The sequence below is a fragment of the Schistocerca cancellata genome, chromosome 3 (genome assembly GCF_023864275.1).
Source record: "Schistocerca cancellata isolate TAMUIC-IGC-003103 chromosome 3, iqSchCanc2.1, whole genome shotgun sequence".
NCBI lineage: Eukaryota > Metazoa > Arthropoda > Insecta > Orthoptera > Acrididae > Schistocerca > Schistocerca cancellata.
The window spans coordinates 188,912,704-189,201,061 of NC_064628.1; the positions used below are offsets into that span (position 1 = coordinate 188,912,704).

Sequence of the window (288,358 nt, forward strand, 5' to 3'; positions counted from 1 at the left end):
AAGTTCATACATATTCTCAACTAACAGCTCGTGAAAAACTTAAATTTTTAATGTAATGTCATTTTGTGTTAAATAATAAGTACGGTATGTTACTTTGAAGAGGAAAACATGAATACGACGAACTTACTACGTGCATTACCTATCTGACGTAATAATGATAGTGGTAACATTTCAGGCATGTCATTTATTGTAATAAATGTGAGCTTACAAGCCTTAAGGACAGTCTTATCTGTGATAAGGTGTTCCCTGATATTTGTAGTATCGTGGTATTACTTTACATATTGAGTTATTGCGATACAGAGCAGTGTTTTCTAGGTGATTTGTTGGAAACATTTTCAATAGTCAAACGACTGTACCGAGGAGCGAATAGAGGACCTGCTAGACAGCTACGTTATGAGGGTTGTATGCGAATCACGCGAAATGCAATTGAGGTCGTTCGGATACTTTTGAGCATGACTGTACCTTTCATACTTCTAGATATAAAACGCATTAGAGAAAGAGGACGTATAGCTAGTTAATACTGCCCCTGCAACCACTGTGATATCTGACCTTACGATTTTAATAGCAGTTGTCACATTCTACCTGCCATTAGCATACTGCCCAGTTCTTCATGTTGCATTAGTGGGATGTTGCCAGTCAGAATGGGCAGCAGCCTCTCATGATGATGAGTGAAAATGTAATGCTTTCAAACAATAAATTACGTGTATTAGGTGAGAACTTCTCACATCTATAACACAATATTAACAGGCAAACAGTGCTATTAGACTCCCACACTGTATGTGTTGGCGACTACCCAAAAACAGTTTACAAACGATTCAAATGGCTCTAAGCACCATGGGACATAACATCTGAGGTCATCAGTCCCCTAGACTTAGATCTACTTAAACCTAACTAACCTAAGGATATCACACACATCCATGCCCGATGTAGGATTCGAACCTGCTACCATAGCAGCCGTGTGGTTCCGGACTGAAGCGCCTGGAATCGCTCGGCCGGCCAACAGTTTACATACATAGCACCCAGAATATTGAGGAGTGCATTCACTTTTAGGAATCAGCTGTTAGAAACGTAATGTGTGCTCGCTCAGCCATTCAGAGTGCTGCAAATGAGCTTCCTGCATGGTATGAGTATGTGTATAGTAGACTTTTAGCAAAATTGTCATAAGCTCTTACAGAACTCGCACTCCAGAATGCCTCAGAGAACATTTTTGAAAAGAATTTTGATGAGTGTTGGGGCTATGTATGCAATATGTATGCGACATAGTCATAATATATAGTGTGTTCACTTTAACTGAAGACGTTGGAATATGTCGAAAACTACACACTGAATAAAAAAAAGAGCTATAATTCCAATTTGTTTGTCTTGGAGAGGGACGTCTAACAAGTCTAACAATACCGCACTATACCCAACACCCAGTACATGCGTGGGTGACAGGGGCAGCTTTGAAATCTTCAATGGAACCTCTGTTTTTTTATTGCAGATTACGATTCTATAGGAAAATCTACATATGCTTTTTCTGAAGAATTTTCTTCGTTTAGTCACAGATGGCGCTGTAATCAGAGGAACAGAAATGGATACACAATCGTAATTTACGACATTCTAGTCATTGGCCCTTGAATATTCAGTGGCTCTTGGGACCTCACGTACCTGCTGTGAGGGTAGGACGGGCCATCTGCAATGTTGCATTCATATCGAACAGGGGACTACTGAATGTGCCACCTTGTCCTTGAAATGAAATACAGCTTATGATAACAGGCAGTACATTGCCACCAGAGCTCATGCATCATGCAGACATAGAATGGACAGCGGCTCTAAACATCACAATAGTTGTGCAGTGTTTACTGCCTGCACACTTACCTATCATTTGGAGAAAAGACGTGCAAGTGGACAATGAATGGTGCAACCACAGAATGAAAAATTAAAATGTTCCTGATTTACAAAGAGTATAGGAGAAATGCTGAGGCTGCTGTTGCCTTTGTACACTGAGCGTTTTCCAGAGAAAACTCGCTCTCGTTCATTCTTTTACCAGGTTGTGAATGCCTTCTCATCTGATGGCAGTGTAAAGACTGGCAAAAGGAAATGAAGCAAACGTGTTACAGGAGGAGCTAATGAAATAGCTTTGCTAGCGGCAGTGCACCACAACCCACGCACATGCACCCAGCAGTTACACCACGATTCTGGTATGTCTGTAGGTAGTATTGTCATAAAACTGCATCGTCATACATGTCTTCCATACCATGTTTCACTGTATCAATAACATCATGGCGCCCGTTTTCATAACCAGGCAGTGTTTTGCGAATGGGCATATCAACAAATGTTCTTTGCCGACATACTCTTTATCCGATGAGTCTACATTCAAAAACCATGGTAGCGTTAACTGGCACAACATGCATTTCTGGAGTGTAGACGGTCCCAACTGGTTACAGCAAGTTGTCCATCAACGTCCTTCGTTGGTTAACGTATGGTGTGATATAATGGGGGACAAATTCGTAATGGGGTTTCCAATTAGAAGTTACGAAATGTTCGTCTGTCATGTCCTCGCAGCATGTAGGTGGGGTCCCACAAGCCATTGGATATTCAAGGGCCATTGAATAGCATGTCATAAATTACGACTGTGTACTCATTTCTATTCCTCCAATTACGGCGCCATCTGTGGCGAAACGAAGAACATGCTTCAGACCAAACTTATGTAGCTTCCTGGCAGATTAAAACTGTGTGCCAGACCGTGACTCGAGCCTGGGACCTTTGCCTTTCGAGGGCAAGGGCTCTACCTACTGAGCTACCCAAGCACGACTCCCAACCCGTCCTCACAGCTTCAATTCTGCCAGTACCTCGTCTCCTACCTTCCAAACTTCACAGAAGCGAAAGGCAAAGATCCCGAGTTCGAGTCTCGGTACGGCACACAGTTTTAATCTATCAGGAAGTTTCTTATCAGTGTACACTCAGCTGCAGAGCGAAATTCTCATTCTGAAAACTTGTCTAGATTCTACCATAGAATCATAAACTGCAATAAGAAATGGGGGTTCGCACTGAAGATTTCAAAGTAGCCCCTAACCACCTATGCATGGCGTGGGGTAGGGGGTCGAGTGTGTATCAGTGGATGTTCCTCTTTGAAACAAAAATTCGAATTATAACTGTTTTGATCTGACGTGTAATTTTCGAAATATTTCAATGTCTTCAGTGAAATTGTACATTCTCCATGCTTCTGTATATTAACACACCAGTTTCATTATCTTGGCGTGGACATGTCGATGCCTGTTCCAGGGTCAACATCTCAGATCACGCCAAGATAATGAAATTGGCGTGTTAATATACAGAAGCAGGGAGAATGTTGACGTAATGTAATTATATGCCATACAACAGCAACTGAGAAGACATCTAAACCAGACTTGGGCCATTTATTACATAATCATCAATACACACTTCTGGAAAAAAATATAAGTATACCTATAATGTCTTCATAGATTTTGATTCGATGAGAGCGTATGCTACCTGTGGGACAGTAGGTGTACTGATAATGGTAAACGTAGTCTGCCAACAGACAGCGTAGTATCATAGCTACCAGAGAGCCATATGCGTCTCCCTTTAATAGGGAATGCTCACAGCCAGGGGACTCAGTGTTATATGAACATGTGAAGCAAGCAGGCAACCATTTCAGGGAGGTGCGTTCGTTCTTCCTACAGGGCAACTGAGCGAGTTTGAAAGCTGTTAGATTGTAGCTTTACGAGTGGTGGGATGGTCGTTTTGGAGAACTGCCACACAAGTTAGATGTGCTTTGTCATTTGTGCAACAGTGCTGGTATTAGCGGCCTTGTGAACATTCTCACATCTGTAGATAAGGTTCTGGATGTCCACACAGCCGACCAGGGTCGTCATAAGGGCAGCAGTGACAGGTTGTACAGCTACCACGGCACAGATAAGTTGGCTAGTGAACACGTATGTTTCAAAACTACTTATTAGCTGTGGAACACACCTCTGGCCCGTCTTCCATTCAAGCCACAGCACTGACGTGCACAGATAAGTTGGCTAGTGAACACGTATGTTTCAAAACCACTTATTAGCTGTGGAACACACCTCTGGCCCGTCTTCCACTCAAGCCACAGCACTGACGTGCACAGATCGACTAGTGCCGTCAAAGGATCGCTTGGAAGATGGAATGGCCCTCTGTGGCCTTCAGCGATGAAAGCAGATTCTGCCTGCGTGCAAGTGATGTTCGTTTGCACATACGAAGTAGACCTGGTTTGTGTCGTCTCATATTGTGCATACCTTCAAGACGTACTGGTCCCGCCCCAGGGCTTATGATCTGGGGTGTGATAACCTACAACTCTCGTCCACCTCCAGTGTTTCTGGAGGTGTTCGGTACGTGCAGAATGTTGTTAAGCCTGTTCTTTCCCCATTCTTGCAACAGGAAAATGATGTGTTGTTCTAATAGCATAAAGCTCGTCCACGCTCTGACCGTGAAACTCAATGTGCTCTGTAAGACGTGCAGCAGTTTCCTTGGCCAGAACAATATCTGGACTTGCCCCAATGAAACACATGTGGGGTACGATGGGACGTGGGACGAGAAGTGACTTCTGTAATTCCTCAAGCAGCAACTCTTACAGAACTATATGGACAGGTCGCGCAGGTCGGCATAACGTATCACAGGTCAGTAATCTCCATCTGTATGGTTGACTGAATGCCAGAGACAGATCCTGTACTGTCGCCCATTGAGGCTAAATCACATACTGATGTAGGTTTTTCAGAACGGGTCGACACCTACTACCTCAGAAACACTTGTGCTATTGGTCTTTGGATGTGATCATTTCATATACTCCATACACACTGTTGCAACAATAAATCTTGAAAGAATTGGAAACCTCTAAAACTGTGTACTAATTTTTTGTCGCAATGTATATTAGAACCTGCTCATGTTTCTTTATCAGAGTCATTTGATGGCTGTGAATGGAATCTGGTAGCTATACGGTTCTGTATTCCTTCCCTGTCAGAAAGGGGTGAGTGGCACTGACAAAAAAAATTATTTTCAGAGAATTATTTGCATCTGTACAAGCATTTTCATCATGTAAAAAAATTACGGTAAATATTGACACTTAGCAAAAGAGGCTATGTACCAGCTCTCAACAGCCCCCCTAGCGACGTCACATTGTTTGCAACCTTACTGTAACATTGCTGCAAGCTTGCTGCAACATGAAGCAGACACTGCGTACATAAATGTAATGTGCTCACATTCAGTGCCAGATGGCCTCTGATAGAGTTGAATCACAGCAGTGCGATGGCCTTCCCTAGTACAACACGTAAGTACCATGTCATCTCTGACATTCTACATGTGCAGACATGCGACTGTCGGCAAGTCTGTCTTCTGGCAGCTGCAGTCCAACAAGTCGGTGTGAAGAGGAGAAAAATTGAGCAGTGTTAAACCACATAAATTGTAAAAGTACTCAAATGATTTGTTAAAATAACGCACTGGGATGGGATATCGTGTAACCTTTTGTTAAATAATTTGCTGTCACAGTTGTTCATCATCATCATATTCACATACACACCACATGATGTGTGTGTGTGTGTGTGTGTGTGTGTGTGTGTGTGTGTGTGTGTGTGTTGCTTCACATACACACACACACACATGCATACACACATTCACACGCACGCACACACACACACACACACACACACACACACACACACACACTGACAAGGACACGGCGTGCAACAGTGTGGTACATTGCTTTGTGATATCTGATATGTTGGCAGGAGATACAGACAGAAAGAGAGAGAGAGAGAGAGAGAGAGAGAGAGAGAGAGAGAGAGAGAGAGAGAGAGATAGATAGATAAGGCCAGTCATTGCAAATCTTCCAGCTGTCACATTATCTTTATTCTACGTCGCGCTGGACACAGGAAAAAATTATCAACATCGTGCTTCCATGCAAACCACATAAAACTGTCAATGGAATGTGTTGCGGTCTTCGCTCTTACAAACAAAAGAAAAACAATGATTTGAAATTGCTTCATATTTAGTATAGTCTGATATTCACTTAATCGAAATGTTTCTTGATGACTGGGCCTGCAGTCAAATAGATGTCTTGAAAGGACATTGTAAGTATGGTTCCAGTATCACTGCTTAAAACATATATTGATTATTACGACAGCTGCTTCGGAAGATTTCCATTACCAAGTAAGCGTCCGTGGTCCTGACGTATATATAACATCTGGTGTGACTGTATTTGTTGACTGTTCTCGTTATATTTCACGTGAAATTATAAAATGTTGATTTCACGTTGATTTTGTACTGTTTTATACAGTATGGTGTAATATTTTAATAAAATATTTACTATGTAAATGTAAAACATTTATAGAGTGAACTGTCAAACATTACATGAAATACCTACAATATTATACCAAAATATTACGCCACACTATACAAAACAGTAAAAAATCGATGTGAAATCGATAGTTCAGAATTTCATGTGAAGTGCAACGAGAACAGTCACCGGATTCAGTAACACCAGATGTTACACATATTTGTCAGGACAATGCAGACGTACTTGAAAATGGAAATCTTCCGAAACAGCTCGTAACGGTCAATGTTTTAAGCACTGATACTGAAACCTTACTCACAGTATAATCGAAATTTATTAACAGAAACCATTAAAACACGTAGAATGGTTAGTACTCCAGCATGGCAACAACGCAATACAACATAAAACAATCTATCCCGATCAACTATGTGTCATCCAGCTTTTTATGTAAAATTGCTACTAATTAACCCCCAGCGACGTGATCGCAACCTTACTGTAACCTTGCTGCAATATTGCTGCCACTTTACTCAAAGTTTCTGCAACCTTGCTGCAACGAAAGGTATATAGCCTCGTTTATCACATAGTCATCAATACACATTACAGCCTGCTGGCGTTGCTTCGCCAGTGACGTTTGCTGGTTGTGAATACAGTCTAACAGCTGCATTTTACCAGATACACCTTTTTTGTGAGTGGAACGATTAAAAAAAAAGCCTCTCATGTTTTCAGAGCAACATTTACGTCTATAAAAAGCATCTGAATTACGAAAAACAAATTGTAGCTATCCTGGTGATCAAAACCATAATGTCGTGTACAAGCTTTTCTTTTAAACTTTGCATACACTGCTGCTAAAAGAAAGGTACATATACTAACAGTTATCGATAAATCGCTCACCATGTCCTGCGAGATCTCTCAAAGGTATCCATGACGAACTGTATACGGTGTAATTGTGTGAAAAACTCATCGCAGCTTCCTGATGCGCAAATAATGCTGTTTAAGGTCAGGTACAGACAACCAAGGCCACCTGCGAATGTTTAGTGTGGGAACGACATCAGATCGTGCGTTTCATCTACTTGAGTTGTGGTATTAAAAAAACCGCTGTGTAGTGGCATTGGAGTAATATTATTCCTAGATAAGTGGAGACGTCTGTCTAGTGTCTGAACGCAGTATTATGATTTACTCCTTGGAAACACTGCTTCCCTCATTGCGACTAGGTGATCATAGTACCACAGTAGCAGACTCATCATGAACAAGTTAAGCTACACACATCAAAAAAAGTTTTGCATCACCCCAGTTCCCAGAACTCCTGAAATCAGACATGGCTGTAGACACTGTATCACAGACACAGTCACTTAGACTGTTCAGATATGTCACTAAACCCGCCCAAAGATGTAAACAACCATGCATGAGCAGCTCCTATTAGACGGAGAGGGTCCGACAGCCGATCATTTCCCGTCATTCCACTAGGAAGGAGGTACATCGCTCGTGTTGTCTGTAGTTCAACTATGCCTAGATGGTCAATACCGCGGTTCGATCGCGTCCGCATTGTTACTTTGTACCAGGAATGGCTCTCGACTAGAGAAGTGTCTAGGCGTCTCGGAGTGAACCAAAGCGATGTTTTTCGGACATGGAGGAGATACAGAGAGACAGGAACTGTCGAAGACATGCCTCCTTCAGGCCGCCCAAGGGTGACTACTGCAGTGAATGACCGCTACCTACGGTTTATGGTTTGGAGGAACCCTGACAGCAACGCCACCATGTCGCATAATGCTCTTCGTGCAGCCACAGGACATCGTGTTACGACTCAAACTGTGCGCAATAGGCTGCATGATGCGCAACTTCATTCCCGACGTCTATGGCGAGGTCCAACTCTGCTACCAGGACACCATGCAGCGCGATACAGATGGGTCCAACAACATGCCAAATGGACCGCTCAGGATTAGCATCACGTTTTCTTCACTGGTGAGTGTCGCATATGTCTTCAACCAGACAATCGTCGGATACTTGTTTGGAGGCAACCGGGTCAGGCTGAACACCTTAGACACACTGTCCAGTGACTGCAGCAAGGTGGAGGTTCCCTGATGTTTTGGGGTGGCAGTATGTGGGGCCGACGTACGCCGCTGGTGGTCATCGAAGGCGCCGTAACGGCTGTACGATACGTGAATGCCATCCTCCTACCGATAGTGCAACCATATCGGCAGCATATTGGAGAGACTTTAGTCTTCATGGATGACAATTCGCGGCCCCATCGTGCACATCTTGTGAATTACTTCCTTCAGGATAACGGCATCGCTCGACTAGAGTGGCCAGCATGTTCTCCAGACATGAATCCTACAGGAACGTGCCTGGGATAGATTGAAAAGAGCTGTTTATGGACGACGCGATCCACGAACCACTCTGAGGGATCTACGCCGAATCGCCGTTGAGGAGTGGGACAGTCCGGACCATCAGTGCATTGATGAACTTGTGGATGGTAGGCCACGACGAACACAGGCATGCATCAATGGAAGAGGACGTCCTGCTGGGTATTAAGTGCACCGGTGTGTACAGCAGTTTGGACCACGACCTCTGAAGGTCTCGCTGTATGGTGGTACAACGTGCAATATGTTGTTTTCACGAGCAATAAAATGGCGGTATTGATATTTATTTTCGTCTCTATTCCAATTTTCTGTACAGGTTTTAGAACTCTCGGAACCGAGGTGATGCAAAACTTTTTTTATGTGTGTATTTAACGAGAGACAGTGCACTCCTCATCTGCAGGACCACACTTCTAAGAATCTAATATATTCCAGTCATGCAACGAAATGTGCTCTAGACTGTCGGAACAGCCGCAAACTATATATTCATCGATTCTGTGAGAGAATATGAAGCAAATTGTTGCAGATGGTGCACAAAGCACCTCATCCATCAGATGTAACCATCGTTCAGCTGTGCCATTAATGCTGTGCATCAATATAAGGAGAAGAAGACATGCGTGATCTAAATGCAGGTATTGAAATACGATGTTATTGAAGTACCTTCATAAACCCTGTTATATATAAGAGTTTGTAAATGGAAAAAAAAAGAAAACCTACAAAGAAGTGTTGTGCTTCTTTTTACCGTAAAGTCTACTTTATACTAATGTAACTGAATAGACATCACAGTTACTGAAGTGATGAAGTAGCTCCTTCACAAGAGTCTTGTACCAGCCGTCAAGTCCTGCAATGATACCGGAAACGGGAGAAGAAGAGGAATGGTTCGCTACTTCCCAATAATACACGAGCGTTATTTGGAAGGTAAGGACTGATTACTTCTTAAGTGTAAATCATCACACTTTCTCAGAGAACTATTTTTATTTAGTTCCTTAAACGTTTCTCTATTTTTCTAAATAGCTTCTTATTTGGCTAAACATTTGGCATAACTTTCTACACTATTTAAGCCCAAATACCAGCTAATACCGGAGATTTCAAAGCATTTGTGGAGTTTCAGTCCCCAGCAAGAATAACAATAGTACATGTAGGGTGTCTGCGACCCTTTCAAGGTAGCCCAGAGTTGATTCCAGGAGGTTGAAGGGTGGAGGCAGAGCAGAATGCGAAGAGAGGGATGCAGAGGAATAGGCAAGAAGATGTAGTCACAGTTGTACACAAAGTCCCGTATTCATAAGATCAAGTTCATGAGGGGTGTTTATCAAGGATTTATTTTGTTTATATGTTTGTCTATGTATATGACTGTAGTGAATAAGCTATATTAGTGCTAAGAGCAAAATGCCACGGACCTTTGGAGGTGACGGAGTCCCACCTCTAACTGACAAACCAGGGACTCCTAAGATACGACTTGGCAAACAAATAGTAATGAGATGGGGAGCTGTTAATATCAATGGGGGCTACTCTGGGAAGAAGGTAGAGCTGGCAGAGGCTGCAAGTAAGATGGGGCTGGACGTTTTAGCTGTTAGTGACATTCGGGTAAGGGGTGAGAAAGAAGAGGAAGTGGGAGAATACAAGATCTACCTGTCAGGAGTCAAAACAGGAATAGCACAATGGGGTGTAGGGCTTTACATCAGGAAAGAAAAGGAACCCAGCGTAGTTGCAATAAGGTATGTAAACGAACGACTGATGTGGATAGATTTGACAGTGTCTAGCAAGAAAATTAGGATTGTGTCAGTATATTCGCATTGTGAAGGGACAGATCAAGATAAGATGGATAGTTTTTATGAGGCACTCAGTGATGTAGTTGTTAGAGTAAAGGACAAGGACAGTGTTCTGCTCATGGGTGATTTTAACGCCAGGATTGGAAATCGAACAGAAGGGTATGCAAAGGTTATGGGTAAATTTGGGGAGGATATGGAGGCCAACAGGAACGGGAAACAACTCTTGGATTTCTGTGCCAGTATGGGCTTAGTAATCATAAACTCTTTTTTTAAACATAAGAACATTCACCGGTATACTTGGGAAGGCAGGGGAACCAGATCTGTCATTGACTATATAATAACAGATCAGGAATTCAGGAAGGCTGTGAGGGACACACATGTATTCAGGGGATTCTTTGATGACACTGATCATTATTTAATCGGCAGTGAAATTGGGATTGTGAGGCCGAAAGTGCAGGAGGTCAGGTCCATATGTAGAAGGATAAGAGTGGAGAAACTTCAGGATAAGGAAATCAGGCACAAGTACATAACAGCGATCTCAGAAAGGTACCAGTTAGTTGAATGTAGTCAATTACAGTCATTGGAAAAGGAATGGACAAGGTACAGGGACACAGTACTAGAAGTGGCTAAAGAATGTCTTGGAACAGTAGTGTGTAAAAGTAGGATGAAGCAAACAGCTTGGTGGAATGATACAGTCAAGGCAGCCTGTAAAAGGAAAAAGAAGGCGTATCAAAAATGGCTACATACCAGAATCCAGGTAGACAGAAAAGTTATGTTGAAGAAAGAAACAAAGCCAAACAGATAATTGCAGCATCCAAGAAGAAATCGTGGGAAGACTTTGGAAACAGGTTGGAGACTATGGGTCAAGCTGCTGGAAAACCATTCTGGAGTGTAATTAGCAGTCTTCGAAAGGGAGGTAAGAAGGAAATGACAAGTATTTTGGACAGGTCAGGAAAACTGCTGGTGAATCCTGTGGATGCCTTGGGCAGATGGAGGGAATATTTTGAAGAGTTGCTCAATGTAGGTGAAAATGAGATCAGTAATGTTTCAGATTTCGAGGTAGAATGGGATAGGAATGATGATGGAAATAGGATCACATTTGAGGAAGTGGAAAAAATGGTCAATAGATTGCAGTGCAATAAAGCGGCTGGGGTGGATGAAATTAAGTCGGAACTCATCAAATACAGTGGAATGTCAGGTCTTAAATGGCTACACAGGATAATTGAAATGGCCTGGGAGTTGGGACAGGTTCCATCAGACTGGACAAAAGCAGTAATCACACCAATCTTTAAACATGGAAACAGAAAAGATTGTAACAACTCTTTTATCAGCGTTGTGGGTAAAATCTTCTCAGGTATTGTTGAAAGGAAAGTGCGAGTATTAGTTGAGGACCAATTGGATGAAAATCAGTGTGGGTTTAGGCCTCTTAGAGGTTGTCAGGACCAGATCTTTAGCTTGCGGCAAAAAATGGAGAAGTGTTATGAGTGGAACAGGGAATTGTATCTATGCTTTATAGATCTAGAAAAGGCATATGACCGGGTTCCTAGGAGGAAGTTATTGTCTGTTCTACAAGATTATGGAATAGGAGGCAAACTTTTGCAAGCAATTAAAGGTCTTTACATGGATAGTCAGGCAGCAGTTAGAGTTGACGGTAAATTGAGTTCATGGTTCAGAGTAGTTTCAGGGGTAAGACAAGGCTGCAACCTGTCTCCACTGTTGTTCATATCATTTATGGATCGTATGTTGAAAACAATAGACTGGCTGGGTGAGATTAAGATATGTGAACACAAAATAAGCAGTCTTGCATATGCGGATGACTTAGTTGTGATGGCAGATTCGATTGAAAGTTTGCAAAGTAATATTTCAGAGCTAGATCAGAAATGTAAGGACTATGGTATGAAGATTGGCATCTCCAAAACGAAAGTAATGTCAGTGGGAAAGAAATATAAACGGATTGAGTGCCAAATAGGAGGAACCAAGTTAGAACAGGTGGACGGTTTCAAGTACTTAGGATGCATATTCTCACAGGATGGCAACGTAGTGAAAGAACTGGAAGCCAGGTGTAGCAAAGCTAATGTAGTGAGCGCTCAGCTACGATCTACTCTCTTCTGCAAGAAGGAAGTCAGTACCAAGACTAAGTTATCTGTGCACCGTTCAATCTTTCGACTACCTTTCTTGTATGGGAGCGAAAGCTGGGTGCATTCAGGTTACCTTATCAACAAGGTTGAGGTTACGGATATGAAAGTAGCTAGGGTGATTACAGGTACTAGTAGATGGGAACAATGGCAGGAGGGTGTCCACAATGAGGAAATCAAAGAAAAACTGGGAATGAACTCAATAGATGTAGCAGTCAGGGCGAACAGGCTTAGATGGTTGGGTCATGTTACACGCATGGGAGAAGCAAGGTTACCCAAGAGACTCATGCATTCAGCAGTAGAGGGTAGGAAGAGTCGGGGCAGACCGAGTAGAAGGTACCTGGATTCGGTTAAGAATGATTTTGAAGTAATAGGTTTAACACCAGAAGAGGCACCAATGTTAGCACTGAATAGGGGATAATGGAGGAACTGTATAAGGGGGGCTATGCTCCAGACTGAACGCTGAAAGGCATAATCAGTCTTTGATGATGATGATAATGATATGGATGATGATGATGATATGCATGATGATGATATGGATGATGATGATGATATGGATGATGATGATGATATGGATGATGATGATGATATGCATGATGATGATGATATGCATGATGATGATGATATGCATGATGATGATGATATGCATGATGATGATGATATGCATGATGATGATGATATGCATGATGATGATGATATGCATGATGATGATGATATGCATGATGATGATGATATGCATGATGATGATGATATGCATGATGATGATGATATGCATGATGATGATGATATGCATGATGATGATGATATGCATGATGATGATGATATGCATGATGATGATGATATGCATGATGATGATGATATGCATGATGATGATGATATGCATGACGATGATGATATGCATGACGATGATGATATGCATGACGATGATGATATGCATGACGATGATGATATGCATGACGATGATGATATGCATGACGATGATGATATGCATGACGATGATGATATGCATGACGATGATGATATGCATGACGATGATGATATGCATGACGATGATGATATGCATGACGATGATGATATGCATGACGATGATGATATGCATGACGATGATGATATGCATGACGATGATGATATGCATGACGATGATGATATGCATGACGATGATGATATGCATGACGATGATGATATGCATGACGATGATGATATGCATGACGATGATGATATGCATGACGATGATGATATGCATGACAATGATGATATGCATGACAATGATGATATGCATGACAATGATGATATGCATGACGATGATGATATGCATGACGATGATGATATGCATGACGATGATGATATGCATGACGATGATGATATGCATGACGATGATGATATGCATGACGATGATGATATGCATGACGATGATGATATGCATGACGATGATGATATGCATGACGATGATATGCATGACGATGATATGCATGACGATGATATGCATGACGATGATATGCATGACGATGATATGCATGACGATGATATGCATGATATGCATGACGATGATATGCATGACGATGATATGCATGACGATGATATGCATGACGATGATATGCATGACGATGATATGCATGACGATGATATGCATGACGATGATATGCATGATGATGATATGCATGATGATGATATGGATGATGATGATATGGATGATGATGATATGGATGATGATGATATGGATGATGATGATATGGATGATGATGATATGGATGATGATGATATGGATGATGATGATATGGATGATGATGATATGGATGATGATGATATGGATGATGATGATGATATGGATGATGATGATGATATGGATGATGATGATGATATGGATGATGATGATGATATGGATGATGATGATGATATGGATGATGATGATGATATGGATGATGATGATGATATGGATGATGATGATATGGATGATGATGATGATGATGATATGGATGTTGATGATGATATGGATGATGATGATGATATGGATGATGATGATGATATGGATGATGATGATGATATGGATGATGATGATGATATGGATGATGATGATGATATGGATGATGATGATGATATGGATGATGATGATGATGATATAGATGATGATGATATAGATGATGAGTGCTAAGATTTTTTATTTTAGTTATTTGAGAATCGGCTTGCTATTGGCAGCAGCCTCCTGAAGAGGGAGGAGGGGTGGTATTTGTCCAGGAATGCAAATCGTTGTAGTATTGCATTTCGTCACTTGGACTGGGGCAGAGGAAGCAGGAACGCTGTTCTCGATGCAAGAGGATGTGATAGTGTCAGCCATCAGTGGGTGCTGAAGATTGTTTCTAATGCATGGGAAATTTGGAATGAGGTGAGGAGGTTGGAAGAAGTGTACGATGGACTTCGGCAAAGTGCGCCAAGAGCATGGGGGTACTCAATGAAGTGATATGGGAGTGTGAGAAACTGCGTAGACCCTACAAGCAACTATGAGAACAAATGTGTAGTTTGGCGACCCAGCCGTTGTTCGAAAAATTATTAGTCTTTGATAATAATAAGGCGATGTAGTATGGAAGCAACCTAGAGCATTGTACTAACAGCCACGAATCATAGCCACAGGTGTGATGACAAATGTATTACAATAACAGACACGTCAGTCGACTGTGCAGTGAGGATAGATGAGCTCAGCTGTAGACTGTACTCTACAGCCATAACCGTGTATCAAGTGTAGTGGTGTCACCACAACAGTGCAAGCCTCTTGTTATGACGACATGGCTAGGTGGCTGTGTTTTAGTAAAACGAATGGACATTGGAGGCATAAAAGAAGTCTGGATTTTAAGGCAGGGATCACTTTTTATCGCCAGACGTCAGTAGTACCACCTCCATGGAAGAGTGATGCCAGTCAGTGAGACGACTTGGCCCCACCAGCTGCAGCCATGGGTTCAAGACCCCGCTATGCCTGCCATCTGCATGAAGTCCTTAATGGGACAGTGTGTCACTCCTACTCATCTGCCGCCGCCACCTGCCTTTCTAGTGAGTTTTGGCGCCACAACGAAAACCGTCATCCGACTACTGTCTGAGGGTAGTGAGTCAAGCCCCACACATAGATGTCTCCCACATTCTGTAGAGGAAATGCGAGTGGGGCGAGCGGCCACCAGGCCAACATACTGCTGATGGAAGCAGCGCACATCAGTCTCCTCATGCCACCAACATGGCTGTGTGCCGAGCCAAGGGGCCATCTCTTGAGTGAGGCACAATCGCAGGACATCACGATGCGCCTTGACGTCAAGGCCCATGGCCTACAGAGGCTGCTGGCCTCCGCAGCATGAGGTTCCAGCCAAGTGAGCACCAGGAGGATGCTGCCACCCACTCATTAGCCCCAGCCAGAGTTAGTGTCCAGATGTGTGCCTGCCCCTCTATGCCATACACCAAGGTCAATTAAGTTCTTTTTTATTGTTAACAGTGTTTACCCACGGACTCCCTAGCCTCTGCCACAACCACTCCGACGCTACAGTGTGTGCCAGGAGGGCCGACATCGTCACAACCGACAGCAGAGGGGTGCTAAATCCACAGTGCATTATCAGAGCCACAGCCCACAGTATGGTCATTATAGCCAATGAGACTATTTTTCACAAGCTGCGACATGGTCACGAATCCTTTCCCAGCTCCTCCTTGACCCTGATGGACGGCGTGTTGCCGCTCGCGGCCGCGGCGTTGGCGCCGTCGCCACCATGGCCGTTGCCTGCCAACGCGTCAATGCCCACAGCACGCAGAGGAGCCTTTTCGTTCACCATAGCCGATTCCACGACCGATACTGCTTCCTGCTTTGACACAATGCCCCGCTTCGTTAAAAGGCTCTTGCAAATAAATTCCTGTCCCTCTGTGCAAAATCTGCTTCCAGCGATAAAATTACTCGGTTTTCACACAAAGACTTAGGTATCAAACTACTCGCTGTAACGTCTTGAATGTGGGCAACGATCACTTGGGGCGGCCATGCGGCGAGCAGCTCGGGACTGCCGCAGACTAACTTAACATAGACAAATGTAATGTATTGCGAATACATAGAAAGAAGGATCCTTCATTGTATGATTATATGATAGCGGAACAAACACTGGTAGCAGTTACTTCTGTAAAATATCTGGGAGTATGAGTGCGGAAACGATTTGAAGTGGAATGATCATATAAAATTAATTGTTGGTAAGGCGGGTGACAGGTTGACATTCATTGGGAGAGTCCTTAGAAAATGTAGTCCATCAACAAAGGGAGGTGGCTTACAAAACTTTCGTTCGACCTATACTTGAGTATTGCTCATCAGTGTGGGATCCGTACCAGGTCGGGTTGAAAGAGGAGATAGAGAAGATCCAAAGAAGAGCGGCGCATTTCGTCACAGGGTTATTTGGTAAGGGTGACAGCGTTACGGAGATGTTTAGCAAACTCAAGTGGCAAGAGAGGCGTTCTGCATCGCGGTGAGGCTTGCTGTCCAGGTTTCGAGAGAGTGCGTTTCTGGATGAGGTATCGAATATGTTGCTTCCCCCTACTTATACCTCCAGAGTAGATCACGAATCTAAAATTAGAGAGATTCGAGCGCGCACGGAGGCTTCCGGCGAACCATACGCGACTGGAACAGGAAAGGGAGGTAATGACAGTGGCACGTAAAGTGCCCTCCACCACACACCGTTGGGTGGCTTGCGGAGTATAAATGTAGATGTAGATGTAGATGTAGACTTCCCACCCGCGCGACGCGTACACGCCGACTCAGCAGTAGTGCTGCTGGCAAGATGACTCTTGTATATACTATTATTTATATATATATATTTGACGATGCTGGCGCTGATTCTGGGTTTAGTGTTTGAGGATGCCACTATGGCTCCAGTATATTAGGATATGTTTTTCTAAAGGATGACAAAAAATTTGTGGCCATAGACGTGAAGTAAAGGAAATATACACATTTTTGTTCTTGTGTGGTGATAGTCATGGGGATAAAGTTTAGGGGGCGTAGTTATTTGCAAGGCGAGAGTCGCTGGTCGAGTTTATGTGGTGTTCTAGAAATGACTGCTTGGTGCCTGTGCATTGTAGTCAATGTAATATTCTTGAATTGCTCTGGGCAAACAGACAGAGACTGTATAAAATCCAGATAGCTCACAATTAGACAGAAGAAGTATACTGATAGAGTACTCTGTGACTACTTGTTCTAGCTATATTAGTTTTGTTATTTCTCTGTGTTCGTTAGATTCGTGAGAATGAGTAAGGTCGTGGCAGAGGCAAAGTCAGAGGCACAAGGCAACACCAACGGGGAGTCTTTGCAATCGCCAGTGAATTGTGTGGCTCGATTGAGAGTCGATAATGGTTGTAAGTAATGTATTGACGGAGAGGGATCATGGAATAGAGTCGTTGAGGTCTCAGGTTCTAGGGATGGAACCAGCTATAGCCTTTCTCTGGAGAGGTATCTGAGGATGAAATATCGCTCGAATATGAGGGTGAGCGATCGAACGCTTGTATTTGCATTAAATATGAAGTGTTTTAATTATAGATGATCATGAGATATGCAGAAACAGTGCTACCAAGCCACGAAGGAATGATGAGGTTAATAGAGATGGCCAGTGATTGAATGGGTTTGGTAGTATGGAAAGTTTAGGTCACCGACAAGGACATATTGGTGGTAATAGAGATGTTGTGGAATGGAAGAAAAGGTCCATTAAACTTAGGAGGGAACCCTAGCACCGCCGACAGGAGTTAACAGTAAAATGTACTGATTATAAAGTCAGAGATGGAATGTGCCAGTATGGATGTGATAGATGGCAAGAAATACAAAGTTTTGTTGGTTAGACACAGTATCACATGTGTCAGTGGGCTCTGGAGAACTAGTGGGAAGCATTTGTTGGAATCCACTACATTATAATTTTAGTTTGGTAGGGGAGAGTGATATACGACCACTGGGATCAGTAGTGATGAGTTTTTCATTCGAGGAAACCAAATGTAAGCAAAGTGAGAACTAATCTTTCATGTATGTGAGGGCTGCAGCATGATCCTAGGGTTGGACTTTCTGCATCAATATCACGCCGTAATTCACCTTCAGTGATGTGTAGGAGATCTGAATGGGACGACATTCCGACTAGGAAAAACTGTTGCCAATGTTGTTCTACTGCGAGGAATGTCTAATGTATAAAACCAGACAGTTAAACCACCAGCAAAGGCATAAAGCCTTGATTCACATGATTGTGTGTCAGAAGCCAACGGGAAGTCGCTATGCGTGAATGGGGAACCTGAATTACCAGTCTGTATGTTATACGCAATAGAAACGCTAGAAGGTAGTAAAATGTTGAAGTGGCATTTTGTTTGGTGAAACGTAGTACTGTACGCACACAAGTGAGGAATGGAGGCAAAGCAGTACACATGAATATAGATAATTTTACCAATGAACCATTTAAGTTATTAATGGAACGTTATTGGCTCCACTGTAGCTTCTTGATGAGGAAGATTGTCACACAGAGGTGTTGCTGTGCACAGGATCCTGCAAGGAGTGCATTTTGTGAGAAATTGTAGCATTTAAGAGGAATGGATAGGACACAGATGGAAAACCTGTTCTAGAATTTCGAGATTAGTTTATTTTGCAAGGGCCATTGCCTGCTACGCCAGAAACATGACACACGATTCTGACAGGAAACGAATCACTGGTGTATTGGATGCCGTACAGAATGCCACTTTTAGAGTAATTTATAAACCAAGAGTTGGCTGATAAAATCATAGAAGAGAGCACTAGCCTAGAGGGGGGGACTGGGGTCAGGAATTGTGGTCACGCCATCTAAGTCTGTGGATGGGTCAAAGAAGTATCAAGTTTGTTGCAATTACAGCCTTTTAATGAGTAAGGCTATGACAGATTCCTTTCTCTGATGCGACCCACCACGAGTTCCTCTCCTATGCCATCACCTTCATCCCAGCACTTGCAACATAAAACCCCAATTAATTGCTGGATGTTTTCCGATCTCTGAAATCCTCTACAGTTTCTTCCCTCTACAGCTGCCTGTAGTACCATGGAAGTCATTCCCTGATGTCTTAGCTGATGTCCTGTCATTCTGTCCCTTCTTGTCAGTTTTTCCCACATATTCCTTTCCTCTCCGTTTCTCTGGAGAACCTCCTTCTTCCTTAGCTTTTCAGTACTACTAATTTTCAACACTCATCTGTAGCACCACATCTCAAATGCTTCGATTCTCTTCTGTTCCAGTTTTCCCACAGTTCATATTTCACTACCATACAATGCTGTGCTCCAAACGTATATTCTCAGAAATTGGTTCCTCAAATTAAGGCCTGTATTTGTTACTAGTAGACTTCTCTTGGCCGGAATGCCATTTTTGCACCGCTGGTCTGTTTTTGATGTCCTCCTTGCTCCATCCATAATTGATTATTGTGCTGCATATGCAGGAGACTTCCTTAACTTGATCTACTTTATAATCATCTGTCCTGAGGTTAAGTTCCTCACTGTTCTCATTTCTGCTACTTCTCATTATTTTCGTCTTCCTTTGATTTACTCTCAATCCGTATTCTGTCCACTCTATTCAGCAGGTCATGTAATTCATTTTTATTTTCACTGAGGATAACAATGTCATCAGCGAATCATATATTTGACATCCTTTCACCGTGAATTTTAATTCCACTCCTGAACCTTTCTCTTATTTTCATCACTGCTTCTTCGATGTATGGATTGAATAGTAGGAGCAAAAGACAGATGCCTACCCAATTCCAAACATCATGGACAGGATACAAAACCTAGGACAAAGTCAGTACTTCTCGACCATGGACTTAAGGAGTGGATACCATCAGTTAGAAGTTACTTTGGAAGATAGTCAGTGTGATCTGCACGACGGGGACGCCCTTTGGGTTGAAGAACGCACTGGCAACATTTCATTGGTTGCTGGACGGATTACTGAAGGGATTGGAACAGTGTCAGTGTCTCGTTTATCTTGAAGATATAATCATATTTTCAGAGTTTATTAAGTGCGTAGACAAGTTCTCAGAGGAATGTTCAAAATTTTAAGAGCAGCTCATTTGATACTCAGCCCAAGGTAATGTGACTCTGCGCTGGAAGAAGTTAACTATCTGCGCCATATCATTAGTAGAGAGGGTGTCATGACTTATCTGAGTTTATTACAGGCAGTGCAAGAGTTACCAGTTCCATGAACAACCCAACAATCGCAATGTTTTATTCGTCTCGCAAATTATTATGGAAAATTAATGAGATATTGCCAGGCAGTTGCTAAAGAAAGGGATTAAATATGTATGTTGGGAAAAATGCCAAAGAACGTTATTAGATTTGAAGAGGTTGTTAATGTCGAGTCCAGTGTTAGTGTTTCCAGAATTTCAGGTGGTGTTCGTATTATCGTGTGATGCATCGAATCACACTCTGATGTGTGTTTTCAGCCAGGAGGTTGCGACCGAACCGCTGAATCTTTCCATCAGTAAATGGGGTATGTTCTCCACTGACTCGGTTGTTTTAACCCCCTCCACTGACGGAATGACCCACTTCCCAATTCCGTATGTATAAAACCAATACGGACTTGTAGCTGTCACGCCTTTGCGCTTACTGCTACGTATTTTAACTGTAAATAGCTCAGTCCCAATGGTAAGAGGCAGTAGTGAGTGAATTCACATAGTTAATATTTGAATCCAGCACAGCTGCCACAAGCTCAGCTCACTTTTACTCCACTCCTACCCTCGCCATTGCACCACATTAACTAGGTGCTACGTGGACCTTGCTAAATTCACTTGCGTATACATTTTTGACCATTACTCGCCAGTATTTACCTAATGAATAGTACACTCCTAACCGGACTATTTCCCTAAGAGCTGTGATGATTGAACGGGTTCGATCCACAGCCTACAGTGCTCTACAGTTCACTCGGTAACACTGCCTACCTGACCCACTTAACTTGGTAGTGAGCTTATGTATCCAATCACCACTGCTAGCAGCAGTGGATAATCCTATCAGCACGACGAGAGCAGCAGACTTACCGTCGAATCCTCCTGAAAATACTTATAACTACGGTCGCCAGCTCTGAAGGAGCAAAAGAATAAATCAATTTTTGGGCTCGTTTCAAAGTGAAATGGCTTGAGTTGAATTTAAACTTAATTCTGAATATTACTATTTCTGATCATTCTAGATGATTCTACACAGCAAATACTCTCTCAATTTCTGTGAGGTGGCTTGGTAATTACTACCAAGACAGGTTATGCAACTTCGGTTAACAAAATTCTATCCTTCAACTTATTTAATGATTTTGGATATTACTCTTTGGACCATTGATACAGAATCAGTTAAGTGACTTTACTTGAAAGGTTGCTCAGAAAAATTTAAGTAACTGTAAATAGGCGACTCATTCTGGTGTGACCATTGCTCTTTTCAACATTCTTATACGCTAAAGTATTCTACAACCAAAAGAATTGTAAATGAAAGAGGCGATGGTGGCCTCAGTCTGATTTCACTATACTATGTTTGAGGTTACTACACTTTACAATGAACAACATGTGTCGTAATTTTACTCATTACTATATTCTGTCCTCTGCACTTGCATAAAAGAAAACTGGTATTCTCCTTTTACATGTATACAAAGTTCGACTTAACAATTGCAAGCAGTCTTGCCTTGGGTAGACGTGTCGGTGCTGGTGGTGAGATGCACGTGGCTAACGCAGCTCTTCACGCCTCATGCCCTTAATGGCGGCTGGAACTACGAGCTGTAGCACTCGTATAAGCTACTGCACGTCTGCCATAAATTCTGGGCGCAGGAACTCTTACAATCAGCCCCAGTGGCATAGAGACGGCTTCGACAACCATTCGTCGCGTTCTACCCCACAAACGGCGACGATATTCGCCTCTTCGCTGTTGCACAATCACTTTTGCGTGAGCACAGTACGCACGTCCGATCACGTCAACACTCCCCAGGCCATTTCATTGTTCAGTCCCTGTGTCTCCAGCTACCCCTAGCTACGCTCGTATCACCAAGCGTGGGGGCGTTCCCCTACCACCTTTTTACCGAAATCATTTAGTATTTAAGAATATTTATATTTACTACCCTGGAGTCCATACCAGTCATAATAATTTACTACTATCGTTTTACAACATTAAATTATTCAGTAATAACTTATAATTACCAAGAAAAAGAATACATTTGAGTCTGAGGGCTTAGTACATTGTCTGACAGGCCGCGCTAATTCCCAGTTTCGCCAATAGATGGCATCAGGGTGCACTCCCTGGCAGTCCCACACAAGCGCGCCCGTTTCCAACGCGCGGGCTCCAAATTACTGTCAGCCCACCATCATTTCAGTTCCGTTACAAGGTCTATGGGCAAGAAAATTTTGTTGCCTAATCATCAGACATTTCAACACGATAGAGAAATATTATTCTACAACATACAAGGGAGTGCTTAGCTTGATATATGGAGTGCTGTACTTCCAGTGTAACCAGTACAGAACGAAATTCAAGGTAACAAAACTGCTTTCAAGTGGTTACTTGGTTTGAAGGACTCATCCAATTGATTAACGAAGTGGGCACTGAAACACGGAAATGCAGGCAATCTATGCAAAAAAAAAATAGCTTAATATAGGCAGTAGGTCACGACCTTGGGCAATGGCAAGCAGCTCAGAGCGCCGACGAATAGTGTAGGCAGTATGGCAAGCAATTGTGGTTTAGCGTGCTTGATGAATTATTATGTAGAAAGACGAAACTGGGATCACGAGTGGCGGTGGTAGCCAAGCTGGACCTAGATGTGTTACGTGAGATGCATGATCACATTCTATGAGACCATGGGGGTTGCTGGTCAGCGAATCAGAGAATGAAGGAAAAGTATTGGTGGAAGGGAAGGAAAGATATGTAGATTCATACGTCAGGAGCTGTGTAGATTGTGCGCAGTAAACGTATTTGAGCTGGAAGCAGATAATGTCATAGTGACTACCAGAAGCAACGGAACCATCTAGCTTCATTTGCGTGAACTTTTTAGGCCCATTCAACCAAATACCGGTAGGTAATCATTTTGTGCTAACCATAAAAGACCATACTTACCGCTATTCTTATCGTTACATCAAGACGGTGCCGATGCCACACCAAGAGGATGCCATAGTCGCACAGCATTGGTGAATAGGTGGATATTTAAGTTTGGGATGCCGCAGATGATAATTAGAGACCAGGGACGAACTTCATACCACATCTCGACTTGCGCCATAGGGTGGTGGGGTTTCGGGATCCGCTGGATACGTCAGGAGTCCACTACACGCAACAAGCGGCTACACGGTTAGCAGGGGTTGTGTGGCGTGGGCTGGGTGGTTTTTTAGGTTAGATGGCCTTGGGCAAGTACAGAAAGGGCAAAAGCCTCAGCGGGTGCGGGGCAAATTCAGAACATGCGGGGACCAAGCAGCAATCGGTATTGTAATTGTGAACTGTCGAAGCTGCGTTTGTAAAGTACCGGAACTTCAAGCTCTGATAGAAAGCACCGAAGCTGAAATCGTTATAGGTACAGAAAGCTGGCTGAAGCCAGAGATAAATTCTGCTGAAATTTTTACAAGGGCACAGACGGTGTTTAGAAAGGATAGATTGCATGCAACCGGTGGTGGAGTGTTCGTCGCTGTTAGTAGTAGTTTATCCTGTAGTGAAGTAGAAGTGGATAGTTCCTGTGAATTATTATGGGTGGAGGTTACACTCAACAACCGAGCTAGGTTAATAATTGGCTCCTTTTACCGACCTCCCGACTCAGCAGCATTAGTGGCAGAACAACTGAGAGAAAATTTGGAATACATTTCACATAAATTTTCTCAGCATGTTATAGTCTTAGGTGAAGATTTCAATTTACCAGATATAGAATGGGACACTCAGATGTTTAGGACGGGTGGTAGGGACAGAGCATCGAGTGACATACTGAGTGCACTATCCGAAAATTACCTCGAGCAATTAAACAGAGAACCGACTCGTGGAGATAACATCTTGGACCTACTGATAACAAACAGACCCGAACCTTTCGACTCTGTATGTGCAGAACAAGGAATCAGTGATCATAAGGCCGTTGCAGCATCCCTGAATATGGAAGTTAGGAATATAAAAAAAAGGGAGGAAAGTTTTATCGGTTTAGCAAGAGTAATAGAAGGCAGATTTCAGACTACCTAACAGATCAAAGCGAAAATTTCTGTCCCGACACTGACAATGTTGAGTGTTTATGGAAAAAGTTCAAGGCAATCGTAAAATGCGTTTTAGACAGGTACGTGCCGAGTAAAACTGTGAGGGACGAGAAAAACCCACCGTGGTACAACAACAAAGTTAGGAAACTACTGCGAAAGCAAAGAGAGCTTCACTGCAAGTTTAAACGCAGCCAAAACCTCTCAGACAGACAGAAGCTAAACGATGTCAAAGTTAGCGTAAGGAGGGCTATGCGTGAAGCGTTCAGTGAATTCGAAAGTAAAATTCTATGTACCGACTTGACAGAAAATCCTAGGAAGTTCTGGTCTTACGTTAAATCAGTAAGTGGCTCGAAACAACATATCCTGGCACTCCGGGATGATGAAGGCATTGAAACAGAGGATGACACGCGTAAAGCTGAAATACTAAACACCTTTTTCCAAAGCTGTTTTACAGAGGAGGACCGCATTGCAGTTCCTTCTCTAAATCCTCGCACAAACGAAAAAATGGCTGACATCGAAATAAGTGTCCAAGGAATAGAAAAGCAACTGGAATCACTCAACAGAGGAAAGTCCACTGGACCTGACGGGATACCAATCCGATTCTACACAGAGTACGCGAAAGAACTTGCCCCCCTTCTAACAGCCGTGTACCGCAAGTCTCTAGAGGAACGGAAGGTTCCAAATGATTGGAAAAGAGCACAGGTAGTACCAGTCTTCAAGAAGGGTCGTCGAGCAGATGCGCAAAACTATAGACCTATATCTCTGACGTCGATCTGTTGTAGAATTTTAGAACATGTTTTTTGCTCGAGTATCATGTCGTTTTCGGAAACCCAGAATCTACTATGTAGGAATCAACATGGATTCCGGAAACAGCGATCGTGTGAGACCCAACTCGCTTTATTTGTTCATGAGACCAAGAAAATATTAGATACAGGCTCCCAGGTAGATGCTAGTTTTCTTGACTTCCGGAAGGCGTTCGATACAGTTCCGCACTGTCGCCTGATAAACAAAGTAAGAGCCTACGGAATATCAGACCAGCTGTGTGGCTGGATTGAAGAGTTTTTAGCAAACAGAACACAGCATGTTGTTATCAATGGAAAGACGTCTACAGACGTTAAAGTAACCTCTGGCGTGCCACAGGGGAGTGTTATGGGACCATTGCTTTTCACAATATATATAAATGACCTAGTAGATAGTGTCGGAAGTTCCATGCGGCTTTTCGCGGATGATGCTGTAATATACAGAGAAGTTGCAGCATTAGAAAATTGTAGCGAAATGCAGGAAGATCTGCAGCGGATAGGCACTTGGTGCAGGGAGTGGCAACTGACCCTTAACATAGACAAATGTAATGTATTGCGAATACATAGAAAGAAGGATCCTTTATAGTATGATTATATGATAGCGGAACAAACACTGGTAGCAGTTACATCTGTAAAATATCTGGGAGTATGCGTGCGGAACGATTTGAAGTGGAATGATCATATAAAATTAATTGTTGGTAAGGCGGGTACCAGGTTGACGTTCATTGGGAGAGTCCTTAGAAAATGTAGTCCATCAACAAAGGAGGTGGCTTACAAAACACTCGTTCGACCTAAACTTGAGTATTGCTCATCAGTGTGGGATCCGTACCAGATCGGGTTGGCGGAGGAGATAGAGTAGATCCAAAGAAGAGCGGCGCGTTTCGTCACAGGGTTATTTGGTAAGGGTGATAGCGTTACGGAGATGTTTAGCAAACTCAAGTGGCAAGAGAGGCGTTCTGCATCGCGGTGAAGCTTGCTGTCCAGGTTTCGAGTGTGTGCGTTTCTGGATGAGGTATCGAATATATTGCTTCCCCCTACTTTTACCTCCCGTGGAGATCACGAATGTAAAATTAGAGAGATTCGAGCGCGCACGGAAGCTTTCCGGCAGTCGTTCTTCCCGCGAACCATACGCGACTGGAACAGGAAAGGGAGGTAATGACAGTGGCACGTAAAGTGCCCTCCGCCACACACCGTTGGGTGGCTTGCGGAGTATAAATGTAGATGTAGAAGAATTGTGTCGTTTACGAAACGTAAAAAAATTTAGTATCAGTCGCTAAACCTGCAAACTAAAGGAGTAGTAGAACAAGCTCATCGAACAGTTGGAAAGATGCTTAGTTATTACGTGAACTCACACAATTCATATTGTGACACTTATCTGTTCTTTGTGGTAAGTCTGCACAACTCCAAAGTACACATTAGTACCGTACCGGACTATCGCCATTATTGGTGGTTTGCAGAAGAGGATGCCATCGCCATTCGATGCGGTTAACCAGAAAGGCGACAGGAAAGGAGAGGCAGTATGAGAGTTCGCTAGAATGGTAAGGGACGTGTGGAGGAAGGTTCAGTGGATGAGTGCTATGGCGCTGGAGAAGCAGGAAGAGGTGGCGAAACGAGTCGGAACATTACCACACAACACGGCACCAGAGTCTGTAGCAAGTAATTGAAACTACTTCACTAGTAAACTTGAAGTTACAGCTGCTGACGAGGACAATTCAAGGCTGCGCTGGAAGCAGTTTCCTGACAGCACTCGTGAAATTAATGTTTGATCTGAATAGAGTTATTCTGAATAGAGTTATATGTTTCATTAGGGTAGGTTTTATCGTAAGTGTATTGAGACATGCTGTTTGGAGACAGCAGGCTTCTGGGGGGAGGGGAGCTGATACTAGTACCTGTCCTAAGGTTTCCATACAAGAGGAAAGCCAAAGAGAAAGGATAATAGCTTTGAGAGTGCTGTACCTGTTCACTGGAGACGGAGAGATGGCGCTGCAGCATCATCACTTGGACGGAGGACTTGGGTTTTCAAGGCAACCAGACATGCTTTTAGCAAACCACACGTGGTCATTACGTTTAGTGTTAAATTTGGTGGAGCTGGAAGAAATGTTTACTGGGATACAGCAATTAGTGGGTAGTAGTGCGAGGCTGACAGAGACCTCGAAACAGCACGTAAATGTGCTTGAGGGATGTGGATGATTAAAGGAGCTGATGTTGTATATGATCAGAGTGCTTCAAAATGAATCCAGGGGAATAAAAAGGGGATTGACAGAGGCTTGGAGTAGAACATTAAAGACCACCTTCAGGAGCAAGTTGAACCGCAAAGGGGTTAGTCCTGGCAAATAAAGTAACAGTGGAGTGCATTCCACACAGGTATTGAACTTCGAAGCGATGTGATAAACAACACATGCATGCTCTAGAAACTGACAAAGGAAGTTGTGGACTGTGCCAGGGCCTCAGCTAGCACTCTGAACCGGGATTTGGAAGCAATACAACCTCTACTGGAGGTACTAGATGCAAGACTAGCGTTAACGAGGCTTTGCAGTCCCTGGGGCATAGCATCTGGGCCGCCAGGGTGGAGGTAAGGAGACTGCAGGAAGCTATCCGTCAGGCACTATATGGGCAACTATGTCCTGTCTTGTTGAGTATTTGAGAGGACTGAGGAAAGTGCAAGTAAAATTGCCATCAGAATTACAGCTACTGGTGGAACCGAGAAGCCAGAATTTACCACTACTACCATGGTGCAGCATACAATTGTGCATATCAGTGAATGTACCGATAGTGGGCAAGCATGTGGTGTTCACGTCTTACACAGCGAAAGATGGGGATAAACACGTGGTGATGACTGGAGGACAGTTCTGGTGGAATGGTTCCGGAGAGTGGAGTTTGTGCGATGTGGGCGAGCTACCAGCGAGAGGGCGGAAATGGGCCGTCGATATGTTTCACGAGGCCACTGGAGGGGAAAAAAGCGTATTAAAATCAGATATACCCAGTGAAAAATTAATTTTAGCTCGGCAGAGCACTTTTGAAATATCATTTCTGATCAGCATCTCTGAGAGCAATTTTGTTAAGACTTCGGCTGTGAACATTCTACAGTCGAGTTTGGCTAAGCACTCTGCTACAGACGCCTCGGATGGTGAGACTGATTGCTATTCTTACTGCTGATGGATGGAACGGCTTCGGGGATTAAGTGCACCGTGGCTGGTCTAAATTGCTGGATCGTGAAAATGGAAGCTTTGAGTCAATTTGTTAGGTAAGCAAAACTGAATATGTAACTCTCTGCGTTGTGTATTAGTCACCTATCGTTCGAGCAGTGCAAGGTGCCAAGTGGTTTCTGTTTGTCAAAAGTGAGTCTGACATTACTATACTGGAAGTCAATTGAATTTAACCCTTTTTTAACAGCCGTCTTTCATGAGCGGGTCTTGTGACCCTATTTTGAAAATGGTGAATGTGTGAACAGTGATCTGTTTCGCGAGTTCTGGCACAGCTGTGATTTGGGCTAAGGAAAAATTGTTTTGTTGATGAGTGGCTTGGTTCGAACATTTCTGCCCAGGTAGCATGCACTTTATTGACTTTTCTTCTCAATGGCATCTATCTGTATCTGGCACCTACTTAGAGATTAACTGAAATTGTAAGTCTTCTAGAGGCAGTTGCTGCATTCGCGTTTATTGTAAGAAACCTTAAGTGCTGTTGATGATTCGCTTAAGGATTTGGCAGACTGGGTGTATTGGTTCTAATAACTGGGAGTTAGTGTGCTCGGTTAAGCGATAATATCGTTAAGAAGTTGTGCCTTATTTAGGGCTGTGCTGCAATAATTATTGGACTATTTGTTGAAGTATCTAGTGGTGTAAGTTTATTGCTGTCTGTTATTTAAAAGGACCGCCATATTAAAATTTGGTGGACGTAAATACTGCATTTTTAAAATTGGATAGCAAATCCTGAAGTGATTTAGAGTAAAGATAATGTTATAATGTTTTATTTGTTGAGAGGCGTATGATGGGACTGTATGGAGTGGGATATAATACTATTCAAAGACGGGTTGGAATGCACTAAGTGCACTTGGAATTTGTTTTGGTTTGCTAGTAGCTGTATTCTACCAGCTAACTGTTTGAGCTCAGTTATTTCCTGTAAGTATTTAACTTCCAATTGCTAACTGTATAACCCGCTGGCCTGGAGCAGCATTTGGCGGATATTCTAGCCAAGTACGAGCAATAGAATTTACCGTTCTTCAAAATAGTGGGAAAATTGATCTACGCACAGTTTATATTCCAGGAGAATCATAAAGCAAAAACTACTGAATTTAACTCAAAGAAACAAATTTGTGTTCTGTTGGTAATTAAAATTTTAGAAGAATTCGTTGGATGCAAAAAAACTGACTCTTACCAAAGGATATCATATTTTTACATGTGTCTGAGAATTTAGCAAACATACAGGAGCCATGTAAATTCAAATAGAACTTCCAAGCTAAGGAAACAATTTTGTGGTACGAAAACAATTTTCCCTCTTGAATTGCTAGTTAATGTGATGGTCCAATTAATCCTGAGGACCAGCTGACCTCAACCTCCTGTACACAAGAACAAAGACGTAACTAGGAAACGTAAACAGTTGAGAGCGTTAACTGAAATGCTGTTGGAGCATAGATCACATCAGCAAAATATTGCAGCTTCACAATAATGAAGACAACTGTTCGAAGCGAAGCAGCCTTAGATTTTTGCAGGATGAATCAGAAGTCGTATTCTTCACAGGTGAAACAAATAATGTGCCAGCGACTGAACTGAGTAGAGGAATAGCGAACTTCTGTTCAGTGTAGTAGTATGCTAAAGTGTGAAACTCACTACAGGGTGGAGATGATTTGGACAAAGCAGCACTAAATATAGTTTTCACGTACACAAATACATAATTAAATCAACATATAAAGTGGGATGTACAAACTTCTTGAACTTTTAAAAATGTGGATCTGTTGTTTCCATATAAACAAGGATATGTAAGTATAATACTGTTATACATTCAGAATTAACTGTTTATATTAGTGTAAAGTCCAGCAGATTCCATATCAAGAAAATAAATATAAATTCATGCTACTCTGTTCCACAGTATAATTATTTGCCAAAATAAAACTGCACATAATACATCTCATTTTATTTCTGAATTTTTATGGCTGCTTTTTGTAAGCCCATTTAGCTTATTTCGTTTTGACAATTGACAACATTGTTCATAATACCGTTGAAGAGGCACCTATGTTTATGATATGACCAAGTGAACAAATATGGACTATTAGCATGCAACGTACTTCACCTGTTCCGTAAGAGCAAAGCGTTACTAATATTATGGTGAGTGTAGTGGTCACAATTATGGCACTTACAATGAAACATGAAAGGAAAAAGTGAAAAGAACGTACTAATTTTGTAATCAAATGTTACAGGATAAACAATTGAAAAGCTGTTCGGTTAAAGGTGATGACATGGGGATGGCAAAGTGCTTCCCTTTCAGTCGAAGTTAGAGTATTGGGGCCGCGAGGAAGCAGTAATAAAGAGAGAATCAATAACTTACTCTTGCATCAACTTCCAAAAGTAAATCGATTGCCCATTTTTTAGTGTAAAAACATTCTTCTACTGATAACCAAGTTTCAGCAGCCGAACTGTCACTTTTATATCATGGAGGTGTCATAATCACAGTTATGTTTCTACTGATGCTGGTAATAAGCTAGAAAGTATAATATTCATAAACTCGAAGATGAGTTCAAAGCATTGTTGTGGGCATATAACAAGTGAGACGCTGGTACCAAATGGTTGGCTACACTTTCAGTAGAACTCGTACGAGAAAACATCACCTAGTTTTTCAAAATTTTAAATCTTTAAATAGTAATATAAATGAAACAAGTATTTTAACTGCCACGTTATTCATAATCATCAAGATACGTTGTAAAAGTATGTGTACAATTTGTGTGTCGCTAAAACTCAGAAATGAGTCCCGGTACGATCAAGAGTTATAAGGTGTGGTAGCTCTCTGTCCCGCATTCTTGAAGACGGTTGCCGTTTTTAACCGAAGGGGATGCTTTTTAAGATATAAGAGCGGGAAGTTTCACCCTCTATAAGTTTCTAGGACATACCAGAACATTCGAGAGCATTCCAAAACATTCTAGAATGTTCTGGAATATTCCATACTGATCTGGTATGTTCTGGAATGTTCGAGAATAGTCTGGAACATTTGGGAAGATTCCATAATATCAGGAAGATCTCGAAATATACCTGATCATAGTGGAACATTCCAAAACACTATCGAATATTGTGGAATGTTCTAGAACATTGTGGACCATTCGAAGACTTTTTGATATGTTTTGTATTCGCCACTGGTGGGGCTGTCCATTGGTAGGGGTATATAAAGCGAGACCCGTCGTGAGTTCGAACGTCAGTTTTTATCAGTAACGAAGGGAGGAATAGTGCAGTGAGCGAATAAAAGCAAACAGTGAAGTGTGAGTAATTAAAGTGATACAGTGACTGAATATAAATCGAAAATAAAGCGTGAAAAGTGTGTACCGTGTATTTAGTGTATTTGTTGGTAAAAAGTTGATTGGATTTATATTTCAGACAATTCCCAAACGTGAAAGAGGAGAAGAGTTTGCCAATTCTGAAGTAAAATGGCGAAAACAAAAAGAACAGCGAAGCACGTTTAAATTCCCAACGAACGAGAATGAGCAACGTGAGAAGCAGAGAAACGGAAGAACAACAAAATGAACAGACTGAAATATCAAGAATTTCGCCACAGTCTTACATTAGAAGACTGCGGACTCAAGCCAACCATAAAATATCACTTTACCAGAAGCACGGACGAGGCCAAGTAAATAGTACAACCTAACAAATAAAGCATTCCAAAACGACCCGACCAAAGAATATATAACAAACAAAGGCATCGCAAGCGTAAAAATGGATAATATTAGCCAATTTTGCAATGCGAAAAAATTCAGTATAGAAACACCAGGACTATATTGCATGAATGGAAAAACCAGCACTAGAAGCACCTCCGCAGAAATCTTTACATTACATGACCCGGGAAATTCCAGAATCAAAACACTTTCTTCAAAATATAAAAGCGTACAAAGGATGCTTACAAATGACTTATTTCGGTGTCACTTCGATCAGCACTAACAGAGATCAAATCGATTATACAAACATGAAAAAAAGAATTGCATCATCTCGGTTCCGAGATTTCTGGAACCTGTACAGAAAATTGTAATACAGATCAACATAAACAACATTTCCGCCCTTTTTACTGCTCATGAAAACCACACATTGCATGTTTAACCACCATACAGCGAGAGCTTCAGAGGTGGTGGTCCAAACTGCTGTACACACCGGTACCTCTAATACCAAGCAGCACTTCCTCTTGCATTGATGCATGCCTGTACTCGTCGGGGCATACTATCCACATGTTCATCAAGGCACTGTTGGTCCAGATTGTCCCACCCCTGAACGGCGTGGTTGGTGGGTCACGTCGTCCATAAACAGCCTTTTTCTGTCTATCCCAGGCATGTTCTATAGGGTTCATGTCTAGAGAACATGATGGCCACTCTAGTCGAGCGATGTCGTTATCCTGAAGGAAATATTTCACAAGAAGTGTATGATGGGGACGCGAATTGTCGTCCATGAAGACAAATTCCTCGCCAATGTGCTACCAATATGGTTGCACTATCGGTCTGAGGATGGCATTCATATATCGTACAGCCGTTATGGTGCCTTCCATGACCACCAGGGCGTACGTCGACCCCACATAATGCCACCCCAAAACAGCAGGGAACCACCTCCTTGCTGCAATCGCTGGACAATGTGTCCAAGGCGTTCAGCCTGATTGGGCTGCCTCCAAACGAGTCTCCGCCGATTGTCTGGTTGAAGGCATATGCGTCACCCGTTAGTGAACTTTATGTCAATCCTGAGCGGTCGATTCGGTATGTTGTTGGGCCTATCTGTACGGTACTGCATGGTGTCGTGGTTGCAAAGGTGTACCTCGCCATAGACGTCGGAAGTGAAGTTGCGCATCATGCAGCCTAGTGCGCACAGTTTGAGTCGTGACACAACGTCCTGTGACTGCACGAAAAGCATTATTCAACATGGTGGCGTTGCTGTCTGGGTTCCTCCGAGCCATAATTCGTAGGCAACGGTCATCGACTGCAGTAGCAGCCCTTGGGCAGCCTGAGGGCGGCATGTCTCGAGAGTTCCTGTCTCTCTGTATTTCCTGCATATCCGAACAACATCACTTTGGTTCACTCTGAGATGCACGGACACTTCCCTTGTTGAGAGCCCTTTCTGGCACAAAGTAACAATGTGGACGCGATCGAACTTCGGTTATAACCGTCTAGGCATTGATGAATTACAAGCAACATGAGCCGTGTACCTCTTTCGTGGTGGAATGACAAACTAAACGGCTGTCAGACCCCGTCCGTCTAATAGGCGCTGCTCATGCATCGTTGTTTACATCTTTGGTCGGGTTTCAAAAATGGTTCAAATGGCTCTGAGCACTATGGGACTTAACTTCTGAGGTCATCAGTCCCCTAGAACTTAGAACTACTTAAACCTAACTAACCTAAGGACATCACACACATCCATTCCCGAAGCAGGATTCAAACCTGCGACCGTAGCGGTCGCTCGGTTCCAGACTAGCGCCTAGAACCGCTCGGCCACACCGGCCAGCTGGGCGAGTTTAGTGACGTCTCTGAATAGTCAAAGGGTCTGTGTCTGTAATACAATATCCACAGTCAACGTCTATCTTCAGGAATTCTGGGAACCGGGGTGATGCGAAATCTGTTTTGATGTGTGTTTTTTTTCCATACAACGACAAGTCTATCACAACATGGGATCATTACTATCTCTACCCAACGAAGATCATAAACTTCTGCAAGCATATTTCATCAGAAATGAAGAAACAGAAATTGATTAACAATGCGAAAGCATCAGTTACAATCAAGTGATTCACATATTCAAAACAGCACTAGACCGAATGATTTGTAATGACCGTAAATTTATACTTCGAGCCAACAAAAGACAACATGGAGGAGACGAACGTTGATTCAATGCACTTCAGATAGACCAAGTCGCCATTGTAATTGCGGACAATGAAAACACAAGCCGTGATATAATTGCATAACGAAGAAGAGAAGGGCTATTGTGCACTGAAGAGACACACCGTTCATATGATGCCCTCCAATGTCCACTACTATTTCTGCACATAGAGGGCGGATAACATTTCATGTGAAACAAATCCAACCTGAAACAGGTGTTGAAACAAACAGAAAAGTCACTTCAAAGGGATTCTATACTTACCGCCTAATGATAAGAGACAATGAAACATACAATCACATTCTCAACACTCGCCTTTTATTCCAATTATTCCTGGTGGACATATATGCAAAAACAGAAGTGGAACGGGTGGTTTACATAAGATCGAATCAGAAGAAACTACACACTGAAGAACACATCCACATTCGAGAAACAATCAAAATGGAAACATTGACGACATTGGAACAATGATAATCTTATCCTCATCATACATAGGAAGTCCAAGACACATGCATGAATACAGTCAAGATGCAATGAGGTACATAAGAAAATATGGACGACCTGACCTCTTCATAACATTCACTTACAGCTCGTCGTGGCCAGAAATTGAACAGCTAAATACGGACAAGGCCCCATGCACTGACACGACATAATAGCCCGAGTTTTCAATGAAAACAACTGAGATTTGTTGAAGTCATCAAAAATATCACATCTTTGGAACAATTAGATGGTGTATGCAGACAATGGAATAGCAAAAATGAGGACTGTCTCACTCTCTCACAGTCTCATATGTTTATGCTACAGAGTTCATCCCACGGATATCCTCCATCCACTAAAATGTATGAATTGTACGAATGACATTTTCACTCTGCAGTGGAGTGTATGCTGATATTAAACTTCCTGGCAGATTAAAACTGTGTGCTCTACCATCTGAGCTGCCCAAGCATGACTCACGCCCTGTCCTCACAGTTTTACTTCTGACAGTACCTTGTCTCCTCGTCTCCAACCTTCCAAACTTTACAGAAGCTCTCCTGCAAGCCTAGCAGAACTAGCACTCCTGAAAGAAAGGATATTGTGGAGACATGGCTTAGCCACAGCCTGGGGGATGTTTCCAGAATGAGATTTTCACTCTGCAGCGGAGTGTGCACTGATATGAAACTTCCTGGCAGGCACATATCCTACTGACCAGATGGATAGCCTTATTAAAATCAACAGTGATATCTGCAACATAGCCACTGTTGAAAACAAACTTATCGATTAAATTTATCAAAACATAGTTCACAACTATACCTATCTTGGATAGCTATTTCAAAGGGCAATTTTGGAAACTGAAAATAATATTGTCGATGATGTCAACTTTAATATTCAAAAGAAAATTTCTGGTGAACAGAGAACATACAAGGCGATCAACACGATGGTAAACGTTGAAGAAAGTGTGAACTTTCTAACAGCATTTCTAAACTTTTTGCAAGTACCAGGAATGCCATTACACTGTTTTTGCCTTAATACTGGATCTATGATCATTCTACTCAGAAATCTCAACTCACCAAAACTACACTCCTGGAAATTGAAATTAGAACACCGTGAATTCATTGTCCCAGGAAGGGGAAACTTTATTGACACATTCCTGGGGTCAGATACATCACATGATCACACTGGCAGAACCACAGGCACATAGACACAGGCAACAGAGCATGCACAATGTCGGCACTAGTACAGTGTATATCCACCTTTCGCAGCCATGCAGGCTGCTATTCTCCCATGGAGATGATCGTAGAGATGCTGGATGTAGTCCTCTGGAACGGCTTGCCATGCCATTTCCACCTGGCGCCTCAGTTGGACCAGCCTTCGTGCTGGACGTGCAGACCGCGTGAGACAACGCTTCATCCAGTCCCAAACATGCTCAATGGGGGACAGATCCGGAGATCTTGCTGGCCAGGGTAGTTGACTTACACCTTCTAGAGCACGTTGCGTGGCACGGGATACATGCAGACGTGCATTGTCCTGTTGGAACAGCAAGTTCCCTTGCCGGTCTAGGAATGGTAGAACGATGGGTTCGATGACGGTTTGGATGTACCGTGCACTATTCAGTGTCCCCTCGACGATCACCAGTGGTGTACGGCCAGTGTAGGAGATCGCTCCCCACACCATGATGCCGGGTGTTGGCCCTGTGTGCCTCGGTCGTATGCAGTCCTGATTGTGGCGCTCACCTGCACGGCGCCAAACACGCATACGACCATCATTGGCACCAAGGCAGAAGCGACTCTCATCGCTGAAGACGACACGTCTCCATTCGTCCCTCCATTCACGCCTGTCGCGACACCACTGGAGGCGGGCTGCACGATGTTGGGGCGTGAGCGGAAGACGGCCTAACGGAGTGCAGGACCGTAGCCCAGCTTCATGGAGATGGTTGCGAATGGTCCTCGCCGATACCCCAGGAGCAACAGTGTCCCTAATTTGCTGGGAAGTGGCGGTGCGGTCCCCTACGGCACTGCGTAGGATCCTACGGTTTTGGCGTGCATCCGTGCGTCGCTGCGGTCCGGTCCCAGGTCGACGGGCACGTGCACCTTCCGCCGACCACTGGCGACAACATCGATGTACTGTTGAGACCTCACGCCCCATGTGTTGAGCAATTCGGCGGTACGTCCACCCGGCCTCCCGCATGCCCACTATACGCCCTCGCTCAAAGTCCGTCAACTGCACATACGGTTCACGTCCACACTGTCACGGCATGCTACCAGTGTTAAAGACTGCGATGGAGCTCCGTATGCCACGGCAAACTGGCTGACACTGACGGCGGCGGTGCACAAATGCTGCGCAGCTAGCGCCATTCGACGGCCAACACCGCGGTTCCTGGTGTGTCCGCTGTGCCGTGCGTGTGATCATTGCTTGTACAGCCCTCTCGCAGTGTCCGGAGCAAGTATGGTGGGTCTGACACACCGGTGTCAATGTGTTCTTTTTTCTATTTCCAGGAGTGTATGTAATGGAATAAGGGTGATCATCAGATAGCCATAGAATAACATCATCAGATCTGAACTTTGACTGGAAATTACAAAGGACATATACAGTATTGTTTATCCCCAGAATACCACTGATGTCTATTACAATCAAATTAGCCTATATTTTACAGTTAACAAAGGGCAAGGACAAACTTTAAAATATTGTGGCATCAAACTTGAAGGCTCCTGCTACTCTCACAGTTATTTATATGTAGCTTGCTCCCAAGAAGGCAATTGGAAAAATTTGTACATACATGCCATGGATAACAAAATGAAAAATGTTGTTTATGCACAAGTGTTGTAAATAATTAGCATAATGTTTTGAATAATTTTTTTTCACTTTTTATACTTTGAAGTATTGTATATAGTTAGAATATGTTTTCAATAACATTTTTTTACCAGTTGCACTTTAAAATTTATCCTTATATTCCGACTAACATACAACCTTATATCAACTCCCTTAGTGATGCTGGGCACCCCAGCTTGTATGTCATAAAAGGCATACAAAATTACTGAATCTGAAGTCGAGGGTCTGATACTGAAAGTCTGCAACAGGTTCTCATTTTTTTGTAAGAAAATGTATGAACTCAAAAAACAGTTTACTTAGTTGAACAAGAATATGCAACAATTTTACTGTGCATTCCTGTATGGTGCTGGTCCTTATTGCCATCTCTTGACCTTCATTAAGAGACGGGGAAGCTATATTTATCCAATATTACTTTCTCTTTTAAGGGTAAGAAGAGACCAACTCTTTAATATGGACTTTCGTAGAAGGTGGGGACCAAGAATATGAATGGTCATTACCCTTTTTTATATGCAGCTCATACATAACTATGTGAGTTTTGTCATATCAACAGTTTTACAACTTGAAAATCGTAAGACACAACTTACATATCTTTATGACATTTTAGAACTCTTCAATAAAAACTTTGGATCTATATTTAAAGAAGGTCTTTTTATTTAATATGAATCAAAATTTGAAGAGATTGAGGAAATCAGATCAGGGTAAATTTAGGAAAGATACTGCTAATGTTTATCAGGGAGCCTGAACTATCTTAGTAAGTGGTTTAATTTCTTAATTTTAACAAATACACTGTCCTGAGCATGAAATATGAGAGGAACCTTGATAGTCTTACAGATGTTGTAAATGACAATAGTGGGGATGTAAATGGTGATGAATAATTGTACAATGAATTCACATCATTAAGAAGTGTGAGGGAAACTTCAAACTTAACAGCAGACAAAAAATGGGTTCATCTCTTTAGTAAAACTGCAGCCCCAATCTCATTAAAGAAATTGAAATTTGTGTTTACTTTTATTGTGAGCAGCGTGCACCATACAATGAGTGTTTTCACTGATGAAAAACTTACGGATTCATCAATGAAAAAAACTTAGGGTGTAATCTATGGAAAGTGACATTCTTGTTAAAATAAACTGGGCTACTATATGAGCTGCTCAGTCTCTCTGCATTTTCTACATGAGAAGAAACTTCTAAAGGCCACTACATCAGACAGTAAGTATGTCTGTAAATTCCAGCCCCCATCACATAAATTTCTGCCAATGTGTAAGGTAAAGACTAAGAACTTTTAAATATTATAAGTTTCTAGTACAGTATTTCTAGCTTAGTTTTGGTGTGAGGATGAAACTTGACAAACATTAGCAAGAATTGCACATTCAGTATAAAGTGCTACCTTTTATCTGAAGTGCACCCAGTTCTGACCTGCCAAAGGTGGCAGTGTCCTGACTTTTGACATGCCAAATGTAGCAACCCTAGAGACAGCATAGTGGCCACAAATAGCAAGAAGAGCAACTCTCCCAGTATATCAGGAGAGCCGTATAACACTTAGGTATGTTACCAAAATAATCTGCCAGTCACACATTAGCATCTAGCTGAATGGCTTTGAACACTTCAGTAAATATCAGCATTGCAAAAATATGAGAAATTACAAAGATGTATTTACCGCTACATCACTATTGTTTGAAGTATTAGTTTAATTGAAAGTTGATGTATTACTATTAATGCAACTTAATCCTGCACCATCTCTTCAAATAGCACTGTGCAAAGTATTACTGTCAAAAAATTTAACCATCTCTTTGGGCTGGAATGGCAGAGGTCCTAACCTGGGTTATAAAGTTCTTACAGTTAGTAGGACATGATGATGATGATGAGGTCCCATACTCCGAGGAGCATAGGGGACGATGCGGGAGACCCGCACCGCTGTACTAGCCACGGTGGTTAGTATAAATTCTGTTCTCAAATTTTTGGTTTTCTGAGGCTTCCATCCTGTTACACTATACCTCACATGTATGTGTGCAAGTTTCTGTAAGGAGTGATACTTCACCATCAACAACCAGTTATGAATCGTAAATACTGGTATACACTGCCATGTACCAATCTAAGTAGCAGCATCATCTTGGATGTGCTAGACAGTTATTTTTTTATCACCCTTAAGAAGTATATAAAGATGGACCTGGCACGCATTGCTCATTTATGATATCATAGCGACTGATACGTTAATTTTCCAACATTAGTACCTATTTGATAATACTTCATTTAGTACTGGTTGTATAATACTCACCCTAAAAGTTTGGAGCACTCCATATACTTGATTGAACTTTGTCTTAGTAATGTATATTCTCACTGATGGTGCCCTCTCTGCCACACTTCTCAGAACAACACTGCAGGAATTTATTTATGGGGAAAATGATGTCCAGAAAATATTTTATTGACATCGTGGACAACAATCTGACATTTAGTTCAGGCCATAAACTACTGCAAGAGCACCCTGATAATTCTGGAAGGTCAGAGAAATAAATTTTCTTCACTGACATACTTGAAGTGGTTCAAACATGGTCTCACTGGTTGCTCACCCATGCTAGTAAAGTACCCCACATACAGCAGTATCCCTGCTGCAGTCATTTCACTTTACATTGATTCAACTTCCCTCACAAAAATAAATTTTGTTCTAATAATTAATAAACAAGATGCATTTTGTAATGTTAGGAAATGACAAATTGGAAACAATCCTAAAACTAGTCAGAAACATTAAATATAAATTTTTGAAGATATTAGAAAACAAATCTCTGAGAATAATGAATTTTGGAAACAGTCAGTGGCAGAAGTAAAAAATTAAAGCTACCTGAACTAATGGTTGAGGATTGGTCAAATTAGCACTGACAATAGCAAAAATTTGAGTATTATATGCCCTTCATCCAAAAACTTCTGAGAGTGATTTTATTCCTGGCATATGAGAACAGTCAGCACAGTAACTACAATGGCAGCTTGCATAACAACTGTAAACAACAGATGTGCATTTTCAACCACTCAGTTGTGAGTAGAAAGTGTTATGTAGTGGATGTGCAGCTGTATTGTTTCAGCACTGTGTCACAAATTACAATGGAGCATCATCTCTTAATCACGTAGTGAATGCATTCTCTAGAATCTTTTGAAAAAAACAATCTGTGCATAATTTGTTCTGGACACCTTCACTCCCAAACGTAAACATCAATACGTAGACACCTACTGAGACTAAACTGAAATGCAATATGCAGACAGTTCTTTTCTGGAAAAAAATCATCACAGGTGATGACTTGACATTATTAATATGAACCTTCCACAAATTGGTGAAATGCAGGAATTAACACTGTCAGTTCTTTTACAACACAACCAACATTCAGCATGACATTCACATTGAACGACTTCCCAAGAGGGCTATTCTGACAGCTTCACATGTTTTGTGTGAACATTGTGCTCAGTTGTGCGGGGGGGGGGGGGGGGGGGGGGGGGGGGGGGAAGCCTATATAGAGCAACTGAAGCATTAAAACCACCAACATAATTTTTCTATTCTTTTTATGACTCTATTCTCAAACATTTTTGGACCAACAGGATACAAAGACCACAATAGGCATCACATATTACTGAGAATGTAAGACACAGAGGGTAGTGTCATCCAAAGAAATTGATATGGAGTAATAAAATGCTGAGGGAAAAGTGAAACTAGCAGAAGCAATCATGATTAGAAAAGAGGAGTGGAAGTTTTCATAAAGGTTACATGTATCAGGGATTGGTGTTCAGCAGTACTCTGAATCAGAGATGCCATTATTTCTCAAATGGGTACCATCAAGAGGGCATCCCTGGGCAAACAACAAATGCCACCTCTGTACAAACTGCCAGCTCCATCAGAGTCGTTTGATGGTCCTCGCTGACAACATGCAAAGCTAGCACTGAACAATAGCTGTCAGTTTATTGTCTTCAGCAATGCTAAGTACATTTAACTTGGCAATCTGCTCATATGGTGCTGACCACTCTTATTATGGTGTTCAGATGTAGTCTTCAAAGGACTTTACTGGTTTTCCACTCTCACTTTCTCCAATTCCTAGTCAGTTAGGTTCCCACCCACTAATAAGGACTGGGACTTGTGGCCTTGTGATGTATGATATCAATGTTTTTGAATTAATAATTTCTGCACAAACTGGGGAGGTAACATGGAAAGATACCAAACACATCAAAAAATTTAAATGCAACTGCCACTAAGCAGCAGAAGGTGTCTTCACAGCAACAGCTGTAGAACCAAATATCCCAACTACTCTTCTTGTAGTGGCCTCTGTGACCATTGTACCATAGTCCACAGCATTGAAGTCACCAATTTCAGGACTGCCTTCATTCCAAACACTGAAAGAGGATAGCAGCTGCACACAAAGTCAATGAATCAGCATTTTCAAGCCTTTAAATTAATGGATTCTTTGAGTCAACTTGCACATTTTTCTCTTATGGTATTTTCCTGAAGTACATTAGCTCCTTAGGAATGATGTCCCACTAGCAACTGTAGCAACTGAATATATGACAACCACGAAGCAGTCATGACAGATATTGAAAATTGGAAACTGGAAATTTGTGGCAAGTTCAATGGGACCAAACTGCTGAGGTCATTGGTCCCTAGGCTTACACACTACTTAATCTAACTTAATCTAACTTACGCTAAGGACAACACACACACCCATGCCCAAGGGAGGACTCGAACCTCTGACGGGGGCAGCCACGCCAACCATGGCTGGGCGCCTTGGACTGCACAGCTACCCCGTGCGGCCATTGAAGCTTGAGGTATGCTAATCACTCAGCTTTTCTTTTGTACAAACACACTCATTCTTTCAGGTTTCTTGAAAAGCTGAACCCATTCTTTCTGTACCAAAGACATATTAATCTGTAACCACGTGTAGTTAATTCATTTAATCACACCAATAACATTTATGTAGTTCCACATAAAATCAAACCAGAGAAATTTGTATTGTTAACAAAAGTGTCATAGCAACAAAATTACTTAGTATAAACCTATCCATCTTAGCATAAATGTATCCTGATGTTTCTAATTTCTATACTAACATTTGTGTGTGAAGGTTATTTAATACTCGGAAATATGAAGTTACTTAAGTTCTATCAAACACAACAGTAACCAACATGATCTTAGTCTTAATATACGCTATTTTTAAAAAGGTACATAAACAAAATTTAAAAATCCTGTACTATAACTACTGTTACTATCAATAGTGTAGAACGGGTAAAAGTGATTGACTTATTACGAAGCACTGGTAGAAACTTCATCCACATTATATTTTAAAATAGCATTTCCTTTGTAAGGACAAAGTTATTTCTTTTGGTTAGTATCATCAATACTGCTACTACTTAAGGTTACTGTTATTTACATTTCCACTGGCATTTTTGTCGTGGTTTTTTTCTAACTATTAATTATACTTATTTCTCTAAGTTTTCCTTTCATTCAACCAAAAATTCATTCAGAGCCTTTCATTTCATGTTTCCCAAATAACACCAGAAGGGCTAATGATGTCAACTTCTGTGTTGTTTCATTCTCAAGATTCACCTTTCCTATTTAAGATGTTTGGTCTGTAACACTTGAATGACTGCATTGTAAAATGCATTGAAAATTATTTTAACAGAATATCAAGAACATTGTTTCATAGTATTCTTTACATATGTACAGTAACATGCCACATTCCTTGGATTAAATTTGAAGTAAGTGTAATAACAACTTTCAGTGAGTATACTGTTTGAAATAATGAAGCAATTAGGACCTCTCAAGATTACATTTGAGGTCCTTATTGTTGAAGAAAATGTTTCAGAGAAAAAAAATGAACACATACATTATTTACCTGCTAAGTGAGTGGATCCTAGAATCTGTGTGAATTTTGATGAGATGCAAGTATTATAACCCTATTCCCTCAATAGAATTATTAGCTGTGAAGTTAGGAGGTCAAATTCTTCCTAATGTCATATTAAAGGCATCATGTCTAATGAGTATGACTGTCTTCATGATAATGTTACAGGCTGTTTCAGAGTCATTTGTACTACTCTTCGAATGAAGTACTTCATACATTGTTACTTCAGACTGTGTAGCTGTTGGAAAAAAATGGTGAATAGTTTTCTTCTTCAATATATCACTTTTTATTTAGTTATTGTTGATCATTATCGTTTCATTTTTAAGCAAAATGTTGTCTATTAATTTGTTAATCATTCTTATTTATTCTATTAATTTAATTTTTTTGATGAGTATCTCAACTTTCTTTCAGTCTACTTGTACTCTGCACAGGTTTATTAGCTTAACATTCTCAAAAAATGGTTCATTTTCCAACAATATATTTACACACTTATTCTTTAGTTATATGTGACAATATATACAAAGTACTCCTCTGGCCAGATACATCCCAACAAAAGCTGAATCAAGAAAGAAAATAAAACATATGGGAAACTCTTTAAGCACATCTTAGCATAACGAACTGATATTAGAGACATCCCACAGCTTCCAGGAAGAAGGAGTAACCAACTAAGCAGACAAAATCTTCAGTGCAGAGAAACAATGCGTAACTGCCCAAATAAGACACACTTCAATAGCTACAAAAATGAGGAAAGGATTTCATAGTGCTAATGGAAATGTATTCACTTACAGGAGGTAACCTATTTCATGTAAACACTGATAGCTGTCGCCTGAAGAAACCAAAATGAAAAAAAGAAAAGAGCACAAATTGTGATGAAACAATTGTGATCACCATAAATACTACAATGGAGACTGAGGTACCAGTTAAGCAAATTTTAATTTGGTTACAACTGACACATACATTATTGTATAATATGACACTTCAGACTTAAAGACAACAATGAGTGTCAACCAACTCTTCACTTCAAAAAATGACAGTGGTTCTCCCTACACAGCTGTAACACTGATGATAGGCTCACCATTTGCAAAACAGTTACTGTGATTTCCTTCTCTACTAATACTACAACTACAGTTATCACAATTAATACATCAAGACAGCAACTATAATGTATATATTAACCTATGCCTGATATGCAGACAACATTACTGTGATACATTAGCACAAAACTTCATTGAATAAATGATATACCAATAAATATCCATGCTGTGGATAACGGAATTATGAAACTCAAGTTACAACAATAGCACTTTAAAAACAAATTTTATTGACCAGTTTCATAAAGAAAATGATCTGCTACCCCCTAATACTTGAGAAACTAGGGGAAATATCTAGGCTAAATCAGGGGTTCTTATAATAAATGAATATAACAGAAGAAAATGTAGTTAATCATTGCTGTTAAATACGTAGACAATTTTGTATTTTCTATGTAAAACATGTGAAATGTTGTGGATATCTGGGTGTGTACACACACACACACACACACACACACACACACACACACACACCCACACACACACACACACACACACACACACACACACCAAACAAACATGAATGTCAATCAATATGATACTTGCTCAGACTAACACGGTACTAAGTGGTAGACATTTTGTATTCATTACCCCTTTGAGTACAATTTTTATTTCTTAGTAACATCTGTCTTCAGAACACATCCCATATTCACGATGTTAACAGAAATAGATACATGAAAATATAAAGGAAATTATGTGCTCAACTGTTAAAACATTGAATTTAAAACACTGAATATAGAGATCATCTGTTTTCCAGTAAGAAGTGTGAAGAAGAGAGCAATGAGTCAAGGTACACTCTCCATGTCTAGTTAACTACTCACCATCAGTGTCATTGTCTTCTTCACGCATTACGTAAGCTTTACACTTGACAGTGCAAATTGGTGGGGTAACCTTCCCCGACTACCAGTCTCAGGAAAGCCTCTTAAAAATATTGTCTTTGGAGTCAACGTCCTCCACAACTGGCCCATTCTGCCAAGTAGTACCTTGATGATCAGGCTGCATTGCAGGCACCTGGTGGCACGTCCCCATCATATGGACACCATGGCATCCCGCCAGTGGATTGCCTGGTGGGAAATGAGTGTTGGCTGCTGTTGCTGCTGCAGTGGGTGGCGCGGTGGAGTGCACTGCGGCTGTGTTGGCTGGAGGCCGCTGGCCCATCAGTTCTGCAGTGGCTGCATCAAAGAGTGCATTATCTATACGGTTGATGGCAACTGTGCGCAAGTAGGGATCCTGTATTTGGCGTATCCTGCTGGCCACATGCAGGGCATACATGTCAAGCCGGTCGTGAAGTATGGCATGGACCTCCTCTAGTGGCTCAGCGACTCTGGGGAAGCCTGGAGTGGCCACTGATGTTGACGGGATGGCCACAGGGTCCACAACTTCCACCCTGCGCTTTGTTCCATGGACTGCAGCTGCAGGTGGTGGTGAGTAGTCTCTCTGTGGATCTTCAGCAGCCATCGGTGGCTGAACAGTTCTCCTGTGCAAAGTAAGCAGAGTACTGTTTCAGTTTTCCAGAGACCCACATTGAGGTGGAATACAGCATATTAAGGCTTGTGCAGAGCTTAGGTGCAACCCTAGAAGTGGGAGTTGGAGGCAAGCATAATTTGTTTGAACGCAACAATGATGATTACCATGGGAGGGCAGCACTGTTCACGTGGGCAATGGCCAATCACAATCTTGCCATCTTGACTGCTCTGCCCATAAACAGGTTTATCTCAAAATAATGATACAAACTTACAGAGGACAACTGAAGCAGTTTGAGAGGAGGAATCCTGATATGGAAACTTGTGATTGAAAAGTTATGAAGCCAAGTGGTAGTAATAGGACAACTACACCAGTCGTATGGAATAACATATGAATCATTGTTAGTAGCATGCAAGTGATATATTATCTATTTATGCTTGAATCCAACCAACATTTAGGTGTACATCATGAAAGATGGGACAAGAAACTCCATTAATTCACTGCAAACAGAGTGATGTATACAGTGATATGATGAGTTATCTTGTAAAGATCTGTAAGACTGTTGTCTGCACTTACACATATAGAAAGTTAATTGATAATCTGAGTTCACACAATTTGCCATCAAATGTACAGTTTTATTTTCAAAATGGTTTATCAACTGAAAATGCTATATTCTATTTTCTTCATGAGGCACTGAATGGTTTAAACAAAAAGTTGTGAATGTTAGACATCTTCCTTTATTAACTAAGGCATGTGTTTATCACGAAATATTACTGCATATGTGGGACCATTATGGCCCTTCTCATACTTTAAGAACAGAGAGCAAAAGGTCATTTGTAGAGTACTGAGATTAGTTGAAGGTGGGGTCTGATTGGGGTATGGTTAAGTGAGGAGCCTTGGGGCTCATTGCTGGGAACACTATTGTTTCTCATACACATAAATGGCATGCCTTCTAACACGACAGGTGATATTAAAACATTTCTGTTTGCTGATAAAGTTAGCCTGGTAATAAAAGATGTAGAGTGCAACATTGGTAATGTGTCAAATACATAGACAATGTTTCAAATATTGCAGTTCAAGTCATAAGTTCATGGCCTGCAGAAAATTTAATCTAGGACATTGGTGCAAAACTGATGAAGTTCATGATGACACCCCTCCTCCTCTTTGCCACAAAGACAAAGGAAGAACAGCCAATAGCAAGTAGTGTACCTAGGCTGTTACCAATACAAGTACTGGTCATGCCCAATGATGCTTAGAGAGATATGATGAGAACTGGCGTGTTCTGTGAGGCAAGGCTGTTATTTTGCTGCAATAAGTGATAGTCTAACCCAAAAATTGGTCTAGTTTGTTTATTTTTATCTCTGTATACCATGAGGCATTATATTCTGGTACGTCTCTTCCCAGTCAAACAGGATATTTTTGGCTCAAATAGAGATAGTTCAAGCAATATGTGGTGTAAATTCATAAATCTGTTATCACCTCCTGTTTAGGAGTCTTGGAATTCAGATGTTGACCTCTCAATATATATTTTCTTCAGTGCTTTTTATTGTTATTAATATAAGCATCTTCCCATGAATTACAAGCTTTCACTCTGTTAATAATGAAAAGAAATCCAATCTGCATTTGGATGAGACTCCCATTACTCTGGTGAAGAATGGTGTACAGTAATCTTCTGCATCTATTTTCAATAATGAAACACAAGATTAAAAAAATCTAAGCCATGATCATTGCACTTTAAACTGAAGAATCTCCTCATGGGTCACCCTTCTAACTCGCTGGAGAATACCTGGAAAAATTTAAACAGATTTCTGAGTTACACTGTTGATTACACTAATACACACTCAGTTGCTTCTCATCATCATAGGAGTTTTTTTTATTTTATTTATTATTAACTTTTTTGTTGTAATTTTGTGTACTGACTCTTTCCGTGACCGTGCAGATTGGCTTCTCAGTATTGTCCCATGGGACTAGGTGCGTAAATAAATAAAAACCATCATGGGGGCAGCAGTTCTGCATGGCAAATACCTACAGTGACTATTGACTCATTTATAACAAACTGTGAGGACGGATTTATCTGGGTGCACATCAAAGTTATGTTTTGGGCCATCATTGTGATATGTCTTCAATCAGAGTCCACGATTAGTGGGCTGGGAGACTGTCGCTTCAGTATATCATCTGGAAACTATGTGTTAACTCTGGTACAGACATTTGCAGAAACAAGGATAATAATTTTCAATGTTGTGACAGAAGGTTAATCAAAGTCTCTCTATACTTCTCCTCTCCTTTCTCTCTGTTATTTTATTTTTAATTTTATTGTTATTTTCTAGAAGTCCAAAATCATGTTCTATTCGGAAACAAATTAGTATAAACAGTTAAACACATAATGTAACTGGCAAGAGGTGATGTCTAATACATTTCTTAATATAACAGCTTTTGCAGTTTTCATAGATTACATGCCATTGTAACCACTGAAATGACATCTTTGCCTGCTGTTATAGTAACCACATCAGAAAGAACATTAGTCAACCCTGTTACAAGAGTATGAAGATAAATTATTATCTTCCCATCGCTTTATTCTTCAACATCAAAAGAAAAACAGTGTGGAACTAAGCCAAGTACTGAATATGTACAGTGCGTTGTGCTGACATTAATAAAAAAATCTTCTGAAATGATGCCAGGTATCATTGTTCACATACATGAAAAGGGTTGGATGGACCGGGCTGGTATGAAATAATGGATTAAAAGAGTGAGAGATAGAAGGAAAGGTGCTTTATTGAATCAGAGTTCTCCTCTTGAACTAGATCAGTTTACTGGTCATTCGAAAAGTTCTGTGAAAGAGAAACTGAACAGGGAAATAAACAGCTTACTATTATTCTGGAAGGACTTACTTCACAATTACAGCCTCTTGATGTGTCGATAAATAAAGTGTATATGAGAGCGGAATGAAACAAATGGATGATGGATGAAACCCAACATGAATTCACGCTGAAGGGAACTTTAAAACGATCAAAGAAGTGAATCAGTGGATAAAATGTCATGGGCTAGGGTGAGAGAAAGTATTATTGTTAAACCTTTCAAGAAGTGTGGCTTAAGCAATGCTCTCGATGGCAGTGAAGACCATCTTATACATGAAGAGGACAACGATGACAATGAAGTTCAGATTGTGACTTTCAGGGATTTTAAAGGTCAATTTGCTTTTATAAACAAAGAACCTATTTTAGTCTGGCTTCACAATCCATTATTAGTAATGGCAAAAAAGTTATATTTTTTAAATTGCTTAAAAATTAAGGTGCATCTTATAGTCCGCAAAAATAGGTAATACCGTGTAACACCATCTACAGCTTTCATAATGGCTTCAGTTTAGTGAGGAAAAGACACAAAAACATCTTGCCTGAACTATACCATCCATGCACTGAATATTAAATGTCCCCCTGGACATTGGTGTACTCGAGACCTCACACCATCTGAGAAAGAGGGCAAATCATAACTTCATGAACTACATTACATGTCACCAATCAGCTATTATGCAATTTTTGAGTTGTTTGGCCAGCTGAAGATGAGCAGTCTCACTGTAGCCCTGGGCTTCCTCGAGACTCCAATTATTTATTGCAGGCAATTTACTTCAGTATGCAGGTTCAGAAATTGGTTTATATGGACTTGCTATCACTGAGAGCAACAATTCCCATCGATTTTGAAACAGACGGACACTGGCAAAGTGCAACACATGTCTCCAGCCCTGGTGGTTAGCATTTTTTGACATCCACTGTTCTTACACTGTGTTACATAGCTGCAAGTGGTATGCAGTTCCTTGCAGACAAACTGACAAAGGGCAGGCCAGGTTGATATATCACAGATACGGCAGTTTCACGCAAAGTGCAGTCATGAGTTCGTCCAAACGTGTTAGCTCCTTTCTGACGTTCTGTCACATCTCCACACTGATCCATCTTACTATGCTGGTTCCATACCAATGACTGGCACATAAATACCATTTAATAGCTATTACTCACATCAGCAGTGGCCACATGATCAGTACCAGTTCTAAAGAGAAATAGTTACTTATATATAGTTATGTCATAAACAAATCAAGTCAAAATCTGAAAGTAGGGTCATCAATGTAGTACAACACAGAGGAAGAAAAGTCCTGCTGTTAATACAGAAATCAAATATTCCAGAATATGAATACATTACAAACACAAAAAATCGAAATCCTTCGCGAAACAATAAATACTACATCACATATAACTGGTAATGGTGATGTTTGAACTTGCAACCCGCAGCATGCCAACAGGGGACACTAAACACTACACTACACTACACTACATGCAGCACCACTTGCGGCATTGCTCCTCTCCTGGAGAGACAGTGACCCACTGTTTCTGAAGTTATCACTGGAACCAACTATCATTCTTCGGGTCGAGATTTTGTCAATGGTCCTCTGTATGTCTGTGCTGGCAGATGCTCGCATTCTGGTCATGATGTCACATCCTCTTAACTATGGTGACAACTGAAGGTAGCTCCTTCCATTGAAACTTCACAGTCATTAAGCAGGCTTTCAGTTTCCATGAATGAGAAGCCCCTTCATCAATATGTGCCTCAGGACAGTGGTCGGGCTTCAGAAAGAGTACATGGATGACGTATCTGCACTTTTAATTTCTTGGTGGGTAATAATCCTTGGCTGCGTGTGTGATGTTCGAGAAGGGATGAAGGTAATGCAGCTCATAGCAAGGTTATAGTACCTGTTTTGATAGTCCCACTTTTCGCATAGGCATAAAAATTCAAAGAATGTCTCCTGACCTGTTATCACATCGCCCAGTGCTTAGCTTACACTCCTTGTCTTGTGTGTTCAGATCTGTATGATTCTTCAGTCCTGGTGACGTAGTGTTTCACGTAGTCATTCTGAGTATTGTCCATTTAAAATGGAAACAGTGTGTCTATTGTTTTGGCCTAACAAATGTGGAGTAGCAAAAATGGTGTGAAGTCTGCAGTGTCTTACTCTGCTTCTGCTATACGCAAATGTCACAATGGGCAGTATCCAAAGCTCTATGTTAGGCTTCAACGTGCATTGAGAGCATATCTGATAACGTTTCAGTAAAGCATTCTGTACGGTTATTCAGCTGTGAGTGGTAGGCAGTTCTCGTCCTGTGGATGATGCCGCAATGTGAAATTACCTCTGTTACAAGTCATGACTGGAAAACTTTTACGTAATCAGACAAAGTAATCTCCCCAAGAGATTGATTCCAATTCGGTGGAATGACACTACTCGAAGTGGAATTGGCACCAGATGCCCCAGATGTAACTGTGGCATGTACTTCCACTGCTGGCACACATTATAGTGGCTCACATTGTATAAAACGCTTTGACAGAGATCTGGCAAGTGATACCTGTGTCTGATGTTAACTGCAGTCATCACGAATCCCGGGTGACTAGATTCTTGAGTATCATGAAAAAACCTAAGAACGGCTGGCAGCAGATCAACTAGGATGATGAAAAACCATTTCTGCCCCACTGGATCATGTTTCGTGCTATACAATCCTCCGTTTACTAACTGAAATTATCCTTCGGTTGTTTGCTTCATCTTCAAGGCAACATCATTTAATGCAGCGATGTTTGAGTTTCCGTCCTGCTGCTGTGTTCCGGTAAAGGATTGTTTGCGTTCATTTTTATATACCAGCTTGATGTTGTACTCCAAAAGCCCAGTGTTCATCTCGCCTGTCAGCGGGCAGGTATATCCGGCTAGCCAGCCACCGTAGAAAATGGTGGTCCATCACAACGATGAAGGGTTTGACAAATAAATATGACCAGGAACTTGTTAACGGTCCAAACAACTGCAGAGCACTTTTTCTCGGTTCTAGAATAGCTCATCTCAGACTTTTAGATTACTCTGTAAGCACAAGCTATCATCTATCTGATCAGTCTGGCCTGGCAACGGAAGACAGCAAAACAACGAAAGCTGAAATTTTAAATTTAGCATTTGAGAAATCTTTCACGCAGGAGGATCGTACAAACATACCACCGTTTGAGTCTCGTACAGATTCGCGTATGGAGGACACTGTGATAGACATCCCTGGGTTTGTGAAGCAGCTGAATGGGTTGAAAATAAATAAATCGCCAGGGCCTGATGGGATTCCAATTCGGTTTTACAGAGAGTACTCTACTGCATTGCCTCCTTACTTAGCTTGCATTTATCGCGAATCTCTTGCCCAACGTAAAGTCCCGAGCGACTGGAAAAAAGCGCAGGTGACGCCTGTATGTAAGAAGGGTAGAAGGACGGAACCTCAAAATTACAGACCAATATCCTTAACTTCGGCTTGTTGCAGGATTCTCGAACATGTTCTCAGTTCGAATATAATGAATTTCCTTGAGACAGAGAAGTTGCTGTCCATGCATCAGCATTTAGAAAGCATCGCTCCTACGAAACGCAACTCGCCCTTTTTTCACATGATATCTTGCGAACCGTGGATGATGGGTATCAGACGGATGCCATATTCCTTGACTTCCGGAAAGCGTTTGACTCGGTGCCCCACTGGAGACTCCTAACTAAGGTACGAGCATATGGGATTGGTTCCCAAATATGTGAGTGGCTCGAAGACTTCTTAAGTAATAGAACCCAGTACGTTGTCCTCGATGGTTAGTGTTCATCGGAGGTGAGGGTATCATCTGGAGTGCCGCAGGGAAGTGTGGTAGGTCCGCTGTTGTTTTCTATCTACATAAATGATCTTTTGGACAGGGTGGATAGCAATGTGGGGCTGTTTGCTGATGATGCTGTGGTGTACGGGTAAGTGTCGTCGTTGAGTGACTGTAGGAGGATACAGGATGACTTGGACAGGATTTGTGATTGGTGTAAAGAATGGTAGCTAACTCTAAATCAAGATAAATGTAAATTAATGCAGATGAATGGGAAAAAGATTCCTGTAATGTTTGAATACTCCATTAGTAGTCTAGCGCTTGACACAGTCACGTCGATTAAATATTTGGGCGTAACATTGCAGAGCGATATGAAGTGGGACAATCATGTAATGACAGTTGTGGGGAAGGCGGATAGTCGTCTTCGGTACATTGGTAGAATTTCGAGAAGGTGTGGTTCATCTGTAAAGGACACTGCTTATAAACACTAATACGACCTATTCTTGAGTGCTGCTCGAGAGTTTGGGATCCCTATCAGGTCGGATTGAGGGAGGACATGGAAGCAATTCAGAGGCGAGCTGCTAGATTTGTTACTGGTAGGTTTGATCATCATGCGAGTGTTATGGAAATGCTTCAAGAACTCGGGTGGGAGCCGGCTGCGGTGGTCTAGCGGTTCTGGCGCTGCAGTCCGGAACCGCGGGACTGCTACGGTCGCAGGTTCGAATCCTGCCTCGGGTATGGGTGTGTGTGATGTCCTTAGGTTAGTTAGGTTTAAGTAGTTCTAGGTTCTAGGGGACTTATGACCTAAGATTTTGAGTCCCATAGTGCTCAGAGCCATTTGAACCATTTTTGAACTCGGGTGGGAGTCTCTAGAGGAAAGGAGGCGTTCTTTTCGTGAATCGCTACTGAGGAAATTTAGAGAACCAGCATTTGAGGCTGAGTGCAGTACAATTTTACTGCCGCCAACTTACATGTCGCGGAAAGACCACAAAGATAAGATAAGAGAGATTAGGGCTCGTACAGAGGCTTATAATAAGTCATTTTTCCCTCGTCCTGTGTGGGAGTGGAACAGGGAGAGAAGATGCTAGTTGTACGAGGTACCCTCCGCCACGCACCGTGTGGTGGATTGCTGAGATGTAGATGTAGATCTATTCGGACCTTTCTGAATTTTTATTAGAAGTGCAATTCTCTCCTAGCTACAAGTGTCGGTGCGAAGTTCTGTCTCCAAATTTACATCACACAGTGCCGGGACTGAATAAGGCGTTAGTGCCTCCTTAAGGATTATTCCTGGAAAATATGGGCATCCATCCGCAGTAGTTCTTGCAAGGGATATGCCTTAGTACAAAAGTCCTTTATCAGTGACTTTTACGATGAGCACATGACGAATTTGCTGAGGAGTCGGAAAATCTGAGACGTATCTCTGGATCGAGACGAACTCCATCGCCATTAACTACACTACTGGCCATTAAAATTGCTACACCAAGAAGAAATGCAGATGGTAAACGGGTATTCAGTGGACAAATATATTATACTAGAACTGACATGTGATTACATTTTCACGCAATCCCGGTGCATAGATCCTGAGAAATCAGTACCCAGAACAACCACCTGTGGCCGTAATAACGGCCTTGATACGCCTGGACATTGAGTCAAACAGAGCTTGAATGGCGTGTACAGGTATAGCTGCCCATGCAGCTTCAACACGATACCACAGTTCATCACGAGTATTGACTGGCGTATTGTGACGAGCCAGTTGCTCGGCCACCATTGACCAGACGTCTTCAATTGGTGAGAGATCTGAAGAATGTGCTGGCCAGGGCAGCAGTCGAACATTTTCTGTATCCAGAAAGACCCATAAAGGACCTGCAACATGCGGTCGTGCATTATCCTGCTGAAATGTACGGTTTCGCGGGGATCGATTCCTGGGTAGAGCCACGGGTCGTAACACATATGAAATGTAACGTCCACTGTTCAAAGTGCCGTCAACGAGAACAAGAGGTGACCGAGACGTGTAACCAATGGCACCTCATACCATCGCGCCATGTGATACGCCAGTATGGCGATGACGAATTCACGCTTCCAATGTGCGTTCACCACGATGTCGTCAAACACGGATGCGACCATCATGATGCTGTAAACAGAACCTGGATTCATCCGAAAAAATGACGTTTTGCCATTCGTGCAGCCAGGTTCGTCGTTAAGTACACTATCGTAGGCGCTCCTGTCTGTGATGCAGCATCAAGGGTAACTGCAGCCATGGTGTCCGAGCTGATAGTCCATGCTGCTGCAAACGTCGTCGAACTGTTCGTGCAGATGGTTGTTGTCTTGCAAACATTCTCATTTGTTGACTCAGGGATCGAGACGTGGCTGCACGATCCGTTACATACATGCGGATAAGATGCCTTTCGATTCGACTGCTAGGGATACGAGGCCGTTGGGATCCAGCACGGCGTTCCGTATTACCCTCCTGAACCCGCCGATTCCATATTCTGCTAACAGTCATTGGATCTCGACCAACGGGAGCAGCAATGTCGCGATACGATAAACCGCAATCGCTATAGGCTACAAGCCGATCTTTATCAAAGTCGGAAACGTGATGGTACGCATTTCTCCTCCTTACACGAGGCATCACAACAACGTTTCACCAAGCAACGCCGGTCAACTGCTGTTTGTGTATGAGAAATCGGTTGGAAACTTTCCTCATGTCAGCACGTTGTAGGTGTCGCGACCGGCGCCAACCTTGTGTGAATGCTCTGAAAAGCTAATCATTTGCATATCACAGCATCCTCTTCCTGTTGGTTAAATTTCGCGTCTGTAACACGTCATCTTCGTGGTGTAGCCATTTTAATGGCCAGTAGTGTAGATGCCCCAAGAATTTTACTTCTTGGGCAAAGGAGAGATGCTTTTTTCGGATTCATGGAGAGCCTGTAGTCCAAAAAACTTTAACATGGTTATTACGTGGCTTAGACGTCCTTTAAATTCCTTCGAAAAAAACGGCCCTGTCATCCAAATAGCAAAGACAGTTCGTCCATCTACACTATCCCAGCAGATTGTCCATTATACGTTAAAAGGTGGCTGAAGAGTTACATAATCCGGTCATCCCCGTCAAACAGTAGATTGCCTAAGCGTCTAGGGTGTCATCAGTGTTCGACAAAAGGTAAACGTCTTTTTTTCTCGCATTTGTTCGGTCATTGGGAGCCTATGCATGATAAAAAATCCCATCCGAGAATGAAATTATGACGACATTCGGTTAAAATGCCAAATTCGAAGGACTGGATTCTGTTAGTGAGTTATTCTTGCAGTTCATTCTCATGCCTTGGATAATTTTTTACATATCACCGAACACGGAATATAGCGTTTTTTAGCTTGTGACAAAAAGCATTAGACATTACAGAAAAAGAAGTCCTAGATTCGACTAGCACCCAGACAAGTCGGACATTGATGGTGACATCAATTAGATTTCCTAACATATTGGTGAATGTTGTCGATGGAAGATTGTCATTTGCGGCAGCCTCACCTCCAAAAATTATCGGTTCACTTAGTGTCTCTGAATTCGGTGGCTTAGTGAGCGGCTGGTATAGTTCTAAGGTGACGAGGGGCACTCTGTACGCCGCAAGGACTGACTACGGGATATTGGGAGTGACCTCGTCCACAACACAGAGTTGGCATCGGCCCAAATGTCGACTATAATCGTCTACAGCTAACTGGCATGAACGGAAGTGTCGTGAATGTTTACGTCTGGCAGTACAGTAGTCGCCAAAAACTCGCCGTCGCGTAACAACATGTCCGAGGCGTCACAAAAGGAAAACACCAGTACATTGTTCTGCGTCATCCAAGTATCTGTTCTTCTTCAAGGCATTCGCTTCACAGAGGAGTTAGCTGCACCTACGTTGTCAGATGCTGGGTTCCAGAATGAGATGTTCACTCTGCAGCGGAGTGTGCGCTGATATGAAACTTCCTGGCAGATTAAAACCGCGTGCCGGACCTAGACTCGAACTCGGGACCTTTGCCTTTCGCGGACAAGTGCTCTACCAACTGAGCTACCCAGCACGACTCACGCCCCGTCCTCACGCTTTACTTCTGCCACTACCTTGTCTCCTACCTTCCAAACTTTACAGAAGCTGGTAGAGCACTTGCCCGCGAAAGGCAAAGGTCCGGCACGTGGTTTTCATCTGCCAGGAAGTTTCAGATGCTGGGTTGTTATTTGATAGCCTCAAAATACAGTTAGCCGAATCGATTCTTCCTGGTGCATTCAAATAGTGGTGGAGATGGCTGCTGAAGCACGATACACGTGTTCTTCAACATCCTCTATTGCCTCCTGACGCATGGGATCGACTGTCATAGTTTATGTTTGTTGCTTAATCGGTCCGAGGTATCCATTCCCTACTGATAAGTACAGGACGAAATTTTAGTACAGTAGCTTTTATACTGTTAGGCAAGAAGGAATTGCTCTGTTACGTCCGAGTACATGAATTTTTGTACACTAGGTATACACCGGGTGAGGGAGCTCAGACAGACCACCTCAGTTATATTCAGAACGAACAAATACATCGAGGCGTGGTTTTTACCAAGTTAAAGAAGACAACATGGCAAATTTCCTGACGTTCGCAAGTCAACTATGTGACCAAAAGTATCCGGGCGCCCACCAACGATAATGCTGGAATTCAATATGGTGTTGGCCCACCCTTAGCCTTGATGACAGCTTCTACTCTCGCTGGCATCCGTTCAATCAGGTGCTGTAAGATTTCTTGGAGTATGGCAGCCAATTCTTCACGGAGTGCTGCACTGAGCAGAGGTATCAATCTCAGTCGGTGAGGCCTGGCACGAAGTCGGCGTTCCCAAACATCCCAAAGATGATCTATAGGATTCAGGTCAGGACTCTGTGAGGGCCAGTCCATTACAAGGATGTTATTGGCGTGTAACCACTCCGCCACAGGCAGTGCATTATGAACAGGTGCTTGATCGTGTTCAAAGATATAATCGGCGTCCCCTAAATGCTCTTCAACAGTGGGCAACAAGAAGGTGCTTAAAACATCATTGTAGGCCTGTGTTGTGATAGTGCCACGCAAAACAACAAGGGTTGCAAGGCCCCTCAATGAAAAGCACGACCACACCATAACATCACCATATCCGAATTTTACTGTTGGCACTATGGACGCTGGCAGATGATGTTCATCGGGCATTCGCCACTCACACCCTGCCACCGGATCGCCACATTGTGTACCGTAATTCGTCACTCCACACAACGTTTTTCCACTGTTCAATCGTCCAATTTTTACGCTCCTTACACGAAGCGAGGCGTCGTTTCGCATTTACCGGCGCGATGTGTAGCTTATGAGCAGACGCTCGAGCACGAAATCCAAGTTTTCTCACCTCCCGCCTAACTGTCATAGTAATAGCAGTGGATCCTGATGCAGTTTGGAATTCCTGTGTGATGGTCTGGATAGATGTCTGCCTATTACAAATTACGACCCTCTTCAACTGTCGGCGGTCTCTGTCAGTCAACAGAGGAGGTCGGTCTGTATGGTTTTGTGCTGTACGTGTCCCTTCACGTTTCCACTTCACTATCACATCGGAAACAGCGAACCTAGGGATGTTTAGGAGTGTGAAAATCTGGTGTACAGACTTATGACAGAAGAGACACCCAATCGCCTGACCACGTTTTAAGTCCGTGAGTTCCGCGGTGCGCCCCGCACTGCTCTCTCGCGCTGTCTGGTGACTACTGAGTTCGCTGACATTGAGTACCTGGCAACAGGTGGCAGCACAATGCACCTAATATGGAAAACGTTGGTTTTTGGGGGTATCCGGGTACTTTTGATCAAATAGTGTAATTTTTATCGTTTATAGTCTCCGAATGATAACACCGACTTCGTTTTCTTTTTCTAATGGAAAATACACACTTTTCAGTGGCATTTAAAGGAAGCTTCTAAGAAAACTTCAGCGACATAACATCTATGAGACTTCATCAAACAGTATCAGCAGCGTCGCAAACTACTGCCCCGCTGTCTATTATACCAAATGTTAGCAAACACTTAATTACCTGTGCGCTTTAAGTTCATCAGTCCGTGTTCTGCTGTTGTAGCAATGAGATAATTTCCTCTTAAAGCTGTTGAGACATTCCCAATGTACACGACAGTTGCAAAAGTCAATATCTTTTATGACAAATGTTATCAAACTATTGGAGTAGCGGAGCGGTTGTGTGCTGAAGAGCATCCAGATCATACCAGGCACTCACGATCTATCTTCGCAAACATTATTAAAAAAAATTAGATACTGGAAGTGTGGAGAACAAAATAAGCCAAAGAAATATAAGAGAAACTGATGCAGGAAATGAAACATTTCAGCAGCAGCAACGCACAATGCAAATGTAACTAAAAGGCATCTTGGAAGTACGCGAGGAGACGAGGACACTAATGTTTAGTGAACATTGCATTCCATCGCATGTCATCCTCTTCACATTTGGCTGCAGCTACAGCTTCGTGGCAATGATCTCCAAAATTGGTTACAGTTCTTCGAACGTTATCTGCGAAAAGTACGAAGTGAGGCGGCATATCTTGCAATATTCGTTTAAGGAAAAATCATTGTTTACAAAACACGAGTAACTCAATCTTTGCAATGATGGTAGCAGCAGGAAACGCTATAAACGATAATTAAAATGCCTAATACCTGTTTAAATTAAATAAACAGTCCCAGTAAAGTGAAATTAGTGCTGTACAAGACTACTAAAAATTTTATTCAGACTGTTAGTTTAATTTAAATTGTTATGCAGGCATTGTGTTCGAGTTCAGCGATAATGTTTTTCCCTGGTTTTCTCCAGTTATATTTATTTATAGTTCAACGTATTCACATTTTTAATTGCATTACCATCGCACTGTAAGATATGACAATTATCATGTTTTTCTTAGATGAGTAACTTCTTTTCCAACGTTGTTTACAAACATTATAACTTCTTTGATGATGATAGTTGAATTCTGATGATAGTCTTGTAATCGAAAACGGGTTAACTGAATGAATTCATCACATGCAATACTGTGCTCTTCATTTGTTACTATGACATTATATCAAGAAGCGGTGAAAGAATCAATTATCACTACTATTCTTAAGCAAAATTTTAGCCGAAACTGAATATTTTAGTTTGTGTGTTATTTGGTTTATGCAGTTCCAGTTTTTATCAATACGCACACGTCAGAACTTACATAGAGCTTCCGACTCTGTTTACTATTTCTTGCTGGTGTACTAGATTACTAGGGGATGGGAGATTTTCGACCTAACGAAATTGGATGAGCAATAGGTTTTCTTTTTTTTTTTCAAAAATAAAATCTAATTAATTTGTACTAAACCATTTACTACCTGTCACAACAACAGCTTTTACTGACCGGTGGTTTAAAAAGACAGAACAGATTTCAATTGTTTACTACAGACAAACTATAAAAGACGGAAACATATTGTGCACGTCAGAGAGGAAGGTTCGAAGTTTTGACGCAGCTGCACTGTTGTTTTTTGTAACAACATAGCAACTACACTACAAAAGGAATCATTTTGTGTGTTGGAATTTGCGAGAAATCAACCCATTTTTCAAATGCAACGTGTACCCTGCCATCCATTCAGTAAGAAGCAGCGTGTGCGCAAGTAGGTTTATGAAAGGGATACTAAATTCTTGAAAGTTGGTTGCATATGCAAAGGGGAGAGTACTGGTCGGCCTCGCATCTCTGACGAAAATATCGAGCGCATCCCAGATGCATTCACATGGAACCCTCCGAAGTCCACCTCCTCAGATAACAGTGTGGCGGATTTAGAAATTACACCTGCATACGAAGCCTCACAAGTTGCTTACTGCACCAATTGCGCCCCAGCGGTTATAACAGAAGGTACGAATTTTGCATTTCATTTCTCCAGGATATGGCAGAGGAAACTTTTTCCGAACAACTCATCTTTACAGACGAGTCGACTTTTCATCTATTACAAAATTCTGGCGTCGCCGTCGAACATGAAAGAGATCACCGAAATGGAATGTATTTTGAGCCGTGACTTTATATATCTTTCTTTTTTGCGGATGGAACTGTGACAGTAATGTCATACCTGGGCATGCTGCAAAACTGGTTGTTTCCTCGACGTCACGAAGGTTCCAGTGATTTCATTTCTATGCCTGGCGGAGCCCCACCTCAGCTTCACCTTGAGGTGCGGCGTTATCGTAACGACACTATCCCAAAACGTTAGATTGGAAGAGGTGGATAACAAGATCTTGTTCATTGCTTTTGGCCTCCTCAGTCACCACACCTCACACCTGTGGGGATATATAAAACACAGGCGTTGTCCCTCCTATTCCAGCTACTCTTCAGAAGCTGAGAAGTCGAATTTCTTAAGCTCTCGATTCAATAAAGAGGGTGCTGTTGATTCGCTTATGGAATCAAATGGTCTACCACATGGATACTACAATACATGGTATGTGTCATGTGCAGATGGGTTGTGAGTTGTGACGTCACTGTGATTCACCACACAACACTGCACTGAAGCTTATAGGCACACGCCACACACATGTTTAACTCATAAAAAGGTAAGAATTTAATCGATATTTGCCATGTTTTAGTGTATTATTATCGTCGTTATTATTCTTGCTATCGAGCTTTATAATATTATTTTAAATTGATTAACTGCAATTACATGTTCTCTATTTCTGTACTGGAAACTTGTCTTACAACTTTTATCATTTTTTTCAGGTTTTTGTCGATTTTCACTCTCAGTTCGTTTACCGCCTTTGCATTTTTTTCCTTGTTGATAGTTTTCATTCTGATGAATGTACGTGCGCTTATAAAAAACGGTACAACGAAGTCGTCCATTCCTGGATACGGCTCATTTATTATGTGCCTTAAATCTTAACATGAACTTTTGCATGACGATCAATCAAGTTTCCCTCTAAATGTTGAAATTATCTTTCCATTTTCAAAACGAATTCCATAAAACTTTCAGTTCGTTTCGTTATTGAAATTGTTTGAAGCCAGATCTTTTCTGGACATTTACGTGGTCAGTTATCTTACAATACAAATGTGCTAATCGCAGTCACCTGTTACAGTCCACTTTTCAAATCTTTTTAATGATCCAAATCCGTAACATATATTGAGAAGACAAGGGCACTTCAAACTAAAAACGAATCTGCACGTTTACAAGCATTTATTCATTTTCATTTCGTCACATTGTCTTTTATTAAATACACAAAACTTAACTCTTAACTTACTTACTTGGCTGTTGCGGTTCGCCCAACAGGAGATCACACAGCAAACCACTATTTTTCACTTAAAATCTTACTCTTAAACATTACTCAGTGCACTGATAATTACAGCATAACACTGTACTCAATCGTCAATCACTAATAAAAACCCTCACTGCCGCAAACAACATTGTTTTCACTCATAAAGGTGATTACAACGCAATACGTTATAGCAATTACGGGCTACTGCGCGCTTGTTGGGTGCATTCTGACGTCAGCGGCGCGCCTCGCTACCGCGCATACACTTCGTGATCCCCACCGTATGTTCCGATACAGTCCATGCAGGACGTGGTGGCCGATGCGCATTGACCACTTTTCGTCCAGTGCGATAGGCGAGTTTATTCATTCCTTCGGAAGGGAAGACCGATAGTGTTTGCTGGCCGGCCGATGTGGCCGTGCGGTTCTAGGCGGTTCAGTCTGGAACCGCGTGACCGCTACGGTCGTAGGTTCGAATCCTGCCTCGGGCATAGATGTGTGTGATGTCCTTGGGTTAGTTAGGTTTAAGTAGTTCTAAGTTCTAGGGGACTGATGACCACAGATGTTAAGTCCCATAATGCTCAGAGCCATTTGAACCATTTGATAGAGTTTGCTACCTTATGGCTGGTCGGCGATAACAGGACCGAGGCGCACATTATGCAATCTCTCTCAAACAATTTTACGGAAACTATTTGGCAAAAAGATTTCAGTTTTTCATTACTTATCTTTATAAGTCAGGTTCATGATGATGTGCCCTTCATTTCGTTAATAGTCATGGTATTGTGATATTTACATGGTAGTAGGACACTGCGCGAAATTTAAAGAGTTTGCTATGAAAATTAGGAGTTGTTATAACTTTGCGATTGGTGCATGTTGTTGCATATGGAATTTAGCTAATATATGAATTTTTCCTAAGACTTGGAGATATCTGTCCGTCACCAATCTCGAGAAAACCGATTTGATGTAGCAGACTCATTTGCTATCACGCCGCGCCAGCAATAAGGCCATAATGAAATATTTACAACATTGCTAATATTGCATAAGCCGTTTGACAGTTCCGCTCTTACGACGCCATATGTTTACAAAGCTGTGCAGGTGAACAGCGATATTATTTTATTAAGTAAAACTTGTTACGATTATCTTTGGTTGTTGCATACGTTACTTCCGATTTATCCATCTTCGCGTTCTAAAAGAGAGCGAATGTAATGAGTCGAGCTTCTTTCTACACTTGAAAAATCAAAGTCACACGGCTTATACAATAAAAAAAAGCACTACAGATTCTGCAAAGAATACCAAAAGGCTTTGCAATGAACGTTCTTGAGGAATTTGAAATCTACATGTACACGAGAAGAAAAAACCACAAAAAGTATTAAACGAACATACAGAATATATACACAAGTACTACCTTATAAACTTTATTGAACTTTTAAGAGTCCGCAGCTCGTGGTCGTGCGGTAGCGTTCTCGCTTCCCACGCCCGGGTTCCCGGGCTCGATTCCCGGCGGGGTCAGGGATTTTCTCTGCCTCGTGATGACTGCGTGTTGTGTGATGTCCTTAGGTTAGTTAGGTTTAAGTAGTTCTAAGTTCTAGGGGACTGATGACCATAGCTGTTAAGTCCCATAGTGCTCAGAGCCATTTGAACCATTTTGAACATTTAGAACACGAAAATAGGTAAATCTGAAGTAAAATATGCAACAACCAAAGATAATCGTAACAAATTTTAGTTAATAAACTGATATCGCTGTTCATCTGCACAACTTTGTAAATACATAGCGTCGTAAGAATGGAACTGTCAAACTCCTGTCACATCGTAATTAACATTTTATTTTCAGCATTTTGACACCATTTACGATCTTATTAAAGCAGTGACAGTTACAAAACTGTCCAGTAATGACGCAAATGGTTAAAATGGCTCTGAGCGCTATAGGACTTAACTTCTGAGGTCATCAGTCCCCTAGTACTTAGAACTACTTAAATCTAACTAACCTAAGGACAACACAAACATCCATGCTCGAGGGAGGATTCGAACCTGCGACCGTAGCGGTTGCGTGGTTCCAGACTGTAGCGCCTAGAACCGCTCGCCACTCCGGCCGGCTCCAGTAATGTCGCAGTGCGGACGTCACATGAATCTAGGCGTGAGTATAAGGCAGCTACTTTAATAAGAATGACATTGGCATCCACACCCGCTCTCACCGAAAACTGTAATTGAAGGTGCTTGAAATTGGCGATAAAGCTGAAACAGTCTGTCGTAAGTAAATATTATTTATTGTAAGCCCATTTGGTGTATTTATTCTAATAATCATGTCGTTTCCAATGTCGAAATCAGATTTCTGCAAATGTAGCACACAAAGCCCCCCAAAGAACCATGGACCTTGCCGTTGGTGGAGGAGGTTTGCGTGCCTCAGCGATACAGATAGCCGTACCGTAGGTGCAACCACAACGGAGGGGTATCTTTTGAGAGGCCAGACAGACGTTTGGTTCCTGAAGAGGGGCAGCAGCCTTTTCAGTAGTTGCAGGGGCAACAGTCTTGATGATTGACTGATCTGGCCTTGTAACACTAACCAAAACGGCCTTGCTGTGCTGGTACTGCGAACGGCTGAATGCAAGGAGAAACTGCAGCCGTAATTTTTCCCGAGGGCATGCAGCTTTACTGTATGATTAAATGATGATGGCGTCCTCTTGGGTAAAATATTCCGGAGGTATAATAGTCCCCCATTCGGATCTCCGGGCGGGGACTACTCAGGAGGACGTCGTTATCAGGAGAAAGAAAACTGGCGTTCTACGGATCGGAGCGTGGAATGTTAGAGCTTTTAATCGGGCAGGTAGATTAGAAAATTTAAAAAGGGAAATGGATAGGTTAAAGTTAGATATAGTGGGAATTAATGAAGTTCTGTGGCAGGAGGAACAAGACTTTTGGTCAGGTGAATACAGGGTTATAAATACAAAATCAAATAGGGGTAATGCAGGAGTAGGTTTAATAATGAATAAAAAAATAGGAGTTCGGGTAAGCTACTACAAACAGCATAGTGAACGCATTATTGTGGCCAAGATAGACACGAAGCCCACACCTACTACAGTAGTACAAGTTTATATGCCAATTAGCTCTGCAGATGATGAAGAAATTGAGGACATGTATGATGAAATAAAAGAAATTATTCAGATAGGGAAGGGAGACGAAAATTTAATAGTCATGAGTGACTGGAATTCGGTAGTAGCAAAAGGGAGAGAAGGAAACGTAGTAAGTGAATATGGATTGGGGCTAAGAAATGAAAGAGGAAGCCGCCTGATAGAATTTTGCACAGAGCACAACTTAATCATAGCTAACACTTGGTTCAAGAATCATAAAAGAAGGTTGTATACATGGAAGAAGCCTGGGGATAGTGACAGGTTTCAGATAGATTATATAATGATAAGACAGAGATTTAGGAACCAGGTTTTAAATTGTAAGAGATTTCCAGGGGCAGATGTGGACTCTGACAACAATCAACTGGTTATGAACTGTAGATTAAAACTGAAGAAACTACAAAAAGGTGGGAATTTAAGGAGATGGGACCTGGATAAACTGACTAAACCAGAGGTTGTACTGAGTTTCAGGGAGAGCATAAGGGAACAATTGACAGGAATGGGGGAAAGAAATACAGTAGAGGAAGAATGCGTAGCTTTGAGAGATGAAATAGTGAAGGCAGCAGAGGATCAAGTAGGTAAAAAGACGAGGGCTAGTAGAAATCCTTGGGTAACAGAAGAAATATTGAATTTAATCGATGAAAGGAGAAAATATAAAAATGCAGTAAATAAAGCAGGCAATACAAACGTCTCAAAAATGAGATCGACAGGAAGTGCAAAATATCTAAGCAGGGATGGCTAGAGGACAAATGTAAGGATGTAGAGGCTTATCTCTCTAGGGGTAATATGGATACTGCCTACAGTAAAATTAAAGAGACCTTTGGAGAAAAGAGAACCACTTGTATGAATATCAAGAGCTCAGATGGAAACCGAGTTCTAAGTAAAGAAGGAAAAGCAGAAAGGTGGAAGGAGTATGTAGGGGGTCTATACAAGGGCAATGTACTTGAAGACAATATTATGGAAATGCAAGAGGATGTAGAGGAATATGGAATGGGAGATACGATACTGCGCGAAGAGTTTGACAGAGCACTGAAAGACCTCAGTCGACACAAGGCCCTGGGAGTAGACAACATTCCATTAGAACTACTGACGGCCTTGAGAGAGCCAGTCCTGACAAAACTCTACCATCTGGTGAGCAAGATGTATGAGACAGGCGAAATACCCTCAGACTTCAAGAAGAATATAATAATTCCAATCCCAAAGAAAGCAAGTACTGACAGATGTGAAAATTACCGAACTATCAGTTTAATAAGTCACGGATGCGAAATACTAACGCGAATTCTTTACAGGTGAATGGAAAAACTGGTAGAAGCCGACCTCGGGGAAGATCAGTTTGGATTCCGTGAAATATTGGAACACGTGAGGCAATACTGACTCTACGACTTACCTTAGAAGCTAGATTAAGGAAAGGCAAACTTACATTTCTAGCATTTGCAGACTTAGAGAAAGCTTTTAACAATGTTGACTGGAATACTCTCTTTCAAGTTCTGAAGATGACAGGGGTAAAATACAGGGAGCGAAAGGCTATTTACAATTTGTACAGAAACCAGATGGCAGTTATTTGAGTCGAGGGGGCATGAAACGGAAGCAGTGGTTAGGAAGGGAGTGAGACAGGGTTGTAGCCTGTCCCCGATGTTGTTCAATCTGTATATTGAGCAAGCAGTGAAGGAAACAAAAGAAAAATTTGGAGTAGGTATTAAAATCCGTTGAGAAGAAATAAAAAACTTTAAGGTTCGCCGATGACACTGTAATTCTGTCAGAGGCAGCAAAGGACTTAGAAGAGCAGTTGGACGGAATGGATAGTGTCTTGAAAGGAGGGTATAAGCTGAACATCAACAAAAGCAAAACGAGGATAATGGAATGTGGTCGAATTAAGTTGGGTGACGCTGAGGGAGTTAGATTAGGAAATGAGACACTTAAAGTAGTAAAGGAGTTTTGCTATTTGGGGAGCAAAATAACTGATGATGGTCGAAGTAGAGAGGATATAAAATGTAGACTGGCAATGGCAAGGAAAGCGTTTCTGAAGAAGAGAAATTTGTTAACATCGAGTATAGATTTAAGTGTCAGGAATTCGTTTCTGAAAGTATTTGTATGGAGCGTAGCCGTATGGAAGTGAAACATGGACGATAACTAGTTTGGACAAGAAGAGAATAGAAGCTTTCGAAATGTGGTGCTACAGAAGAATGCTGAAGATTAGATGGGTAGATCACATAACTAATGAGGAGGTATTGAATAGGATAGGGGAGAAGAGAAGTTTGTGGCACTACTTGACTAGAAGGAGGAATCGATTGGTAGGACATGTTCTGAGGCATCAAGGGATCACCAATTTAGTATTGGAGGGCAGCGTGGAGGGTAAAAGTCGTAGAGGGAGACCAAGAGATGAATACACTAAACAGGTTCAGAAGGATGCAGGTTGCAGTAGGTACTGGGAGATGAAGAAGCTTGCACAGGATAGAGTAGCATGGAGAGCTGCATCAAACCAGTCTCAGGACTGAAGACCACAACAACAACAACAACAACAACAGCACACAAAGAGGAAAGTATTTTCCATATGGTTACTATGCAAACCTCAGTTATCTACCGTGTTAATCCACCAGCTACTGACTTTTTTCGATGAAAGAATTTAATTTTTAGAGGCCATCGATATCAGGTGAAACGAGAAATGTCATGGGTTTTGGAACAAGCAAAATGAAGACACTACATATTCCGTTTGTGGTTTTTCATAAGCTACTGATCTTATTTTTCCTCATCTCCTCATTTAACAATCTTAGTAAACAACTGTTTCAAAATACTCTGGCAGTTGTGTCTGCACAAAGTGTTAGTCAGATGACACCGTGCAAATTTCGCTGCGTTATGGTAAAAGGAGGAAATTTTAACGTGACAACAAGAGAAACGTGTAAGCCAGGGTAAGGGGTCCTCCGGCTCTTTCTAGGGGGTCCGTGGCCACCTTTCACCAAATCGTGTAAAATAGTGGGTAAAATTATTGAATCAAAATGTGAAAATCAAATTCATCACTATTTTTTTTCGTGTGAAAAACATGTGTACTTTTACTTCAGGTCGTATTCCCAAGCAGCCTTTGCGGTTCCTAAGTGAGAACGCATACACCGTTTAGTGCCGGAGAATGCGGCTTCTCTGATAGACTGCATCGCAACAATACGGCGGTCGTTTGTGCGCCGCCTCACGGCGCTAGATGCGCTGAAACCTTTTAAGCATGCGCGGAGCGAGCTTTGTCGACCAATCACAGCGCTCGCTGGCACGAATGCGGCCCCAGGCATCATTAAATGTTAAACTTGCTTTGTCAGTGCACTACCTAGTTCACAAGTCAATTTTTGACCAGTTTATTACTTCTAACATGGATCGGTGGCTGAAGTCAGGATCATTGAAGAAGGGAAGTTACCAGTTAAAATGAATGAGAAGGGAGGACGACCAAAGGAAGAACAATCACAAGAAGCTCCACTGCAGGATTTATTATGTGAAAACGCTGCAAGTACTCCATTGGTTGCAATATCCTGTGGAAGAGGAATAACCAAGAAGCGTAAGTACAACGAAAGCTATTTAGAAATGGGCTTTATGGAGAGAAAGGAGGGTAGAGCTCAGTGTGTAATTTGTGCGCTAGTCCTTCCGAACAGTTCAATGGTTCCAGTTAAATTGCGCCGTCATTTTGAAGGTACTCACCCGGATTTCCAGGCTAAAGACATCGAGTTTTTCAAAAGGAAGAGTGCTGAACTAGCTACTTCTCAGAATTGCATGAAAACTCATGCAATAACAGTTAATGAAAATTCATTAAAAGCTTCTTCCTTGTTTAGTTATCGAGTGGCAAAAACAGGCAAAGCTCATGCCGAAAACCTCAAAAAGCCTTGTGTTAATGATACTGTTTCTTGCATGCTAGACGAAATGGCAGTAAAGCTTGTGTATCTTCGGTGCCATTATCAAACAACACTGTCAAGAGATGCACTGTTGACATGTCAAATGATGTGAAAGACACTCATGTTTCTCTTATCCAATACAATTCATTTTCTCTGCAGATAGATGAATCCATTGATGTTGCAGGATTAGCGATTTTATTGGCTTTTGCCCGTTATTAATATTCTGGATATTTTGAGGAGGATCTCTTATTGTGAAGACAACTACCTGCCAACACAACAGGTGCTGAAATATTCCGTCTATTGGATGATTTTTTACGAACTAACGAAGTTTCATGGTCTAATTGCATAGATGTGTGCACAGATGGTGCTAAAGCTATGATGGGTCCTACAGTTGGAGAAATAACGAAAATAAAAGAAAACGCCAAGAACTGCAGCACAGGTCATTGTTCTCTCCACAGATACGCTTTAGCTACGAAACAATTGCCTGTTTCGTTCAAGAAAGTTTTAGACGAATTCATTCAAATCATTAACTACATAAAATCAAGGCCATTGAAGTCAAGACTTTTCACAATACTGTGTGAAGATATAGAAAGCCTTCATCGTTTCCTGCTTCTCCACACAGAAGTGAGGTGGCTCTCACATGCTCTCTTTGGGTTGTACGAATTAAGATTGGAAGTCTTAGCTTTCCATTTGGAGCATAACACCAAATTAGCAGACCTTATTAATGACGAAAATTGGCAGTGTATACTTGTCAGCTGTTTTCTCCAAAATGAACTAATGCATATTTCACTCCAAGGGCAAAGTGAAACAAAGGTCACTGCTATCGACAAAGTTCGAGCATTCAAGAGGAAAACCAGCTTTTGGGCAGAGAGTGTCGAGGAGGGGGAGGTCGAGTGTTTTCCTCTTCTCATGGAGTTTTTGAAAAACAAAACACTGGTGCTTGGGAAGAATTTGTTTCATAAAATCCTGGAATATCTCCGAAGCTTGATGTCATTGTTGGAGCATTATTTCCCAACAGCTGAAGATGAGAAGCTGCAGAAATACGAATGGGTGGTCAACCCATACACTGTTTCCAAAAATCCGAACAAAAATTGGTTCAAATGGCTCTGAGCACTATGGGACTTAACATCTGAGGTCATCAGTCCCCTAGACCTGAGAACTACTTAAACCTAACTAACCCAAGGACATCACACACATCCATGCCCGAGGCAGGATTCGAACCTGCGACTGTAGCGGTCGCGTGGTTCCAGACTGAAGTGCCTAGAACCGTTCGGCCAAAAGCCGAACATTCTATCATCAAATGAATATGAGTTGTTGATAGAAATTGCCACAGACCCTGCCTTGAAATCAAGTTTTGACATTGACGGTTACTCACACTTTTGGATCCGGTTGGATAACAAGAAATACTGCCCCCTTGTTGAAAAGGCAAAACGTGTACTTCTTCCGTTTGCCACAACATACATATGTGAATCTGGATACTCGATCTATACTGCCCACAAAACTAAGTACCGAAGCTGTCTAGATGCGGAACCAGACATCTGTCTCCAGTTGTCAAGAACTGAACACAACTTTTCAAAATTGTGTCAGCCGAAGCACCCTCAACCATCACATTAGGATTCAATTATTATTCCTACAGACTCATCTATAGTGAAGAAGAAAGCATTTTTCTTCGTAGATGCTCAGTGAACGTACCTGAACTATAACTCTGTAGGAATTTTGCTTCCGTCTTCTATCACTTACAAAATAATTATTAATTGAATTCTGTTGGCATTTATATTTTTGTCACGAAAATTAAAAGGATCTCTAAAGCTAATTTCTTATCTTTATAATATATTATGTCCTCTCTGTTAAAAATATGGCCTGCCTATACTTCAATTACAATTACTTGTTGTTACTCTGACACTATATTGTGGCAACTGGCTGCGAGCGTAAACAAATGAGGACTTTTCACGTGCCACCTTGTAAAAGGTAAACCACCTCTGCCAGGATTGTTTCCTTTGAGAAAAAAAGTCTTACGTTCTGTGAAATGGTTTGTGTTCTTATATAGAAATAAGAGAGTCTGTTTGTTTGTTTTTCTAATTAGTTTACAGTCGAGGCTGACTGCCACGATATAGTGTCCAAGTAGTAGTTGAAGTTGTCAGCTGTGGCTAAACTGTTGCCACGCCGGCTGCCAGTTGCCAGCTACCAACTGACAGTACACTGTCGCAACGCCGCCTGCTAGCTGCCGGCTATGGACTGACAGCTGCCGTTCAGTAGATACGCAAAGACGTAAAAATAGCTAGACTTTCCAAGCTGTTTACAGGGGCACAAAAACCGACTGTGGAACTGGAAAACGGCTTTATAAAAGCAGATTTCCAGAATCGATTTTGAAGTGTTTACCTGCCCAACCAAAAGCGGAACTGGGAAATCGGCTTACGAAATCCGGTTTTGGAAACGCATGTTAACTGGGTGAATGTATTCCCACACATCGCACATCAGATGTCACAGTAGTCCTTTAAAGGCAATTCCTTGGCCTCTTTTCTTTCGTGATGTGTTCGTATCCCGAATCATGGGTCTGCCTCTTTTGTTCGCGCGGAATGGCCGCACAGTCAAAGGCGTCATGTCGTCGCGGATTGCGAGGCCGCTCCCGCCGGAGGTTCGAGTCCTCCCTCGGGAATGTGTGTGTGTGTGTGTGTGTGTGTGTGTGTGTGTGTGTGTGTGTGTGTGTGTGTGTTGTCCTTAGCGGAAGTCAAACTTAGGTTAATAGTGTGTAAGACTAGGGACTGATGACCTCAGCAGTTAAGTCCCATAGACTTTACATACATTTGAACAATTTTTTTCGGATTTCACGAAAAACCACACACACACACACACACACACACACACACACACACACACACACACACACACGCACACGACTGTTACGAAATATGCATGCTCCTTACACAACAGCAGCCAAACAGTGGAAGTGAACAGACCACAAGCGGCAGCTTGTCAACAGCGAACAGTTTGGACGTGACGTTGATTGCTCTTGGAGGAAGGCAGCTCCAACGTGTGAAATGTCAATTACCAAGTAATTTTAATCAGGCTATAGTGTATTGAACAAAGGGAGTAAATCCACTAGTAATTATCTGGATACAGTGGGAATTCAAATTGGATCGTTAATTTCAAGTTGTTTTCGTTCATCTCTAAACCAAAGACTATTGATACTTCGGGGAGAGGGGGAGAGGGAGGGGGGGGGGTCATTGGGAACATGGCACTTGCATTAAGAAGCTTTTAGTTCCCATGGGTTTCGCTCTGAAATTTAGAGTTACTGTGCTCTTGACTGACTAGGGGTCCGCCATGGATTTTCGACTGAAGAAAGGGTCCACCAGCTGAAAAGGTTGGGAAGCCCTGGTGTAGGCTATACTCAAAATTCGCCACTCATGACGCTTCTCTGAAACAGAAATGTTTAACAAGCAAGGCGAAAATAAATCGCCGGTTTTTGTGAGGAATTCTTTTGAGATACTAACCAAAGCAGAGGTGACAAATCTTTCTGAATGGTCACCATGCACGTGTGTCTGTGAAGGAGTTCCATCTAATGTTTAGAAAAAAATGTGAGTGTAGGTTTCAGTTTTAAGGGCCCCACAAATGAGTGAGAGACCGTAGCAATCCGTCGTATGGGCGACCGATCTCTTCGTATATCGCACTTATGTGGGCAAATCACAGCGATCGGTCGCTGATCGTTGGTAGCATGGAAATTGCAGGCAATCTGATGGAATGCACATGATTTGTGCTTGCAATATGCCTGCCTGGCTGGTTACCAGTGGTGTGTGGCAATATGGGACCCACGTCTCTAGTTACCAAATCTGGTTGTTCAGTTTTGTTTCGCTTCGCTTTGCCTGCATTGACGAAGAAATTTGTGGTCCCTGTATGACGATAAATTCTAACATAAACTACGCTGGGAAGTGAAGTGGAAGCCGAATTGGCATTTCCTTTAAGAAAAAATATGCCAACCGATTTTGCAGTGATAAACATTTTGTAATTATTTATAAAATATTTGTATGCATTATTAAAATTTTTAACTTCCAAACAGAATGACGTACGTAGCTACCGTGATGTTCAGAGGACATTTTAATTTAAATGTTCAGGGTAATTCTACTACACAGTTAACTCAAGTAATTTCATATGATCTAACTCTCCTTTATACGATTTATAAGAAGAGTTAAAGAAATCAATAGTGGTGCAATTAACAACATCTCTACAGAAACGTCGATAGATTTTATAAATAAGTTAAATTTTATAAGACCAACGAATAAAAAATTAATTGAGAATTAATAATCGTAAAACGAATTGTATTAGCACGCTGGAAATACGTACACAATACATCTGTTGTCAGTAAAAAATGTAGTACATTGTGTAAAAGGAACCATAGAAGGGGCGTCCGTCAGAAAGTGGGCAGGTAAAACACAGAAAGGTAGTAGTAGAAACGATGGTATTGTAATTGTAAATTGTCGTAGCTGTGTTGAGAAAGAACCAGAGCTTCAAGCCCTGACAGGAAACACTGAAGCTCAAATAGTTGTAGGTACAGACAGCTGGCTAAAGCCGGAAATAAGTTCAGCGGAAATTTTTTCAAACGATCTAACAGTGTTCAGAAAGAATAGATTAAATACAGTTGGTGGTGGAGTATTTATTGCTATCAGAGGTAGTTTGCCTTGTAGCGAAATTGAAGTAGGTATGCCCGCATCTCGTGGTCGTGCGGTAGCGTTCTCGCTTCCCACGCCCGGGTTCCCGGGTTCGATTCCCGGCGGGGTCAGGGATTTTCTCTGCCTCGTGATGGCTGGGTGTTGTGTGCTGTCCTTAGGTTAGTTAGGTTTAAGTAGTTCTAAGTTCTAGGGGACTTATGACCACAGCAGTTGAGTCCCATAGTGCTCAGAGCCACTTGAACCATTTTTTTGAAGTAGATAGTTCATGTGAAATAGTATGGGTAGAGGTTATACCTGACAATCGGACTAAACTATGAATTGGATCGTTTTACCAACCAACCCCCCCCCCCCCCCCCCCGACTCAGAAGACATAGTTGCTGAACAGTTCAAAGAACAGTTGAGTCTCATTTCAAATAAGTACCCAGCTGATACAATTATAGTCGGTGGTGACTTCAATCTACCCTCGATATGCTGGAAAAATTATACGTTTAAAGCCGGCGGCAGGCATAAAACATCATCCGAAATTGTACTGAATGCTTTCTCAGAAAATTATTTTTAACAATTAGTTCATGAGCCAACTCTAATCATACTTGACCTTTCAGCAACCACAAGGCAGTTGTTGATAGGCTGAATACCGTAACACCTACAACCAACAAATGAGAAACGCAAAGTATATCTATTTAAAAGAGCTGATAAAAATTCTCTTAACGCCTTTTTAAGAGACAGTCTTCACTCCTTCCTATCTGATCATGTAAGTGTAGAAAAGTTGTGGAATGTTTTCAAAGAGATCAACAGCAATTGAGAGATATATACCACATAAAGTAATAAGTGATGGTACTGATCCCCCATGGTACACAAAACGGGTCAGATCGTTGTTGCAGAAGCAACGAAAAAAGCATGCCAAATTTAAAAGAGCACAAAGTCCCCAAGATTGGCAAAGTTTTACAGAAGTTCGAAATATAGCGCGTACTTCAATGCGAGTTGCTTTTAATAATTTCCACAACGAAATTCTGTTTCGAAATCTAGCAGAAAACCCAAAGAGATTCTGGTCATACATAAAGCACACCACTGGCAAGACGTAATCAATACCTTCTCTGCTCGAGAACAAAAGATGAAGTCACTGATGACAGTGCCACTAAAGCAGAGTTATTAAACAAAGTTTTCCGAAACTCCTTCACCAAAGAAGACAAAGTAAATATTTCTGAATTCCAATCAAGAACAACTGCCAAGATGAGAAACATAGAAGTAGATATCCTCGGTGTGACAAAGCAGCTTAAATCAGTTAATAAAGGCAAGGCCTCCGGTACAGATTGTATACCAGTCAGGTTCCTCTCAGAGAATCTGATAAAATAGCTCAATATTTAGCAATTATATACAACCACTCGCTCACAGAAAGATACGTACCTAAAGACTGAAAAATTGCTCAAGTCACACCAATACCCAAAAAGGAAAGTATGAGTAATCCGCTGAATTACAGGCCTATATCACTAACGTCGATTTGCAGTAGGGTTTTAGAACATGTACTGTATTCGAACATTATGAAGTACCTCTAAGTAAACGATTTATTGACATATGGTCAGCACGGATTCAGAAAATATCGTTCTTGTAAAACACAACTAGCTCTTTATACTTATGAAGTAATCAGAGCTATCGACAGGGGATGTCAAATTGAGTCCATATTTTTAGACTTCCAGAAGGCTTTCGATACCATTCCTCACAAGCGTCTTCTAATTAAACTGCGTGCCTACGGAGTATCGCCTCAGTTGTGCGACTGGATTTGTGATATCCTGTCAGAAAGGTCACTGTTCGTAGTAATAGACGGAAAGTCACCGAGTAAAACAGAAATAATATCCGGCGTTCCCCAAGGAAGTGTTATAGGCCCTCTATTGTTCCTGATCTATATATTAACGACATAGGAGACATTCTGAGTAGCCGTCTTAGATTGTTTGCAAATGATGAAGTCATTTGCCGTCTTGTAAAGTCATCAGATGATCAAAACGACTTGCAAAATGATTTATAAAAGATATCTGTATGGTGTGAAAAGTGGCAATTGACCCTAAAAAAGAAAAGTGCGAAGTTATTCACATGAGTACTAAAAGAAATCAGCTAAATTTCGATTACGCGATAAGTCACACAAATCTGAGTGCTGTAAATTCAACTAAATACTTAGAGATTACAATTACAAATAGCCTAAATTGGAACGATCATATAGATAAAATTGTGGGCAGAGCAAACCAAAGACTGCGATTCATTGGCAGCACACTTAGAAGGTGCAACAGGTCTACCAAAGAGACTGCTTACACTACGTTTGCCCGCCCTATTCTGGAGTACTGCTGTGCGGTGTGGGTTCCGCATCAGGTAGGACTGACGCGAATTGGAGTGGCAATCATTAAAACAAAGGCGTTTTTCGTTGCAACGGGATCTTCTCATGAAATTTCAATCACTAGTTTTCTCTTTCGATTGCGAAAACATTCTGTCGGCACCCACCTACATAGAGAGAAATGATCATCACGATAAAATAAGAGAAATCAGGGCCCGCACGGAAAAATATAAGTGCTCGTTTTTCCCGCGTACCGTTCAAGAGTAGAACGGTAGAGAGACAGCATGAAGGTGGGTCACTGAACCCTCTGCCAGGCACTTCATTGTGAATAGCAGAGTAATCACGTAGATGTAGATTTAGATGTAAAGTAATCTATAGTTACCAAGAAAAGTTGTTCAAAACAAGTTAAATAATTCCAATTTATAATTGTCGTTATTTATAATATATTATAATTATAAGTTGCGTTTATTTTAAATTCATGAAGGTATGAAAATTAACTGCAACCGCTGTTAAAAATAGCAGTCTATTTTCCATAGCAGAACGTCACGACACAGCGATGCTCATAAATTGCTTGGCAAATCGCTCGTGTGGGGGTGTTGAGGCGAGCGAACGATTGCAGGCGATATCACAAGCAACAGATCGCTGCGGTCCGTCATTCGTGTGTGGCGCTCTTGAATCGGCACTTCCCCCTCCAGCTCTCATCATTTCCCGTACAGCACCTGCCGGTAAGCCCCACCATTATCGTTCTTCCCATGCATCCTATGCTGACGGCGCATCTAGCGGTCATGTTATTCTGTGTGGACTCTTATCAGTAGTCTACCATTTCGAAGTTTGTCGAGCAACGCATGGTGCTCACATTGAGATTAGAGTATAGTGTTTGTACGAATATAAAACTTTCAACTTTCCTCTATCTAGTGATGTGTGTAATGTGTTTCTGTATCTCATAGTTTGTCTGTAGTAAACAACCGAAATCTGTTCTTTCTTTTTAAGTCACCCTGTATTATTTTCTTTTGAAGTCTCTCGACTCAAGCATCTAAAGGGCTAGAAACCGACTGGTGTACTTCTTTAAGGCAGCGACCAGTCCGTTGAGACTACTATCGGACTTTTTTATTATGGGGACTCGAGTTTAAGCTTTAATTACAAGCAAACAAACAGGTCTATCGCAACATGAGTTATACCGATATTTTTCTTGTCTGGAAATGTACTTGTTTGATGTTGATTAAATTTTATTATGCTATAGGGGCCTTTATGGGCAGTGGGAATCTTAGGTTACAGACTTTTTCAGTCGCCCACAAAAGAGTTCTTACGATTTTTCTGAAGTAACTTTTTCTCAGCCCACGATAAACACGTAACAAAAAGCGTGGTTTTGTTTTGAAGGCGTATTTTGTGGATATATGAAGCTACAACCACTCTGACGGTACAGTGTAGTACGGATTTTATAATGATCTCGCGATTAACAGCGTAAACGGCTTTGAAAATGAATGTGTCGTTGTCGCGAACCTCTGGGCTGTTGGAAGACGGTTTGCCTGTGACTGTCGTCAACATAGCTCGTGATTCCGCCACTGCGCCTACTGTTAATCTAACGGACCAGTACTAACAAAAACGGTCTTAAGTATCACTGTTTATAAAATCCGTACCACACAGTACGGTCACGGTGGTTATAGGAGACATGCAAAACAAACCAACGCTTTCATTACATGTTTATCCTCAGATGAGATAAAGTTACTTTAGAAAAATCTTAAGAACTTCTGTTTGGGTGATCGAACTGTAACTTGGGATTTCCACTACGTGACTGTAACATATAAAAATTTCATTAACATTGGACAAACAAATTTCAAGCTCTACAGTTTTGAAGCAAGTGGTTTGTAGCGAAAATGCCAAAAACCAGACAGTCCTTACTATAATCTAAAATTAAAAAAAACAGGTTGAACCTTAAAACCAAACTGCTCCATACAGCCTAACGCAGAATAAAACAAAAAAATATTCGGACAACTTATTTCGCGAGAGGCCTTTTGGCTGGCTTTTTTTTTTCAATCTTTACTGCAATACATAATAATTAAACAAAATAACCTACCACCTTAATGATTAGTGGGTCCTAATATTAATACAACGTTATATGTTATTTGCAGCTATTACAGTTATTACAGTTAATTTAAAAATTGCAGACAGTGTGAACAGTGCAGGTTAATGGGCAAAATTGCGATTTTGTTAAAACTACCTACTTGTTAGTAACTACCTACTTCTTAGTAATCCTAACTGCCTGCAGCGCTACAGGTGTGTCAGTATAGATATAAACCTACTACAAGTCCTTGCCCATCACCCGCATTTCGTGGTCGTGCGGTAGCGTTCTCGCTTCCCACGCCCGGGTTCCCGGGTTCGATTCCCGGCGGGGTCAGGGATTTTCTCTGCCTCGTGATGGCTGGGTGTTGTGTGCTGTCCTTAGGTTAGTTAGGTTTAAGTAGTTCTAAGTTCTAGGGGACTTATGACCACAGCAGTTGAGTCCCATAGTGCTCAGAGCCATTTGAACCTTGCTCATCGAGCTAATCCCGATGAGCGTGCCCCTGACACTGGGCAGGCGAAAACTACTAGTCGCTGCAGGTTCCTATTTTAGTAGCTGCAGGTTCCTATTTTAGTATCTACTTCTAACCGTACTAACGACTAACTAACCTACGTCAAAGCCGGTGCTGTCATAATCGTGAATACGTGTACCCCAGTCCCCCTAGCCCTACACGTGGCGGAGTCCAACTAACAAGTCGACCTGTCCACGCACAGGCGGTTCAGGATTAGGGTACTAGGACACGTTCAGTAGTTGGTTCTAATCGCGAAAGTCCCTCAGGTATGCAGCCAGAACTTTACGTGATACTTCATTTGCCAGGTTATTCAAAGTTTCAAAAGTCTGTTCGTGTCTTAGTAGCTCGTATGTGTTATTGTTTGGTAGTTGTTGTCTTAATGTCACTGCTACATCATCGAAAAGGGGGCATTCGTAAACCACATGGTCGGCAGTAGCCTCCCATGTGCCACAGTCACACTCAGGTGCAGCCCTTTTCCCAAACCGGCACAGATATGTCGGGCAGGGCACATGACCAGTAACAAAATGAATTAGATCCCGGGTTGCTTCGAAGTATCTCATGCCTAACCTTTCTTTAACATTTGGCAAGAGTCTGACGGTTCTTATGCTAGATACATCCATTTCCCATGATACCTGCCGTAAGTCCTCACCCCTTCTCCTTATCTCTCCCTTGTCCCTAGCCTGAACCCCCAGAATATTTTCTATTTTCATGTCGTTCCCTTTCTTAGCCCAGTACCATGCTGCTTGCTCTCGAATTTTTAAATATCAAGGGGACAGAGCCCCATTATCACTAATAGGGCACCACCTGGAGATGTTCTGTAAGCTCCCCACAGATATTAACGGCATGTTCCTTTGTACTCTTCTCACTGTCATGGCAGGCACCACCCTTGTGAGCCTGTGTACCCAGACTCCCGAGCCGTAACCCACTATTGAAGTTAGTATACCGTTATGGTACAATTTTATTAGGTGGGGGGGGGGGAGGTGAAATCTTTTGTGTCCTATGGAGTTGAGGTTACTGAGTACTCGTAATGCTCTTTGGGTTACGGATTCAATGTGCTTCGCGAAGTTCCACCTTTCATCGATGATAACTCCCAAGTAGCGAGTTTCGTGTCGTCTGAGAACTGGTGAGTCCCCAATTTTCACTGTGGGATTTCTTACTAGCTGTCCTTTCAGCAATAGGTATGTTGATTTGGTTGGTTAAATTGACATTTTAGTATTACTCCACCATAGTTGCAATTTCGCCATGGCCTTTTTTATTTTGGGTTCTATGTCTTCGCGGCTCCGGCCGCCAACCAGCAGGAGGAGGTCATCTGCGTAGGCTATCACCTCTAGCACCTCTTCACTCTGTTGCAAACTGCCTAGAAGTGGTTCCATGTGGATATCCCAAAATAGGGGACCTAAAGCAGAACCCTGGGGACATCCCTTAGTTAAGGTTTTTCCAACTTTACCACTAGGGGATGATAGCCAGACCTTCCGACCCTCACAATAGCTCCTCAGCCAACCATATAGCAGCCCAGGACACTCTTTCTCCCGCAAGCACGAGAAGAGCGAAGGCCACCACGAGTTGTCAATGGCACCACTGATGTCAACCATGACGTCAACAACGTACTTGTACGGGGTAGAGCCACAGACCTCGGCCGCCAGAGCGATTTCATCAGTTGCCGATCGCCCCGGCCTGAAGCCGAACTGCCTGCTGCTCATCCCGCACAGCACTCAGTGTGCGGTCAGTCTGTCAGCTAGCAATTTCTCGAATAATTTCTCAAAAATGTCTAATAAGCAAATTGATCTGTAAGACTGAGCTTCAGCTGGGTCTTTATCAGGTCCTTTTTTAATAATTACTACATTGGCTACCTTCCAGATCTCAGGGAATTTTTCTGGCTTTTGGCTGGCTTGTGATTAATGCTTAAACTCTAGTATCCATAGTAAAAAAATCCGATAGTTGAAGGAGGAGAACCAGGGTGTTTAGTGTTTTTACGTCGCGACTTTGGACTGCGAGCCCCGCGGAGTGCTTACCCCAGCAGTGACCGCGGCGGGTCGGCGTGCCTCGGCGGCGGCGGCGGCGGCGGGGGCGTCGGCGGCTGCGGCTGGCTCTGGCTGACCCGCGGCTGCTGCGCTGCTGGCGGCTGCCGGGGGCAGGTGCCCGACGTCGACGGCGCCTGCAGAAGCGGCTGCGGCGGCGGCTTGGGCGCGTGGCGCGGCTTCTTCTGCGGGGGCGGCGTCGGCGTCGGCTGGCTGGGCGCAGGGGGCGGCGTGGCCGGCGGCATCGTCAGCGTTACCTGCGGCGTCGGGGTTGGCGTCTGCGGCTGGCTGCTGCAGCTTTCGTCGTCCTCGCATTCGCTTTCGTCCTCGTCAAACGGGTCCTTCACCTGCTGCTTGACGCACGGCGCCTGCTCGATCACGATCTCCACGTCGTCCGGGTCCCTGCTAGAGTTCCCGCAGTCGGCCAAGGAGGTCGCCCAGCACGAGTCGGCGCGCGAGTCTTGGTCTACCACCTCCTGTTCGGGCGATGACGAAAGGTACCACTGCACGTTGACAGCAACACAGCGAATACAGGTCGATTACAAAACATTCATCGGGTTTGCATGTTCTATAGGTTCTACTAAATAATGCCCATTCATTTGTAGTAATAACCAATCAATACAACATACTTAAATGTTTTGTTTACGTTACTGCAGGCTCCATCTTGGATCCCAGGTGACAGGGGGATAACAGTTAAAGCATTTTGTGTGTTGCAATATGAGAAGACAGAATCCGTCACTACCATGCAGCATACGTTTTGAAGACAGTACAACACACAGCCGTCAACGCACCAAAGCATTCTGCTGTGGCCTCGACAGTTCAAGGACACAGGCTGCCTCTGTAGAGGAAAAAGTTCCGGCTGCCACTTGGGGTGGAGGAAACAGTGGAGAGCGTCCGAGATGTGTTACTTCATTGCCCATGGAAATCCACAAGTCGCGCACCATCAGACGCTAATCTTGCGAACGTGTAGGCGACGTTCCATCTAAACGGCAAAGTGAATCGTCACAACGACCGCATATGGGGCACGGAAAATCCAAGTGTTACAGTGGAGACTGAAAGAGATCCTCCAAAGGCGAGTGTCTTCTGTGCTGTGTCATGTAGCAACGTTTATGGGCCCAACTTTTTTCCTGGGAAAATTGTGACGGGTACGACGTCCCTAAACACTGTTTGTTTCTGAGACAGACAGCTGATAACCCACGCTTCATAATCCTGCAAGACAGAGGTCCACCGCATTGGCATAGAGGAGTGCGTCGCCATCTGAACAAGGAACTTCCGACACAGGTGGAATTAGCGATGTGCCCAGGATGATTTGGCACTCTTCAGGTGGCCCCCAGGATCTGCCGACCTTACTATTTGTGATTTTTTTCTTTGGGGATGCGTAAAGACAGTGTGTACGGACCACTTCCCCCGACAACATTGGCTGAACTCCAGAATAACATTACTGCTGCGCTGGCGAACACTGACGTGGACATGTTCCAAAATGTATGGGGTGAGTCTATGGGCTGAGCCGCGCTACCGTATACAGGTGTGTCGTGTGACACGAGATCACATAAAGCATCTGTAATGATGTGTAAAAGCTTGAAAATGTACTTTTTCATACAATGCATACATGACTATTTTGTATGAAATACTTTTTTAAACATATTCACCCAAAACCCGATGGATCATTTGTAATCACCCTGTAGTTAGCAGTGCAATCAGTTACAAATGTCATACGAGGCGCATGAGAAAAGTAATGAGACTGACAACAGGGCGAGAGATCTGGCAACCCTGTGTTGTTCTACTTGTGTACACGGGTGAGTTCATCGCTTCCTCTACAGAAACATCTGCGTTTACATGATTACTCTACAATTCGCAATTTAGTGCCTGGTAGAGGGTTCATCCAACGAGATTCAAGCTATTTCTCTATCGTTCCGCTCTATAACAGCGCGGGGGGAAAATGAACACTAACATCTTTCCGTAAGAATTCTGATTTCTCTTATTTTATTATAATGATCTTTCCTCCCTATGATGGTGAGCACCAACAAAATATTTTCGCAATCTCATAAAAAAGTCGGTGTTCAAATGAAATGGTTCAAATGGTTCTGAGCACTATGGGACTCAACAGCTGAGGTCATCAGTCCCTTAGAACTTAGAACTACTTAAACCTAACTAACCTAAGGACATCACACACATCCATGCCCGAGGCAGGATTCGAACCTGCGACCGTAGCGGTCACGCGGTTCCAAACTGAAGCGCTTAGAACCGCACGGCCACACCGGCCGGCAAAAGTTGGTGTCTGTAATTTAATGAGAAGTTCCTGACGCAACGGAAAAACGCGTTTGTTTCAATGATTGCCATCCCAATTCGTGTATCATATCCGTGGGTCTCTTTCATCTAATCCGCGATAGTAAAAAACAAGCTGCCCTTCTTTGCACTTTTCCGATGTCCTCCGTTGCTCCTGTCTAATGTGAATCCCTCACTGCGCAGCAAAATTCCAGAAGAGTATGTACAAGCCTAGTTTCAGCAGTCTCTTTAGTAGACTTATTGCATTTTCTCAGTGTTCTGCCAATAAATCGTAGTGGTTTGCTTTCTCCACAACATTATCCATGTAATCGTCCCAATTTAGGCTATCCGTAATTGTAGTCTCTAAGTATTTAGTCAAAGGGCAGCCTTTTGATTTGTGTTATTTATTGTGAAATCGAAACTTAGCGAATTCCTTTAGGTACTCATGTGGATGACTTCACAGTTTTCATTATTTATAGTCAATTACCACTTTTCGCACCATACATATATCTTGTCTAAATCGTTTATTCATTTGTTTTCGTTTGACGACTTTATAAGATGGTAAATGACAATCATCTCCAAACAATCTAAGAACGCAGCTCAAATCGTCTCCTAAGTCGTTTATGTACATCGGGAACAGCACAGGGCCTATAACACTTTCTTAGGAAAAGCCAGACATTACTCTACTTTAATCGATGACTTTGGGTCAGTTAATACGAAGTGTAACCTTTCTGGCATGAAATCAGCAATCCAGCTGCAGAACTGAGACAATAGTCTATAGGTACGTATTTTGATTAGAAGTAGCTTGTGAAGTACAATGTCAAAGGCCTTCTGCAAATCTAAAAATATGGAGTCAATTTGACATCCGCTATCACCAGCACTCATTACTTTGTGAGAACGAAGAGAGAACCGTGTTCGACGAGACCGACATTTCCTGAATTCGTGTAGACTGTTTGTCTATAAATCGTTTACTTCGATATAACTCAAAACGTTCGAACACATATACACTGATGAATCAAAACATTATGACCAACTGCCTAATAGTTTGGCTGTCCGTCTTCGGAACGAATTACATAGCTGATTCTGCGTATCAGGGATCCGACAGTTTGTTGGCAGATTTGTGGAGGTATGTGGTGTTCGATGTCTACGCACAGGTCATGTAATTTGCGTAAATAACGGAACGCTGATTTGTGTACTCGGTGACGGTGCCAGGTAGAGAGCCCGATGGATTCCATGGGATTTACATCAGGTGATTTTTATTGCAGAGACATCAACGTGAGTTCACTATAAAGCTCTTCAAACCACTGTAGCATGGTACTAGCTTCGAGACAAGGATAATCACACTGCTGGAAGATGACATCGCAGTCGGGGAAGATATCAAGCATGAAAGGATGCGGGTGGTTCGCAACTGTCAGCGTGTCTTACTTACTACCGTAGGTGCCACGCAAGCGGAGGAGAAAGTCTCTCTGCTCTCACCAGCCTGCGTCCGTGGCGCGCTGTGCGTTACGAACGGCCGTTCACCTCGATGACGGCGTTTGCAGAGATGACCATCCAACTAATGCAGCAAAAATGTGGTTCACCGAAGAGCTGACACGTTTCCATTGAACGACGGTTGAATCCCGACGGTCCTGTGCCCACTGCAGTGGTAACTGACGATATCGTTCGGTCAACATGTGAACACTTTGGGGTGGTCTGCTGTGGAGCTCCATGTTAAACAATGGACAATGTACGGCGTGTTCCGAAACACTTGTACGTGCACCAGCATTGCACTCTTTCGCCAGAGATGCCACAGATCACCACCCATTCTACTTTACAGAGCAGACAAGTCTCCTAACCCCACGTTCTGCGAAGAGCCGTGGACGTCCAACCATTTAGAGCCTAGTGGTAGTTTCACTGTCCTACCTCTCTCCATAGCTCCTCACGACAATCGCCCGTGAACATACGACCAGCTTCACCGCTTCGGAGATACTAGTTCACATGCTGTGCGTAATAATAATTTGCCCTTTGTCAAAGTCGCTTATAAAATGGATTTACACATTTGCAGCCCATGTCTTCACTAGAGTGATCCCCCGTAGTGGCCTTCGTGTCTGCTCCGTTTACGTACTTTTGTTACCGCGTCACGAGCGACGCGGTGGGCAGTGGTCATAATGTTTTCGCTATTAGTGTTTGTTCCAAAATCGTACTGCAAATTGACGTTGGCGATATGGGTCAGTAATTCAGCGGATTACTCCTATTTCCCTTCTTAGGTATTGGTGTGACGTTTGCAACTTTCTGCTATTTAGGTATGGGTGTTTCAACGAACGGTCGGTTGTAAATGATTGCTAAATATGGAGCTATTGTATCAGCATACACTGAGAGGAACATGACTGGTATACAATCAGGACGGAGGCCTTGCATTTATTAAGCGATTTAAGCTGCTTTGCCCCATCGAAGTCATCTACTTTTAAGTTTCTCATGTTGGCAGTTGTTGTGGAATATTTACTTCGTCTTCTTTCGTAAACGAATTTCGGAAAACTGTATTTAGATACTCTGGAGGTGCTGTCATCAGTAACCTCAAGACCGTTATCGTGCAGTGAAGGCATTGTGTCTTTCCGCTGGTGTACTCTAGATACGACCAGAATATCTCTGGATTTTCTGCCAGATGCTCAGTCCGGATTTCAGCTCCGTGCAGCTATTACGGGAAATCTGACAGCGCCATCAGTGAAATTGTATTTTTGTTGTGCGTTACGAAAATGGAACAGTGGAATTTAGAGCAACGTTATGCCACCAAGTTATCTTGGAGAATCCGCGGCTGTGACCTTCGAAAAGTTGAAACAGGCCTATGGGGAACATTTCATACCAAGAGTAAAAGTTTTTCGCTGGCACAAATTGCTTTTGGAAGGCCGAGAACGCGTTGATGATGAACCTCGCTTACGGAGATCTTCAACTTCAAAAACAGACAAAAACGTCGAACGTGTGCTTGGTGTTGTGATATCATAAGGGTGACTGGTGACACGTTAAATTCAAAAACATTCACCATACACCAAATTTTGACCCAAGTCCTTGACGTCCTTGAAAGGCTCAGGAAAAGGGTGAATCGAGTGACACTTGACATTGCAGACAACTGGATCCTGCTGCATCATGACAACGCCCTATGTCACACGGCCATTTCCATCGAGGAAGTTTTGACCTCAAAAGCTTCCTGTTTGTCCACAACCCGAAACTGGAAAATACGTTAAAAGAACATCGTTATGGGACTCTGGGGAACATCCAAAAGAATGTGGCCGACATGTTTAAGGTCGTACGAGTTGAAGCCTTTTAGAGCGGCCACTAAGACTGGAAGCAACGACTCCGCCGGAGTGTAATTGCCGAAGGGAATTACTTTGAAAGGCACAGTACTGTTGTTTGAGAAAAAATCTTTGGTAGACAAAAAAACCAGTCCCATAACTTTCCTCACACATCTTGTACGTAATCGAGGCATGATAGCAGGCTTCCTGAGAACCATGCAGAGCCGTGACGAGGTGATTCAGCGCCCCAGGCGAAATTGTTGAAGCTGCGTCTTCCTCCCACACCTCCGGATAAAAATAACTTTCTTCGAGAAACGACTGAAGTAAATATTATGATTTTATAAGAAGGTTTAGTACAAATAAAACATCATTCAAAAACAAATGAACAATAATATCCCTCTCTGATCTTCAGCCGTATCATGAAATCATCTTGACACAATATTACCGCAGTCTACCTGGCCGCAATCTTCAGGTGACTAAGCTGTTGCACAAACTTGCCGGAACTGAAATCAGACTGTGAGCGGCGGCTCCTTTGTACTCCACGGAAGACCAACAGCACGTGCATAAGTATTAATTGTAAGTGCTCTCTAGCCCAAGTGAGCAAGTACACCGAGGTGCCAAAAGTCCTGGGTTAGTGATATGGCGGTAGTAATCCCTACACAAAGTACAAAAGGGCGTTGCATGCACGGAGCTGTCATTTATAGTAATGTGATTCAGGTGAAAAGGTTTCCGGGAATTAATAGACTTTGAACGCGGAATGATAGCTGGAGCTAGATGCATGGGATACTTCATTTAGGAAATACCATTTAGGAATACCAAATTTCAGGCATTACCTCTCAACACAAGCAACATAGTGGCCGACGACCTTCACTAAACGTCCGAGATTAGTGAGGTTTGCGTAGAGTTGTCACTGCTAACAGACAAGCAATACAGCGTGTAGTAACCGCAGATATCAATGTGAGACGTACGACGAAAGTATCCGTTAGGACAATGCGGCGAAACTTGGCTTTAATGGGGTATGGCAGCAGACGGCCGACACGAATGCCTTTGCTAAGAGTATGACATCGCCTGAAACATTCTCCTGGGCTAGTGATCCTATCGCTTGGACCCTACGCGACTTGAAAACCGTGGCCTGATCAGATGAGACCCGATGTCATTTGGTAAGAGCTGATGATAGAGTTCGAGGGTGGCGCAGACCCCACGAAGCCATGGACCCAAGTTGTCAACAACGCACTGTGCAATCTAGTGGTGGCTCCATAATGGTGTGGGCTGTATTGACATGGCATGGGCTAGGTCTTCCGTCCAACTGAACCGATCATTGGCTGGAAATGGTTATGTTCGACTACTTGGTAGACCATTTGCGGCCATTCATGCACTTCATGTTCCCAAACAACGACGGAAATTTTATGAATAACACTGCGCCATGTCACCGTGCTACAACTGTTCGTAATTGGTTGGCAGAACATTCTGGACAGTTCGAACGAATGATTTCACCACTAATATCGCCCGACGTGAATCAAATAGGACATTTATGGGACATAATCGAGAGACCAGTTATGCATAAAATCCTGCACTGGCAACAGTTTCGCAATAGAAGGCTATAGAGGTAGAATAGCTCAATATTTCTGCAGGGGACGTCCAACGGCTTTTTGAGTCCATATCACTTGGAACTGCTGCACTACGCCGGGCAAAAGGAGATCAGACAAAAGAGTAGAATGTATCCCCTGACCCCAGTGTACAGCGATCCAGTGGTGGAAAAATGGCGAAATCGACAAATCTATGGTTTTTATACAGCGATTAAAGTATTTCTGTCTTGATCCCTCGGTTTTTCTCGTCAGCTTTGATGTAGTGTCGCTTTTTACCCGGGTTCCTCTTGAAGAACCCTTCCAGTTAATTCGTGAAAAACTGGACGAGAAAAAGACTAAGCTTTGTCGCCATGTGTGGACGCCGACGTATTTTTTATTCGATGAGAAACTAACGGAGTGGCTGTGAGGAGCCAGTTATCTCCAACAGTCGCCAATTTATGTATGGAAGATTTTGAAGACACGTGTTTTTAAAACCTACTGTTTTTGGAGGTACGTTGACGATACGTTCATGGTTTGGCCATTCGTAAGAGACGGTCATAACCGTTTCCTAGACAATTTTAATTGCCTTCATACCAGCATTAAGTTAATGATGGAGATCGAAAAGAATGGAAAGCTTCCGTTTCTAGATGTCTTGGATTAGAGAAAGCGTGGTGGGACACTGGGATACAGTGTTTATCGAAAGCATCGAGCTGCATTGAATTGTCATCCGTCCTTCCAGTGCACGCGGGTCCTGCGGACGCTTACAAGGAGAGCTTTTGCCATTTCAGACTCCGAAAGCTTGACACAATAGCTGGATCATTTTAAAGCTGGGTACAAGCAGGATGGCTAAACAGAGAAACAGATCTGTTGTGGTTTCCAGTTTGGAAAGAGAGCAGCGCTCATGACGGGTAAAGGTGCCTTTTCCGGAAGAGTGCTACAAATGCTACATAGGATGACCATGAATCAGGTTCCCCCTTAGTGCACAATCGTGTGCAGAGATTTACATATAGTATTCTGTCCATATGCATGTGTTACATTAGTATTATTAATAACTGTTAACCGTATTCATTGTAGTACTAATGCACTTTGTGAAAAATAAACACTCCCAATGCACTGCGTTGTCAGTGATTTATAAGGTGCGCTGCTGACAGTAGGTATAGTTTTGTGAAACACTCTATAGTTGCTTCCAATGAGGTAGTGGGGTAGATAGTGTGGCATATCAATTGTTCGCCCTTCAATTTGAGGACATAGAAGGTGGGAATTACATGAATACAATCTGGTGGCTTACCTTGCCTCCCCATTCTAGCCTCCCCCCCCCCCCCCTCACTCTAGCCTTTCAGACACAAAATTTATCCCTTAATACGGGTTCTACTGCAATGCGACGTGGTACACAACTGTAACATTTGTTCCTAAACTTCTTCGTGTAACCTTAAACACTAATTCTATACAATTAAAACACTATTTTCAATAACCTACAATTCTTCCTTCCCCTGCAACGCAGAAGCTATTAGTCTTAGAAAGAAAAATAAACAGGACCTTATTTATAGCATATTTACAAGCGTTGGATAAAAAGTAGTGACAACACTTACACTCCTGGAAATTGAAATAAGAACACCGTGAATTCATTGTCCCAGGAAGGGGAAACTTTATTGACACATTCCTGGGGTCAGATACATCACATGATCACACTGACAGAACCACAGGCACATAGACACATGCAACAGAGCATGCACAATGTCGGCACTAGCACAGTGTATATCCACCTTTCGCAGCAATGCAGGCTGCTATTCTCCCATGGAGACGATCGTAGAGATGCTGGATGTAGTCCTGTGGAACGGCTTGCCATGCCATTTCCACCTGGCGCCTCAGTTGGACCAGCGTTCGTGCTGGACGTGCAGACCGCGTGAGACAACGCTTCATCCAGTCCCAAACATGCTCAATGGGGGACATATCCGGAGATCTTGCTGGCCAGGGTAGTCGACTTACACTTTCTAGAGCACGTTGGGTGGCACGGGATACATGCGGACGTGCATTGTCCTGTTGGAACAGCAAGTTCCCTTGCCGGTCTAGGAATGGTAGAACGATGGGTTCGATGACGGTTTGGATGTACCGTGCACAATTCAGTGTCCCCTCGACGATCACCAGTGGTGTACGGCCAGTGTAGGAGATCGCTCCCCACACCATGATGCCGGGTGTTGGCCCTGTGTGCCTCGGTCGTATGCAGTCCTGATTGTGGCGCTCACATGCACGGCGCCAAACACGCATACGACCATCATTGGCACCAAGGCAGAAGCGACTCTCATCGCTGAAGACGACACGTCTCCATTCGTCCCTCCATTCACGCCTGTCGCGACACCACTGGAGGCGGGCTGCACGATGTTGGGGCGTGAGCGGAAGACGGCCTAACGGTGTGCGGGACCGTAGCCCAGCTTCATGGAGACGGTTGCGAATGGTCCTCGCCGATACCCCAGGAGCAACAGTGTCCCTAATTTGCTGGGAAGTGGCGGTGCGGTCCCCTACGGCACTGCGTAGGATCCTACGGTCTTGGCGTGCATCCGTGCGTCGCTGCGGTCCGGTCCCAGGTCGACGGGCACGTGCACCTTCCGCCGACCAATGGCGACAACATCGATGTACTGTGGAGACCTCACGCCCCACGTGTTGAGCAATTCGGCGGTACGTCCACCCGGCCTCCCGCATGCCCACTATACGCCCTCGCTCAAAGTCCGTCAACTGCACATACGGTTCACGTCCACGCTGTCGCGGCATGCTACCAGTGTTAAAGACTGCGATGGAGCTCCGTATGCCACGGCAAACTGGCTGACACTGACGGCGGCGGTGCACAAATGCTGCGCAGCTAGCGCCATTCGACGGCCAACACCGCGGTTCCTGGTGTGTCCGCTGTGCCGTGCGTGTGATCATTGCTTGTACAGCCCTCTCGCAGTGTCCGGAGCAAGTATGGTGGGTCTGACACACCGGTGTCAATGTGTTCTTTTTTCCATTTGCAGGAGTGTATATTTCATACCAGACTCCATTGACGGACGTTCACCATAGTCTCGGTCACCTCCCCCCCCCCCCCACCACCACCACCACCACCACCACAAACACACACACACACACACACACACACACACACACACACACACACACAGATGGAATGCGTCGGCGTCGTACACTGCCAGCGCGTCCATCTCTGTCGATGTCTCGCAAGGAACGCCCTATGGCATGGATGGTGCCTTCTCTTGTGTTGTAGCGCATGTCACGAACAGGTTCCTTCATTTTGGTGAACATATCGCAATCGCGCGGGCTCATGTCTACTGCATCCCGTCGTCCTTCATGACAATGTTGATGCCACACGGCAACCCCGTGCGTGGGATGGAGATACTGGAACATCCACCGTGTTCATCTGATTTGAGTCTATGCGATTACGACGTGTTCGCCAAAATAAAGGAAGCTCATAGTGGCACGTGCAACAACACAAGACGAAAAATGTTCAAATGTGTGTGAAATCTTATCCGACTTAAATGCTAAGGTCATCAGACCCTAAGCTTACACATTACTTAACCTCAATTATCCTAAGGACAAACACACACACCCATGCCCGAGGGAGGACTCGAACCTCCGCCGGGACCAGCCGCACAGTCCGTGACTTCAGCGCCCTCAGACCGCTCGGCTAATCCCGCGCGGCAACAACACAAGAGGAGACGTAATCGGTGCCATAGGGCGGCCCTTGCGAAACATCGACAGAGATGGACGCGCTGACGGTGTAGGGCGCCTTCCATCAATGTGGGGCAATGAGATAGAGGTGCAGGACGATTACAATGAGGGCATGACATACGATGAACCTCTGTCAGTAACGTCTAGCATGAATTATTATATTGTTGCCATTACTTTTTATCCAAGCCATGTACTTTAGTTTTATTTCACACTAATAAACATTTCTTCTAGAAGTCGTGCTTTTCGAGTTATTCAAGAAAATAAAAAAGTGATCTTTAAACGCCCCCACGGTCATATCCCGCTGGTAAGGTTTTTAGTATGTTGTTCATGACGCCCCCTCCTACCACTGTGCAGAAATTTGCGACTACACTCCTGTTTTTCCGTAATTTTTCTTCGTTGACTGGACTAGCTGGTGTGGGTCAGTTATCTGTACGAGTATGCTTTGTTCGTACGAGAAGCGATCAATAAGTAATGCAACACATTTTTTTCTGAAAGCAGGTTGATTTTATTCAGGTTTCCAATACACAATATTATTTCCCACCCTTTTGGCTACAAAGCCCTATTTTTCAACATAGTTTCGGTTCATTGCGACGGCCTTACGACACCTTGCTGAGAGGACCTGCATACCAGAATGGTACCCTCTAGTGGTCGACGTCGGACCCATAGTCTTGCTGTAGCAATAACCTCCCCATCAACGTACTGCTTCCCGCGTAGTGCAGCCATCATTCGTCCGAACAGACGGAAGTCGGAAGGTGAGAGATAGGGGCTGTAGAGTGGATGAAGAAGGACAGTCCAATGAAGTTTCGTGAACTCCAGTCGGGTGCGCAGGATTGTGTGATGCCTTGTGTCGTCGTGGTCAAAAAAAGAAGTTGGTCTGCAGTAACTTAGCGATGAACACGCCGAAGTTGTTTCTTCAATTTCCTGAGGGTAGCACAGTACACTTCAGAGCTGATAGTCGCACCGTGAGGGAGGGCATCGAACATAACAACCCATCCAGTGTTGCAGAAGACCGTCGCCATGGTTTTACCGGCTGAGGGTGAAGCTCTGAAATTTCTTTTTGGAGGAGAGAGGGGGTGGCGCCACTCCGTGGATAGCCGATTTCTTTTCGGTTAGAAGTGATAAATCCTTTTTTCGTCACCTGTGACAATGTTTGACGGAAAATTGTGACGATCAGACTCATAAGAAGCAAAACAATTTCTTACAGATAGTCCTTCGTTGCTGTTTATGGTCTTCTGTTGGGCAAAGAAGAACCCATCGGGTACATACCTTTGAGTACCCAACAGGTGAACGAGTACGTCAGCACTATCAACAGTGACATCTAGCCAGCAGTAAGATGTTTGTTTGTGATTGTCGATCACCTCGAATGAGAGTGTCCGCACGTTCCAATATTGCAGAAATCACAGTTGTGTGCTGCCATGCGGCATGCGGGAGTCTAACAGGTTGGCGCGACGTTGTTGGGGAATATGACACAGGTCTCGCCCTGTGGCGCACCGTGATTATGTTCAATGCCAGATCTCCGTAGACATTCTGCGAATCTCTGGTTTTCCGCCAAAAGAGATTCAGTGACAACTCCGTTTTAGACGCCAAATCGAAGGCTAAGTATAGCACCAGCATGTATCTGAACTTCGTGAAACTATAGGAGCTGAAGCAGGACTATTCCCCGATGTCCCACAGCAAACTTCCCATTTTTTCATTGGAAACTGGACGGCAAGAAAATATGTTGCGTTACTTACTGGACGTCCCTCGTACTTTGGTGCTACGTGTTCGGTACATTTCAAGGAAAATAATCGTAGTATTATTCTAAATTTCTACGGTGAATTGTATGTTTTTATGTAAGCTGTTGAAGTGGTGATGGAACTTGTGTAATCTCTGCTTTTCCATACGTCACATTACGACCGTGTAGTTCACGAACCTAAGCCAGCAACATGGGTGCAGCGGCGCGGGACTTAATGCTGCTTCTTCCAAAGCTTCCTTGAACATTTCAGCTGGTACAGGAGAAAAACGCGAGCACTTTGTCAGTCTGCTCGTAGAATATGTAGACGACATGCGCAACTGCATTGAGTCGCAAATTTGTGGCCGTCTTCACTTCTGCATGGTGTTGATGGTTCAAATGGCTCTAAGCACTATGGGACTTAACATCTGAGGTCATCAGTCCCCTAGAACTTAGAACTACTTAAACCTAACTAACCTAAGGACATCACACACATCCATGCCCGAGGCAGGATTCGAACCTGCGACCGTAGCAGCCGAGTGGTTCCAGACTGAAGCGCCTAGAATTGCTCGACCACAGCGGCCGGCATATGGTGTTGATGGTCTCACCTATAGCCACGTTTGTAAACATTTTACGTCAAAGTTCACCATTAGATCCGTAGCTTGGTCTTACTGCTGCCATAAAGGTTTGGTGAATTGCGTACAGTCGCTGACAAAATATGACTCCTTGTGGCGAACCAGGCGGCGTAACTTCCGGATCTGATTTTTCACCAGATGGTACATAGGCGAGTCGATGCCACTGACTATCGGTCTAAGACGGCAGCATTATTCACGTACTTACCTTTGGCACTTCATATACTCCCGGTGTCACTTGAGCTTTCAACGTGATCCCTTAGCTTTGTCAACATCGATTCTAAAACCACCACTACACTGGTTTTGGATTCTTACTTGCTGCGTCCATTATTGCTATCGTGTTTCCCTCCTCCATCTTTAAAGTTGCAATATCATTGCTATTCCTGCGATATTTTAGGGCGACTCTGTCTTCACGCCATATATTCTACTTTGGTAGCACTGCATGAAGTACCACACTAATTCTTTCTCGGTGGATCCGCTCTCCTTCTACAAGAGGCAGTCTATGGGGAAATATTTTGACGGACTGTGTGATGTCTTTAGTTGGTATGGGTACGGGAGCCACTAAACAATTTAAACCCTTAGGCAGCACATCTACAGTTGCCTTGCTGTTGATCTGTGGTGCCAGATTCAAGACAACCTGAACCGTATCCAGCATTAGGAATAGCAAGCATTGAGACTAACACGGGATTCTGCAAGTATACAAATAAGGGCAGTACGTATGGTCTCATATTTGTTTGACGTACCGGTGAATGTCAAGAGTTGTTGAGTTTAATTGAGTTGGTTTGAGGGAGGAGACCAAACTGCGAGGTCATCGGTCTCATCGGATTAGGGACGGATAGGGAAGGAAGTCCGCCGTGCTCTTTCAAAGCAACCATCCCGGCATTTGCCTGAAGCGATTTAGGGAAAATCACGGAAAACCTAAATCAGGATGGCCCGACGCGGGATTGAACCGCCGTCCTCCCGAATGCGAGTCTAGTGTGCTAACCACTACGCCACCTCGCTCGGTAAGAGATGTTGACAAATGTGAACTGACAGACATTTGGACATAAACATATAGTACCCCACTGAAGCCAACATCCAGCTTTAAGAACCAATATTGAGTAATCTCTCCGCGAGCCACACGTGAATTGAACGGGAGGAAACACTAATACGTGACACAACGGTAAGTGTGCTTTTGCATGCCCCTCACATACTGGTTTGCACAGAATGGCAGGCGATATCCTCAACAGTTCCATTTGCTGTGGAATTAAACTGGTAATGAGTATATTTACATACCGGTGATATAAATGAATATTTTTAAATTATCAAATTTCCAAATTTCAAGCTTTTTTGTCTTTTTACGTTGAGGAAAAGTACAAGTCTAGTATCCATCGCATAGTTTTGTTAATGCAGCCGTTAAAATTTAAAATACCCGTTGTGAGTGTGAGTGAGTGTGTGTGAGTGTGTGTGTGTGAGTGTGAGTGTGAGTGTGAGTGTGAGTGTGAGTGTGAGTGTGAGTGTGAGAGTGTGAGAGAGAGAGTGTGTGTGAGAGTGTGTGTGAGTGTGTGTGTGTGTGTGTGTGTGAGTGTGTGTGAGTGTGTGTGAGTGTGTGTGAGTGTGTGTGAGTGTGTGTGAGTGTGTGTGAGTGTGTGTGAGTGTGTGTGAGTGTGTGTGAGTGTGTGTGAGTGTGTGTGAGTGTGTGTGAGTGTGTGTGAGTGTGTGTGAGTGTGTGTGTGTCTAACTGGAATAGCTAACCACCATATAATTTTATGTGGCTTATTTCCAACACAAATTCGTCTACCGATGGTTAAATTTATACCTTATGATACAATGGCTGAATTCTAGCGTGAGTGTACACTGGACGTAATTAACACGTAGTACGTAAAAGAACAGCTGACACAGTACAGTATATTTAAGCTATCAGTTGAATAAGAGACAGCTTTTTTTGCAAGATGATAGCCGTATCCGGGCAGGAAATGAGTATTTTTAGCAGTTTCTGAAACATAAAAAACGAGTATAAGTACATTGACAAAAAGTAACACCAAGGATGTGGTGGGCGACAAGAACAAAAGTTGATAGGCGTGCTTTTACATTTGAAAGATGACGTCTACTCAAACTTCGCGCCAGTCGGATAAGAGTGCCGGTGGTAGCGCCAGTATGAGGATGCAAGTAAGGTTTGCTTTAAATACAAGCTGTAACGGTCGTGAGCGTTAGTTACCGTTGATACTGGATGTGTGAGCTGGTGTTAGTTCAGAATGCCTATAAGGCGACAAAGACACCATTATTAACATCTCACTGAGTTTAAATGCCGTCGTGTAAAATGGCTACGAGACGCTGGATGTTCTTTCAGCGATATTGCATGAAAGCTTGGCACACTGGACTTGACTGCTGGCAGCGACGGTCACGACAATGTACGGTCGCAAGAAGACCGTACTCCGGATGATCACGTGGCACTACCGAGTGGGAAGAGCGTCGTGCTTGGCGTATGGCTTTGGCGCTTCGTACTGAAATTGCAGCAGCAATTTGAGCAGCAGTTGGCACCTCAGTGACACAACGAACTGTTACACATCGGTTACGTCAAGGACAGCTCCGAGCCAGAAGCCTACATCTACATCTACATCTACATTTATACTCCGCAAGCCACCCAACGGTGTGTGGCGGAGGGCACTTTACGTGCCACTGTCATTACCTCCCTTTCCTGTTCCAGTCGCGTATGGTTCGCGGGAAGAACGACTGTCTGAAAGCCTCCGTGCGCGCTCTAATCTCTCTAATTTTACATTCGTGATCTCCTCGGGAGGTATAAGTAGGGGGAAGCAATATATTCGATACCTCATCCAGAAACGCACCCTCTCGAAACCTGACGAGCAAGCTACACCGCGATGCAGAGCGCCTCTCTTGCAGAGTCCGCCACTTGAGTTTGTTAAACATCTCCGTAACGCTATCACGGTTACCAAATAACCCTGTGACGAAACGCGCCGCTCTTCTTTGAATCTTCTCTATCTCCTCCGTCAACCCGATCTGGTACGGATCCCACACTGATGAGCAATACTCAAGTATAGGTCGAACGAGTGTTTTGTAAGCCACCTCCTTTGTTGATGGACTACATTTTCTAAGGACCCTCCCAATGAATCTCAACCTGGTACCCGCCTTACCAACAATTAATTTTATATGATCATTCCACTTCAAATCGTTCCGCACGCATACTCCCAGATATTTTACAGAAGTAACTGCTACCAGTGTTTGTTCCGCTATCATATAATCATACAATAAAGGATCCTTCTTTCTATGTATTCGCAATACATTACATTTGTCTATGTTAAGGGTCAGTTGCCACTCCCTGCACCAAGTGCCTATCCGCTGCAGATCTTCCTGCATTTCGCTACAATTTTCTAATGCTGCAACTTCTCTGTATACTACAGCATCATCCGCGAAAAGCCGCATGGAACTTCCGACACTATCTACTAGGTCATTTATATATATTGTGAAAAGCAATGGTCCCATAACACTCCCCTGTGGCACGCCAGAGGTTACTTTAACGTCTGTAGACGTCTCTCCGTTGATAACAACATGCTGTGTTCTGTTTGCTAAAAACTCTTCAATCCAGCCACAAGCTGGTCTGATATTCCGTAGGCTCTTACTTTGTTTATCAGGCGACAGTGCGGAACTGTATCGAACGCCTTCCGGAAGTCAAGAAAAATAGCATCTACCTGGGAGCCTGTATCTAATATTTTCTGGGTCTCATGAACAAATAGAGCGAGTTGGGTCTCACACGATCGCTGTTTCCGGAATCCATGTTGATTCCTACATAGTAGACTCTGAGTTTCCAAAAACGACATGATATTCGAGCAAAAAACATGTTCTAAAATTCTTGTTGTGTGCAGTTCACTGATCCCAAAAAACCGCCATTTGCGACTTGAGTAGTGTTAAACGAGAGCTCATTGGAGGACAGGGTGGAGATCGGTGTGTTTCTTGATCAAAGCTGGTTCTGCCTCGGCGCCAGTGATGCTATGTGGTGTTTAGAAGGAGGTGAGTTTAGGGCCTGCAACCAACCTGTCAGCATGTTAGAGACACTGGACCTACACCTGGAATTGTGGTCTTGGCTGTGGCTTCATATGACCGCAAGAGCAATCTCGTCGTTATTACACGCACCCTGACTGCAAAATTGTTCGTCAGCCTGTTGTGCAGCCGTTCATGAACCGCATTTCCAACAGGATAATGCTCGTCTACCATTGTTGTAACTCAACATGTTCTATAGTGTCGAGAGGTTGCCTTGGCCCGCTCGATCACCAGATCTGTCTCCGATCATGCACATGTGGGACATTATCGTATGACAGCGTCGGCATCATCGACAAACAGCATCAACCGTCCCTGTATTGTCCGACTAAGTGCAACAGGCATGGAACTCCATCCTACAAACTGACATCCAGCACCTGTACAACACATTGCATGCACGTTTACATGTCTTCTTCCAACATTCTGGCGGTTACACTGGTTGTTAATGTACCAGCATTTCACATTTGCAGTGGCTTACCTCCCGCTTACATTAACCTGTGATCACTTAAATGTGTTGCCTAGACAAATGTATTCCCGACATTTCATTACTCGATATTAATCATTTTTTGGTGTTGCGACTTTTTCCGTCAGTGTAGTTTTATTTGGGCCTGCCATGCCACACCGTAAGCGAAAAACCATTAGAAACAGTGGCCGCAGCAGTCGAAACCCAGTAGCCGTAGCTCTGCACCAAAAATGGACAAGCCCATTTGTGCTGCAGGAAGGCTGTGCATTATGGTACATAATGCTTTTTCGTCGGGAAGCTTGCCAAGAGTTGAACAATAACTGATGAGTACTACCATGGTTTAGCGATTGCTAGGAACTCCGTAGTAACGAAGTCTGATTTTTCGTACCTCTAAACATGCTGTTCGCCTAGCGACGTTCACCGCTTTCGAATTTTCCGACCATTGTATTGCCACGAGGGTGCCGAAGCGTAAAGCTCGTTCGTCGTGCACGTTTGCTCGTGTTCCGCTGCGATTTTCCGCCATTACCAGACTTCGTTTTTTGAAGATGACGAGTGCATGTTTTACGCAGAGTTTTGGCGACAACGCAACGAGCAAAGACCATAGCAATTGTTAGAACACTTGTTTGCTCCCCAGAGACAGGATGTGCAACTTTTTCTTCTCTAGAGCATCGAGCGCTGAGAACAATGCGACGCAGAAACGTGTGATTTTCATTCAAACAGGTGCAAAGGCTGCTCTGTATGCTGGTGTTAAGTACACGGTGAGGTTTCTGTAGGTCCTATACTGAGTAAAATTGTTTAAGTGATCGTAGAACGACTGTCTCAGCGGAAACCTTCGTAAATCATTTGATGACGACCGTATGCTTCCAGATCACTCAAACCAACAGTGAAAACTTCTTTCAGAATAATCTAGTGACAGTTCTTGGCATTAAATCTTCCTAAATCTTCCCCTAAATTGCCGGGAGGCATTCTTATTTGTCAACCTGCGGTTTAAAAAAAATAATTGAACATGGCAGCAGTCAGCAACTGTAGTAACATGTATTCAATGGGAATCATACAATTAACCAGATCACATGCAAATGGTTTGTTGTACGATTTCCACTGTATTCATAGTGTGATATCGTTTGCTACTCATTGATCAAAACTGATAGAAAATGCGATTTTTTAATGCAACGAAAAACAACGTAAAGGACGTAAGCGACGAAGAAGGATTTCATTAAATATTACTGAAAGGGTACGCGATTAGAGGTACAGATGTGTTTACTTTAACCTACAGCTCGCTGTTGTTTCCTGTGATTATCCAGTTAAGCTTAGCTCGTAGCCTATGTCTGCAGTTAACTAGATAATTATTCTCCAGCATAAGAGACGCTTACCGAGTCTTGACTTTGTCTATAATGATATCAAGTTTAACCGCAGAACTGGTACCATCTGATCTGCGCATAATTAATTTATTCACAACCAGTTTCGACCAAACAAGGTCGTTACTAACTAATAAGAGATGGCACTGGTAACCTACATACTATAACTATGAAACAAAGGGTGCCATAGAAGAACACAAGAAAGATAGGTATATGAGCTAAAAAGTGATGTCTTGTGCAATGTGTACCTAGCACTTTTTATTATGTAGGCGTTGTGGTCATTTATCATTTTACAGTAAATATAATGTCGTGAACAAATGTGTTCATCATAATAGGTATTGCTGCTAATCTATTTATAGGGAGCATTGCTTGTTGCACTATCAGTTCCATTTATTATTCATATACCCGTCAAAATTGCTACGGATGTCTAAGTGATTCTTGGAATGTTTCTAAATGAATCTAGGAATCCACTCAATATTTAGTTTGAAGTTACCACATAGGAACAGTACAACACATTGCGCGTTATCTCCGCAGTGGTAGCACCGGTTCCTGTCAGATCACCGAAGTTAAGCGGTGTCGGGCTGGGCTAGCACTTGGATGGGTGTGCATCCGGTCAGGTGAGTGCTGCTGGCAAGCAGGGTGCACTCAGCCCTTGTGAGGGAAACTGAGGCTCTACTTGATTGAGAAGTAGCGGCTCCAGTCTCGGAAACTGACATACGGCCCGGAGAGCGGTGTGCTGACCACACGATCCTCCAATTCGCATCCAGTGACGCCTATGTGTTGAGCATGACACGGCGGCCGGTCGGTGCAGTTGGGCCTTCATGGCCTGTTCGGGAGCAGTTTTCTTAGTTAAGTTCGAAAAATACTGTAAGGTATAAAGCTTTGAGACTGCCAAGCACGATGGATGCCCAACTTAGACATGGTCAGCGAGCTTACACGTCATCAGACGACTGCAAGCATTGATTTATGTGCTGCGGTGTGCGCTATAGTAATTGTTATTCCAGTTGTTGATTGTTGTTATCACTGATGGTGGTAATAAACGCCAAATTCAACTTAAGTAAGCGAGAGACCTAACTTGCAGGATACCCGCTTTCTTCAAGCGCAAAGCACATGCGAGCGCGTACTGCAACAGTCGCTTGGAACCGACAACAATGGTTCTCGTTCTTCGATCTACGCGAGCAAATTGTGCTGTTATTAAATTACATAAATTTTGGGAAAGTGTGTGTTGAAAGATGTTGCTGATTTCCTTGAAACTCTAAATACCTATCACAGTTTTAATGAGATATTGTTCTTCGGCCTGTACCTATCTCTCAAGTATTTGGGGGAAGTGGCTGATAACTCTCAACGATACATGGCCGGTGATTTTGCCCGTGTAGTGTATCACTGACCGACTCTGTTGCATATTTATTACAGGAAAATGCCACCAGAATATAAGAGGAAAAACGGAAATAATAGAAAACACACGGAAGATAACTTCAGGCGTACCACAGACATCGTCTGAAACAGTCCATCTGTAAACGGTTCCTCTCAAAATTACGGTATTCCTAGAATCTGGAAGATTAAAAGTAACAGCATGTAGAACGCGTGTTGAGAAAGCTCATATAATAAAGCTAGTAATACACATGAAAAGGCTAAAACGTTCGGACTCATTATACGTCAGATGTTTGGAAACTTATGTATTATTTTGCTGACAGCCTTCGTATTTACTTAATAAAGAAAAGAAAACAGAATTTGCCAGTTGACTTAGGTCCTTTTAAGAACAAACCGCAACGTTTCTATTCGGAGAGTTGAGTGCCTTTCTATCAGTCGTGGTCAAGTGACGAATCGGCTAGATATAGGAAAACGGGTTTTCATTTTTGCAAGTTACGCCACACCAAAATTAACTCTTCAATAAATCGGGTCCCATTTTTGATGAATGGGTCCCTAATTGAGCAACTGACTGTGCTCTGCTGTAGTGTCCTTTTGCCTCCAATTTGCGTCTCTAAAGGAAAGATTTTAAAGTCTAAATGGGCTGATTCGATCCGTTCGGCCTACGTGAAGACAGAAATATTTTTATGTTGGTCTACAAAACACACCCATCCACGTAAGACTGAGGCAAAATGTTAATTCTTTAAGAACATGCTTGTCATTGATCTTCTGTCGAAGATTTAGAAACAGCCGGAGCGAATAATTTCGCATTATTATGCCAGCCTCTACATACTATTTGCAGCCATCTGGTTGAGATTTCTAGGCTTAGTCTTATTAGAACCAAGCTTGCAAAGAATGGATGAAAGAACACCGGAAAGAGTGCTAGGATGACTATAATTTGGCGAACTCTTAAAAGCCTTCGACAGAAATTGCCATGCTTTAGAGATACTGCAATACTTCAGATAATTCCCTGAAACCCTGTCATCATTCCTGGTCCTGTTTACGCAGTGTCAGGTCAGATACGAGCAAGAGAGCAAAGAAGAACGCGACTCCATTAAACGAACGATCTCGAAGCAGACTCCCAACTAAAAGACTGAACCAATTCATGGACAGGACCTTCACTCAATTGCAAATGTGTCAAGTATAGTATCACCAGTTAGCAAGGCAATTGCCGATGTTCCAAGTGAAACGACTGTGCCAGGTAGGCCTACAACTGCCCTGATTTGCTACAAACAATCCTGTTGGCAGAACATCCGCAACTGAGCATTATATCAGAGGTTGAAAATACCGCGCTCGGGAACCACAGCACAGCTACGACACCCAAGGATGGGCTTGTAACAGTCCGAAACCGGTCGTGTGAAAATAAAGTAATTTCCAACTGAAGTGGTATTTTCAACCTCTGCTGCCCTGATTTGACTCCAGGAAAGCTTTTGGAACAACTGTAACTCTCACACAAGGTTGTCACTTTCGCAAGAAAACGCAAAATCCGTTGCGCTTCTTTTAAATCCCCCAGAGCAAATTTCCCTTGTTTAGGATAAAACTCATAAGAAAACCAAAAAATGTAAATATGAGAACTTTAGGGAAAAGAAATGTTCAATTGACAAGACGCTTACCGTCTGATTCAGACGGTGAGGATGACAACACAGATAAGACAAGAAACCAACGAAAGAAAATTTTATGGAAAAAAGTGCTCAAAAACGAAGGCGCTCACCTTCGCCAAGTATAAATGAAGAGGATGAAGATACAGTGGATCAGTATCACGTGGAAAGTGATACCACTGAAGATGACTTTTGTGGAATGCGTAAGATTTGGACCAAGCTATAACTTCACCGGACAAAAAGAGACTGAGAGATTGACTGGAGTGCATCATGTGGCAAGAGCTGATGTCATGAAAGCAGTTCCTCTATTATAAACGCTTGACAATGATGTGGTAAAATCGCATCAAAAGGAAAAAGCACCTTACTTTCCGTTTACTCTGAATATTTATTTTGTTAATACCACTTATTTCTAATCGCCATCTCTCTCGTAGTGAACTGGCCTACTCATCCAATTTTACAGGAAGAGATAGCTACTTATAGGGTATTTATTAGCATAGCTTGAAAATAAATGGGTTTTATATTTCCATCTTAGTTTTTGTATTCTTGTTGACATTGATAGTAAGTAACTGTGGAAGTACAATACATCTACTTTAACCCTTTTCAGGTAATTACAGGTACGATGAAGTCTTCTCGGGTTACAGGAGGGCATATTTCAAACATTGGCCATCTCACCCCAGTTAACCCTACACTGTGATATACAACATTTACTCCACGAAAACTGCTGAATGTTTATCATCCAAAGTCTTAAAATTCGTATTTCCACAACTAATAAAGACGATGGCCGCTGATAGTTCTGTAAACCTATCGTTACATAGAAATTACCAGCTTTCAATGGCCGAGTGATGACTTGAGACTGCGAGCAGGTGTACGATACACGTCGACGATAATAACATGCGATTCAGCACACTACGTGCCTCACCTATTAGTGGTATTGTATCTTGTTTTCTGGATGATGGCAGAATAGGAATACTACTTGCGATTGAGAATGATAGATTACGTGCATGCACAAATTTTCTCCTATCAAATTTCCTCTAATTATTTTCACTCCGCATCATATTTTCGTACAATACATGTCACTTACTACCTTTTGTTCTGCCGTCCATAAAGTCTATCATCGTATTCTCATTCGTCGCGTTGCGGCTTGTTTTGTGGCTGTCCCACTCGTCGTTTCTCGGTGCTATACATGTTAGTACACATTAAAGTATGCCCCATTGCTTCGGACCATCTGATAAATATTTATCTGTTTATCTTTTGTGTTAGTGAAACTTCTCCTTTATTCTTTCGATAAATATTTACAATGTCAACTTTCAAATCCGTCTTTTCTTTGCATTTGATACCCTTTTCTCGTATAATGCTTACGTTATTTAGCAGCATATCATTTCGGTACTCTTGCTTAGTTGTAAACAAATAATGCGAACTAAAGAGTCCAGAGGTTTACTATTTTGTATTTCTCCATTTAATACTTACAACGAAAAAAAAAAATTGGTGAATATGGATATGTTTCTGTGACTTGAACGAGGGAGTGCTGAGAAAGTAATACGTCCGAATGGTTTCTACCGTTTGCAACGTCGGTTTAAGTATTATATGTCACGCATATGACTCGGTTGACTTTCCGGCTTCGTTCACGAAAGTTGACGCTGACACATTACAAACGGGCCTTGGCGTTGGCCCGAGGTGTAGGAGTTTAGACTTACTATAGTCGTTCCTCCTGTTCCTGGTGATGCGATGGTGATGTGGCCTCACTGTGTGGTGTGTCCTCTCGTTGTCCGGTGTCTGTCCTGTCCCGGCTACTAGCATGCAGGCATACTAGTGGACTTCGATGTTTTAGGTGTTCACGAAAGTTGCGACCCTCTGGCCTAGAGGGTTGCAAATAGTGACGTGTAATATCCCGATGTGTAATTTAACTATGTCGGTGCGGGAAAAGCAGCGTGCTGCAATAGAGTTTCAAATTCGATTAGTTCGTGCACACACAGAGCCCCCTCTACTTCAGCGCGACAATGCCCGACCACTCAAGCGCTGTGACACCTGCAACAGTCCGACGCCTACCTTTCACTGTCATCGAACATCCTCCATACAGTCCCGACTTGGTCCCATCCGATTTTCATCTGTTTCCAAAACTTAAAGAACACCTTCCAGGACTTTACTTTGATGGCGACCAAGCGGAGGAAGCTGAGTTGAGGTTTTGCCTCCCTCAGCAAAGTCATGTATTCTATCGTGACAGCATCAATCACTTGGTACCTCTTTGGGAGAAATGTGTTCTACGCCAGCGTCGCTACGTTCGGAAATAAATACGTAGACATGAAGAACAAAGATGAAGAATGTTAATAACGGGTGTTTCAATTAAAAATTTTTTAAGAATTTTCTCATTAAAAAAAATCGGAGACATTTTTCAGCACGCTCTCGTACTAATATGTGTTTAGTAAACTGAAAGGTTGCGGACTCCTAGTATGGAGCTCGTGTATCCGGAATGTTTCATGCGTGTTACAAAAAATTAACACAATGATGAAGGGAGATAACAATCTCAGCCGCGTTCTTCAGCGTAGGAGAGCTGAGAAAACTAATAGAATTCTCGTCTTGAAATTATGCAATTCTCTCAAAAAGAAACGAGCAGGAGGCTGTAAAATGAAAACCGTTCAAGGGATCGTAATGTCATTGCCTACGGAAGGAAGTGAGGTCCGTATAAGAACGCTGCAAACTCGTTGCCAAAGCGACGCGGGCGCACACCCACGTGATACTCGTGCGACGACGCTCTAGTATAGTGGCTTCAAAGAAGAGCAAAAGGATGTAGCGCGTTTCTTTCAAACGGGAAATGTGCGGGGAATGGAAAGTCATCAAAGAACGGTACAAGCGAACGTTGCGACAGTCGAGGCGTGGCACAAGCGACTGAAGGGGAAACAAATGCCATTCGTCCATGACGCGTGATCTGGAACGCCACACCACTTTACCGATACCATTACTGAAAACCGGCGAGTGGCAGTCATTACGCCAGATGTGGGACAGAGCGTCGACATTGCAACGGACATGAAGTGCTCTCCGTACGCTTGTGCCATTATGAGGCCAAGTTCGAGACCAGTTTTCCACTCAAGCGGGTTATCATTTGGCGCTCCTTCCAACCCCTCCCATTTCGCCCGTGTCAGTTTTCGCAGTTAATCGTGATACCCACCATCACTTCTGAGGCCCATTCAGCTTGTTGGCGCCTCGAGTGGCCGCAAGTATTGTGATAGGTCTTCTATAGAAAGAAATATTACTACTGTGGCGCCTTTGGGCCCCTCACAGTTTGGCGTCCCAAGCGTCGGCTTTTGTCGCTTGAGCCTTAAGCAGGCCCTGGCCGTTCCCCGCACTCCTTCCACTGTAAGGAAACGGACAACAATCTTTTTGCTCGTCTTTGGAAGCCTCTATTTCTTTGATTTCATTACGACAGATGTGCAGAAGACAATAAGTGCCATAACCCGACTTCTCAGAAACTATGTTCAGGGGAAGAGGAGTCAAAATAAGGGAACGCGTGGCATTATCCGTAGATACTAGACCGTTCCTGAAAAAGTGACAGTCAAAGTAAGTTAGATACTTTTTAGAGCACGCCAATATAAGTGGAAATAGTGGCGCAGTGGCTAGCGCTGCAGCTTTTTCGCTTTTGCGCCTTCTGTTCGAAACCCGATTGTTGTTTTCATTTACTCTTTTTACTTTATTTTTTTCATTTATCTGCCCACATCAGTATAAGGTCACTACGGGAATCTTTCCTATCAAGTTAGGAGATACAAGAGCGTTTCATTAATTGTAAAATTACAACAGTTTCACAGCAATTGTCATACATTTCTTATGTGATGTATGTGTGTTTGGTATTTTCGACGCTTACAATCTTTTTAAATCCTCATATTCTTATATTTCATTCTTATATCAGTTCTTATATTAATTCTTGTACTTTACTCTTACGTTTATTCTTCAAGAAGATTTGGTGCATTCGTTGGATGATACCGATCGTAGAATCATTCGAAACAGAAATTCCGAAAAATACAACGAGCACTGTACGAAGGCACGTTTTCCACAGTAACATTTCATCGTGTGAATCTCACTCGGAAAAAGACACTTTTCTAACACTGCTGAACATTTCGCGCGTTGTCAATAATTTCGCGGCAAACCACCCGTAACGGATCACTACAGAACAATTGCGCTTGCAATTGATTATGAATCAAGGTACACTGCAGAAATTTTACCGACAACAATATCAAATAGTGTTCTTATTCATTTTTGTTTTATTATATTTTTTGCGTTTTTTAATTCATTTCCCAGATATACAATTAGTAGGCGAATAAGGACAGCGCCATTTTATTATACATTCCATATTGGTGGAATACGATACTGCAGTACCTGTGTTATTCCGAATGTCCAAGGGAACATTTCATCATATTTCGGAATAAGCAGAGGTACTGCAATATCGTGTTTATAAAGTAATAATTGGATTTCGAACAGAGAGCGCAAAAGTGCGAAGCCGCAACGCTAACCATTTCGGGTGTACTACCTGCTCTCTAAGAGGCACGTAAATTACCTTGAAATCTTTGACGTCATTTTCTCAGGAATAGTCGAGCATCTACGGATAAGCCGAGACACGTGTTCGCTTATTTTGCCCCACTTACACAGAGCGAAGTTCCTGGGAAATCGGATTGTGGCACTTGGGTTCTCACGAGTGCAGTAGGCGATCGACAAGGTCACGTGCTCGCTCTGTCGTCACGTGGCTATGCGCCCGAGTCCCTCTAGAAGTGTGTTTGGGACTTCAGCGCTCCTATAGAGACCACGCCTTATTCCGTAGATCCTTTTAGCGGTTTTAATCTTATAGCCTCAGGCTCCTTTATTTTTGAATTCTCCAGTGTCCAAAGGTTAAATTTTAACAATTAAATAGGTGAATGGAAAATATTAAAAATCAGTACGTAAGTTTCGTTGTCGGCAGAGTGTAATCTTTTGTAATGTTACAAAATTATACTGCGCTATAGGAACTTGGGACACCAAGAAGCAAACCAGACGCTGACCGCAGTCTCTGCAGTGTCGAATGTGCGGAAGATTTCGCGCCTGTTCGGAGACATGCAACGTGTTTGTCACAGACCAGTACAAGTTTGATGAAGTGTAGCAAACCACAACAGGGTAAATTCTAAGAACAGGCCTGAGCTGCACTGCAACTATGTCTGGGGGACAATCATGTGCAGAGTTTAGAGATGCCTTAGGAGTTGCAATTGCGCAACAAACTGCGTATTTGAGATCAGTTGCTCTGTACGTCTGGTATCTGACAGTGAGTGATTAGCTCAGGAAATCCTAGAGCTGTCTGTTTACTGTGGACCATGAGTGACTTGTGAAATATGCTTTTTACATATAGCATAGCTTCAGTTTTCAGAAGAACTATGTTCGCTTCACGTGCATGGAAGGAAGACCGACTGTTACAAGCACATCGTGGAAAGAGGCGAGTTTGGTGATTGTGGGATCCTACAGTACGGGATCAATTCGATGTCTGAATGTAGAGAACATATTTTCGTATATTTCTGGAAGGAAATAAGGGCAATCAGAGATTAACAACCTGTCGGCAACGAGGTCATTAGAGACAAGGGTACAAGCTCGTATTGAGGAAGGAAATTGACCGTGCACTTCTGTTTACAAATAGGAATCTGGTGTCACTGCGCCACTTCGCTCGGTCGCAGGTAGCTGGATGTACAGCTCCGACAGGGAGAAGCACAGAAATGAAGCACTAAAAACTGATGTTGAACTTCTATTAAGTGCAGCTGTTGTAGTGTTTCTCATTATGGGCGATGATACCCGTTTGTGTCGACCTTCTCTGGCTGATGAATGTGTTGGACTGGCGAGCGTGTCTCTGAATCTAAATACTGTAGAGCAGGTATCGGATATATACGAAGGGCCAACTGCCACCATTCTGCCGCTACGACGCAATTTCTCAAAACTGCACACAGTCCTTTTGCGGTACTCGGACGGATCGCCAGCAGAGCTCTTCATTCACCTCATAGCGAGGGTGACACGTGTTTTAATTACTGACGCGAAATATTAAACTTACGCAATGAATTTTTTTAAATTCGTTTTCTGCTTTTGAAGGGGAACAATGCTACTGCAGTGTACGGAGATAATGCGACATCATGCGACACAATTTTAAGACGGAGCAGACGCTACCAGGGTGGTCAAACAAGTCTGCATGACGCCCAACGAAGAGGCAAACATTCTGCGACGAATCGCGAACTGCAAGAGCAGTGGAGGCTTTGGTGATCGAATACGCGCCATCACAGTCAGGAAAATAGCGAAAAAAAGTGAAAAATCGTTCATGGATCAGATAACAGAGTTTTGCACGACGATATGAACGTACGTCCCCAGCCACTGGATTACGTGACTGCTTCACCTATGCCAACCGAAACTCATTCATGTCGAACCGTGCAATTTATCTGGCATTACAAATAACGGAAGTGGGGCATTTACATATCTTAAAACATCTTCTTCTTTTGAAATGTATTTATTTTAAGTAGACCTCACGTCAAGTTGTCACGTGAATAAAAACAGCACATTATAAAAGGTTTCCGTAACTACAATATATAAAAACGTAAAGCACCTTGGTCAAATGGCCATGTCGATATATATATATATATATATATATATATATATATATATATATATACCGCTCACAGACAATTATTACTTACAGGGTGTATCAAAAATGACCGGTATATTTGAAACGGCAATAAAAAATAAACGAGCAGCGATAGAAATACACCGTTTGTTGCAATATGCTTAGGACAACAGTACATTTTCAGGCAGGCAGACAAACTTTCGAAATTACAGTAGTTACAATTTTCAACAACAGATGGCGCTGCGGTCTGGGAAACTCTATAGTACGATATTTTCCACATATCCACCATGCGTAGCAATAATATGGCGTAGTCTCTGAATGAAATTACCCGAAACCTTTGACAACGTGTCTGGCGGAATGGCTTCACATGCAGATGAGATGTACTGCTTCAGCTGTTCAATTGTTTCTGGATTCTGGCGGTACACCTGGTCTTTCAAGTGTCCCCACAGAAAGAAGTCACAGGGGTTCATGTCTGGCGAATAGGGAGGCCAATCCACGCCGCCTCCTGTATGTTTCGGATAGCCCAAAGCAATCACACGATCATCGAAATATTCATTCAGGAAATTAAAGACGTCGGCCGTGCGATGTGGCCGGGCACCATCTTGCATAAACCACGAGGTGTTCGCAGTGTCGTCTAAGGCAGTTTGTACCGCCACAAATTCACGAAGAATGTCCAGATAGCGTGATGCAGTAATCGTTTCAGATCTGAAAAATGGGCCAATGATTCCTTTGGAAGAAATGGCGGCCCAGACCAGTACTTTTTGAGGATGCAGGGACGATGGGACTGCAACATGTGTAAAATTTCGAGGTTGTCTTCGATTTTCAAAGGGTGGCCTGTGTCTTTAATGTTCGTTGCTACTGCTGATTTGTTACAGGCTTGATAAATTAAAATCGAAGACAACCTCGAAATTTTACACAAAATACGAAAATATAAAAGAATGGATATCATGGAAGAAATGGAAATTTTCATACATAATACAAAGCATGGAGATAATATTCTTAATGAGATGACCGAATTCAAAAACTCCGAATTCTTCAACAGTCTTAAGCCAGTTCTAACTCAATAGATTCAAGAAGTGTCGATGTAAATAATTGACTTCAAATCTGTCAGTACCAAGTATATCGTTAAAAAACCTCGATAATCGATACAGACTCACATGCTACAGTCCGCCATCTTGTGTTGTGCGCATAATGTTAACATGTATGTCGAAGCAATTTGTGCAGTGAATTACGTTGGCATCAGTGACATAATATAATATGCAACAGAGTAATGTCAATCAACAGCTCCGCCATTACATCAGTGATGCAAGTGAAGCAGCAAGGCGATGAAATCGTAAGTGATCAACTGTCATATAAAAGCCTTTCACACTATTTTCGTAACACATAACTGATGCAAATCTATCTGCATCCTACACTGGCCGTGATATCAGACACAGTTAACCACAAGGAAGAAAACCAGCAGAAGACATCACTAATTTAGATTTCTAGCCATCCACTGCCCCCCCCCCCCTTCCCTCGCCCTCCCCAAATGCCACACCAGCCGCTACAGTAAGAAACAATGGACAAACAGTTCTAGATTAATCTAGTTTAAGAAAGTTTATTTCTAAGTAAAATTTCTCTGTAGGTATGTATATATAAACGCCTGAAGATGAAAAGAACATGTTCGAAAGGCGTTGTATTATGTTCGATTAAACATAAAATGGAAAAAGTGACTGGCAGCAGAAATTAGAAATAAATAATTTAATTCGATTGTTTTTGCCTATGTAGTGCATTACATTACTACCAGCATACAAAGATAAGCGTTCATAGGAGTAATTATCGACTGAAAGTAGACAGAGTCGATATAAGGTTTATCTAAATGACTTCTTACGTCAAAGGACATTTTCGAGTTTTCTACCTCGGCTATTTCTCACAAATATTCAATTTATTATACCTTCCACGACTGGCCAATTTCGGCCTTATAGGCCATTTTCAAGCACATTACATGTCGATGTGCTATACATTTATCCTGTTAATTAACAGCGATATAGCCGATTTGAAAGCGAGCATATAAGGTGCAAGCGTCAGAATTAAAACCGCAGAGTTTAGTGTTCTACAACGAAAGCAAACACGCATAGTGTCCTATAACGCGGCATTAATTGTAAAGGTGGCTATTACCGCATGCAGTAAGCTTAATGATTTTAATTCTGACGCTTTGGCGTTACGTGCTCTCTTTCAGATTGGTAATATCGCCGTCGATTAACAGGATATTTGTACAACAGACTGACACATACTGCACTTGAAACTAGCCTGTATGGCCGAAACTTGCTAATCGTGAAAGGTATAAAAAATTGAATACTTGTGAAAAATAGCCGATGTGGAGAACTTCAAAATGTCTTTTAAGAAAGATACGGTTTTGGTGTCCCACATGAAGAAAATTACTTCGTAAGTCGCCTAATCTCCATGAACTAGTGCTGGCTAAGACAGCATTCAACCGAGACGAAAGGTCGAAGCAAGCACTTGAAACGTGAGGATTCGCACCGCCGGAAAAGGCGAGGACGTAGGCATGTTGGGACAAAATGGTGATGAGTCTTTTTGAGACTTGCATGTTATGAGGCTAACAGTTTGTGGCCCGGGAAAACCATCGTGGCAGCATTCTACCACTGCTTCTTGAACTTATGAGTGGCTGTTTAAGGGGTGTCTTTACCCACAATAAGGCCCCACTCATTTTCCACAGGACTCAGTCACACATTCTACTTCTCTGGGCTGTCACATTTTGCCTCATGTCCCAATTTTCAAACTGGTTCAAATGGCTCTGAGCACTGTGAGACTTAACTTCTGAGGTCATAAGTCCCCTAGAACATAGAACTACTTAAACCTAACTAACCTAAGGACATCACACACATCCATGTTCGAGGCAGGATTCGAACCTGCGACCGTAGCGGTCGCGCGGTTCCAGACTGTAGCGCCTAGAACCGCTCGGCCACACTTACCGGCTCACGTCCCATTTTCTCGTGACATAGCACCGAACAACATCTTCTTCTTTCCTTGCATGAAGGAACTGTTGCGTGGCAGACATTTCCAGAAAGACGGCAAGGTGAGTTTTGAAGTGGAACGTTTCCTGAACAATCAGTACCTACGCTTATCCAATGGAAGACTTCGTAGCGTCATTCATTGGGGGGGGGGGGGGGGGGGATGTGTAGTAGGGTGGAGGTTGAATGACTAATACCTAGTTTCGTGCTGCAACTTGACTTTTTGTGGTGGTAATTAAACCTTTATCAGTAGCTGTCGTACACTTACTGTCCTGTAAGAGAGACTTACAGGGTGTTTCAAAAATGACCGGTATATTTGAAACGGCAATACAAACTAAACGAGCAGCGATAGAAATACACCGTTTGTTGCAATATGCTTGGGACAACAGTACATTTTCAGGCGGACAAACTTTCGAAATTACAGTAGTTACAACTGTCAACAACAGATGGCGCTGCGGTCTGGGAAACCCTATAGTACGATATTTTCCACATATCCACCATGCGTAGCAATAATATGGCGTAGTCTCTAAATGAAATTACCCGAAACCTTTGACAACGTGTCTGGCGGAATGGCTTCACATGCAGATGAGATGTACTGCTTCAGCTGTTCAATTGTTTCTGGATTCTGGCGGTACACCTGGTCTTTCAAGTGTCCCCACAGAAAGAAGTCACAGGGGTTCATGTCTGGCGAATAGGGAGGCCAATCCACGCCGCCTCCTGTATGTTTCGGATAGCCCAAAGCAATCACACGATCATCGAAATATTCATTCAGGAAATTAAAGACGTCGGCCGTGCGATGTGGCCGGGCACCATCTTGCATAAACCACGAGGTGTTCGCAGTGTCGTCTAAGGCAGTTTGTACCGCCACAAATTCACGAAGAATGTCCAGACAGCGTGACGCAGTAATCGTCTCGGATCTGAAAAATGGGCCAATGATTCCTTTTGAAGAAATAGCGGCCCAGACCAGTACTTTTTGAGGATGCAGGGACGATGGGACTGCAACATGGGGCTTTTCGGTTCCCCATATGCGCCAGTTTTGTTTATTGACGAAGCCGTCCAGGTAAAAATAAGCTTCGTCAGTAAACCAAATGCTGCCCACATGCATACCGCCGTCATCAATCCTGTGCACTATATCGTTAGCGAATGTCTCTCGTGCAGCAATGGTAGCGGCGCTGAGGGGGTTGCCGCGTTTGAATTTTGTATGGATAGAGGTGTAAACTCTGGCGCATGAGACGATACGTGGACGTTGGCGTCATTTGGACCGCAGCTGCAACACGACGAACGGAAACCCGAGGCCGCTGCTGGATCACCTGCTGCACTAGCTGCGCGTTGCCCTCTGTGGTTGCCGTACGCGGTCCTTTGGTTACATTAAACCTCCGTTGAAAACTTCGTCTTGTTGCAACAACACTATGTTCTAGGCGGTCGAATTCCAACACCAGAAAAATCCTCTGTTCTAAGGAATAAACCATGTTGTCCACAGCACACTTGCACGTTGTGAACAGCACACGCTTACAGCAGAAAGACGACGTACAGAATGGCGCACCCACAGACTACGTTGTCTTCTATATCTTTGACATCACTTGCAGCGCCATCTGTTGTTGAAAATTGTAACTAATGTAATAACGAAAGTTTGTCCGCCTGAAAATGTACTGTTGTCCCAAGCATATTGCAACAAACGGTGTATTTCTATCGCTGCTCGTTTAGTTTGTATTGCCGTTTCAAATATACCGGTCATTTTTGAAACACCCTGTACATTGTTATGTAGCTGTACCGTCACCTAGAACTGGAAATACGCTCTTATTTACTGATTGCGCGTACCATTTGGACACTAGTGTGTGAGATACACGAATGGTGTGATCTACCAACGTTTTTATTTTTTTCAAACCACAATATTGTCCCCTTCAAAGTAGTTCCGTTCGGCAGCTATACACCGACGGAGCCTTCGTTTACAGTCTTGGTAACAGCACTGGAAGGTTTCAACTGAGAGGGCCTTTAACATGTCGGATACATTCTTTTAAATGTTCTCCAAAGTCCCAAAATGTCGTACTTTTACGACATTTTTAAATTCCAGAAGAAGAAAAAAATCACCAGAAGTCAGATTAATTGAACGGGGGGCTGTGGAACAACAGGAATCCCTTTTGAAGTCAAAAATTCCGTGATGGAAGTGGCCATATGAGTGCACCGTCATGATGCAGTATCCACCTGTCTGCAATATCAGGTCTCACTCGCTTCACCATTTTCCTGAACCCTTCAAGGGCATTTTTGACAGATTTTCCTGGAGGAATAAATTCTTTGTGCACAATATCTATAGTATCATAAAAAAAACTAGCACTGTTTTGATCTTTGATTTGCTCATTTGAGCTTTCTTCCGATGTGTCAGTCTTGACTCCGCCGCTTTACCTGAGGATTGTACTAAAAAATCCAGGATTCATCACCTGTGATCACATGACTGAACCATTTGTGGTCATTGGCAGTCCTCTCAAGAAGATCAACGCACATATTTCTTCAATTGCCCTACTCAGTTGTGAGGTTTTTTGACACCATTTTTCTCATATGCAAAACTCGGGTCAAAATTTCATGTACGGTAAAAATGTTTAACACGTCACCCATCATCCATACGGTCTCGCAAAAGCAAGCACACCTTTGATGTTTTCGTCCGTTTTTGAAGTCGAAGGTCTCCCTGAGCGAGATTCATCTCCAACATGTTCTCGGCCTTCCAGAAATGGATTTGTACCAGCGAAAAATATTTGCTTTTAATAAGAAGTGTTCCCCATAGGCCTGTTTCAAATTTTTATAGCTCACACTGGAGGATTCCCCAAGTCTAACACAAAACGTGATGGCATGACGTTGGTCTGAGTGCTGGCTGTTCCATTTTCGTGACACACAACTTCACTGATAGTGCTTTCAAAAATCACATGACGGCTGTATGGAGCTGAAACTTGGGCTGTGCATCTGGAAGGGATAAACACAACGGCCTACACAAGAAGAATGATACCGCGTTGCTAGATCGCTCGTTGTCAGTCTCACACATCTCGTACACATGGATCAGTTCAGATGATGCACTCAATGACCGTGTGCATCATAGACATACACTTCATCATCTTGGATGTGACAGATTAGTTCTACGTACACTGTAGTATTTAGTGACAGCTCGAACCATTAAGCTTACCACGACCATGCCGGAACTGCCGGCACTAGATGAGCGCTTGCGTTGGCAGATAGGGCCGTCCTCGAGGAAACGCATCATGTTGAAGCCGAACCACCTGGGGCTGTGGCCAGGGACCGTCTGCAGGCGGGTGCGCTCGCGGAAGTACTGCGTGCGCAGGTTGGCCCACTTCTTCTGGACGCACAGCAGCGACACGCCGAGCGTGCGCGCCATGTCTGCGAGCGCGACGCGGCGGCAGTGGCGCTCCGTGTAGCGCCGCGACGTCTTGTCCCACAGGCAGGGCCGCGCGCGGATCAGCTCGATCAGCCGCACCGTGTTGTTGTGCTCCCACTCCATCGTCTCCGGAGAGTCTCCGCGGGCGGTACGTCGCACCGACAGCCTGTGGAGCCAATTGGTCTCTCATTAGCGAGGGCGTGCAACTACGCCAACGTGACTTGCACACATAGTGACATTTCTGGTTGAGTGTTGGGGGTGGGAGGGAGGTGACTCCTCAGTGGCCAGCTTCCACGGTCTGAACAGCGCCGCCTCGTAAAGCAAGGATCGTAGGTTACTATTTCCGCCTCAGTATGAAACCATCAATCTCCAGTTGTAACCAGCACAAACAGTAAATCTTGTGCAGCTAGTATCAACATCACAGGTTTTACTACAGTTTATGGCGGCCTGGGATGGTGGATCGCATAAGATGTCTCTGGACTCCAAAATGCATTTACTTTAGTTTCTCAGATTACTTCGTGCCGTCGAATGGCTGGTCTGTGTGTGTATACATGGAGCGAATGTGGCGGTTATTAATAGTTACGTACAAGGCTCGATATGTGGACCAATATTTATGACCACTGGGCCACGTTTGGAATTGTTGGATGGAAATAAGGAAACGAATGGGGGATGTGGCGTACGCGATGATATGAAGGTGGTGATATCTGGGGATTCCAGAAGCAAGCCTGGAGAAAGTACAAACCATATACTCTCAAAGCAACAGTGGTGGTGCTCTAGCAATAACATGATAATAGCTGCCAACAAATCTCGCATTTATGCTGCTTAAGGGCAAACTCTCCGCAAATCGGAATCCAACGCTTGTGCAAGGCAGCAGCCCAATTACGAGTTGAACTTTATGCAGTTGTTTCGAGGATTTGCACGACGACGTGTAGGTACAGTCATAGTCATAGTCTAGACCTACATTCTGCAAGCCATCCTCTGTTGTGAGGCGGAGGGCGCTTTGAATGTCGCTGACATTTTCTTTGCCAGGTGGAAAGGATTCGCGGAAGAAAGATTCTTGGTAAGCCTCCACATCGGCTCAAATCTATTTTACCTCTATGGCCTTTTTGTGAAATGCAGGTGGAAAGAATATCTGTATTGGTTTATTCTTCTCAAGCGCAACTGCACCCACACACATACTCCGAAGGCCACGGCACGATGAATATTGAGGGAACGTTGAACCAATGATAGTCATTCTCTTTCTCGTTCGACTCGCAAATGGAGAGAAAGACGACTGTCTATACACTGAGATGACGAAGTCATGAGACACCTCCTAATATCGTGTCGCCGGCCGTTGTGGCCGAGCGGTTGTAGGCACTTCAGTTTGGAACCGCGCAACCGTTCTGGTCGCAGGTTCGAATCCTGCCTCGGGCATGGATGTGTGTGATGTCCTTAGGTTAGTTAAGTAGTTCTAAGTTCTAGGTGACTGTTGACCTCAGATGTTAAGTCCCATAGTACTCAGAGCCATCTGAACCAATATCGTGTCGGACCACCTTTTTCCCAGTGTACTGCAGCAGATCGACGTAGCATGGACTCAACAAGTCGTTGGAAGTCCCCTGGAGAAATAATAATCATGCTACTTCTACAGCCGTCTATAATTGTGAAAGTGTTGCCGGTGCACGATTTTTTGCACGAACTGATCTCTCAATTATGTCCCAAAAAATGTTCGATGGGCTTCATTTCAGGCGATCCTGGAGGCCAAATCATTCGCTCGAACTGTTCAGAATGTTCTGAGATGGCACAGTGTCATCTCTAAAAATTCCATCGATGTTTGAGGCGACTGCAACTTGTCTCCAAGTAACCGGACATAACCATTTACAGTCTATCCCATGTAAACACGGACCACACCATTTTGGGGTTACCACTGGCTTGCCCAGTGCCTTGCTGACAGATTGGATCCATGTCTCCGCGGGGACTGTGCCACACTTGACCCCTGCCATCAGCTCTTAGCAACTGAATTCAGGTCTCATCTGACCAGGCGATTGCTTTCGTCTAGGGTCCATCCGTTATGATCACGAGCCCAGCAGAGGTACTGCAGGCTGCCACAGTTCATTAATGCCGACTTTCGCCGCACTGTCCGAACGAATAGGTTCGTCGTACGTCCTACATTGATTTCTGCCGTTATTTCGCGCGGTGTTGCTTGTCTGTTAGGATTGAAAACTCTACGTACACGCCGCTGCTTTCTATTGTTAAGTGAAGGCCGTCAGCCACTGCGGTCTCCGTGGCGTTAGGTATTGCCTGAAATTTAGTATTCTCGACACACTCTTGACACTGTGGACATGGAATGTCCTATGCGTCTAGCTCCAACTACCTTTCCGCGTTGAAAGTCTGTAATTCTGACATGAATCGTCGGAGCAGAAATGACGGCTCCGCCAATGCATCGCCCTTTTACACCTTGTGTAGTCGACACTAGCGCCATCTGTATACATGCATTTCGCTAGGCCGTGACTTTCGTCACCACCAGTTGAGTTCATGGAGCACATCCAGAAATACTCACTTGTTCCTCAAAACTACAGGAAACAAATCTAGCAAAACGCCCCTGAATTGCTTCCTTTAATCCGACCTGGTGGGAATCCAAACACTCAAACAGTACACAGGAGTGGGGTTTGCATAAGCGTTCTGCTCGTCGTCATATTTACACGTCAGCTACATTTTCATAGAATTCTCCCAATGAACCCAAGTTGACCTTTCGCCTTCCCCACAGCCTATCTTAAATGCTCGTTTCAGTACATATCGCTTTGTAACGTTATCCCTAGATACTGAAATGATGTGGCTAAGCAGTAAGCCACTAACATACTATTCGAATATTACAAGATTGTTTTTCATGCTCATCCGCATTTGCTTACATTTCTATACATTTATAGCGAGTTGCCATTAATTACACCAAATTTCTATGTCATCCTGTATCCTCCTTCGCTCACCGATGACAAATTTACATACACTACAGCGTCAGTAAACGCGGACTTCTGCACACGTTATTCCTCAGAATATTTATGTATATAATTAATATGAGCGACTCTGCCACACTTCCTTGGGGGGGGGGGGGGGGGCACTCCTCACGATGGTCCTGTTTCTGACGAACATTGGGGAACCATCCGCGGCTTGTGGTCTTGTGGTAGCGTTCTCGCTTTCCGCGCACGAAATCCCGGGTTCGATTCCCGCCGGGGTCAGGGTTTTTCTTTGCCTCGAGATGACTGGGTGTTGTGTGTCTTTCATCACCATTTCATCCTCATTCACTCGCAAGTCGCCGTAGTAGCGTTAAAGAACTTGTGGAGCGGCGGCCGAACCGCCCCGCGAGGGGTCTTCCGGCCACCAATGCCATACGCTCATTATTATTGTTCGGGAACCAGGACAATGTAAGGGCTTCTATTAGCCAAAAAGTTTCCTAGTCATCCACATATATGAGAATCTATTCCGTACACTAGGACCTTCGGTAACACTTTTCAATGGGGCCCTGTGACAAACGCTTTCTGGAACTCTGGGAATATGGACGCTGCCTGCTGCTCTTCATCCACGTTCGCAGGTCATCGTGCGAGAAAGGGGAACCTGCGTTCCGCATAACCGATGATTTCTACTTCAGTGCTGCTCTGTGGATATTGGCTTTTCTATCTTATGAAAATTTATTATGTTCGAACGCAGAATACGTTCAAGAATTCGGCAGCAAACCGACCTGATTGATACCCATCAGTAATTTTGTGAGTGCGTTGTTTTGCCCTTATTATATATGGGAGTCACTTGTGCTTTTACCAGTAGCATGTATGGTCGCAGGTTCGAATCCTGCCTCGGGCACTGATGTGTGTAATGTCCTTAGGTTAGTTAGGTTTAAGTAGTTCTAAGTCTAGGGGACGGATGATCTCAGATATTAAGTCCCATGGTGCTCAGAACCATTTGAACCAGTAGCTTGGAACTTTCGGACACTATTTGTTATCTGAAAGTATGCTTTCACAATTTCAACAGTTAACCAAACTGTGATGCACAACGTCTCTCTTGTATAGTTTTGTGTCTAATAAATAAGACAGTCAAGAAAGCGCTGCTCTTCTTCGCATCTTCTCCAATTCCCTATCAATCCTAGTCAAACGGAGAGTAAAATCGTGGATAAAACGGCCATCGTTGGCACTGCCAGTTTCGGCTTACTCCTAGACGCTCTACAGCCTACACCACAATGATTATCATTGTGGGTTTTGTGGCAAGTGTTCGAGTTCCTAGAATGACGAGAGTCTTCAGGGCTACACCAGCAGAGACTTATCATTTTCGGAAAATGTCCAGCTGACGCAACAGTAAGGTGTTTACCGCAAGATAGCGGTTACGGCGAGATAACGTAAAATGCAGGAACCTACAGGTTCTATAATAGACAGGACGTTAGATTTTCGAAACGGGGCACCTGACGAATGGCAGCGGGATTCGGTCAGTAGAAATAAAGTAAGTAAAAGAAAACTACTTTTCTGAACGTCATAAAGAGAATACAAATAGTTTGCATAAGTCCCCATAGAGTTACAGCTCATTTTATGACAGGACGCGACTATCAGCATCGTGTGATGTGACGGTTTAGGATTATCAAGCATCTGATGTTCATATGCCGTCTCAAGTGGAAGCTACAGAACATGAACACGCCTTAATGCCACACTCGGTTGTTAAAAAGATATACTGATACGTTTCAGTTATTGAACGTTGTTACAAAGTAATTATTTAGGAATTAACTAACAGGGCTGAAAAAGAGCGGGGTGAGTTAAAGAGAAGATGCAAAGGGTGTGGAAGGTGTTCAGGTAATAATAGTGCCGATAGTGACACAATGTGTGAGATACGACAGTGACACTAACCAAGAACAAATGCGTGAGTGTAATTTAAAAAGTAAGATAAAAACATTTTGAAATTAGTCAAGTGTAGCACTTGTTGTATAAAAGCTCGCATAATTTTAATTTAGCTTAAAAGTTATATTAGTAACTTGAAACAGGCTAGTGATAACTCGACTTATTGTGAAGTCGCCTAACAACTCGACAATTAATTATAATTACATTACCAAATCATACTCAGATAATTAGCATCAGCCATGTTACGTATGAAACCCACAAGGATTATGATGGCCTGAGACGTACAGAGTCTCACACGAACAGGAGGGCGACCCGCACTGTAGTATACAAATAGTCCAGATATCGATACAGCCACCAAGCGATAGCCAGAAAGTAAAATTAATCTAAAGCAACAAGTTAATAGATGAGTTTCTTTTCTTTATTCTTTACTATTTTCATTCAATATTCTTTTTAATTAATTATGGTTTTTATGTATAAATTTACTATATAATTAATGTATTTTTACTGCATTCCAGAGCACATAGTTTAAAAAATACTATGATGTAGAAAAACTTTTAATATTTGAGAGTATTCTATGCACTACTTTAGACATGAGAGCAGCTTTTCTGAGCGCCTTAAGCAAATAAATAAAATATCAAGTAAATAGGGGTTAATTTTAATTGCAGTATTACCTTGCGTGTACATATAATCCAAACATATCAAACATAATATGATAAATATACAGGTATAATATTTGATTAAAAATGCTGAGATGTACCAGGTAAGCAAAGCACATACTCACGAAGCATGACGACGGATATGGCGATGAACTCAAAGCGTTCATAGCGGTGCTCAGTGCGTCGTTCTTAATGAGAAACATTCAGGAAGGTAGGTAGGGTCTCGAATATCTCGATAATATCTGGTAGCATTGTTAGGGTGCACGATATATACCTGGTGTTTTCCTTAACAGTTATCAGGCACATTTATTCTCATGTTTAGGGATATATTTGCAATTTAGATTTTTTAGTGTTCAAATGGAGCAAGCCCAAACAAATACTCCTGACAGAATTAGCTTGGGCGCCCAGTGTCAACGAAAAACAAAAGTTTGTTTCTTGGTAGAAAACAAAATTTTTTAAGTGTTTTATACGTCCAGATTTGATGAAGTGTTTACAGATTCGTCTAGCGCGATGTTCAGTTTAATTATTTCTGTTATCAGTGTTAGAAAAACACGAAAGATCCCACTCCAGCAGCGACATAGTAGTGTCCCTGTATGGCGGTAGCACACAGACAGCTCAACGAGGGCTGGAACCTGAGAAGAGGAGCGACCAATCGGTGGAGGTCAACGTGACGAATTAACGTTTAACAGTATGAAAAATACTGTTTCCTGTCCTACGGAAAATGCTAGACCAGGAGACTAATATATTACCTCCACTAGCCGGTTCTCTGTTTATCTCCCCAAAGTGATTCTCAGATTAGATGTTTACAGTTATTTCACAATATGCACTGTCCCCGCTACACACCTTAATTATTTATAACGCAGTCTATAGTTGGTAACTTGAAATCTCCATCGACTACTACAATGACACCAAAACAGTCACTCGAAATATTCTCCAAGTTTGTACTCAAATGTTCCTCCACTACTTCTCCTAAGGTAAGTAGCATAATGGTGCGTATCAGCGCATCACTGCCCATTCAAGCCAAGATAACGATATTATCTCAATGTCACTTCTAATGTCAGGTTACATACTTGGACTAGTTATATTCAAGGATACCCATTCTTCAGAAATTATATGTGGTACCTTCGACGTCATCTATGGGAATCTCCACCATACCCACACACCTGAGGCAACTGGACTACTTACATTCAAGGTCATGTACTTTGATATCGGTCATGTGGTCTTGTGTGATGTAAAACTAGCATGAAACCCCTCGTATATCTCGACTTATAAGGACACATTAAAATGGCGGGCAATCGCCCCCCCCCCCCACTCCACTCCACTCCAATGCCAGTAAGATTCAACCTCCCCATCCCTCACCTCATCTTTTATAACTAGTTCATTTGTATAGGCTTCTTCATTCGAGATCAGTGCATCATAGGGAGACGTTCAGATTTGTAGTAACCGAATTATTTTCAACAATAGTTATACAGTGAAAGAGTCAGGAAATAATAAAGACACAAGTAATTAACTAATAGTTTATTGATATCAATATATCTTGTAATACAATTTCTTAATAGTATTGTTTGATTTAATTACTAACAATTTTTGTTGGGATTCCTTTTGTTGATTTATATACAAAGTAACTCATGTACAATACTTTACAAAGCTAATTTTTACAATTTAATCCTTTTGTTGTTTTATTTACGAAGCACAGTAATTTTTTCTGATGTCTTATAACCACTAGTTTATCTAAAAACCTATTTCTATCGATGAAAAATAATTAAACTATTTTTTCCTGATCCCTTATATACATTAGTTTATTTACAAAGATATATTTACAATACATTTTTCTGATGACTTACGCACGTTACTAATGCTGTCAGGCACAATAAAACTACAAGAACGTAAACACAACAATCAGTTCCTATATACACTTTCCAGTCTTTCATACAACAACTACATCTCAATTATTTTCTTTCTGATTGATTTGATCATTCTACATAAAGTATTTACATTTCTTTTTGAACACTTTTCTATATACAATAGACGAGGAACATAGACCAGCACCAACAGGTGAAAAAGAACCACAGTTGCACACGAATATATACAATATTTACATGCAAACATAGTGAATTCACAATTTCCGCACACACTGAGTGTGTAGTCATTAACACATTCTCACATACACAACTGTGACAAATGGTTTATATAACTATTCCATATGCAATCCAGTATTTCCGTTACGAGATGGTCCCGATCCTGTCCCCAGTCATAAGGCACTTGTCATTATAACACAACAGCCGCATTTCTAGCTGCGCTGCAGTATGTTTGTCATGACCTCATGACTGAAAGACTACTTGGGACAATATAAACGGAACGGCACCAGCATCCTCGAGCAGGCATCTCCTGTAACACACTATCGAGACGGCCTTCGAGGTCACATGATGCACTCCCTTAGCACGCATCTGATTGTCACATGTATCTATACGATATCCATAAATTTTCTATCTGAGCCTCACAAATTTCACAATGTGTCAACTATTCGCCTTCTCATTCATCAGGCCGACAACGTTTTTGCTTTGCAGCGTTGTGCCATAAGGATTACCGATCGCATATCCACACATGTTGAATGCTCTGGGATTGTACATAATTACTTCATACAGATGAAACTGTTCATGTCGTATAACTGGTCCAGTTGCCCCAATTTCATGGATAGGACTTGGGTTCTTCTGGGTGACGTTGAATGTACCACACACAATTGCTGGTGATTCCGCAGAACAGTGGTGAGGGGGATGACCTTGAATATAGCCAGATCGAGTGTGTAATTTGTTACTGATGGTGAACTTGAGATAAGATCGTTAGCTTGACTTGAACCAGCCGTGGTACCCTATTACTTACAAGTTACAGCGAAAAAAAAAAAAAAAAAAACCACACACACACACACACACACACACACACACACACACCACATGTGCACGCCTCACACACTACACTAACCAAGTAGCCGTTTCCTGAGCGGGAGGGAGGTCGATAAATTGGCATCTAATGCCATTGCAGAATCATCTATTATTTACATTCGGCTCCAAATAACGGGACCGCATCGGTTCTGGGAATGATACTGCAAAACGATAGTTCTGCATCCTTCCCACGAGCGAGGCTAGCCATCTTCACTAAAGCTGCTAGCTGCCTGCAAGATCAGTCTACGGCCTTTGAACCCAGGCGGCAAGTGTCAGTCTTGCCGAAAAGAGCATCGATTTGGAGCTGGGTGCACCCACTGCAGTGAATCACTGCCAACAGAGCCTCCTCGACATCTCGGACGTGACGCCCGGCAAACAAGGTCGCAGCAGACGAGGCATCTCGGGCTGGCTCACGTGAACATCCAGCAGTGAGAAATACTTCAGACCTGCTATTAAGGTGCATGGGAACAACTGTGCAGCCAGTGCCCACATTCACCCTCCATCCAGTGACTCGCGACCCCGCCTCCGTTCGCCATTGTCCTCAGGTGAGTATTGACCGGCTGAGACCACAGAATCTAAAGACGTTGCAACTTCAGGGAGCCTATGTGACACTAAACTTGCATCTGTGGTCTACGGGTAGTGCCTCTGAAATTTAAAGCGTCATCGGCAACGGGTTCGAACTCTGCCACTGCTTAAATTTTGAATAAAAATCGGCAGCAATGGCTGCAAAAGAACTTCGGTATAAGAAATAAACTACGCTATGCCAACGGCCATAGGGTGGGGGAGCGGACAGAGGTTCAGGGCACTCTCAGGCGGTGGGAAACTGCCCCTAAAAGGCACATGAATCAGCAATGATCAACGGCATGAGCATGCAGAAGGAAGTGTAGACTGCTGCATTAAAGAGACACTTGTGGCCTGAAACTGTAAAAGTGTTATGACGATCTCCAGTGGCAAAAGATCCCGGACTTGTCCCCCATTCGGACTGCCAAGTGGGAGATGACCATGAGAAGGATATCGGATAACCAACAAAAGGATGGGGTTTTCCCAGTAGGGGCGCGGAATGTCAGGAGTTTGAACGTGGTAGGGAAGCTAGAAAATCTGGAAAGAGAAATGCTAAGGCTCACTATAGACATAGTGGGCGTCAATGAAGTGAAATTGCAAGAAGACAAGGATTTCTGGTCAGATGAGTATAGGACAGCAGAAAACGGTTAATTGGGTGCAGGATTCATTATGAATAGGAAGATAGAACGGAGAGGGAGCTACTGCGAACAGTTCAGTGATAGCAGTGTTCTCATCAGAACAGATAGCAAACCGATAACGGCAACAAGAGTTCAGGTATACATGTCAACGTCGCAGGTAAAACATGAAGAGGTAGACGAAGTATGCAACGATATTGAACGGGTAATTTAGTTCGTAAAAGGACATGAGTACCTAATAGTCGTGGGACACTGGAATTCTGTTGTAGGGTAAGAAGAAAGGGTTACTGAAGAATATAAGCTTGGTAGTAGGAATGAGAGAGAAGGAGACGACTAAATGAGTTCTGTAACAAATTTCAGCCAGTAATAGCGAATACTCTGTTCAGGCATCCCAAGAGCAGCGGGTACACTCGGAAAGGGCCGGGCAGTAAGGGAAATTTTAGTTAAATTACATTATGGTCAGGCAGAAATTCCGAAATCAGATTTTGGACCAGATACAAACTCAGATCAAAATTTAATAATTACGCAGAGTTTAAGAGACTAGTCAGGAAGAAAGATGTACAAAGAAATGAAGATATACCCTTGAAATTCTCTGAGGCTATAGATTATGAGATAGTAAATAACTCAGTATGCAGTTCAGTTGAAGAGGAATGGACATCTCTACAAAGGGCAGTTACAGAAACTGGAAAGAAAAGCACTGCGAAAGGAAAGTAACAGCGAACCACGGGTAACACGCAGATATTATACCATAAATGTATGACACTCTTTGTGAAAGCCAGTTGCAGTTTGCGATTAATATGATGTCTTTGTAACCCATAACTTGAGAAGAAATATTTGTGTAGTGCGGGTATGGGTAGAAAAAAATAAAATAAATACAAAATAAAATAAATAAAAGCTATAATCGGGCTTGGAACACTGGATGCAAAACCGAAATTCCGCGCCACACTACACTATCAGTTGTGCTTAACTGATTGCACGCTAACAGGCATCTAAATTACTTCTAAAACTTCGACGGTCTTTTCTCACAAACGGTAGAGTATCTGCAGATAAGCCGAGACACTTGTTCGCTTATTTTGGCTCCTCTTTCACTGCCATTATCTCCTCTTCAGTGTCTAATGTGCTGTCTATCGAAGAGACGTTCAACATATTTCCTGTGAAGCGAATAAAATGTTCAAAATGGTTCAAATGGCTCTGAGCACTATGGGACTTAACATCTGTGGTCACCAGTCCCCTAGAACTTAGAACTAATTAAACCTAACTAACCTAAGGACATCACACACATCCATGCTCGAGGCAGGATTCGAACCTGCGACCGTAGCGGTCACGCGGTTCCAGACTGAAGCGCCTAGAACCGCACGGCCACACCGGCCGGCCCGAATAAACTGTGCAACGTATTATCCGTGAAGATGGCAACTGTGGGGTTGTGGAGAAACCATCCAATACTAAGCTGGCTGCCTGATTATGTCTTTTTTTTTGTTTCACTATACAACGCTCTCTTTCTTTCTACATTTTTCGTCATCCGTGGCCTAGTTCCTCTGGTTACATAAAACTTACGTCATCAAGACGACATGACACTGATACAAAAGATAAGTGCTCACCTTTATTGTGCTGTACAGAGTCTCTGGCAACGGGATTATCGGGTAAACATAGGGGAAAGTGAAATCGTCGCCAATATTTACTTGTCCAACACTTCCACTCGTTTATGATATTTACGGTTGGAAGTTGTTGTTGTTGTTGTCTTCAGTCCTGAGACTGGTTTGATGCAGCTCTCCATGCTACTCTATCCTGTGCAAGCTTCTTCATCTCCCAGTACCTACTGCAACCTACATCCTTCTGAATCTGCTTAGTGTATTGATCTCTTGGTCTCCCTCTACGATTTTTACCCTCCACGCTGCCCTCCAATGCTAAATTTGTGATCCCTCGATGCCTCAGAACATGTCCTACCAACCGATCCCTTCTTCTAGTCAAGTTGTGCCACAAACTTCTCTTCTCCCCAATCCTATTCAATACCTCCTCATTAGTTACGTGATCTACCCACCTTATCTTCAGCATTCTTCTGTAGCACCACATTTCGAAAGCTTCTATTCTCTTCTTGTCCAAACTAGTTATCGTCCATGTCTCACTTCCATACAAATACTTTCAGAAACGACTTCCTGACAAATCTATATTCGATGTTAACAAATTTCTCTTCTTCAGAAACACTTTCCTTGCCATTGCCAGTCTACATTTTATATCCTCTCTACTACGACCATCATCGGTTATTTTACTCCCTAAATAGCAAAACTCCTTTACTACTTTAAGTGTCTCATTTCCTAATCTAATTCCCTCAGCATCACCCGACTTAATTTGACTACATTCCATTATCCTCGTTTTGCTTTTGTTGATGTTCATCTTATATCCCCCTTTCAAGACACTGTCCATTCCGTTCAACTGCTCTTCCAAGTCCTTTGCTGTCTCTGACAGAATTACAATGTCATCGGCGAATCTCAAAGTTTTTACTACTTCTCCATGAATTTTAATACCTACTCCGAATTTTTCTTTTGTTTCCTTTACTGCTTGCTCAATATACAGATTGAATAACATCGGGGAGAGGCTACAACCCTGTCTTACTCCTTTCCCAACCACTGCTTCCCTTTCATGCCCCTCGACTCTTATAACTGCCATCTGGTTTCTGTACAAATTGTAAATAGCCTTTCGCTCCCTGTATTTTACCCCTGCCACCTTCAGAATTTGAAAGAGTATTCCAGTCAACATTGTCAAAAGCTTTCTCTAAGTCTACAATTGCTAGAAACGTAGGTTTGCCTTTTCTTAATCTTTCTTCCAAGATAAGTCGTAAGGTCAGTATTGCCTCACGTGTTCCAACATTTCTACGGAATCCAAACTGATCTTCCCCGAGGTCGGCTTCTACCAGTTTTTCCATTCGTCTGTAAAGAATTCGCGTTAGTATTTTGCAGCTGTGACTTATTAAACTGATAGTTCGGTAACTTTCACATCTGTCAACACCTGCTTTCTTTGGGATTGGAATTATTATATTCTTCTTAAAGTCTGAGGGTATTTCGCCTGTCTCATACATCGTGCTCACCAGATGGTAGAGTTTCGTCATGACTGGCTCTCCTGAGGCCATCAGTAGTTCTAATGGAATGTTGTCTACTCCCGGGGCCTTGTTTTGACTCAGGTCTTTCAGTGCTCTGTCAAACTCTTCACGCAGTATCTTATCTCCCATTTCATCTTCATCTACATCCTCTTCCATTTCCATAATATTGTCCTCAAGTATATCGCCCTTGTATAAACCCTCTATATACTCCTTCCACCTTTCTGCTTTCCCTTCTTTGCTTAGAACTGGGTTGCCATCTGAGCTCTTGATATTCATACAAGTGGTTCTCTTCTCTCTGGTTGGAAGTATAGACACATTTAAGAGAAATAGCAAAATTCATTCGGCCAGTCCACGACAGAAGGAAGGAAGGAAGGAAGGAAAGAGAGTGATATATCTCGGCGACGAGATTACACGAGAAGTGGTACACGGTGGAATTTTACCATGGCAGTGAAGTTCCAGGATGTAATTCAACACGTCAGCATTCGGCTTAAGTAATGTCAGGAAACAGGGAACGTAATCTGGGTATCTGGACTCGGATTTTAACTCAGCATTTTCCTAATGAGTTCTTTTCTCGTTTGTAAGGTCTAGGGACGATGTTTATGCAGTAAGCTCATTCTCAACTGCTCTTCGACAAAATATGCAGTACTCTGCACCCTAATTTTCAGTAGGCTTCAACAAAAACTGAAGGCTTTTCTACTATGTAACTCCTTCTGTTCCCTGCAGGAATATCTTCGGTTTGTTTAATTATGTGTGAATGAGATTTACTGACATGAAACCAGTAGTGGATAAAGTGCCCATATACGACTACTTTAAGCTTACTTCACTGTGTTACCACAAATGAAAGCCACTAAATTGGAATATTAAGCTCTTAATCCGTTAGTGAAAAGAGGAAAAAACCTCGTTTACTCAATTAACCATCGACAGTTAGGTTCCCATGGTCTTCCGCAACCATTCCAGTCTAATGTCGTTTTCGTTACTGCTCATAGGCTATGAGCGACACGTTCCCCTATCCTTATTTATGAATTGTACAATGAAGTACATGCTTATAATCTACATTTACATTGCCGAAAAAAAATTAGTACACCCTTTTGGACGTTTCCAATTCACTAAAGATTTATTGTTGCAACAGTGCATATGGAGTACATGAAATGATTACCTTCACACATCACAAATGGTTCTGAGGTACCAGGTTTCGAGGTACCAGATGGAAACCTGGTACCTCAGAACCATTTGTGATTTGTAAAAGTTTCCATCCATGCAGAAACAGTCGTATTAGTAGGGCAGGCAGGAGCACATTGCAACGAAAAACAGTTTTTAATTTATATTATTCTTTTTTACTTTAAACTGGTTAAATTTGAAAATAACATTGATAAATTACATACTTTCATACATAGAAATCACAAAAAATGTCCAGTTCAACAACTAGAATGTCTAAAATAAAACATAGAAGAGAGGTTGACATATGTTACAATTCACCTCATCAACGGGACACGTTGCAACATACCTAAATTTAACTGAAAATAACTTCTCAGTTTTAAATGTCTGACATGTCAGAAGTGTCTTCATTGTGTCCACAGTCCACAGAAAAGTAGAATGGGTCATTATTCGCACATGACCAATGACACAATAATTTGCACTTATTACACTGTACGCATTCCTCTCCATTTCTGTAAGTGTCTACACTCATCATACAATAGTTTCTTCCTAAGATGAATGGTACTGTAATTTTCTTTTGCTATTAGTTGACGCCTGCTTAATACCTTTTTTTATCTCTCCATTCTCCGGTGTTTTCTTATTAACTCTCTTTCTTTTTATAGAGCCTGTTTTTCAGCTGTGTTTGTTAACGTATCACATTTCCTCATCTTCATTCCGCAGTTGTTCTCTTTCCTTGGTCCAGCTTTAAAAAAAGGGCGAATGAGCTCAGTGGAAAAACGTTTCTCCGGTGAAGTTCCTGGAACAGCATTAATAGCATTCGCCACATTCTCGGAACCAGCCAGAGGATCTCAATTATATTTTTCCTGGAACTATCGGTCATAACAGATACAGAAAAATCGCTTTCTTGGAATTCGTCGCGGGCAAATGGAAATATGCATGTAGCTGAGAAACCTGAAATGATGTTTGTTTGTGTGAGAGTGGTGAGAAGTCCTTTGTTGACAATGGAAGGCAAGTCATACATTTTTAGTGTCTTTCCTAGATTTTCTTCCAACCAGGCATCGAACCCACTGCTACAAATCATTTTTAAAGTAAAATCAGTTATTACGTTGCTAAACTACGCAATGGAACTATTTCTCCCCTGTGAGAGTCAATGTACGTCAGCGAACGAGTTAACATAGATAACGTTTTTAAATCTATGACCAGTTAAACACCGATGACGATTTCAATCAAAGAAAAACAAACCAAAGAATAATGTCATCTTGCGCCAACTCTTCAACTCACAGTGTAGCTACCGCTCAGTTCAAGGTGCCTCCATAAGGTGGTAACACCTGACAGAATGTTGTTGTTGTTGTTGTTGTCGTCTTCAGTCCTGAGAATGGTTTGATGCAGCTCTCCATGCTACTCTATCCTGTGCAAGTTTCTTCATCTCCCAGTACCTACTGCAGCCTACATCCTTCTGAATCGGCTTAGTGTATTCATCTCTTGTTCTCCCTCTACGATTTTTACCCTCCACGCTGCCCTCCAATACTAAATTGGTGACCCCTTGATGCCTCAAAATATGCCCTACCAACCGAGCCCTTCTTCTATTCGAGTTGTGCCACAAACTACTCCTCTCCCCAATTCTATTCAATGCCTCCTCATCAGTTATGTGATCTACCCATCTAATCTTCAGCATTCTTCTGTAGCATCACATTTCGAAAGCTTCTATTCTCTTCTTGTCCAAACTAGTTATCGTCCATGTTTCACTTCCATACATCGCCACACCCCACACAAATACTTTCAGAAACGACTTCCTGACACTTAAATCAATACTCGGTGTTAATAAATTTCTCTTCTTCAGAAACGCTTTCCTTGCCATTGCCAGTCTACATTTTACATCATCTACATCTACATCTACATCCATACTCCGCAAGCCACCTGACGGTATGTGGCGGAGGATACCTTCAGTACCTCTATCGGTTCTCCCTTCTATTCCAGTCTCGTATTGTTCGTGGAAAGAAGGATTGTCGGTATGCCTCTGTGTGGGCTCTAATCTCTCTGATTTTATCCTCATGGTCTCTTCGCGAGATATACGTAGGAGGGAGCAATATACTGCTTGACTCTTCGGTGAAGGTATGTTCTCGAAACTTTGACAAAAGCCCGTACCGAGCTACTGAGCGTCTCTCCTGCAGAGTCTTCCACTGGAGTTTATCTATCATCTCCGTAACGCTTTCGCGATTACTAAATGATCCTGTAACAAAGCGCGCTGCTCTCCGTTGGATCTTCTCTCTGTCTTGTATCAACCCTATCTGGTACGGATCCCACACTGCTGAGCATTATTCAAGCAGTGGGCGAACAAGCGTACTGTAACCTACTTCCTTTGTTTTCGGATTGCATTTCGTTAGGATTCTTCCAATGAATCTCAGTCTGGCATCTGCTTTACCGACAATCAACATTATATGATCATTCCATTTTAAATCACTCATAATGCGTACTCCCAGATAATTTATGGTATTAACTGCTTCCAGTTGCTGACCTGCTATTTTGTAGCTAAATGATAAAGGATCTATCTTTCTGTGTATTCGCAGCACATTACACTTGTCTACATTGATATTGAGTTGCCATTCCCTGCACCATGCGTCAATTCGCTGCAGATCCTCCTGCATTTCAGTACAATTTTCCATTGTTACAACCTCTCGATACACCACAGCTTCATCTGCAAAAAGCGTCAGTGAACTTCCGATGTCATCCACCAGGTCATTTATGTATATTGTGAATAGCAACGGTCCTATGACACTCCCCTGCGGCACACCTGAAATTACTCTTACTTCGGAAGACTTCTCTCCATTGAGAATAACATGCTGCGTCCTGTTATCTAGGATCTCCTCAATCCAATCACACAATTGGTCTGATAGTCCATATGCTCTTACTTTGTTCATTAAACGACTGTGGGGAACTGTATCGAACGCCTTGCGGAAGTCAAGAAACACGGCATCTACCTGTGAACCCGTGTCTATGGCCCTCTGAGTCTCGTGGACGAATAGCGCGAGCTGGGCTTCACATGACCGTCTTTTTCGAAACCCATGCTGATTCCTACAGAGTAGATTTCTAGTCTCCAGAAAAGTCATTATACTCGAACACAATACGTGTTCCAAAATTCTACAACTGATCGACGTTAGAGATATAGGTCTATAGTTCTGCACATCTGTTCGACGTCCCTTCTTGAAAACGGGGATGACCTGTGCCCTTTTCCAATCCTTTGGAACGCTACGCTCTTCTAGAGACCTACGGTACACCGCTGCAAGAAGGGGGGCAAGTTCCTTCGCGTACTCTGTGTAAAATTGAACTGGTATCCCATCAGGTCCAGAGACCTTTCCTCTTTTGAGCGATTTTAATTGTTTCTCTATCCCTCTGTCGTCTATTTCGATATCTACCATTTTGTCATCTGTGCGACAATCTAGAGAAGGAACTACAGTGCAATCTTCCTCTGTGAAACAACTTTGGAAAAAGACATTTAGTATTTCGGCCTTTAGTCTGTCATCCTCTGTTTCAGTACCATTTTGGTCACAGAGTGTCTGGACATTTTGTTTTGATCCACCTACCGCTTTGACATAAGACCAAAATTTCTTAGGATTTTCTGCCAAGTCAGTACATAGAACTTTACTTTCGAATTCATTGAACGCCTCTCGCGTAGCTCTCATCCTCTCTACTTCGACCATCGTCAGTTATTTTGCTCCCCAAATAGCAAAACTCCTTTACTACTTTAAGTGTCTCATTTCCTAATCTAATTCCCTCAGCATCACCCGACTTAATTCGACAACAGCGTGGCCGTGCGGTTAAAGGCGCTTCAGTCTGAAACCGCGTGACCGCTACGGTTCTAAGTTCTAGGCGACTGATGACCTCAGAAGTTAAGTCGCATAGTGCTCAGAGCCATTTGAACCATTTTTGAATTCGAGAACATTCCATTATCCTCGTTTTGCTTTTGTTGTTGTTCATCTTATACCCTCCTTTCAAGACACTGTCCATTCCGTTCAACTGCTCTTCCAAGTCCTTTGCTGTCTCTGACAGAATTACAATGTCATCGGCGAACGTCGAAGTTTTTATTTCTTCTCCATGGATTTTAATGCCTACTTCATGAAAAAAAATGCACATGTTGCAGCTTGCTCCTCTCTCCATGGGTGGCAATGCAGACGGAGACTCTGGCATCCAATCGATTGTACAGATGGCGAATACTGTGGTACGTTATGCCACGTCTGCTAGACACGTTCATGTAGTTCCGTAAAGAGTTGTTGGTTAACGAGTCGCACGAGTTACTTCTCGTGCAATCACATCCCACACGTTCTCGATTGGAGACAAGTCCAGAGATCGTTCTGGTCAGGGAAGTTGCTGCACGTCTTGCAGTGCACGTTGAGTATCACAGGCAGTGTGTGGTCGACGATTAACCTGTTGGAACAACACACCACCTTCCTGTTGTAAAGATGGCAAAAAACAGGTCTAACAACATTCTGCGCGTACCGAGCGCTAATTAGCATTCCCTCCAGAACCACCAAAGGTGAACGAGATTTGTAGCTTCTACATCTACATTTACATTTATACTCCGCAAGCCACCCAACGGTGTGTGGCGGAGGGCACTTTACGTGCCACTGTCATTACCTCCCTTTCCTGTTCCAGTCGCGTATGGTTCGCAGGAAGAACGACTGTCTGAAAGCCTCTGTGCGCGCTCTAATCTCTCTAATTTTACATTCGTGATCTCCTCGGGAGGTATAAGCAGGGGGAAGCCATATACTCGATAGCTCATCCAGAAACGCACCCTCTCGAAACCTGGCGAGCAAGCTACACCGCGATGCAGAGCGCCTCTCTTGCAGAGTCCGCCACTTTAGTTTGTTAAACATCTCCGTAACGCTATCACGGTTACCAAATAACCCTGTGACGAAACGCGCCGCTCTTCTTTGGATCTTCTCTATCTCCTCCGTCAACCCGATCTGGTGCGGATCCCACACTGATGAGCAATACCCAAGTACAGGTCGAACGAGTGTTTTGTAAGCCACCTCCTTTGTTGATGGACTACATTTTCTAAGGACTCTCCCAATGAATCTCAACCTGGTACCCGCCTTACCAACAACTAATTTTATATGATCATTCCACTTCAAATCGTTCCGCACGCATACTCCCAGATATTTTACAGAAGTAACTGCTACCAGTGTTTGTTCCGCTATCATATAATCATACAATAAAGGATCCTTCTTTCTATGTATTCGCAATACATTACATTTGTCTATGTTAAGGGTCAGTTGCCACTCCCTGCACCAAGTGCCTATCCGCTGCAGATCTTCCTGCATTTCGCTACAATTTTCTAATGCTGCAACTTCTCTGTATACTACAGCATCATCTGCGAAAAGCCGCATGGAACTTCCGACACTATCTACTAGGTCATTTATATATATTGTGAAAAGCAATGGTCCCATAACACTCCCCTGTGGCACGCCAGAGGTTACTTTAACGTCTGTAGACGTCTTTCCATTGATAACAACATGCTGTGTTCTGTTTGCTAAAAACTCTTCAATCCAGCCACACAGCTGGTCTGATATTCCGTAGGCTCTTACTTTGTTTATCAGGCGACAGTGCGGAACTGTATCGAACGCCTTCCGGAAGTCAAGAAAAATAGCATCTACCTGGGAGCCTGTATCTAATATTTTCTGGGTCTCATGAACAAATAGAGCGAGTTGGGTCTCACACGATCGCTGTTTCCGGAATCCATGTTGATTCCTACATAGTAGATTCTGAGTTTCCAAAAACGACATGATACTCGAGCAAAAAACATGTTCTAAAATTCTACAACAGATCGACGTCAGAGATATAGGTCTATAGTTTTGCGCATCAGCTCGACGACCCCTCTTGAAGACTGGGACTACCTGTGCTCTTTTCTAATCATTTGGAACCTTCCGTTCCTCTAGAGACTTGCGGTACACGGCTGTTACCGCACCTCAGACGACCAGACCATAAGGCCGGGGGGGGGGGGGGGGGGGGGGGAGTGCCAGTGTGTCTTGGATGAATGTACTCTACACGACAGTGCTCACCAGATCTACGCCGTACGAGCAAACGATCATGACTTGCGAGCATGCAGAATCTGCTTTCGTCGCTCACTTTCTAAGGGATCCTCTGATCGTCGATGCTGTCGCTTGAGAGCAAGACGGGCTAGAGGTGTGCGTTCCCATAATCCCACTGCTAATAACCGGTTCCCAACAGAACATGTTGACACAAACCCACTCATCCGTGCTGTGGTTACTGTACGATCTGTCACTGCTGTTCTTATAATACGAAGGTCCGGGCCGGCGTCTGTGCTGCGTGGATGCCCAGAATCTCGTATGCGGGTGTGAAAATGTTCACGTGACGTCCAATTTATGCGGCAGTTCGCCGAAAGGATCATCCCGCCACACGTAAGGCGACAATTCGACGCCTTTCTGACACTCAGTTGCCTTTAGGAAGCACGAGCTCATTTCCGTGGCGTGGTTGCTTGCTTGTGTCACACTTCTGCATCACACTGAGTCTTCTGGCTGTGAGCATTCCCTGGTAGCTACGGCACTACACTTCCTGTTGGCAGACGACGTCGAATCCATTATCAGTACACCTACTATCCCACAGGTGGCATATGCCGTCATCGTGTAACCTCCCCCTCACTTACCGACCTTAATGACAGTAAAAAATGAAACCGCGTGTACCTAATGGGAGTTTTGGAAAAGCAATCGTCACCGAAGTTAACCTGTCGGTAAAGAGGGAGGAAAGGGTTACATCTAAATGAAAGGAAATGTGCTAATGAAACTGGTGGAAATTAATTTTGAAAAGGGGTAAAGGTAATAAAGAAAGTAAATGTGCAGCCGTTACGTTAACAATTAACTAGCGGTAATTAGGTATTTGAGATTTGGGGGAAATCACGGTCGCCAGTCCTAAGGACAATTACTATAGTAACTGAAAAAGAAAGGTTATTACACATATAATTAGCACTAGAAGCGTGGCAACTGAAGGTTGACACGTGTATTTGTCAGAAGTAATAAATTTCGCTACACCCTGACTTAATTTAGCACAAGAATTAATAAAACCGAAAAATCGAAAGTTAATTTAGTGACTGAAGTTAATAGTGAGCTTTCTTTCTGAAGCACATCGAAATTAAGTAAAATACGGTTAGTCTTGGACTACCTCAACAATCATTTCAAAAGTTACTTGAATCTACGCAATTTAGAAATAAGAGATTTAACTTTGAACTTGAATTAAATGACACTGAACAATTAACAATAGTAAAATTTAGTACGTACCAAGCTGAGCTGCAGTCACAGGTAGGCTAAAATATGGTAACAAAACTCGCACTCTTAATTCGTGCTTGTGTAATCTAAATGCCTTAACTGAACTTTGAAATTAAAGCAGTGAAATCGAATTATATTTGAATTTCAACGACACTCGGGTTCATTTCGGAAAAGGTAGGGACCCTGCTTGGCAATGCAATTGGGACAATGAGCAACAAAGGTTCATGCTAAGTTGCTGTAATTATTTACGAAAATTTAACAGTTTGAAAAGCTGAGGTCTGCCATACAGTTCTAAAACTTTACTTGCTTCCAGTCTTCCTTGTTGGTTGATTGAAGGTTTGAAGCCGTCGATCGAGGAGGTGGCGACAGTCACTCATTGTCGGGCGTCGCTGTTGCAGAAGCTGGATGTTGGCGCGCCTTCTTCTCGACACGGTCACCAGGCGAAACGGGCTCTTGATGTACGCCAGCTAATGCTTCCCGTCCGCGACACCATGTCAGAAACTGTCATCGCAAGTCGAGCGCAATTACATGCTGCCAAACCCCGAAAGCGCGGCAACTCGCGGGAGCTTCGCACAACACACCTGCTCCACTCGCTACTCCAGCCAGACCCCTTCCCTCAGCCCGCGCTCCACGCGGCAGAGTTAACACTACCAAAGATCCTACACACTTTGATTCTTCACACGACTTATCGACGTAATCGTTCGATAGCAGTTTTCCCTAGGCAAGACCCAGCGTAAAAATACAAATAATATTTACGAAACAAACCAATTATACATCGACATAAATGCATAAATATACAAATAGTAAAACAATTACAATATACAAAGAGACAGAAATGTCATATCTTGAGGTAACAAAGCAAGGAAAAAAAATAGTACAATAGATGGAAATAGGAGGATATGCATTTCCGGCGTTACAATCGGATCAAAATCGACGTCGTTTTTCTAGGTGTACTAATTTTTTACGACAGTGTATTATTATATTAGCATTGCCGTTCCTGAGTCTTTTATCCTGCGAAGGAAAACGAGCTGTTTTGAAATTTCTAAGCAGATTATGATTGTGTGCCGCACTGGGACTCGAAATCCGAACGTAGCATTTCGTGGGCAATTCTCTTACCTGCGGAGCAATCCAGTTACGACCCACTTCACACTCTCAAAGCTTATGGTTGTTGACATCTGTTTTCACTGTGACACTTCGCAGTTATTTACAGGTTTTATTACTGTGTTTATTTTCTATCATTGAGTTCTGTGGACGTAATGATCAGAGGGCGGGTTGAAATACATCTAAAACATCGAAAATATGATTCCAGTTTTGCAACAAGACTACTAAAAATATGCACTAAAGTAGCGGAAATAATATACGAAGAAAGGAAATATTCACTAGAAGTTCATCACGCCTTCATTTTGTCTATATTTTTTCCCAAATTGTAAAAAATTCTCTGAACTAAATACGTTTGAGGGCAGAACTTCACAGCAAAAAAAAATGGTTCAAATGGCTCTGAGCACTATGAGACTTAACATCTGTGGTCATCAGTCCCCTAGAACTTAGAACTACTTAAACGTAACTAACCTAAGGACATCACACACATCCATGCCCGAGGCAGGATTCGAACCTGCGACCGGAGCGGTCACGCAGTTGCAGACTGAAGCGCCTTTAACCGCACGGGCACACCGGCCGGCGAACTTCACAGCATAATCGTAGCTAGTAGCCCTACAAATATTTCTCTATTTTTTTCGCTAAGACATAGGTGACATCACGGTTAGAGCGTAACTCCAAATTCCTTGCTTTTGGCGTTTCGTTTTTTAACAGAAACAATCTGCAGCATCACCATCACTGCTTCTTGGTAACGGAATTGTATATTTCCAAAGCAGGCATAAAGGAATTCGAATTCCCCCTCCGCCCCAACTCGTTTTATTGCAGATACCAGGTTATTGAAGTTTGATTTGGTCTATACAGGTTGTATCTGGGATCTTGTTCCCTCACAGGCTTCAGAGGCATTTTTAATGCTGCAAGATTTCACAAGATTTCACTGGATTCATGGAAAGGACGGAAAATATGAGTTACAACACTAAAATCAAGTTTACCTATAGTTTCATTAACTGCTAACAGAGGTGTCTGACTGTGGTATGCCGCTTACGTTGTTTAACAGCACAGAGAAGATGTTTTACATAGCACCACACAGCACCACACGAAATGACAAAAAGTGCGAGACTTCATACATTATCAGGGCGTAAACATGTGCACCCCTTAAGAATATTGTGCAGCTATTTGCTTTTCGTGCTTGAATAAAAACGTTGTTGTAAGTAACTCTCCGTGTACGACTCTAAGTTGTCTGTGAGCTAGGAATCCACAGTGGTTTTCAAGATTTTAAGCAAGATTTATATCCGAAAGTGCAGCAGTGGTTATATATACTGACATTAGGTATATGGATGTATAAAAAGACTTGTAACTTTTTAATGTTTACAAATTTTCATTGCCATCTGTTAGTGGAGACAGACAGACACACACACACACACACACACACACACACACACACACACACACACACACACAGAGAGAGAGAGACAGACAGACAGAGAGTGAGAGAGAGCGGGAGGAGGGAGAGAAATACTACTATTGAACATTTACAAGGCGACGGCAAAAGTCAACTTTTTAACATTTGGTACGTGAAGTTGCATGGATGACTACAAAGGGGAATGCAACAAAGGTACGTGAGCCTGCTTCTGTGTTCGATAACCAACAACACACACAAAAATGACGCATGTTTAGGCTTTCAGATGAAAGACTAAGTTTTACTATGACAAACACTGATGACCTCTTTGACTGTGCGTTCTCCATGCATTGTCCGTCAGATGCTATTTTGCTTCGAAGGAAGGAAAATTCCTTCACTTCGTCTACTTTGTGGTCCTCAGTTTTGATGTTCAGTTTATTGCTTATTTCATTTCAGTTACTCCTCATTTTTGTCTCTCTTTGGTTTGCTCTCAGTCCATAGCGTGTGCTGTTCATTCCACCCAACAGTTAATGAAATTCTTCCTCAGTTTTGTTGAGGACAGCAATGCAGTCAAAGAATGTTATCAGTTATATTCTTTATCCTAAATCTCAATCTGGAACCTTTTACTCGATACTAATAATAAAACTGTAAAACGGTCGCGGCATGTCCGTTTGTCTTTACACGCTTGTGTCTAGACCTACAAGACGGGATTCTACGAGGTTTTCACTGGTATTTCATCAAAATCGGATCACGGGAAAAAAGGTATCGTAATTTAAAGTTTACCAAAACGTTTCTTGTCCGTCTATCTTTTTAAACAGGGTAATCTCCAAAACTAATAGACGAATTTTCTTGGGGTTTTCACAGGTAACTTGAGTACAGCTTTCGGCGCCGTACAGGCTATATTTAATCAAAATCGGGTCACAGAAAAACATATGCATGCCTATTATAAAAATGTATGTATGTATGTATGTGTGCTCCACATCTCCTCTTAAACCAATGGACAGATTTCAACCAAACTTGGTACACATATCACTAACTGTTTTGAAAAATCGTTGGAGTAAGAGCCACCTACCTATAAAAGGGGTGGGGGTGGGTTGAAAAAGAAGTATAGGCCACTGGCAACGAATACCCAGATATTATTCACCCAATATTTGAGAACCAACGACAGCACTTAGCGACTTGCAGCTATCTTTCCATAAAATTTCAAACCTTTAAAAAAATTTTTCTCGCTAATGCCCGCAATCTGGTGAAAGGAAAAAGTTTATTGCTTACTACAATTTCGCCTTCATTTTCGCACCAGGCAAGAAGGCTTTATTTATTACTTCTGTACTACTATGTTATTCGTGACACATTTTGCAGGCAGTGTTCACTTATACCACTGAATGCACCTGCAAAATTATATAATTGTACGGCACACAACTCAAAATGTAAGACGTCATACACAGAGTTGCGTGAAAAGCTGCCGAATCATGCATACGTTTAAATTTATTGTTACTAAACCGCTGTACCGATTTCGATAAAATGTGGTAACTAGATAGCTTGAACCATGAGGAAAGTGTGTAGTACAAGATCCTTATTGATTTGAAGAAAATTACGTGAATCAGGGAAAAATATTTACTCTTCGAAAAAGCTATTTACTCTTGGACTTTTGAACTTGACCGTATTTCTGAAAACACTTTTATTGGTTGATATGTGCTACGTGATACGACTTAAAAGTAATGAATACAATACTCACACCATCTTTAGCGTATTTAACCGACACAGACTCAAAGGAAGGCTTAGGCGGTTGTTGGTGACGTCACGTCAGCTAGACACGGCGAACGCCAGGTCTGTTGCAGGCAGAAACGCCTGGGCGTGCTTCTCACAATAAATCTCTTATTTTTGGACAAAATGTTTGGTATTTTTTTGGATTCTGCAGTTTTATTTAGATGAAAGATTTTCTTACTATCGTGAAGCTATAAATGAAGATGATAGTTCTGTATTACTGAATCCTGTCGAAACAAACGTAGATCAATACGAGAAGATGCTTTGCCCCATTGCAAGCTTCGGAAATTTTACATTCTAGTAACTATATTTACTTGATCCATTTTGCTATCGAAACTTACCCCAACCCCCTCACAATGAACTCGTTTCTTTTATTTATTTATTTTCGTTTGACATCGTCATTGGAAATGTGAACTAATTTAGATATGTAAACGTCCAACTGTTGTCACTCATTAGATTACAGTCATTTTCAACGAAAGGAATTCTAAAAAGGAAACGAAATAGCTTCATACATCGAAAATATTGCTGAGCTTAAACTTTTTTAAACACGCACATTACAAAAGATAAATATTCCCCTCTTGCAACTGAAAGGAGAAACTTTATAAGATAAAAAAATTTTATTTGATAAAACAAGTATCTCTCTTTTGCCCATTCTTCTGTCCCCCACCCCCTCCCGCAACGTGTTCAATCGCAAGATATTTCATTAACATTCAGTGCTCCTCACCCCATAGTCAACCAAGATACCCAAAGAAGAGCACCAATATGTTTACAGTTTCTTGTAAAAACAACCCAGTACAAACATAACTTCCTCAGATTTACAAATAAGGTAAAGAAGCACGAATTCTGTTGCTGCTGGACCATGAAGTTGTTTTTGTATGTCAATCCTTAAAAAAGGTGGAAATTTAAGTTCAGGAGTACACTATTTGTTAAGAAGTGTAATGAATTGCACAATTAATTGATTGCAGAAATCTCTCAGAACAGCGTGTGTTGGTCAACTACCGCCAATAGTTCCACATTTTACTGTGTCAGAGAGGGAGACACCACCATTATGAGTATGCCTGCAACAGACCTGGCGTTCGCCGTGCCTAACTGACGTGACGTCACGCACAAGCGCCGAGGCCTTCCTTTGAGTCGGTGTTGGTTTAACCCACATAATGTACACTTTGCTTCATGTGTAGCTCCTGTGCGCTCAATCCAGTATTTGAGCATTTAGTGACTTTCAACGCATTTTGCACACAATTTAAAACCTTTACTATACTTTTTCTCGCTCATAAACCCGGCAAAATGATGAATGGAAAAAAAGTTTATCACTCAAGCCTACTAGATTTTCACTCTTCATGCAGTAAAACTGTCGCATCAACCATGATGTCATGACATCTGAGAAAGAGAAGGTGAGAGGATGGATAAGGAAAGGAGGGAAGATGATGTCACTTAAGAGTTCGTATACTCGCTCTCCTTTCTACGTTGATATAGTGCACTTGTATGCTGCAATGGACTTTAGTGAGGAGTTTTGAGTCAAATCGGCAGCGGCGCTGGCACGCGAGTCGAGTTTCCGAGCATGTGGAAAGACCAAGTTCGGACCCGCTGGTGAGTTTACTGCAAGTATACGGAGCTTCTTTTTATTCTGTACACATTAAGGACATCAACGACAACAACTAACATCCGACATAGGTCCACATCAATATCAACAACTGTTTAACCAACAGCAGTGCAATTTTCGCGTTATTAACCCCATCTACAACCACAGTAACAACAGTAGTACCAGGAAGGCAGCAGCAGCAGCAGTCACCAGCAAGATGGCTACTGTGGGACGGAAGCGATGGGAGGTAGCTCGTCTGCAGGCGAGAGAGAACGAATACTGTCTAACACCGGGCTTCCCAACCTTTTCAGCTGGCGGACCCCTTCTTCAGTCGAAAATCCATAGCGGACCCCTAGTCAGTGAAGAGCACAGCAACTTTAAATTTCAGAGCGAAACCCATGGGACTGAAGGCTCCTTAATGCAAGTACCATGTTCCCAATGACGCCCCCCCCCCCCCCCCCCCCGAAGTATCAATAGTCTTTGGTTTAGAGATGAATGAAAACAACTTTAAATTAAAGATCCAATTTGAATTCCTACTGTATCCAGACACTTACTAGTGGATTTACTCCCTTTGTTCAACACACTATAGCTTGATTAAAATTACTTTCTAATTGAAAATTCACACGATGGAGCTGTCTTCCTCCAAGAGCAATCAACGCCACGTCCAAACTGTTCGCTGTTGACAAGCTACCGCCTATGGTCTATTCACTTCCACTGTTTGGCTACTGTTGTGTAAGGAGCATGCATATTTCGTAACAATCGTGTACGTGTGTGTGTGTGTTTTTGTGTGTGTGTGTGTGTGTGTGTGTGTGTGTGTGTGTGTGTGTGTGTGTGGTTTTTCGTAAAATTCGAAGAAAAATGTTCAAATGTATGTAAAGTCTTCCTCCTTCCTCCTCCTTTTCAACTGGAAACTTCCCTTGTTGTGAAGGCGATGGAGAAACTGCATCCTCCTTCCATGATCCTGACTTCAGCCACCGATCCATGTAAGAAGTAATAAACTGGTCAAAAACCGACTTACGAAATAGGTAGTGCACTCACAAAGCAAGTTTAACATTTGATGATGCCTGGGGCCGCATACGTGCCAGCGAGCGCTGTGATTGGTCGACAAAGCTCGCTCCGCGCATGCGTAAAAGGTTTCAGCGCCGGCGTGAACCGGCGCATAAATGAACCCCGTATTGTTGCGAAGCAGTCTATCAGAGAAGCCGCATTCTCTGGCACTAAACCGTGTATACGTTCTCACTTAGGAACAGCAAAGGCTGCTTGGGGATACGACATGAAGTAAAAGTACACATGTTTTTCACAAGAAAAAAAAAGTGATGAATTTGATTTTCACATTTTTATTCAATAATTTTACTCATTATTTTACACGATTTGGTGAAGGGTGGCCGCGAACCTCCTAGAAAGGGGCGGCGGACCCCTAGGGGGTCCGCGGACCACACGTTGGGAAGCCCTGGTGTAACAGATGCGCAGCAAAATTCGATCCTCCAAAACGGTGCTCACGATTTCCCCTTTGTAACCAAAGAAACAAGTGATAATTTTCCATGAGATATTGCGCGAACAATTCACTTTCGCTGAATTCCTTTCACCTTGGAACACGCAAACAGCGGTCTGCTGCACAGTTTGTTACGAGTACATCCAAGTTTAACCTCCTGCTACGGGGCTACGTTTTTAGAATTTCTTAAACCAACAGACATGAGCCTGTTTTTGAACTGCGGGAATGGATATTTTTCAGAACTAAGTGCCTATACGCCATCTAAAGTAGTGCAGTAAAAGCAGTGCAGAACTCGATATGACTCAGCCCCACGATAATTTATAACCCGATCCACTTCACTTACATTGCGCAAAACGTCGACGTATTTTGGAGCAACGGCCGTTTTTACTCGACCGTCACGAAACATTTTATTCTAAAGCCAGTTCCTGACCACAAACGTTATTTATCAGGTAATGAATTTCTGTTAAAGATGACCATTTTCAGTCCTGAGTAAATCCAGTATACTACATAATTAATGCCACTCCGTATATATATTGTTAAGTCACATACAGGATTAATGTGACTACCATCAATACAAGCAATGACACGAATTTACTCAGATCTGAAGATGTTAACGTTGACCAAAGTTAATCACCTGATAATTGACTTTTATTATTCGATACTGTAATTATACTAAAATAAAAATTTCCTGGATCGCTGTGGAACCTGCCAAAGATTATTTTCAGTCCTGAGTAAATCCGATATACAACAGACGTGAGAATGTACGATGACTCTGCTGCAGACACACATTAGAGGTAAAACCTTTCATCGGACCTGACGACGCTGTTGCAGTAATAAATCACTGTGCAAGCGGAACCAGACGTTGATATATACGTATTCTGATGCACTCATAAATCATCTGCTTTTGGATTTCATTGGCAGGGGTGATAGCATGGCCTGAAGAATATTATTTATTCCCGGTGCAATACTCGTTGGGGTTGAAAGCAATTGTTGGTTGGTATGCCCACGATTACTTGAACACAGAAGGGCTTTCCGCAATATGCACTAGAATATGTAATAAAAAATAAAGGAACACCGTTTGGACCACAACTTTCTGTTTAACGAGAACTGGTTTCAGTCTGTGTTGCGGATCAGGGCTAGGTTGCAAAATCACCGAACGTATCCAAGACTTTAACAAGTTGCCCTCATTTTAATGAATAAGAATAGAATTGCACGAGGACGCTTAATGTAACGTAAAAAGTGGATGGGAGAGGAAAGGGGGGAGGGATTCAGTCCAGTTACGAAACAACCATAACTGCATTAATGTACTAGATTTCACCATGACTGATGTATTACACAAGAAGATAAAAACAAATGTTACAAGCATGGTGACAGCACACTGTGTATCGCACATTTTTATTCTTGTTTACATATCTTAAAAGTTAATGCAAAATCACCGAATATATCTAAAACTTAACTAATTCGCCTTCATTTTTATGAATAAGAAAAGAACTACGTTGAGCACTCTTTGCTTAAGTTGGAGATTAGTTCGAAATAATCATAGAAAAGTCGAAGAAAGAGGAGGCTAGATACGAAATAGCCATAGCTGTTTCAGGAAACGACTAATAGAAATTAAGTTGTTAAGTGTTGATAGTCTGAGAAGAGAATGGCCGCCAGTGTTCAAACCACCAAAGCAGGCGGAGCGACGAGCAACACAGTTCTGTGTTTATGGCTGACACAGGCTGCATTCAACGCCCACCGCCTTCCACCACGGCCACCTAAAATGATGAACACATTCAAGTTCGCGGGGCGATGAAGAACACCAGGCATCACACATCTAGTGGAGGACGGCAGTACCAAATTAAACGGTGGGAAAATTATTTCCGTTCGTTAATGTACTTGTCAGATTCCTTCAGATTCTTTTCTTCTAGCAGTAAAAATTTCAAGTTCTTTGAGCAAGTCGACATACCGCCCTCTGTGTGTTCTGTGTAAAAACTCCATGCAGTTGTCAATACTAACGGTTTGGCACTCATGCTCTAGTGATAGCATCTATGATTAGTAATCTAAAGGTCCTCTGTCCCGTGTACTAACCCCACCACTGCTTAAATTTTGAATAAAAATCATCAGCAACGGCGGAAGGAGACTTCCGGCATAAGAACTCACCCTCAGACTGCGAACGGCCTTATAAAAGAGGGTGGAGAAGTGGAGAGAGGTTCGAAGCACTCTCTTGCCCTTGGGGTAGAAAACTGCCCTAAAGGGCGGAAGAACCACCACTGATTAATGATAAATGGCACCAGGATGTAGAAGGGAATGGAACTCACTCCATTAAACACACATAATGTGTACCCACAGGAAAAAAAAATGGTTCAAATGGCTCTGAGCAATATGAGACCTAACATCTATAGTCATCAGTCCCCTAGAACTTAGAATTACTTAAACCTAACTAACCTAAGGACATCACAGAACACCCAGCCATCACGAGGCAGAGAAAATCCCTGACCCCGCCGGGAATCGAACCAGGGAACCCGGGGTACCCACAGGACTTGTGGCCTGTAACTGCAAATGTGTCATGATGATCTCTCCATTGTAAAAAGATTCCCGGCAAGTCCCCCATTCGGATCTCCGGGAGGAAACCGCCAAAGAGGAGGTGACCACGAGAATAAGGTCGAATAACCAACGACAGGATTACGTTGTACGAGTTCGGGCGTGGAATGCCAGTAGTTTGAAAGTGTTAGGGAAGCTAGAAAATCTTAAGAGAGACATGTTAAGGATCACCCCACATAGTGGGGGTGGATCCTCGGCCAGGATGGAGATTTTCTCCGCTCATGGACTAGCTGTTGTGTTGTCATCATCACCGACACGTAAGTCACCTAATGCGGTGTCGCTTGAAATAAGACTTGCAACCCGGCGGCCGAACCCCCGACTGGGGCCTCCCGGCCAGCAACGTCACACGACCATTTCACTTTTTTTTCCCCCTGAACCGTCCACAGGGACGGTAGAACTCAGTACCTCTGTACGATGGACACGTCACTGGCAACAGAAACTTGAGTCACGGCAGCAATTTTCACTCAGTACACCGACAAGCCAAAAACAGGATTCGAAGCAGCAACGTCTGTTGGTCGAGCGGAGCATCACTGATACGTATTACTAACACTAATGCAACGGCAGGTGATGTGTCCTCGGTGTCTTTCGCGGCGGCATGTCTGAATAAAATCTTCTCAACTTTCATGCCGCCATGACTATCTCCGCCATCGTCGTCCTGACGGCGGAGATAGCCATCGAGAGCTCCAGAATTTTATTCGAACTGTGACGCGGCTTTAAAACCAAGATTTTATTCAGGGAACGATGTGTTTATAGATGGCGAATTGAGAAATCTTTTTCTCATGTGATTCTAATTATAAATAGTCAAGTTTCGAATTTTTCCATCACTTGTAGTATGAAATCTCTCTTGCAAAATTTCATGATTCTATGTCAAGGTTAAGAACCCCACAGGTTTTAATGAGCGAGTTTGCGAGTATCAAAATATATCACGCAGACTTAGAAGCTTAATATTTTTATCACCAAAGGACTGCACGCCTCAGTACGTGACGTAAATTTCATCTTGGAACGTCCATCCGTTTCTGAGAAAACAGGGTCTTAACAAATAAACAGAGTCTGGTAACAAATGACAAACAAATTTTTGTGTGAGATATAATTACAAATTAAGATTTACCGGATCTTTGTCCTTTGGTTGTAGTGTGAAACTTTGCTTCCTGATAAATTTCATGATTCTGGGTCAACGGTAAGTATCCATTAGGTTTTGATAACTGAGTTCGGGGGTGTCAAAATCTGTGACATAATTGTCCGTATCTTTTGACTGCATTGACTTAGATACTTCACGTTCTTACATCGCCAAGGGACCGTGGAACTCAATATCTGACATAAATTTTAACCTGATACGTCTAGCCGTTCCTGAGGGAAAGGGTTTTGAACAGTCCGACAGATAGACAGACAGACGGACAAGAAAGTGATCCTATATGGGTTCCGTTTTTACCAACGTAAGTACGAAACCCTAATAATTCACAGAAAAAATCCCTCCGGTTGCCACTTACTTTGCAAAGCTGTGTATCGTCTGGTTACTAACGGGCTCTGGCCAAGAAGCTAAGAATCAAACAGGGAATGTGCAGTGCGCTCGCTTGAGGAGACAAGGAGGTGAGTCACAGCTGGATCGAATGTTCGCAGCGAATTAACGACCACACGAGCCAGCTATGGTGTAGCTCAGGGGTGGGTTGGTTTCCACACTTGTCTAGGAAACACCACAGCTGATAGCTCGTCCTGCCAGCAATACACTAATTGCCACAATTTTTTTTTTTTTGAGTCATCGGTCTTCTGACTCATTTAATGCTGCCCGCCACAAATTCCTCTCTTGTGCCTGAACAGTATGGGCGAAAGATTATATCCCTGTCTTACATTCTTTTTAATCCAAGCGCTTCGTTCTTCGTCTTTCACTGTTATTATTCCCTCTTGGCTCTTGTACTTGTACATTACCCGTCTCTCCCTATAGCATATTCCTATTTTCCTCGGAATTTCAAACATGCAGCACCGTCTGACATTGGCGAACGCTTTCTGCTTGTCTACAAACGATATGAACGTGTCTTAATTTTTCTTTAGCCTTCCTTCAATTATCAACAGTAATGTCAGAATTGCCTATCTGGTGCCTTTATCTTTCCTAAAGCCAAACGGATCGTCATCTAACACACCATCAATTTTCTTTTCCATTCTTCTGTATATTATTTTTGTCATCAGCTGTAGAAGATCTTAAGCTGACTGTGTGACATTTCAAGGAGTGTCAGCTATTGCAGTCTTCCGCACTGTGTGGATGATATTTTTCCGAATGTCTGATAGTGTACGGCCAGACTCGCACGTTCGTCACACCGAAGTGAATAGTCGTCGTGTTGCCACTTCAGCCAATAATTTTTGAAATTCTGTTGGAATGTTATGTATCACTTCTGACTTATTTGATCTTAGGTCTTCCGAAGCTCTTTTAAATTTTAATTCTACTAGTAGATTCCCTATCTCTTCTTCTACCATATCAGACAAATCTACCCCGTCACAGAGGCCTTCAGAGTACTCTTTCCACCTATCTGCTCTCTTCTCTGCATTTAACAGTGGAATCCCTGTTGCTCTCACAATGTTACCACCCTTGCTTTTAATTTCACTGAAGGTTTCTTTGACTTTCCTGTGTGGTGCGTGAGTGGTTCCGACAATCACTTCCTCACATTCTCATGCAGCCATTTCGTCGTAGCTTATCTGAATTTGCTATTTATTTCATACCTCAGCGACTTGTATTTCTGTATTGCTGAATTTCCCTAAACATATTTGTACTACCTTCTTTCGTTGATCAACTGAAGTATTTCTGCTACCCATGGTTTCTTCGCAGTTACCGTCTTTGCACCTACGTTTTTCTTTCCAACTTCTGTGATTACCCTTTTTAAATGGCTCTGAGCACTATGGGACTTAACAGCTATGGTCATCAGTCCCCTAGAACTTAGAACTACTTAAACCTAACTAACCTAAGGACAGCACACAACACCCAGCCATCACGAGGCAGAGAAAATCCCTGACCCCGCCGGGAATCGAACCCGGGAACCCGGGCGTGGGAAGCGAGAACGCTACCGCACGACCACGAGATGCGGGCGCCCTTTTTAAAGATGTCCATTTCTCTTCAACTGTACTGGCTACTAAGCTATTCCTTATTGCAGGATCTATAACCTTCGAGAATTCCAAGCATATCTCTTCATTCCTTAGTACTTCCGTATCCCACTTCCTTGCGTATTGATTCTTGCTGACTAATCTCTCTAACTTCACCCTACTCTTCATCACTACTAGATTGTGATCTGAGTCTATATCTGGTTCTGGATACGCCTTACAATATAGTATCTGATTTCGGAATCCCTGTCTGACCGTGATGTAATTTAACTGAAATCTTCACGTATCTCCCGGCCTTTTTTAAGTATACCTCTTCCTACTGTGATTATTGAACAGAGTTTTCGCCGTTACTAACTGAAATATACTACAGAACGCAATTAGTCTTTATCCTCTCTCATTCCCAGTACAAAGACGATACTCTCCGGTAGCACTTTCTTCTACTCCTTCCCATAAAACCACATTCCAGTCCCTCGTCGCTACTAGATGTTCATCTCCCTTTACGTACTGAATTACCTGCTCAATTCCACATATATTTTTTCTGTCTCTTCACCTTTAGCTTGCGACGTCGGTATGTATAGCTGAACTATCGTTGTCGGTGTTGGTTTGCTGTTGATTCTGATGAGAACAGCCCTATCACTGAACTGTACACAGTAACTCACTCCCTGACTTACCTTTCTATTCATAACGAATCCTACTCCCGTTATATCATTTTCTGCTGCTGTTGACCTTACCCTACACTCATCTGATCAGCTACACTTGTCTTCTTTCCATTTCACTTCATTTACCACCACTACATCTAGACTGAGCTTTTGCATTTCACTTTTCAGGTTTTCTAGCTTCCTTACCACGTTCAGGATTCTGACATTCCGCGCCCGGACCTCTAGAGCGTTATCCCTTCGTTGGTTATTCGGTCTTTTTGTCTTGGTCACTTACCCTCCCCCCTGGCAATCCCCTCCCGGAGCCAACAGGGAGATCATCATGATACTGTTTTAATTACTGGTCACATGTCCTGTGGATACACAATATGTGTCTTTTCCATCTCCTTCGGCATCTTCATGACGCTCGTCAATGCTGATTCATCCGCCTTTAGGGACACTGTCCGATCGCAAAGGGAAGAGAGTGCCCTGAACCTCTCTCCACTCCTCCGCACGCTTTGACAAGGCTATTGGCAAAATGAGGGTGACTTCTTACGCCGGAAGTCTTTGGCCGCCAATGCTCTTTTTTTTCAAAATTTAAGCGGTGGCGGGTTTTGGTACAGGAACCGGGGATGTTTTAATTAGTAATCAAAGACACTGTTCCTAGAACATGGGTGCACCCCACAACTGAAGAAAGACCAGCTAAAGAATAACTTTCGCACGATTTGCGCGCATGGTGCGTAACACTTATCTCTTTTAGTGTGACTGACTTTTGTGGTGACGGTAAGTCACACAAAAATAAACTACAAATTCGGGCGATTATCGAATGACCACACAGGCGGAAGAAGAACTGAAAGAATACAAGAAATGTCTTTCACTGTAGTACATGGGAGGTTATACTCTTACACTGTTATTGCGGTCCTCAGTTTGGATCCAGCTCTCCACTTCAGTCTGTCCTTCGCAAGACCCTTCATCTCTGGGTAATTACTGTAACCCATATATAGTTAAACCTGTTACCTCAACTCATGCCTAGTCAAATTCAGTTTTTACCCCACATTTCCATACAACAAAAAACTGACGATTCCTGACTGCCTCAGCACATGACATATGAATCAATCCCCGTCTTTTAGTCAAGTTGTGTCATACATTTCTTTTTCCCCGAATTGAATTAAATACCTTCTCATTAGTTACTCCATACATCAATGTAATTCTTACCGAGCATCACGTTTCAGAATCTACTACTCTCTTCTTGTCCGATCCATTTATCGCGTATGTTTCACTTTCGTAGAAAGCTAAAATGCAAGTACACTCCTGGAAATTGAAATAAGAACACCGTGAATTCATTGTCCCAGGAAGGGGAAACTTTATTGACGCATTCGTGGGGTCAGATACATCACATGATCACACTGACAGAACCACAGGCACATAGACACAGGCAATAGAGCATGCACAATGTCGGCACTAGTACAGTGTATATCCACCTTTCGCAGCAATGCAGGCTGCTATTCTCCCATGGAGACGATCGTAGAGATGCTGAATGTAGTCCTGTGGAACGGCTTGCCATGCCATTTCCACCTGGCGCCTCAGTTGGACCAGCGTTCGTGCTGGACGTGCAGACCGCGTGAGACGACGCTTCATCCAGTCCCAAACATGCTCAATGGGGGACAGATCCGGAGATCTTGCTGGCCAGGGTAGTTGACTTACACCTTCTAGAGCACGTTGGGTGGCACGGGATACATGCGGACGTGCGTTGTCCTGCTGGAACAGCAAGTTCCCTTGCCGGTCTAGGAATGGTAGAACGATGGGTTCGATGACGGTTTGGATGTACCGTGCACTATTCAGTGTCCCCTCGACGATCACCAGTGGTGTACGGCCAGTGTAGGAGATCGCTCCCCACACCATGATGCCGGGTGTTGGCCCTGTGTGCCTCGGTCGTATGCAGTCCTGATTGTGGCGCTCACCTGCACGGCGCCAAACACGCATACGACCATCATTGGCACCAAGGCAGAAGCGACTCTCATCGCTGAAGACGACACGTCTCCATTCGTCCCTCCATTCACGCCTGTCGCGACACCACTGGAGGCGGGCTGCACGATGTTGGGGCGTGAGCGCAAGACGGCCTAACGGTGTGCGGGACCGTAGCCCAGCTTCATGGAGACGGTTGCGAATGGTCCTCGCCGATACCCCAGGAGCAACAGTGTCCCTAATTTGCTGGGAAGTGGCGGTGCGGTCCCCTACGGCACTGCGTAGGATCCTACGGTCTTGGCGTGCATCCGTGCGTCGCTGCGGTCCGGTCCCAGGTCGACGGGCACGTGCACCTTCCGCCGACCACTGGCGACAACATCGATGTACTCTGGAGACCTCACGCCCCACGTGTTGAGCAATTCGGCGGTACGTCCACCCGGCCTCCCGCATGCCCACTATACGCCCTCGCTCAAAGTCCGTCAACTGCACATACGGTTCACGTCCACGCTGTCGCGGCATGCTACCAGTGTTAAAGACTGCGATGGAGCTCCGTATGCCACGGCAAACTGGCTGACACTGACGGCGGCGGTGCACAAATGCTGCGCAGCTAGCGCCATTCGACGGCCAACACCGCGGTTCCTTGTGTGTCCGCTGTGCCGTGCGTGTGATCATTGCTTGTACAGCCCTCTCGCAGTGTCCGGAGCAAGTATGGTGGGTCTGACACACCGGTGTCAATGTGTTCTTTTTTCCATTTCCAGGAGTGTATATGCCTTCAGAAAAGACATCCTAAAAACAAAATTCCTTTTCAGAAATGTCTGCACTGCTGTTGCCAGTGTGCATTTTATATCCTTTCTACCTCAGCCACCAGTTATTTTGCTGCCAAAATAGCAAAACCCATCTACTAATTGTTGTGCCTCATTTGTTAGTCCAATTCCGTCACAACCGCCAGATTTGATTCGAGTGGACTGTAGTTCTCCCTCCGAATTTCTCCTTGGTTCCCTTCACTGCTCCCTCAATGTAGAGACTGAAGAAAATCAAGGATAGCCTATAACCCTCCCCCTCTCTCTTTATCGATTACTGTTGCCTATCCGTGTCCGCAGACTTATTACTGCTGTCTCAATACTGTACAGCTGTAAATAAATTTTCGCTCTCCGCATTTTATCCCTGCCGCTTATGTAGTTTCAAAGAGCATATTCCAGTGAAAGCTGACAAAAGTTTTCCCTAAATCTACAAATGCTATAAACGTAGTTTTGCCTTTCCTCAACCTCGCATGTTTCTACATTTCTCCAAACTGGCCCTCTCCGAGGTCGGCTTCAACCAGTTTTTCCAAATTTCTCTTTTTTCAATAATTTGCAGGCATGAGTTACTGAACTGATGGATGACGTGGGTGTCAAGACAGCCAACAGTATCGATGCCTGCCATGTCGTCAGCCGTTCACAACGAAGACGTATTTCTGTTTCCTTACTGACCGTCAGGACCAAGCCCACGTCAGGCTCGGTGTATAACACAGTTCAAATATCTGTGACCCCTCACGAAAGCATTCCAAATTTCTTCGGGTAAAAACAAATCCTACTGGTAACGAAAGTGACGTTTCTCCTGCAGCGTATAAAGAATAGCATTTATTATCACAGGCTCGATGACAGCTCTATAGTACTATGACTTGCCATGCAACAGATTCCAGCAAAAATTGCTGTTCACATACAGGTCTAAAACCGTTAAGATCCTAGCGTTACGGCAGTAGTTATACTGACAAACTGCCTGTTGGTTTCTGCTTCGGGTTGTTCACCCGACGTTCGTTTGATGATTTTTCTGACGTTCGGCCAGCGCAAATGGTTGGCGTTGTGAAAGTTTCACCCTCCATTTCTAATGGTGGACTAGAGTCGAGCTCTCGGCCTCAAAGTATATATACCTTGCGTGTCAACGTCAAAGGGCGTTTCCGTGGTCATTACCGCTGCGGATCTCCCTTTGCTACCTTCAAATGTCGTTCGCTGCAGCTCGGAAATCCAGGACCCGTACACCTTGAGGTTTTTTTTTCTTTCTGGTTGAAGCTGTTATGTTTGTGTATTTCTATAGCTTCTCTGAACAAGCGGATGACACAGCTCTTCTCTAGAGCAAGAACTTCCGTGTGGGCGAATTTTACTGTGTGGCTGGTCTAACGCAGGATGTGCTCCGCCATGGCCGATTTCTCCCAACCTACGCCCCGCTTATGCTCGGTGATGCTGGTGTTGACTGATCCTCTGATCATTACAACATAAACTTTTCCACATGTATACGGTACGCGGTATATTTCCGACATTGCAAGTGGGGTCCCTTTTCTCCTTTGCCAATCTCAGACATGCTCTGATCTTCTTTGTCGGTTTATAAATAGTCTTTACGCCGTGTTTGGAAAACATAAGGCCGAGTCTGTCTTTCACTCTGGGAATGTATGGCAGAACGGCCGTACCCGTTATTTCTTTTTCCGATGTGTCGCTTTACCGAATCTTTGATAATGTGACACTTCTTATGGTACTGGTGGAGTACCCACTGCTTCTCAGAACCCTTTGTAGGTGTTGTATCTCGCGTATGAGATGCTGTGGCTCACATATTCGTCTTGCTCGTGTTACGAGCGTATTAACCATGCCTCTGTTCTGGCTCAGGTGGTAATTTTATAGTTTGTGCTCGTATCGGTCCGTGTGTGTCCCAGGTTTTCAGCATCTCCGGTGTGACCAGCACCTCTAGAAAAGGTAGTCGATGGTCCTCTTCTACCTCTAAAGTAAATTTTATGATGGCATGGGGACTGTTCAGGTGTCTTCGGAAGCCACCATTTATACTCCAAAAGCTCACTGGAAAACGTCCTCCCCGGAAGTGTATCAATATGTCTTGATTCATTCCCGGGCAGTACCAGCTAACCAAATATAAATTCGATAGAGTATTTCATCATGATTCGTGCAGATTCAACGGAGGAATACTTTTTAGTTGTCTATTTCATCACTTAAAAGTAATATTCTAATTGGGTACGGCTGCAGCAGGAATTTTTCTGTTTTTGTATTATTCAGATTTCGTACAGTTTTATCATGAAATGTTAAATTTGTTATGGTTCGCAGAGACTCCGCCGGCCCTTTATTGGATATCATGTTGAAGGTATCATATTTGTCTGCACTCACACACTTAAGAAAACGTTCTTGATAAGTATCATTGCTGATTTTACTATCTTCAGTCATGAAGTAGAGCCGGCGCGAGAGCGTTACGGAGATACTCAGTAAATTCCAGTGGCAGACGACGCAAGAGAAGAGTTGTGCATCACAGTGATTTTCACTATCGAAATTTCGAGAAGATTCGGACATGTTTTAATTCCTCCCCTCGACAAGAAAATTTGAGGAACTAGAGCTAATAGCAATAGCAATAGCAATACCATGCGCCATTCGCGAGTGGAACAGAGAAGGCAAGACCAGCAGTGACAGAAATAGAACCCCCTGCAACATGCCGTCAGATGGCTTGCGGAGTATTGATGCAGATATAGAAGTTAATTTTATGCATTCTCCACTGCTGTCGTTTGCTAGCCATTCTCACCTATCTGCTTTGCAAATTCGTCATGAAGCACAACGAAGCGATTAATTCCTCCCATTATACCTTTCAGCAACTATCCACTTCGTAGTATGATTCCTAGCATTAGCACTGAATGTTTGAATAGAAGGCGACGTGTTACATCATTATAATGATAATGATTTACTCGATGACGGAGAAAACCTGGTTTTCGAAAAGGTGTAGGTAAGTACTTCATCCATACTTATTAGAGTTCAGCATTCGGTTAGTTACAGTTCTTGATCTCTGAGTTAATGTAGATTTGTAAAAGACCCAATAGAAACCTTGAATTATTATGCTTATGCTTGAATCTGTTATTTTTAAATTTATGCACGACAAAAAAAATCGTAACACCAAAAAAAGAGTTGTGCGAAAGAAAGTAAAGTTGGTAGACGTGTTTTTGTATCTGAAAGGTGAAGTCTATTACAATTTCGCGCCAGCCGCATTAGAGTGGCACTAGCTATGCCCTATGATGATCCAAATCATGTTTGCCGTGCGGTTCTAGGCGCTACAGTCTGGTTAGTTAGGTTTAATTAGTTCTAAGTTCTAGGCGACTGATGACCTCAGAAGTTAAGTCGCATAGTGCTCAGAGCCATTTGAAACATTTTTGAACCAAATCAAGTTTTCTTTAAATACACGCTATAATGATCATGAGCGTTACTTACCTTTGAGATTGGACATGGTTAGCTGACGTTAGTCAAGAATGCTCTTAAGGTGACAGAATCGCCATTAACAACACTTCACCGAGTTTGAACGAGGTTGTGTAACAGGACTATGAGAAGTTGTATGTTCCTTCTGCGATAATGGTGAAAGATTAGGCGGAATGTAGCCACTGTATATGACTGGTAGCAGCAGTGGTCACGAGAAGGTACGGTCGGAAGGACACCGAGCTCCGGACGACCACGCGGCAACACTTGAGAGGAAATACCATCGTTTTCGACGTGTGGCTCTGACGCGTCGTGCTTCATCTTTAGCCGCAATTTGAGCAGCAGTTGGCCCACAGAGACAACGAATTGTTACAAATCGGTTACTTCAGGGACAGCACCTAGCCAGAGGCTGTGTTAGCGTGCATTCCACTAACCCCAAACCACCGTCATGTACGACTTTAGTGGTGGCTAGCGAGAGCTCGGTGGAGGTCTGTCTCGATGCCCGTGATGGTCGTGTGTTGGTTAGAAGGAGGCCAGACGAGGGCCTGCGACCAACCTGTCTGCATGCTAGACACACTCGACCTACACTTTGAGTTATGGTCTGGGGCGCGGTTTCGTATGACAGCGGAAGCACTCTCGTGGTTATCCCACGCACCCTTTTTTCGACACCCTGGTGATTCCACCTGTTCTGCTGCCTTTCATGAACAGCATTCCAGGGGGTGTTTTCCAACAGGATAACGCTCGCCCATATATGGCTTATGTAACCCAACAATCTCTACAGTGTGTCGACAAGTGCAACATGCATGGATCTCAAACTGACATGCGGCACCTGTACAACACAAACCATGCAGTTTTCCATGCTTGCATTACACATTCTGGCGGCTACACTGGTTATTATTAACGTACCAGCGTTTCGCATTTGCAAATGCTTATCTAGCGCTAACATTAACCTGTGATCTTGCAATGTTAATCAAATATGTTACCTAGATAAATTTATTCCCGGAATTTCATTACTCTGCATTAATTACTTTTTGGTGTTGCGACTTTTCCATCAGTGTATACGTCAAGTAAAGACTGTAGTGTCTATGGAATGGAACAAGGATGGGTAAGAGGAGGAAGAGGAAGGCAGGCTTTGACACGAGTAAGAGAGAGCAGGTAGACTTGCTTAGACTTGCTGGACACTATCATCCCTGTCAGGCTCGCTTCGCATGTAGTATTTTTTGCATGATTTGACAACCAGCGAGGGATATGAAGATGGTATTGTTCTTTCCGAAAGAACCGATACCATTGGTAATCTTCTACCTCGAGAAGAACATAATTACAATGAAATCCAGACCATTAGCTGTTAACAGGGGTTGATAAATATCAACGGGTACAACTGAAAATCTGTGCCCCGATCGAGACTCGAACATAGGATCTCCTCCTTACATGGCAGACGCTCTATCCGACTGAGCCATGGAGAACACAGAGGATAGTGCGACTGCAGGGACTTATCTCTGGCATGCTCCCCGTGAGACCCACATTTCCAAGTTACTCTCCACACACTGCATTCGAATGTAGTGTGTGGACGGTAAGTTGGAAATGTGGGTCTCACGGGGAGCATGCCAGCGGTAAGACCCTGCAGTCGCACTATCCTGTGTGTCCTCGACTGGCTCAACCGTCTGCTTTCCGAAGCGCTGCGGCGAGGACGTCCTGTTTACGTCCCGTCCACGCGGTCGCGAGTGCCCGTAGTTGTTTACTACTTCGTCGCCGCTAGCTTAGAGTCCATCACTACCGACGCAATACGCCACATTCATACAGAAAAACCACCATTAAGAACAGTTTTCAACCGGATCATGCACGGCCGCGAGCTTTTGAAGTGGAACGTTTTCTACGTGACGACTTTAATAAAACTGATCCGCGGGATATAGCTGGTATCCACCTCTCTATCACGAGCAGTGTTGCATACGTCAAGTTAGTAAGTGACGAGGTGTGCAACAGAATCGTGCGCGCACATGCGAACGATCATAAATTCAAACATGCTGATGGCCATATTGGAGCGGTCTCTATCGATCTCACGGCGCCACGGCTTTCCATCCTTACGGCCTCATGGCGGAAAAATTGACCACCTTTACAACGTTGCCGGTTCTTAGAGAGATACGACAGATCAAATGGGAATTGACAAAACATGTACCATCCTATCTCGTCATCAGCGGATGTATGGCGATTATTATGTATGACGCAAAGCGACGCACTTGCTCCGGTTGTGGCCAAGAAGGACACGTCAGGTCCGATTGCCTCCGACGACGGCTTACCCAAATCCCGACAGGTGAACCTATGACTACTCCTACGGTGACGACCATTCGTCTCAATTATGCCGGGATGGCACGGGCAGCCGCCCTTTCCGATGCCGACCACATTCGTCCGATAGCCGCCCACGATAGTGAGGCCACGATGGATTCCAGATCCAGCCACTACAACGGCGCCCCCTCCTGAGGACAATCACCGACCGACCTTACAGGAAAGCACGGATGTCAGGATGGACATTTTCCCACGGGTTGTCCCGACAGCGTCTTTTCTTCCAGACATCGGAGCAGCTGAAGAGATCCACCAACATTCGGATACTGAAACACGTCCCTAAACAGCGTTCCCCGCGGAAACACAAGAGACAGCGGCGTGCTCCATCAGTCGAGTCCTTGCAGCGAACGTTTGACTTGGACTGTGGACAATCAACCGACGGTACCGGCGGTACAGAGACCGCAATAACATCCAATCTAACGGATCGCCTTGGTGACGGTTTCAGTCCGTCCGACCCCACGGAACAGCAGTATCACACGCAGACAGCCGCTGCCAATTACCAACCAGTAGCGCCGAAGGTCTGCGCCCAGTGTCGCAGCAGCCACCAACAACCACGAACAGCCGATGGTATTTCATGGCGACTGGGCGGACGACGGTGAGGAACACTCCTCGCCCATCGTGTCGCACGACACTTGGGGGAAATCACGCCACCAGTGTTGATCCTTTTCCACAATCAGTGGCAGCGATGAGAGACGTCACGTGCACACATCCCTTACATGGGTGTTGACGGCCAACACGGTTGCTATGGAGATAACGCGAAATATGGGAGAGAGTGTCACAGAAATGATGCAGGATTTGGGCTGGAAATCATTAAAAGAAAGGCGTTTTTCGTTGCGACGAAATCTTCTCACGAAATTCCAATGAGCAACTATCTCCGCCGAATGCGAAATTATTTTGTCGACACCTACCTACATAGGGAGAAACGATCACGACGATAAAATAAGGGAAATCAGAGCTCGTACGGTAAGATATACGTGATCTTTCTTTCCGCGCGCTATACGAGATTGGAATAATAGAGACTTATGAAGGTGGTTCGATGAACCCTCTGCCAGGCACTTCAATGTGATTTGCAAATCCATGCAGATGTAGATGTAGATTTAGACCTCAAACTTATCGTGTTGTAACATTAAACATCAACGCTCTAAGGACGAGCGCTAAGTTATCCTTGCTTCAGGATATGCTGAATTCTGCTTCCATCGATATAGCCCTTCTCCAGGAGGTGTACGTCGACGACTTCCCAGGCGTGTACTGTTACGACGCATACATCTCTCCAGCTTCCCCGACAGGCAGTGCCGTCGCTGTACTTCTTCGGGAAGCGATCGTGGCGGACGATATTCTCTTTCTACCTTGGGCGAGAGGAGTGGCACTCACAGTACTGGGTGTCCGCCTTATCAATATCTACGCACCTTCAGGGACGGACAAACTTCGCGAACGTTGACGATTCTTTGCGTAAGACGTCGCCCCGCTCTTCCATGACCATCTGGTGTTTGGAGGTGGCTACAATTACGTATTGGCACCCAGAGACCAACTCCCACGACATGATCCGTGCCCGGAACTCGAAACGCTAATCCGAGACCTGCAGATGGTGGACACTTGGGAACATTTTCACGGCCACCGACCAGGAGTCACACACTTCACGAGTTACTCTTCCAGTCGCATCGACCGGATTTATGTCTCACGCTCTCTTGTAGCTGGGACACAGGATGCGGAACTGTGGCCTGCAGCTTTCTCAGACCACTCAGCTTACAACTGTGCCGTCACCCTACGACGACAGTAAGTGTGGAGAAGCCGCAGTCCATGGAAGTTAAACGTCGCTCACCTGTCGTAACCTGACTGCCACCAAGCCATTGAGGATACGTGGCATTCGTGTGAAGATCGCCTCCGTGCTTATCCCACAACTATCCGCTTGTGGTTGGACTGCGCCAAACCGACACTGAGGTGAACGTTGATAACCTACGGTCGCGACCACTCTGCTTGGTGTAGACATACACTCTATTTTTACTTCAGGGTACTGCGAGGCTGCGATGCTATGGCGCCGTCTCCGGAATTACAATCGGCGGTCCACCGTGGTAAGGCATAGATCATCGCTAGTTGCGACGCAACCTAGAGGGAGTGGTAATCCGCTCGAGGACGCAGGATAGGATAGCGAGCGAACACCCGTCTATGTTCCACGTACTTCGTGAACGTAAACGACGCCAAAGAGCGCTGATACGCTTCATCGACACCGAGGACGGTCGTCGCCTCACCACGCAACAAGACAAACACAGCGTTCTACAATCATTATTCCCAGCTCTATTCCGCTCGGCCTCCTGATCCGACAGCACTGGAGGACGTCTCTCAGACGATTTACGGCAACGTCACCCCGTCAATGGAAGCGGCCTTTATGGAAGAAATTACAGAAGAAGTGATCGACGCCATTATAAAAGGAGCTGTAAACAAGTCTCCGGGTCCTGATGGCCTCCCCTTGGAATTTTACCGGATTTTTCAATATTTATTAGCCACCCGATGGACGGACATCTGTCGCGAAATACTATCCCCGGAAGTGCCGCTCGCAGAGGCCCTTGTAGAAGGCATGATTATTCCTATTCGCAAGCCGTCCGGTGGCTCACGGATGCAAGACTACCGCCCGCTGACGCTATTGAATTGCGACTTTGAGATCTTTTCTCGCCTATTGGCGGCGCGGATACACCAGACTTTACAACACGTCATCTCACCCGATCAAACGTCATTAGGAGGCGACAATAATATTCAAACAACATTCAGAGAATTTCGTGACTTGATCTTACTGACGGGGGCATGCCGCCTGAAGGGTGCGCTGGCGGCAATCGATTTCAGTCAAGTTTTCGATCGCATGGACCACGACTATTTGGAAGCGGCCCTCCAACATATGCGATACCCACAGCCATTTGTCACTGTCGTTATGCGACTACTCCGTGGCGCGACGTCCAAGGTGATCGTCAACGGCCGGCCTATGCAGCCCCTCACCATTTCTCGATCGATATGTCAAGGCTGCCCTCTGTCCACTTTACGTTGTGGCCATGGAACCATACCTATGCGGCCTGCGCCAACGACTAACGGGTATGACCTTACGAGGCCACACTTTCCGATGTAAAGCATACGCTGACGAGCTGGTGATTGTCATCCGCAACGGCGACGACACCGCCAACGCACTGAATTGGATAGCTACATACAGCCTGGCCACTGGTAGTCGTATCAACGTCGCAAAATCAGTGGCGATTAAAATCGGGATCGGACTGCCTGAGGACAGCGTCAACCCCTTACAGCTCAGAGATACTTTGAAATGCCTCGGTATTGATTTCACAGACGATATACGACGAACCGCAGATCACGACTTTGGACAACTTTAACGAACTGTTCGGACTGGGATAGCCACTAACCGCCTACGAGCACTGGACATCGTCCAACGGACCAAGTACGTCAACACACATTTAGCGTCACGCATTCCGCACATCACCCAAATGTTACCGATATCGGTTATGTTAGCTCGCCGTATACTGGCGGCTTTTGGGTCGTTCGTGAGTTCAGGAATTCTTTTCAAGATCAAATATGAGACTCTCACCCTCCCCCGGATTGGGGAGGGCTTGGTCTTGATCACGTTTATGACAGAGCGGTCGCTCTATTTGTGAGCAAGTTAGTCAAACTATGGCACCGCCGTCCGGACAGTCTGACGAGTTTGTTAGTAGAAGAACTAGCCGCCGCCCTCCCTCTCGCCACCACGTCCCCCCGTCACTCTTCTACGTCGGTGTCTTTTACGTCTAACTCAGTTACGTTCGACTTGCCTTACCAGCGACTCGACTGGCGACGGCAAGGACGGTTTATCGTGTCCTGCAGCTTGGACCACCCGATAACATCGTGGAGAGGAAGCACCCGAACGCCAACTGGCGAGTAGTGTGGAGGACGATTCACCACATAATACTGGACACCGCTGTCACGGCATTGTGATATATCACTGTCAACGGTAAGCAGGTGACCAGATCGAGGCTACATGCGATCCATATGGTGGACTCACCTACGTGCACGATCTGTGGCATTCAAGACAACATTGAACACCGTCTTATCTGTGGCGAGTCTACAGCAGTGTGGCACCTAGTGAAGCAAATGTCAGCATACTTCCTTCGAGTGACGCCGAATCATATCCAACCCAAGACTATATTATTCCCGGATGAGACTATTACCCACGCATGAAAACTAATGCCGTGACGTGGCTTCGTGGACATGCAGTGCATTATTTGTTTCAAGACGGCACTACGGACACTAGACTTTTTGGAAATATTTGCAGAAACGGCATTGCAAGATCCTCTGTAACCCAAAGTATCGACAATATTTTTCCAATTATTTGTGGAGTGAGTCCCAAGACCCTCTACGCAGCTGGATCATCACGGGTAAGAGAAGCTAAAATTACAAGACGATGATGGAACACTACACGGTACAACGTTGTATCTACCTTAGTCATTGCGAGAAGTCATACCTGGATGATACAGCACATGGAGAGTTTCGTCGTGACCCCTTGTACTGTGTAGCAGTATTTACCCCATTTCCTCTGTTTGTCCTCTGTGCGAAGGGTTCTCGCAGTTTTTGTTTCCTATCCGGTACAAGATGTAGTACTGATTAATGCTGGTACGGATTCCACCTTTAGGTTTTATTTAATGGCCTCATTAGCCTCACACTTTGCTCTCTTTCTTTTTGCCGTTTGTTGCACCTATAAGTATGTTTTCAGTTATGTGCGTCCCCAATTCGACACGACGAGTGCTCTTATTAGTTTCAGTTACTTATTGCTTGAAAAAAATTTAATTAATTAAATAAAATAACAAAAAACCAACAAAACCATTGCATCCCTTGTACCACATTCCCAGAAATGGGACGGAGCAGACATTGTGTTCAGGCTTCGGGTTGCGACCCTTGTCCACCTTGCCTCCGCCACCCCACGACTTGATCCATTTTTCATTAAAAAAAAGTCTGATAGAGCGTCTTCCGTGGAAGCAGGAGATCCCAGGTTCGAGTCTGGTTGCGGTACACATTTTCAACTGTCCCCGTTGATATTCATCAACGCCTGTAAGCAGCTAATGGTCTGGATTTCACTGCAATTTCAACGAGGGATATCGTTTACACACGGTTTAAGTATAAAATGTAGACTATCAAAGGGACACGATAATATTTATGAGGCATCAGGACGTGATCATTCTAATCATAATCATAAGATGTTCTGTCTATTGGCAGGGTTCTGATACATTTTTTGTCTCTATCTGAACCATTTGATGCCAACTGCTTTGTAGTCTGTATCTCCCACTTTTCATTTCATCGAGCATTTTTATTCCCTTTCCTCTCTTCTTCTGTCCTTCCACTGTACATTCGATACCTGCTGTTGGAATTCCTTTTCCTTGAATTCCTTCTCCTTGCAGTGTATATCCCACCCAATTTGACTTCCTCTTCTTAACCCAGTTTAGGGAAGTTCATTCCTTTACCCTTTGCATTACCTTACTGTTCTTCATTTCTATCTACTCACTTTATTTTCTCCATTTTCCTCCAAGCCTACATCTCCAATACTTCAATTTTGTTTCCTTGTACCTCCAATTTTTAGCTATCACAGCCATATAGAAACACACGCGCAGTATTTAACCAATCATTTAGAAGACACATTTTTGGCGAATGTGTGTTTTTTTAGCAAGGTTAAAGAAGCTGCTAACAAATTTTTAATTGGCAAGGGGTTAATCCACTTAAAATCACCCAATATAAAAAAAATTATTACTTAACTTTTTTATTTTCCTGATTTTGTTATCGTGAGTATCCTGTAGGTAGACTGTTAAAAAACACTCTTTGACAAAATTTTGTCAGCCATAGCTTTTTCTGGCAGACATTTTTTAAAATGGTAGCCGCGCGGAGTGTCCGCGCAGTTAGAGGCGCCATGTCCGTAATTACGCGGCCCCTCCGCCGGAGGTTCGAGTCCTCCCTCGGGCATGGGTGTGTGTGTGTGTGTGTGTGTGTGTGTGTGTGTGTGTGTGTGTGTGTGTGTGTGTTGTACTTAGCATAAGTTAGTTTCAGTAGTGTGTAAGTCTAGGGACCGATGACCTCAGCAGTTTGGCCCTTTAGGAATTCACACACATTTGAACATTTTTTCTAAAATGGTGGTTGAGCAAATTTTAATGGAAAACGTGATTTGCGGAAAGTTTAATTGCCAAGTTATATTAAAATATATCAGAATAATTCAATATCTAGTGCCTTCAGCATTAAATGAACTTCAGACATACATCTTTGTAATTTTTGCAGCATGCAAAAAATCAGTCAAACTCTTCCCGTAAATACTCTGAAACAATTCATCAATCGTTATTTTCTTAAGATCATAATTTTTTATGAAGGAATAGAAACTCACTAGTCATATGTTATTTTTGTGTTGAGTACTTGCATAACTAACTGCAGTATACAGTTCAGTCCTGCGAATGCACTCCTATTTTTTTATAGCTTTTCAAAGATGCCCGAAAACTTTTTAACGGCAATTATCTAAAAAGAGGGTAAATGAAAACAAGTGAAAATTTTACAGAATTGTCTTGATACTCACAGGAATCTCACACTAAAAGACGACAGACTCAATTACACTGACAGTAATAGAGCAGGGAAGTTCAGTACAAACGCAGCCCTTCTATATGCTCGTTCGGTGACAAGTTAGCAAACAAAGGCTTGAAATTATTACGACTGGAATTGGTCAAATGATGTTTAAATCATTGCATCATAAAATGATCTAATATTTCTACTTTTGAATAACAACAGGCAGTGATAGCAATAGGTAAGAGTTCTCATCCTTAAACATAACTTACCGATATATTTCTTGTACTACACTTCCGTACAGTATACACACAATAATGTTCCTGTATGTATTTAGATTTCAACTTTAGTTGTAACTACTTGCCAACTGCAAATTTCATTTGAAAATTAAGCAAACACTATATTTCGTTGCATAGTTTATCAGTTGTGTTCTACCAGACACTGTTGTGAGTTCCAATGGAGTCATTTTTCGTACCGTTTTCTTTGCAGACACCCAAGTCAATGAACAAATCAATGAGAGATTTGCAAGTTTAGACTTTAACTCTGCCACCTGCTAATGTTTTCAGGAATAACAGCTTGTTCAAGTATTTAGTACGTGCTGTTTTGTGAGTGATCTAATAAGTGAACAGTGTGATAAACAACACCACAAAAAGAAGTGCCTCAAAACTTGCCAGCTGAAGAACAATGTCTGCTAAAATTAAACATTTTGAAAGAAATTAATAATATTTGCCATTACCGCAAAGATAAATATTTAGAGTAATAGAACCACATTTTTGACAAAAAATGTTGAGACACATTTGGTACGCACAAAAAACGAGTTAAGTATTGTTTGTGTAAAATACTAGTTGAACACCTTTCCACGAGTAAAAATGTGGATATTACCCTACTTGTTGGACAATTTGTATGTCCAACTTGTGCGTCAAAAATATTTGTAGAAAAACCAGTTGAAGAAATGTCATATAGTGTTCAAAATGACCTGGACCTTTTGAATTAGTTGAGGATTGTCTGCTGCATCAACTAGAATCCATCTGTGAAACTTTGGAGTAATCTCCTTTGTGTAAAATAACAAAACTTAACACGAAACAGCGACTGTCAGTTTTATAAAGAAAAACTGATAAAATCACATGCGCAGTCAGGCAAAAATTGCAAGAGTCTTTCCATAATGACTTAGAAGCTCATAATCAAAATAATACAGAAAATGTACATTTATTACCAATACGAAAGAAAAATTCAAAAGTTTCAAGTAAAGGTGATAAACTTAAGATAATTAGCCTCTTGCCAAGATCAAGGCCGAAGAAAAAAATAACTGAGGAATTTGGTGTCTCTGAATATATTGTGAAGTTAAGTAGGTAGCTAGTAAACAATCAAGCTATCTTACACATCTTTCAAAAAGACAAGGTGCCAACAAAATAAGTGAAGTTGTTATAAATTGTGTTAAGGACTTTTATGAGGATGATGAAAATAGTTGCTTATGTACTGGTAAAAAGGAATGTGTTTCAGCTTTGATTAATAAAGTTAAGATGCAGAGGCCGAAAAGATTAATTCTTCTCTCACTCAATGAACTCTACAGGCTCTATAAACAGAAACACTCAGATAACAGAACTGGCTGCTCTATGTTTTGGATTCTGCAATCAAAGTGATGTGTTCTTCTGGGTTCATCTGCAGCTTAGAGTGTATAAGTTTGCAAGCATCATCAAAATACAAAGCTTATGACAGGAATAGCAATAGATTATAAAGACCTGATGGCTTTCATGGTATGTGACATTAATAATGAAAAATGTATGATTGACACTTATGCAGAATGTCCTGAACGAGGTACCCTACCTGACGTCTTAAAAAAGGAACTTGACGTCTTGCATGAAGAAGTAATTCTCAAAGAGTTGGTACAAATCGATAGATCTGAGCTCATTACACTCATAATGCCCAGTGATGAATTTTTTTCATTCTCTTGCTGATAAACTGGTGCTTTTCATATCCCATCACTTTAACTTAAAACTTGGAGCCCAATATTTCAAGGAAACAAAAGCAAACTTGAAAGTGATTGATGATTTTGCAGAAAACTATACATTTACAGAACGGGATGAAACTCAAAGTTTTCACTGGACTAATACAGAAGCGACGCTGCATCCATTTGTCATCTACTTTAAAATAAGAAGACAAAGTATGTTGCATATATATTTGTGTAATTAGCAACTACCTTGGTCATAATACGACGAATGTGTATACATTCAATATCATCTCATTCGGGAAATCAAGAATATCATACGTAATGTTGAAATGGTCATGAGCTTCAGCGATACTGTAAGCAGCCAATATAAAAAAAATACTTCATTAATGTTTGCCAACACGAAAATGATTTTGGTTTGTTGGCAGAGTAGAATTTCTTTGCCTCATCACTTTGAAAGAATTCTTGCGATGGCATGGATGGAACAACAAAACTAGAAGTTACACGAGTGTCCCTTCAAAGACTTTACACAGAACAGATCCCGACTTCACAAGATATGTTCAAATACTGCCGACAGAATATTACTTTAGTTAAATATATATTTTTTCCTTCACCTGAAACTGGACAAATCGAAACAAAACTGACTGAGAGATTTGAATGTTGTTACCAGTTAAAGGAAAAAGAAGCTATCATAGATACGTCTCCATAAGTGACAATCAGTTAAGATATATTGTAACTTCCAAAGGCTCAAACTTTGATAATCATCAGCTTCAACACTTTTTACAAATATATCTTCCAAAAACAATGACTTGTGTATTGTATGTATGATGAGATGTGGTGGCTTCGAAAAACTGAAGACAGAAGTAAACATAACAATGATCTTTTCGTTCATTTCTTTCACCCTTCTGGACCAAAACCTACCTTTCAGCTTTCCAAAAAATGATAATGCTTGAGTGCCTGCAAAGAAAATATTACGAAAGTGACCATAGGAACTCACAACAGTGTCTGGTAGAACTCAGAACATAATTGATAAACTACGCAATGAAATACTATGTTTGTTTACGATGAAAATTGCGGCTGGCACTTAGAGTCAACTAAAGTTGAAAATCTAAATACGTAGATAAATATTATTATGTGTACACTGTAAGCAAGTGAAGTACAACAAATATATCTGTAAATTGTGTTTAAGAATTAGAACTCTTACCTATTGTTATTACTGGCTATTGTTATTCAAAAGTAGAAATTTTTATAATTTTTTGTATGCAGTGACTTAAACATCATTCGATCAATGTCAGTCGTAATAATTTCAAGCTTTTGTTTGCCAACTTGGCACTAAATGGGCGTGTAGAAGGGCTGCTTTTCTACTGAAATTCACTGCTGTACTGCTCTAAGATTTTTACTTGTTTTCATTTAGTCTCTTTTTGGATGCTGACCTGTGTAAATTGACGTTAAAAGGCGTTTTTTAAAAGCTCTAAAAGAATAGGAGTGCATCCGCAGGACTAGACTTTGCATTGCAGGTAGTTATGTAAGAACTCAACACAGAAATAACATTATTAATGAGTCTCTGTTCCTTCATAAAGATTTATGATCTTAAAAAGTAACGAATGATAAATTTTTTCAGACTATTTACAGAAAGAGTTTAACTGATTCTTTTGCATGCTAGAAAAATTAAAAAGCCGTATGCCTGGAGTTTATTTAATGCTCAAGACACTATATTTTGAATTATTCTAATATCTTTTAAAATAACTTGACAATTAAACTTTCCGCAAACCACGTTTTCGATTAAAATCTTCCCAACCACCAATTTGAAAATTGCTGCCAGGAAAACTATGGCTTACAAAATTTTCTCAAACATTGTTTTGTGACCGTCTATTTATAGGAAACAGATGATAAAAAAATCTGGGAAATAAAAATACGTTGAGCAACACTGCCTGGGTGACTTGAAATGGAGTGACCCAAAGATGAAAAACCAAATATAGCAATTTACATCCGAAGATAAGCACAGAGCGAATTTTACTGAACGCTAGGGGAGAGTTCATTCTAGTGTGCTATTGATCTTTACGTGAAACACTTTACCGAGCGAGTTAGCGCAGTGGTTAGCACACTGGATTTTCAACGAGAACGACGGCTCAAGCCCGCGTCAGGCCGTCCTGATTTAGGTTTTCCGTGATTTCCCTACATTGCTTCAGGCAAATGCTGGGATGATTCCTTCGAACGCTTTGCTTCTCCATCCTTCACCAATCCGTGCTTGTGTTGACGGGACGTTAAACACTAATCTCCTCCGTGAAGCATTTTGCTGGTCCATCATTCAAGACTTTGCTTGTACGTGTAAATGATGACTGGAAGCCAGTCATTGCTGACAGATGGATAGTCCACAGTAATGCATGTGGCGGCCGCAGAATTTCCGTACATGACGCCTGGTCCCTGGAAATAGTTCCTGTGACTCCTGCGTGCAGTCATTGAAGCTGATGTTACATAGAATCAATCTTAACTCAGTACTGACAAGCATTATAGCACTCATGTGAATGTCAGCCTGATAATGTTCCATTTGTGTCAAAGTAATAACTAAAACCCTGGGATATAATCGTAAGGTTATTGTTTATGTAATAGGTATGGGACTATTTCTTCTATAAAGGCTCTGTGTGAGGATAATTATTCGGGAACACATTTTGTGAAGAGGAACTCCACTCACAAGGGAATGGTCAGACTTGTCATGTCGAAACCTGTGTTGCTTTTTTTACCACTGTGAGTTAACACTGCAAGAAGTCTGTATGCAGAATTTTAGCTGCTGACATGACCTGGAAGTCTGTAAACAATTTTATGAAGTAAGACATTATTGTCGAATGGTTTCCACGCCTATAACTGCCTCTTGTACAACCCTGACCTCTCTCGCTACGTTATACCAACGCCATCTAGGGACAAGGTGAGAGAGCTGATTCCTCCAGTGAAAGCGATCGTATGATAATTAAACATTCGTTGACAAATATGGCTGATATGTTATCTACGACATTCTTTCCAAATAGCTATGAAATAGGCACAAATAAATATACGGCTTAGAACACGTCCAAATTTTATTTCTTGTAATTACCGCAAAAATGCGAAACATTGATACAATGTTCAAAACATAGGTTTTTTGTGCACCAAGAACATACAAGCAAAGACGGCATATGACAGCCCTGCGAATCACAGACGTTGTTAGATGCCCATAGACAAAACTGGGCTGGTGTTAGCAATGAATCAGGCCTAATATCAGCATATTTCGAGGAGTGCCACGCATATTTAATCAGATTCTGAAATCGTGGGGAGGAAAATTGATTATGTACTACTGATTGCAGCTTGAGAATATTGTCACGGTGATAGACAGGAAATTGCAGTGATCAGCACACAATAATTTTCTCTGTTAGTTTTCTGCAAAATGCCTTCCACTGGCGGAAAAATTCTCTATCTAAAGGTTGAATTACGTTGGTCGTGCCTGGTGGAATCTGAAACATCTCTACTTCTTTGTCAGGGTGGGCTCGAAATACAGCTTTTAATGAATCAGACCTTTCATGACCTGACCACGAATCTAGAAGGAGAAGAGATTTGTTTCCGCAGAACGGAAGAAAAGCATGACTCATGAAAAGTGTAAGGTTTTTTTGTTTTTTTTTTTGTTTTTGGTTTTAGGGCGCAAAACTTCTATGGTCATTAACGCCCAGCCCGTGACTTAAGACAGTAAAAAACCGAAATTGAAAACCAGCAGCAATGGGAACAAAGTCATAAAATTGGAGAAACTAAAAATAGAAGGAATGCTTAAAAATCCACTACAGAAAGGGGGTGGTTGTCCCCAAAAAAAGCTTCAAATGACTGACGTCATTTCACTGTCACTAATAAACTGGAGAACGCGGTCGGCTGAGCGCGTGTCATCTGCTAAAATCGACGATAGATCAGGCGATAGCTGTAGACGGGAGCGTAACGGATTAAAATAGGGGCATTCAATTAAAAGGTGTCTTACCGTCCACAGCTGAAAGCAGTGGGGACAGAGTGGGGGAGGATCGCCGCTTAAAAGATGTCGATGGCTAAAAAGACAGTGCCCTATCCGGAGTCTAGCTAAAATTACCTCCTCCCGACGACGCGTTCGGGAGAAAGAGGTCCAAGCGCAAGGAAGGGCTTTCACTTCCCGCAATTTATTACGGGGAAGTGTTGACCAATGCGCATGCCATAAATGAGCAACTTCGCGACATAATCCGCTCCGTAGATCGGTAAAGGGAAGCGACTGAATAGCTGGCCGAGGAAGAGAGACTGCAGCCTTGGCCGCTATATCGGCCGCCTCATTCCCACAGATACCAGCGTGTCCCGGGAGCCAGAGGAACGCCACCGAGACGCCCCCCCAGGTGGAGCAAGCGCAGACAGTCCTGAATCCGGTGGACCAGAGGGTGCACAGGGTAAAGAGCTTGGAGACTGAGGAGAGAGCTGAGAGAATCTGAGCAGATAACGTACTGTATCCGCTGATGGCGGCGGATGTAGTGGACAGCCTGGAGAACAGCGTAAAGCTCCGCAGTATAAACCGAACACTGGTCGGGAGGCCGAAAGCGATTTGGGGTGTCGCCAACAATATAGGCACTCCCTACACCTAACGATGTTTTCGAGCCGTCGGTGTAAATAAATGTGGCGTCCGTCATTTGTGCACATAGAGCAGCAAATGCCCGACGATAAACAATTGTTGGGGTACCATCCTTGGGAAATTGACAAAGGTCACGGAGCAGGCAGATCCGGGGACGGAGCCAAGGCGGTGCTGTACCCCAAGTTGTCAAGAAGGTTTTAGGAAAGCGGAAGGAAAGAGAATGGAGCAGTTGACGGAAGCGGACTCCCGGGGGTTGTAGGGAGGAGGAGCGGCCTGCATAACCTACATCAAAGGAGGCGTCGAAAAAAAGGTCATGGGCTGGATTAGCAGGCATGGAAGACAGATGGCTAGCATAACTACTCAGGAGGACTGCTCGCCGATTGGACAGCGGAGGTTCAGCAGCCTCAGCATAAAGGCTTTCCACAGGGCTAGTGTAAAAAGCTCCAGACACTTAACGTAATCCACGGTGGTGGATAGAGTCGAGACGCCGAAGAATAGACGGCCGAACAGAGGAGTAGACGGCCGAACAGAGGAGTAGACTATGCTTCCATAATCCAATTTCGAGCGCACTGAGGCGCGATAGAGGCGGAGAAGGACCACTCGGTCCGCTCCCCAGGAGGTACCATTCAGGACACGGAGGGTGTTAAGCGATCGCAGACAGCGAGCCGAAAGATAAGAAACGTGGGAGGACCAGCAGAGTTTTCTGTCAAACATAAGACCCAAGAATTTAGCGACGTCTGAAAACGGAAGGTTGACAGGACCTAGATGTAAGGAGGGCGGAAGAAACTCCTTACGTCGCCAAAAATTGACACAAACGGTCTTACTGGGTGAGAAACGGAAGCCGGTTTCGATGCTCCACGAGTGGAGGCGATCGAGACATCCTTGAAGACGCCGTTCAAGAAGGCTGGTCCGTTGAGAGCTGTAGTAGATCGCAAAATCGTCCACAAAGAGGGAGCCCGAGACATCAGGAAGGAGACAATCCATAATTGGATTTATGGCGATGGCAAACAGTACAACACTCAGCACGGATCCCTGGGGTACCCCGTTTTCTTTGGAGAAAGTACGGGAGAGAGTAGTGTTCACCCGCACCCTAAAAGTGCGCTGTACCATAATTTCGCGAAGAAAAAGGGGCAGCCGGCCTCGAAAGCCCCAAGAGAACAGTGTGCGGAGGATGCCTGTCCTCCAACAGGTATCGTATGCTCTCTCCAGATCGAAAAATATTGCTACCGTTTGGCGTTTCCGGAGAAAATTGTTCATGATATAAGTGGAGAGAGCAACAAGATGGTCAACTGCAGAACGATGCTTCCGAAATCCGCATTGGGCTGGTGTTAAAAGACTGCGGGATTCCAGCCACCAAGCTAAACAGTAATTCACCATACGCTCCAAAACCTTACAGACACTGCTCGTGAGAGAAATGGGGCGATAGCTAGAGGGGAGATGTTTGTCCTTTCCAGGTTTCGGAACGGGAACGACAACAGCTTCCCGCCACCGTCTGGGAAAGGTACTGTCGGTCCAAATTCGATTATAAAGGCGAAGGAGGTAACGCAGACTATGGGTTGATAAATGCAGCAACATTTGGACATGGATATCATCCGGTCCTGGGGCGGAGGAGCGAGAAGAAGAGAGGGCATGTTGGAGTTCCCGCATGGAGAGAACAGTATTGTAGCTTTCGTGATTTTGAGAGGAGAAAGCAAGATGTCGCACTTCCGCTGCACGTTTCTTCGGGAGAAACGCTGGCGGGTAATTTGAAGAGCTCGAAATCTCAGCAAAGTGCTGACCCAACGAGTTAGAAATTGCGACGGGGTCCACTAAGGTATCATGCGCGACAGTGAGCCCAGAGACCGGGGAGAAACTAGGCGCGCCTGAGAACCGTCGAAGCCGACTCCAAACTTCAGAGGAGGGAGTGAAGGTGTTAAATGAGCTAATAAAGAATTTCCAGCTTGCCTTCTTGCTATCGCGAATGACGCGACGGCATCGCGCACGGAGCTGCTTATAGCGGATACAGTTGGCCAAAGTAGGATGGTGACGGAAAATGCGAAGAGCTCGTCGCCGCTCACGTATTGCGTCACGGCATGCCTCGTTCCACCAAGGAACTGGGGGGCGCCGGGGCAATTCGGAGGTGCGTGGTATTGAACGTTCCGCAGCTGTAAAACTAACGTCGGTAATATGTGTGACCTCATCGTCGACGCTGGGAAAGCGACGGTCATCGAATGTCGCTAGAGACGAAAAAAGTGTCCAATCGGCTTGGGCAAATTTCCAGCGTCGCGAGCGCATATATGGCAGTGGAGGCTGCAGTCTAAGGACACATGGAAAGTGGTCACTCGAGTGTGTATCATCAAGGGCGAACCATTCGAAGCGCCGAGCTAGCGAAACAGTACCGACCGCAAGGTCCAAATGAGATAAATTTGTCGTGGAGGCAGACAAAAATGTGGGGACCCCAGTGTTGAGGCAAACTAGATCCGCTTGGTGGAAGACGTCTAGCAATAGAGAGCCACGTGGACAAGGATGTGGAGATCCCCAAAGCGGGTGGTGGGCATTGAAGTCCCCAACCAGCAAATAGGGGGGTGGAAGCTGACCAAGAAGATGAAGGAGATCAGCTCGTGCCATTGGTGTGGACGATGAAATGTATACAGTACAAAGAGAGAACGTGTATCCAGAAAGGGAAAGACGGACGGCGACAGCTTGGAAGGAACTGTTTAAGGGGATTGGGTGATCGTGGAGAGTATCATGGAGAAGAATCACGAGTCCTCCATGGGCTGGAGTGCCTTCAACAGAGGGGAGGTCATATCGGATGGACTGAAAATGAGGGAGATCAAAGCGGTCATGGGGACGCAGCTTTGTTTCCTGAAGACAGAAGATGACCAGCGAGTAGGATCGTAAGAGGACCGACAATTCATCCCGATTGGCTCGAATGCCGCGGATATTCCAGTGGATAATGGACATAGGGTGAACAGAAAATGGAGGAATGTGACCAAAGTTGCTGTCAACTCAAAGACTGCTCGGAGCTAGCGACCGACAGCATGGAATGGCATTCAGCCGAAGGCAGAAGATCCTGATCCATAGGTTGGTCAGGAGCAGCCCCTGCCACCAGCGATCGGCCGGTTGACTGGCCACCAGCAGTGCGCCTCGGCGACACAGAAGACGGCCGAGGGCGATTTCCGCCAGGTGGTGCTGTAGATGGGACAAGTCTTGGCGGAGGAGGAGAGGAACTGGGTTTCTTTGTAGCCTTCTTGGAAGTATGATGTTTAGATGAAGGAGGAACCGATGGGTGTGAAGTTGCGGTACGTAAAAACTCTTCATGAGTATGCTCTTTTTTCGAAGACTTGGCGTCTGACTTTTGGGCTCGAGATTTAGCAGAACCCGACGAAGGGTGAGCCATAGAGTGGGCAGGCGAAAGTGGTGAGGTTGAACGGGCGATCTTTGCGCTGGCCGTTCTGACGACCGTGGTACTAAAGGTGAGGTCGCAAGTCTGCATGGCCGCCTCCTTTGTTGGCCGAGGAGAAGCAAGGACAGTGCTGTATTTTCCTGTCTGAGGCACGGTGGGCTTGCGACTGGCGAATAATTTTCGAGCAGCAAAGGTCGACACCTTTTCCTTCACTCTTATTTCCTGGATGAGCTTTTCGTCCTTAAAAACGGGACAATCTCGAGAGGAAGCAGCGTGGTCACCCATACGGTTGGTGCAGCGAGGGGATGGAGGTGGACAAGCACCCTCATGGGCATCCTTGCCACACGTAACACATTTGGCCGGATTGGAACAGGACTGGCTGGTGTGATTGAACCGCTGACATCGATAGCAACGCATAGGGTTTGGGACGTAAGGGCGAACGGAAATTATCTCATAGCCCACTTTGATTTTCGATGGGACTTGAACTTTGTCAAACGTCAAGAAGACAGTGCGGGTTGGAATGATGTTTGTGTCAACCCTTTTCATAACTCTATGAACAGCCGTTACGCCCTGGTCAGACAGGTAGTGCTGAATTTCTTCGTCAGACAATCCATCGAGGGATCGTGTATAAACGACTCCACGCGAGGAATTTAAGGTACGGTGCGGTTCCACCCGGACAGGGAAGGTGTGGAGCAGAGAAGTACGCAGCAATTTTTGTGCCTGGAGGGCACTGTGTGTTTCTAACAACAGGGTGCCATTCCGTAATCTGGAACAAGACTTTACAGGACCTGCAATTGCGTCGACACCTTTCTGAATAATGAAAGGGTTGACCATGGAGAAGTCGTGACCTTCGTCAGACCGAGAAACAAGGAACTGTGGCAACGATGGAAGAACCGTCTGTGGCTGAGACTCAGTATACTTACGTTTGTGAGCAGACATAGTGGAAGGTGAGGAAACCATTGCGGAAGAATCCCCCATGATTACCGGCGTCTCCGACGGCGCGCTCCTCCCTTGTGGGGGCCCTCACTGAGGGCACTCCCGCCTTAGGTGATTGTTCACACCTCAGGTCACACCTCCCGACAAACGGACGGAGGGACCAATCGGCACTTTCGGAAGGTATCAGCTCGGGTTATCACCCCTCCCTGGGCCTGGCCATTACCAGGGGGTACGTACGTGTCCTACCTGTCTACCCGGGGTGGGGAATTACGCGTTACCCCGTCACCGGCTACGCATGGAGGTGCGTGGGTCGGCCTTCAGACACGCACAGGGAGGAAAAAAGAGAAGAGGAAAGGAAAGGAAAGGAAAGGAAAGGAAAGGAAAGGAAAGGAAAGGAAAGGAAAGGAAAGGAAAGGAAAGGAAAGGAAAGGAAAGGAAAGGAAAGGAAAGAAGAGGGTTCTCAAACGCCGCAGCGGAGAAAAGGGCAAAGAGAAGAGGAAAGGAAAAGAAAAGGACAGAGGAAGGACGAAGACTTGCAAGTGGAGAAAGCAAGAAGTTGGAACAGTTTCGAGCGTCCGTCTCCGGACGTAGGCACAAACCATACTCCCAGATGGGGAGAAAGGGAAGCAAAGAGCCAGAGGTGAGGGGAGGAGGGGCGAAGATGCGGGATGGGGAAGGATGCGGAAAGGGAAGGTATGCAGCCCGGAAAGGAAGGCCACATTAGCTCGGGGTCCCGTGCTCGCTACGCACGTATCCACAAAAAGAGTTGTGGACCCCCTGGGGGGGTGTAACGTTTTCGTTTGCCATTTTTCCAGACTTCGATGCGTCTACTACAAGATTGTTTGCGTAGAACATTGTTCTTTTGACACGTGGTCCAAAACGTCCAGTTGGTTCTTGAAGACACACATATATCTTAGGCAGCAATGAACCATCCAGACTAATTATGGGCATTATAGTGTATGAATGGGTGAGTGCAGTCGTGGACTGTGCAATCGCTTCAATATGTTTTTCCCGTTTGAGTGACAGTGTTCTTTTCGCACGCATTTCTTTTTGAAAACCTGACTGATCTGCATTGTACACATATGATTCACTAAAACTAGCGATCTTATTTTTTGCATTCGTAAGAAAAGCTATCATTTCGATTTGTGTCACTTCATTTTCCGACCTGTTTCTCGATACAAATTTTGTTATTTTTCTTGCCACAATTTTATGTGATCTTTTGAAGCGACTAATCCAACTTTGAGAAGCTGTAAATTCTTTAAGTCGCGCATTTATCTCCGTCACAATTTCCAGTCAACTATTACGTCGTCGAGCGACTTGCTTTTTCCATCTATACAATTCACGTTCAGAACGGACAAAGCGATACTTATTTTGAACAGTACTGACACGTAGGCGTTTCTTACCACTTTCGTTCAACCAATACGTCACCGCTTTTTCTTTGTCTGATAAGGTAATTGTAGTTGCTGGTGTTACTTTCGGAGATAATTGATGATGGTACGCGGCACTATCACTCGAAGTCTTCACGAGTGCAACTTTCGTCGGTGACTTCGCCGTCTGTAGAGTCACAGTCTGCAATATCGAGTGTTCCAGTTGTTTCTAGCCACGTGTCTGCGCCATTTACATGCTCGTCTAGAAGTTTAACAACCATGTCGCACAACACATAGTCTTCACGCTTGTTTTCTGTTGATTGCGTCATTTGGCGTCTGTGGTATATCTCTATGGCAAACAGCAAAACATTTACAGGGTTCGCCATCACCTGTGAGGGGAGATTGAATGTTCACCGTAAAGTGGCTTGCGGAGTATAGATGAACATGTACAGAACATCTTTCATGTCTCTAACCAGTTTCAGGACGGTATGTTTCGAAATACGTACCAGAAATTAAAAGGACGTGCATGCCACAGAAACGAATATTCGTTCCCCCTTTCCACCAAAACCTTGCAGCGATATTCCTCTTTAGCGAACGCCGCGGTAAGACGGCCGCTCTTCCCGACCATGCGCACAACGCTCGCGACTCGCCATTTCCAGGGGTGGCCAGCCGTCACTGCAAGCGCCAAGCAGGAAACACAGCCATGTTCGTGATTTTTTTTTTTAGGGACTTCCAGTTCATGTCAGCAGCTACAATTTTGCAGACGGACCATTTGCACAGTTAAATAACAGTGCTAAAAAATCAATACATGTTTCGGCATGACAAGTCTGACCATCCCCTTGTCAGTCTACCTGTAAGTAAAAATGGATACTTTTGTGGAAACAAAACTCTTGTATAACACTGTATCTAAACTCTTACAGATGGTATACCTAAATTTTTATATGATACTGACAGCAAATTCTGTTCCCTAGTAAACCTTATAATTAATAACGTACTGGGTGATTATGATTAAACTTTCCCTGTTTCACACGTTATAACACGAAAACTAATTACGGTATGAGTACCATATTAGGTGATACTAATGTCCAGAGTATGGGGTGCATGATTTCCATTCGTCACATCGCCACCGTGCAGTTCCAGCTATGGTCATCAAGTGCGGTGATCAGTCATCGTGATTCATAGCCTCACACAGCTGACCAGTCGCAGTGCACTCGTTGACGTATCAACATGAGCTTAGAGAAAAAGAGCTGGGCATTATTCCTGAAGCTCTTTTATCAAAACAACAGTAATTCTGCAGCTGCAATTCGAGAATATTGCCGGCTGAAAGGATTACGGAAGTGTCCTTTTTATCCATCTGCCGGGGGAGCATGTTGGAGAAGTTCGAATCGACTGGAGAACTGGTCGTCGCTCCGGGAAAAGGCCGACAACCGGTTGCATCAAAGGTGGTCGATGAAATTTATCTTCTATGGCAGACAATGGTGCACGCAATTCCCGATCGTCAGGCAGTGTGCGTGCTGTGTCACGACAGTAGAACGTCCCGTGTTCTACTATAAGGGAGGTGCATGGTCAAATGGTATCCGTACAAGATCCACATTCTCACATGGACTGAACTTGACGAGGGCTGGCCCTGGACCATCCTATGGCCAGCTGAAGCTCATTTTTCTCTTATGGGTGAGGTGAATACACAGAATTGGCAAGTGTGGGGATCTTCACCTCCAGTCACTACGCATGAAGTTCCTCTAATGGTGAACGTGTCACCGTAAGGTGTGGCTTCTCGGCTAGTTCTTCACTGGCCCATCCTTTTTTGAACAGGTTGACGTTCAGGAACTAAAGACGTGCAGTGCGACAGGGCAGCGTTACTGCGACATGCTTCAACAGCATATCACACCCGCCCACAGGAGACATACGCATTGAACTCGACAGTTATCACGCAACATAGGGCTCCATCGCACATCCCTCGTAAAGTTCACCTGCTTATCCTAAACACATTTGGTAACGATCGAATTATCAGCCCATCATTTCCATACGCATGGCCGGCACTATCACCTGATCTCACTGCCTGTGATTTCTGGTTCTGGGGCTACCTCAAGGGCAGCATTTACCAGGGAGCATTGACACTTGCGCTGATCGGAAGCGCAGCATATCAACAGAGGTAGCCAGCATACCTACAGACATACTTCGTTCTGCAATGCTGATTGCAATCCTGCGCTTTCGGACTCTTCTGGGCACTAATGGCCGCCATATTGAGCCCTTTCTGTAGCAGTAATGATACCGGTATGTAATGGTATGATGTACCATAGTAGCACATCAAAAATGTTTCAACTGAATTGATTCTGCAGTATTTCTCTTCCCCATATTCTTGACATTAATGCTACCAAGTTTGGAAATCATAAGGTAATTAGTTTGCTGTTATAAAGTGTTAAATAGGGAAAGTTTAATTATAACCACCCGATATATACTACTGGGCATTAAAATTGCTACACCAGTAAGAAATGCAGATGATAAACGGGTATTCATTGGACAAATATATTATACTAGAACTGACATGTGATTACGTTTTCACGCAGTTTGGGTGCATACATCCTGAGAAATCAGTACCCAGAACAACCCCCTCTGGCCGTAATAACGGCCTTGATACGCCTGGCCATTGAGTCAAACAGAGCTTGGATGGCGTGTACAGGTACAGCTGCCCATGCAGCTTCAAAACGATACCACAGTTCCTCAAGAGTAGTGACTGGCGTATTGCGACGAGCCAATTGTTCTTCCACCATTGACCAGACGTTTTCAATTGGTGAGTGATCTGGAGAACGTGTTGGCCAGGGCAGCAGTCGAACATTTTCTGTGTCCAGAAAGGCCCATACAGGACCTGCAACTTGTGGTCGTGCATTATCCTACTGAAATTTAGGGTTCGCAGGGATCGAATGCAGGGTAGAGCCATGGGTCGTAACACATCTGAAATGTAACGTCCACTGTTCAAAGTGCCGTCAATGCGAACAAGAGGTGACCGAGACATGTAAACAATGGCACCCCATACCATCACGCCGGGTGATACGCCAGTATGGCGATGACGAATACACGCTTCCAATGTGCGTTCACCGTGATGTCGCCAAACACGAATGCGACCATCATGATGCTGTAAACATAACCTGGATTCATCCGAAAAAAATGAAGTTTTGCTATTCGTGCACCCAGGTTCGTCGTTGAGTACACCATCGCAGGCGCTCCTGTCTGTGATGCAGCGTCAAGGGTAACCGCAGCCATGGTCTCCGAGCTGATAGTCCATGCTGCTGCAAACGTCGTTGAACTGTTCGTGGAGATGGTTGTTGTCTTGCAAACGTCCCCATCTGTTGACTCAGGGATCGCGACGTGGCTGCTAGATCCGTTACAGCCATGCGGATAAAATGCCTGTCGTCTCGACTGCTAGTGATGCGAGGAAGTTGGGATCCAGCACCCTCCTCAACCCACCGATTCCATATTCTGCTAACAGTCATTGGATCTCGACCAACGCAAGCAGCAATGTCGCGATACGATAAACCGCAATCCCTATAGGCTACAATCCGACGTTTATCAAAGTCGGAAACGTCATGGTGCGCATTTCTCCTCCTTACCAGAGGCATCACAACAACGTTTCACCAGGCAACGCTGGTCAACTGTGTATGAGAAATCGGTTGGAATGTCTCGTGCGGTAGCGTTCTCGCTTCCCATACCCGCGTTCCCGGGTTCGATTCCCGGCGGGGTCAGGGATTTTCTCTGCCTCGCGATGACTGGGTGTTGTGTGCTGTCCTTAGGTTAGTTAGGTTTAAGTAGTTCTAAGTTCTAGGGGACTGATAATCATAGCTGGTAAGTCCCATAGTGCTCAGAGCCATTTGAACCATTTTTTCCTCATGTCAGCACGTTGTAGGTGTCGCCACCAGCGCCAACCTTGTGTGAATGCTCTGAAAAGCTAATCACTTGCATGTCACAGCATCTTCTTCCTGTCGGTTAAATTTCGCGTCTGTAACACGTTATCTTCGTGGTGTAGCAATTTTAATGGCCAGTAGTGTATTATCTTGTCAAACTGGAGATAAAAATGTCACATAGATTAACGTTCAGAGTTCGACAAATAAAAGCAAAACTACAAGGTCTGACGTCATCTGCGTCAATATCATATCTACTTTGGGAAAAGAATAGTCTGTAGTTCTATTTTTTTTTCAAGTTTTTAACGTTTATAATGCGGCTCTTAATAATTTGCAAACTTTCATTTTATATATCCAAAGGTGTGGGGTAGGATCCCCGGACAGTCTTGGGAATATCTGTCCTTTCTGTCCCTTTTTAGTTGTTCAGCCTGCAACGTGGTTCGCTATCCACGTTAAACTCTAGGTCCTGTTACACGGCCCAGCCTGTTAAATGCCTGAATAACTTCCTTTTGCACTGCGGACTGATGCGAAACGTGCAGGAACAATATCAGTGAGGTTCTGGAAGGTGCCGACAGGGATATGGAGCCACGCTCATTCCAATGTCGTGGCCAGCTGCGCTAATTTTCTCACGAACAGCCCGTTCGAGGTGACCCCACTGACTTTATAAGCCCAGGGAGTTTGGTGCCAGTGAAGTACGGTAAACGTATCCTGGTGCTCTTCGAACCGCTCACTTACACTGCGAGCTGTGTGACTTGCTGCATTGTCCTGCTGGTAGATGCCATCGTGCTGAGGAAAAACATACTGCATGTGAGGTGGACATAGACCCAACGATAATCCATACTTGCGTTGATCCACTGTGCATTCCAGAACGACGAGAAAACCCAGGCAATGCCACGAAAACATTCTCCAGACCATAAAGCTCCCTCCTCCGGCCTGGACTTCTCCGACGATTGTTGCAGCGCGGTACACGGTGCTCCGATGGAGCATAAAGCGTGATTCATCTGGAAAGGCCACCTGTCGCTAGTTGTAGACTTCCAGTTGCGGTACTGGCTTGCAAATTCCAGCCTTCGTCGCCGATGAACAATAGAAGCCCTAGGTGCATGAACCGCGCGCCCTCAACGAACGCCCGTACGCAGCAACGCTCCACCCAAAAGCCAATGGTCGTGCCCTTTTCGACGTCAGATAAATATCTCCGTTTCCGCATTACAACAACGACTAACTGTTTACCGCGTCCTCCCCCAACACGCTTCATATGCCCTCCACTGCTAGTGCTACCACCTGCCGTCTGTTAGTGGTTATTGCACGTTGACGTCGAACATAGGCGGTGGTCACGTTTATGTGACTCGGCTTTGTGTAACTGGCTGAGAAGGTCATTTAAAGGCTGGAGAAGGCAACGGAACGCCACCTCCAACAGGACCATTCCTGGTAAAGGACTGTGGAGTTCAAAACAACATTGGCTTGAAACTTCCTGGCAGATTATAGCCGAGTGCCGGACAGACTCAAACACGGGATCTTTCTTGCCTTTCGCCTTTGGTAAAAAAGTACGACTCATGACTTGCGCTCACAGCTATACTTCCGGCAGTCTCATCAGCTATCGTCCAAATTCCAAATTAAAGACGAAAGAAAAGTTCCTGGTTTCGTGTCCCAGTCCGGCACCCAGTTTTCATCTTCCAGAATGTTTCAAATCAGCGCAAATTCCGTTGCAGGGTGAAAATTCATTCTGGTGACCTTTGGGTTCAAATGGCTCTAAGCACTATAGGACTTAAAATCTGATGTCATCAGTCCCCTAGACTTAGAACTACTTAAACCTAACTAACCTAAGGACACCACACACATCCATGCCCGAGGCAGGATTCGAACCTGCGACCGTAGCAGCAGCGCGGTTCCGGGCGGAAGCGCCTAGAACCGCTCGGCCACAACGGCCACTTTACACTACAAATACTGTATAGTGTGAACAGAAATCCACCGACAAAGTGTCAGAGGTTGTTCAGGGATACCTTCTGAAAATTTTCAAATGTGGGAGCCACAGTCTCCGGCTGCCCGTTCATAAGTAATTACGTGGCGTGTTTTTTATGTAACTACCGTTTTTAAATAAAAATAAAACAAGTAGACTTTTCGTAGCAATTTTATATTTACATGAAATCCTGTGCATTAATCTATTTTTCTGCATAATTCGCACCAGTATAAAGCACTTATTGTAACGTACAACCAATTTTTGAATATCATTCTCGCAGAAACCTGCTGCTTCATTAGGCAACAGTCGCCTAAACTGTACTTCTTGACACTTGAGGAAAGTCAGTACACAATATCAAAATCCTAAAGCGTCTGTTCTCTCTCACTTTCTCGATAACTTTCTGCACCAAATTGTCAGTAATGACTGAAGGTCGTCCACTTCGATCTCCATCAAGCACATACGTACGGCTCATAATGTTTTCTCCATACACGTAATTGTTCTCACGATCTATTTCAGCCGCTTTCACGTCTTTAGCATCATAGCGCATGTTTCAGAGTCTCCGAGATTCTCAATCGGAGGAGGCATTCACATACTCACAAACAATCGTAAACACAGTTAATATTGGCGGGAAGTACAGGCTTTCATGTAAAAATAAAAACGCTACAGACATTCCACTGGTTTCATTTTCTGTCCGCAGCTCGTGGTCGTGCGGTAGCGTTCTCGCTTCCCACGCCAGAGTTCCTGGGTTCGATTCCCGGCGGGGTCAGGGATTTTCTCTGCCTCGTGATGACTGGGTGTTGTGTGATGTCCTTAGGTTAGTTAGGTTTAAGTAGTTCTAAGTTCTAGGGGACTGATGACCATAGATGTTAAGTCCCATAGTGCTCAGAGCCATTTGAACCATTTTTGGTTTCATTTTCATTTCAGAACGGTAATTGCTTACAAAACACGCCTCGTAAAATTTAATCGGTTTTATTACCAAAATCATCCTCGTTTCTGTGAAAATACCAGTGAGAAGCCTGTAGTTGCAGTCACCAAAACGTACAACACAAAACACAGAGGAATGCAACAAACCTAAGACGGAACTGTGACGTGGTTGCCGTTGCTAGGGGGTCAGCTCAACTTTGCGCCGCTGTGCCGTTCTTCTATTGCGTTCACTGAACCCATACACGAGGTGCATCTGGGCCAGAGCATCAGTAAACCTATCCATAGCACGAGCGTGTATCACTGTTAACGCACAACTAACGCTGCCGGGAAGCAAAACTCTAGACAGAACCGAGCAGTACTCAATGCAGATTTGAGGACAACGAGTGAAAGAGGGAATTATGTCCGTCAAAAGCAGCTGCCGTGAGCGAATGGAAACGAGACACACACCACATGACGTCGACATTTACACCGTTGCGTACTATTTGTAGTGCAATACAGATACGAAGATAATTGGGGGAATAAAGCCTACGAAATGCAATAGACCTGGATCGATCCACCGGAGACTGTGCGTCCCTTTTACCAGAACACACAGGTGTCTCCGAAAACCTCTGAAAGGTTGTCGATGCAGTTCTAGTTCACCATGTATACCGATAGAGATGGAGACAAATGCAAAATTTGGAACAGTCTTCTGCAGTAGCGCTTCGCTCGATCCCTTCCGTTTCACGCGGGGTTTCATTTGTGGTACCTTTTCGCGCAACTTTATTAACTACACAACTTATACGGCGGGATTCACCGTCTTCTCCTGCCATCAGATACTGTGCTGCAAATACTAACATCTTTGTTCTAGGGCAGTTACCGCTGAAAGAGTAGCGTAGAAAGGTTCTAGAAAGTAATTACGGTTAAAATCCTCAAGTAGTTTCACTACGATATTACATTAAATATGGTAATCTTACAGCGTCTCATTACGCTAACAGTAGCAGAGTTTCCAGAAACGGGCAACAAATAGGCCGCTCATAATTAAAATCGGGACACAGACGGTAATCGATAGACAAAGAGCACGTTTATCTACGGCATGCAGTAATGTGTTAATATACTCCTACATCGTCCTTGTACACTCTAAGACAAAAAAAAAGCACCACGAAGGAATTATCCGAATGGGACGGAAATCGGTAGATGTGATGTGCATGTACGGATAAACAGATGATTACAGTTCAGAATTCTGGATGATTTATTTACGAGAAAGAGCTTTACAGACAGAGGAAGTCAATGACGCATTTGTCCACCTCTGGCCCTTATGCAAGCAGTTAGTTAATCGGCTTAGCATTGATTGGTAGTGTTGTTGCATGTCCTACGATAAATCGTGGCAAATTCTGTCCAGTGAGCGCGTTAGATCGTCAAAATCCCAAATGCTCCAAACGTTCTCAACTGTGGAGAGATCTGGCGGCGTAGTTGGCTAATGTGTGGTTTAGCAACCAGCAAAATCTCTTGCCGAGTGAGGGCGGGCGTTATCTTGCTGAAATGTGAAACCAGGATGGCTTGCTATGAAGGGCAACAAAATGGGGCGCAGAATGTTGTCGACATGCCGCTGTGCTGTAAGGCTGATGCGGATGACAACTAGTGTCACTTAAACATCGATAGTTGCCACGTCAAATTATCGATAGTACTTTCAATGTATCGTTTATTTATCGATTGCTCAATGCTGGAATTTCCAATGAAAAATAGCTTTCTAAGAATTTTTATTGCCTAAAATAAAACAATAAAAGATATGCAAATTTTGTTTTATACAAAGTAAGGTATTTAAATCCTTGTCCTTTAGTCTGTTGTTTAAAATACAACATTAAAAGGTGGAAGTAAGATGTTTAAATTCTTCTCGTTTAGTCTGTTGCGTTTTACAGTAATTATTTATCCTGCCTTGGACAAAACCCTCTCCGCAAGAGCTGAAGTCGCTGGATACCACAAAATGTTGTGGCCATTACACGCAACATACTGTTAGATTTTGTACAATATTCTAACACACAAGCGGGCTTGTCTATTGAATTAACTTGATTTCTCCCGAACAACCCACGAAGGCGCAACGGTACTGACCGGCCGCCGTGTCATCCTTAGCCATAGGCGTCACTGGATGCGGATATGGAGAGGCATGCGGTCAGCACACCGCTCTCCCGGCCGTATCTCAGTTTCGGAGACCGGAGCCGCTACTTCTCAATCAAGTTGCTCCTCAGTTCGTCTCGCAAGAGCTGAGTGCACCCCGCTTGACAACAGCGCTCGGCAGACCGGATGGTCACCCATCCAAGCGCTAGCCCATCCCGACAGCGCTTAACTTCGGTGATCTGGCGGGAACCGGTGTTACCACTGCGGCAAGGCCGTTGACTGCTTGTCTATTACTGGTTTTTCAAAATATTGATGTACACTCCTGGAAATTGAAATAAGAACACCGTGAATTCATTGTCCCAGGAAGGGAAACTTTATTGACACATTCCTGGGGTCAGATACATCACATGATCACACTGACAGAACCACAGGCACATAGACACAGGCAACAGAGCATGCACAATGTCGGCACTAGTACAGTGTATATCCACCTTTCGCAGCAATGCAGGCTGCTATTCTCCCATGGAGACGATCGTAGAGATGCTGGATGTAGTCCTGTGGAACGGCTTGCCATGCCATTTCCACCTGGCGCCTCAGTTGGACCAGCGTTCGTGCTGGACGTGCAGACCGCGTGGGACGACGCTTCATCCAGTCCCAAACATGCTCAATGGGGGACAGATCCGGAGATCTTGCTGGCCAGGGTAGTTGACTTACACCTTCTAGAGCACGTTGGGTAGCACGGGATACATGCGGACGTTCATTGTCCTGTTGGAACAGCAAGTTCCCTTGCCGGTCTAGGAATAGTAGAACAATTGGTTCGATGACGGTTTGGATGTACCGTGCACTATTCAGTGTCCCCTCGACGATCACCAGTGGTGTACGGCCAGTGTAGGAGATCGCTCCCCACACCATGATGCCGGGTGTTGGCCCTGTGTGCCTCGGTCGTATGCAGTCCTGATTGTGGCGCTCACCTGCACGGCGCCAAACACGCATACGACCATCATTGGCACCAAGGCAGAAGCGACTCTCATCGCTGAAGACGACACGTCTCCATTCGTCCCTCGATTCACGCCTGTCGCGACACCACTGGAGGCGGGCTGCACGATGTTGGGGCGTGAGCGGAAGACGGCCTAAAGTTGTGCGGGACCGTAGCCCAGTTTCATGGAGACGGTTGCGAATGGTCCTCGCCGATACCCCAGGAGCAACAGTGTCCCTAATTTGGTGGGAAGTGGCGGTGCGGTCCCCTACGGCACTGCGTAGGATCCTACGGTCTTGGCGTGCATCCGTGCGTCGCTGCGGTCCGGTCCCAGGTCGACGGGCACGTGCACCTTCCGCCGACCACTGGCGACAACATCGATGTACTGTGGAGGCCTCACGCCCCACGTGTTGAGCAATTCGGCGGTACGTCCACCCGGCCTCCCGCATGCCCACTATACGCCCTCGCTCAAAGTCCGTCAACTGCACATACGGTTCACGTCCACGCCGTCGCGGCATGCTACCAGTGTTAAAGACTGCGATGGAGCTCCGTATGCCACGGCAAACTGGCTGACACTGACGGCGGCGGTGCACAAATGCTGCGCAGCTAGCGCCATTCGACGGCCAACACCGCGGTTCCTGGTGTGTCCGCTGTGCCGTGCGTGTGATCATTGCTTGTACAGCCCTCTCGCAGTGTCCGGAGCAAGTATGGTGGGTCTGACACACCGGTGTCAATGTGTTCTTTTTTCCATTTCCAGGAGTGTACTTGTGCAGCGTTCTCTGTCTCTTGAAATGCCCTGAAACAAGTTTTTTATATCTAGGACCTAATGTCATAAGCTTATAAACAGTCAATGTGTTAAATGGTTTTTTCACTCTTTAATTAACTGATTTAATCAAGAAATCCAGAACACTTCGTCTTTTATTAGTTGTTAAGGTGCTTCCCAAGTCTGAAAACTTTGCAGCAGTACCTCTTACAAGAATTATTATTAAGGAAGCAGCCATGTATGACTCTCCTGAGATAGTTGTTGTTGCTGCTTCAAAAGGTTCAAGAAGAACTATTATCTCTTGTACAGCTAAGTAATTTTCTACTGTGAGGGAAGGCAGTGCTTTTGAACGTTCATTGATCCCAATCTCAAGCTCACTTCGTACTTCCAAAATTCTTTGAGTATGGGGCATGAGCTGTTCCATCAGGTTGGCACCTCTTGTATCAGTCTCAGTTCTTTTTTGACCATTGCGCAGTTCGTCACTGGCTAGTATAGAATTATAGAATAAAGTCACAATAGCCTTTGTTTTCAATAAAAATGACGCGCGGTGTAGCCGCGCGATCTGGGGCGCCTTGTCACGGTCCGCGCGGCTCCCCCCGTTGGAGGTTCGAGTCCTCCCTCGGGCATGGGTGTGTCTGTTGTCCTTAGTGTAAGTTAGATTAAGTAGTGCGTAAGCTTAGGAACCGATGACCTCAGCAGTTTGGTCCCGTAAGACCTTACCACCTTACCATTCAATAAAATTTTGGAAAACGTTTGTGCTTTTAAACAATCTTGTACTGTTAAGGTTATGCAGTCGGCAAAACAGAGTAAAACAGCCACCATACAAATAAAGAAACTTGACACTCGGCGGGTTGTGCTTCTGTATTGAGTCTCGCGGGACCTGGTGTGTCCTCGAAGGAACACGCTCCGCTAATGGAACACAACACAGGGAACCAACATAGGAATGATATTTGTGCTTCTACAAAAGCAGAAGTGACGTGGGGGCATTAGGATTGCGTCAGCGTTTTGTGTTTTCGAATAAGCTTACACATTAACACGTACAGCTGAAAACACTTAAAAGTACAATGAGGACTCAGAAACAGAAGAGGACTGTAGCAAGTGTGTTTAATTAATAACGATAATAACTGTATTTATTTTAAAATGTATTATACAGTACAGACACAAACACTTAACAAGTCGTTAAAATGTCATTTTTTCCTCTACTAACTGCCTTATTTACGTTTGTATTCCTTGCTACAAGTAAGTTAGCTCATACATTTGAAGATGACAATCTATATAAAGCGCATTCACGAATCCGTGTTATTTACTTGTGTAGTTTTTACCATAAGCATCTTGTCGGCACGAGATTCGCTCGCCGGTGAGTTGTCATCACTGGAAGACAGACATGAACCCTCCCCCACAACGATCGATCTATTACCAACATAGTTTATAAATAACATACGACTGCCTAAGGCGCCACCGTATTTGATGTTGATTTAATACCTCCATACAATCTACTTTCCCTCTGCACTCCAAACGCCATGGAGGTAATAGGAACTGACAGTTTTTCAGGTGTCAATTAAAACATAATTACATAATAAAAGATAGGACTATCGATAGTTAAACCAGACTACCGATAGTAGCGACAGAGCTGCTGCTATCGATTAATCGATATTTTATCGACTTTTAAGTAAATCTAACGACGAGCAAAGGGGACCTGCTACCAAATAAAATGGGGCCCTTGACCATCATTCCTGGTTGTCGCACCGTACAGCGCAAGACAGTGAGGTTGGTGTCCCTCCGCTATCTGGAGGGTCTCCAAACACGTTGTCGCTGATCATCGGGACTCATTTCGAAGCGGGACTAGCCACCAAAGAGAATTTTACTCCATCGATGAGATTTCAGGCCGAACACATGTCTGGAGAGACATCGGAGAGTGGTCAGATACCAACCCGAATGTCGACCGCCATACGGCCCCACAACCTGCAGTGATGGGCTCGGCAGCACCCCTTTGGTTGTCATCTGCGACAACCTTATAGCAAAAAGGTATGGGGACGATATTCTGCGCCCCGTTTCGCTCCCCTTCAAGGCAAGCCATGCTGGGCTTTCATTTCAGCAAGATAATGCCCGCTTGCACTCGGCAAGAGTTTCTACGGCCTGTCTTCGTGCTTGTCAAACTCAACCTTGGCCATCAAGGTCGTCGGATCAGTCCACAACTGAGACGTTTGGAGCATTATAGATAGGGTCCTCCGACCAACTCGGGATTTTGACGCACTAACGCATTACTTCGTCAGAATTTGGCACTGTATCTCTCAGAGGAACTTCCTACTACTCCATCGTTCAACGCCGAGGCAAGAACTGCCTGCACAGGGGCCAGAAGTGGACCAAACTGTTACTGACTTTCACTATTTGTGAAGCTCTTTCTCTTGAATAAATCATCCAATTTTTCTGGAATTGCAATAATTTGTTTGTCTGTACATGTGAATCACATCTGCCTATTTACACCCCATTCGGGTAATTTATTCGTGATGCGTCGTTTTTCCCCCTTAGAAACTGCAATAGTCTGTAGTAGAAGTTTCTATTTGTGCACTAATTTCCATATGACGAATTTCGTGTCTGGGCGTTATCAGCTTAATCAATACACCGACAGCGCAAGTAATATTGTATACGTTGTATATCACATGCAAAGTAAAAAAGGAAAAAAGGATTGAGAATTTTAACGTCCCGTTGACAGCCCCGCCGTTAGAAACGAAACACAAGCTCCGATTACGAAAGGAGGGGGAAGGAAATCGGCCGAACCGTTCCAAAAGTTGCCTGCAGCGATTCAGCGAAATCACGGAAAACCAAAAGCTGGATATCCCCACAGGGATGTGAACCATCGACCTCCCGAATGCCACTGCAGTGGTTTGGCCACTGCGCCACCTCGCAAAACAGCCGCCACAATTATTTCAGCTCTACTTTCAGTGAGCGCTACTTTGCGGAAAGAGTTATCTAAATCAGAAGATTACATGGGGGGGGGGGGGGGGGTACACTGTCTGAATTCACAATTAGAATGGGTTGTTGTGCACTGTAACTCTGCAAGAGAATGCAGCGATCTTCAAAATCCTGACGCAGGCTGAAACTTCGTGGCGCACCGCTACCACCGAAACCTTGTCGAGCTATTCAGGTACCTCTCATAGCATCACTTCTGCCAGCAGCTGTCTCGTGGCCAGGAAAATTCACAGTAGTTCTGCTGAACAACTTACTCGACTAGCACTGTAGGGAGGAAGGACACCGTGGAGAAACAGCTCAGCGCAAATCTAGCGGTTGTTCGCAAAATGAAATTTTCACACAGCACTTCGTATCCGCGGTATTATTTCATCCAGGACGGCTGGACCAGCAAGGTCTGGGAAGTAGGAAAGAGCCACTTGCAAGCGCAAATAGCTCACACAGTGAGAGCTGGCCCTGCAGAAAGCATGGTTCTAGGATGGTGTCTCTGTCAGGTACATAGTTTGAACCTACCATAAAATTTCGGAACTACCAATACTGACTGCAGAGTGAACGTTCTCATAACCCACTGAGTCTCAACAACACGAAAACAAATATAATTTTAAAATCTGCTAACAAAAGTAACATTCATTACCATGTAAGCAATGAATACAAGAAGAAATAGGCAAAAACTACAACCTGAGTCGTTTTAAGGAGCTGGTTTCACTTTGGAACATAATTTAAAAATTTTTTCAAAATATTAAACTTTATTATCATCATAAGCAACAATACAACAAGAAACTGGCAAAGAGTAAACAGTCGGTTATTCTAAGGACGTGGTTTCACTTTGGCACCACTAACACGTACTCGTACTTACTTCAACCACCCATTGTTTCATGTGATGTATCTGAAAGCTAATTCGCATTTTTCCTAGACATAATCCCACATCTCGAAACGTTCATAAACTCATAATGCGAAAAACAAATTAGAGTCCTAAACAACAAGCTGTTAGACCTAAATTTAATAAATTTTGTGTGAAAACTACATTTCGAAACGTAAATTTACCATACAATAATTTTAGATACATTTACTTTCACTGTCAATGATCTCAATACGGCCACTGTAATAAAACCGCATGTCACACTCTCCTGACGGAAAAAATGGTGGTTTCAAGCAGTAAGCATTGGTCCTTTCTTATGTCGCTCATGAAACACTCAGCAGTCGAATGTAGGCCATAATTGAAACTGGCTTCTTGAGTGTAGGAGGGGTGTTCAAAAGAAGACCGAACTTCGCTTATATCATCCTTACTGCTCACTGTACTACATTTTAAGCATTATCACCCTCAAATCAGTCCCTTCCATTGGCAATACACCGTCCCCAACGTTTTTTTCCTTTTATACATATCCTTCTGGAATGCATCTTGTGAGATAACAGGCATGTCTCTCGACGCAGTGTCCTGAATCTCCTCTTTGATTTGGAAACGTTTTTTCAAAGTGGTTTGAAATTTGGGAAACAGGAAGAAGCGTTTTGGGGTAGGTAGAATAGGGTGGTTGGGGCATTTTAGGAATATGCTGTGTTGCCAGATAGTGCGGACAACGAGCGGCGTGGTGCATTATTATTAGGCAATATCCAAGTCCGGTTTTTTCACAATGCAGGCCTCTTCCGGCGCAGAGTATCTCTCAAACGCGCTAAAATTCGCTGGAAGACTTACTTGTTTACCAGCTGACCATCTGGTACGAATTCCTGACGGACAATGCCTTTGCAGTCAAAAAAAGACACGAACGCAACCAACCAACGTCCTCTTGATCTTCGACCGAACCATGCGTGCTTTTTCCTGACTGACCCTCTGCCCACAAAATGCGGCAACAGCCTACGCAGTCGAATGTCTCCGTACAAGTTTTGCTAATTTTGTAGTAAAGGTTCACACAAACGCGTCGTTCTTCAAGTTCTTTCACTGTCTTTGCCACGAAACCTACGAACAGTCTGTGCACGGGCTCACTTCAGCGCGTAGCTGTAGCTCGGCAACTAACCGTCACAGCGAAAGGTGGCTAACGGTAGTTTTTTGCCTAAACATATTAGAATGTGTGCTGAATAGCCGCAGCACGCTTCCTCGCCGGCAGAGGCGCTACCAAAAGTTCGGTCTCGCCCGAAAAGGAATCGAACCCTAAACGCAACGTTTGACGGTCAACTGTGTCCTCAAACACGTCTCTGTTACTCTTAACTGGTCAATTTTTAGACTTGACAAAAGGGTACAGATAATCACCGCTGGATCGTCCATTAGGCACAGTCATACTAATGTGCTCCTGATGTAACGTACTTTAGTCAAAGACGGTGTTGTGCATCCCTGGCGACCGGTTTCCACTCAGCCGTTGAAGGGGAAGCCGTGGCTCCCAAGCGTGGCCAGGAATACCGGATTGCGCCGCACAGAGCTCACAGGCTCAGTTCGTGTACAGCAAATCAGTTAACGCTATTTCGGCTAAAAGCCAATCCACACTGGACGTCACCTCACCCCACGTCACGGCATCGACGCGCCAGGATATATTCGCACTGTTCGTCACGGTATGCCATGTCAATTAGCTTAGCGCAGTAGCGAACTGTGAAAGTGAGTTAATGAGTTACCATCCGTGATAGAAAATGTCGGAGAACAGTACCGGAATTGAGAATACTAAACACGCAGAAGTTTATTAACGGCTAAAGCAAACTTCTTAACGTCCGTTCTCGATCAGTTTTGTGTGTTGAAGTGCTGAGAAGGAAAACAATATTTCAAAACGTCAACATTTATTTGCTATTTTTACACACATAAAAATATCTATAAGGGAACAAACACAGCCTGTTTACCTTCCCTATTATGCTTCTTTTCGCCTTACCTCACCACTACCGTCATAAATAACTGTTTATTTCTTTTGTCTCGTTAGAGCTGACTTTTTCACTTACAATGTTACTTAATGAGAACTGCTTCAGAAACTTATGTTCTAATTTACGAATGGCGTTTAATGAATAATGCAACACATTCCTTTTCTCAGCCAATTATGGTTGAAAAAAATGCGGAACTTGTCGTGGGACCTAGTGGAATATTCCCGCTTCAGCAGCTGTAATTTCACGCAGTTATGACATGTGACGGAGCTATACGTAACCTTCAAAATGGCGTCTGTAACGAAGGTGTGTTCCAAGCAAAGAGCTGTCACTGAGTCTTTTGCTGGAAAAGCAGATGATATTTTTCGGAGGCGATTACAGACTGTCTATGGAGACCTCGTAGTTAACAGAAGTACGGTGAGTCATTGAGCGAGGAGTCTGTCATCATCGTAATAAGGTCGCGCACGCATCTGTGATTCCTGCCGTGTTGGAAAATGCGGACACACTTATTCCATGTGATCGACAGATCACAATCAAACTACTCGCTGCACAAATGTGCAACCTTGTTAGTGGTGCTGACACAATCGTCCACCTGTTGGGGTACTGAAAGGTGTGTATCAGCTGGGTTCCCCGCCGCGTTACAGCAGACCACAAAGAGCAACAATGGAGCATCTGTGCGCGGTTCCTTGCACCTTACGAGGCTGATCATGACAATTTTTGTGGTCGAAAATCGTCACAGGCGATGAACCGGAAACAAAACGGCAATCCATCGTGTTGCGCCGCACCACCTATCCCCCGAAGAAATAGTTCAAGGCCGCACACTCAGACGGTAGAGTCATAGCGACTGTCTTCTGGGCCTCTGAAGGGTTATTCTGTCTGTTGTCCTCCGTCACGGAGCGACGATCAACTCTGGAGAGTATTGTTTCCCCCTTATGAAACTGAAGAAACGGCGTCAGCGAGTTCATCGTCACAAAAATACAAACTAACCTCTCCTTCTCCATGACAACACAAGATCGCACAGAAGTCTGCGCACCCAAGTAGAACTCACAAGAACTTCATTGGAGTGTCCTTCCCCATACACCATACAGTCCTGATCTCACACCTTCCGACCACATGTGTTTAGCTCACTGAACGATGCACTACGCGGGAAGCAATTTGTGGGATGATACGAGGGTCATTGATGTAGCAAGACATTGGCTTCCTTGTCGACCAATAGAATGGTACCATGCTGTCATACAGGTCCTTCCAGTAAGGTGGTGTAAAATCGGAGATTTTGTTGAAAAATAGGGTTCTGTAGCCAAAACAGTGGAGAATAAGATAGAGTATAGGAATCCTGACTAAAACCAATCTGCTTTCAAATAAAAAATCTCTTGTATTACTCACTTAACGCCCCTCAAATATACACTGCACTGTGGGCATCACCTAGGTTCTTTTAATAGAAAACCTAATAATATTTCGCTTTCAGATATCCGTCCCTGCTTGTGTAAGATCACTCAATGGAAATGAAATCGCCGGCCGAGGTGGCCGAGCGGTTCTAGGCGCTACAGTGTGGAACCGCGCGACCGCTACGGTACGGTCGCAGGTTCGAATCCTGCCTCGGGCATGGATGTGTGTGCTATCCTTGGGTTTGTTAGGTTTAAGTAGGGACTGACGACCTCAGATGTTAAGTCCAATTGTGCTCAGAGCCATCTGAACAATTTTTTTGAAATGAAATCCAAGTCCCATGGAACACAAAAAATTTGTCACGAAAACAAAATACAACAAAATTAAATAAAAATTAAGAAGAAACAAAAGCCCAAAATCAACTACTTAAACATCAGCGAGTATTTGAAACCCCAGTGTTAGCAGATGGCGATACCATCAAAATTCTCCATCCAGAAGAACCTATATGTGAAGGAACGTTGACTGCCTACGTGAATGCCGCCATTTGAATTGCATTACGGAATATTTTGGCACGATGCGAAGTGACGGTTAGTGTGAACTGGCCGTAAGGGAAGTTTAAGTGTCATATCCTGATAAGGTTAAATTTAACCTATTTAATCTCGTTTTCTGAGGAACTACCCAGGGTAACAAAACACTACTTTGCCATGATGTAGAGCCATTTCTTTATTCACTGACGTACTATTATTTATCTAACTTTGTTAGGAATCAAGACATGAGTTTTTAATGAAGGCTTTAAAAATTAATGTAATTCATAAAAAAATATTTTATGATGAGACTATGAGTACCATTCTCTCCATTGTAGATCCACATAAACATCATACCGCTGTGAATGAGATGCAAAAGTTTCACATCTTTTGCTAAAGTAGTTCTGAGATAATGGGAAACATTTGCAAGAAAAGTAGTTTTTCAGAAATGGCACTTGAAAACTGAAGTAAAGAGAAATTCTCTACTGAATGAAGGGACAGCCTAAAACTCACCAGCTTTTTAATATTTATCTTCTTGAGGATCAACCAGATACAGTTTCTTTCTCCTTTTGCTGCTTCTGTCGTGTTTTTGACCACTATTTCTGTCTTGGAAACTCGCTGTCTATCCATTTCTTGTACGATTGCTTCTGTATTATAGCCAGATGTAATTCCAAATTGCTACAGAACCTTTAATAAGCCTGCATTTCCGTGCTTCAAAACCTTTATTCCGCCTGCACTTCCGTCACTGAAGGTGATCACAGCATCATTGACCCTAGTCTTCAATGTTTTCATGTCCACAAATACGTTTTTGGGCACCCTGGTCTATACAGGATTTTCAAAGACTCATTTATAATTTGAGTTTTCCCGTGAGGTATTTTCTCATAAGATGTGGATGTACTAGATCTCTATATACTGGCTTTAGTACTGTTCCAACAGCTTCAAAGATGGAGTTCCTATGGATGTATGCGGTGTCTGCTGCCTCATCTTTGAGATATTTATACCAGTCATTTGTATAGTGGCTTCTGATCACTTGACGTTTTGTGATAGAATAGTTCCCATACTGCTTTTCTCATTCCACCCAGGTTATTTGTATTCTTTCTTATTACTTGGCTACAGTATTCACTTAATTGATTGATTGTTTCGTTGGTCAGTCTTCCAATAGTCTTGCATCTTCTAGTTTTTTGTGGGAAAGTTCTGCTATATTTTACGCAGTCGTGAACCCTTTCGATTTTGCACGTTACAGGCGCATTCTAACTGCTGTCATCATATGGCCTTTAATTATTGATATGAATCAGCTGGAATCATCACCGTCAATAAATGTAGCACAGCGAACCCCACGTTGTTCCTGAGAGTGCTAAAGGGTAGTCACAGCTGAGACATTAACCATACATCCACTGGAGCCCTCACGTGTTTTTTGATAGTTATTTTCATGCTATTGTTTCATTTCATTACTGGTGCCCACTTTCGTGCATCCATGCCCAATGTTTTGACAAAACTTCAACATCAAGCACCTTCCTGGTGCACAAGTAGTTTTAGATTGGTGGCACCTGTAAGGTCTCCTGGCAAAACACATATTATGTGGTCAAAAGAAAGAAAAAAAATTGAACTGGATGATTATAATATTTTTCCTGCATGGACGATGATTGTGTGAACTTTATGTAATAAAGAGAAACAGTTATGTGTCATGTTTTATACTTGTATAGATTTATGTATCGATTTTTTAAAGATAATATCTGTGTCGGCGAGTATTGCAACCGCCACAGACGATACTTATTAAATATCAAAAAAAGATGTAAATGTATTAAACCGAGTATAAATAGCAGTGAGCGATCATTAATTTGTCCGTCGTCCTTTTGGAGTTACGTGAGTAGGAACAGCCTGTGACGCTATAGTGTATGCTTGTGTAGAGAGAAGGACGCCATTAGGCATTGATTTGTAAATGTGTGAAAGAATTTAATCTGTCTAAATGTTTTGAATAGAGTTACTTAGTGAAAACTTGCATTATGACTTGTAATAAGCTTGCCTGGTATTTTATCCCATCCTTTTAAGACATTTTCAGCTGTTTAAATATTTATTCGTGGTGCAGACCTGCGCTACGAACGAACGGGCCACTGCCGCGGCGCATTCAAACTGCATTAAATGAAACCAATCATACCGCAAACAAGCGGACAGGTAACAGTGAACTACAATTATTTCTTTCAGCTTTGGGGATTGCAGGGCAGAGCAGCAGATTTTATGATGTGTTTTACAGGCGGACGCGTGCTGCGGATGAAGTTATATAATTAACAGCGCAAAAACATAATTTACCTTCATGACATAAGAGAAATCTTACTGTGCGTAGTTCTGGTCTGGCAAACATTATACTAAAAACATTTTCTCTCTGATAATATCTCATGTTCTCGTGTTAGTCGTGGTGCTTATTGGTGTTTTCATGTTAACAAAAATCCACTGCAAACTTGTGATGTTCAACAAACATTGCGTACTGTAACATCAGTATTGATAAAGAAATAATTTTCAGTAACTTTTTTAATAACTGTAAAGAAAGAGAGAGATGCTGAACTTTATAGCGAGTTACAGTAACGAAATAATGTTCCTCTTATAGAAAGCCAGATCCAGAATAATAAGAAAATAATATATTTTGTTTTGTTGAAAATTAATCATCCAAAGAAAGTTACAGCACAGCATCCCTAAAGGGTACTTCAGGGCTCTTTTCGTAGCAACATATTTTATCTCATCCGTTTATCAATATATTAGTTGTTACGCAAGTAATAAGAAAGAGAGCGAAACTGTCGCGCAAAAGCGTGGGGCAGAATGTGCAGTGGCCACGAAAATGATAACTGTATTATGTGTTTTCTTTCATTGTCTGTTGTTATATATATATATATATATATATATATATATATATATATATATATATATAGTAATAAATGTATGTATGTGTCTCACGATTAATGCCATGTATTAATGAATGTAAAAAAATTCTTTCATGAAAAAACCCAACACTGCAAGTGAGTCAGATGAAAAGACCCTGATACTACTGAGAAACTGTAACAGCTACATAATCCGGGGGCAGCCGAACCCCGAAATCAGATAAACTAAAGGTAAGACTATAGTGTAGTTGTCCTGTTCGTAGAAGCTTAACTCCAGTGAAGTGACCTCATATCGCTAGAGGTTTGCGTATTTTGAAGATAGTATTTGACAGGGCAAAACTGAGTGTAAATCGTAATTTTTAGTGTGCAGTGTATTGTAGATAAATTACCATATTTTGTGCGCAAGTGGCAAAACTGATGGATCCTGTGTTTGAGTAGGTAATTTATGAATATGGTTAAATTGCGTAGTCAACGTCCGAGCAATATGGATATTGAGGGACAGCCATTAGTTAGTGCAGGAAACGTAGAAACGGGTGCATTAAGCTGTACAAGTACTCTCTTTGAGGATATACCACGTGAAAATCTGGCGGATGGGGGCACAGGAAGTGGTGCCACCGCCCACCAGTGCTCAAGGAGCTGTAGATAAAGAAATAACACCACCCCCAGAAAAGCAGGAACCAGAGACTGGTAATCTGCCTGGTGGGTATTCACTTCAGGCAATATTAGAGCGCGTGCTGGATTAGCAGTCCAAATTTGCGTAACAGCAAGCTAAAAAGGACGAAAAAATTGAGAGCTTTCTCGCACAGCAAGCTGAGCGAGATCGCCAGCTAGCGGAAAATTTCCTTGGCCACCAAGCTAAGCGAGATCACGAGCTAGAGGAAAAGTTTCTTGCTCAGCAGGCTGAGCGGGATCGCCAGCAAGCTGCCTGTTACGAAACAGAATTATGAGGCGATACCTAAGGCCGTGCAGGAGTTGACTGTACAGGTCAACAACTTGCAAGTAGCAAACACTAACATTCTAGACGAGATAGCTGTTTTGGCCAACCGATTAGAAAAGCTAGAAATAGATTCCACATACCTTGTAGAGGAGATGTTGAACGAACAAGCAACTAAAATTGAAACCGAATTCAACTCATGGCTAGAAGCGAAGGAGAGTGAGATCGACAAAAATATTGATTCTAAGGTACAAGCAGCCATGGCAGATAGAGATTCCGAATCGTTCAGTACCGCAGTAAATAGTCAAGTAAGGAACGACGCGCAAACCATCAAACAAATACTGAATGAGGATATTCCGCAGTGGCAAGTGAATATCACCAAACGGATATCAGACTTGGAAAAGTGTGAAAGGTGGCTACACTGAGCCACAGCGCCAGAAATCGCGCCAGAGAGTATTGTTCCGCCGCCTCCACTGGCAGTGCTTATTGAGACGTAGCGGTAAGCAGTTCTTGCCGAGAAGTTGTGGTGGACACTGCTGGTAGCTGAAGTTGGAGTGAGATGGGGTAGTAGTGAGTGTTTGTTCCATGTTTTATGCAGCTAATTGATGGGAGAGATAGCAGATGTTATTCTAATGGAGACATTGTAATGATCAGAGTCATTTCGTCAATATAAATTAAGGTAACAAACTACTTTTATTTTTCTCTCTCATTATTTCAGTGACCTAAATAATGCTTCATTACAGGTTCAGTCAACAAAGCATCTGGCTTGTGTTCTTGTATTAGAGTGTAATTCTGGGTTTCTTGAGCAATTATCGTATTTCTAATTTTTTTTTCTATCACGTCAGTATAAATGGTATTTGAAATTTCTTGTCTTGTTGAAGAAGAACCGTGCCAGATGTGTACGTTGAGTCACACTCCCACACACAGAACAGTTATACTTGTGCTTTGGTTTCGTAGGTTTTATAGTTGCTGGGGACTTAATTAATTAATTGTGTTAACGAAAATTTTCATTTCATTCTTTGTTGCTGTTCTATGCAGTCAGATTGCGTAATAATACTAGTCAGGGCCAGCCGTTTACGAAACAGCGTAATCGGACATACAGCGACAGAAAATTAAAAAGTATTTGCATTGCATTCTTATATCTTTATTATAATAAAGCCCCCATGCACGTGGCTATTTGCATTGCATTCTTATATCATTATTATAATTAAGCCCCCATGCAAGTGTTTAGCACAGAGCAGCAAATATCTTGAACATTAAACTATGTCGCCAACAGCCAGTGTTTTTGGTAATGCACAAGCTTATACGCGACGCAACAATGGTTAATCTTTAGGCGATAATGCGAAGAGCTGTAGCTTCGGTTCGGAGCACACAACCCATGTCCCAGGAGCGAACCAGTATACTACAAAAATATTGGTTGAAGAAAGTTTGATTAAAAATAGGCAGTTGCAAACGTTTACTACTGAACGGAAGTCAGTATATCCAGTAGTATTCATAAAAAGCTTAAAAAATGTCTCGCCTTGTGTGTGGAACGAAGCACAGAAAATTCAATACGTAATGTCATACATTCAGGGTGATGCATCGATGTGGGCTACGGAAGTAGCAGACAGCTACATGACGTATGAACAGTTCGGAAAGGCGCTTTTGTTGAAGTACTGGTCGCCTTGTATATAAGGGCGGCTAAGGAAAGAAGTATACAATCCCGGACCGTACTCAGCCCTTCTTTGGAATCTGAAACGATGTTTCGAGAAGTATATAAACAAGACGCACTACTGGGATGAGTCTATATCACCAAGAGACATAATAAGACTACTAAAATCACATTTACCCATTCATATCCAAGAGAAACTGATACACGTACCAGAGATCGACATGGAACATTTCCTGTCTGTTCTAGATTCAATAGACTTAATCCAGGAAGACGCTAAAAGAGCGTGTGATCACTCAGGGGACAATGGATCTAAGTGTAAAAATGACGGGAATAATAGTGCACCAAACCACAACCATGGAAACTGTGGGTGTGGTACAAACGGCAAGAGAGCTCGCAAAATGATAAAATGGTAATAATGGCAGAAATCAGAACGGCTATGGGCAGCCGTCCCATAATAAAAAGCGCATCGATTTGATGACCGGTACGATTCCGGACCGCCCGGGACCAACCGCTGGAAAAATGCGCGAGGTCAGTGGCATAGCAATTACAGTGACAGCAATCGCAATTGGAATCAGAATCAGCGACCAAGCCCAAAACGGCAAGGTAATGACCGGTACGATAACAACAGACCACCGCTGCAAAACGCACCTATTGTGCAATCGTGGCGGCCTACAAATCAAAACTTACACATAGTAGAGGTCACGGACAACAGCCGTCCAAGTACCTCGCAAGCAAGCCATCCAGCAAACTAGAATCGGCCACGATATGCTCTCCGTCGCTGTCCGAGTGGTGGAGTGAGAGCAACACGAATGATAATAACATGCCTGGAATACATATGCTGCGATACAACGACGGTATCAGTATGGAGCAAGATCTACTGACCGAATCCCATGAATGTAATATAGATAGCAACGAAAATGTGCAAGCCATAATAGAAGCGGAAATCAATGATGTTGCAGTGATTATAATCATCGACACAGATGCCTCAGAGTGTAATGAGTACAGAATTGTTTAGAGCGCTGGGGAAGGGACGTAGCATACCGACTTTCCGGGTTAATAACTGCAAGATGTCTGGAGCTATAAGTGCACAGAGCCAATTAATTAAGCACCAAGTGGAGGTGGAGATTTGTAAGAAGGGCGAAGCCATAGTGAGCTCGTTCCTCATTGTTAAAGGGTGAAAGGTGGCCTGCATTCTGGGAGTACATTTTCTCCGTGAGAGAGACGCAGTGATCAACCTCTCCACGGGAAAACTAAGCATAATTAATAAAGGTAGGAGGATTGAGTTGTCTATGATGAAATCGAAGGAGGTACTTGTGCCATGTTTCAACCGAATTAGTATCAAATGTAGGAACCCCTGGGTATTACACTTAGATGATTATTCACATGTGACCGATCTTTATTATCCTAGTATGGAAGATAGAAATTTTGAAACAAATGTTGATGCATTTCATACCAAAGAACAGGGATCTGAAAGTTTAAGCAATGTACCAAAGCAACAGTTAACGCAGCTTCTATCGGAATATACCCTGGTATTTACCAACCGTGGCCGAGCGGTTCTAGGCGCTACAGTCTGGAACCAAGCGACCGCTACGGTCGCAGGTTCGAATCCTCCCTCGGGCATGGATGTGTGTGATGTCCTTAGGTTAGTTAGGTTTAAGTAGTTCTAAGTTCTAGGGGACTGATGACCTCAGAAGTCAAGTCCCATAGTTCTCAGACCCATTTGAACCATTTACCAACCGACCAGGAATAATCAAGGGGGGTACCACTGTCACATAGAGGTGATGCCCCACAAAACTTACTGCAGCGCATCTTACTCCATCCCTTGGTCGAGGAGGGAAGTAGTGGCTAAAGAGATTCGGAAGATGTTAGAGTGGGATATCATTGAGCCCCCCCCCCCTCTCTCTCTCTCTCTCTCTCTCTCTCTCTCTCTCTCTCTCTCTCTCTCTCTCTCTCTCCCCATACAGTAGTCCTCCTGTAGCAGTGGCGAAAGCCAACGGAAAAATCTGGCTAGTATTAGATGCACCGGACATCAATGAAATTATTATACCTGTCAGAACTCTTCCAGGAAATTTAGATGAGCAGATACAAAAATTCCACGGAGTACAGTACTTGATCTCGGTCGATCTTAAAAGTTCGTATTGGCAAATCCCACTTGCGCCAGAATCAAGGAAGTACGCAGCTTTCATAGTCGGAGGGCGAAGTTACCAATTCACAGTACTCCCCTTCGGATTGAATGTAAGTGCTGGAGTATTGATTACTGCTCTGGACACGGTACTGGGTCCAGACCTGTTAGAAAAAAATCACATTATATGTTGATAACCTGGTAATCGCTACTGCTACTTGGGACGAACATATGGAATTGCTGAATAAAGTATTAGAGAAATTTAAACAGGCAGGCGTGACAGCAAATTTAGAAAAGTCAAAATTTGGACGCAATACAATTAAATGTCTAGGACACCTTATCACGCCGCTTGGAATCAGCCCAGACAACAAAAAACTATAGGCGATCCGAGAATTTCCGAGCCCACGAACTAAGAGACAATTAAAAGCGTTCATTATACTTACGTCTTTCTTCAGGAGCTTTGTACCTAATCAGTTGTTAGATGACGAGTCATTGTTAAATCTACTGCGAAAAAATGTGCAGTGGGTTTGGACTGACAAGTGTCAGTAAGCTTTTGAAGCAATTCAAACCGCCCTGGTGAATGCAAATATCAAAAAGTTTTTGTCTTGCGACGGACTCGTGTTCCTATGGCTTGGGAGCGTGCCTGTTCCAGTGGGAGGAAGGCAACGACCCGGCAACAATTAAGATTATCGGCTTTGCCAGCAGGACCGCGAGAGAACCTACTCGGCAACCGAACTGGAAGCGCTCACCGTGGTCTGGGCTGTGAAAAAGGTTAATTACTATTTGTATGGGAAGGAGATTACAGTGTATAGTGACCACCAGGCGTTAAGTTTTTTGATGTCATGCAAGCTATTCCATACCCGACTAAGGAGATGGATGCTTACCTTACAAGAATACCGAATAAAGATTATGTATACACTCCTGGAAATTGAAATAAGAACACCGTGAATTCATTGTCCCAGGAAGGGGAAACTTTATTGACACATTCCTGGGGTCAGATACATCACATGATCACACTGACAGAACCACAGGCACATAGACACAGGCAACAGAGCATGCACAATGTCGGCACTAGTACATTGTATATCCACCTTTCGCAGCAATGCAGGCTGCTATTCTCCCATAGAGACGATCGTAGAGATGCTGGATGTAGTCCTGTGGAACGGCTTGCCATGCCATTTCCACCTGGCGCCTCAGTTGGACCAGCGTTCGTGCTGGACGTGCAGACCGCGTGAGACGACGCTTCATCCAGTCCCAAACATGCTCAATGGGGGACAGATCCGGAGATCTTGCTGGCCAGGGTAGTTGACTTACACCTTCTAGAGCACGTTGGGTGGCACGGGATACATGCGGACGTGCATTGTCCTGTTGGAACAGCAAGTTCCCTTGCCGGTCTAGGAATGGTAGAACCATGGGTTCGATGACGGTTTGGATGTACCGTGCACTATTCAGTGTCCCCTCGACGATCACCAGTGGTGTACGGCCAGTGTAGGAGATCGCTCCCCACACCATGATGCCGGGTGTTGGCCCTGTGTGCCTCGGTCGTATGCAGTCCTGATTGTGGCGCTCACCTGCACGGCGCCAAACACGCATACGACCATCATTGGCACCAAGGCAAAAGCGACTCTCATCGCTGAAGACGACACGTCTCCATTCGTCCCTCCATTCACGCCTGTCGCGACACCACGGGAGGCGGGCTGCACGATGTTGGGGCGTGAGCGGAAGACGGCCTAACGGTGTGCGGGACCGTAGCCCAGCTTCATGGAGACGGTTGCGAATGGTCCTCGCCGATACCCCAGGAGCAACAGTGTCCCTAATTTGCTGGGAAGTGGCGGTGCGGTCCCCTACGGCACTGCTTAGGATCCTATGGTCTTGGCGTGCATCCGTGCGTCGTGGAGACCTCACGCCCCACGTGTTGAGCAATTCGGTGGTACGTCCACCCGGCCTCCCGCATGCCCACTATACGCCCTCGCTCAAAGTCCGTCAACTGCACATACGGTTCACGTCCACGCTGTCGCGGCATGCTACCAGTGTTAAAAGACTGCGATGGAGCTCCGTATGCCACGGCAAACTGGCTGACACTGACGTCGGCGGTGCACAAATGCTGCGCAGCTAGCGCCATTCGACGGCCAACACCGCGGTTCCTGGTGTGTCCGCTGTGCCGTGCGTGTGATCATTGCTTGTACAGCCCTCTCGCAGTGTCCGGAGCAAGTATGGTGGGTCTGACACACCGGTGTCAATGTGTTCTTTTTTCCATTTCCAGGAGTGTATAAAAGGCCAAGATAACATAGTAGCGGATGCTTTGTCGCGACTGCCGGTGGGATTACCGGAGTTAGCAGAGATGCTAGAACAATCCGCCGAGTATAAGGTGCTTTTAGTACGAAACAATGCTTACAGGAAGGATTTTCTATATATGTGTAAGAATATGTCTGAACTACAGAGATTAGATCCGATGTGGACAAAAATCATTAATAATATTGAAAATGGTGCCAACAATAAAGATCAGCAAGGTTTTAAAATTGTGGACGACCTTTTGTACCATAAACTTAGCCACAAAAGAAGACTGCTGGGCAGTAGGCATACCTAACCAGTCAGTCAAAGTTGTAATATGGTACACGCACTTGGCATGGCGCCATGCAGGGATTGGAAAGTGCGCAGAACTCATTGCGAGATACTGATACTTCCCCAGAATGAAACACCAAATTCAAGTAACAGTTAGAACTTGCGCTATATGCCAGAAAGCAAAAGCACTTTAATAGGTCCACAAAATTTGAACTTCATCCCATAGTTCCACTCAGGCCGCTTCAATTAGTATCTTTGGATGTAGCAAGGCCCTATCCCATGGCCAGGGGAGGTATGAAGTATATACTGACAGTGTATGATATTTTTTCCAAATACTTGACAATTTATTGTATAAAACCAGCTACTGCCAAAAGCATAGACGGATCAATCAAGAATACTTGCCTCAAGTGGGGAAACCTGAAGCCATAACTGACAATGCCACTTATTTTACGGGTCACACTTGGAAAAATTATCTACAGGAACAAGGTATACAGCACATTTCGGTATTCCGGTTTCATCCAGAAGCACGTTTAGTCGAAACAACATTCAGAGAATTGAATAAGTTCCTTAGAATTTACATTGCAAACCGACACACAAAATGTCCTGATTTAGTACCTAAATTTGTCAAAATACACAATTTAACACCCCGCTCAAGTAGAGGATACCCACCGGTAGAGATATTGAAAGGGGTTGATGAGACTCAGAATGAATGGCTCACGCCTCTCCCGAGACTACCAGCCAGGGCAGAAACAAGAGAGGAAAAGATAAAAAAGGTATGGGGCAATTTAACCAGTTGTGCCACCAAGATGAAAAAGAAGTACGACCGAGGTGTAACCAACAAACAGAAATACAATGTAGGGGACATGGTGCTTCTTCGTAACCACCCGAAATTCTCAGCCACCCTAAAGCAAAATAGTAAGTGGCAACTGATATATTCAGGGCCCTCTGAAGTAATAAAGGTGCCGCACAAATGTAGCTATTTGTTATCACACCCCCAGACAGGGAAAATAAAAGGATTGTATCCACGTAAATTATTTATTCAGTGACCTGTCAGATGAAAATAGTAGCAGTAAAAAGATTTCAATTATGTTTTAGAGTATAAGCATGTTAGCTTTAAGAAATAATTTATGTGTATTTAAAATTTTGAGAAAGCAAGAATTTAGTAGGTAAGCATAGCATGAAAGCAGAACCAAGAAACTGGGCAATTGCATGTAAGTTGAAGATTTTGTTTACAGACAATTAGTGTCAGTAAAATACTATATGCTCATCAAGCAATGATCAGTTTTTTTGTTGACACAGTAATGAATAATTTCCTGAATCATTTTTCAAATGTAGTAAGTATGTACAATTAATGATGAGATTTCATATAGTTATGTAATAGGTATAATTGTGTTAGAAATAAGGAACACAGAGTCTCTACTGGACAAATAATGACTTTGTAGAACAAATAATTATGTGGAGTAATGTTACTGCCAATTGTGATCTGAGAACGACACTGAAGCAGAATTCAAAGACAAACACGTTTCGTGTAACCTGCTCTTTGTATGTAACTATGCTTCAATTGATGCCCGTGTACTTGGTACACGTCCTTGAATATTAATTACGCGGTACGCGAATCAAGTCAGTCTACGCGAAAACTACACTGTACTCCTGTAGGACAGACCATTAAAAAAAATTCTAATACTGAATGAAGTAGTTATTGAGCAATATGCCCAAGTCCAGCTGTCATGCACATGGTAAAATCTCTTTTTTCTAGATGGGTGACAACTTTCTAGCTACACCGAAAAAGGAAAAGAAAACTATGTACCAAAAATCACTCACCTTTAAATTACAAAAAAGCCATATATACCTAGCAATAATACTAAAAGTGTGTAATGAACTTGGTAAACAAATGGTTCAAATGGCTCTGAGCACTATGGGACTTAACTTCTGAGGTCATCAGTCCCCTAGAACTTAGAATTAGTTAAACCTAACTAACCTAAGGACATCACACACATCCATGCCCGAGTCAGGATTCGGCCGCGGTCGCGTGGTTCGAAACTGTAGCGCCTAGAACCGCTCTGCCACCACGACCGGCCGTGGTAAACACAATGGACTCAATACAGATGAGAGTGATTATGCAAAGAACAGTTGATATGCATTAAAAATAAACTGTGTGTATAAACAATCTAGGAAAGGACGAAATATTGTGTGCAGCATGGACAGAAAACTACTGTAGGATCTGCACCAATATATGCGTGGGGGTAAGTCAAGTGTTGAGTGACTGTCATAGTGCAGTGCTCAACGAACAATAAATTTACTGTGTATAAAAATGGTAGATAGTGATCCGTTCGGAGAATAAAACAAACATCGCTCGACGGAAACATTTAGTTTGTGCTATACGAAACATTTTCGCGTGTTGAGAGACGCTCTGGCAGCGCATCGACCTTGAGATCAAATGAAAGTGAGACGTACAACGTGCGTGTGACGAACCCTAAATAGCAGCTTCACAGTGCTATTCAGTTGTGCAGCCATAAGAAACCCGTTATCACGCCAAAACATTCTGTGCAGGCCAGTGAAACGACGGCTTACTGAACAATAAACGCTTTTAACCAAGTTGCATTTTCTTCCAAAGCTAATAACATGTACCCTGAAAGACAATACACCGTTGTGTAATATTTGTTTCATGCGTTTTTTACGGGGAGCCATGCGGAGAAGCAGAGAGGGGTGCCGTGCCCCCAGCCAGCCGGTCGCGGGAAACAGCTGAAACACGCCGACATTGGTGAATGGTTCGGCGCAGTTCGCGACTGCGCGGGCGCCAGCCCAACACGCCGTCGCTGTTACGGCGAGCAGGACGTCGACCCCAGCGGTCGTTGACACGCCGCGTTCCAGACGACGCTACGCAACAATTCTTCGCGCCACCCGCTCCGTACGACATTGTTGACATTCAGCCGAACATTAATAACTACGCTGTTAATGTACTAACATGAAAATGATTTATTGGACACGAAATTACGTGACAAACATTTTTCTTTTGTTTACTGTGTATAAACTCAAAATATATTTTGTTAGATGATATATGTTTTCGTCACATTAGTGAAGAAAACTTACATGAATGCCATACCATGGTAGAACATTTGCAGTGAATAATTGTATACACAAGTCCACAAGTCATTATACGACTGTAAAAATATTTAATGATTGACTTTCTATGTTACACGGAACATAAACTCAAACATTACCACGGATATGGAAGAGTGTAGAAGGTACATTTTCAAAAAAGGGACTAAAAGTTTAACATATTGTCATAAATATCTTTCTTATGGGACACTATCTATGAACATTTGATAAATGCCCATCTTATTTGATGAAAAATCAGACTGCGTTTTTCTGGACGCACATAGCCCGAATGGGAGAGCCAGAAAACTGTAATGACCCTGGGACTATGTTTACGGTCACCTTGCAAAGTGTGAGAAAACCATAAATAGCGTAAATAAAACTATAGCGCAAAAGAGCAAACAAAGTGAATAGTGAATATCACAAATAAGGCGAGAAACAATGACGAAACTGACGTTAGTGGCAGCATATTGCCGAACATTCTTAACGTTAGTCAATTGCTGCCAGTGGGGATTGTAACGTCTCCTGGCAAAACACACAAAAAAGGAAAAAATAACTGAACTGGATGATTATAATTTTATTTCTGCATGGACAATGATGGTGTGAACTTTATGTAATAAAGAGAAACCATTATGTGTCATGTTTTATACTTGTATAGACTTATGTATCGATTGTTTGAAGGTAATGTCTGTGTCGGCGAGTACTGTAACCACCACAGACGATACTTATTAAATATCAAACAAAGATGTGAATGTATTAAACCGAGTATAAATAGTAGTGACCGAGAATTAATTTGTCTGTCGTCCTTTTGGAGTTACGTGAGTAGGAAGAGCCTGTGACGCTATAATGTATGCTTGTGTAGAGAGAAGTACGCCATTAGGCATTGATTTGTAAAGGTGTGAAAGAATTTAATCTGTCTAAATGTTTTGAATAGAGTTACTTAGTGAAAACTTGCTTTATGACTTGTAATAAGCTTGCCTGGTATTTTATCCCATCCTTTTAAGACATTTTCAGCTGTTTAAATATTTATTCGTGGTGCAGACCTGCGCTACGAACGAACGGGCCACTGCCGCGGCGCATTCAAACTGCATTAAATGAAACCAATCATACCGCAAACAAGCGGACAGGTAACAGTGAACTACAATTATTTCTTTCAGCTTTCGGGATTGCGGGGCAGAGCAGCAGATTTTATGATGTGTTTTACAGGTGGACGCGTGCTGCTGATGAAGTTATATTATTAACAGTGCAAAAAGATAATTTATCTTCATGACTTAAAAGAAATCTTGCCGTTCTTAGTTCTGGTCTGGCAAACATTATAGTAAAAACATTTTCTCTCTGATAATATCTCATGTTCTTTTGTTAGTCGAGGTGCTTATTGGTGTTTTAATGTTAACAAAAATCCACTGCAAAATTTTGATGTTGAACAAACATTGCGTACTGCAACATCAGTATTGATAACGAAATAATTTTCAGTAACCCTTTCAATAACTGTAAAGAAAAAAAGATATGTTTAACGTTATAGCGAGTTACAGTAACGAAACAATGTTCCTTTTATAGAAAGCCAGATCCAGAATAATAAGAAAATAATATATTTTGTTTTGTTGAAAATTAATCATCCAAAGAAAGTTACAGCACAGCATCCGTAAAGGGTATTTCAGGGCTCTTTTCGTAGCAACATATTTTATCTCATCCGTTTATCAATATATTAGTTGTTACGCGAACAAGAACACAGAAAGCGAAACACCTTTTCTGCCATGATCCATCAAATGCTTATGTCGTTGTTACCGTCATTTTCTTCAACTGCTTCTACTGTTGCACATTTCATTGAGTCTTTTGCAGTTACATTTGCTGTTTCGCCTAAAGCATATAGAGGTATGTATCTTCAAACGCTAGCAGGGGGTCATGACAGATTCATAAAATGGTTCAAATGGCTCCAACAAGGGAAGCTCCCCATCGCACCCCCCTTATATTTAGTTATCCCATCGCACCCCCTTCAGATTTAGTTATAGGTTGGCACAGTGGATAGGCCTTGAAAAAATGACCACATATCAATCGAGAAAACAGGAAGAAGTGGTGTGAAACTATGAAAAAAATAAGCAAAATATACAAACTGAGTAGCCCATGCGCAATATATGCAACATCATGGAGAATGTTAGCGCACGAGCGCCGTGGTCTCGTGTTTAGCGTCAGCAGCTACTTGAACCAAGGACCTCTCACTCCGCAGCTGCTCAGGCTAACCACGGGACCACGGCGATCCTGACTGCACACTATCCTTGATGTTGCCTATCTTGTGCATGGGCTACTCAGTTTGTATGTTTTGCTTATTTTTTCATAGTTCCACACAACTTCTTCCTGCTTTCTCATTTGATCTGTGTTCAGTTTTTCAAGGCCTATCCACTGTGCCAACTTATAACTAAATCTGAGGGGGGTGCGATGGGGAGGTTCCCTTGTAAGCACTATGGAACTTAACTTCTGAGGTCATCAGATCCCTAGAACTTAGAACTACTTAAACCTAACCAACCTCAGGACATCACACACATCCATGCCCGAGGCAGGATAAGAAACCTGCGACCGCAGCGGACGCGCGGTTCCAGACTGTAGCGCCTAGAACCGCTCGGCCACCCTGGCCGGCGACAGATTCATAAAAGCACACAAAGCTTTTGCAGCCCGAGGACCTTTACCAATGAACCTCAGCCCATAGAAATATCTGACCTCGTGTCAAAAGGCAATTGTTTTAGGTATTTTCTCAAATTATTATATCTCCACCACACAAATTATAACATGCATTTCGATTAAATATTGCTTTTAGCGCACTTAAATTTAATGTTAAACTGTTATTACTGCCTTTGGTTTCCCTGTACACGTATTACTTTCCACAGGCTTCTTCCTGGAACACTTGTTTGTTCAGCTTTGCTTACCCTAAGCTCATTCTCTGGATGTAAATTCCCAGCAGTACCTGTTCTGAATTTCCAGTGTTTCTTCTCTTCTTAAATATTTCCATTGGTGGAGTCGTATTAAAGAGAGAAAGGCAACTCAGTGAGCAGCAAGTCCAAATACATACAACGAAAGGCGTAATGCGCCTTACAAAACGTGGATGACACCATGCATTATACCGCAAACAAGAAGTGATAGCACAGCAACAAATGCAGCGAGTTTATGCTGCAGGATGTTTACTAAAATCTACATAAATCACCGCCTTCCAGAGCAAACAGTTCCCGAAATATTTTGTCGTAATAGAACAAATGCTCATGGAATCTGTAGAAATTAGTTAACCAGTAAATTATTTCAAAATAAATTAAAAATACACTAATCTCCATCAACGAAACATGCATCACGTTAAAGAGAAAACTCTAAACTATTTTGCATTAAAAAATAAAAATCGACATATTATACCCACACCATCTTTGTACTCCCCTTAATGCTAGTATTCCACAGTTCCTTTATGAGAGACCTGACATCGGGAATAAATGTCTACAGTTAAACGCTGACCATACAGGGCGTGCAAATACGTCCTTCGCCAATTTTTGGATCGTTACCAGTTAGCTCACTTCGAACTAATGTGTGTTTCAGGAGGAAATGGTCGTACGTTAAGATGGTGGCAGTGGTAACCATCTTGAAGAGGAAGTTTCATTTAAACAAACAGCTAATTCCCAATGGTGTCCGAGACGTATCTTTCTGAAATAAGCATAAGCAACTGTATATTAATAAACATCTAATTGGTTGTATTTTACCAATTCCCCTCTAAAATTCACCTTAATAAGCTATCGTCAATTTTAATTTAACCTGCAGGTCTTTTACACATATCATGTACCGTGACTGTAGACTACATATTTCTGTAACGTGAGCAAAAGCATGTAAGGGGACAGGAAGAAAATGATTCTCTTGTATACCACTTTATGTCTGTAGAGGATGGTTCTCTACCAAGCTATCAAACAATACTACAGGACTAAAAAGACGTGTGACCTCCATGGCCATGTGAAGCAGACTTCATTGATGTACTGTAGGACTAATGGTACGGAATGTATCAGGGTCAAACACAATCGAGCCGTTATATCGTCTTTTGGCAGCAGCTTCTATAGGGGTAGTCTACAAAAAACGAAAAATTCGCCGTTGGCGTTTAACTGTTTACAAAATACTTGTCGCCTGTATTATTGCCGCATTGCTGAAGGTTTGCAAACAATAGTGGTGATATGTACATACGACTTGATCATGTACGAAGCAGCACGCTCGATATACTGAAACATTCAACTTTGCAAATATTCTTCCGCAGACATTCATCGGCCATCTTCCAAATTAACGAACAATGCTCTCCAACTAATTTACGTTTTTTTGTTCTGAGGAAAACATGCACATTCATTCATTTTGTTGAAAAGGTTCGGAAAGCTACTGCAACTGATTCATTCGTTTTCAGAGTTACATATTTTCGAAAGTACTCCACGTGCAAATGTAATCGATGAATGAATAGAACCATGAACTAAGCGAGATTGCTTTATGCCCACCATTTGGTGTTACGGGTGCTGTGGCCTGACAAAATGACGACAAATCAAAAAAAGAGTTTTTGTATGCTGAAATATGCGAGATTTCTTCCTCAAATTAAGGCCGGTATTTGATATTAGTAGACTTCTCTTGGCCAGAAATGCCTTCTTTGCCATAGCGAGTCTGCTTTTGATGTCCACCTTGCTCCGTCCGTCATTGGTTATTTTACTGTCTGGGTAGCAGAATTCCTCAACTTCATTGACTTCGTGACCATCAATCCTGATGTTAAGTTTCTCGCTGTTCTCATTTCTACTACTTCTCATTACCTTCGTCTTTCTCCGATTTACTCTCAAACCATACTGTGTACTCATTAGACTGTTCATTCCGTTCAGCAGATCATTTAAGTCTTCTTCACTTTCACTCAGGATAGCAATGTCATCACCGAATCGTATCATTGATATCCTTTCACCTCGTATTTTAATTCCACTCCTTAATCTTTCTTTTATTTCCATCATTGCTTCCTCGATGTACAGATTAAAGAGTAGGGGCGAAAGGCTACAGCCTTGTTTTACACCCTTCTTAATACGAGCACTTCTTTCTTGATCGTCCACTCTTATTATTCCCTCTTGGTTGTTGTACATACAGCATATGACCCGTCTCTCCCTATAGCTTACCCCTACTTTTTTCAGAATCTCGAATAGCTTGCACCATTTTATATTGTCGAACGCTTTTTCCAGGTCGACAAATCCTATGAAAGTGTCTTGATTTTTCTTTAGCCTTGCTTCCATTATTAGCCGTAACGCCAGAATTGCCTCTCGTCCCTTTACTTTTCCCAAAGCCAAACTGATCGTCACCTAGAGCATTCTCAATTTTCTTTTCCATTCTTCTCTATATTATTCTTGTAAGCAGCTTCGATGCATGAGCTGTTAAGTTGATTGTGCGATAATTCTCGCACTTGTCAGCTCTTGCCGTCTTCGGAATTGTGTGGATGATGCTTTTCCGAAAGTCAGATGGTATATCGCCAGACTCGTATATTCTACACACCAACGTGAATAGTCGTTTTGTTGCCACTTCCCCCAATGATTTTAGAAATTCTGATGGAATGTTGTCTACCCCTTCTGCCTTATTTGACCGTAAGTCCTCCAAAGCTCTTTTAAATTCCGATTCTAATACTGGATCCCCTACCTCTTCTAAATCGACTCATGTTTCTTCTTCTATCACATCAGAGAAATCTTCACCCTCATAAAGGCTTTCAATGTATTCTTTCCACCTATCTGCTCTCTCCTCTGCATTTAACAGTGGAATTCCCGTTGCACTCTTAATGTTACCACCGTTGCTTTTAATGTCACCAAAGGTTGTTTTGTCTTTCCTTTATGCTGAGTCTGACCTTCCGGCAATCATATCTTTTTCGATGTCTTCACATTTTTCCTGCAGCCATTTCGTCTTAGCTTCCCTGCACTTCCTATTTATTTCATTCCTCAGCGACTTTTATTTCTGTAATCCCGATTTTCTCGGAACATGTTTGTACTTCCTCCTTTCATCAATCATCTGAAGTATTTCTTCTGTTACCCATGGTTTCTTCGCAGCTACTTTCTTTGTACCAACGTTTTCCTTCCCAACTTCTGTGATGGCCCTTTTTAGAGATGTTCATTCCTCTTCAACTGTACTGCCTACTGCGCTATTCCTTATTGCTGTATCTATGGCGTTAGAGAACTTCAAACGTATCTCGTCATTCCTTAGTACTCCCGTATCCCACTTCTTTGCGTATTGATTCTTCCTGACTAATGTTTTGAACTTCAGCCTACTCTTCATCACTACTATATTGTGATCTGAGTCTATATCTGCTCCTGGGTACGCCTTACAATCCAGTATCTGATTTCGGAATCTGTCTGACCATGATGTAATCTAATTGAAATCTTCCCGTATCTCCCGGCCTTTTCCAAGTATACCACCTCCTCTTGTGATTCTTGAACAGGGTATTCGCTATTACTAGCTGAAATTTGTTACAGAACTCAATTAGTCTTTCTCCTCTTTCATTCCTTGTCCCAAGCCCATATTCTCCTGTAACCTTTTCTTCTACTCCTTCCCCTACAACTGCATTCCAGTCGCCCATGACTATTAGATTTTCGTCCCCCTCTACATACTGCATTACCCTTTCAATATCCTCATACACTTTCTCTATCTGTTCATCTTCAGCTTGCGACGTCGGCATGTATACCTGAACTATCGTTGTCGGCGTTGGTCTGCTGTCGATTCTGATTAAAACAACCCGGTCACTGAACTGTTCACAGTAACACACCCTCTGCCCTACCTTCCTATTCATAACGAATCCTACACCTGTTATACCATTTTCTGCTGCAGTTGATATTACCCGATACTCATCTTAACAGAAATCCTTGTCTTCCTTCCACTTCACTTCACTGAACCCTACTATATCTAGATTGAGCTTTTGCATTTCCCTTTTCAGATTTTCTAGTTTCCCTACCACGTTCAAGCTTCTGACATTCCACGCCCCGACTCGTAGAACGTTATCCTTTCGTAGATTATTCAATCTTTTTCTCAAGGTAACCTCCCCCTTGGCAGTCCCTTCCCGGAGATCCGAATGTGGGACTATTCCGGAATCTTTTGCCAATGGAGAGATCATCATGACACTTCTTCAATTACAGGCCACATGTCCTGTGGATACACGTTACGTGTCTAATGCAGTGGTTTCCATTGCCTTCTGCATCCTCATGTCGTTGATCATTGCTGATTTTTCCGCCTTTAGGGGCAATTTCCCACCCATAGGACAAGAGACTGCCATGAACCTCTATCCTCTCCTCCGCCCTCTTTGACAAGGCCGTTGGCAGAATGAGGCTGACTTCTTATGCCGGAAGTCTTCGGCCGCCAATGCAGATTATTTATCAAAATTTAGACAGTGGCGGGGATCGAACCCGGGACCGAAAAAGTTTTGATTATGAATCAAAGTTGCTACCCCTAGACCACTTAGAACTACTTAAACCTAACTAACCTAAGTATAGCACTCACATCCATGCCGGAGGCAGGATTCGAACCTGCGACCGTAGCGCTCACGCGGTTCCAGACTGAAGCGCCTAGAACCGCTCGGCCACTCCGGCCGGCTTCACGTCTCGTAGTTATGAGAATATTCTAGGGAAGCTGATTTCAAATCCCACTCGCTTTCTGATCTGCCATTCCTGTCAAAAAAAGAGGAAAACAAATGTTTCCTCTACGAACATCAATCTGTCGGCAAGGTATACCAGCTCCATATATTTCCTGTAGGTCTCTGCGGAACACAGTCCTCGTTCCAGCATGATAGGTCCAATCCACAAATAACCTCCATTTATAAACATAGATCGTTTTAGATCATTTACTGTGTGTACTAATTTTGCAACGCTGTTTTCCTGTACTTAAACCGTTATGCAAAACAAGGGAAAAAAGGAGAATAAACATTAAATGTAAGGTATGATAGATAACATATATCGCAGTTTTATTGTATTCTATTAAAACGTGCTGTTTAATCCTATCTTGTCGAATATGGACATTACGAGAATCGTGACTACGGCATAATTATAACTACTATTACGGCGAAGAGCAACTGGCCACTTTGTGTAGTGGATTCTCGCAAAATTTTTCTGTGATCGATTACAAGCAACCAACATGCAACTTGGAAAAGATGAAGACACACCTGTTAGAGACGACTAAAAGGGGGAATTTTATACCTGATGCCCTGCAGCGAAGCTCGGCAATTGGTCAGAACATAAGTAATTCTTGAACGCAGATGGCCGCGCAGAGTGGTCGCGTGGTTTGAGGCTCTATGTCATGGACTGCGCGGTCCCTCCCGCCGGTGGTCCGAGTCCTCCCTCGGGTATGGGTGTGTGCAAAGCAACGACAGCTGCCTGATAGCGATAAAGCAACTTAACAGTAGATAGGATCGTCGCGTTGGATATTTGAAATGGCCACACATTCAACATGTTGCAGTTTAAATCTAAATATTTGCTACACGACTTACTACACAATGCATAGGAGATGGCACCGTTCTTTGGCCATCGCTCTCCTGCTCCATTCGCGAACTGAAGAAGAGAAACCGTTTCTACAAGGGCGTGTTGAAGAAAAGTAATGCCTCCGAATTTCTTGTGTGAAAACTCTAAGCTTTTTAAATACAAAAAACATTATTAACAGCCTAGATATTTTTTCTCCATGTCAACATATTTATTTTTCAACATAGTCACCCTGGCGACGAACACATATCTCTCAACGAGAGACCAGTTTATTGATGACGTCGCTGTAGAACGTTTGATCTTGTTGACAGAGCCATAACTTCACGTCTACTTGCACCGCTTCACCACTATCATAGTGAAGTCCTGGGAGGTGTTCTTTAAGTTTTGGAAACAGGAGAAAATCGGTTGGGACCAAGTCGGGATTGTATGGAGGATGATCGAAGTCAGTAAACCCAAAACGTCGAATTGCAGCATATTTCGCAGCGCTAGTGTGTGTTCTGGCATTCTCAGGCGGAAGGAGAGGGTGTTCCATTTGTGGATAAACTCATCTCCAGTTAGAAACTCGATTACGTCACGCTGTTTCTCACGCACCCACATACCTACGCCACACATCGCCATGTTACACGCTATAGTTCGGAGCTCTCTAGTGGCAGACGAGTGCAATTTCCATCGACGATGTAGGAAGGTCGAGCGAGTATTATGCATGACATGTATACCTCAACCTATATTACCAAATAGGGGTAATGCAGGAGTAGGTTTAATAATGAATAGGAAAATAGGAATGCGGGTAAGCTACTACAAACAGCATAGTGAACGCATTATTGTGGCCAAGATAGATACGAAGCCAACGCCTACCACAGTAGTACAAGTTTATATGCCAACTAGCTCCGCGATGACGAAGAGATTGATGGAATGTATGATGAGATAAAAGAAATTATTCAGATAGTGAAGGGAGACGAAAACTTAATTGTCATGGGTGACTGGAATTCGACAGTAGGAAAAGGAAGAGTAGGAAACGTAGTAGGTGAATATGTATTGCGGCTAAGAAATGCAAGAGGAAGCCGCCTGGTAGAATTTTGCACAGAGCATAACTTAACCATAGCTAACACTTGGTTCAAGAATCATAAAAGAAGGTTGAATACATGGAAGAAGCCTGGAGATACTGGAAGGTTTCAGACAGATTATATAAGTGTAAGACAGAGATTCAGGAACCAGGAATTAAATTTTAAGACATTTCCGGGTGCAGATGTGGACTCTGATCACAATCTATTGGTTATGAACTGTAGATTAAAACTGAAGAAACTGCAAAAACGTGGGAAATTAAGGAGATGGGGTCTGGATAAACTGAAAGAACAACAGATTGTACAGAGTTTCAGAGAGAGCATAAGGGGACAATTGACAGGAATGGGGGACGGAAATACAGTAGAAGAAGAATGGCTAGCTTTGAGAGATGAAATAGTGAGGTAGCAGAGGATCAAGTAGGTAAAAAGACGAGGGCTAGTAGATATCCTTGGGCAACAGAAGAGTTACTGAATTTAACTGATGAAAGGAGAGAATAAAAAAATGCAGTAAATGAAGCAGGCAAAAAGGAATACAAACGTCTGAAAATGTGATCGACAGGAAGTGCAAAATGGCTAAGTAGGGATGGCTAGTGGACAAATGTAAGGCTGTAGAGCCATATCACTAGGGGTAAGGCAGATACTGCCAACAGGAAAATTAAAGAGACCTTTGGAGAAAAGAGAACCACTTGCATGAGTATCAAGAGCTCAGGTGGAAACCCAGTTCTAAGCAAAGAAGGGAAAGCAGAAAGGTGGAAGGAGTATATAGAGGGTCTATACAGGGGCGATGTTCTTGAGGACAATATTATGGAAATGGCAGAGGAGGTAGATGAGGATGAAATGGGAGATATGATACTGCGTGAAGAGTTTGACAGAGCACTGAAAGACCTAAGTCGAAACAAAGCCCCAGGAGTAGACAACATTCCATTAGAACTACTGACAGCCTTGGGAAAGCCAGTCCTGACAAAACTCTACCGTCTGGTGAGCAAGATGTATGAGACAGGCGAAATACCCTCAGACTTCAAGAAGAATATAATAATTCAAATCCCAAAGAAAGCAGGTGCTGACATATGTGAAAATTACCGAACTATCAGTTTAATAAGTCACAGCTGCAAAATACTAACGCGAAAATATTTATAGAAGAATGGAAAAACTGGTAGAAGCCGACATCGGGTAAGATCAGTTTGGATTCCGTATAAATTTTGGAACACGTGAGGGAATACTGACCCTACGACTTATCTTAGAAAATAGATCAAGGAAATGCAAACCTACGTTTCTAGCATTTGTAGACTAAGAGAAAGCTTTTGACAACGTTGACTGGAATACTCTTTGAAATTCTGAAGGTGGCAGGGGTAAAATACAGGGAGCGAAAGGCTATTTACAATTTGTACAGAAACCAGATGGCAGTTATAAGAGTCGAGGGACATGAAAGGGAAGCAGTGGTTGGAAAGGAAGTGAGACTTCGTTGTAGCCTATCCCCGATGTTATTCAATCTGTATATTAAGCAAGCAGTGAAGAAAACAAAAGAAAAATTCGGAGTAGGAATTAAAATCCATGGAGAAAAAATAAAAACTTTGAGGTTCGCCGATGACATTGTAATTCTGTCAGAGACAGCAAAGGGCCTGGAAGAGCAGCTGAACGGAATGGACAGTGTCTTGAAAGGAGGATATAAGATGAACATCAGCAAAAGCAAAACGAGGATAATGAAATGTAGTAGAATTAAGTCGGGTGATACTGCGGGAATTAGATTAGGAAATGAGACGCTTAAAGCAGTAAATGAGTTTTGCTATTTGGGGAGCAAAATTACTCAAGATGGTCGAAGTAGAGAGGATATAAAATGTAGACTGGCAATGGCAAGGAAAGCGTTTCTGAAGAAGAGAAATTTGTTAACATCGAGTATAGATTTAAGTGCCAGGGAGTAGTTTCTGAAAGTATTTGTATGGAGATGGGCCATGTATGGAAGTGAAACGTGGACTATAAATAGTTTAGACAAGAAGAGAATAGAAGCTTTCGAAATGTGGTGTTACAGAAGAAAGCTGAAGATTAGATGGGTGGATCACATAACTAATGAGGAGGTATTGAATAGAATTGGGGAGAGGAGGAGTTTGTGGCACAACTTGAATAGAAGAAGGAATCGGTTGGTAGGGCATATTTTGAGACATCAAGGGATCACCAATTTAGGATTGGAGGGAAGCGTGGAGGGTAAAAATCGTAGAGGGAGACCAAGAGATGAGTACATTAAACAGATTCAGAAGGATGTAGGCTGCAGTAGGTACTGGGAGATGAAGAAGCTTGCACAGGATAGAGTAGCATGGGGAACTGCATGAAACCAGTCTCTGGACTGAAGACCACAACAACAACATATTGCAGATACAATAACAACTTCGAAGGCATTACTTTTCAGCACACTTTTGTATATCGGTCCAAACGCCCAGTATTTTTTCTTCTTGCTATGGTTATTGCTGGAGATATACAACGGAGGAAATAAAAACGCTCCACACCCTCTTTGAATCACGGATTCCTTAAACTTTTTGAGTAGAACCTTATGAAGAGATAGCGTATTTATTCCAAAGAATCCAATGTAAGGTCATTGGGTTCGTCCCAGACACTGGTACGTATCAGCCGGCCGCTTACAAACCAAGTGATACGTCTCAGAAGGTCCGTATCTCCTCTTTTAATTTGACCTGTAGAGAATCCCAAATATTCTAACAACACGTAAGAATTGATACTGAACGATGTCTCGTTTGAAAACGCCCTGCAGTGTCCCCGAATTTTTCCAATAAATTTAAGTCATTCAATTACACTCCCTACAACTGATAACGTCCGTATCAATTACCATCGTCTAGTAACATTAGCCGTAGGTAATTATTCAATATAACAGACTTCAGTGGAGACAGTCTAGCGCTGCATTCAAAACCTATATCCCATTGCCTCCTGTACGTTTACTGGAAGTTGGCGTTCATTGCACGGAAGGGATGTCCAAGTAGTTCTGAATTTACCTACTGTTACTCGAAAATGAGACAACCGTACACGGCTGTGACGTGAGCAAATAACCCGAGCGTGTTGGTCGGGCAGCCTTGAGATGAAGTCAACAATGACGCGTTTAGCAAGTCCACGTAGCAGAAAGCTTACACTGAAGTCTTATTCCGATAAACTCTTATCAGACAGTGGACCGAGTAAACCCGACAACCTGACGTAATACTGTTACTCATCATCGCTCGCACCAGCGACACGAGCAGTTTTGACTTTATTTCAAGATAACGACAGAGATGCACAGTACCATACGAGACGCTCTCACTTATTTGTTGACTGAACGGATATGTTATCGCATCAATTCCTCTGCAAGTTATGATCTCACACTTGCCAGTTTTATCGCTGTCAGTTTCACTGCTACTAATGTCGCTTGGGAAAATGAAAGCAATTCCTTAGAGTCTCCTAAAGTGGCGAGCAACTAACTACGTAGAAGCGCTTCATGTACGACACTTTCATTTGCGAATGACGTTTTTGCGCTTTGCTATCCGAAGAGCGTTAGAAATATTGACTCCGTTGTACGTCGTGGAATCTGCTTTCATGCAGATTTCTTGGTACGTATGATTCACTAAAGATTCGTCTACATAAAATCCGACAACCTATTACGTGGGGGCCCTTCCAGTCGAAACTGGTCCTGCAATTTTCAATACGCGCATGGACCCATGGGAAAATAGCTGTATTCCTCAGTAAAATCGTGCTTATCTTGTTCTCAGGATACCTACGCGATGAGGACAGCAGTATAGGTATTACATGGTCACCTGTAATATCGGTTCTCTACATTAATCCAACGTCGCCTTCTTCCAACGATCCCCATTGCGTTTATTCATCTCTATTCCGTGTCGTATGGGTTATACCAGACTGTACAGTCCTACCAAACACATCTGGATGTTCCTCCGTCTTCCATCATGTTAGGAGCCTCTGGTGTGTTTATCGTTTGACTTAATGTGTTTGCGTCAGATGAGGACTTAATAATGAGGAAAATAGAACAGCAATTTGTTAAGAAGGTTTTACTTATCGGACGTCCACTTGTTACAAGTTCCAGTACCTGAAAATCCTTGTGGGTAGTTGTATTATTCTTTGGAACAGGCTGCTAATGTTTTTTGTAAGTGGCATTCTCTATTTGACTACGTTCCCTTGTTAAATACAAATAATAATAATAATAATAATAATAATAATAATGGCGTGTGGCGAGGGCCTCCCGTCGGGTAGACCGCCCGCCTGGTGCAAGTCTTTCGATTTGACGCCACTTAGGCGACTTGCGCCTCGATGGGGATGAAATGATGATGATTAGGACGACACAACACCCAGTCCCTGAGCGGAGAAAATCTTCGACCCAGCCGGGAATCGAACCCATGCCCCTAGGATGACAGTCTGTCGCGCTGACCACTCAGCTACCGGGGGCGGCCGGTAAATATGAATCGAATCATTTATGTCACATTGGACATTGTTTCAGCAGTCACATGAGTGTGAAGAAGCAATAAGTTTATTCGATAAGCTTCCAGCCAAAGAACGCAAGAACTACTATGATTCCTGCTAAACACGTGCCTTCCTCACCATATCGTTCAAAATCGAGTTAATTTTAAAGAAAACGCTATTTAACGTACAGGATTTCGTTGCAGTAGGTATGTATCATCTTCAGCCCCAGAAGCGCAACAATTAACGATGTGGTACGGCCATTAGAGCGTCGTTGCAGGTAGCACTTTTTTCATGGTTCACAACTGATTAGAAAAAATTTTACCGAGTGCTCCGAGATGCGTATCTGCACCTTTGTCACATTTACAACGATAAAGATATTCAACTCTTCCAAGACAATGATCACAACGTGAAATGTTTTCTGCAACGACCCAAAATTGTTTATTCGATGGAGATTCGTGTTGTGCCCTACTTCATAGCTATACGACGCAGAAACGAAAGGGAGCCTCCAATCTTGCTCATCATTTTTCTTGCAACTACGCAACACGAGTCGCGAGCCACAACGCAGCAGTCGAACAGCCACGGTTTTAAAGCGATATATTTGAACATTCTGTGGCTCGACGGAAACCGTCAAACTGAAAGTACTTTTTACTTTCGTTTACACTCAAGAATGCACAAGAACGACAAAATTATACGATTCTTTAACAGGTTTCGAGTTTCGTGTGTAGAGCTATCTGTCCATATGCTGTTGTTACAGTTATCTCCATAGAAAGATGTAGCAGCACTGAGGGCACCTTTGTGTGTTGACGGATCAGCTATTTTACACATTTCAGATTCTTTATTCTGAAGAACCTCTGTTCTGTCTGACCTTCAGCAGGTTTATGTACTTATAAAACTTGGTGCATGCAGTGCTCTTAGCTCACATCAGCAACTAATGTCGAGACCGAAGCCTACAGACGTCCTTTGTTTCCACTAGCCTCCAGCTGTCAAAGCTCTGTAACGGTGCGAATCCAGCTTCGGGTAAACATGCCGAAATGGAAGGCAAATGACAATCTGCAGTTGCGAATAATTCATTCACAGTAATAGTCATCACGGAATTTCTCGCAAATACGTTGCGATCGAAATGCAAGTAAAGCAGTCAAGACTAACAGGAATGCAGAAATAGTGCCTCATATTGTTTTGCCCTTTAGTATCCTCCCGCAATCGGCAAATACAATGAGTTTCTAACGGGCCTTGCGATAGGTAATCACTGACTTGAAATTCTTCACATAGATTGCACATAGCAACGAACGGATCGATGTAACAAACAATTGTGTTACCCGTTGCGCCGGCCGAGGAGGCCGTGCGGTTCTAGGTGCTGCAGTCTGGAACCGCGAGACCGCTGCGGTCGCAGGTTCGAATCCTGCCTCGGGCATGGATGTGTGAGATGTACTTAGGTTAGTTAGGTTTAACTAGTTCTAAGTTCTAGGGGGCTAATGACCTCAGAAGTTGAGTCCCATAGTGCTCAGAGCCACTTGAACCACTTACCCGTTGATTTCTGTAACACTTTCTACCGGTAACTTACGAGACTTTTTACTTTTTTATGTATCAGATCAAACAAAAGGCTAGTGACGGAGGCTGTATCCAAAGAGTCTAATATCTCACAAATGATTACAATAAAAGGTTTCCCGTTAGCCGGAATTGTGACCTTGTATCACCGAAAAAATAATCTCCTAACGAAATAAAGGGAAATATAAAGAAAAGGTCAGAATGTTAGCCTGTGGAAAGAACAGACATTTAATGAGCAGTTGTCTCAGCTTTGGAAACTTAAAAATCATTACGTACAATATGCAAAAAACGACATATCATACTCTACAGAAAGAAAGAGAAAAATCATGAACTCTAAGAACTAGAGTAAAGAACTACCACTGTCCTACATTTTTATTTTTGTTTAATTATTTCATTCTTATAGGTTTCAACCAGGCTTTGACAACGACTCATTTTAAGCAAAATTAGTTCCATTTTGCACTAATGACAAACGTATAATAGTTTTGTAATTCAAGTAGACCCCTGTTGCACTGACATTCGTCGTATTCATGACGCGAAGTAACCTGGAAAGTAAATCAGGAATAGTAGGTTTGGCGATTACAGGTACAGTGTTCGCCACTATATCTTGTTTCACATTCGTGTCTTTGAACTGCCTTATAGATACCATAATACTCATAATGAAAAGGCACTTTAACGAGCTCCACACTTGGTGAAGAAACTGATTCGATAATTTTTACGATATTTTATTAACGATTCCTCAAGTGCACATAAAATAGTCAACTAATGTGTGTCAGAATATGAAAAAGCTGGGCGTTGTGTTTTTGTTATTTCCTTTACTCTTAAGAAATCCTATCGAGAAGTTTATCACTTCAAGATTTCCGGGAGACAAACACCGCCAACAATTAGTTGCGTGACATTCTCAGAACTGCTATACAAGGTGATGTGCGTATTATCACGCCGATATCGGGTGAAACGCGAACAACTGTTCGCAAGATGCTTCCCATTAGACAGAATCGGTGGCACGTCACTGCCCTTGCTAATTCATTTACGTGTCAGCATACGGGTTACAGATGTACGCTTCTGATCATTGCACTGTGTTTTCAGAAACAATACGTACTGAATACAGTTTCCGGAACTTTCAAGAAATAAAAAAAAACAGACTTTGGTTTTTCATTTGAAGTGATACTGACAGGCATTAGGGGCCGGTTCTGTTGTAGTGAAACAAACAGATATAACTTTCGGAAGAGTATCAGATTTGGTTACACAGCACATGAGTTTCCAGATTAAATTATGAGAGCTTCAATGCTAACATGATACATTTTCTTTCTTTCAACACATCAACAAAATAAGTTTCTTTTAATTTATTATGAGTTTGTAGCCTTGCCTGATAGTTACCTGCATGCAGTTTCGAGTTTTGTAAATCATGTCAAGTACAAAAGCGTTGAAATAAAAGTCAACATTAGAAATAGTTAAGCATAAAAATACATTTTTCTCTTATGGCAGTTACAAATCGTATCAGTTTGTTGATAAAGGTAATTTTGAAACTGTAGTACTACTGCAAGTGCTGCAAATGCAACAGTTGTCTGCTTGCCTCTATGCTTGGAACGATTGCGTAACGAAAACAAGGATAAAAAATATAGAGGCGATAAACCACATCTAATTTATAAACCTGCAGTTTTAAAATAAATATACCAGTAACTTGCTAATGCCCTGGCTGTATCTCAAATACGTTGGCTTTTGAATTCGAGTGTCACAGAATGTTAAGTAGGAGCCCATCAGACTTAAACTGACACAGCAGTCGTGAGAGACAAAGGACTCGACCGATGACCTTCAACGACCCAGGCTCGGCGAGCCCTGGCAATCGATTGCTGGACGGAATAATGATGTTCATGTTGAACGACGTAACTTTTTCACGAACTGGTGACGCTACAGTGTGAAATAAGAAACACAGATCTCGAAACTACATACGGAAATAGGCAGATAGCTACCCAGCGCGACCGCTGTACGTGGCAGATGCGGAGCTATCGATCCGTCGCGCTGGGCCAGTGCATAGCAGGCAGGCGGCGGAGCGGAGCGCAGAGTTGAGCGCCCGGCAACAGTTGAGCGCGATTATTCTTACCTTCTGCGTGTTGCTGGCGGCGAGGAAGCCACTCCCGAGCCGGGGCTGTCGCTGCTAGCCGGAGGTGCCACCGCGACCTTGGCGGCCGAGTCGACACGTACAGAGCGCCGCAAGCGCATGCGCAACGGCTCCCGCCGACTGTTGCCTCAACTGTGTTGTGGAGTCACGGCAGCTGCCGGTCGCTGCGCGGCGCTCGATAGGTCGACGCTGCGCGCGCCTCTGTGTGTGTGAGACAGAAACACGTCGGCCGGCGGGGTGGGGAGGGGAAGGGAGCGAGTCTGGGCTGTGTGGTGGGGAGTCGCCGCTTTGCTGACTGACTGTACTCTGTGTACGCCGGCCACTGCACTCGCTCCGCAATATTCCTCTCGTTGCAGCGTGAGTTCAACCTTGTGCTGGCCACATTAATCTCAGACGTCATGTTTTACATGTACCCAACACAGAGGTCAAGTTAGCAGAGGCCTACGTTAGTTGCACAATAGTCAGAAAAGAATCAGACGCTTTCTTGTTCAGCGTATTTGAATATTTTACTTTTATTCAATGGGACAGCTCATGGAATACGGAAGTCGCAGAGCAAAACAAAGCAAGAAAGTATGTAATCTTCTAATACTGGATTTTAAATAATGCTGAATGTCACTTTAACAATAATGCAGAAATTTACAAATCATAATAAAGTGGAAGCAAAGCCGAAGTTGTATGTATGAACCGTCCCAGTGCTCTCCTCAAATTATCCGCAAAAAGTATGGAAAGCACAAATCACAGTAGTTTCAACAGTTAGGTCTAAAAGTGCTGCACCTGTTTTACAGCGTAAGCTTCTGAATTAAGTCAACGAAACGATGATAGTAGCTTGACATACTGCCAAGTGGAGAAAAACCGCGACGAGTTTTAATGTAATATATTCTCGCACTTATTTTCACAATGATCATCGGTGTCGTTAGTCACTGAACATCTTCAGATTAATCATAGTAACAGAGCAACCAATCGGTTCCTGATGCACACCGACTGTAAGGTTGTTCTGCCACTACAGCTGAACTGAGGATACAGTACAGAATGTAACCGGTAGTCATTGTGAAAATGAGTGCGACAAAAAAATCTCATTGGAGGTCATAATAATACGTACAAGGATGTTATTATAAATAATACAGTCAAGAATATGCAATGTACACAATCGCTCATCTGCTGCAAATACGTAATAACTCGAAAATGTTGTTTCGTGTAGGTACGAGACAAGGGCTGCCTTGTGTTCAGCTGCCTAGTTTTAACTACTTTTAAAGGTCACCGAGCTCTTACGAGAAGCGTGTAGTTGAGTGACCTCGAAAAGCAGTTGAAACTAGTTAACTGAAGGCGAGGAAACCCTCGTTTCGTACCTATATGAAAAATCACCAGTTTCGAGCTGTGACGCTGTAGCAATGAATGCACTGTTCCATTCTTTGCATTACGTCTCGACAACACTATGAAGTAGATCCATATTATTCCCGCAGCGTGAAGGAGTCATCCAGCAAAAAAGCCTTCGACTTGTGTTGCAAACTTCCTGACTATTACTAACAGCTCGTAACTGTTCCGGGAGCCTGTCAACAATGAATGTTCGAGAGATTTCACATTGTAAATAGTCTTCACGGGTTTGACGTCAGGTGGCGTTGGGCAAATTCCACAGTATTTCCTCTGAGCAACTGTCCGGCATTTTCAGGTGGTTCAACCTAGTTGTTGGCTAGGTGCGTAGCCACCAGCAGCTTTCAGCCACATAAAGATGTCTGACAGTTGCCCAGAGGAAATACTGTGAGATTTGCACAGTGCCATCTGGCGGCAAAATGGTTCAAATGGCTCTGAGCATTATGGGACTTCGTAGCGGTTGCGCGGTTCTGGACTGCAGCGCCTAGAACCGCTCGGTCACCCCGGCCGGCCATCTGGCGGCAAACCCGTGAAGACCATTTACAAAATATCCGCTGGGAAAGCTTGAAGAGTCATAGCGTTCACGTTGCTGAACAATAGTTAACAAAGTTCGTAGAACCATCCCATGACACGATTGGAGCGAAGTAAGGAATGCAAAGCAAACCTATTTTAGTATTAACAGCTGCGGATTTGGACGCCTTTCTCCGAGCACGGGGCTTATCTGAACTATAGTACTACTTCCTTCGTTATGTAAAATGGCAGACGCAGCTAAATAAGCATAACGCGTGATCATGAGCAGTGTAGGGCATGCAACAAGAATGGGAAGCTCAACAGAGGTACCGATTTACATTAGTGCAGTGTTGTTTGCCGCTGCAAATACAGCGATTGCGTTCAGTGCAAAAAAAAAAAAAAAAAAAAAAAAAAAAAAGCCAACAAAGCTTGGCGTGATAAATAAATTAAATAAATCTCTTCCTGTGAGGGAATCATAACTGTGCGAGTACTGTGAGAAGCAGACTCTGGGACATAACGAAAATTTGGGTCAATCCTGTAAGCGTGTTCGGATATCCGAAATTATGAAGACGATCGCTCGCGACAGTCGGAAAACCAGTGTTCCAGTACCAGTCTATCAAAAATTTTCATATGTTCCTAGTAAATGGTACAGCTATTGTGGTACCGTATTCTCAGTTCGCGGATACATTTCATGATACCGATATACGGCTGCAGAAAGCAAAAAAACTCGTGCGCTGTACAAGACTGTGCTTCTTAAGATTTGAAGACGCTATCGAGCATTGCGTCTGATGCAATAGCTGTTAAAAGGAGAGCAGCGATCGAACCTTCAACAAGAGGAAAACATTACTCTCGCGTTATCGCCTCGTCTTTCAGGAAACCGGAAGCGCACATGGTCTCACTGGATAACCTCTACACAGCGAGCTATTCACACATTGTTTACTACTTGTTTAACCAGGCGTGCTTCAACGCATCTGAAGTACATATTAGTCGACCACATTATTAATGCACCTGAGAGTGAGGAAGCTTCGGTCGACTTATACTGAGTTTTTATCATGATATTTCAGGAGACACTCCGAACCACTTGTTAGCATATGCGGAACTGCCTTGAAATCATCCACAATGCAATGCCTTTTCCCTAGCCACCAGCGTTCTTGTTTCCCGCAACGTCACCACGTGTTTCGGATGACTGTCACGGAAGGCGAAGTATGGTAATATTGCGGCCGGGTAGTACGCGACCAACATTTGGAGAAGTCACTCACAAGCGGTAATTTTCTTTATAACAACAGATTTAACTACTCAGGCGAACTTGTAGCAAATGGTATCATTGTATAACATGAATGAGAGATTATGCTTACAGTGAAAACATAAAACAAATTTATTCGGGCCGGCCGGTGTGGCCGAGCGGTTCTAGGCGCTTCAGTCTGGAACCGCGCGACCGCTACGGTCGCAGGTTCGAATCCTGCCTCGGGCATGGATGTGTGTGATGTCCTTAGGTTAAAAAATGGTTCAAATGGCTCTGAGCACTATGGGACTCAACTTCTGAGGTCATTAGTCCCCTAGAACTTAGAACTAGTTAAACCTAACTAACCTAAGGACATCACACACATCCATGCCAGAGGCAGGATTCGAACCTGCGACCGTAGCAGTCTCGCGGTTCCAGACTGCAGCGCCTAGAACCGCAAGGCCACTTCGGCCGGCGTCCTTAGGTTAGTTAGGTTTAAGTAGTTCTAAGTTCTAGGGGACTGATGACCTTAGATGTTAAGTCCCATGGTTCTCAGAGCCATTTGAACCAAATTTATTCGGGCAAGGGTGTAAATCCCAACTGTTTGTAGCAAAAGTATACTGTGCAACTCTACATCGATAGCTAGAGGTTTAGTGTTTAACGCCCAGCTGACGTGGCTTTTTAGAGACGTGGGGCTCTAACCCTAATGGACAAGAAAAACGTCGCTGGTTTTAAGTCAGTAGTTTTCACGTCTGGGATAAAGGCACAAAGGAGGGCCCACATAGTTCAAATTTCCTATTCTTTATGTATGTAAATGCACTCCGTCTTCAGGCAACGAGTGGGCTACCGGGACCATCCGACCGCCGTGTCATCCTCAGAGCACGATGCGGATAGGAGGGGCGTGGGGTCAGCACACCGCTCTCCCGGTCGTTATGATGGTATTCTTGACCGAAGCCGCTACTGTTCGGTCGAGTAGCTCCACAATTGGCATCACGAGGCTGAGTGCACCCCGAAAAATGGCAACAGCGCATGGAGGCCTGGATGGTCTCCCATCCAAGTGCCGACCACGCCCGACAGCGCTTAACTTCGGTGACCTCACGGGAACCGGTGTATCCACTGAGGCATTCAATGTGGATGACCTTCCACTAAACTTTCAGCAAGCAACAGTGGTACTTTTTGGAGACGATACTAGCGTTATAATAAACCTATTGGAGAGGTAGCAATAGAAGAGTTAGTAAATGATATTTCCCAAAGCATTATTAATTGGTTCTCGGAAAATGGACTCTTCCTAAACTTTGAACAAAAAAGAAACCACACTACATGTTGTGGATTGGCAAGACAGCCAACCCACTATGACAGGAAGCCGAAAGGCACGCGTTTAAGCCCACGCAGGCTGGCGTGAGGACTGGAACAGGACAAGGTAATTATAATAGCAAATAACGTACGTAGCTGCTGGAATACTTAACTTTAATCCATAACTGGTGAACATCGCTCTTGACGGTACATGTTTTACAGCATCAATGGTAACTGGTAATGGCGCCTTGCTAGGTCGTAGCAAATGACGTAGCTGAAGGCTATGCTAACTATCGTCTCGGCAAATGAGAGCGTAATTTGTCAGTGAACCATCGCTAGCAAAGTCGGCTGTACAACTGGGGCGAGTGCTAGGAAGTCTCTCTAGACCTGCCGTGTGGCGGCGCTCGGTCTGCAATCACTGATAGTGGCGACACGCGGGTCCGACGTATACTAACGGACCGCGGCCGATTTAAAGGCTACCACCTAGAAAGTGTGGTGTCTGGCGGTGACACCACACTACACTGGGATGTGCACACCAAATACAGACGTACCAACAACTGATGTAGCACACGAGCCGGAGTCAGTCAGTAAGATAGAATGCTCCAAGTTTTTGGGTGTATATGTTGATGAAAACTAAAACTGGAAGAACCATATTATTGAGCTGCCGAAACAGTTAACTCAGCTACTTTTAGTCTTCTTATTATTGCTAATTTTGGAAACAAACGAATGAATCTCCAGACATATTTTGCATACTTCCATTCATTACTGTCGTACGGAATAATTTTCTGGGGCAACTCATCACTTGAAAAGAAGTATTGATTGCGCAAAAGCGAGCAATAAGGATAATATGTGGTGTTCACTATGGACGTCATGCAGGCACCTCTCCAAGGAGCCAGGAACTACGACTTTACCGTCACAATATATATTTTCGCTAATGAAATTCGTCATAAATAACCTACCACAATTTGAGGAGAACAGCGATATACATACCTACATCATTAGAGGGAGACCTGACCTTTATTAGCCATTGTTAAATATGTCAGTGGCTCAGAGGGCAGTATACAGCAATAAAAAATTTGATGATTTGCACGGTAACTTAAAACGTCTGACTGATAGCGTAGCAAATTTAAAATCATTTCTCCTGGACAGTTCCTTCTATTCCATTGACGAATTTTTACTCAAAATCTCATAGCCAGTAAAAGAAAACCTTGTTTTTAAGTGTAGTTGCATGAGTAGGAATAAAATGATAGTGTGTTCACTAATGTTAACAGTAATCATGTATACATGTCCTGTAAGCCTGTAAACTGGCTCGTTTCACATCATTTCGACATTTCGATAAAAGATTCTTGCACATGATCTATGGAACCTATAATTAACTAGCTGACCGAGTCCGTGCAATTTTAATTGTTGGACTATAAAAACATGAAGAATTTATTCATCCTGAAGAGAAATTTGAGCAGATTAAACGTTCAAAAGAAGAAAAGCTTTCACTTTATGCTGTCGACGGAATTTCGTTTGTGCTCTAGACTTAATGAACATATGGAACGTACATAGTCTCAAAAACGAAGTGAATGTTCTCAATATAGGAAACAGCCTGAAGTTTTATTTACATCTCACTGTGAAAAGAAGAGGCGCAGTTCACACTGAGGGGAATAGTAAACGGTTGTGAAAACACACTTGACCTCTTAGCAACAAATAATCCTGAGTTTGCTTTTGTTCTACAATATTGTAGAACAAAAGCAAACTGGTAGTTTTCATTTATTATTATAATGTTGTCCTACCAAGAACCGACGGAAGATTCTGTTAATATGAATCCTGAGTTAATAACGAGCATCAAAACGGATACAGGGATTAGTGAATATAGGGTTGTCGTAGCGAGACTGAATAATGTAATCCCCAAATCCTCCAAAAATAAACGAAAAATATACCCATTCAAAAAAGCAGATAAAAATTCACTTGACGCCTTCCTGAGAGACAATCTCCACTCCTTACAAATTAATAATATAAGTGTAGACCAGATGTGGCTTGAATTCAAAAAAATAGTATCGGAAGCAGTTGAGAGATTTATACCAAATAAATTAACAAACGACGGAGCTGATCCTCTTTGGTACTCAAAACAGGTCAGAAAACTGTTGCAGAAACAACGAAACAAACATGACAAATATAAACAGAAGCAAAATCTCCAATATTGACGATCTTTTACAGAAGCACGAAATTTAGCGTGGCTTTCAATGCGAGATGCCTATAACAGTTTCCACAACGAAATCTTGTCTCGAAACCTGGCAGAAAATCCAAAGAGATTCTGGTCGTATGTGAAGTATGTTAGCGGCAAGAAACAATGCCTTTTCTGCGCGACAGCAATGGAGATAGTATTGAAGACAGTGCGTCAGATCAGAGTTACTAAACACAGCCTTCCAAAATGCCTTCACAAAAGAAGACTAAGTAAATATTCGAGAATCGAATCAAGAACAGCTGCCAACATAAATAACGCAGAAGTAAACATCCTCGGAGTAGTGAAGCAAGTTAAATTACTTAGTAAAAGCAAGTCTTCTGGTCCAGACTGTATACCAATTAGGTTGCTTTCAGAATATGCTGATGCATTAGCTTCATACTTAACAATCATATACAACGGTTCGCTCGACGAAAAATCCGTACCCAAAGACTAGAAAGTTGCACAGGTCACACCAATATTTAAGAAAGGCAGTAGGAGTAATCCACTTCATTACAGGCCCACATCATTAACGTCGATATGCAGCAGGAATTTTGGAACATACATTGTGTTCGAACATTGTTAATTACCTCGAAGAAAACGGTCTATTGACACACAGTCGCCGGCCGGTGTGGCCAAGCGGTTCTAGGCGCAGGTTCAAATCCTGCCACGGGCATGGATGTGTGTAATGTCCTTAAGTTCGTTAGGTTTATGTAGTTCTTAGTCTAGGGGACTGATGACCTCAGATGTTAAGTCCCATAGTGCTCAGAGGCATTTGAATCATTTTGACACACAGTCAACTTGGGTTCAGAAAACACTGTTCTTGTGAAACACAACTAGCTCTTTATTCCCAGAAGTGTCGAGTGCTATTGAGAAGGGATTTTAGATCGATTCCGTATTTCTGGATTTCCGAAAGGCTTTTGGCACTGTACCACACAACCGCCTTGTAGTGAAATTGCGTGCTTATGGAATATCGTCTCAGTTATGTGACTGGATTTGTGATTTCCTGCCAGAGGGGTCACGGTTCGTAGTAACTGAAGGAAAGCCATCGAGTAAAACAGAAGTAATTTTTGGCGTTCCCCAAGGTAGTGTTATAGGCGTGTTGCTGTTCCTTATCTATGTAAACGATTTGGGAGACAATGTGAGCACCTGTCTTAGGTTGTTTGCAAATGATGCTGTCGTTTATCGACTAACAAAGTCATCAGAAGATCAAAACAAATTGCAAAATGATTTAGAAAAGATATCTGAAAGGTGCGAAAATTGTCAGTTGACCCTAAATAACGAAAAGTGTGAGGACATCCACATGAGTGCTAAATTGTGGGGAAGGCTAACCAAGCGTTTTATTGGCATAACACTTAGAAAATGTAACAGAGCTATTAAGGAGACTGCGTACACTACGCTTCTCCGTCCTCTTTTAGAATACTGCTGCGCCGTGTGGGATTCTTACCATATAGGAGTGACGGGGTACATCGAAAAAGTTCAAAAAAGGGCAACACGTTCTTTTACTATCGCGACATATAGGAAAGAGTGTCACTGAAATGATACAGGATTTGGGCTGGACATAATTAAAAGAAAGGCGTTTTTCGTTGCGACGTAATCTTCTCACGAAATTTCAATCATCAACTTTCTCGTCCGAATGCGAAAATATTTTGTTGGCACCGGCCTACATAGGGAGAAACGATCACCACGATAAAATAAGGGAAATCAGAGCTCGTACGGAATTATGTAGAGTTCGTTCTTTCCGCGCGCTATACGAGATTGGAATAATAGGGAGTTGTGAAGGTGATTCGATGAACCCTCTACCAGGCACATAAATGTCATTTGCAGATAATCCATGTAGATGTAGATGACGTGATCCGATCTGCCATATAATGCGCGGGGCGACTCGTGAACCACGCAGAAGCAACGCGCAGTGCTGTAGCGCGCGGTAACTTAGTTGAAGCGACTTAGCTTTTAATATATCAAGCCTAAGTCGTCAACTTAGTTTACCAAGCTGGGGTCGCCTGGAGATCCCACGATAGTAATGTAGAGGGTTACTCGTATTAGGTTCCTGGGCTGTATAAATACACTCCTGGAAATTGAAATAAGAACACCGTGAATTCATTGTCCCAGGAAGGGGAAACTTTATTGACACATTCCTGGGGTCAGATACATCACATGATCACACTGACAGAACCACAGGCACATAGACACAGGCAACAGAGCATGCACAATGTCGGCATTAGTACAGTGTATATCCACCTTTCGCAGCAATGCAGGCTGCTATTCTCCCATGGAGACGATCGTAGAGATGCTGGATGTAGTCCTGTGGAACGGCTTGCCATGCCATGCCATTTCCACCTCAGTTGGACCAGCGTTCGTGCTGGACGTGCAGACCGCGTGAGACGACGCTTCATCCAGTCCCAAACATGCTCAATGGGGGACAGATCCGGAGATCTTGCTGGCCAGGGTAGTTGACGTACACCTTCTAGAGCACGTTGGGTGGCACGGGATACATGCGGTCGTGCATTGTCCTGTTGGAACAGCAAGTTCCCTTGCCGGTCTAGGAATGGTAGAACGATGGGTTCGATGACGGTTTGGATGTACCGTGCACTATTCAGTGTCCCCTCGACGATCACCAGTGGTGTACGGCCAGTGTAGGAGATCGCTCCCCACACCATGATGCCGGGTGTTGGCCCTGTGTGCCTCGGTCGTATGCAGTCCTGATTGTGGCGCTCACCTGCATAGCGCCAAACACGCATACGACCATCATTGGCACCAAGGCAAAAGCGACTCTCATCGCTGAAGACGACACGTCTCCATTCGTCCCTCCATTCACGCCTGTCGCGACACCACTGGAGGCGGGCTGCACGATGTTGGGGCGTGAGCGGAAGACGGCCTAACGGTGTGCGGGACCGTAGCCCAGCTTCATGGAGACGGTTGCGAATGGTCCTCGCCGATACCCCAGGAGCAACAGTGTCCCTAATTTGCTGGGAAGTGACGGTGCGGTCCCCTACGGCACTGCGTAGGATCCTACGGTCTTGGCGTGCATCCGTGCGTCGCTGCGGTCCGGTCCCAGGTCGACGGGCACGTGCACCTTCCGCCGACCACTGGCGACAACATCGATGTACTGTGGAGACCTCACGCCCCACGTATTGAGCAATTCGGCGGTACGTCCACCCGGCCTCCCGCATGCCCACTATACGCCCTCGCTCAAAGTCCGTCAACTGCACATACGGCTCACGTCCACGCTGTCGCGGCATGCTACCAGTGTTAAAGACTGCGATGGAGCTCCGTATGCCACGGCAAACTGGCTGACACTGACGGCGGCGGTGCACAAATGCTGCGCAGCTAGCGCCATTCGACGGCCAACACCGCGGTTCCTGGTGTGTCCGCTGTGCCTTGCGTGTGATCATTGCTTGTACAGCCCTCTCGCAGTGTCCGGAGCAAGTATGGTGGGTCTGACGCACCGGTGTCAATGTGTTCTTTTTTCCATTTCCAGGAGTGTATTACATATTTCAAATTACATAAGCATTCTTGAGGTGTTGCTTTCTGATCAAACTTGATAAACTGAACAATACGCTCAATTCGATTTCGTGCCACGGCAGTAGTAAAAACTGCACGATGAACATTTTCGTCATTTGTTCATATTTCAGAAACTGATTACTTATAGCACCGAAGAGCTCCAACAATCAGTACCACAACAGAAAAAAAATGCTGTCCGTCCAAATTCTCATTCTGATCAGAGCAGCATTCGCATTGTAATGATGAACAACATGCGATGCTTCAGCTTTGGTGAAGGCGCATATAGTATCTACACTATCGAAAACTGTGGACACTATCGGTGCAAGACCGCTTGCATGACTTGGCCCGGGAGATCCTTTGACAATGTTATATTGACGACAGCGAGTCACTATCAATACTGAATTTCTCCATATTCGTCCTGATCTTGCAATGAACTCGTCGGAATCGCCTTCAGGATTTTCTCTTGACTCGTCACTTTCTTCTGAACTCACTTCAAGCTTGTCTTTCGACTGTGATGCATCTTGTTCTGGAATAAAGTCCTCACCAGCTTCGCTCAGGGAATCTTCTGGGTCACTGAGGCCATTGTCATTTAGCATCCGAAGAACGTCATCATCTGAGGTTTGCTTGCGGACCAGTTTGAAAATGTATGGCGTTCATATTATGAAAAATAACGAACAAATAATTCCATAAAAATGTATAACGTAGTATACCAAGTGGGATCAGTGTATTTTTAGTTTTTATCTTTTTTAAGGAACGCGTCGTAGGTCTAAGTAAACAGATGCAGGACACATATAACAATCAAGAATAAATTGATTCTTACAGCTGCAGCAGTAACAACAAGTCACTCTCTGTGGTCCCTAGACAACCCCGCTTGGTATGTTAATGGGAAAGGGGATTCCGAGTCTCGAGGTTTGAAAAACCGTATTTTAGCGTATTTTGTCTCCTTTTAGTCTTTCGAAGAAGTTTTCAAAAGGATTTTTCTGGAAATTATTCTCAATACCTAAAAATCGCGCTTCAATGGAAGTGCGCATACGCCCACTCTAGCAGCTCTCGGCGCTTGGACCGTTTGCAGCTCCGATCGATATCTGTTTCCCTTTAAAGCTGTTGTAGCGTTCTAGGTCGAAGAGAATGCCGATGTAGTCGTTGTAATTGCCCATCAGACGTCTCGAGTGTATAATTTGAGAAAAGTGAGATGGCACAAGCGGTTACGGCGGCACTTTATTACAGTAGTTCAGAGAATGACAATCCACAACACGTTTACATTTCTGAGAGCTCGTGTAAATGAAAGCAAGATGATGGTTCAAATGGCTCTGAGCACTATGCGACTTAATTTCTGAGGTCATCAGTCGCCTAGAACTTAGAACTAATTAAACCTAACTGACCTAAGGACATCACACACATCCATGCCCGAGGCAGGATTCGAACCTGCGACCGTAGCGGTCGCTCGGCTCCAGACTGTAGCGCCTAGAACCGCACGGCCACTCCGGCCGGCAAAGCAAGCTGAGATGAACGGCGACTGGATACTTTTGATCACAAGTCACCATTGAGGAGAGAAGCTACTGAAGCTGTTGATGATGTGTACGAACATCTGGCTGACGACAGTTTTATGGGGAGATGCCTTGGAGCCCATACGCAGAACAAGAATGAAGCACCTGAAATCATTAATTGGGACATATGCTCCTAAATACATATTTTCGAGTGTAAAAGTCGTCCAAATTCTTACAATCGGGCGTGCATCTTAACGATACACTTAAGGATGTCCTGCGTAATGTGGAAGTCATGGGACTCGTTTCCCGCACTTCGGCTTACTAATTCGCCACGGAAACGTCTCAGGCTTTCGGGCCGGCCGGCGCTTGTTCAAGAGTAGCGACGAGGCTAGAATTAAAGCTAGAGATAATCGCATTTTAGAAATGGCGGTCTTTGAAGAAGAAGAATGCTTACTATATGGCGCAGGATCAGTAGATTAATGATAAGCTGAAATATTTTGACGTTATATACTCAAAAATCTAACTCAAAACTATAAATGCATATTCCTTCAGGAAACAATTGTTAAACTGGTTTGCATGATTAAAAAAAAATTATTCTTGCTAAAACCAGACGCCGTTCTGGATTTAATAAAATAGACACTTGTAATTTTGAGTCCGAACTTCAAAACACAATACATTTTACGTAATTTTTGTTATTGATTTACATTTAAAGGCAACAAAATACATCGATTTTCAGGACCTACGTTTTCAAGTAACTGCCATTTTGAAAGGAAATTTGATTTTAGAGTTTAACGCTATAGGTAATTTAATTCTAATAATGTAAATTAATTTTAACGCAGACCCATACTGCGAATCATTCAGTTACGCAGTCCGCGCAGAGGTATTTTGGTCGCCATTTCGAGCTGCATAGGCTCTCAATTTAGTGGCCAAACATTATTAACGTTATATTTAAGGTATGTATTTCTGTTTGCTAATAAAGATTTGTAGGAAAAAATAACATGTTGGGTATGAGCATGAAATGAAGCTCCGAGACCGGGAAACGACGACGACACGTATCTCCCAGTCACCTCGCCTGGCGGAACACGGGGTGCTACACGCAACTTACGTCGTACGATGCACGGGGAGAGAAATTTCAGGTCTGAAAACTAATTGTTTCATGTAGATGATGCAAACGTTACAACCATCTCTAGTTAGTTTCTCAGAAGACTTTTACTTTTCGCGCATAAAAATTAAACCACTGTTTGGGATTCGCACGTGCCCTTCGCTATGCAGTCTGTATTATTCGATTTTGAGGAAACCATTTTATAGACTGATATAGCAGCTTCATAATGAAATGATTTTCTTATCATTATTACTCACAGTTATTGTGATATTTTGCAGGTCAGTAAACCACAGGCCTAATTTGAAAAGTTGGATTGAAGAATGAGTTGCTGTCCAGTATATGTTTGGTGAGTTTTGGTGGCAGCTGTACTCCACACAGCATACGCAATGCTATTGCCACCAGCTATGACCTGTTATGCGGACTGTGAAGCTACCTCGTGTTTCTCTTTACGGTAAACCCTGTCACTTCTGAATTAGCAGCTGCACGAAACTGGGGACACGTCGGATTTTTTCTATCAACATGGGCTTCTTCCATTTTTCCAACCACTTTGACTACCCCTATGCGTTCACTACCTGTTGCCATACTATCGATCGTGACTATTCTCATTTCAAATCCAGCAACGTTTCTTCTGAATACCCGTGAAGCTGAATCAATACTACATTGCGAAACTGAATAGTTACAGTGGCTAGACAAAAATTTGGAAACATCCCGAGGAACATAAATGCAGATGTTAGCCAAGCCTGCAGGTTCCTCTGCTGTAACTGACCACGAACGGCACCTGTGGATTGTCCTCAAATGTTGCAAGTGTCAGTCGTAGCTAAGAACAGTGTTTTGTGTAGTTGTGCGTGTATTTCGTCGAAGCTAAGGAATTCGAACGTGGGTAAATTGTTGGTAGTCGTATGGAGGGCGATGCCGGAAACAGAGTAGCCGAAATATCTGCTGTTTCAAGACGCATTTGATCGAAGAACTATACCGCATACAGCGAAGGCGGAAAAAAGTCATCCGCTAAGTCACAACACGGACGAAAGTGTGTGTTCAGTAGTGACGAAGCTCTTCGGAGACTTTTAAGGCTTAGGCAACTAAAAAATTTGAAGGATATGACAATGCAATGAAAACAGTGTAATTTTGTTTGACACATTACTAAAGCTTCATTCGATCCATCCGCAAGTTGCACGCTGGTATAACTGTTGTGTTTCCACGTGGCAGCCGGCAGGCTGTCACGCGTGTCGCAGGAGAGTCGCAGTGGGGCATCCCTCAGCCGTGAAACTGTGTGCTACTTCGCGCGCTGTTCAGTCCTGGTTCAAAAAAACTTGTTTTAGTAGTATAATTCGTGACTGCATGTCATCAACTGATCTTTCATAGCTTGTGAAGAGGGAACTCTTGTGCCTTCACTTCGCGAATTGCTTGACAAACCATTTTCAAGCTGAACTTAGGAAACAAAGTGTGCTATTAAAGATAAGCGGTCCACACTAGACTTACACATTGAAATAGTTGTTGGGAACAAATCATAAAGTTTCACATTTCTTGCTATAAAAAGTAACCGAGACTTAGAGGTTGCTCTGTAACAAATAAACTGTACTGTTACACATATATTTTATTTTGTGGGTGTGGAATTGAAAAAGAATGGATGTCAGCTTCTTTCCGAGTATGTGTGACAAAAAATTTTGACAGAAAAGTCGAGAACCTTCAGAAGCAAGAGAGTTTTCAGTTGTTGGGTCATGGACGAATTGAGGATTCAATTTTTGACGGAGCCAAACTTCTAGCCACGAAACATAACGTGACTGTGAAACAAAATAGGTTTGTAATCGATAGACTTAATGATGTCGTTTGCTTCTTATACAAGCATGAGCTAGCGCTCACAGATCACTCTGAAGATGAAAGTTCCGAGGACATAGGCTGTTACTTAGAATTCCTGGAACTTTTATCTACACAGGAATAGTTTAGTCGTGATCACTTGCAGAGTACTTACGGGGTTCAAATGAAAATCGAGTAGAAATCAAAACGAATTAACTCGGTTACCGATGTCATTAATGATAGCAATTAAAGAAAAGTTAACGTCATGTAATTTTGTTGGAATGCAAGCAGTTGAAACGCTGAATTTTTCTTATAAGTCACAAATGAGTATTATTCTCAGGTTTCTTACCCAAGACAGTCACATAGAAACCTGTTTTGAGTTTCACAATGTTTCTAGTGACAAGACTGCTGAGGGTTTATCAGAAACTATACTCAGTACACTTGATGTTTGGGAAGTTACTGACAGAAGAGTGAGCCAAACATATGTTGGAGCCTGAGTAATGTCAGGTAAAAGTGGATGTGTCCAAAATTTAGTCAAACAAACTTGTACGTGAGCAGTGTTTTTGCACTGTTATGCTCATAAACTTAATGTAGTGCTATTACATTGTTCTAAAAATACCAAAGCAGTTAAACCTTTCATTTACAATTTTTTAGCATTCCATTCATTTTCAACAAGAGGTCAAAAAAACAGCTCTTTGAAGATAAAGAAAACAGATTGCCTCAAACATCTTAAATACCGTAAGTTGAAGGACATTTTCGAAAATATCACCACAAATGATGAAGACTGGGTTGCAGAGTCATTCAGCGGTGCTTCTGGCTTGCTTAGCATTCTTAATAAAAGCCAGTTCCCTTTTCCGCTTAGTCTTCACAAAGCAATATTTCCTTATGTTGACGATCTCTATGCACTCACAATGCTCAACACAATTAGTATGTGCAATGCTGGAATATATAATTTCAAAAGTTTGAAGGTGGTAGGGAAGCTAGGAGATATGAACAGGGGATGCTAAGGCTCGTCTCAAGTGAAATGAAAGAAAACAAGGATTTCTGATCAGATGAGTTTAGAGTAATATCAACAGCAGCAGAAAATGGTATAACCGGCGCAGGATTCGTTGTGAGTAGGAGGCAGGGTAGAGAATTAGTTACTTTGAACGCTTCACTATACAGTTGTTCTCATCAGAAACGACAGCAAATCAACACCGACAACGGTAGTTCTGGTATACATACCCACTTCGCAAACAGAAGGTGAAGAGGTAGAGAAAGTCTGTGAGGATACCGAACAGGTAGTTCAATAAGTAAACGGAGATGAAAATCTAATAGTCATGGGGGTTAGAATACGGTTATGGGGGAAGGAGTAGAAGAAAGGATTACGGGAAATTATGGGCTTGGTAGCAGAAAAGAGAGAAGGAAGTACAAAAATGTTTCTGGAAATTCAGGGATACAGAGATACAGTCACTTAGGAATGAAATAAATAGGACAGTTCACTTAGGAATGAAATAAATAGGAAGTGCAAGGGAAGCTAAATTGAAATGGCTGTATGAAAAATGTGTAGAAACTCAGAAAGGAATGGTCGTCGCAAGGCCTAGTGCAGCGAGCAGAAAAGTCAAAACCACTTTCGGTGAAATTTAAAGCATGAGCGGTAACATTAAGTGTGCAATGGGAATTCCTCTGGCAAATGCAGAGGAGAAAGCGAGTAGGTAATGCCGTGTGACTAGAGCCTCCCGTCAGGTAGACCGGTGGAGAGGACTTTTCTAATGAAATGATGGAAGAAAAAACAGATGTCGACAGGGAAGAGATAGGCTATCCACTATTAGGATCAGAATTTAAAAGATTTTTGGAAAACCTAAGATAAAATAAGGCAGTAGGTACAGACAGCACTCCATCGGAATCTTTAAAATCATTTTGGGAAGTGATAACAAAACGACTGTTTACGTTGGTATGTAGAATATGTGAGTCCTGTGTTATACCATCAGACCTTGTAAAAACATCATGTGCACAATTTAGAAGACTGCAAGAGCCTACGAATGCGAGAAATAAAGCACAGCAAGCTTAACAATTCATGCATTACAGTTGTTGAAAAGAATAACATACAGAAGAATGGAAGAGAAAACTGAGGATCTGTTAGGTAACAATCAGGTTGGTTTCAGTAAAGGGAAAGGCGCCCGCGCCCAGTGGCGCAGTTCTGACGTTATGGTTGATAATGGATGCAAGACTTTCGTAGGATCTGTCGACCTGGAGAAAGCGTTCGCTGATTTAAAGTGGTGCAAGATATTGGAGATTCTGGAATAATAGGGGTAAGCTAACGGCAAAGACGGGTAACAGTATGTACAAGAACCAGGAGGGAACACGACGGGAATACCTAGAACAGAGTGCTCGGATTAAAAAGGGCGTAAGACAGGAATATAGTCTTTCGTCCCTATTCTTCAACTTGTACATCGAAGAAGCAACGACGGAAATATAAGAAAGGTTTGAGTGTGGGATTAAAATTCAAGGTAAAAAGTTATCAGTGGTAAGATTCGCCAATGACGTAAATATCCTTAATGAAAGTAAAGAAGAATCACAGGATCTGTTAAATGGTATGAACTATCTAATGGGTACAGAATATGGATTGACAAAAAATCGGAGGAAGACGAGAGTAATGAGATAGCAGAAATGAGACTAGTGAGAAGCTTGACATGAGACTATTTGAACACGAAGTAGACGATGTTAAGAGATTCTGCTACCTAGGCAGCAAAATAAAAAAGAGATCATTAGAAAGCAGACTAGCACTGGCAAAAATGGTATTCCTGGCCAAGAGAAGTCTATTGGTATCAAACATAGGCCTTAATTTGAGAAAGAAATTTCTGAGAATACACATTTGGAGCAAAGCATTGTATAGTTGTGAAACGTTGGACGGTGGGGAAACTCGAACAGAAGAGAATCGAAGGTTTTGAGGTGCTAAAGAAGAATGTTGAAAATACGGTTGACTGATTTTTGTTTTGTAACAAGTGTCTACCGTCATTGTGAATAGTTAGTTTTCTTATCTGAGAAGGAGTTGTGGGTAGAATTTACGCTGCACCACGAATTCCTTTGTCATTCATTCTAACACACACACACTCATACCAAACATCACACATCTTTCATTACTTAAAAAATGAGAAAGTTCCAAAAAAAGTCTTTCATTCTAAAGCTTAGTTAGGTGCTACAGTTGGTGCTAATGGGGTAACAGACAGCAGGGGGGGGGGGGGAGTACTATCTAATGTACAATGAAATAAGAACAGCTTTGATTTTACGATTACGCAGCATGCATGACCAAATACCAGATCTGAATTGTGGTCCGTTATTTGAAACGACCTTGTCAACGTGTCCAACTTCACATACGCAATTTTTATCAGAGGGCGTTGGATACAGACTGTCCAGTGGCTAAGTAACAGTGTGAAAGAAACAAATTTTGAACTAAGTTCAACAGCGACGAAAACGTACGAAAACTCATTCAATGCAAGATCAACTGTAGCTAATTCTTTTAATCTGGTAGGAATAATAGGAAATAATGGAGCACGATGTGAGATGGTAGACGGTTTAGCTTTTTGATAGAGTCTGCAATAGACAGAACCCTCCTCTTTTCCATGTTGTTAAAATAACAAGTCGTCCGAAGTATATGGAGCAAAATGTGCGTAGCTGAAATGAATGTACCAGATGAGCTTCTTAACAAAATCGTCAGGAATACAAAGCACCCATAGCTTGTCATCAACAGTGCAACTTTTGAAGAGTATGCTATTTCTAACCAGATCATAATGACGAATCTGCGTGTCGCTTTTCATGCCATTTACTTTTAACATCTTTTCCAATCGGATCTTTGTCTTCCTCATGTGCAATGTCCCTTGGAGATGCATTGACGAAGTTTTCAAAAGCTACTTTTTGAATGTAAAGAATATTGAAATTTTTCTGAAGGTTAGCTTCCGCGTTGCTTTTCTCAAAGCCAAGCGGTGCATGTGAAAGTGCGTCCGCAACAATGTTTTCCGTGCCAGGAATTTAGACTACTGTGAAGCGGAATTCTTGCAGAAATAATGCCAAAGATTTCAATCTGTCATGATTTAATTTTGAAGACATAATAAATTGCAATGCTCGATGCTCACTATAAACTTTTACATGTTTGCAGAAAGAAATAAACGAAATTTGTGAAATGCCCAAACGAGTGCTAAAGCTTCCAGTTCAGAAACCGAATAATTTTTCTCAGATTTTGTTAGCATGCGGCTAGCAAAAGGGATGGTTTTCTGAAAACAAAAGTCATTTTCTATAACTTCTTGAAATAAATGGGCACCAAGGCCAACATTAGAAGAGTCTGTGCTAAGACAGATATTCTGTGACAGATCTAGGTGAGCTAAGATTGACGCGTTAAAGTAGAGCTTCTTTCAAAGAAGCAAATTCCAACTGTGCCTCTTCGTCCCAGCTCCAAATAGTGTTCCTGCCAGTGAGAGAACAATGTTTTGCAGTTACCAGAATATGCATATTCAGGAAACGACGGTAGAAATTCACGAGACCTGGAGAACTGCGGTCTTTTTGTGGATGGAACAGGAATAGCACTGATTGCTTCCAACTTTTCAGGATCCGGCGGAATGCCGTCAGCAGAAATTATGTCATCCAGAAACTTCACCTTTGTCCTACCGAATTAAGATTTTTCCAAGTTAACTGTAATTCCGTATTTGCCAAAAGTACGTAACACACTGTTGAGGATACGATTATGTTGTTCCCAAGAGGCTTCTGCTATTCAAATATCGTCCAGGTAATAAGAGGCGATGTGTCGTTTTAAAAACTCAGGTAACATGGAATTTAGACCATGAATGAATGCTGCCAAAGAAATTTTCAAACCAAAGGGAAGTTTCCGAAATTGATAACAAACGCCGAAACAAAGACTAGCCGTGTATATTGTACATTCTGGTTGAAGTTCAATTTGCCAAAAGCTGAATCTGAGATCAACACAACACTTTTAGGCCATTGAAATTTGGAGAAGTTCTTCGAACGTTTGCGGCCTGTCTGTTTCAGGAATGATTATGGTATTTATTTGTCTAGAATCTAAGACAAGCCTGATCGATCCGTTTTTGTTCTCAATAACATTTAATGGACTATTGTATGAGCTTATCGCTGGTTCGGTAATGCCCTCGTCAAGCATAGATTGTATTTCCGTTATAACACGGTCCCTATAATGTGCCGGAATTACGTAGGGTCTGACGCAAAATTTTGTATGCTCACGAACACGAAATTTGTACTAAAATCCTTTAACTGTTCCTGTTTTGTGAGTAAAACTGTGGAACGTGGTTGTAAGATGTAAAAAAGGTTCTGCCTATCAGTGTCATTACAGTTCTCAATTGTTTGAATTTTTTCTTGAATTAAAACGTTAGTATCTAATATGTCATAAAAATCATCCCCTGTCAGTACTTGCAAAGTGATCATTAGTGTCAAATTACGTCGAAGGTTCCAAACTGTGATCTGAAAAAAGGTAAAGGCGTTTGATTTCCTCGCTGTGGTTTGAAAGCCAATCTTCAAATTTCAAAGCTACTGACTTACCTTCTTTCTGTAAACTTATTTCAGCGTTGAAAGTTTAAAATTGCTTATACTCATTCAAAAAAACAACACCTAATATAACCTTTGTCGACAATAATGGACAATAAGAAAATTCGTAATAAATTTGTGGTTTTGACAAATCACTTCACTTTACAATGCATTTCCTACCAAAACAGATTCTCCACTTAGAATATCATGTCAATATACTTTCCAGTCCACTCGCTACTGCTAGTCTGTCCAACCACAGAATGTCTTGGCCGTGGGCGCAGAGCGCTGTCAGCGATATTAACACAGTCTATAGCGTAGCCAACATACAAACAGGTACTTAAAACGTCTGTCTTCAGGGGGATGAAACAAAGACTGGTAATACTGTTTCCAATTGGAACTGATAGCATGATTCAGCCTCTCGATACAAAAATGATTCCACAATGTAAAGCATTTTTTAGAAAATGTCGGGCAAATATAGTTTCTGATAGTACTGTTAAATGTCAGACATTTGTGCACTGTCAGTTTGCATAACCATGTTTTACGAATTTGATCTAGAACGCTTGGTACTCAGTACAACATGCAGAACATAGAGAACAACATGCAGAACGACCATTTCTTACTCCATCCTAGTTTTGTCTGAATAAATCTGACAATTACAGTGAAATGCCTGAATGCGTTAAACTGTCTTTTACCTAATATGCCTGATGTAGGGAAAACGTTTGTTTTCGTTATCCAGTAGACATTCCAGGTAACAAATAAGGAACTCTTAATTGTTAGTAAAATATGAATTATTCAGAAATTTCCATAGAAATTATGCAACAGGAACTGTTATGGAATATTTCATGTTAACAAATTACAGTCCCGATTGATGGAAGTCGTCTGTAATGTAACATCATACACTACCTTGATTTCCTACTCACTTGTTTAACAATTACATCTGCGGCATTTTAGCTGTCGACATGAACTGTAAGGTACTCAAAGAAACTAGAGATTTGAGACATTTCTGTTGTGGTTGAAGCGCGTAATATTCGCGTGTGTGCATTTTGGACGTCGCGCTACGGGGGTCCTACCTTGTCTTGTTGCGGCTGCGTCTGCTTATTCTCCAACTCGCTTGCTAGGCAGGAAGAACTGTACAAACCGCTATTGTAAGCGATTCTTCGTTTGGCAAAAATGAGTAACATCAATTTTTTTTTTAATAGTTGCAGTGCGCCTTAGCAGCTAAAATTCGGCCGTGGACTTCATTCAGTGTATTTTTCCTGTGAGAAAAACTTCAGGGTAGATTTCGACACGAACTGGAGCATTCCCTTATCAGTGGGAACACGCCTTTAGTAAGCAGTGGTGACGAAATGATTCGTAGACAGGTTCACTGTGTATTCAGGAAAGAAATCATCACAATCTATAAAACATTTTTGTAGTATTGGTTCAGTGAAATCTAAATAGTACCTTTTTCGAATTTCTTAAAAACTCCACATTTCCAAATGTCTATTTCCATAATATTTTAGTAACATCCTGTAACTCCGTAATTAAGGTGAAAATCCGTAAAGACTATGGACAATACGTAATAGTGGTTGTCATGCTAACGTTTGACTGTGGAAGCTGCTATATCCTTCATGCGTCGATCCTTTTTAGACACACCAATTTCTGCTACCTTTTCCTTGTTGACATTTCTGTATTCTGTTTTGAATGGAGAGTGCAACAATCTGTTTTCTCAGCATTTTTTCCGAATTTTGTTATTAAACAACGGCGAGTCTTCTCCGCCCTTAATCCACTAACTCGGTACATACTTCTCCAAAGCGCGGTTTACTGTCAGTCTAAACTTTGTCCTAATTCCTCTACGTTCATCATGCAGAAACTAAATGATGTCGATCCATTGCCTTAATAGGGCGATAACAATTGCTCATGTTCTCTGTCCAGCATAAAAACTTTCCAGCATGGATTTATTAACCTTAGTAATCACAGTCACTACGATGACATAATGATCACTAATTCCTGTGTCTGTACTGACAATGCAATCAAGGTCACGCGTCAGGCATGTTTGTAGCTAAAAGCTACTTCTCAATCAGGTAGCTCCACAGTCTGCCTCACATGGGCTGAGTGCACCCCGCTTGGCAACAGCGCTCAGCAAACCGGATGGTCACCCATCCAAGTGCTAGCCCAGCTCGACAGCGCTTAATTTCGGTGATCTGACGGGAACCGATATTACCACTGCGGCAAGGCTGTTGGTTGGCCTCTTTGTAGCTACAACGTCTAAAATATTTTCGTGTAGCATGGGTTATCGGACTAGCTTCTCAAGATAGTTTTCGGAGAATGTGTTCAGAACTACTTCACAAGACTGTCAGCTCGTACCAGTTGCAATGAATTCGTAGATGTCCCATTCTGTACTAATAGGTCAAAGTGATTGAGGTACTTCCGCACTACTGTGTGTAAGTTTTCATTGAATCATTCTGCAACTATTTCAGCGAAGAAACAACGACATGTTGTCAATGGAGTGAGTGATTGATTATTTTGTAAAATTTTTTTGTTTATTTACAGACGCAATCACATTCTTGTGACACAGTCATAACCGGTTTCGGCCATACAGTGACTATCTTTAGATTCTAAAGGCGGCATACACTGAACACAGGTTCATGCGTTGTCAACGTTTAGAATCTGAATATGGTCATCGTATGGCCGAAACCCGTTCTTATGACACAGTCATAACCGGTTTCGGCCGTACAGTGACGATCTTTAGATTCTAAAGGCGGCATACGCTGAACACAGGTTCATGCGTTGTCAACACGTTGTATGCCGCCTTTAGAATCTAAAGATCGTCACTGTATGGCCGAAACCGGTTATGACTGTGTCACAAGAATGTGATTGCGTCTGTAAATAAACAAAAAATATTTCAGCGGAATCGGTTGGCTCAAACTGGGTGCCTTTGTCCTCGATGCTGTGGATTGCTTGGGCGAACAGAGCGAGCTGTGTATCGGAAGTTTTCTGCTTACGAAATCCATGTAGGTTTTATAGAGGATATTTTAGTTCATTACAAACACCACGATTTCCGTAATTATACAGCACATCATTGTCAGCCGTTAAGGTCCATGATTATGTGCCTCTTTTCGATGACCCTACTTGAAACAATGCATTAGATTAGCACCAGTTGAATGCGATATTGTGTGTTCACGTGTGGTTTCATTCTGCCGTGGAACGGAATATTGACGTGTGTTTGTTTGAGAACGAAATGTGGGAGCAGGGGCCCACGTGTAATGCTACTCCGGTCGGTGTGCGTAAAGGGCGAAAAGACATTCGAAGAAAATCTTAATTATCGTACCGAACTTACTTGAAATTCTTTGCTGTTCTTGGTAACAGTGAAAAAGCCAGAAATAATATGAATTTTGCGCAGGTTTATGACAACAAAATGTTGTGGTACTTCCGAATCGACTGTATTCCGTACAAACAAGGCGGTAACATCGGCAGAATCTCTAGATGGAAGCATATGATTTTCCTAGAAAGGGATATAAATGAAAAACGAAATTACGCAATGTGACGATATTGACAAAATGTTAGTACGTAGAAGAGTACCTGACGGCTATAAAAATACAGAGTGATATCCGTGAAAAAAAAATTATTCTGGCTCGAAGACCTCTGTTTTTTATCTTCTCAAATCACTTGGTTTTTGATTCAGACACTACAATGATGGACAAAAATTTGTAATGGAAGGCAGAGACAATGCAGCAGCAAGAAGAAAGTTTTGCGTGCTGAGGACCATATTCTTGTTCTGTAATACACTTCGCTAAAACTCGAGTTTCACAAAACTAAACAGAAACACATTTTGGTCGACTTCAACGGAGATAACGGGCTGAAAGCACCATCAGTTACTTTTGTAAAGCGTACATTGGCGATGTGGGTGATAGGTGCAGTGATGAAGGGTCACTAAAAGCTGCAATGATATTTCCGGGACTTGCGGAATAATCTTGGTCATATCAGAGGGGCACAGAAGTATTCGCGCGCTGTCGCGCATAGAGTCTCACGTAAACGAAATGCGTTCATACATGGCACAATACCATAACAATGTCAAAGATGTTACCACATTAATTTCTAACAACTTTCTCGCTGGAAGTTTCTACAAGGTCCAGCAGAGCGTAAATTCGTCAGCGACAACATTTTGCATTACAAAGGCAGTGCAGTTTCGCACTTCTTACGGTGTATCACTATTCATCACGGAGTAGTTTTATGTTTTCACGTAAAATATATATCATTTGCATCTATAAACTTTGAGAATGTTCATATATTATTTTCAGTCCAAATACAGCGGTTAGGCAAAATAATTTGAACAGAGATAATAATGGGATGGATGTGTTTGAAGGTCAACAACGCAGGTAAGGTACGTGTCGCGCTAGACTGTGCATGTTCAGTACGGCCTAGGCATCGCTGCAGGTTGTTTAAGAGTTGAGCACACTTCGTATTTGCACTCAGACGCGAAGTCGACGTGCAGTGAAAGACCTAACAGAGTTCCAAAGAGGGCAGATTGTGTGGGCCCGATTAGCTGGAGCATCAGTAGCCAGGACAGCCAATTTATTGGATGTTTGAGAGCAACTGTTTCAGCAGTCATGACAGCATACACAAAACATGGAAGAACATAATCGTGTAAACGGAATAATGGGAGCAAATCAAAACTAAATGACAGGTATCGTCGTACGCTACCACGAATTGTGTCAAAACGACACAAACTACGGCGGCTAAAGTGACTGCAGAGATTAAGGACCACCTTCGAGAACTCCGTAAAGCGAAGATCCATGGACGCGCTGCTATACCGAAACTATCAGCCAACGCAAAGAAGTGTAAAGCACGGTGTCAAGAGCGTAAATCCTGGACGGATGATCAGTGAAAACACGTCGAATGGTCCGACCAGTTAATATTTTCGTTATTTCTAACATCGGGCCGGATTTACGTCTGGAGAGCGCCAAAAGAAGCCTACAATCCTGTTTGCTTGATTCCAGAGGCTAAGCATGGAGGTGGAAAGTGTGATGGTGTGGACAGCCGTATCGTGGTATTCTCTCAAAGGTCATGCTACAGCCAACGATTATGTGAACATTTTAGGTGATCAGGTGCACGCCTTGATTCAAACGTTGTTCCCCAACAATGATGCCATATTTCAGGACAATAATGCACCCATTCACACAACCAGTACAGTACAATCGTGGTATGAGGTGCATACAACCGAACTTTAGCGTTTTCCCTGGCCAGCACAGTCAACGGACTTGAACATTATCGAACCTTTGTGCACGGTATTAGAGCACAGATTTCCTCTTCCCTCGTCACTACAGGAGTTAGAAGAGGTTCTGATCGAAGAGTGGCATAACATTCCACTGGAGACTATACAGTTAATATATGCCAGTACTCCAAAAAGAATCTCAGCTGTATTACAGGAAAATGGGAGTCCAACCCATTATTAATAGACAATTCCAAAATAAGTACATGTGTTCACATTATTTTGCCTATCCCCTGTATGTCAGTGGTTCCTTTTTTTTCACAGGTTCGAGTAACATTTTTTTTTCTTCAACATAACATTTCTTGTAACTTTCGTTTTTATTTACTTATTTTTTCTTAGTAGCTGGTAAGGATTTTCTTTTGGAGTACTACATTATAAAGTAGACTAAAATAGAGATGTTTAATGTTTTTACTAACATTTGAAATAATCACTAACTAAAAATGCTGAAGGACGGTGAAATAACCCTGAGGTGCCTATTTTCGTGACGTCCGGTGGAGTCATTTCCATTCCTGTTTCACTCGCAAACAGAGCGAGGGAAAAATGACTTATCTGTATTCCTCGGTACGAGCCCAAATTACTCATATATTATGTTCGTGATCCTTGCGCGAAATGTACGTTGGCGACAGTATGATCGTTCTACAGTCGGCCTCAAATGCCGATTTTCAAAATGTACCCAATAGCGCCTCGCGAAAACAGCGTCGTCGTTCCTCCAGCGATTCCCATGTCAGTTCACAAAGCATTACATCAACAGCTGCGTGCTGATCGAGCCTACCGCTAACAAAGATGTAAAAAGGTGTGAGAATTTACTCTTACGAGATGGTTCTCTATCTGCTCGAAGTAATATTCAGATAAAACATTTAGACTCTCACGAATCCCTGTCTCTGACACAAGTGTTAATCGCATGGCTGTCCGGTTATGTGGATGACACATAGAAGCGTCTTCCTATAGCAGTGTTATGACTGCGGTGGTTACTAGACATGTTCTCCGAGTTCTCTTTGAAGCGCTCTGCCACAGGGGCAGCTGGTCTATGAAAAGAACTGATTATCGTGTTTAACGCACCTTCGATGCTTACTTTCACACAGTCCACATTCGATTATTTTATAATCTCATCATATAATATCGAATTATTTATGGTAATAAGCACGCTACCACCCTCGAAGCCCAGACTTCTTTTCTGAATCATCAGTCTTCTTACTGGTTTGATGCGGCTAACCATGAATTCATTTCCTGCGCCATTCTCTTCATCTCAGAGTACCACTTAGAGATACGTCCTCAATGATTTGGTGGAAGTATTCCAGTCTATGCCTTCCTGTACAGTTTTTACCCTCTACATCTCACTCTAGTACCTTGGAAGTGACACCAGGATGTCTTAACGCATGTCCTATCATCCTGTTCCTTCTTGTTGTCCTTGTTTTGTAATCTACTTCCTTTGTTGATGGACTATATTTCGTAAGGACTCTCCTGAATCTCAATCATGCATCAACCTCACTCTCGATTCCACTTCAAATCCGTCGATATTCATACTCCTAGATATTTTATGGAAGTAAGTGAAGTACTTCCAGTCATTGTTCTGCAAACGTGGAATCAACAATAAAGGGTATTTCTGTCCATGTATTCGCAATACGTTACGTTTGTGTATGTTGAGGGTCCTCTGCCTCTCCCAGCACCCTCTGCAGGTCTTCGTGCATTTCGCTAAAATTTTCTAGTATCGCAACATCTCAGTATAAAACAGTACCATCCACGAAAAGCCTCATGGAACATCCGACGTTATTTAATACGTCATTTACGGGCTATATATCTTAAAAAGTAAAGATTCTCTAGCAGTCCCTTTGGGGGACTTCTCTCCGTTCAGAATGACATGCTTTGTCCCCTTTGCTACTAGAAAGTCTTAAGTCCATTCATACAGTTGATCAGAAATTTAGTTCTCTCTTGTTATGTTCAGTAGGCGGTAGTTCGAACTGTATCGAGTGTCTTCCGAAAGTCATGGAATCTGGAACCCATGTTGGTTCTGACAGGAGTGCCACGCCTGTTGGACCTGTGACCGATTCTCTCTAAGAGGCTGTTGCTAAGGAAGACCGGTGAGCAATGGAAATGTTCGCTGGAAATACTCTTACTCGTCTGCGATGTGTAATACTCTTCGCCGGCTGCTGCTGAATACACTCATAGCAACTGGCTCGGCACCGCCACTAGTATTTCGATGTCCTGCCGCCGGTACAAGCTGTGGTTACATAATAACGACAATCATCTCGTGCGGCTAAGTGTTCGAGTCCTCGTAAAAGAAATTATCGGATACGAGAGCCCGAAATCTCGTCTGGAAGTGACATGGTTCAAATTGTGAAATGGTTTCACAACATTGTGAGCTCAGATGCTGAGTTAAAGATTCATTTTTAAACGCAACACAACGTCTTGGTCGTTTTTCCGACAAAAGAAATATTTAAATTATCTGTTTTCTTATACATTTTCCTAAATAGACAACCCATTCTAGCCGGCCGGTGTGGCCGAGCGGTTATAGGCGCTTCAGTCTGTAATAATCGCGCGACCGCTACGGTTGCAGGTTCGAATCCTGCCTCGGGCATGGATGTGTGTGATGTACTTAGGTTAGTTAGGTTTAAGTAGTTGTAAGTTCTAGGGGACTGATGACCTCAGATGTTAAGTCCCATAGTGCTCAGAGCCATTTGAACCAACCCATTCGAGGACTCATCAGTTACTACCTAATTAGTATTGTTGTTAACTATATGCTACAGAAACTCTTTGTCAACTGATGTAAGTTGCTCCTGTCAATCCAACTAAGGGTGAGTACATAAATTAAGGGAAGGTTTACTATCTTTTGTTTCAAAAAATCGACTTTTTTAAATTGCATTTTTTGATCCGTAAAAGTGTTTAGAATACACCCCTGAAACGGTTTTTCCGAATACGGAACGGAAATGTTTGTTATTCGCGGTTGGACAAAAAAATGCACCTGCCTGAAATTGGCCTTTATCACGCACCAGTTTCTTTCGAGAATTTCGACTTCGTAGCCGCGAAAAATTATTCTATGTGCTTGCCCATGACTAAAACTGATAAAGTGATCAAGGAGCTTAAGACGTACAACGGCTTGGCAATCCGACGGCATTCCAAATCGGTGGAACAGATGAAGAAGGCAATTTGGGCAACGTACTTCCACAAGTGTTCGGCGGATGACCACCCACAACACCAAAATTGTCCGGCTGGGGAAACTAATTGTTGCAAGTGGCGCATTGCTGAGGCTACCGGATATCTGGACGAATATCAACACGACCAGCCGCTCTCCAAAGAAGTTAAAAAAGTGATTCATCTGATCTACGAGGCCCTTTCGGAGGACGAGTTATTGTACCGGTGCTTCGGAGGAAACACACAAAATTCAAATGAAAGTTTGAACGCGTGTGTTTGGAAGTTAGCCCCCAAGCATTTGCATTCTGGTGCGAAGACTGTGGAGATGGCGAATTTCCTGGCAGTGAGCAGCTTCAGCAAAGGGTATTTAGCAATTCTGAAGACCATGACAACGATGGACGTCACCCAGGGAATCTATTCGACGAAGTTCGCCAAGGATTCGGACGACCAACGGATTGAAGCGGCCGAAAACCGCTTGACACCGGCCGTACGAGCGGCTCTGGAGCAGCGCAGGATGGCCCAGATCGAGCAGAACGACAATCATCTCGTGCAGCTAAGTGGAAGAGGAAGGACTAGTTTATGGACCCGGAATAGTAGATTGAACGTAAGTTGCATAATATTGCATTTATATTTAGTCAAACGCGTTTTTCTCGAAATGACGTATTTTTTATCACGTGGTATGGTAACTTCAAATCTACTGAACCGATTGGCATGATTATCTGTTTCCGACGAAGCTAAATAAATTCTCTATGAGCTGGACCACTTTTATTACGATCCATCAACTATAAATATTTTTACTTGGCCAACGAAGTCGAAAAATGGATGAAAAAACCCATTTTTTTAATGGCCGCCATTTTGTTCCCTATGTTCCAAATAGCTTAAGCGAGCTACAACTCCTCAAGAATCTTATATACTTCGCTAACGTCAACTCAATTTTGATTTCAGACGAGCCGGCTGACCTGTGACATACCGCGCGTGTAGATCTACACTGAAATTTTGTTTCGTTTCAACGACACTTCCGCCTTTGCTCTTCGACATTTCCGGCCGAAAAATTTGTGGTTTGTAGAGTAAATATCAATAAACATTTTGACCAAATTTGACATTGACATCTGTAACACATTCCGAGAAAAAAATTCTCAAAGAACATGCTTTTTTCGGGCCAAAGATAGTAAACCTCCCCTTAAAATTATTTATGGCTCGTTTACACACACAGGTGTTCGACTGCATACTGTTGCCTTGTGCCATACAGGAATTTCTAATAATTATCTGGAAGACCGAAGGCCACATTCAGTGAATGATGTATGAACATATGAATAAATATAAAAGTTTAAACAAAAAAGGAAATAAACGTTTCGATTCTATTCGCAGGAGGCACAAATTTCCTTTGAATGGTGGCCTCACATAGGATAATATTACACATAGTCCTGTAGATATCAAAAACTATCGTGGAAGAGGAAGCAGAACATTTACAGACAATGACTATTATAAACCAGAGGCACTGTGCAGTGCACTAATTCGAGCAGACAGCGTAAAATCCTAATGCTCAACAAATTCAACTAAGTCTTTCTGTAATTTTCAGTTCCCGATAGCAAAGTTCAGTTGAAACGATCCTTTCCTCCACCCTCGAAGCTTCCGTGTTGTCTTGCGAAGTCTAACTCGCTTCCGCGGCCGGAATCCGTGTACTGTTCTGTGGATCCGGATAATAGTGGAATTAGACAAGTTCTGCCTGAACAGAGGACATTGTTCTCTTATGTAAAGAAATTGATCACTTGCCGCAGCGTCCTTCTCAAAAAAAAAAAAAAAAAAAAAAAAAAAAAAAAGCCCACTGGGGTCATTGCTTTGTTTATTGATGGGCAAGAGCTACCATATTATAATTACAGTAAATCGTCCATAACTGCAATTATAATTACCATAATTTATAAGCAAAATGGTGGCTGACTATGCAACTGCCGGTCTTTCTGACCGTGCGGTTCTAGGCGCTTCAGTCTGGAACCGCGTGTCCGCTACGGTCGCAGGTTCGAATCCTGCCTCAGGCATGGATGTGTGTGACGTCCTTAGGTTAGTTAGGTTTAAGTAGTTCTAAGTTCTAGGGGACTAATGACCACAGATGTTAAGTCCCATAGTGCTCAGAGCCATTTGAACCATTTGACTATGCAACTGCGTTCTTGTTTACCAAAGTGTCCAAATGTTTTCAGCGTAAAGTGATAACTGTCGTCATAAAGGGGGTAATTTACGACTAAAAATTTGCATGTCCTCTTCCACATTGTTACTGTGTGCTCCAGCCGGCCGGTGTGGCCGTGCGGTTCTAGGCGCTTCAGTCTGGAACCGCGTGACCGCTCCGGTCGCAGGTTCGAATCCTGCCTCGGGTATGGACGTGTGTGATGTCCTTAGGTTAGTTAGGTTTAAGTAGTTCTAAGTTCTAGGGGACTTATGACCTAAGTTGTTGAGTCCCATAGTGCTCAGAGCCATTTGAACCATTTTGTGTGCTCCAGTCGGTCTTTCCCCATTACTGTCTCCACCCACGTCGTGCCCCAGCATCCTGAGACTGTCGTTCTCAGTCTGTACCTAGCTTGAGCAACAGCATCATCCACAGCCTCAAAGGAGAATAAAAACAAGAAAACAGTTTCTTTCGATTGTAAGTAGTAAATCATCCAGATATCGCATTATTATTATTATTATTATTATGTACGATTACACCCTGCTGGGTCACGCAAAGCTTCTTGATTCTTTTTCCTTTTTTTTCCACACTGCTCTCATTTTTTCTGCATGGGCTCTCTTCCTTTCCTCTGTCCATTTTGTTCCTGCTTTCTTCGTAGCTTCGTTCTGTGACTTAACTTTCCATCTGTCAACTTTCTGCTTAAATCCCTTTCTGTGTAAGAAATCTGAATAATTTATCTGTGCTTTTTGTTGTCCTTTTTGAGCTTTTTTTATCCACGGTATAGTTTTAAGTCATTCTATGTATTTAAGGATTTTGTGCGTAAGTCTTGTTTTGGAAAGCCTAGAGACGTGCCCATAAAATTTTAATCGCCTTTTATTCTAATGTCTGCTGCAAGGTTGGACAATTTCTCAGTTGTGCGACGAGTTGTAGTCAATAGCCGTCTTCAGTTTTCTTTGGCTCTAGTATCTTTCTAATGATTTTACGTTCTTCCTTTAATAAGTTTTCTTGGTCACCTTTTATATGGACTGTCAGGGTTTGACTGGCACACAGGACTTCAGGTTTTAATACTGCATTATAGTGCCTAATTTTAGAGTTTTTGGGCAAGCACTTTTTATTGTACACCTTGTAGGTTCTTCCATAGGCTCTCTTTAATTTTTGGAGGCAAATGTTTTGTGCTGTTTTCTCTCTCCCCGTAGGTTCAAGGACTTCACCCAAGTGTTTAAAATGTGGTACTCTATTGATATGACCGTATATTGTAGTCAAGTTTTGGGTGTTAGTTTTTGTAGCAATGAACTCAGACTTCAGGAAAGACATTTGCAGACTAACGTTCTCTGCACATTCTTTAAGGGTTTCAACCTATTCGATTGCTGTTATCTCATCATCCGCTAGTAAGGCTAAGTCGTCAGCAAAAGCAAAACATGAAATTCTTACGTCATCCTTGACTCACCCCATCTGCATAGGTTTCCAGCAGTTTTTATTCTTCAATACCTTTTCTCGTTCGCAGAAGACCTTGTTCAGCACTAGGTCGAATAAGAGAGGACACAGACCATCATCTTGTCGGACGCCAGTTTTGATAAGAAAGGGCTCGGATATTTCCCCCATGAATTTCATCTTGGAAGTAGTATCGGCCAGTGTTTCTCTGATGAGGTTAAGGGTTTTTGAATCTAACCCTTGTTCTTTAAGGATATCAAAAAGCGCTTGTCGGTCAGCTGAGTCATATTCCTTTTCAAAGTCACCAAAAGTGCAAATTATTGTGCTGTTTCTCACTGCTTTGTATTTTAGCACGGTCTTGAGATTGAAAATTTGTTCTGTTAAGGATCGCAGGCCACTGTGGCCGAGGAGTTCTAGGCGCTACAGTCTGGAACCGCGTGACCGCTACGGTCGCAGGTTCGAATCCTGCTCCGGACATGGTTGTGTGTGATGTCGTTAGGTTGGTTAGGTTTAAGTAGTTCTAAGTTCTAGGGGACTGATGACCTCCGATGTTAAGTCCCATAGTGCTCAGAGCCATTTAAACCATATTTTGTTAAGGATCTACTGGGGCGATAGTCACCTTGGTATTCACCAATTTTGTTTACCAGTTGCTCTTGTGCTCTTTCAAGTAGACAGGCTGATAGAACGTGCATGCGACATGAAGTAGGGATATGCCTCGAAAATTAATTACATCAGATTTGTCTCCTTTTTTGTGTAACGAATGAATAAACGCACATTTCCCTTACTGGGGTAATTTTTCTGTCTCTCAAATATCTGCAATGATTTGTGTTAACTCTCTGAGAGAATTTGGTCCTAGAGTTTTCAGTAGCTCAGCAATAATCCCATCCTCACAAAATGTTCTATTGCTTTTTAATTTAATAATGTGTTTGTGAATTTCTTCTTGTGTTGGTGGGGATTATACACTGTGTGTGTAAGTAGGTCTTATTTTAGGGAATCTCGAAGGTGTTTCCGGATAGTTAAAGAGTTTTAAAAATAGTGTGCCAGCTCCTTACAATTTTCCTGGTCAGTGAGTGCAAGTTCTCCGTCAGATTTCTTGAAACGTAAATCTGTGGGCTGCATCCGCGAACTTTTTTCTGCAGAAGTTCGGCAAAAATCTCGTGTATTGTAGTTGCGGAAGTTTTCTACCATTAAGTTCAGTTGGTTTTTCACCTCTTGTTTCCTAGTTTCATAAAAATATTTAAGATTTTCCTGTGTTTGCTTTATGTTGGAGTTAAGAAAAGTCTTTTTTCGTTTTTCCAAAGCTTTATCACACTCTGTATTCCACCATGGATGTTTTGTGTTTTCCTTCAGGGGGACTAAATCTTTAGCCTTCTGGATTATTTTACTGTGAAAATTTTTCACAAGTATCTGTCTGGACTCTACCAGTCCTTCTACAAGCTTAGTTTCTTTCACTCTTCTGGTGTCAAATTTCTGCTGGTGCACCTTCTTGCGGTGGACACTCTTTGGGATAAAGTTAACTTTTATCCGTGTTGGGTAGTGGTATGAATCTATTTTTGCACCTGTACCGAGTTGTATGTCATGAACTTCCTTCTATGGAGGATACGAGATGGCTACATGATCAATCTGATATTCACCGAGCTCTTTTATTGGGGATTTCCAGGTCTTTTCTGTTTGGGGATTCTCCCTCAGTGATGTTGACATGATTTTAAGGTAGCTTTGTTGGCATAGTTCGATAAGCTTTTTTCCGTTTTTGTTGGAAAATTTATGGGCGGGATATTTTCCTACAGTTTTCCAGTATTGCTTTTCTATGCCTGTCTGCGTACTGAAATCACCCAGTAAAATTCTGATGTCTTGCTTTGGAATTTTAGTCATTACTTTCTCAAGATCGGTCCAGAATTTCTCCACAGTCTGTGGATGCTTCCTGTTAGCAATGTTGGTGGAAGCATGAACATTAATGAAGGTATATTTATTGTTAGCGCACTGCATGCGCATTGTCATAAGGCGGTTGCTTACGGGGCACACATCTCCTAAGGAGAGTGTTATATTTCTATGTATGGCAAAAGCCATTCGCAGAAGCGGAGCAACTTTAGCAATACCGTGGTTTCATCTGTGAATCATGTTTCTCGAAGGTATAAAATCTGAATTTTTTGTCGATCTAACTCCTGTGTAATTTTCTCGGTTGAATTAGAGTGTTAATATTAATTGTGCCTATTTAAGTGATAGTTCTGGATGGAAGTCTGCCAGAGAACTCCGACTTTCTCTGTGTTCGTGACTGGCCAGGTCCCCAAGACTCCGAAGACCCGGTTGCCGTCTGTTGGTGGGTGAATTATTATTATTACTATTATTTAACATTTGGTATTATTTTCCTTTCGTACAGTGCAGCAGACTCCTGATAAAAAAAGCGTTCGACAAGTCCAGTTTATGGGAACCATACGATTTTCTACCGCAGTTACCAGATTTGTCGGACTTCAGGTTCCCGCTGCCTGTTTTGTAAGGCTTTGAGCCTTCAAGGCAGCAGCAACACTAGCAGCGGTCCATTGGCGACACATCGCAGAGCGATTCCGCAGAAATGTTTTTCTATGATGGTGAGTTACCAATATCACCAACGTCTGCAGCGCCATCCATACTGTTACAGTGCACAACATATAGTTGTGTGCTTAAGGTCTGGATATGTTTTGGTACTCTAAAGGTGTTTGAAAGTTCTCATTTTAGCGGAAAGAGTGCTACGCTTTCATCATATGAGTGCTAGCAGTTAAGTGAGTATTTCTCAAATGTGGCTTCTATATTCAACGATCAAACTGCACTCCCTATGTAACAGGGTTTTCACTCAGTGTGTGACGGTGACTATCTAACAAATATTAAAATTATGAATGAAGAGTAAGGGCTGGAATACACCTATTTAGAGGAGGCGGCCTTCAGAAACTTGGTGTGTGCCACTTCAGAAATTCAGTGTGCAGTGAATGACTATGTCAGCTTATGGTATTATGTTTAGGGATTTTTTGATAATGTTTGGTATACTCTTCCAAAGGTGGCTATTGAGGACACTCCGGAGCATGAGTTCACTAAAAACTTTGATAAGTGTTGTAATGTTGTATGTGTCGTGTATGGTGTGTCATCGCTGTCTGATGTCAGCAAAGAAATGCATGCATACTTACATACGTTTATCTCCCCCGCAACGTTATCCAAAATTTAAAAAAAGAGAGTAAATGACCTGTTATTTTTTTGTACTTTATTTCAAGTAAAAATTCAGTGGCGTTGTAGGTGGGTCAGTAGTAGATGTGCAGTAAGTGATTCAAATATGGATGTGCCTCCATAACCAACTGACTCTGTGCTAAGTAACGGCTATACATTTTTACAAGCAACTGAAGTACCAAAAAAACATTTGATAGGATTTTTGTTTGTGGATGAAAGTGTCAGGAGAGAGTTATGTACATTTGATAATATCGAATTTATTCACTAGGGATACAGTAATTCCTTTGTGCAGAGATACAAGGCACTAACAAGAAATTATAGAGATAGATTTTTCTTCGTTGGACACCTTAATGACTAGATACTACAGAGATATATTTTATATGCTTTAATGACTAGAAACTATTTTTAAACAACTACATCTTCCATGGCTGCCTAAAATAAATGTCATCTCCTTTTGATACAATATTACACGGCATTAGAAAGAATCTTTTGACATAATATCAGAGGGAATCTCTTTGCAATGCAGTTATCGTCACTGACAATGAAGGTGGTGTATTTTAAAAATTGGAGACAATTAAAAAATATGAACACAAATAAAACTGGAACAACTAGCAGTAGGTGAAGAAAAAAAAATACCACACGAACACACACACACACACACACACACACACACACACACACACACACACACACACAAAATTTACATGCACATACAATGTACTGCCAACCCGATACACACATGCTAGGGGGAAACAGACATAGATTATGTATTGTAAAAACATGCAGCAATGTATTCCTTTGGGAATGGACTGATTAGTTTCAGCCATGGCATCTCCTTGAAGCACACAAGCTGGTTCAAGGAGTATATTGATGTTAATACAAGACACAGGGCCCCCATGATATATGACTGAGAAAGATGTTTTTAAAACATCAGCTTGGGGTGGAGTCGTAGCATGAGACTAGCCACTCTGGATATATTGGCAAATAGCTGTGCACCTCATGCAGCCTGGAAGGAAATGCCAGGTCTGCCTCCATGAGATATGGGTGGGAAGCCCTCACAAAACACACCTTTGATAAAAAGCAGCACGTAAACTCAGTCAATAATTCAATGTCGACTTGTGTCTTCTTCTATGCTGCATCTCATGAAAGCCCTACCGCCATGTAACAGACTGCAGGATGCAGAGCGTGTGTGATCATGTGCACACCCACAATTTCTTGAAAATATCTGCAAGTGGTCATACATCCATGTCCTTATTTAACTTTGCACACGTCCCTAAATCAGAGATGTTGAATTTCTGCCAAACAGTCACCTCATGCTCATACTCTACATCCGTTATGGCATTGCCTGTAAGGTTACTGGTGAATATGGTTGTGTTGGGCAATGTTGTTTCGTTGATTATGTCCTATGAATCAAGTTATTTGTAAGAAACAGGTCCTTCTTCATTATGAGCTGAAACCTTGCATCATCTGAAAATTCTGCTCGAGTTAGATAAGATGCATGTCCTTCTGATGCATTATCTCACTAATTTTCTGAAGCAGTGCTTACATAAACTGAAGTGATACCGGGAACCATAAGGTGACGTTTGGCATCATCTACTTGGGGAACGAAATGTATCTCTCAACACTCCCAGGCTGGACACTAACCTGATCACTGTGCAAACCAAAATCACCCAAGTGCTCAAACACGAAATGGGCGTCATACCTGCTTAATTGGTGGAAGAGCAAGGGTATGTGCCATGACACTGCTAGTTTAAGTTGCATGCATCGTGCGCTGCACTGCAGAAATTCCCCACTGATAACAGTAGTCTCTACATGGGCTTTCCGCTTTTCTGTCTAACAGCAGCCCAAAAATATGATGCGTGATGGCTCTGTCATATAAAGCATCGTTCTCCTGCACGTTGCTTATTGGAATGTTGGTGCCACAAATGCAATCAACACATTGCACAAGAGTTTTGAGCTCTGTGAGCAGCCAACACGCAGGATTATCCCTAATGTATGATCTGAAGTGATCTTTACTTGAGTAATATGAGCTTACAGCTTCATAGGTATGTGTCGCTCTGTGCGGGTTGCATGCAAAGCAGTAGGATCTCCCTCACAGCATGTCGCTGAGCCAGCAGGCGTTTCAGATCAGCCTGTACAACGATGGGACAATGGTTCTGATGATTGAAATTCTGAAAATTCAGAAACTTTTGTTCCTCAGTAGGAATTTCCACGCATACCTATTCCTGGATTGAGCAAAAAATCGTGTGCTTCTCTAGACCCTCTCTCATAATCAAAGAGTGGCAGACCCTAGAGCAATAATAACATGAAGCTTTCTTTTTGTTCTCTTGCGTGGAAAGGAAGTTGGATATGTTCTTGACCCATACATAGTGTCGTTTCTCACTTTCAGACAACACCACAACAACAGCAGATGTACATGTTTCGTACGCCGACTTGCTTCTCTGGAAAGGTAGATTTGTTGAAAAACTTGGTGCTTTGCTTCTTTCTTTTCCTGCACATTGTGCTCTTCTAGCTCGCTGTCCTTCTGCGGTGTGTAAACATGAACTGAATAATGCGGGTTCTGCCAATTGTGATTTGTCCTGAATGTTAACGGGGAATGAAATGCCATGAAAGTAAAAGAGAGCGTGAAAGTAAAAGAGAGCATATACATTCCATGTGTAGTCGGATGCTCACCAAATTTTATATAATTTCTTTCACAAGCCAGTACTGACCATGCGACACACAATTCGTCTTTAAGATTTTCGTCATTAATACATGCCTATTTATCAGCTATATCACTGAGAAGTTTGACAGAGTTGGACACGCCATTTATTGAGTCAAAAACGTGGGTGGGGCTATTCAAGTAACATATATGGCTGTGTGCTGTACCAGACTCCCTTTTCTGAATTTCTCAAAACTGGCCTAGTGACTCAGTGATTGAGTCATCCTGCATCATCACTCCAATTCAATCCCCCCAAATATAGATAGTGACATTCTCCTCCACACCACCTCCTTGGGGGGGGGGGGGGGTGAAGAGGGTGTGGCACGTTAGCATAGTACAGCGCTACATGTAATGGGAGGATACTGCACATTTCTCACTATTTTAGATAACTCCCTTTTCAGAATGGTACACAAGTGTCAAGGAAATGGCCAAGGTGTATGTATCCCACAGTAGAATTATCTAAGCAGGCATAACAGATGCACCTATCATCACTGATGAGCGGCTAGTGACTGACCTAGCCCAGTCCCAATCCTATACGAGGGAGAAAGTAGCTGCTTCTAGAAGACTGGTGAATATAACCAGATCACACTTAGCACACAGATGGGCAGCAATACCATGACGACCTTGTATACTGTGTCATATGTGAGAACCAAAGCCATGGCAGCCCTGGGCAAGATGACTGTGACGTAGACGGGGTCGTAGATGGGCAGTTCATCTATAAAGACCCTGCATGTGAGGTTTGCAACAACCCAACACGCAGCAACTGCAGCTGTGAGGGACCTGGCTGCAGACATAGCTCTGCCTCCGGGGAGCGCAGCGTGCGTGAGGGGCCAGGAAGTTGTGGTAGTGGCACTAGATGCATTGTTGATGAATTAGGAGGCTGTGTTGTTGGTGTCTCAAGTCTGAGTCTCACGGCTTTCTCAAGTATTCTGCAAGAAAGAAACGACAGTGATGAGTATCTTGTATGCAAGACAGTTTTGGAAACTAAAGCTAAAAATCATAAGCCGACAATAAACATTTGTGGTATCTATTCATACGTTCATCAGTGTCGAATATATCTGGCGTACATTAGTTTTTGAATGTCTGCTCCTGTAAGTAAGTACACACCTTTAGTTATAAATTTTAATCGTGTTTGAGAAGTCCACTGGGGTGGTAGCATGGTCGCCTAGTATTACTGAAGAAGCTTTACTAATTCCATTGGATATGGCAGTAATTTGCATCGAAGTTCCACATAGGCAAATCCGCTCACCTAGAGATATTATGACTTTGGTAGTATCACTATATCGATGATTTTCGAAAGCCAACACTGGGTAGAACTCGGAGTCTAAGATCATTCTCACACTAAAACGTTTGATGTCACTGCTGTTTAAATTGTACCTGCTGTTATATAACGTAATCTTAGCATCTGGTGGGGTCACCACACCTGTGGGAAGATGAAGAAATGATTGTGTTAGATACACATTTTCGGTCACATTCTCTTACTAACTGCACCACAAATAATACTTACGTCCCACCTGCATCGACGAAGAGGAGGAAGCGAGTTGTCATGCATGGTTTAACGTCTTCACCCTTTAAGAATTCTTAGGTGACTGATGTAGCACCATTTTAAACCACTGCTAATAATTAGTATTCTTGACAATATATATATATGTGTGTGTGAGTTTGTGGGTGTGTGTGTGTGTGTGTGTGTGTGTGTGTGAGCAAGTGTAAGAAGAAACATGTGTACAGATCTCCACAGTCTGTTCATTGCATGGCCCACAGAATAATGTAATGGCAGTAGACGCTAAATGGTGATCGGAAGAGAGTAATGGTATAAGTCGTTAATTTATATGCAGGCAACAAGTGTATACTGAAAATTCTCAGCACCAAAGTATCTTTCAAGACTCTGCAGTTTACTATTAAAAGGCAGTTAACAGAGAATGACGACTGCAAAGTCCGACTGTACTAACAGGGACAAATTACACTGGAATACATGACGGTGGCGTAACTAGAAGACTATGGATCTACAAGATGGATAGCATTGATGGATATAAAATAGTCAAATGACTTAGATCCGAAAATGTGTCTAAAGTGATTCTTGAAATATTTAAAAAAGCTTATGGATGAGTGCTGTACTTTGAGTGGACTGGATTACTATCAGTTTGCAAAAGAATGACACCTGTTTGAGTAATACAACATACAAATTTCACAATCTACCACCAGTGTTTCATATTGATGAGTTTATTTCCAAGAATTACTATTGTGATAAGCAATTCAGTTGGATTGCTTATCACAATAGTAATTCTTGGAAATAAACTCATCAATATGAAACACTGGTGGTAGATTGTGAAATTTGTATGTTGTATTACTCAAACAGGTGTCATTCTTTTGCAAACTGATAGTAATCCAGTCCACTCAAAGTACAGCACTCATCCATAAGCTTTTTTAAATATTTCAAGAATCACTTTAGACACATTTTCGGATCTAAGTCATTTGACTATTTTATATCCATCAATGCTATCCATCTTGTAGATCCATAGTCTTCTAGTTACGCCACCGTCATGTATTCCAGTGTAATTTGTCCCTGTTAGTACAGTCGGACTTTGCAGTCGTCATGGCGAGGCTGATGACCCATCTCCTCTTCATCTGGACTATGAATGGTGTAAAAAAGCCGTCGAATAGTTGAATAAAAATAAATGGTTTTAATATGTTTTTTTTTAATTTTTTCATGTAAATGGGGGCGGCTCTGTTCTTTCTATTTTGAGATACCATACTGACTGTGCTTAACCAGCAGCATATAATTTTGCACGTTGAATAAGGTGCAAACAATGTAGTGTGTGTGTGTGTGAGAGAGAGAGAGAGAGAGAGAGAGAGAGAGAGAGACAGAGAGAGGGAGGGAGAGGGAGAGAGGGGGGAAGGGACGGAGAGAGAGAGAGAGAGGGGGGGGGAGAGGGAGAGAGGGGGGAAGGGACGGAGAGAGAGAGAGAGAGAGAGAGAGTGGCCGTGAGCCGTGTTTCCGTGCGTTTACTCAAGTGTGTGGGCAGTGGAGGGGAGTGCAGGGGGCGACTGGTGACCACCAGTAGCGCTCCTGCCACTGCTCGCTATAGTAAGCGCTGTCCACGCTGCGTGAAACTGTCTTCTCCACCACCAATGCCCCCTTGCCATGCACAGTGCCAAGGTGTGGACGTGCGCAGTTACCCTACTCCAGGTGTTATGTACTAGCAGTGCGGAGTTAGTGAAACATTTTTTATGTATGATTGCGGTTTATGCACTATGATGTTAGTTGCTAGGTCGTGTATTGTACTACAGGAACGTTATATACTGTAAAATTAGAGTAGCAGGAGAGTATTTGTAGGCACATATTTACACCCCTGTTCATTAAATAATCGGTCAGCGGCATTAGGGATGCATTACCTGTACTCCACTACTCTTGCTGAATTGTCTAGTGGGCCACGGTACCCAATCAGAGCAAATAAGGTTCGCCATCCTCACTTTGACCCAAGAAACAGGATTAAACTCTCACAACTCCAAAGTCTATAATTAAAAAAAACCCTGTTGCTACCTAACTACTTTAAGCTCAGATTCCAGTATCTGACAACTGAATTGGAAAGTCTCACCAGTAACAGCATTCAATAAATTACCTTTTACCCAACTACTACTCCTAGCTAGCTGAAACCCCACGTTTCGCCAAAGCCATATCTTATTTGACAATTCAATATTTATTACTGTTCGCCACTCACAAAGTACAGATAGAAAATGCCCATGCAGAAATCGCTGCCCGCAAACGAGAACACTTGGACGAATCTTTTTTGACAGTTTGCGTATAAAAATGGCTCTGAGCATTATGGGACTTAACTTCTAAGGTCATCAGTCCCCTACAACTTACAACTACTTAAACCTAACTAACCTAAGGACATCACACACATCCATGCCCGAGGCAGGATTCGAACCTGCGACCGTAGCGGCCGCGCGGTTCCAGACTGTAGCGCCTTTAACCGCTTGGCCACCACGGCCGGCAGTTTGCTTATAATAATTACTTAGACTCTTCTATACTGCAGCAAAAATATACTCACTTTATAACTGACTCCCACAGCTGTCGTTCTTATTATAGCGTGTTTGTAGCCTTTGTTACAGTTTTTACAAGCAATAACATGTGTAAATGTTTATAATATTGTCAATATTGATTATACAAGCCTGGTGATAAGTTTACTGAACTCGTCTCTTTTTTGGGATTTCAACGCGGTCATTCGGAGAATGCTCAGAAAGCAAAGACAGTTGCACTCACGGTACAAGAAAGATCGGGAGAATGAGGACAGGCGAAAGTTAGCAGAGATTCATGCTGCTGTAAAAAGAGCTATGGGCGAAGCATACAACCACTACCACCGTCATACCTTAGCAAAAGATCTTGCTTGAAAACACAAGGAAATTCCAGTCATATGTAAATTCGGTAAGCGGGTCGAAGGCTTACATCCAGTCACTCACTGATCAGTCTGGCCTGGCAACGGAAGACAGCAAAACGAAAGCTGAAATTTTAAATTTAGCATTTGACAAATCTTTCACGCAGGAGGATCGTACAAACATTCCGCCGTTTGAGTCTCGTACAGATTCGCGTATGGAGGACGTAGTGATAGACATCCCTGGGGTTGTGTGGCAGCTGAATGGTGAAAGGTGGCTACACTGAGTCACAGCGCCAGAGATTGCGCCAGAGAGTATTATTCAGCCGCCTACACAGGCAGTGGTTGTTCAGAAGCGGTGGTAGGCAGTCTTCTTGTCGAGAAGCAGTGGTAGAGAGTGCTTGTGGAGATGTTGCAGTAGCGTGTCGATGTTGAGAAGTTCCCATGGAGAGTGCTTCTTCAGATGTTGTCATATTGCTTTGATGGGCTAGAGTGTACTTTTCGTCAATATATATGAAGGTAAAAAATTCTTTTTTTTATTATTTCAATGTCTTAAACAATAATGGCTCTTGGTCACAGGTTCAGTCAACAAAGCATCTGGCTCGTGTTCATGTATTAGTCTGTAATTCTGGTTTCTATGTGCAATTATAGTATTTCAGTTTTATTTAATTAATTCAGTCTAAATGGTATCTAAAATATCTTGTCTTATTGAGGAAGTACCGTGCCAGATGTGTACGTTGAATCACACTTCCACACACAGAACAGTTACATTTGTGTTTTGTTGTTTCGTAGCTTTTATAGTTGCTGGGGACTTAATTAATTAGTTGTGTTAACGGAAGTTTTGTTTCATTTCTTGTTGTTATTCTATGCAGTCAGATTGCGTACAAATACTAGTCAAGGACAGTATTACTTAGTTCGCAATGATATTCTTTTTAAACGAAAATCGATCGACAACTCTGTTTGGTTAGTTTGCATTCCTGATGAGTGGGTTAATAAATTGATTTGGTACACACATTTCAGTTATGCATACTTTGGTCCCAGAAAATGCTTTCATAAATTACGAGAAAATTGCTACTTCAGTAATATGGAAAAACGTATTCGATCTGTTCTTGCCAAATGCAAATTATGTCAAAAGGCTAAGCCGCCAACTATTTCTCACAGAGCACCGTTGTTTCCTATCATTCCAGCGAAATTAAAGGACATGGCTGCAGTCGATTTGTTCGGTCCAGTGGTTCGTTCTACTAATGGTTTTGCGTACATTTTGGTAGCAGTGGAATTGACATCAAAATATGTGTGTTTTACACCTTTACGCAAAGCAACAGCTCGTTCAGTATCTAACGCTTTCATCAAACATTTTCTTAAAGAAGTGGGTCATGTTGATAAGGTTATATCAGATAATGGGTCCCAGTTTCGCTCTAAAATTTGGCTTCGTACTCTACGGCGTCGTAAGATTAAACCAATTTTCATTTCACTTTTTCACCCTCAATCTAATGCTTCAGAGAGATGGATGAAGGAAATCAATAAATTGTGTCGACTTTATTGTCATCAGAATCACAGAACATGGGATCAGTATCTTCATATTTTTCAAAACATTCTGAATGAACACCCTAATGATTCAACTTCTTTACCGCCTATATTGATATTAAAAAATAAAGCACCGACAAATCGCATTTCTGAAATCGTTCCTTTTCCGCCTACACGGAAACTGCGGCATTCTGAAGTTGTCAACCTGGCTCTGCAAAATATTGCATCTGCGGCTGCTAGGAGAGAGAAATCAGCTAGACGTCCTGGTCGTTTAAAAATCTTGTCAGTTGGTCAAAAGGTGTTAATAAAGCCTCATTGTTTGTCTCACAAAGGAAAAGGCTTGTATCGCAAATTTTTTCTGCTTTATAACGGTCCATATAGAATTCGCAAAATTATTCATGATAAAAGTGTCGAAGTAGAGACCCTTAAATCTCGACGCTCTAAGGGAATACATCACATATCGAACGTTAAAATTTTTGTGGAATGACATACTTTCGAGAAACCAACAGTTATACGTAAACACACAGAGAGTACAAGGATACCGCGCCGTGTTTCGGCGGCGGCACATACTCAAAGCAACAGTCAAGTCTGCACGAACTAATGCTTCTGTCCATCAGCTGTGTTGTCTTCTGCTGCCACTACCAATTTATGACACTCACAAAACACTGCTACTACAGTCTTTTAAATTGAGGAACAGGAATTTCACATACTTTGGTCAGCTGCGCGAACTAATCCTTCTGTCCATCAGCTGTGTTGTCTTCTGCTGCCACTACCCATTTATGACTAACAGTTATACGTAAACACACGGAGAATGCAAGGATACCGCGCCGTGTTCCGGTGGCGGCACATACTCAAAGCAACAGTCAAGTCTGCGCGCCGCACAAGGCAGTCGTTGACCGCAAACATTCACTTCCTACGTTACGCGTACCTACAGCTGATCGAGTGCTCAGTGCGAATGCACTGACAGCCGTAAACAAATACACAGTGTAATTTCTCCGATTAAATTCAGTATAAAGCTAAAGTGACTTGATAAATTATGTTATTAACGTTCAGTATTTTTCAGAATACAGTTGTATAAAATATTTAAGAACTTCAGGTAAATTCTGTGCGTGTCCGACGTTAAGAGGACTTGTTATTGAGAAAATTTTCAGGAAGAATGTAATTTCGAAGAAGAAACTAATAAACAAAAAAGGTAACTATTAATTGAGTTTATTTTTCAGGTAACATATTTCCCCTTAGGTACGTACTTTAGACGTAATTTGCCGCTCGCGATTACGTGATTTATACTTTGTGTTAACTGATTTTGACAATGATTGATTAATGAACAGGGTTGTTAATTATGTGTATCATGCATCGCTTGGCTGCTATGCTTTTTCACTGATGTCAAATTTTTTTTATTATGTCCCTGCAGTGCTTATTTATTTAAATTATAATTGTCACCAGATTAGTTATGCTGATATGGTTATGTATGTGGGTTACACTTTGTGATTTATCTGCTTGCGCCTTCATGTTTACTTATTAAGATTACATATGAACATTTATTTGCTTATGCTGATATGATACTAATGACCTGTTTATTATGTAAGATATATATTTGCTGCTTTGCGTATGGATTGCATATTTACACATTTCTGCTTGTTGTCATAACTATTCTTTAATTTGGTATATAGAAATGCTGATATACTGTGTACGAACATAGAGTTTGGGTTACACTATGGTATTAATTATAGATTGTTTGCATGGCAGAGCCTCATTGTAGGGATTGTGGTACATCCACTTGTTAACATTCTGTTATCTACTGGTATATTTACTCGCTAGTGCATGTTTTGCTTACGCTCAGTGCCTTATATTTTTAAGATAAGAAAGTGAACTGCTATAATTCGACGAGCGACATTAGTACAAGAAACGTCATAGAAGTCACATGAGCTGGAGGTTTTATGGAAGCTGTATAAATTTATGTTACTAGGACGGAAGCTAACGACATGACACACCAACACTAGGTTTAGACCATTGACAGTTATTACACTGTTTTCTTCGTGAGTAATTGAAATAACAAATGACACTTGACACAAGAACTACTCCACATGTTTGCTTCTGTTTTGCCATGATTCATGAAGTGGTGTACACACTGTGAAATATTCCTATCATTCACACTCCATACTCGTACTTACTTACTGAAAGTTATTCGAACTGAAGGCTGTTAGAGGTCATGTATGCATTTCTTTTATTTTATGATGGACAAGGTAGCCAAAATGTATTTTATCATTCATAATGAATAGAAGATTTGGCTCAGGTAGATTACACTGAGGTTGTGTGTGGACATTGTGTCTTCGGATTGTATGGGATGATGAATTGAAGTTTGCACTAGGATTTTGTCTGTACTTGTTCAAGGAGACTGAGTAGAGGAAAGAGTTGTTATGGAAGTAAAATGATATTGGTAATAAGGTTTATATGTATCGACGTATTGAAGAGGTATTATTGAGGTATTGAGATTGTGTGAAGTTGATGATTATTGGAGTTTTGGTGGACAAGAGGTAAGGTAAATGATATTGATGATAAGTTTTATATGTATCGACGTAAGAGGTATTATTGAAGTATTAAGATTATGTGATGCTGATGATTATTGGAGTTTTGGTGGATAAGAGGTGAAGTAAGTGAGGAGCATTTTTTTTTTTTTTTTGTTGGTCTATATGGAACGAGGAGGATGAAGATGGCAGACTAGAACACTCAAGTGGAAAGAAGATTGTCTACACACACACTTTGTTACATCAATAAGCAGTATATATATTTTTTTTTTGGAGAGAGGAAGTATTTGCGTATCTTGGCACACTGACAGTTGTTCAGCAACCGTACATTTGATTTGGCTAGGCAAACATTGGTCTTGACATCATGACTATGACGTTGACGAACTATTATTGACTGTTATACACTGCTGCCACTACTACTTGATACACAAGTTGAACATAAAATTTTGGACAGAATTGCATTTACACAGTTAACACTATTCAATTACACAGTAGTACTTAATGTGGATGTAAGATGAGTGAGTGTGTTTTGTGTGTTTTCCTTTCCTAATCCCAAATAATTGGCACCGATCTATCTCGTAAATATTATTTTACTTGTTTGTTGTGGCCTGCACTGACACCCATAAATATTATAGGTTTACTGATATTTGTGTCTTTGTTATAGTTAATATGACAATTATCTGATATCATTTGTGTGTTTGTTATAATTTCTATGTTTAGTGTAAGAGCATTAATAATGATTTTGTAAAAGCAATTGTGTGTGCATTCAAACTGTTGTTCATGCTTGCACCTATTCAACATTGGTGGGTGCCACTTGGAAATAATAATTATTACTGATGAACTGTCTGATTCGTGATAGTGAATGTTACGGACTGTTACTTGCACCTGCTTAACATTACTGGGTGCCACTGATGGATTGCTTCTACTAAAATGATGTCACTTGTTGGTGTCTGCACCTGTTCAACATTACTGAGTGTCGTTGATGGACTGCTTCTACTGAAATGATGTCACTTGTTGGTGTCTGCACCTGTTCAACATTACTGGGTGCCACTGTTGGACTGCTTCTACTGAAATGATGTCACTTGTTGGTGTCTGCACCTGTTCAACATTACTGGGTGCCACTAATGGACTGCTTCTACTGAAATGATGTAACTTAATGGTGTCTGCACCTGTTTAACGTTGCTGGGTGCCACTACTGTAACTGCTTCTACTGAAATAATGTCACTTGTTGGTGTCTGCACCTGTTCAACATTGCTGGGTGCCACTGATGGACTGCTTCTACTGAAATAATGTCACTTGTTGGTGTCTGCACCTGTTCAACATTACTGGGTGCCACTGATGGACTGCTTCTACTGAAATAATGTCACTTGTTGGTGTCTGTGCCTGCTCGCTGTTTTTGGGTACCACTGTTGAAGCTGCTGAAATACTGCTGATGAAATGTTATGAGACTGCTATTTGCACCTGTTGATGATTGCTGGGTGCTACTGTTGGTACTGTCAACTACTCTGAGGAGTTCTACTTGCTTATTGAACTATTGAAAGTGTTTTTTGTGAATATTTGTAAAAAAACTGATTTTTTTGAGTGTTTACTGTTTATGAAATGTTATGAGATTCTTACCTGCACCTGTTCGTCATTTCTGGTGCCATTGATTGAATAATACTTATGTAAACTATTATGTAAAATCACATGTATGCAAGCATTTGTATTCCTTACTGTATTATATATATTAGTTTATTGAAGGGTCAGTGCAAAGCCAAAATTTATTTAGTTATGTGATATTTATTTATTATAATTACTTTTTAATTTTTGCCTGTATTTTTTGGATGAATTTGGTGGTATTTTCACCACCAATGCTGGCAAAAATACCATCAAATTCTTGCCCGTGGAGGAAGGGCATATGAAAGGTGGCTACGCTGAGTCACAGCGCCAGAGATTGCGCCAGAGAGTATTATTCAGCCGCCTACACAGGCAGTGGTTGTTCAGAAGCGGTGGTAGGCTGTCTTCTTGTCGAGAAGCGGGGGTAGAGAGTGCTTGTGGAGATGTTGCAGTAGCGTGTCGATGTTGAGAAGTTCCCATGGAGAGTGCTTCTTCAGATGTTGTCATATTGCTTTGATGGGCTAGAGTGTACTTTTCGTCAGTATATATGAAGGTAAAAAATTCTTTTTTTTATTATTTCAATGTCTTAAACAATAATGCCTCTTGGTCACAGGTTCAGTCAACAAAGCATCTGGCTCATGTTCATGTATTAGACCGTAATTCTGGTTTCTATGTGCAATTATAGTATTTCAGTTTTATTTAATTAATTCAGTCTAAATGGTATCTAAAATATCTTGTCTTATTGAGGAAGTACCGTGCCAGATGTGTACGTTGAATCACACTTCCACACACAGAACAGTTACATTTGTGTTTTGTTGTTTCGTAGCTTTTATAGTTGCTGGGGACTTAATTAATTAATTGTGTTAACGGAAATTTTGTTTCATTTCTTGTTGTTATTCTATGCAGTCAGATTGCGTACAAAAACCAGTCAGGGCCAACCGGTTACGAGGCTGCGTAACCGGAGAGACAGCAAAAATATTTGCATAATTAAAAAAAATTTAATTAAGCCCCCATGCACATACATGTAGCCACCTTTCATATGCCCCTCCTCCACAGGCTAGAATTTGATGGTATTTTTGCCAGCATTGGTGATGAAAATACCAGCAAATTCGTCCAAAAAATACAGACAAAAATTAAAAAGTAATATTAATAAGTAAATATCATATAAGTAAATAAATTTTGGCGTTGCACTGGCCCTTCAATAACCTAATATATAAAAAACAGCAAGGAATACAAATGCTCACATACATGTGATTTTACACAATAGTTTACATAAGTATTATTCAATCAATGGCGCCAAAGTGACGAACTGGTGCAGGTAAGAACCTCATAATAATTTATAAACAGTAAACACAAAAAAAATCAGTTTATACAAATATTCACATAAAACCCTTTCATTAGTCCAATAAACAAGTAGAACTCCTCAGAGTAGTTGACAGTTCCAACAGTAGCACCCAGCAATGATCAACAGGTGCAAATAGCAGTCTCATAACATTTCATCAACAGTATTTAAACAGCTCCAACAGTGGCACCCAGGAATGTTGAACAGATGCAGACACCAACAAGTGACATTATTTCAGTAGAAGAAGTCCATCAGTGGCACCTGGTAATGTTGAACAGGTGCAGACACCAACCAGTGACATCATTTCAGTAAAAGCAGTCCATCAATGGCACCCAGCAATGTTGAACAGGTGCAGACACCAACAAGTGACATCATTTCAGAAGAAGCAATCCATCAGTGGCACCCAGTAATGTTGAGCAGGTGCAGACACCAACAAGTGACAGTATTTCAGTAGAAGCAGTTCCAGTAGTGGCACCCAGCAATGTTAAACAGGTGCGGACAGCAACAAGTCACATTATTTTAGTAGAAGCAGTCCATCAATGGCACCCAGTAATGTTGAACAGGTGCAGTCACCAACAAGTGACATTATTTCAGTAGAAGCAGTCCATCAGTGGCACCCAGTAATGTTGAACGGGTGCAGACCCCAACAAGTGACATCATTTCAGTAGAAGCAGTCCATCAATGGCACCCAGTAATGTTGAACAGGTGCAGACACCAACAAGTGACATTATTTCAGTAGAAGCAGTTCCATCAGTGGCACCCAGTAATGTTGTGCAGGTGCAGACACCAACAAGTGAAATTATTTCAGTAAAAGCAGTCCATCAGTGGCACCCAGTAATGTAGAGCAGGTGCAGACACTTTAACTAGTGACATTATTTCAGTAGAAGCAGTTCCGTCAGTGGCACCCAGCGATGTTGAGCAGGTGCAGACACCAACAAGTGACATCATTTCTGTAGAAGCAGTCCATTATTGCACCCGGTAATGTTGAGCAGGTGCAGACACCAACAAGTGACATCATGTCAGTAGAAGCAGTTCCATCAGTGGCACCCAGCAATGTTGAGCAGTAACAGTCCATAATATTTACTATCACTAATCAGACAGTTCATCAAGGTTCATTAGCACAAATTAAACTCTTCCAAGTGGCACCCTTCATGTTGAACAAGTGTACGTAACAGTCCATAATATTCACTATCACTAATTAGACCGTTCATCAGAGCTCATCAGCAGAAATTAAACATTTCCAAGTGGCACCCAGCAATGTTGAATAGGTGCAAGCACGAACAACAGTTTGAATGCACACACAATTGCTTTTACAAAATCATTATCAATGCTCTTACACTAAACATACAAATTATAATAAACACACAAATGGTATCAGATAACTGTCATATTAACTATTATGAATACATAAATATCAGTAAACCTATAATATTTATGGGTGTCAGTGCAGGCCACAACAAACAAGTAAAATAATATTTATGAGTTAGGTCGGTACCAATTATTTGGGATTAGGAAAGGAAAACACACAAAACACACTCAATCATCTTTCATCCACATTAAGTACTACTGTGTAATTGAATAGTGTTAACTGTGTAAATGTAATTCTGTGCAAAATTTTATGTTCAACTTGTGTATATACTGCTTATTGATTTAACAAAGTGTGTGTGTAGACAATCTTCTTTGCACTTGAGTGTTTTAGTCTGCCATCTTCATCCTCCTTCTTCCATATAGACCAACAAAAAATGCTCCTCACTTACTTCACCTCTTATCCACCAAAACTCCAATAATCATTATCATCACATAATCTTAATACTTCAATAATACCTCTTACGTCGATACATATAAACCTTATCATCAATATCATTTACCTTACCTCTTGTCCACCAAAACTCCAATAAACATCAACTTCACACAATCTCAATACCTCAATAATACCTCTTCCATACGTCGATACATATAAACCTTATTACCAATATCATTTCAGTTCCATAACAACTCTTTCGTCTAGTCAGTCTCCTCGAACAAGTACAGACAAAATCCTAGTGCAAACTTCAATTTATCATCCCATGCAATCCGAAGACACAATATCCACACACAACCTCTGTGTAGTCCACCTGAGCCAAATCTTCTACTCATTATGAATGATAAAATACATTTTGGTTACCTTGTCCATCATAAAATGAAAGAAATGCATACATGACCTCTAACAGCCTTCAGTTTGAATAACTTTCAGTAAGTAGGTGCGAGTACGTAGTATGAAAGATCACATAAGACTTTGAGTGAATAAATCGTAATATTTCACAGTGTGTACACCACTTCAAGAATCATGGCAAAACAGAAGCAAACATGTGGAGTATTTCTTGTGTCAATTGTCACTTACTATTTGAATTGCTCACGAAGAATGCAGTGTAATAACTGTCAATAGTCTAAACCTAGTGTTGGTATGTCATGTCATTAGCTTCCTTCCTATTAGCATAAATTTATATAGCTTCCATAAAACCTCCAGCTCATGTGACTTCAATGAAGTTTCTTGTACCAATGTCGTTCGTCAAATTATAGCAATTCACTTTCTTATCTTAAAAATATAAGGCACTGAGCGTAAGCAAAACATGCAATAGCGAGTAAATATACCAGTGGAGAACAGAATGTCAACAAGTGGATGCAGCACAGTTCCTACAATGAGGCTCTGCCAAGCAAACAATCTATAATTAATACCATAGTGTGACCTAAACTCAATTTTTGTACACCGTATATGAGCATTTCTATATACCAAATTAATGAATAGTTATGACAACAAACAGAAATGTATAAATATGCAATTCATACGCAAAGCAGCAAATATACAGGGTGATTCAAAAAGAATACCACAACTTTAAAAATGTGTATTTAATGAAAGAAACATAATATAACCTTCTGTTATATATCATTACAAAGAGTATTTAAAAAGGTTTTTTTCACTCAAAAACAAGTTCAGAGATGTTCAATATGGCCGCCTCCAGACACTCGAGCAATATCAACCCGATACTCCAACTCGTTCCACACTCTCTGTAGCATATCAGGCGTAACAGTTTGGATAGCTGCTGTTATTTCTCGTTTCAAACCACCAATGGTGGCTGGGAGAGGTGGCCGAAACACCATATCCTTAACATACCCCCATAAGAAAAAATCGCAGGGGGTAAGATCAGGGCTTCTTGGAGGCCAGTGATGAAGTGCTCTGTCATGGGCTGCCCTGCGGCCGATCCATCGCCTCGGGTAATTGACGTTCAGGTAGTTACGGACAGATAAGTGCCAATGTGGTGGCGCTCCATCCTGCTGAAATATGAATTGTTGTGCTTCTTGTTCGAGCTGAGGGAACAGCCAATTCTCTAACATCTCCAGATACTGTAGTCCAGTTACAGTAGCACCTTCGAAGAAAATGGGACCAAAAACTTTATTGGCTGAAATGGCACAGAAAACGTTCACCTTAGGCGAGTCACGTTCATACTGAGTTGTTTCCCGCGGATTCTCAGTGCCCCATATACAGACATTGTGACGGTTGACTTTCCTGTTAGTGTGGAAAGTTGCTTCATCACTAAACACAATCTTTGAAACGAAAGATTCATCTGTTTCCATTTGAGCAAGGATAAAATCCCAGAAATCGATTCTTTTAATCTTATCAGCTGCAGACAGTGCTTGAACCAATTTCAGACGATAAGGTTTCATAACTAACCTTTTTCGTAGGACTCTCCATACAGTTGATTGTGGAATTTGCAGCTCTCTGCTAGTTCTGCGAGTCGACTTTCCTGGGTTGCGAACAAATGCCTGCTGGATGCGTGCTACATTTTCTTCACTCGTTCTCGGCCGTCCAGAACTTTTCCCTTTGCACAAACACCCATTCTCTGTAAACTGTTTATACCAACGTTTAATACACCACCTATCAGGAGGTTTAACACCATACTTCGTTCGAAATGCACGCTGAACAACTGTCGTCGATTCACTTCTGCTGTACTCAATAACACAAAAAGCTTTTTGTTGAGTGGTCGCCATCTTAGCATCAACTGACGCTGACGCCTAGTCAACAGCGCCTCAAGCGAACAAATGTACAACTAAATGAAACTTTATAGCACCCTTAATTCGCCGACAGATAGTGCTTAGCTCTGCCTTTTGTCGTTGCAGAGTTATAAATTTCTTAAAGTTGTGGTATTCTTTTTGAATCACCCTGTATATCTTACAAAATAAACAGGTCATTAGCATCATATCAGCGTAAGCAAATAAATGTTCATATGTAATCTTAATAAGTAAACATGAGGGCGCAAGTAGATAAATCACAAAATATAACTTACATACATAACCATATCAGCACAACTAATCAGGTGACAATTATAATTTAAATAAATAAGCACAGCAGGCACATAATAATAAAAAAATGTGACATCAGTGAATAAGCAGTGCAGCCAAGCGATGCATAACATACATAAGTAACAACCCTGCTCATTAATAAAACATTGTCAAAATCAGCAAATGTACGCAAGCGCGTCGCTTCACAAGTAAATTCATAGAACATGAAATTTAGCACAAAGTATGACTCACGTAATCGCGAGCAGCAAATTACGTCTAAAGTACGTACCTAAGTGGAAATATGTTACCTGAAAAACAAACTCAATTAATAGTTACCTTCTTAGTTTATTAGTTTCTTCTTCGAAATTACATTCTTCCTGAAAATTTCTCAATAGCAAGTCCTCTTAACATCGGACACACACAGAATTTACCTGAAGTTCTTAAATATTTTATACAACCGTATCCTTCATATATATTGACGAAAAGTACACTCTAGCCCATCAAAGCAATATGACAATATCTGAACAAGCACTCTCCATGGGATATTCTCAATAACGACACGCTACTGCAACATCTCCACAAGCACTCTCTACCACCGCTTCTCGACAAGAATTCTCTACCACAGCTTCTGAACACCTACTGCCTGTGGAGGCGGCAGAATAATACTCTCTGGCGCAATCTCTGGCGCTGTGACTCAGTGTAGCCACCTTTCAATGCGTTGAAAATAAATAAATCGCCAATTCCTGATGGGATTCCTATTCGGTTTTACAGATAGCACTCTACAGCATTGGCTTCTTACTTAGTTCGCATCTATCGCGAATCTCTTGCCCAACGTAAAGTCCCGAGCGAATGGAAAAAGGCGCAGGTGACGTCTGTATATCAGAAGGGTAGAAGGACGGATCCTCAAAAATACAGACCAATATCCTTAACATCGGTTTGTTGCAGGATTCTCGAACATATTCTCAGTTCGAATACAATGAATTTCCTTGAGACAGAGAAGTTGCTGTCCATGCATCAGCACGGCTTTAGAAAGCATCGCTCCTGCGAAACGCAACTCGCCCTTTTTTCACATGATATCCGGCAAACCATGGATGAAGGATATCAGACGGGAGCCATATTCCTTTACTTCCGGAAAGAGTTTGACTCGGTGCCCCACTGCAGACTCCTAACTAAGGTACGAGCATATGGGAATGGTTCCCAAATATGTGAGTGGCTCGAAGACTTCTTAAGTAATAGAACCCAGTACGTTGTCCTCGGTGGTGAGTGTTCATCGGAGGTGAGGGTATCATCTGGAGTGCCCCAGGGAAGTGTGGTAGGTCCGCTGTTGTTTTCTGCCTACATAAATGATCTTTTGGATAGGGTGGATAGCAATGTCCGTCTGTTTGCTGATGATGCTGTGGTGTACGGGAAGGCGTCGTCGTTGAGTGACTGTAGGAGGATACAAGATGACTTGGACAGGATTTGTGATTGGTGTAAAGAATGGCAGCTAACTCTAAATATAGGTAAATGTAAATTAATGCAGATGAATAGGAAAAAGAATCCCGTAATGTGTGAATACTTCATTAGTAGTGTAGTGCTTGACACAGTTACGTCGATTAAATATTTGGGCGTAACGTCGCAGAGCTATATGAAGTGGAACAAGCACGTAATGGCAGTTGTGGGGAAGGCGGATAGTCGTCTTCGGTTCATTGGTAGAATTTTGGGAAGATGTGGTTCATCTGTAAAGGAGACCGCTTATAAAACACTAATACGACCTATTCTTGAGTACTGTTCGAGCGTTTGGGATCCCTATCAGGTCGGATTGAGGGAGGACATAGAAGCAATTCAGAGGCGGGCTGCTAGATTTATTACTGGTAGGTTTGATGATCACGCGAGTGTTACGGAAATGCTTCAGGAACTCGGGTGGGAGTCTCTGGAGGAAATGAGGCGTTCTTCTCGTGAATCGCTACTGAGGAAATTTAGAGAACCAGCATTTGAGGCTGACTGCAGTTCAATTTTACTGCCTCCAACTTATATTTCGCGGAAAGACCACAAAGGTAAGAAAAGAGAGTTTAGGGCTCGTACAGAGGCATATAGGCAGTCATTTTTCCCTCGTTCTGTTTGGGAGTGGAACAGGAAGAGAAGATGCTAGTTGTGGTACGAGGTACCCTCCGCCACGCACCGTATGGTGGATTGCGGAGTATGGTAGATGTAATGTACATCTAAATCTATAATCCGCAAGCCGTCTTACAGTGTGTAGCGGAGCGTACTTCATGTACCAGTCTCACTTATCCGTTTTCCTGTTCCAGTCGCACATGTTTCATGGGGAGACAACTACTGGTAAATCTCCATGTACGCTCGAATCTCTCTAATTTTATCTTGATGGTCTTTTAGCGAGATACACGCGGGAAGAAGCTTTATATTGGCTGACTCTTCTACGAACGTACGCTGCTGGAACTTTAACGGTAGGTCACACCGTGATACATAATGCCCTTCTTTTTACGGAGATTGTCACACAGTTATCAAGATTACCTATGGTGGTCTTCTCTAAATTATTTTCTGTTTTTATTTAATGTGACTTCTGTATAACTGTGCTCTCAGATGTAACAAATGCTTAAATGGGTGTGAATTCCTAAAGGACCAAACTGCTAAGGTCACCGATTCCTAGACTTACACACTACTTAAACTAATTTATGATAAGAACAACACACACACACCCATGCCCGAGGGAGGACTCGAACCTCCAGCAGGAGGGGCTGCGCAGTCCGTGACATGGCGCCTCAAACCTCGCGGCCACCCGGCTAGGCGATGTAACATCTATGTAAATGTTTTATTCTTTATGTATGTAACTGTAATTAATCTATTAATATAATTTCAGAAGTAATGTGCTTTAAAAATACGTAAAAGATGAAAATTTAATTGTAATATTGGTTCATGCATAGGGAAAATATGTTTGTAATCATGTAAAACTTAGAGAGAAGTGCCTCCGCAACGGAACTGGCTAGGCGGGAATAGAAAAGGTGGATCTGGCGGACGAAATGCAAAGCTCAGGTCTGGCATGAGTCGGTCGGTTGCTAGCAGGCTATGGCTGCGCATTTGGTGAGCTGAAAGAGAAGAACTGCAAAATTATATATTATAGCTTCGGAAGCGAAAGTAATGCGGCTTATTATTCATGCCATACCCTGGTTAGCTTCATACTATGAAAATCCGACGCGAAGAAGAGAATTTGCATTGGTCGTAACATAGGAAGAGCCGTGGATACTTTTGCTGCCCTTTTTTGAAAAGCACGGGAGATCGACGCTGCCACCACCTTCCTCTCACATTAGCAGTTGAGTACTATATAACTGGATGGACCAGCTATATGGTTTCGTTTTCAATAATAATTTTGTATTCTGTAACCTTGTGCTGAGCCACCGTATTTGATCCTTGGGCGTTTACCTAGATAGAATACTATCCCAAGTGATACGATAAATCCAAGTATCCTGTTTTACTGAACAGAGAAGCAATTATTTTCCTTAACAAAAGTTAACAAACCTTGTGGAGTTGTGAAGTACATAATTATTTAGTGAGCACAAGTTTTGAAATACTCCACGTAGTTGTCATGAACGGACAGGTAAAGCATTCAGTTCAAAGATTCTTTTAATTGAAATAATAATATTTACAATTTCATGTGTAATGTAGTCAACAGTGTTTTCCATTTTGCGTTGTGACTAAGTGTTCAGCCACCATTTGAATCTACCGATATATTGGTTTCCGGGTCCCCATGCTGATTGTTGAGCCAAGTTTAAATGTCATATAACAATAACCACAATAAAAAAGCAGATGGCTACAATTATTCAAATTATACTAGATCCACGTGCCACATATTCCATGTTGTTATTGTTGTGGTCTTCAGTCCTGAGACTGGTTTGATGCAGCTCTCCATGCCACTCTATCCTGTGCAAGGTTCTTCATCTCCCAGTACATACTGAGGCCTACATACTTCTGAATCTGCTTAGTGTATTCATCTCTTGGTCTCCCTCTACGATTCTTGCCCTCCGCGCTACCCTCCAATACTAAATTGGTGATCTCTTGATGCCTCAGGACACGTCCTACCAACCGGTCCCTTCTTCTAGTCAAGTTGTGCCACAAACTCCTCTTCTCCCCAACCCTATTCAGTACCTCCTCATCCGTTACGTGATCTACCCATCTAATCTTCAGCATTCTTCTGTACCACCACATTTCGAAAGCTTCTATTCTCTTCTTGTCCAAACTGTTTATCGTCCATGTTTCACTTCCATACATGGTTACACACCATACAAATACTTTCAGAAACGACTTCCTGACATTTAAATCTATACTCGATGTTAACAAATTTTTCTTCTTCAGAAACGCTTTCCTTGCCATTGCCAGTCTACATTTTATATCCTCTCTACTTCGACCATCATCACTTATTTTGCTCCCCAAGTAGTAAAACTCATTTACTACTTTAAGCGTCTCATTTCCTAATCTAATTCCCTCAGCATCGCCCGATTTAATTCGACTACATTCTATTATCCTCGTTTTGCTTTTGTTGATGTTCATTTTATATCCTCCGTTCAAGACACTGTCCATTCCGTTCAACTGCTCTTCCAAGTCCTTTACTGTCTCTGACAGAATTAAAATATCATCGGCGAACCTTAAAGTTTTTATTTCTTCTGCATGGATTTTAATACCTACTCCGAATTTTTCTTTTGTTTCCTTTACTGCTTGCTAAATATACAGATTGAACAACATTGGGGAGATGCTACAACCCTGTCTCACTCCCTTCCCAACCACTGCTCCCCTTTCATGTCCCTCGACTCTTATAACTGCCATCTGCTTTTTGTACAAATTGTAAATAGCCTTTCGTTCCCTATATTTTACCCCTGCCTCCTTCAGAGTTTGAATGAGAGTATTCCAGTCAACATTGTCAAAAGCTTTCTCTAAGTCTACAAATGCTAGAAACGTAGGTTTGCCTTTCCTTAATCTACCTTCTAAAGTAAGTCGTAGGGTCAGTATTACCTCACGTATTCCCATATTTCTACGGAATCCAGATTGATCTTCCCCGAGGTCGGCTTCTACCAGTTTTTCCATTCATCTGTAAAGAATTCACGTTAGTATTTTGCAGCCGTGACATATTCCATATCAGCTAAATTCATATTCCATATCAGCTAAATAATATAAGGTATGGTAGTGAATGTTCCTTGAAAATGTCAGTAATAATCAGTACAAAAGATATTGTTAATTCATAACTATTTCAGTAATAATAATTTCCTGTAACTAAACTGACAATAGAACCTTTTGTCCATGTCAATATAGCTCTTTCATAAGTTATATTTACCTGTAATTATCATCGTCTTCATATTGGGATGTACAGACAGCTAGGATTATCGAGAGCCAGTAGTTGCCTAAACACAATAATACACTCCTGGAAATTGAAATAAGAACACCGTGAATTCATTGTCCCAGGAAGGGGAAACTTTATTGACACATTCCCGGAGTCAGATACATCACATGATCACACTGACAGAACCACAGGCACATACACACAGGCAACAGAGCATGTACAATGTCGGCACTAGTACAGTGTATATCCACCTTTCGCAGCAATGCAGGCTGCTATTCTCTCATGGAGACGATCGTAGAGATGCTGGATGTAGTCCTGTGGAACGGCTTGCCATGCCATTTCCACCTGGCGCCTCAGTTGGACCAGCGTTCGTGCTGGACGTGCAGACCGCGTGAGACGACGCTTCATCCAGTCCCAAACATGCTCAATGGGGGACGGCGCCAAACACGCATACGACCATCATTGGCACCAAGGCAGAAGCGACTCTCATCGCTGAAGACGACACGTCTCCATTCGTCCCTCCATTCACGCCTGTCGCGACACCACTGGAGGCGGGCTGCACGATGTTGGGGCGTGAGCGGAAGACGGCCTAACGGTGTGCGGGACCGTAGCCCAGCTTCATGGAGACGGTTGCGAATGGTCCTCGCCGATACCCCAGGAGCAACAGTGACCCTAATATGCTGGGAAGTGGCGGTGCGGTCCCCTACGGCACTGCGTAGGATCCTACGATCTTGGCGTGCATCCGTGCGTCGCTGCGGTCCGGTCCCAGGTCGACGGGCACGTGCACCTTCCGCCGACCACTGGCGACAACATCGATGTACTGTGAAGACCTCACGCCCCACGTGTTGAGCAATTCGGCGGTACGTCCACCCGGCCTCCCGCATGCCCACTATACGCCCTCGCTCAAAGTCCGTCAACTGCACATACGGTTCACGTCCACGCTGTCGCGGCATGCTACCAGTGTTAAAGACTGCGATGGAGCTCCGTATGCCACGGCAAACTGGCTGACACTGACGGCGGCGGTGCACAAATGCTGCGCAGCTAGCGCCATTCGACGGCCAACACCGCGGTTCCTGGTGTGTCCGCTGTGCCGTGCGTGTGATCATTGCTTGTACAGCCCTCTCGCAGTGTCCGGAGCAAGTATGGTGGGTCTGACACACCGGCGTCAATGTGTTCTTTTTTCCATTTCCAGGAGTGTACTTCTCCAGTGTAGTTCAAGTCCATTCAGTAGAAGATAACTTGCTTAATTGTGCTACTGTCCTGTATCTTATCAGCAAAACAGAAGTTTAGTGTGAAGTAAAGTCAACCCACATAGTTAGCTTTCTTTATGAGTCATACTAGTACTGAGTATAACTTGGCCAAATTAGGCTGGCGACCGCTTCTTTTTACGTAATTACAGTTTGCTTGATTACTAATGAAACCTTGGTACGATTTACGTTTGCTTTGCTATTGTTTCATCTCAATAACAATCTTTCTAGTATCGAAAAATCGTCTGATACATCTGCATTACACACGGTCACGGTCACAAACATCCTTTCACAGGAGTAACATTATCGATATACTGCAAATTTAGTAGTAACCTGTAGTGTTATAAGGCAACTGCTTCCAGTGATTGCCGGCCGGAGTGGCCGAGCGATTCTAGGCGCTACAGTCTGGATCCGCGCGACCGCTACAGTCGCAGGGTCGAATCCTGCCTCGGGCATGGATGTGTGTGATGTCCTTAGGTTAGTTAGGTTTAAGTAGTTCCAAGTTCTAGGGGACTGATGACCTGAGCGGTTAAGTCCCATAGTGCTCAGAGCCATTTTTGTTTCCAGTGATTGTTCTGCTGTTCTGTAATCATACAGGGTGTTTCTGTTTATGTTGAAACGTCCCCTTAGAAAAATTATACAAGACTATGCTTAAACTGACACACAATATTTTTAGCGCAACGCAATCTGACTTTCAATAATCCCTACAAAAGAATGGCCCTGACTAACATTAACCTACACCTTTTACAAATCACTTACCTCACAAAAATCTTCGTTACTCGAACTACTGCAATACAGCGAGCGCCACTACTGCCAGCTAAATAAAAGATTCAAACTACTGAAGGCACTAACTGCTAATAGGCATAGTTAGCAAATGAAAGATTTTGATAGAAAACAAACGATGTATTTACCCAAATAGTGTTGAAAAATCGTAATATACATAGCAGTTCATGACATCCAGTCTTACAAATTTCCAAACTCCGCCATCTCTCTCCCCACATCCTCCACTGCTGGCGGCTCACCTCCAACTGCGCAACGGTACGCGCTGTTCACATCCAGCTGCCGCTGCCCAACACTACATTGACAGAGAACAATGCAAACTAGCCACAGACTGCACACAGCACAGTCAATGATTTTCATACAGAGCGCTACGTAACGTTGCCAATAAGAAAACATAAACAGCCTACGTACACAGCCCCCATGCTCCCCACAAAAAATTTTACAAATTGTTTTGGGCAGTGGC

General features: G+C 42.8%; 3 protein-coding genes across 3 annotated transcripts; 1 reads left to right on the forward strand and 2 right to left on the reverse strand.

Moving 5' to 3' along the window:
- Positions 1 to 636: 636 nt before the first annotated feature.
- On the reverse strand, positions 637 to 14,183 carry LOC126176196 (uncharacterized). Its single transcript, XM_049923340.1, has 2 exons — positions 13,435 to 14,183; positions 637 to 727 (listed from the first exon to the last, which is right to left on the reverse strand). Exons 1-2 carry the CDS (start codon positions 14,181 to 14,183, stop codon positions 637 to 639), a joined length of 840 nt encoding a protein of 279 aa, XP_049779297.1.
- A 69-nt stretch (positions 14,184 to 14,252) lies between these two features.
- On the forward strand, positions 14,253 to 14,702 carry LOC126176198 (prostatic spermine-binding protein-like). Its single transcript, XM_049923341.1, has one exon. The coding sequence runs from the start codon at positions 14,253 to 14,255 to the stop codon at positions 14,700 to 14,702; it is 450 nt and encodes a 149-aa protein (XP_049779298.1).
- A 30,565-nt stretch (positions 14,703 to 45,267) lies between these two features.
- On the reverse strand, positions 45,268 to 227,146 carry LOC126176199 (uncharacterized). Its single transcript, XM_049923342.1, has 4 exons — positions 226,971 to 227,146; positions 115,502 to 115,877; positions 80,698 to 81,179; positions 45,268 to 46,291 (listed from the first exon to the last, which is right to left on the reverse strand). Exons 1-4 carry the CDS (start codon positions 227,087 to 227,089, stop codon positions 45,724 to 45,726), a joined length of 1,545 nt encoding a protein of 514 aa, XP_049779299.1. The 5' UTR covers positions 227,090 to 227,146; the 3' UTR covers positions 45,268 to 45,723.
- Between the last annotated feature and the right edge of the window lie 61,212 nt (positions 227,147 to 288,358).

Excerpts from the sequence above, each read along its gene's own strand:
- LOC126176199 (XM_049923342.1), bottom strand. The coding sequence starts at position 227,089 with ATGCGCTTGCGGCGCTCTGTACGTGTCGACTCGGCCGCCAAGGTCGCG. Across the intron at positions 81,180-115,501 it reads GCAGTTCCGGCATGGTCGTG|GAGGTGGTAGACCAAGACTC; the intron begins GTAAGCTTAATG and ends TCGCCCGAACAG. Across the intron at positions 46,292-80,697 it reads CCGCCGCGGTCACTGCTGGG|GAGAACTGTTCAGCCACCGA; the intron begins GTAAGCACTCCG and ends TACTTTGCACAG.
- LOC126176198 (XM_049923341.1), top strand. The coding sequence starts at position 14,253 with ATGGATGATGATGATATGGATGATGATGATATGGATGATGATGATATG.
- LOC126176196 (XM_049923340.1), bottom strand. The coding sequence starts at position 14,183 with ATGCATATCATCGTCATGCATATCATCGTCATGCATATCATCGTCATG. Across the intron at positions 728-13,434 it reads ATGCATATCATCATCGTCAT|ATGTGAGAAGTTCTCACCTA; the intron begins GCATATCATCAT and ends ATTGTGTTATAG.